This window comes from Dermochelys coriacea, chromosome 25, assembly GCF_009764565.3.
Source record: "Dermochelys coriacea isolate rDerCor1 chromosome 25, rDerCor1.pri.v4, whole genome shotgun sequence".
Taxonomy (NCBI): Eukaryota; Metazoa; Chordata; order Testudines; family Dermochelyidae; genus Dermochelys; species Dermochelys coriacea.
Genome location: NC_050092.1, coordinates 10,961,226 through 11,244,074, shown reverse-complemented (window position 1 = coordinate 11,244,074; position 282,849 = coordinate 10,961,226). Strand labels below are relative to the sequence as shown.

At 50.6% G+C, this 282,849-nt stretch overlaps 7 protein-coding genes and 1 non-coding gene across 20 annotated transcripts in view; 3 read left to right on the top strand and 5 right to left on the bottom strand.

Moving 5' to 3' along the window:
* WDR18 (WD repeat domain 18) overlaps positions 1-9,070 on the bottom strand; it is a 23,420-nt gene extending 14,350 nt beyond the window's left edge. Inside the window, exons 1-3 of the mRNA XM_038384226.2 lie at positions 8,760-9,070; positions 5,444-5,554; positions 1,033-1,166 (exon numbers count right to left, since the gene is read on the bottom strand). Coding sequence (XP_038240154.1) covers positions 1,033-1,166; positions 5,444-5,554; positions 8,760-8,969 — 455 coding nt within the window. The 5' untranslated portion in view covers positions 8,970-9,070. The remainder of the gene's footprint in view (positions 1-1,032; positions 1,167-5,443; positions 5,555-8,759) is intronic.
* A 3,931-nt stretch (positions 9,071-13,001) lies between these two features.
* On the bottom strand, positions 13,002-114,372 carry ARID3A (AT-rich interaction domain 3A). Of its 2 annotated transcripts, none has more exons than XM_038383856.2 (9): positions 113,935-114,372; positions 100,788-101,822; positions 94,275-94,596; positions 36,298-36,370; positions 26,360-26,543; positions 25,495-25,742; positions 24,331-24,642; positions 23,506-23,595; positions 13,002-22,652 (listed from the first exon to the last, which is right to left on the bottom strand). In XM_038383856.2, exons 2-9 carry the CDS (start codon positions 101,216-101,218, stop codon positions 22,465-22,467), a joined length of 1,848 nt encoding a protein of 615 aa, XP_038239784.1. In that variant the 5' UTR covers positions 101,219-101,822; positions 113,935-114,372; the 3' UTR covers positions 13,002-22,464. The 2 variants fall into 2 exon arrangements, with proteins under 2 accessions (XP_038239784.1, XP_043358467.1); XM_043502532.1 differs by lacking the exon at positions 113,935-114,372 and adding an exon at positions 103,337-103,614.
* Positions 114,373-130,214: 15,842 nt separating this feature from the next.
* KISS1R (KISS1 receptor) lies at positions 130,215-143,329 on the bottom strand. The gene is made up of 5 exons (XM_038384213.2): positions 142,523-143,329; positions 133,530-133,654; positions 132,864-132,999; positions 131,870-132,108; positions 130,215-131,206 (listed from the first exon to the last, which is right to left on the bottom strand). Exons 1-5 carry the CDS (start codon positions 142,764-142,766, stop codon positions 130,850-130,852), a joined length of 1,101 nt encoding a protein of 366 aa, XP_038240141.1. The 5' UTR covers positions 142,767-143,329; the 3' UTR covers positions 130,215-130,849.
* A 22,395-nt stretch (positions 143,330-165,724) lies between these two features.
* On the top strand, positions 165,725-196,868 carry R3HDM4 (R3H domain containing 4). Its single transcript, XM_038383950.2, has 8 exons — positions 165,725-165,881; positions 177,384-177,538; positions 178,693-178,811; positions 186,955-187,078; positions 187,790-187,875; positions 190,635-190,720; positions 191,544-191,599; positions 193,415-196,868. The coding sequence occupies exons 1-8, from the start codon at positions 165,823-165,825 to the stop codon at positions 193,516-193,518; spliced, it is 789 nt and encodes a 262-aa protein (XP_038239878.1). The 5' UTR covers positions 165,725-165,822; the 3' UTR covers positions 193,519-196,868.
* Positions 196,869-203,144: 6,276 nt separating this feature from the next.
* Positions 203,145-203,251, bottom strand: LOC119848538. The gene has a single exon (XR_005290278.1). It is a non-coding gene; the product is annotated as a U6 spliceosomal RNA (small nuclear RNA).
* A 293-nt stretch (positions 203,252-203,544) lies between these two features.
* On the top strand, positions 203,545-228,683 carry MED16 (mediator complex subunit 16). Of its 7 annotated transcripts, none has more exons than XR_006277033.1 (16): positions 203,578-203,766; positions 205,252-205,451; positions 205,761-205,868; positions 206,513-206,682; positions 207,459-207,890; positions 208,229-208,334; positions 208,702-208,857; positions 210,192-210,403; positions 211,022-211,228; positions 211,829-212,039; positions 212,725-212,858; positions 213,564-213,756; positions 214,032-214,248; positions 215,201-215,284; positions 218,772-218,960; positions 219,133-219,598. XR_006277033.1 is itself a non-coding variant. In XM_038383939.2 (15 exons), the coding sequence occupies exons 2-15, from the start codon at positions 205,316-205,318 to the stop codon at positions 218,896-218,898; spliced, it is 2,493 nt and encodes an 830-aa protein (XP_038239867.1). In that variant the 5' UTR covers positions 203,545-203,770; positions 205,252-205,315; the 3' UTR covers positions 218,899-219,091. The 7 variants fall into 7 exon arrangements, 3 of the variants coding, with proteins under 3 accessions (XP_038239867.1, XP_043358673.1, XP_038239870.1); XR_006277031.1 differs by lacking the exon at positions 203,578-203,766 and adding an exon at positions 203,988-204,289; XR_006277032.1 differs by lacking the exon at positions 203,578-203,766 and adding an exon at positions 203,988-204,304.
* Positions 228,684-235,358: 6,675 nt separating this feature from the next.
* Positions 235,359-253,145, bottom strand: CFD (complement factor D). The gene is made up of 10 exons (XM_043502888.1): positions 252,982-253,145; positions 250,767-250,923; positions 250,125-250,269; positions 248,997-249,254; positions 246,057-246,210; positions 241,382-241,714; positions 240,528-240,684; positions 239,964-240,099; positions 237,555-237,806; positions 235,359-236,452 (listed from the first exon to the last, which is right to left on the bottom strand). Exons 1-10 carry the CDS (start codon positions 253,037-253,039, stop codon positions 236,303-236,305), a joined length of 1,800 nt encoding a protein of 599 aa, XP_043358823.1. The 5' UTR covers positions 253,040-253,145; the 3' UTR covers positions 235,359-236,302.
* On the top strand, positions 236,409-274,490 carry PLPPR3 (phospholipid phosphatase related 3). 6 transcript variants are annotated; one of them, XM_043502741.1, is made up of 10 exons: positions 236,411-236,546; positions 239,187-239,283; positions 248,717-248,826; positions 267,179-267,298; positions 267,924-268,109; positions 268,679-268,808; positions 269,383-269,578; positions 269,782-269,839; positions 270,428-270,601; positions 270,828-274,490. In XM_043502741.1, exons 4-10 carry the CDS (start codon positions 267,224-267,226, stop codon positions 272,127-272,129), a joined length of 2,121 nt encoding a protein of 706 aa, XP_043358676.1. In that variant the 5' UTR covers positions 236,411-236,546; positions 239,187-239,283; positions 248,717-248,826; positions 267,179-267,223; the 3' UTR covers positions 272,130-274,490. The 6 variants fall into 6 exon arrangements, with proteins under 6 accessions (XP_043358677.1, XP_043358676.1, XP_043358674.1 ...); XM_043502742.1 differs by lacking the exon at positions 239,187-239,283 and having other exon boundaries at positions 236,409-236,546; XM_043502739.1 differs by lacking the exons at positions 236,411-236,546; positions 239,187-239,283; positions 248,717-248,826 and adding an exon at positions 263,987-264,185.
* Positions 274,491-282,849: the final 8,359 nt, after the last annotated feature.

Genomic DNA, 282,849 nt, shown 5'->3' with positions numbered 1-282,849 from the left:
GCCATAAGAATCCTTTGAGATCTCTGATGAAGGCACTAGAGAAGGGCAAACACTTTATGAACATTCACTTATCAGCCCTCTCTTGGGCAGCCCTGGCACATGGCTCCATTTAGCAGACGGGGACAACCATGACACCAGACAGGTGAAGGGACTTGCCCAAGGTTCCTGGCAGGTCAGTGGCAGAGCTGGGAACAGACGTCTACAACCCTGTCACCCTAGCCCCCTGCTGTAGTCGCTAGACCATACTTCCAGAGCTCAGAACCGAACCCAGGAGCCCCCACTCTGCTCCCTGAGATGGAAAGAGCCAAGGAATCCTGGCCCCCACTCTTCTGCTGTAGCTAACCAGACCAGGCTTCCCTCGAAGAATTGGGACTATAACCAGGAGTCCTGTCTCCATATACCCCTGATCTAGCCACTAGACAATGCTCCCCTCAGAACTAGGAATAGAACCTAAGCATCCTGTCGCCCAGTCCTCCCTCACCCTCGTTACTAGACAGCATTCCCCAATCAGAACTAGGAAGAGAACTCCGGAGGTCCGACTCCTAGCCCATGTGACACCAACTCAAACACGCACACGGGGTTACCGCATGTGTCTGGTTACACGCAGAGTGCTCCTTGGGAGGGGCCCCTTGACACAAGCACTTTCCTCATATGCAGGAAATACACCTTGCCAGGAAGGGGCTATCCAACCCGTTTATCTGCGTGAGTGTTTTCCTGCCTGCTGCTCCTTGGTTTCTATACTTCACTTTAAAGGACAGAACATCCCTGGTGGAACAATCGAGTGCAACCCACCAGGGAGAGAGAGCGAACAGCATCTGGCCCGTCTCCTACTTTGCAGCCAGAGGGTGCTGCAGCAGTGATTTGCAATTCCTTTCCCACATCGCGTGGGAGCTCCCCACAGCCACAGCTCCTGCCCTGGGCTAGACGGCACCCCGGAGTGGGAGAACGCTAGGGTGGAAGATGCCCACATTTCCACTGCTCCCCAGCACCGGTGGATGGAGACCCAGCCGCTGCCCCGCAATGTGACGCTACCTGTAAAGGTTCCACACCAGGACCAGGCAGTCCTTGCCCCCCGAGAGGAAGTGACTACTGTCGTCGGTAAAGCAGAGGCACGTGAGGTCTTGGTAGTGTCGGTTCAGGATGGCGAGGAGGTTCCCGCTGGAGACCTGGAAAGCGAAAGAAAATGAACATGTGAAAGCCCCTAGACTTCCCAGCCCTGGGAGCCTGGCTTCCTGCTCTCAGTCCTTACTGGCCTCAGAGCAGCACCTAAGAACCCCAATCAAGACCCCAGTGATCTAGGTGCTGTGCAGCCAAGCAGCAAAGAGGACAGTCCCTGCCCCAAGGAGCACACAGGCAGGATGCAACAGGTAAACGAAAGAGGAACGGCATGTGTACGTACGTAGCTGACCTTGCTTAGTTCATCTGCGGAGTTGAACTGGACCATGGCAGCTTGATGAGCTGGTATTTCACTTCTGGAGGCTGCCCTCCCGCACTCCCCAAACTAACCTGTCATTTTAAAAGAGCCATTCGCCCCCAGGGTTGTGAAGAGACCCTTCAAAACGTGTCTGAGCGTAACCGATGCAGTGATGTCTGCTTGCGTCTGCAGACAGCTTGAAACAAGAGTTTAGAAAGGCGAGAACTGTCCCCTGTTGAACTCAGCTGGATTAGACTCTGGAACCTAATGATGTCAGTTAATATATCAACAGGATTACCTCTTTCGCTGCAGATCAAAATGACAAAGAAACAGAAACTAACATACGATTCCCCCCTGCTCTGCCACCACTATGTTTTCTCCCTTGTTTATTGCCAATAAAGTTGGAGATTCAGGGCCCTGGGATGTTCCCACCAAGAACAGCCAAGCCTCTAAAAATACACAAGTTCATTTTCCTGAGATCTAAATATCAATGCAGCTGAAAGAGGTGTTCTCTGATCAAGATTAGACATTTTTATTGCACATAGGATAGTAGGCGATGGAGCAAGGGTGCATCTCAGAGTTACCATTACTGTCCCTCTGGATTACGCTCCCCAAAGGGTAAGTTGCACCCCAACCCTGGTTCCCTCTCCTTTGAGGGGGCAGTGGACGTCAGGAAGGAATTCCCCCTGCTCAGATTCTCTCTGAACTCATCCAGGCACAGCTAATTACCCACAAGGCTGGAGGAGCTGCAAGCCCAGACAGGGATGCCGGACAAACACCTTTCCAGGGACATAAAGAGGGCAGCTGCTGGGCTGAAATACTCGTTTCACTCCCTCGCTCTCATTAAGTCCAGGTGAAAGGCTGTCAAGGGCAGAGCGCTGGCTGGGGCTCAGCAGAAACAGGACTTCAAAGAAACCGGGCATCAGCAGTTTTGTTCCCCCTCAGGGTGGAATTATTCAGTTTTCGCTGGCTGGCACAAGGGGGAAAGCCAAGCAGAGCTGTGCATCCACGTAGTGAGGAACAGGTTCTGCTTTGGGTGACAGAGGGCTCAAGTCAAGAAGGCTGGGAAGGATCGATTTTTTCCTGGCTCACAATCTTTAATGTACTGACTGTGCAGCAGGGCAGTGCTGCTTTACCCCTGTTATACAGATGGAAACTGAGGCACAGAAAAGAGAAATGACTTGCCCAAGGTCATGCAGGAAGCCTGGAACTGAAGCTGGATCTCCCAAGACCTAGACTAGAGCCCTAACCACTGTGCTAGCCTCTCTCTCTGGGTGGCTTAGACAGCCCAGCATCAGGTGTGAAACACTATTCTCCCTGGGACTGGAGGGTCCACGCCCTGCTCAGTCCTTCAAGGCAGGTGAACCAAGCACCACGCAGCCCATTGCATTCTGGTGTCTCTGACGTGCCCTAACGAACCAAGATCCGTTTGTTTTGCCTGCACATTAGAGAGCACACTTTTCATGGCAGTTTGTCCCCTGGTGTGTCTCTCCTATGCTGCTGTCTGTTGTGCTGGACTTGGCTCCACCTGAGAGGTGGCCGCATTTCAGCCAAGCTCCGTGGACATCAGCATAAAGTTCTTTGGGATGCTCTGGGAGAAAACGTTGTTCAAGGCATTTCCTCACACCCTGTGCTTTTCTTGCTGAAAGGTGACACTATCTGGGGGCCTGGCAGGGAGGGAGCCGCACAGAAGAGACAGATCCAGTTTCCAACTTGCTTTCAGCTTTGTGCATAAAAAGCAGCCAAGCCATGATGAAGTGGAGAATAGATGAACTCGCCGTTAAGGCACGAGACTCCTGGGTTCAATTCCCATCTCTGGTTCTGTGCGGCCTCAGAAAAATCTCCTCCCTGTACCTCAGTTTCTCCATCTGCATGACGAAACAGACACTTTCCTATCTATCAGGGCTGGGGATTGGTTTGTCAGGTGGAGTTAGCTGGTGCAAAGCGTTTTCAGAGCACTGGTTGGAAAGGGCAGTATTTAGTCGATACAGCCAGGTAGAGAGCAGGTCACATCTTTCACAGAGCTCCTGTGCGCCCAGCATTCCCGACTCAGCACTGATTGAATTATTATTTTTAATTGTACCACAAGCACAATTTAAAAGCAAAAATCTGACAAATAAATATACAGCTGCTCAAACAACGAGGCTCAGAAAGATCCCCTGGGATTGAGAGCTTTACAAGGTAGACGCTGTGCAGTTGAACTCTGGGGCTTGGACCAAGTCGTGTCTTTCTTATTTGCCCTAGGAAGCGTTTAGCAGTTTTGGGCCTGGCATAACTATTACTAAAAAATATGCTGCAATCATCAACACTTAAGGACCGAAAGAATTTTGAATTCAAAGATCTCAAAGCTCCTAACACGGGCAGGCCAGCAGCATAATCCTCATTTTGACAATGGGGAAACGGAGGCACAAAGAGACAGGCTATGCCAAGCTCATCCAGCAAGTCCGTGGATAGAGCTGGGAATAAAACCCAGGAGTCCTGACTCTTGACCCAACACTCAGATTGTCGGGATGATGAAAATGATTGTAGATTTCCCTTTAAGCTGTGCCCCACACAAACACCTCCTACCAACCACTTTGGGTAGCCTCAGCTCAGAGCTCAAGGACAGAATGGGCCACAGGAAAATAAGCTCCCCTCTCACCTCTGATCCTGGGATGATCAGAGCCAGTCCACACCTGTCACCAGCCCTAACCTCCCATACAAATATTAAGTGGGGGGAAAAAAAGTGCCCACCAGAGATGAGACCCAGCATCCTCTCATTGAGCTGCCTGTCGGTGCCCCTTTCTCCCCTTACATACAACATCAGGCTGCTGGAGCAGCCCGGGAAACTGGGGAGCGGGGGGGGGGGGAGGAGAAGCATCTGTCCACATGGCTGGCTACGAACCTCCAAAGCGTACCCGACAGCTTCTCACAGCCTTATGCAATAAAGCAAAAGCCCTGCTAGAAAGACAGCCCCTGCCCCCTTGTGGCACTTTCTTGTAACGGCACAAAGATGGTTTCCAAAGCCCACACGAGCGAAGAAGGAATTCCTAAATTATTTGTAACTGGCCTAGAAAGTCCTCAGCTAGTCAGAGCACAGATAACGTGTAATTCCTGATGCCTAATGGGACGGGACTTTTCAGTAACGAGACTGTACGCAAATCTCTGCATTCAGATTGGCTGCTGTCCCTGGAACTCAGTGCCAATCGACAAACATGTGCCTCAGTTTCTCCCCCTCAAGGATTGCTGGGTCCTTGTGCCTCCTTGGAGCTTAACTGGGTTAAAAAAAAAAATTACGTCTCAAAAATATTTAGTGAAACTTTCAAGCTGGCTCCCAGCTTATCAGACAGTTCTGTGCCCATAACACACGACACTCTTGGTTTTTGCACCTGCAGTGACTTGCCAGGGAAAAGGCATGAATGAATCAGAAGGCATAGAATGAAGGCCTAGGGCCTGTTTGAAGACCCTTGGCACCAGATATTTCAGTTCACATTTCCTGAGCTAATGCATACCTTGGCCTTTGGAGGCAGAGCATGGTCTAGTGGTTAGTACAGGAGCTAGGCCTCCTGGCATGTACTGAAGACCCTATCACTGAGTCATGGTATTACCCTGGGCAAGCCCCCAACTCAATGTCTTAGTTCACAAATGGGTGTAATACCCCCCCAGATCCCAGGAGCACTGTGGAGTCTCATTAATGAAGCGTTTTCGATGAAAGGCATTCAATAGCTCAGGCTGTGTTCTTTTTGCCTACAACACAAGCTATCATCTCCATAACCAAAGTACCAACGAGAAGTCCTCTCTTTATTAAGTGCCAATATGCTGAGGTTTGTACTCAACCGACAGACCTTACCCCTAGGGGAAATGAAAGACTGAAACTGCGCAGCCATGCTCATTACAAACAAATATTTTATTTTTCCAATATCCTATTGAACGAGCTTGCTTCACAGCAATGGTGTCAGCTTTTTACTGGGGGTTCTTTACCAATATGTGGTCTCATTTCCAACTCAACAGCCTATGCAGCTGCTTCCACGCAGCCCTAAGATTTCTTACCTCCCACAGATAGATGCTCTCGGCAATGCCTGCAAGGATGTAGAGACCATTAGGGGAAGCCGTCAGGCAGGTCACCAGTCCAGGGCAGATGATCTTCTGCTGGAGTTGATCCTAGGAGTACAAAGAATGCAAGGGGGCATCAGCACTCAGCGTGTGGGCAGAGATTCACTGGGGGTGGGTAGGAATCGGGAAGAGGAATTAGGCCCCAGATTTAATTCCAGTCCAGGCTGTTGGTCTATTCTGATCAAAGAGACGAAACAATGAACAAAACATGAATTCACTGTTGCTTTGTAAATACGTAAAATACGTAGCTAGAACAAGAGAGATCACAGGAAAGCAAGTGATGTCCAATGGTATATGTGCCGTGTGGCCAACTCATGATTTGTGTAGAGATTGGGTCCCAAAAATTAATGCACCAGTCATAAAAGGTGTAGTAGAATGTAAAATATAAGGTGGAGGTGGCAGTCTGCTTTCAAATGTGTACGTAAGCCAATTAATGCTTTTATATTTTAGATATGTGGTATACCCTGCATCTACCCCATGTGTAAATTTAATCAGCTCCAGGTAATTTCATTATATGTCAACAAAAAACAGTAACAAGTTCAAAGTCAAGCTGAGTTCTTAATTTACTTGGTTTTTTGGTTTTTTTTTGTTTTGTTTTTTTTTAAGTCTTGGATAAGGTCTCAGAGGCTACCCCAACATATGCCATAACAGGGAAACCATTGCTGACAATATCTGATTCTCACTGATCCTCTCAATGTTTAACAAGTGTCCTTAATACATGGTTGGTTTCTCTGCTTGTACCATTGGAGTTTGCAGATGAAAGAGAAAGGATAGAGGTGAGAAAGGAGCAGAGGAGGAAGATGGAGCAGCATGATGAAGCAGGAGGAAGATGAAGAACAGAAAGGCACTCTCCACACTGTGGTTAAAATTGTGCTAGCAACAAGATTGCTAGGGATTTTGCTGGTTTGTTTTCAACTACCAAAGGGGCGAGAGATTCAGCTAAAAAGAAAGCTAAACTGATCTTGGTTTCCCTTCTCTTCTACCCCACAAGGTTTCTGCCACTGGAGGTGGAAGGGGTGTTGAAGGGAAATGGATTTGAATAAAATTCTGCTCCATTGATGGGGAATCCTGGAGGCTCAGCAGAAAGCAGCCCAGGGGGGTAAGGAGATCATAGAAAAATTAAAGAACCAAAATAATCTGAGCCCATCGATTGATGAATGGGTCTAATGCTGCCTCCTGGTGGATGCTCTTCTCTAGCTCTGTGGAGTAAGGGAGCTGATGGGTGCGTAATAAACCCTGGTATGGGAACGAGGAAGGGGCTGAGCACGAAGATATTTGGGCTGGTTGATATCGTACTCTACAGCTCAGCTGAATGGGAGTGACAAAGGACAGGAGACTCCAGGTTTGGGGCAGAGGGCTAGGCCTGTGACATTCAGCTGTCTCAACCTACAGCCAGCTGGGGCTTTTCTGTGCGGGCTGGTGAAGTGGGGGGCAGCTAGGTTTGAGCAAGTGGAGCCCACATTTTTGGCTGGAGTGCAAGAGGCAGAGAGTGGAAGTTGGGGAACAGGAGTCCTCAGGCTCAGGAGAAATCTCTGGTACGTTTCACTGCAACTCCCACACACTGGAGAACTCTCCAGCTATGCTGGGGATTATCGGGGTCCCTGGGATGCCCCATGGTGGCAGTTCCCGATACATTTTTCCACAGCTCTCCTGGGGACGTGGAGCAGATCCCAGCTTCGGGGAGCTCAGAGGAACCCCAGGCATCCTTCTCTAAAACTTCTGAGGGGGGCAGGGTGGAGAGACTGCTGTTTTTCACAGGGTGCCTGGCCCTGGCCCCAGGCTGCCTGAAGGCTTTCTGCACATCTCCAGCACACTGTGGGGGAGATGGGGCTGTTGGACTCTTTCCTGGGGTGAGTCCCTGGTATCAGGGGGCCAACCAGAAACAGGGAGAAGGGGTGTCCCGACTGTCTTTCATGACCACTCATCCCAACTCACTGGGTGGGGGGGGTCCCAATGGGGGCTTCCTGACCCAGAAGGTTCTTCAGGATCTTTTGATAAAGACACAGTCCAGAGAAAGTTGGGGAGGAGCAGGAGTTGCCCATGCTCAAGCAGAGCTCTCTGTGGGGCGCTGCCACTTGCTGGATAAGGCATCTGGAAATGGGGTGTGTCTGGGGATGCTCCTGCCCCATGAAGGCTTCCACGGCCCCTTGCTAGGGTTTCTCAGGAGCTTCACGTGCTGGGGGGGGGGGGGGGGCTGAGCTTGGAGGTGGGTTGCAGGGGAGCACCAGACGGGGACTCTGAGGGGGGTCCCTGACTGTGGGGAAGAGCTTGGGGGGGTTGTAGGGAGAGTCTGAGGGGATCGGGTCCCAGGGGGGCGCTGAGGCGGGCACCAGGGGTGGGGTGGGTGAGGCCCAAGACGAAGGGGCTGATCGGGCCTGGGGGGGGTCTGAGGAGGCTCGGGGGGGAGAACCGAGACGAGGGGGCTGATCGGGCCAGGGGGGGTTGAAGAGACTCCGGCGGGGGGGCCCGAGACGAGGGGGCTGATCGGGCGGGGGGGGGTGAGGAGACTCCGGCGGGGGGGCCCGAGACGAGGGGGCTGATCGGGCGGGGGGGGGTTGTGGAGACTCCGGCGGGGGGGCCCGAGACGAGGGGGCTGATCGGGCCGGGGGGGGGTTGAGGAGACTCCGGCGGGGGGGGCCCGAGACGAGGGGGCTGATCGGGCGGGGGGGGGGAGGGACTCCACCGGGGGGGCCCGAGACGAGGGGGCTGATCGGGCCGGGGGGGGGGTTGAGGAGACTCCGGCGGGGGGGCCCGAGACGAGGGGGCTGATCGGGCCGGGGGGGGGGGTTGAGGAGACTCCGGCGGGGGGGCCCGAGACGAGGGGGCTGATCGGGCCGGGGGGGGGGGTTGAGGAGACTCCGGCGGGGGGGCCCGAGACGAGGGGGCTGATCGGGCCGGGGGGGGGGGGTTGAGGAGACTCCGGCGGGGGGGCCCGAGACGAGGGGGCTGATCGGGCCGGGGGGGGGGGGGAGGAGACTCCGGCGGGGGGGGCCCGAGACGAGGGGGCTGATCGGGCCGGGGGGGGGGGGTTGAGGAGACTCCGGCGGGGGGGCCCGAGACGAGGGGGCTGATCGGGCCGGGGGGGGGGTTGAGGAGGCTCCGGCGGGGGGGCCCGAGACGAGGGGGCTGATCGGGCCGGGGGGGGGGTTGAGGAGGCTCCGGCGGGGGGGCCCGAGACGAGGGGGCTGATCGGGCCGGGGGGGGGGGTCTGAGGAGAGGGGGGGCTCCGGCGGGGGGGTGGGGGGGCCGGTACCTTTCTCTGCAGCTCCCACACGTTGATGTAGCCCTTGCCCAGCTGCGCCCCCAGCAGGTGCTCCCCGCCCAGCAGCGCCAGGCCCCGCGCCCCGCTGTTGCCGCCCCGGTAGCCGGGCAGCGCGGAGCCCGAGTGCAGCTCCCACACCGAGCAATTGCTCAGCGGCCCGGCGGCGTCCGTCACCAGCGCCACCTCCATGGGCGCCGCCATCTTCTCCGGTCCGCCCAGACCGACGAGGGCGCCGCCGGCCTAAGAGCGGCCGCCGCTTGGCAACGAGGCGCCGTCCGGCCAAAAGGAAGAGCGGCTCCGGCGCCTCCCTTCGCAGGAGCTGCCTCCGCCCACGTGCGGCTAGAAGCTAAGCAGGATGCAGCCGGTCCCAGCTGTGGATGGGAGACCCAGCGGCCGGGATGGGTTCCCCCCCAGTAGGGGGCGCTCTCTTGAAGTTAGTCTGATTTCAGTGTCACTGCGGAGCACTGCACCCCAGCGCTGCAGGAAGCTGGGGGGTGACTCAGCTGGGAACAGGGCCCAGACCTAGTGGTGCCATTCTTCAGGGAGTGGAGTGGTTGATGGTTGTGGGGTGCTCTGCACTTGCACAATTTGATTTGTTTGGTGGGCGTCCCTGGGCCAAGCTTTTCCTCGACTGTAGCAAGTCAGGGTTGATAAACTTAACTTCCATGGCTGCATAAAAGGTGTGGGTGCATTTCAGGAGAAGGCTGGGCCGGGACCGCACTAAGGTGGATTCCTGCAGATCCCTGGTGTAACTAACTTACTGCTGTTCCAAGGGAGAGCCCGGGACCCCTGAGTTTATCTTGTGAATTCCTACACTAGTTTGCCTGCATCGGGGCTAATGTTCCATCCACCTCCTCCCCAGCCAATCAATCTTCCTCCCCCTTTTTTTCTCTGCAGGCATCAGGATTTATTGACTACAGCCCACCGCCTTGTTTCACAGGTCAAAGGTCGCTCGCTCAGCCAGACCCTGTAGCTAAATCATATGAAGATGCAAGTGACCTTTACCTGGAATGAAGAGTGGCCGGTTGTGGAAATTATGGGACAGGAAAGAGTGTGAACTTCCCCTAATGGCTTCAACACTCACGTGTATCAGGTGTCTCTTGCCGATTAAGACAAAGGCCTCCCCAATGTAATAATATTCCTCTTTTAAATACTTTACAAACTGTGATCTTGCAAGTCCTCTGAAGGTAGCAGGGGTCTCACTGTGGAGGGTTTGATGCCATATATATCCAGCACCTACAGAAACGCAGCCATGCGTGGGGTGCAGGGTAAGAGCAAATGCACAGCACAATGCACAGCGGTAGTGGCAGGAGGTGGAAATTTTGGCCGGGAGCCTAAGGCAAATGGAACCTGCCGAGGGCTCATCAGTGTCACGCACAACTCTGTGACCTTTAGAGCGTGCAAGGCTTTCATCTGAGACTCTAAACGTGAGGCCCTGTCTGCCCTGCATGGACACTGCAGAACCGACGGGGCTTTGTGGAAGGTTTGTCCTGGTGTCTTTGGTTCAAGGTTCCCCTCCCTTTGCTGTCAGAGAGCCTGTTTCATTTGGGGGGGGGAGGGGCTGCATTTCAGTGGTGCTGTGTGGCTATATTGAATGCTAAGGGATCCTTCAGAAAGAGGAGGGCTCCCTAGGAATGGGAGCTATCGAGCGGTAGAGCTGAAAGCTTGGTACAAAGATGGGTTGTATCACCTTCTCCGTTATATGTGAAAAGGGAAGTGCAGGAGGTGAAGTGACTTGCCCAAGGCTACACAGCAAAGGCAGTGGCGTAGGGGGTGGGTTAAATTCTTGCCACAGGAATATGTTGCCTCTGGAGCTTGGTGGATGGTGCCCCTGATTAGCCCATCAGGCGGTGTTACATGGTGAGCTCCAGCCCTCAGCCCCACCCTGTCCCTATAGCTCTGGGGATGGCAGCAAGGGGCTGAGTTCAGCATTTGGACTCCTTGGTGGCTGGAATCCTCCCCTGCTTCTGGACAGCTGCAGTACCTGCCAATAGGACTCTACACTGAGCACAGATGGGCCGGAGTGGCCTCAGGTTGCTCAGATCAAGACTCTCTGCCAGCTGGATCGTCCTGCCCTACAGTCCCCTGTCGGAGCTGACCCCTCTCACACACCCCCTCACCCCTCAGGCCTTTTGAACGAGAATCAGCTCCCTGCTAGCCCACGGTTCCAACCCTTACAGTCAGGATTTCACTCGCTCTTCAATTCTCTAGGGGTTCTGGGCAATTATAGTTTCCCTCTATAGGGAAATTATAGAACCCTCTTGGCTTCCTCCCTATTCGGTTTGAGCGGGCCCGTCCTTAAGGAAATCCTCCCCAACAGCACCAGCTGAGGCCTTGAAGAGAAAAAAGGACAGGCACCAAATTGGAGAGATTAGCAGGGACCCCCAGCTGGATTGGGTCCCTACTGAGATCAGGGCTGGGGCCTGGGAAAGGAAAGGTGAAGATGTGTCATGAAGGGAACTTTCAGGGAAACCTTCTGAGTAGCTTTCCTCTGTGAGGGAGGCAGCCCGATCAGCAATTAGAGCAATAAACGGTGAGCCAGGACTCCTGGGTTCTATTCCCAGCTCTGAAACTGCAGTCCAGGGGCTAGAGAAGGAGACTGGGAGCCAGGACTCCTGGGTTAAATTCCACTGCTGACCTGCTGTGGGGCTCAGGTCACCTCACCTCTGTGGGCCTCAGTCCCTTCCCTACCTGTGTAAAATGAAGCCCTAATCCCATTGTTTGAAAAGCCCTTTGAGATCCCCAGCTAAGTGCAGAGTCTTATCCCACCCTCCCTGAGCGCTCCTCACCCCCATACCCCACTCTGTGCCTGCTATAAATGCCAGGGGCTCAGCCCCAGGGAAGGGATGAAGTTACCATGCCCAAATAAAGGGGAAAGGAGAGCGGCTTGAATGACAGAGCCCAGCAGATAGGCCCAGTTTGGTTCACCCCAACCCAGCCTCCCACTGTGCAAGGTGGGTGGGAATTGCAGGATATTAATGGATGCTCCCACTAAAGCAACCTAAAGCTTTATGGAGCTACGGCCAAGGAGGTGCAGGACTAGCTCTTGCTTCCCTGGCAGTGGACTGGCCTGCAGAGTCCAAAGGGGAATCCCGCCCATGCCAGCCCCAAATCAACCCCCCCAGCTGCAGGGATCCACTCTTCCAGAGGGCTCCTTCCCAGCACAGCTTTGTAGAAGTCAGCCAGGGAGGGTGGGTTGGGGAGGAAGCTGGAGGGATTTGAGCATGAAGGTAGCGGGTTGGTGGGTGCAAAGACCAGCTGGAGGAGTTGGGGGTCCTTTCCAAGCAGAGGGAGGCAGGGGCCAGGGGGAGGGGAGAAGCTGATGTAACTTGCAGCACAAGTCCCATCGGGTGTTAAGCACATACGTGCATTAGTGCTTCCCCGGATCAGGGCCCCAGTGACCACCCAATGGGGAGCCTAGGGAATTGTCCCAGGACAGTTGCCTGCAGATCTCCAGTGCAGTCTGCCGACCCCGTCTCCTTTTCAGCGTTGTCAACCCCAGGCGTTCCAAAATCACGCCAGCCCCGCCTGCAAAACCGTGAGAATAGCAGAAAAAACCACACGGTTGGGCAGGCTTTCTGAGCCTCCCTTCCACACTCTTCTCCACAGCCTGCAGGGCAAGGCCCTGCGGGGGTGTGGGTGTGGGTGTATAATTGGAAGTGTAAATTCTCACAGAGAAGCTGGGGGTTTAAGAGACCCTCCCCGTCCCCAAACATCGCAAGAGTTAATAGACAATGCAACCCGAAAGACCCATCCTATGAACAGCTAGGCAGCCCTCCGGCAGAGCCATACCCAGTTATTTCTGAATCAAGCCCACGGCTTTGCTTTTTGCTCTAGTGTATCTGTTGGAAAGGGATCCATCTGCTAGGCACTGCTGCCCAGCACGGTTTCCTTGTACTCACTGTCTGTAGCCACCTGTTGTCTCTGCCCTTATGCTGAGATTGGAAGTTCTTGGAGGCAGGGACCGGTGCTTTGTTCTGTCTTTGTACTGTATCTAGCGCATTGTACCTGGCATCCTAGTTCATGATGAGAGCTACTAAGTGCCACCATAATATACCTAATAATATACAGGGCCCAGCACAAAGGGGACGGGCTCCTAGTCGCTACCGTAATACACCTAATAACCCAGTGGCAACCCTGCTTCTTTTTACAAGAGGTTTCTCCGAATGCAGAGGGACCCTGTGGATAAAGACCAGGCAACACAAGAAAGAAATCAGATGCTGATTTTAAAAGTCAGATTTTTGTTTTTGTTTTTAATATTTCATCAACTTTACAGGGTTACAATTGTCTTAAATATTCTGAAGTTTAAATACAATCTGTATAATAATGTTATTATAAAATGTAAACTTTCAGTGTTTTTATTTTATTTTATTTTATTTAATAATCACAAAGTTTTAATACCTGAATGTCTGCAAAACTGAAATATTTCACCGCGGGATTCCCAGGACAGGCAGCCTGAGGCCCGCCGTTATCAGAGGTAGAATGTGGTTTTTATTCTTTTTTTTTTGTGTTTTTTTTTTTTTTTACCTGAGTTAAGATATGCATGCTGTATAATTGCATCTGCAGCTGTGTTCATTCCTTTTGCCTTTCAAACCCCAGAGAAACTGATTTTTTTTAATCGATATGCAAAAAGGAAAAAAAGCTGAATGTAATATGCTTCCCCCCCCAAAAAAAATCAAAAAACCCAACCAAAAAATTGGTGGGGGGGGGGGGGGTGAGGAGAGGAATAAAACAGGGACTGTACAAATGCAAAACCTACTAAAAATCTAAATACCCCCCCTCCCCAGCACAAAAGCCAGTGACAAAGAGTTCTCTGGGGGGGCCATCCTGCAGGATGTCTCTTTGAAGGTAGTCAGGCAGGCCCTAAAACAGCACGTTCTAGTCCTAGCGGCTAGCGCTCCATGGCATCCTCCTAGCCAGACCTTCAGAACTGAGCAGGTGGGCTCAGCAGAACTCTGGGCTAATGGGGATTTGAGGGCCAGAGTTAAGGGGATGGGGGTGGGGAATGGCTCTTGGGCTGTCCAGTGTTTGGCATGAGGAGGTGCCCTGTGGCTTGTCTGCACCTCCAGCCCCTGCATCCTCGGATGTGTGGCCTGCTCAGGGGCTGCTGGGTTAGCTGCTGGTAGAAGCCGTAGCAGCCCAGAGAGTTGCATTCCCACCGGCGAGGTAGTGTGGGAGGTGAGCCCTTTCCGCACACTAGCTGTCCCTGGTGTGGAACTTGAGGGTCCCCCTCGGGATCTCCCTCGGGCACACACCCACGCAGCCCCGAGGCAGCAGGCCCACAAAGATGCACGCAGCCCCTTCTGAAGTCAAGTATCTCAGTCGTGCTCAGGTCCAGGTTTCCTTGCAGCACGGTTCAAGCAGCCACACGGGCTCCCGCAGCGAGAGCAGGGCAGACACAAGCTGGAAGCTACGCTAGCAAAGCTGCCTCTCCTACAGAGCCAGCACTGGGGAGAAACCCAGGTCACCCACCCGCCGTGCCGGGCAACTTTAAGGCAAGTTTCTCCTGGATGAAAAATCAGGGCTAAGAAATCACACCTCCCCCCCCCCCCAAAAAAAACCTCAAAACAACTGGAACTTAAAATAAATGACACAGCAAGCAAATCCTGCCCTGCTCCTTCTCCCTCCCTCCCATACCCAGTACAATCAGATCCAGACAGCAGGTCTTTTTCCCCTGAGTTACAATCCTGCTCTTGCTCTGAGAGCCCAGATTGTGTAAAAAACACGTTTTACCCCGAAGGTTGGTTGGTTTTGCTTTATACGCACACTCAAAACACACACGAGATATAGAATTTGATATAGAATTTCTCCCACCCCCAACCCACCCCGCTTCCTAAGGCTCCTTATACAAGTCGAGCAAAGCATTCGTTCTGAGAGACGATACGTTTCCAGGCCAGGCTCAGAGCCAAGTATCAAGGGTCTGACTGGCTAGGGCGTCTAGAGAACAGAGACGCCACCTCACTGGTCCTACACCCAACACAGGCTGAGAACAGCCACAGATCGCTCGGCGACAAAGTCAGATGTACGGTCTGTGCCCATGAGACTTCTCTAGCTACAGCTTTTGGCACTGAGGAGGTGATAGAGGGGAAAACCCTTTGCTTTATCTAGCTACTGAGAGAGGGTTTCGGGATCTTTGATCTCGCCTGAGTTGCATACTGAACGAAGGCTGCGAGCAGGGTTCTGGTACCAGCATGCAGGGTCAATTCCGCGGCAGGAGCGTAAAGAGTGAACTGCCCAGCTAAAACAGGAACTGAACAGAGTCTAGAAATCGGTCCCGTGTGTGTCAGGCTGCCGGGGTGGCCCTTGGTTTCCTCGAGGCTTCAGATGCCAGCAAACATACACAGCCCCTGATTCAGCCAAGCCCATCAAAGGGCTCTGGTGACTTGGGGAAGACCGAGGCGAGAGCCAGGAAGCGCTGGAAGGTTTTCGCAGGAGGGATGAAGCCCCGTGTTACTGTGCCAGCTAGCGGGGAGCAGTCAGCTCCTATCTCTGGGCTAAGCTCTGCTTTTCACTTTAGCTTTGCAGTCCACCTTTCAAAGCTGCCCAGGCTCCATGAAAACGGAGCTCGGGGGGCAGCAGCCCAGGGCGGCTTCCAAAGCAAGGACACAGCAAAAGGAAACAGAAAGTGTTTGGGGCTAGCAGGCAGGGAAGGAAAATGGCAATGAGGCAAAGGACCGTAACTTTGTGTGTGTCTGCACAGGACAAGGGGGGAGGTGGGGAGTACTCAGAAACAGTCTGTTAAAGTGTGTATGTGTGTGTGTGTGTGTGTGTGTGTGTGTGTGTATATATATTATATATTCATTCACAAGTGACACCAGACTCCATCCAAAGCCCGCTGAAGTCAGTGGGGGCTGTGCCATTGACTTCAATGGATTTTGGAGCAGGCCCTTTAAGCTTGATGCTCTCCATCCCACAAGGTGTGTCAGAGGCTCCAGCCTCCCTGGGAGTTGAGGGTCCTCTCTGCTTTACAGGCACCCTGCACTTTCGCCCTCCCCTGCTGTGTCACAAAACTGGGCAGTGTCCCTGGTGCATGCTCAGGATTCTGGCGGCTGGCTGAGGAAGTCAAGCAAGCCCCCCCTCTCTAAAAACACCCCACTGTCTCCAGGGCAGGAGCTTGTATCGCCAGCGGCCTGCGGCTACAGCTGGTTCTCGCTCACCAAATCCCCTTGCTTCCATATTCTCCCTGCTTGAGCAGCAGCACAGAGAGATGGACGCTAGCTTGGATTCTCTGCAGGAGCTGTCCCACAGGGCATTAAAAGAGGAGATCATGCCCACCTGGCTCTTGGTATAGAAGTCACCTGAGGTCTAACTCCTTGCTGTGCTGCCTAAGGAGGATCTGGCAGCAGTGCCATGGGGGGAGACAGGGCCAGGGAGTGAGATGCTAATTGTCACTGAGTGCATCTACAAGCAACTTAGCAGCAGGCTGGGCAAAGGCACATCAATCTGGCTCGCTCCGAGTCAATGGGAGAGTTGGCTTCAATGGGTTTGATCCCGGGTGCTCCAGAAGGAGCTACCGCAGCATCATTAACGTAGATATCGGTGAGAGTTTTTTAAAATACAAAACAGCTGCCTGGTTAAAAAGAAAGATGCAACGGCCAGGCTGGACAGAACAGAAGGGAGCGGCTTGATGGGGATACCCGTCCCCTGGCCTCTAAGGTCAAAGGGGCAGTTGAGCAAAAAGTCTAAACAGGGAGTGCATTTCTAGCCAGATTCTCTGGGAGGCCAAGATGCCTTCAGTCACCTGAGAAGCCCGGGCACCTCCCAGAAAGGTACAACCTCCTCCCAGGATTTCAGTGGCCAGGGAAATACAGGAGTAGCCAAGCCAGGCCCTGATGTTTACTGTGGGGTTACTGGCATGTGTGCGACCAACAGGCAGTGACGATGCAGCATCTATGCCCAGTATTCTCAAAATCAAAACTGCAAAACTGGTCAACAGCTGAGCAATGAGGCTCCCTGGCTGGGCAAGCAGGGGTGTAATGGAGCAGATCCAAGCCTGTTTAGTTGGGAACGGGGAACCACCAGCATTCCCCTCTGGCTGGCTCAGCCGTGTCAGCACTCCACTTAGCGGAACAGGGCTCACAACTCACAAAGATGCTTTCCCATCACCCCGGAGCAGCTGCTTTTCTTTTGCAGCATGCACTGGAGACCAACGTCAGCCTTGGCATAAGCAAATGCCAAGTCCACCGAAATCAACAGAGGCTGCATCTGCTTATACCAGGGCTCAACATGACCCTGTGCATCACAGTATGTACCCTGCAAAGCTGATACATGCACAGCCGTGGTCATATTTCCCCAGGGAAAAGAGAGGAACCCACTCTCAAGTGTAAGGCCGGGAAAGAGGACAAATCTCCACTCCACTTCAGATGGTGCCCTCTCTCTCTGTATGACAAAGTTGATTAACACTTGAACCAGAAAGCTAGGGAGACAGCTTTTAACATATAACAGGATTAAGTCCAGCCTCTTTCTGCATCACGTTTAAGCAGCTTCATGGGTCCTCCCTCCCCAGGTAGACAGGGTATAGTTAAAACAGCATAACCCTGCTAGTGTGGATGCAGTTACACAGGTATAAAGGTGCTCTTGCTGTAGAAGGGAAATAACTTCTACTGGGATAAGTCACCTTTATATGGCTTTACTGTAGCCCACTAGGAACTGTACCAGTAGAACTATAGCGGTAAAAAGTCACACTCCTAACCGCCATAATGATATTGGTACAAACTGACCTGGCCTAGGGAACGTGTTACGGCTTCAACATTCCCAGCCCCACCCCGAGAGGAAGAATCACCGTATATGACAAAACCTAGGTGTCACAACCATCCCGCTGCTTCCATGAGAGGGAGTTCCTGGCTAGATCCCAGCTAGATGAGAGGTGGGTCTGCTGGCACAAATAGCTGGGTTCAATGACCATTGGTCTCAGGCAGCCACCCAGGGGAGCTTTAAGGGACTGTTTAGGAAGGGAAACAATCAGCTTGAGATCTTGTCAATTTCAATGAACTGGAGGCAGCAGGAGGGTTTTGCACCTGTTCTGCAGTCCCTCTGCCAATTTTCCTGCTTTCACCATCACCTTAAGATCCACCCTGAGGAAGGGAAACCGAGTAGCTAGGGGCTTGACCAAAGTCAGTGGACACTGAAGTGGGCTTTGGCTCAGGCCCCGGAGAGGGGGGAAAATAGTGAAACTGACCACACACAAAGTGCTGTAAGATGCCCAAACTAAAAATAACCCAGGGGGATTTTGTCCCGGCTCTAATCTCCTTCAGGGAGAATAAGGTTAGCCGCAGCAATGCCAGGGGAACTTGTTCAGACAGAAATGCAGAGAGCCCATGGTGTCTCTTTGACATTCATGATGGGAGATTAAAAAAAAAAAAAAACAACCAAAAACAATCCCAGTGCACATTCTAAAAATATCATTGCAACAATATGCTTCATGGCAGGGCTCCCACCCTTGTCCTCCGAGCAGCACAGGGAGAACCAAAGGCCTGAAATGTAAAAATCTTGGGGTGTGGGGCCACATTTTCAAATGCTCAACACCCGCCACTGGGGCTAGAAGAGCATGAGAACTCAGCTTCCATTGGGGCACCTCAGATGTTTAATTTTAAAGTTAATCAACTTTAGTTTTCACAAAACGCTCACGACCCAAAGTGCTAGATTCCTTTGCAAATCTGCCACTTATTTCAGTGCTGCAAAAGAGCCTTTCTGAAAATACTAGTCCTTACATCTGCCTTTCACCAGTGACACCGTAGGAGACATCAGGAAGCAGTCCCCCCCTGCGTGCTACAGCCAACCCAGACAGAAAATGGAGTGAGGGCAAGGTGCAGAGAGATGGGAAGCAGGAATCTCACTGACTTTTATCTAGTACACCTGATTTTTCTGGTTATTTTCTTCACCTGTCCAAAAAGAAAAAAAAGAAACCTACGAAGAACCAGTTTGCTGTTTCAGCCCTGAGCAGACGACGAGGTGCGACAAGTATCTAGAGTCTGGCGAAAGAAGCAGGGAGGGTGAAGGGGGGCATGTGTACAATCTGGATTGTACATTGTAGTATTGCCTTTAGATCAGCTTCTCTGTGCTAGCTCCCTGCTCTGCTGGAAACCATCAGACTGGTAGCTGCTGGCAATATGCGGGGTCAGGGAGCTGGAGGCAGTCAGAGCGGCTTGTGACTTGAAAAACAGGCTGGGGAGGTTGGGAGCCGGTTTATCAAATGGAAAAGCACAAAAATCAGCAGGAAAAGACGATGTTTAAAAAATCCAGAGCGCCCCACCCCCATTGTTTGCAGAGAGGCCAAGCTGGGAGGCTTTGGGTCTCCATTCCATTGCTTCACCCTTTGCGCAGATGTTCACACTGGTGCAAAAGCACTTTCACTTCACGCCCACCCTCTGCGCTGGTGTACATGACAGCAGCCGAGAATCAGAATCAGGCCCTTTATGGGCAGTGACTATTATGCAGGTAAGGGTGCTCTGGTGCCTTTATGATCAGTCACAGGACAGGGCAGAGGAAACACATGGCTACAGCAGGACTCACGCTTAAGGCCCGATCCTGAGAAGTGCAGAGCATGCTCAATACGCAGCTGCTTCGGTGGGAGTTAACGGCACTCAGCACCTTGCAGGAGACGTCCCAGCTCGGGCTGTTTTAGGCTCCTCAGCCCCTTGCTGGACAGATGAATTCTGCAGCAAGCCCTAGATTGTCTCTAAAATGGAGTTTCTCCTCCGGAATAACCCCGCCCCCGGCACTCACATCAGGAGCACAGCACACAACACAGAACTCATTAAATTATGCTCCATGGACCTAATTACAGGGAGAGACTTGTACTGTAAGCCCTTGGGAACAGGGTTCCCTGGGAGGGGATGTGTGGGGGGGAACAGAGGAGTCATCGACGTTAATTTCCTCCACCGAGAAATTAAAGAAACACACGTAAAAAATGCAAAACAGACCGAGTATAACAGGCCAGCCTTGTGATGACACCAAGTTGCAGGTAACTGCAGGCGGCTGCAAGCAGGATCCTCTCTCTTCCCCCCTCAATGGTGCAGCACTGGTTGTACCACAGATTCAGTTTAAGCCTGGGATTTTCAAAGAAGCCAGATGGAATTAGGTGCAAGTCAATGGGAGTTGGGAACCTAATTCCCTCACATGTAAGTCCAGATCAGAGGGAATAAAAGAGGCAAAGGGAGAGGGAGGAAAAGACCCAACTGCAGCTGGGCTTGATTGCTGGGGAATCCAGAACCAGGTCCTAGCGACAGGCCAGCTGTGGAGTTTGGATCTGAACCCCCACATTGTTCAGGGCGTTGGATCCAGGCTTTCGGTCCAGGCACCTCCGTGATTTGAATAAACTACAGCCAGGCTTCAGCTTTTCCCATATGCCCTCTGTAGCTTTTGGGAAAGCTGTGAAGGCCAGAGTGCTGCCCTCTCTCCCACTGACTGTGTACATGCAGGTGGTACAGACACCTACGGACACAGGTGTGCACCCACCCACAAGGATGAGCTTCGAGATCAGGAGGAAGCTCCCATCCACAATACCAACAGCGGCTCCCCTCGCCCTCTACAGCACACGGGATCCTTCACCACCCTTGGAATGGCAATGAAACAGGTCCACGTGGCCAACAAACCCAGCTCAGTGATTCCAGCCCCTTGCGCTGCCCTGTCAGGAGTCTGGCAGGTCTTGCCCAGGAGAAAGCGTGGGAGATCAGTGGCTCTGCTTTGCTGGCAAACTCCCTCCCCGTAGACAAGCGGCTGCATGGCTCCTGCCCAGAGTTCAGCAGGCACTTGGGATGTGCTTTCTCCCTGCACTGTGTCTTGGCTCAAAAGCTGTTTCTCAGAGCCCGATTCTGAACAAACCGATTCCCGGCACCACACACTGCAACTCTCTGAGGTCCAACCAGCACCCATGGGCCGCCACGGATCCACTTCCCACTTCTACAAGCCAATGGAAAAGGAAGCGTTGGCTCTCATCCATATAGGGGCGTGCACACGATGCAGCCAGATGGATGATCACGAAGCTAAGGAGGCTGCTCTAATGGAAGTCCCAGTGATTCCTTTGCACGGGGCCTCTGGCTTAGGACTCTCCCTCTATGCTCTGACTATCTGGGAAGGCGGAGGGTGCTCTGGACTGGGGATGGGAAGAAGAATTCGGGTAGTCTTGCGATGCAAAATCTCTCTTTTTTTTGTCTCCAAAGCCTACCAGCCGGAATCGCACCCTTTGCTGCCCCTCAGGTTACGCCCGAAGAATTCCTGCCAGCCAGGGCAAGCGTATCATTGCCTCAGGCTACGGGTGTAAAGCAACGACACATCCACAGGCACTGCCTTCCCCCCGCTGCGCTCAGCCCCATCCACACAGCACTCAACCCTAAACTGTAAAGCGTTTGCTGCAGTCCCCTTAACGCCAGCGGGACGCACTTTGCTGAAGCAGGACCCGAACGAAGAAGGCTGGCTGGACGGACAGCTCCGCCTTATGCCCTTGTCTGCACGCTCTGGCCCTGATCCAAAGCGCTGCTGTTATGCACCTGCTTAACTTGGAGCAGTTGAGTAATCCCTTCGGCTTCACTGAGGCTACGCCTGAAGTCCCAGCAGGTGCGTAAGTGGTTGTACGGATCAGGAGCGGATCAAGCCCCCAGAGGACCAAGGTCCAACAGCTAGTTGTGGAGTGGAGCGGAGAGCCTGAAGAGGTGGCATCGAACCCCTTTACCTCTATTGCTGAAGGAAACGGATCCTAGAAACGCAGACGTCTCCCAGTGAGGCAGCTCTACAAAACCGTCTCCTAATAACTGCAGACCAACTACACACTTCAACCCTAAGAATCTCCAAATGGAGCTTGCTAGACACCCCCCACCCCGCCCCTCCCCCCATTCCACCCTGCATACAAACACCTGAGCTCGTTCGTTGGGGTCACCCTGGCTCTCTCCCGAACCTTGGGTGTCACCAGCGTTCGAAAGAAAGCAGCGCGGATCGAACTCGACCAAGATCAACATCAGACGACCACAAGAAAAAGAGGTTACAGGTTTTCCAAGTCCTGTTTCCCTGAACGAACGCTAATATATATATATATATATCATTTTTGTGAGTTAAGGTTTGATTTTTTTTTTTTTAGAGAATAAAATAGAAGCTATTTACAAAAAAAAAAAAAAAAAGATCCAACTAACCACCTCGTAAAATGCCATATAGCTTGAGTGTAGTTCTTAAAATAATAATAAAAAAAGATTTAAAGGACTAAAATTCCTCCCGCTTTTGCAAATTTTGTTTTTGGTTTAAAAAAAAGAAAAGGAAAGGAAAGGAAAGGTGGGGAGCTTTCATTAAAAACACAAGCCGTGGGCGTGGGTGCGACTGTGTGTCTGCCTGGAGGTATCCAAAATAACACAACTTCACACAACAACATTGGAAAACAAACGGACAGTGCAAAGTGGGGTGTCCGTGAGGTAAAGAGTTCTGGGGCGGGGAATGATGCATCACCTCCAAAGCTACCGGCTAATGACTGGCTCAGAGTCCAGGCTGCTTTCAATGAACCCCCCTGGATTAAAGCTTTTCTCCTTGCAAAACTTTCTCCAGTCCTCTTGGGCGGAGGGGGAAATGGGGCTTCCTCCCCCCACCCCCGGGGAAGCCAGATGCAAGCTTGGGTTTTGGCGTCAGCTGTGATAGAAGCTCCATGTGTGGGTGGGTTTGGGATTTTTTTTTGTCTTTTGGTGAGATGAGGTGCTGCCGTTTGGGGGGGGGGGAGTTAAGGCGAAGAAGAGTTATTAGAGGTAGAGGTTGGAGGGGCGGACAAACCAGCCGGGGCAGCCTGGGAGACACCACTGCTGCCCCCCACACCACTGCTGCTGCTCCGGCTGCTGCTGTTTCCCTTGCTGTAGGCAGAGGAAGGGAGCGAGGACGACGAGGGGCCGGGGGTCTGTGCGAACAGCACACCTGGGGGAGAGACAAGAGAGAGAGGCTCGTGGGGGGGCTGCTCCTAACTCCAGCGGGAACCGAGCTGTGAAGTGGGGAGAATGCTCCTTCCTTTCTCCCCGCCCCTGCTGGGACAGTGGTGCCCTGATACTTAGGAACCGTCAGCCCGGATCAAAGCAGTGATCCACCCGGCCCAGCGTTCACCTCGGTCAACGGCCAGTGGCTTCAGAGAAAGGGGCAAGAAATTCTGCAAGAAGCAGCTAAGGAATAAGTTTCATTGGAGAGGGGTGATCTAGTGCTTAGGGCCCTGGCCTATGAGCCCACAGCTCTATTCCTAGCTAGTTACAGGGCCTCTGTTTCCTCTCGCAACCATGTCTACCTAGACTGTAAGCTCTTCAGAGCAGGGACCAGCTCTCGCTAGGTGTCTAGGCACTACCCTAGTGGTGCTGATTCGTGAAAATAACTTGCAAGCATCTTTGTCCCTAGAGGAAAGAGTTTGGAAGCACATTGTCTAAGGGCAGCGAGACGTGGAGAGGCAAGTCACTATCTCCCAAATGCCAGGACCGAAAGCCTGCAAAGGGAGAGGAGCGTCCGGCACGGATCAATCCAATCCACCTCCGGAAAGGCTGGGAAGGGACTGCAGAATAGGAACCGTGAGACCAGAGCCTGGGCTCTGATCAGACAGCCTGCTCTGGGTTTGTACAACACCCAGCGCGATAGGCCCTTTCGGTGCTACTGGCGTGACACGTTAACACGATCACCAGGGAGATCCAGCAGCCCCGTGTTTTGCTGTGTCAGACTCTTTGGGCCAGCAGGGGAATGGGGAGTGGGTAAGCAAGAGGCAGAGACGGAGACCTGGCCACGTTTCCCTTACCTGTATAGACGATGCCGTTGATCTCCACTGACATGCTGATGCTGTTCGTGCCGTTATTGGCCAGGCTCATGCCGGGGTCCTGACGGTTTTCTGCAGCAGGATAAATCAGATGATAAACAAACTGCTCAGTCAAACAAGACTGTCCTGACCCACCAGGCTCACAGAACCCTGCTGACGCCATCCCCAAATCCCTTCCTCTTGGCTATTAACAGGGATGGTAAAAAAAATCCCGCTCCATTTACAGATGGCGGATTTAGCATCCAGGTCTGCCTTTAAATGTTACTGTGTTCCTATTGGACAGGCAGCAGGGACACACGGAAACCAGCGGGCGGGAAAACGGATGCGCAGAACGAAAAGCGAGCCCTACGGACAAGGCTGGTCTAGGGGTCTGGTATCAGCAGGAGCAGAGGCCTCCAGCCCTGGGGAATCAAAGCTTTGGTTTTGGTTCTCAGATTTGCTAAAAGTGGGCCCAGCACACTGCCAGGAAACGCTTTTGGTACAGGACTGAGAGGAGAGAGGAACCTGGCCAGACGTGACACGAAAGAGGCACTTGTTTTTAAACTCTGGCTAGCAAAAGAGAAGGGGAAAGGCCTGGCTGAGTGGCCCAAGCATGGGACAGGGAGCTGGGTACAGCTCTTGTCGCTCACGCAGTGGAGGCACAGCATTTAAGAATCAGAGGTCCCAGGTTCAATCCCCACAGCCAACGACCTGTGCATGGGAGGTGGCCTTACTCCGGCAGGCTCGGCGCTCCTAGCCTAACCTCAGGGGAAGATCCGCAGCATGACTGCCTCCCTTTTCTCTCCCTCCAGCCCCCGCGCTACCCACCTGGCGAGCGGGTCCCTTGGCTGTTAATGCGGATGCTCATGGGTAGCTGCGCTGTCATGGCCAGGAGGTTCTGCTGGATGGCCCGTTGCATCAGCCTCTGCTGTTCATCTGTCACCAGAGCCATCTTCTTCTCTGGTGGCTCCCCGGACTCCAGCTTCTCTCTCAGCTGCTCCAGGGCCACGGCCTGAGCCGCCACCGCTGCCTGAGCGGCGGCCGCCTGCACGGCCACTGCCTGGGCCGTGACCACCGGATGGCCAGCCAGGGACACAGGGAGTCGGCTGGGCATGGGGAGGGGGATGGGCGAGTCCTCTTCTGCAAGAGGGAGAGGGCACGGGAGTCCCGTGAGCTCGCGAGGGCTGGTCCAGGCCAGACTCTTCGCGTGCATCAGAAAGAAGCTTTACGTGCACCCAGACTTCCCAGCCAGCTCCCTGCTGCAGCACGGGGCGGCTCCTTTGTATGGTACTCTCCTTTCACAAGTGTTCTGCATGGATTCACACGGGCATGGCACTGAGGACTATGGTTAGCCCAGGGGGCTGGGAATCAAGGCACCTAGGTCCCAGCTGCCTTCCTGTACGACCAGGATCAAGTTACTGCCCCACCCTCTGCCTCAGTTTCCCTAGTGGTAGACGAGGGACAATCCTGGACTATTTCATGGTAGGTGAGCAGAGCAATCCTTACGGCTCTGTTAATGGTTATAAATTGCTCTGAGATTCTGACATTAAAGTGGCACCATGTAAAGGAGCCAGTATAGTATCGTGGACTGAGCACAGGTCTGGGAGCCAGGACTCCTGGGTTCTATTCCCAGCTCTTGGAGGAGAGCAGGGTCTAGTAGTTGGGGCGAAAGACTGGCAATCAGGACTCCTGGGTTCTATTCCCAGCTCTTGGAGGAGAACAGGGTCTAGTAGTTAGAGCGCAGGGGTTGGGGGACTGGCAATCAGGACTTATGGGTTCTATCCCTTGCTCTGCCATCATTTGCCCATGAGTGCCACAGGAAGGTTATTAACTCCCCTCTCTGGAGGGCTCTGAAGCCATGGGGTAAAAAGCTCTAGCTAACGGAGCCAGACCCTGAGGCTTTTACTCCCTCTCTCCCCCACGACCCGGCTTCAGCCCGCTGCCCATGGCCCAGCCCGCTCATGCCAACCAGGGGGCCAGCCAAGCCATTACCTTTCTTTATCTTTTGCCCAGGGCCGATGGGGCCGCCATTGGTGGCCGCCACCAGCCCCAAGCCAGGCACTTGCAGCTTGGGGGACGAGAGCAGGCTGGGGGTGCCACTGGGGGAGTAGGTGAAGAGGGAGCCCCCGAAGCCCTGCCGGCGGCCCTCTCGCCGGTTGCTGTCAATGGCGGCTTGCAGCTCGTTGGGGTTGCTGAGCCCCCGCTTCTCGCACTCGTAGGGGTACAGGTACTTCATGTATCTGCCAGAGGAAACGCCCTGCTCAGCCCGCGGCACCAGGCACCCTCCCCTCCCGCCCGCCAGCAGCTAACACGGGTGCCTGTCGGTATCGATCCAGAGGCACCTTTTCCCCAGATCCGTGCCGCCTCCACGCCCCGAGGATCTTGCCTTCAAGAGAAAAGGATTTCTGTAGCCCCAACCCCTCCCCATCTGGGCTCTGGAAACAGGAGGTTCGGAGACACTGATGCTCTGTCCTGCACCAGCCAAACCAGGACTCCTTAAGAGGGGCTTGTCTAGATCAGCCTCTGGGTACAGACATCCCTTTCTCCATCTGGGATGGGGAAGAGAGAGCGGATCTCACAGGAAGCAGAGCAGTCCTGGAAACGGGGAGGGAGCCCAGCATCCCACACGATCAGCCCCACGATGGGCTGTGGCTGAGTGCCACCCCTTAAACAAACAGTAGCTGTTCCCCCCACAGTTACCTCCAGCCCTTGCTGTACTAAGGAACCGTGGCTGGGATCTCCCACTGCTGTGGGAAGCTGGGATCGAACACTAGGCCAGCTAGCTGGAAGGGCAGGGTGGTCTCCCACCTGCCCACGGAAAGCCCCCTCCCACGCCCCCGGATCCCACGACACTTACTGAGTGCGTAGCGTGAAGGCAGCGCTGGTGATGGAGGTGGGCAGGTTGAGCCCTTTGGTGATCTCCCGCCACAGCTTCTTGTTGATCACTTCCACCAGGCCCCCCTTCTCGGTCACCAGCATGTAGAGCATGTAAAGGTCCAGCACTTGCTTGGCCATGATGGGAATTCGGTTGACGGGGGTCCCTGTGGAGTGGGGAAGGTCAGTATGCTGGAGAGAGCTGGGCCAGGGGCAATGAAACGGAGGAGCAAGGTACAACTGGGACTCAGAAACCCTGCATTCCATCCCTAGCTCTCGGACAAGTCACATCCCTGCTTTGTGCCTCAGTTTCCCTCCCCCCCTTTGCCTTTCTAGCTTTTCAGGGCAGGGACTGTCCCTAACAACATGTATGTATAGCAGCTAGAACAATGGGGCCATGATCTCAGCTGGGGCCTCTGGGATCTACTATAATGTGTGATTAACATGAGGAAGGAAATACCTTGTCCTTCAGACGAGATGATCTTTATCCCAGGTGTGCCTGGGACACATTTTTGAAGAAAATCCTTTTCATGGCAGCATGGAAAGGTCCCCTAAATTCCATTGACCATTTCATCTGTGCTTAGCACAGGAACAAAACCAGCTCCCTTTCCAGCACGCCTGGCTGATATTCAATTGTGGGAGGGGGAGGGTTTGCATATTTGCATGATGCTATTTAAACATTTTTTTATTCACAGCCTTGCCCCTATTCTGCTGGGTTGGGGCCAGTCATGCACACATTTGAAGGAGCCTGGCGTATTGGACTGGGCTGATATAAGGACCCCACTGCCTATTTGAACGGCTAATTTTTTTTGGACTTATCTGCCGCCCTGCCCTGATCAGGGACAGCTCTTAGAAAGTGGTAGGGGGCAGGGAGGTACCACAGAAGTAATTAGGCAGCAACTAGGAAAAGGATGTGATGGAGAGAGAAACCCAACCCTCCCCGCACAGGATACTCTGGCCATTTTCCACTGCTCTGTCTTTGCATTCGCGTCAGATGCACGTCACTCTCCCCAGATCCTCACCCTAAGACGTCAGCAGCTCCTCCGCACATCCAGTGCAGGGAGAGGAGCTTAAGGTCACCAGCTCAGTCGTGTCCAGGAGATGGCGCTAGCAACCAAAGCCCAGCAATGGGGCTTTTAAGAGGACGAGGGCATTATTCAGAGAGTGGAAGAGACAGAAACCACCATCCCAGAGCACGAGATACCAAACTGTTGTGCAACAGACAGGAAGGTCCCATCTACTCTGCTGAGCTGGATTTAAAAACCCGCAAGGGATCACAGCTGACACCCCGCTCTCAGTCGGGCTGGAGGTGGCAAATGGGCCAGTGCCTTCAAATCTGCGGTCACACTCCAAGGTGGAGACTTGGGGCTAACCGGGCTTGAGCCCCAAACTTTCCCCGAGAGTCTCATTCTCCTGAACAGGGATACAGAGGGCCCCCCACCTTCCCAGGCCCCAATGCTCTGAGAGGCCAAAAACTGCAGGAGAGTCAGTTTCATTCCTGATAAAGATCCCGGGATCGGGGTCAGTCCGAGGATATTTTAAGGATGTGTCTATTAAAAAACTGGATGCAGACCATTACAGGGAATAGATTACGATATCTCACTGTTCTCTTGTGCTCTCCCCACCCCAGCTTTATCCATTTCTTTCTTCTCTTATAAGTAGATTGTAAATTCTTTAGAGAGGGGCTGGCGCTTGGTGGTGTGTTTGTACAGCGCCTAGCGCAATGCAGCCCTGGTCTAGGACTGCAGCTTCTGGGTACTACAGTAATACTAATAGTAACTTGTCTGGTGAGCCTCACAACACAGAAGGGAGGGCCCTGCCATAGAGCTGACCGTCTAAGAAGGATCTTATATTTGGTCGTTTTTCTTTCAAAAACAATGTTCAATGAAAAACAGCCTTAAAAAAAAAAGGCTCGGGGGAGCCCCCTCCCTCCAGAAATGTGAACAAGATTTTTCACCAAAATTTTCATTCGGTTTGGAATGTTCCAGTTTTTCACAATTTGTTTTTAGCTTTTAAAGCCAAACCCTGTGTCGTTTTGTCAATGCGTCCCCTCCCCCAGGCTTTCTCTTCTCCCACTTGTCACTGGAAAAGCGGGAGGAGAGGAAGAAAAAGAGGGGGGAAGGAAGGGTTCGAAGTTTGCATTTTTTAGTGGAAAACTGAAACGTTTCCATTGAGGGAAAAAAACCAACCTCCGCCCCCCCTCCCCCAAAAAGTAAAAGTTTTCTGTAAACCCCCTCAGCTCCCCAGTTTCCTACGATGCGGAGCAAAGAGCGTCTGATCCAAAGCCAATGGGAACCTTTCCAGTGAATCCAGTGGACTTCAGATCAGGCCTGTGGGGTTTGCCTTCCGAGGGCTGAGAAAAGCCAGGTCGGCTCTAGGTTTACCCCACACCTGCCCTGGGAGATCCAGGCCAGCGGGACCCATACCCTGAGCGGTCACCATGCAGCAGGGGGTGTGTGTGTGTCTGCGTGTGACGAGATGGGCAAGGCAGTCTCAGTCATATATGATATGAGAAATCAGGTAAGTAGTACAGGGGCTTCCCCTAGAGAGGGCAGTCCCCACTGTTCAGCCCACCCCAGCCCAATGCCTCCCTCCAACACCATGGAGGTGCAGCGAGCTCAATCTGGATCAGACTCACATGGTCGCAAGCCAGTTCTTACAGTGGGGTATCTGCAGACCCCACATCAGTGTATCAATGGGCAGCTGGGGCCCTAGGGCTCGATGGGCCTCTGAGACTGACTTCCTCCCTCGCCCCATAGGGCTACACAAAGGGGGGGGGAGGGGCTGAGTGCCAACATTGCATGCAAGACAGTCTCTGCCCATCAAGCTTACAGTCTGCGATGGATGGACCATGTGGTTCCAACATTATGGGTTGAAGCTGCCCCAGCCCCTGTGCAGCCAGAGGTCCCTGCCCTCAGCAAAAGGCATGGTGTGGGGGATGACTCTAGGACCCCATGCAAGGGATTCCCAACCCCTGCATGCCACTGAACCTAGCTCCCTGGTACCTGGCTGTATCCCGGCTCATCACAAGGGAGGGAAGGAGAATGGGAACCTGATCCAAAGCCCGCTGAAGTCAGAGGGGAAAAGCTGCCCGTGACATTACTGGGGTTTGGATCACATCCTTGGGATGTGGCTAATCTGGGCCAACCAGCGACTCCCGATCCCAAGGAGATGGCACTGTTAGCCCGAGGCTGCAGCAGCAGCTGGGTGGAAGCGCAGCTGCTGCTTTATGGTGCACGGGCACCGGGGGAAGGATCCTGCCCCAGCCCAGCCCTCTGTCTCTCCATGCACTAAGTCCAGCTCCTCACAGCTTGGCATGATGGGTAGAATCCAGCCCACCGCAAGCAGGGCTGGGCCTTCGTGCGCCAATAGGCATCCTGGCACCAGACGCTGGTCTTACGTCGTCCAATCGGGCCGGCAGCTGAGCCAGCTGTGCTAGAGACAGAACGTCTGCGGTGGCTGGTCCCAGACTGTGGCACAACAGCCCATCCCAAACCTCCCCACCCTCCACTCCAAGCGCCAGGCGTGTTATCTGTGACCAGTCGTCGTGACCATCGACACAGAGCAACGTGTGTATTAAAAAAAAAACCCAAAAAACGACCAACTTCGCTTTGCACGCGTCCCACCCACTATGGGAGGGGTGTCAGTTGCATGGCTTAATGCACGACTGGAAGGTGCTCGGACATTAGGGTGAGGAGCCTAGTCTAAGAATCGAACTTCAGGTGGTCCCTGGATTGAACTAGCCAATTCTGAAGGGGCACGCTACGAACACAGGGGCAGGCCCCCATCGGAAGCTGGAAAAAAACAATCCACTGAGCAATTGTGAACAGATATTTATCAAAGAAAAAAAACCATCACCACAATGACAACCAAACAACACACACACACACACACACACACACACACACACTCTCTCTCTCTCTCTCGGTTTGTGGATAAATTTCCCCACCCATAGAACAATCATCGGCAATAAGTCACGTGACCACCTTTAATGCTACACTTAGCAAACACCTAGTTCCAGCCAGTATCATTCTGAACCTCCCATCTTAGTGCAGAGCTGGGGCCGAGATTGGAAGGGGGGGATAGGAGGGGGGAACACGGACACAGGATGTTTATACAAAGAGACAGAGAGACCACATATATTCGGGGAGGGGGCTGGGCTATAATACATCCATTCATCAATAGCTGCCTGAAGAATCATTCCAATGATTCAATCAGATAAGCCGGGGTGGGGGGTGTGGGGGTCTTGACCTCTGGTTTACTGTAGAGGGGAAGGGTGCAAAGAGTGGGGGAGGGAGGGAGGTGGCAAAGTCTGAAGTTGGGGGAAAGCCAATGAGGATTTCTCCTCTCCCGCCTCTTCCGTTATTGATTTATTGCCTTTTTAAAACCAGAAAACAAATCCCCACCCTGTGGTGATGCTGCTAATTTATGGCCGCTACCCGGAAGAAAGGAAACAGGCGGGGGGGGGAAGGGCGAAGGGGGGTGTTGTTAAACCACAGCTACTGAAATGGTGCTGATCACTGTTTATCCCTTGTTCAGCTGTAGCCGTTGTCAGCAACAGAGATTATTTATACAGTGGTAGCGCCTTGAGGCCGTGAGAGATCGAGGTCCCATCACTGGACATGCGCAGAGCACGGGGCAGTTCCTGCCCCAAAGAGCTTACAGTCTAGACAGACAAGATCAAGGAAATAGACTCATCCTCCTCATTTTACAGACGGGGAAGGGAGATTAAGTGACTTGCTCAAGGTCACACAGGGAGACTCTGGCAGAGCTGGAAATGAAGTCTGGATCTCCTGAGACCTAGCTCAGTGTTTTAACCTTAGGGGTCAGATTTTCAAAAGAACATGCTTTGTTCGTTTAAAAATCTGGTCACTTATTCTGGCTCCTAACCAGGAGCCGAGGGCTTCTGAGGTGTATTTACCCGGCCAAAACGGACCCTCAGCAGCGAGTCTCAGAGCCTGGGTGAACTGACTTGGGCACGAAGGGCTAAAAATAGCAGTGTAGACGTTCAGGGTGCGGCTGGAGCTCAGACTCTGAACCCTCATGAACAGCAGCCAGCCTGCAACCCAAGTCCCTAGCTCCCGTGGTCCCACCCTCACGCCCACCATAGCCCCGTCCCTACTTGGGCGAGGCAGCAGGTCTCAGCGCGAGGCTGAATGGGATAGTTCACACCTCTTGGTTCAGGCTGTCTGCAGACTCAGGCAGACATCCCTGGGTCAGATACACTCAGGTCCCATTTTCAACTCTTAAGATTGCTAGCAATGTTAAGGCAGGCTGGCCAGTGCTCACATGGCTCAGGGTCAAACTGATCCCCATACGTGGGGCCGGGAAGGAATTTTCCCCAGGTCAAACTGGCAATGACCTTGAGGATTTTCCATCTTCCTCTGCAGGGTGGGGGTATGGCTCACTTGCCGTAATTATCGGGGTACGTCTCACTTAACTGCTTCCCTGCCATTACAGGGCCCTCAGGCACCGTGAACATCCTATCCTCTGCCTGTAGCACCTCACAGTCTAGTCTCCTGGGGGCTGTAATGTTTTGCCCTAATTCCCATTGCTGGGTCTGTAGGCAGGTGCTGGTGGCCAGTGCTACACAAGAGGTCAGACTAGATGATTTGGTGGGTGCCTTGAAGGCTGAGATTTTGGACCTCATCATGTGCTTCTGGGAGCCCAGGCCCTAGCCAAGGGCCTGTAGTCCCTACACTTGAATCCGGCCCTGTCCATTCGCTGCTCACGCCCGCCACAGGGACTGCATCAGAGCAGAAAGAGTTCACCTAAGCAGTCACAGACCGACAAGGAAAAGGGGCTCGGCCTGAAATGTCTGCCTCATCTTCTCACCGCAGTCCTGAGCCCCCCCCGCCCTCGCTCTGATCCCCGGGCGGATAACCCGGAAGAGGCCCCTGCCACTGGAGTTGACGGTCAACACCTGTTTGCTGGGAGCAGTTTACGGTGGCTGTCTGCCATTGATCAGCCCCAGCCATACGTGGCCTGCACGTTGCATGAAGCATAAATTGTTATTTGCTGACCGTGCACAAGCAATGCTGTGTTGAGACTGCTGGCACCTCCACAAGGCTAAACGTATTTCCCGAGAACCTGGGTGCAATTTCTGAGCAGGGCAAGGCCAAGCGTGAGCAGACCCAAGCGGGTCAAACACAAAGGTCTTGCGTTGAGTCTGTATCTTGTCATTCGCAGCTGCAGCCTTGCTAGGCAATTCCAAGAGGCATGAATTTACTTCACAGGCTCAATGCTCGTGCTCAGACCAGCCACCTGCCCTCCAGGATTACCCCTGCCACGTGAACTCAGCCTGCCCACCAGCTGTTCATCACCTCGCATTGTTCTCCACTATATTCTGCCGACACACCTGCACCGTCTGCTTTCGGCATCCTCCTCATGGCGGTTTTGGCAGGCAGCGCGGTTGAGTGGTGAGGGCACGGGGCTGGGAGTCAGGACTGCTGAGTTCTGTTCCTGGCTTGGCTGAGGCCTGTGGGTGACCCTCTGGAAAGTCTCAGCCACTCTGTGCCTCAGTTTCCCCCCTGGCCCCTCTGGAAAATGGCAACAGCGATGCTCTTTCAGGAACTTTGACAGTCACTAATGGAGAGCGTTACATCAAGTATTAATTACTATAGGATGAAATCAGACCCTTCCTCCTAACTGACTCTTGGTCAGACGGACAAGACCCATTTAGAGGCCTCCTACGCTCCCAAAAAACTTTCCCTTGGACCTGGATGCTCAAGGCTGCATCCTCGTTCTCTGTGGGAAATTAGCTTCCGAGAACAGCTTTCCAAGGTTCCTGCGCACAGTAACAATATCCTCCATGAATTCCAGCCGCTTGGCTCCAGAGGGGACCTTTCCTGCCTTGGAAACATGTTGATTTCAGCCCCGCATTCGCTGGGGCTCCTCCCTTCCCTCCCGCAGTCGAGGAGAGCCCACACCTTGCCAACCGCATTGTTTGTGTAAGCGCCAGGGGCTGGGAGAGGACCCAGAGGATGGAATAAGTAAACTTGGGAAAGCGCCTGACCGATTCTTTCCCCCTCCCCGTTTCCTAGAGGCTGCCTGCTTGACAAAAGGCCCCACGCAAGCGGCAGCACCATCTGCTTTCCTTGGGAACCCGAGCCCTCCACCGAGGCAAACAGCCACCCCCTCAGCCACTGTAAACACAGCTGCAGGCTGGTTTTTGCATCTCTGAATCGGCTGGTTGGAAGTCTCCTCCCTGACCCAACTGCTGCTTGTGAGATGGGGACCGGCTTCTCTCACCCAACGTGCCTCTGTCCTGCAACCATCCCTCGGCTTCTCCCACCCAATGTGCCTCTGTCCTGCAATTATTCCTCTCAACGGGGAAGGTTTGAAACCAGCTGGGATCAACATTCCCTCACCCCCCGCACTACCCTAGCGCCTATGAGTCCCAGTCTGCTGTACAAAGGCGGAACAAGAGGACAGCCCCTGACCCCAAAACCTTACAAGCTCTAGTTCTACTTCAGGCCCCCATGAACTGGTCTATTATTTTCCACTCCCACTTGCCCTAGCTTATCCCCGCAAGATATTATCCCAAACCCAGGGGCACATGCGAGTTCCCGGCTATCCTTACACTACACGCTACAGCCAGGCAGCATCTCACAGTGACACCCAGGGTAGAATTCAGATCCTCCTGCTCCAGCAGCACAAGCTGGGCTAAAGGAGACTCTCTGTAACCTGTGAGCAGCTTAGGGCCTAAGACACACACACTAACAGTTCAGATTCCATCCAGTAGAGGCCAGCAGCGCATACTAACATGAGTTACTTCAGTGCAAGTCACCAGCCCCTCAGCACCGAGTCACATGCATCGACGGGGACGTTCTCATGATGCGTCTCGGAGCTGGTGCACACAGGCCTCTCCTTATGTGCCACAAGACATCCTGCTCTGCTTTCCCATCCCACTCAGGATGGGCTGGTGCACTGTCTTTCACGGTGAAGCTTCCCCTTGATCCCCCTCCCCTTCCCCATATGATCCCTGCTGATCCTCTTTCCTGCACCAATAGCAGTTTCATGTTGACAAATGTCTTGGAAGGCCCTCACTACCCCAAACCCAGAAATATTGGCTTGAGGTCCTGAGGAAAACTAGATTTTCTTCCCACAAGGCTGCACCCTAAAGCTCTGCTCTGTGTTCTGGCTTGGATGTGTGGGGAAGTTACGCTAGGGCCAGTTTTGCCCAAGGATTGTTCTGCAGCATAGATGGTGCTCAAGGGGGTTTATGCTCATGTATGGTCACTGCTTGTTTTGGTGTAGGATAGAAGCAACCCCACTGGTTTCTATGGGCCTGATCCTCAGCTGGTATATACTGGTCAGGTCAGCAGAATGAAGCTAATTTATACAGGCTGAGGATCTGATCCTGACAGCTTAAGTGAGTCTTCAGTGATGCAGATGCCTTGCGGTAGCCTCACTGCATGGGCATGTATTTCGCCCCTGTGCAGAGATCTACTCTGCTGAAGCAGGGTTAAATTTGGACCAAATTTAGGGTTTGGCAAAAACTAAAACTGCTGGGGTTGTGGTGCTATGAAGTTTTACGGTCTGCAGAAAGGTTCCCATGATTTTTTTTTTTTTTTAAATCTTTTCCCCCCAAAATGAAAGGCCAGCAGAAGCAGGGTTAACAACCCAACCGTTGCAGGGCTGAGCTCCCGCAAAAGGAGCCAGGAGAAGAAAGCCACTCAAAGCTGATAAGCAAAGTGAAACTGGCGAGTCTATTTCCACTGTCCATGCGAAGAAATGCAGGAAGTGAACAAACCAACCAGCATAAATGGCGAAAATGAGCTAGAATGGCTCAAACTCTATCAGATTTAATCATCCAAGGTGTTTTTGTATCAAAGAAAGGAATTAAAAATATATATATATATATATATATATATATATATATATATATATATATATATATATATTGATACATATATGAATATATATATATATATATTCATTCTTAACTTGACAGCGCTCTTTAAATGTCACAGGTCTAGATATTGCAAAAGTGACGAGCAATTTGGGGTGCCTGACTTGAGACACCTTCAATGGACCTGATTTTCAGAGAGTGGCCAGTTTAGCACTTCTGAAAAAGGAGGCACGAAAAAAATCTCTAGGTCACTTTTGAGAATATCGGCCAGGATTTTTCGTCTGCTCCTCAGCATTTGCCACCAAGTCGCTTTGCTGTGTTGACTCGGTTCATTGTTATTGCTCAGTGTGAATGCACCAGCTCCCTGCTTGCAAGCCAAAGGCAAGTCTGAAAAGCACATCAGTGCTCTGAAGGAGTGGCTGGAAATTGTGGATTCTACCCACGGAGCAAAGCTGCAAGGGAGGAAAAGGGATTCTAGCAGGCACTTATCAATCCTGGTAGCAACTGATGCAGCATCACATCCACTCAAAAATATTGAGACGCACAGAGGGATAGATGGGCAGAAGAGACAATAGAAGCAAATTGCTGCTCAGTGACCAGAAGAAGGATGCTGCATCCGTGCATGGCAGGCAAGGGTCTCTGTTACAACGGGGCAGGAAATAAGGAAACAAACCCCATTTAAGAAGGGAGAGGCGCTTGCCCAGGAGCAGTGATGGCGGACTATCAAACTGCGATGCACAGTCGTAAGTAGGGCTTTGATAAAACGAGACCCAAAGGATGAAAAGTCAAGAAAGCAAAGCCACTGGAACAAGGGGCTGAATCCTGCTCCACTAAAGTCAGTCAGTGGGGACAGAGGTGCCACGCATTTCAATGCAGCAGGATTGATCCCCATGTGCAGAGAGGTTCACGTTAAACATTAGGCCGGTGACAGCTTTCTCCTTGAGGCAAGAATATTAAGCAAGAAAATAAAACTTGGGGCTCATCGAGCTCTGAATCTCACCTGAGATGGCGAGGGACCACACACACGCATTAGTGCAAGCTTGCCAGGACAATACAGCAGGGCTCACCTCGCTTCTGCATAAAGCTGAAGAGGTCATCCAGGAATTCTTTCCTCTTGGGATCGCCATCCAGCTCGTACAACTGTGCACAGAGAAGGAAGAGAAGAGATCACTCGCAAGGCACCCGGGGTGGAAGAACATGACAAACACCCGCACGTCAGAGCATCCCCCGTAGGGAGGGGCCCAGAGAGCCTGGCTCTGCAGTGCCCAGCCCGTCCCATGTTGGAGGAAGTTAAACACACTGGATGGCGCTTGGTCTAGTAGGTAGGAAACACGGCAGATCGTCTATTATGAGACACACTTCAGCACCACTGCTGGGTCAGCTGGTGAGCAGAGGCAGTAGTGAAACGGGGGAGGCTGCACACAGCAGAGTCCTGAAATGCAGCCAGGTCACTGTCTCACCCACCCAGTTTCCTTTAGCTTCTAGGTTTTCCAGCTATGCGACTAGGGTTATAAATGCTGCTCCCTTTCGAGGCACAGCCACACTGAAGCATGTGATACTTGCTGGTTTTAGACCATTCGCATGGCTGTGGTTTGGAGTGGTGATTAGAAGAGGGAAGAGGAGATAACTGCAGGTGAATATAATGCTTCTTTACATGCATCTCCACCACGTGGCCCAGTGGTTAAGCTGTTTGTTATGGCTTGGAAGACTCACAGACTGTAAGGTTAGAAGGGACCACTATGATCACTTGGTCTGACCTCCTGCACATCGCAGGTCACACAGAACCTCACCCACCCACTCCTGAAATAGACCCCTAACCTCTGGCTGAGTGACTGATGTCCTCAAATCATGGTATAAAGACTTGAAGTTTCAGAATCCACCATTTACAGTAGTTTAAACCTGCAAGTGACCCGTGCTGCAGAAGAAGGCGAAACTCCCCTGCCCCACCCAGGATCTCAGCCAATCTGACCTGGGGGAAAATTCCTTCCCGACCTCAAATATAGTGATCAATTAGACCCTGAACATGTGGGCGAGATCCACCAAACTTGCTATGTGACCTCGGTCAAGTCACTTAACCTCTCTGTGCCTCAGATCACAATCTGTAAAATGGGACTAATGGTTCCCATAATGCCCCACTTCACAGGAGAGCTGGGAGAATAAAGCCTTTACAGATTGGGAGGGGTGACAATGCTATCGTAATGGGGACCATAGATAGCTCCCGGGATAACGTCATCAGATTGGTCCATTCTGGCAACGTCAGGTTACCGCTCCAAGAGACTCACAGAAACCTCATACCGGGGGGTAAGGGGGGAAGGGGAGGGGAGGGAAGGGCATGGGCGCGATTTATCCCCAGTTGTGTGTTAGGGGCTGATGATGTACGAGTGGAAGCACAGCCCCTGGCCTAAAGAGCTTGACGTATAAGCCAGGCTGAATGTGAGGTGCACTGATATGCCTTGGGGTCTATTTGGGACAGTAGCACTCATTTGGGCTTCAGTTCTGCCAGGCTCTTCGGCTGGAGTATCATTGAGTTAGGTGCCCAAATGACAAGGGAATCCAATTCAGCAGTCGGGTGCCTGACTACTATAGGGATCTGAAATCCCCAACCGTAAGAACGGGCTTAGCTGCAAGAATGGGAGCAGGATCGGGGTCACAGCACTCAGTCCCATATGTGATCAAGTCCTTCTTTGGAAGGAGGCGAAAGCCATTCTGCTGCCCGGCTTTGTGGGACATCACCGGGTGCAGTAGCCCTGGCAGCCATTAACATTTGCTGCTTGCTGGCAGAGCTGATCTACATTAACAGCTGAAGCACCGTGGCATGACCCCTGCTCTCTGTAATTAACATGCTCTCCTGGCACACACTTTGCATGGCTTAGGTGAAGAGCAGTAACGCTTCCTCTCCAAGAACAGGCAGCAAGCATGTCATGACCTGCAGCTGCGTTGCGGCTTTAGAGAGACTGAAAGACGGTAGGTTAACTGGAAACGGTTCCAGATTGTGCAGTCAGCAAAGCAAGCCCTGGGCAGACACACACCTTTAACCATATGCAGCACTGTTGGTCAGAGGGTATTAGAGAGGGTGAGGGAATCTCTTTTATTGGACCGACTTCTGTGATTTGTGAGCTGACACCTGCAGAAGAGCTCTGTGGAGCTCGAAAGCTTGTGTCTCTCCCCAACAGGCGTTGGTCCTATAAAAGAGATGCCCTCACCCACCTTGTCTCTTTAATCCCTTTAATGGCAAATGCTCCAGATTACTATGTGACAATCCCAATTACCAAGACAGGGGACAGAAATCAACATAACCAAACTGTAAGCTCTTTGGGACAGGGAGCATCTTATGTTAGATGCACGTACAGCTCCCTGCACAATAGAGCCCTCATCCCCGACTGGGGCAGCTGGGCACTACCACAGTACATCTAACAGCAGCAGCAATTAGAACGGCAGCAAGCCTCCAGACATTTGCATGGCAAAGCTCCACTGATGAGGTCCCACGGATAAGGGTGCATTCAGGGACTCAGCCAGGCTAGTTATTATGGATGATCCTTTGTTAAGCTGGGCACTACAATCTCCTTTTCTTCAACAATACACCGCAGCAGACTGTGCTGTAAAGCCATCAAGGGAGTGGGTGCACTGACACAGCATAGAGCTCCATCCCCTTTCAAAGCTGTTTCCTTCAGGGTTTATGGAAGTGTTTCTGAGCAGGTTTCAGAGTAGTAGCCGTGTTAGTCTGTATTTGCAAAAAAGAAAAGGAGTACTTGTGGCATCTTAGAGACTAACAAATTTATTTGAGCATAAGCTTTCGTGAGCTACAGCTCACTTCATCGGATGCATCCGATGAAGTGAGCTGTAGCTCACGAAAACTTATGCTCAAATAAATTTGTTAGTCTCTAAGGTGCCACAAGTACTCCTTTTCTCTTTTGCGTTTCTGAGCAGTTGTTTGCAGGAAGGGAAGCCTGCGAGCCGTCAGAGGGAATGCAGCAAATCTTTGGTGCATGTAAAGCTCATTAGCTGCTGAACACATGGGTGTCGGAGTGATGCCTCTACTATTAATATTCGCCTCCCCCTCTCCCCGCGCAGCAAGAGTGTCAGTCACTTAAACCGGCTGGTGGGACCTTTGCCCCTCTGTCCGTTTCTAACACGACCCCAAAAGTCTGCTACATTAAATTAAACTGAGCCGCCACTTCCGTCTGACCCACTCTGAACCCTTCAGAGACTGAAAACGTCACTGAAAAACCACAGCCCCAGATCTCCCGAGCAAGAATCCAGATCCTTTTCCATTATTCGTAAAGCATTGCTGGCCTTCTGAGTGCAGCGTGCAAGACACAATGACCTGGACCCAGAGAGTCTCAAAGAAATTTAGGGACCTAATTCCCATTGAGGATCTGGGCCCACCCCAAAGAGCTTCAACTACCTAGAAGGGGCAATAAAGAGACCCCTTAGGACACTTGTTCCTATTAGTGCATAATGCAATGCAACTGTTGCCCTGTTGGTCCCAGGATATTAGAGAGACAAGTTGGGTGAGGGAATCTCTTTTATTGGACAGAAATTAGTCCAATAAAGGCCATTATTTCACTTGGTGTTTCTGTTAGTGTATAACTAACAGAAGGGCTCATCACTTTGTTCTGTGTGCATATAGCACCTAGCACCGTGGGGTCCTGGTTCACGACTGGGCTCCCAGGCATTACCCACAATACAAATACCAGTAGGGATTGTAACTTATGCTAACTGAATGCGTCTTGCATCCTCTGCTAGTGGATAGTTGTCTCCTGCCGCTACCAGTTATTGGAGTTACTCCTTTAGTTCAAGCAGGAGACCGGCTCTCTTTTACTGCTGCAGGTTCCAGGTTTGAATCCTGCTGGTAACCTGTAGGTTGAACCCAAGCCTCCCATGGCCCAGGCTAGTCCCCTATTCTATCCTTTCATGTGTCATACAAACGGCCTGGCATTAAAGAATTAACCTCGCCCCAAGGCAGGAGTTCAGCATTAATTTGGACTGTCTTGGCTGGCACAGGTTTTCATCAGCCCCTTCATGATACAGGAATGTTGCTTTGCCTGAAGCATTCCATTATGGTGCCCCACATTTTGTCAAAGACCGTCCCAATGGGATCACCGGGGCTCTTAGTATCCGCAAGCCCCCCCTTTTTATAACTTGGATCCAGTCTGGAGAAGCTACTGATCTTATTTACAAAGCATCTTAAAGCCAACACCTCCCGCAATAGTGAATTTTGCTCTTGATGAGATCCTAGGGACAGAAGCCCTTTCCCCTCCTTTCTGTAAAGGGATCCTTTGATGCAAGACACCCTCTTCCCACCCCCACATTCAAGTCTTATACAATACAAGGCGCTAATGCTATTGTAAGCCGGACAAGATTAATGAAGCAAGGTACAGGGCATTACATGCTGCAAGGAGTCTTAGCAATACACAACTGGGGGATGTTTTTATAAGCTGTGACAGGAAGATCTATGCGAGGCTTCTAATGCAGCCTCTATGTGGTCTTCAATTTATACTTGCACCAGCTTTTCTTCTGGGACCACACCCATCGTTTGACAGCAGAGCACATTCCAGATTTGATTTACGAGAGCAGGCCTTGCCGGCCTGGGGAGGAAAAGAATTGAAGGCCACATTAAATTCTTAACTGCATTTTGGAAGCTGGATCCCGATGCTGGTTTGAGTTTTCACACGGGCGACTTGGATCTGATTAATAATCATTGCCACACGTCCGTCAGAGGAACGGACCGACTAAAGGGCAAGCGCGTGTGAAATACAGCGAAGTCTGCTTCACAAGTTAGAGAGAGAAACCACCACTGCATCAGCCTACTGCCAGTGCATCAGCCACCAGCGTGTCAGGTCTTCCTTTAACAATTGGTCCGCATGTGCGCCAACGGTTATACGGAAACGCTCTACACGGGCAGAGTTTGTCTGGGCAGGAAACAATGGAGTGAACTCCCCAAGGAATCAAGGACCACCCCACCTTCCGGTCCAAGTGCAAGGTGAATTTCTTTGGCCTGCCGGCGCACGGGTGGCCTAGTTAGTGGGTGGAGCGGGACCTTGCCTGGTGATTGTGGGGGTGCTTTGGGGATTGATGACAAGCATAGATCCAGGAATCGCACTGAACTGGAGTCAGAAGCCAAACCTAAGCTGAAGGGTGAGTTGGAATCACAGTTCGGGATGGAACCAAGAGTCAGAGCCAGGAGCCGAGAGGTTGGGGGTGCAGCAGGAACTGGGTTGGGAGCAAGGACTGGAGCAGGAAGCAGAAGCGAGAGCAGCTGCAGGCTCGTTACGCCTTGAGCAGCCTCCCGAAGCAAACCGCTGGCTCCCCAGTCCGGCCAGGAAACGCAACCGTTGGGAGGGCGCTCACTGGGTCCAGGTGAGCTTGCTGAGTTGCCTAGCAACCAGGCTGCGAGCTGGCGGTGCTCCTGACACCGAAACCATAGCCCCCCCCCCCCCCCCAAAAAAAGCCAACCCTACCAAAACAAGATTCTCCACTGCACGCGCTTCTCTCCCAAGGGAGCAGAGGAGAAAACGAGCGACTTGTGACAGATGTGAGTCACGCCGCGTAATGCATGACTGGAAGGTGCTCAGATTCGGCGGCCATGAGCGTAATTTAAGAACCGGCACAGAACAGAAACGAAACCCCCAGAGAATAACAGCAGAACTGTTCCGAAAGTACCACTTGGCTGCTATGGAAAATTTCAACCGAACCTAATTCTCCCACTGTTTTCATTGACGGTTCTGACTTCTCATTGAAATAGAAAAAAAATTGAAATATTTTGGCTTTGAAGTGTTCATTTTTAACGTGTGTGTGTGTGTGTGTGTGGAAAGCAGACACGTTTCATAAAAAAGTTTATTTATAGTTGAAATCCCAGAAGAGTTCCAATGGAAAAAAAACTGTGACCAGCTTAGGTAACAGCTTACTACTGCCGCTAGCTAGGAACAAGTATGCTACACCGTTAATAGCCTTATTCTGTTAATCCCTCTCTCAGTCTCTCTCTCTTTTCACCTCCACCATTCTGTCACTTTAGCTCTTCAGGGTGGGGACTGTGTCTACGCTCCGTGTCAGGTGCCACATGGCCCTTGACACTACAGACACATGTTAAATAATACGGAGAATCTAGAGATGCAATGGACGCAAGACCATTAGTCACATTTAATGGCTCTAAGCTGGTTGCACGGCAGAAGGTCTGGGGCATGGGCTGCACATCTGGCAGGGCATGAGGGCAGCAGATTCGGTCAGGGTAGTGCAGGGGATACGTTCATGGGCATGCAGCTTTGAATACAACCGCAGAAACACGGGACCTAATCTGTCAAGGTCCGGAGCATCCCCAGGGAGGTGCTCCGCTTCCTCATGGAAGGCACTCAGCGCCAGCCAGGGGACATTAACACCTTTCAGGATCAGACCAGGGGCTGGCAGGATCAGGTCCAGAGCTGGCGTGGAAGGGAGGAGCTGGGAAGAGCAGCAGCCCCACCAGGAACCAACACAGGAGATCAGGGTCCAACAAACTTTTGAGGGGAAGGTGAAGAACCCAGAATCCCTGTGTTGTTTCCCCTCCCCCAAGATACATCAACCCCTCCCCTCCCCCCCCAAGATGCAGATTCAGGTGCTGCAGCTCCCCGGCACCCCTGCAGTGCTGACACATATGCCCCGGTCACCCCACAGGCTGGGTGCACAGTGCCGGGCGATGCAGTCCCGAAGCAGCCCGGGCTTTGCTGAATCCCACGCCGTGCCAAGAGCCTCTCACTTTTCTCAATGACCATTTTGAACAACTGCCAGCAGAGCCAAGGCCTCAGGGGCTGCTGCAGGCCTATAAATATCAGCAGGTATCTCAGCAGGGCACGTACCACGGGGCCATGGACTGCGCCTTGGCGGATGAGCACATTAACCGTGTAACCGATATGCCAGGCCCCAAGCTCCAGCTTGGCTGCCTGGGATGATTCCTCTTTGGAGAGGCATCTGGAGCTGCTTAAGAAGCCATGTGGGTTGTCAGGTCAAAGGGTCTTAACCCAGAGTCTGCGAAAGTAGGTCTGCAAAGGAGCTGCCTCTTCCCCTGCCCTGACTGACAAGAGGGGAAGGGCACAGGGTTTTGTGTCTATCTTAGGTATCACTATGTCCCCAGTTATCATCTCAATAATCAAGAGATAGCCAACCTAGTGCTAGTGCACAAGGCACAAGCCTGGGAAACACAAGACCCAGCTTCTATTTTTGACTCAGCCCCTGACCTGCTGTGTGTGCTTGGCCATGTCCCTTCCCCACTCTGTTCCTCAGTTTCCCCTCCCACTCTGTCTGTTTAGACTGGATGAGCTTTGGGGCAAGGACTCTCTCTTACTACATGTGTATCCATCACAATAGGGACTCTAGGATGGTGATTGTGAAATGCTCAGGGAGGCTAGAGAGGCTACAAACACAGAATACCCATTCATAATGCTCCCCACTGTATTTTCCACTGAATGCATCCGATGAAGTGAGCTGTAGCTCACGGAAGCTTATGCTCAAATAAATTTGTTAGTCTCTAAGGTGCCACAAGTCCTCCTTTTCTTTTCACTCATAATGAGGGATTTCAACTACCCCCACATTGACTGGGTACATGTCACCTCAAGATGGGATGCAGATGTTAAATTAAGACAACAGCTTCTTGGAGCAGCTAATCCTGGAACCCGCAAAGGGGAAGGCAATTCTTAATTTAGTCTTATGTGGAGCACAGGAGCTGGTCCATGAGGGGAATACAGCTCAATCACTCAGGAACAGCGACCACAATGGAATTAAATGTAACATCCTTGTAGGGGAGGAAATACCAAAAAAACCCACTACAGTAGCATTTAACTTCCAAAGGGGAACTACACAAAAATGAGGAAACAAGCTAAATGCAAATTAAAAGGAACAGTCACAAGGGTGAAGTGCCTGCAAGCTGCATGGAATCTAGTTAGAAACACCATAATAAAGGCTCAAACGAAATGCCTGCCCCAAATAAACAAAATCAGTAAGAGGACCAAAAAAATGCCACCATGGCTAAATGGCACAGTAAAAAGAGGCAGTTACAGGCAAAAAGGCATCCTTTAAAAATTGAAAGGATGAATCCGACTGCGGAAAACAGAAAGAAGCCTAAACTCTGGCAGGTCAAGTATAATTAGCCAGGCCAAAAAAAGAATTTGAAGAGTAATTAGCAAAAGACACAAAAATTTAACAGCAACATTGTTTTTAAGTAAAAAGAAAAGGAGAACTTGTGGCACCTTAGAGACTAACAAATTTATTAGAGCATAAGCTTTCGTGAGCTACAGCTCACTTCATCGGATGTATTGATGTAGCTCACGAAAGCTTATGCTCTAATAAATTTGTTAGTCTCTAAGGTGCCACAAGTACTCCTTTTCTTTTTGCGAATACAGACTAACACGGCTGCTACTCTGAAACCTGTCATTGTTTTTAAGTAGTATTTCTCGAGGGTGTCAACAGCCACGTGGACAAGCACGATGCAGTGGATATTGTGTACTTGGACTTTCAGAAAGCCTTTGACAAGGACTCACACTCTTAAGCAAATTAGGCTGTCCTGAGATAAAAAGATCCTCTCATGGATCAGTAACGAAACAATAGGAAACGAAGGGTAGGAATAAATGTCCAGTTTTCACAATAGAAAAACGTAAATAGAGGGATCTCCCAAGGATCTGGATTAGGGATATGGAACAGGGACTGTTCTGCTTAGAAAAGGGATGACTGAGGGTGGATATGACATAGCTTCTGTAAAATCATGAAGGGTTTGGAAAAAGAGAATAAGGAAGTGTTATTTACCCTTTCACATAATACAAGAACCAGGGGTCACCCCATGAAAAGACTAGGCAGCAGGTTTACAACAAACATAAGGAAGTACCTCTTCACGCAATGCACAGTCAACCTGTGGAACTCATTGTCAGGGGATGTTGTGAAGGCCAAAAGTAGAATTGGCTTCAAAAAAGAATTTGGTAAGTTCACTGAGGATAGGTCCAGCAGTGGCTATTAGCCAAGATGGCCAGGGATGCTGCCCCATGCTCTGGGTGTCCCTAAACCTCTGACTGCTGGAAGCTGGGACTGGACGACAGGAGGAGGATTGCTCAATAATTGCCCTGTTCTGTTCATTTCCTCTGAAGCACCTGGCATTGGCCACTGTCAGAAGACAGGATACTGGGCTAGATGGACTATTGGTCTGACTCTGTGTGGCCGTTCTTATGACTATAATATAAATAATAAGAGTTCATCTGGCCCCCCCCATGCCTGTGGTACCTGAGCACCTCTCAGACTTTAACCACCTACCTAGGAGGTGGGGCTATTATTGCCATTGCACAGATGGGCAAACCAAGGCACAGGAAGGCTAAGTGACTTGCCCAAGGTCCCCCAGGAAGTCTGTGGCAGAGCAGGGACTTGAAGCCAGGGCGCTGATCCTTTGAACGACAAACTCCCACCTCCCCCAGAATCATTTGCCCCTGGCTGGCAGGGAAGGCTGCTCACTAAGTGGGCTTTATAAGTAAGGGAACAGTGCAGAGGGCAACATCACAGTTTCTAAAGCCTGGCATTTCTCTCTGCGAAGTCAGGCCTCTGGAGCAGGGTGACCTATTGAAGAGATCAGTGGGAGCACACCGATAACCAGGGGTGTTTAAAAAAAAAAAAGCCATAAAACCTGCAGCTCCCTGGGAAGTTCGTTAAAGGCTCAGCCAGCCTCTGTGCAATGGATGCAGGCAAAAGTCAGAAGCTGCCTTTATCACCAACACCAGTTGCAAGCCCAGACTGCTTTCAAGTTGCCACCCCCCCACCCCCACAAGCCACGCTGGCCCAGGGCTGGGGAGGGAAGGGCAGCAAGGAGCTGGGAGGCAGGGGAGGGCAGCAACCCCCAAGAAGCTGCAAAGGAGACTGGGGTCCAGAGATTATATGTCGGGGGGGAACCCAGGATTCCTGTATTAGGGGGATGGATTTGGAGAACAGAGCTTGGGTTTCTCTGGCTGGGGCAAGGAGGCTCCGAATTTGGCATCTGGCATGTGATGGGGACAGTGGATGGGGTGTAGTTATTGGTGGCAGCAGGAATGCAATAGACATGGCTCCGGGGGCCCAGCAGCGGAGGTAACTCCTGACCCAGCTGAGGAATCTTGGGCCCCAGCCAATGAAGAATCCAGGAAACTTGGGGGTATTTCCCAGCAGCCACTGCCGATTCCCAGAGCCCCTGCCCCTTCCCAACACACCGGTCCTATCTAGCACTGAGCGCCCTCCACTCCCCGGGGAAGCGGTTGGGGAGGGGACGGTGCTCAGCAGCCTGGGGATCAAGCCCCGAGTCAGAGAGAGGCAGTGGAGGGGACTGTCCTGTCCCTCAGCTGAATTCAGTTCTTGACTAAGGCACTGCCAAACAGCTGCAGTGGCTCCAGGGGGGCACCAGAAGCCCCTCCTGGGAACAGCAGAACTGTCGATGAGCTGAATTAAGGGGTGGGAGGTATTTCTTTAACAGCCCTCCTCACCCGCGGCCTTCCCCAGCTGTCACACACTAGGGGACCGGATACAGCTATAGAGGCATGAAAAGGGATCATTGTGGGGCCAGGGGATCTCAGGGCTTGCAGGTGGGGGAATAAATTAGGAAAGGGCTTCTATCAATTAGGCAGATTAGGAGAGGCTCAGACTCACAGGCTTGATGCTGTGCCCTCCCAGTCTGTGCATTTCCAGCTGGCACCAGCTTCCTAAACTCAGCACCATCCTGCAGCGCAGTCCTCCCCAGATACACCCTGGTTCGTTCCCTTGCCCATGTACCACACAGACGCAAAGGCTTACAAGCCAGTAACCAAGAGCAAGGATGATCTAGGGGTGGTGGCACCAGCCTGGAATTTGGGAATGCTGGGTTCAAATCCCAGCTCTGCCACAGACTTCCTCCATTACCTTGGGCAAGTCACTTAGTCTCTCTCTGCCTCAGTTCCCCATCTGTACAACGGGAAGAATAGCACTGCCCTGCCTCAGAGAGCTGCTTTATGAGGATAAATACACAAAAGAGGTATAAGTAAGGGAACAGTGCAGAGGGGTGCTCAGATGCTATGTTAGCAATACAGCCACAGTTAAAGTGGTATGACTTTGTGACAATGAAGCAGTTACAAAGGTGCTTTTTCCAATATAGCTCTTCCTACACAGGAAGGGGAATAAGCTATGCTAGTATATAAGGTACTTTTGATGCCAGTTGAAGTGTATCCACACTGGGAGCTTGTTCCAGGATAACTATATTGATTAAAAGACAAAATTAGAAAAATCTATCCCCTACTTGACATAGTTATTCTGGTCCAATCCCACGGTACAGACCAGGCCTCAGAGTTACATCCACTTCACATTGCAGAGCAGTGTACAGGGGCCTGAATGTACATGAGAACCAGGCCTGGAGTTTTTAGGAGGTACGGGATGGTGTGGAGGGGCTTCCTGGTGCTGTTTGAGACCGATAACCCAGCACAATAACTTCCCCCTTCACACCCACTCAGTCACTCCTGCTTCGACTCAAGCCATTATCACAGCAGCCCAGCGGGTCTGATTTCAATGCTTCAGTTCCTAAAGGCTCGTCTTCCCCCCTCTATGCTGACTTTCAAGTTCCCCTCCATTGCCCCGCTACTGGAATTGTTACTAACACCATACTGCTTTCTTGTAAAGAAAGCTCCTTGGGGAATTCACCGTCACCCCCACCCCCTCTGCCCCCGTTGTGAACATGTGGCCACTTCCGCACCACAGCAAGTTAATTCAGTCCCTTCTCTCCCATAAAACATGTCACCGGGGAGTGGAAAATAGACTGGCCAGATGCTAACTGCATAAAGACAGCAGGCTCCAAGCACCAGCAGTGGATCCATTCAGAGCAGCATGGTGGACCTTGGAATCCTGCTTCCAAAGGAGATGGGAACCGGAATTATGGAAGATTACATGCACGTGAAGTGTGATCCTATAAGCCTTTTTCCTTATAACAGGATTCACCGGTCATCAGATTTCATCACCTAACTGGGGAATGGTTCCCCCCCCCCACATAGTTATTTCTATGGCAGTAGCACCCCCGACTGGAGATCAGGGCCCCCTGCTGTGCAAGGTGCTGTACAGACACTTCACAAGAGATGTTCCTCAAAGGAAACAAGACAGATGAAGTGGGGGAGGGGGTGTCAGCGCCAAGGTCAGTGACAGAACCGATACCAGAACCCATGTCTCCTGATGCCCAGTGCCTTGTCCGCTAGACTTCGCTGCCTTCCTTTGTTGCAGCTTTGCTCCTCTCTGTCTCCGAGGCCCATCTGTCTTGTGATTAAAACTATGCTGAATGCTGCAGTCCAATGACATGTGTCCCCAATGCCACCCCACAGGGGCTGCATGCCTGCATCAGACCAGAACCTACCCCCTGCTCCCTATGGCACATGTAGAAAATCTCAGACCTCCATCTAAGAAGAAATTGACTGACCACAGACCCACTCTACCTCCGATTGCAAAATCAAGCATGAAATTGTCATGGGGTTGTGGATAATGTCTGGAAAACCACTAACCAGTTTCCCACCAAGTACCCGTATCGCCTGCATGAACACGTGCTCTCCCTTGCTTCACACAAAGGAGAGGTTTTGAGAATGAGAATTAAGAGGCAGGATCCTTTTAGGCTGAGCCTGCTGTTTAAATACAAATGAACAAGGGAAGGAAAGGTAGCATAATCGGGGGGGGGGGGCTGTAATATGTCACAGTCCTCTTTTGTAAGGAGAAAAATGCATTAAGCAAAAAGTTCCTTGCGTTCTCTTTGGGGGAACAGAAAATGCACACACTTGGGCAATGAGGTCAGGTAAAACAACCCACAGGGGGCTGCTCACACAGATCTGAAGCTAAAATCTGACCAATTCTGATTGTCTTAATCAGAAATAGACACTTGTGCTTCATCACAGCCATGGACTTCAAAAGCCTGGCAAACAATCAGAAAGGTCAGCCAGAAAAAGAATCACTAGCTACTTACCACCTGGAAGGTGCATAATAAAATAGCTAACTGCAGCCAATCAGGAGGTGACCATTTGCATGTGCAGTCTGACTGGCTGAAAACTCACCTTCAGGTATCTTATCTAAAGCCACTAGTACAATATTAGCCAATCAGGCTGTGCAATTTCTCTCTTCTCCATAACAATCAAACAGTTTATGAGGAAATTTTACATCTCTTGGAATGAAGAAGTAAACTCATATTTGCAACAAAGGCCCCTCCCTGTAATCTGGATATGGTACCCCAGTGCTGGTCTCTCGTAAGAGTTAGATATGAAATAATTACAGTTGTCATCCAGTTCACAGAACAATAGTTCTCAGCTACAGACCTCAATTTCAGTCCATATATATGTAAATAGTTACAGTACATACCATCAGCTATCCAAATAGCGTGGCTATCTGGTAAAACCAATGAAAATAAACAGTTTGAATTTCTATAGCATCTTTTTGGACATTACTGAATTAAACTTCACAATCCTTCGAGATAATACCTATCTGCACTTTATGGATGGAAAACGGAGACTCAGAGGGTAAGGCCCAAATATTCAACAGCGGCCTCTAAATTTGTGTCTCAGTTTCGGATGCCCACATTTAGACACCCGGGGCCTGATTTTCACAAGGGCCGAGCACCCACCCCTCCATCTGAAGGCGATGGGAGCTGCAGGTGCTCAGCTCCTCTGAAACATCAAGCCCCAAGGATCTAAGGCTGGGCTCCCAAGAACTGGGAGTCAGTGATAGTCATAGAAAGAACCCAGGCATCCTGACTCCGTGTCCTGGGCATTAGCCACAACACCCTGCTTCCCCTCTATGCTGGGTTAGGCAGCTAGTGCCCATCAGTTTCACATGCCCAACGGCAGAGGGGTCACTCACCGGCCAGTGCACTCCCTCGTGGCCAGGCATGGTGCTGCAGCCTCTTCCGCTCTGGCGCCCCGCTCGACGATCCCTCCGAGCCCACGGTGCTTTGCCCTTTCTCACCGCTCAGCCCTCCAGCCAGGCCGCTTACAATCCCCACCCCTTCCGGGGTAACGGAGAGTCCAATGGAGCAGCAGTTTAGTGACCCTGCCGCCGCCTTCAGCCCCACGCTGGACTCGACAGTCCTTGTCCCTCCTTGCATGGAGGCGGGGCGGGGAGTTTACATCCCTTTTCTTGGGGGTCAGCTGGGGACCCCAGGCTCGTCCTCTACTCTGGGCTCTGGTCCAGGGACCCCGTATTGAGAAGCTAAGGGCTGCTTCCTCAGACTCCGTGCTGGTTCCCTGGGCCACTGGCTACCGTCCTCTGCCTCCAGGTCTCTTTCGCAGAGCGACTCCCTCCAACGTGCTCTCTGGAGGGTCTGGCTCCTTGTGCCTCTTCCTGCCAGTTTGTGGCTGATACAGTGGCTGGGGTCAGATAGCTGGCCTGTCAGATAACACATGATCAAACTGCTCAGAGTGTGGGCATGTGCGTGTCGGGAGGGGCGGGGCGGGCAGATCAATGAATGGTTGCATTGTTTTTCCCTCCACTCAGTGTTGCCATGAGGCAGGTAACACAGGCAGAAAATGCACTGTGTCCAGCCCGGAGGGAAGGGGTGGGATAGCATGGTACCAGTGTGGCACTTGGGATACCTGCTACTAACTCCCTGCGTGACCTTGGGCAACTCCCTTAGTCTCTCTGGGTCACAGGTCTCCATCAGTGCAGAATGGCAAATATTTGTGCGAAAAAAGGAACTGACTTGATGGGTTGTGCAGGCCACACCTTAAGTATGGCTTAGAAAGGGTTAATACAAGGACTACTGATACTGCATTGATGAGCAAAGTAGGAGAACCTACAGAGAGAGAACAGATGCTATAAGCTATAAGCAGGTGGTATAGATGGTTATAAGCAATCTATTGACCTGGGGGATCCTAACAATTGATTAACCATTTGTTAAAACATCTGTTCATGGTTTATTTACCAGTTATAAAATGTACCCATTCTATAAAATGTGACCCTCTCTCACTCCCCCTTATTCATGAACATTCAGATACGTGCTGTGAATTCATGAAAACATCCGCAAATCCAGGAACTTGCGTTATTTCTATTTATTTATTTATTTCTGATTTTAGCAGAGAGGATTATTCAGCCACAGCGATAGAGAAAGAGACAGTCTCCTGTTTGAAACTCTTTCGGACATATCCAGTCCAGGAGCAGAGCTAACACCATGTGGTCTAGTCATCCAATGGCACAGCCGGAGCGAATACCAAATAGCTGAAGCAAAAGGTTTACAAGCAGGTTTATCAGGTGTCCAGTTTTCGACTGGAACACCTAGTCGAATAAGGATCCTGACGTCCATTAAAAATCTGGTTGGCACATTCTGGCAGGCTCCCTACTTGGCTCCACACAGCTTCCTGGAAGCAGCGACAAGTCCCTCGGCTCCTCTGTGGACGCGTGGCCGTGGGGGCTCCGCATGCTGCCCCTATCCCAAGCACTAGCTCCGCAGCTCCCATTGGCAGGGAACCGCGGCCAATGGGAGGTGTGGGGGTGGCGCCTGCAGGCAAAGGCAGTGTGCAGACCCACCTGGTGGTGCCTCCACCTAGGAGCTGAAGGACTTGTCACCGCTTCCGTGGAGCCCCCCAAGGTAAGCACTTTCCCAAAGCCCACACCCCTTACCCACTCCCACACACCAACTCCCTGCCCCAGCCCTGAGCCTCCTCCACACCTGAACTCCCTCCGAGAGTCTGCACCCCACAAACACCCTGCACCCCAGCCCCCTGCCAGGAGCCCCCTCCCACACTCTGAACCCCACATTTCTGGCCCCACCCTGGAGCCCAGAGACCATACCCCCTCCCACTCCCCAACCCCCTGCCTCAGCCCAGAGCCCCCTTCTACATTCCAAACCCCTCAGCTCCACCCCCCAGCACAGAGCCCCCTTCTGCACCCCAAGCCCCTTATTTCTGGCCCCACCCCAGAGCCTGTACCCCTCCCGCACCCCTACGCCCTGCCCCAGCCCATGAAAATGAGTGAGGGTGGGGGAGAATGAGTGACAGAGGGAGGGGGGATGGAGTGAGTGGGGGCGGGGCCTTCGAGAAGGGGCGGGGCAGGGGCACAAAACTATTGTGAAAAGGTAATTGGCTATGAGGCTTTTCCCCTCTAGGCCAACACACTGGAGTCAGCTGTGGCCTGTGTGTGAAGTTAGGTGTCAGTCCAGACCCCAGGGGACAGACACTCTAGGCCAGATTTTCAAAGGTATTTAGGTGCCTAAAGATGCGAATGGGTGCTTTTGTAAACCCCACCAAGCACCTAAGCAGGCTAAGTGCCTAACTCCCCTTGGAATCAATAGGAGTAAGGTGCCTTTTGATGCTTCTCTCCCCTCTCGTTACCGGAATCAAAACAACAAAGTCTTGCAATACATCATTGCTAAAAGCCTAATCCAAACTGCTGACATCAGCGTTTGCACAACGACGGAGCAGATTTTCAAAAAGGCTCTGAGAGCAGTGGAGAATCACCCACCCCAGTCCCGTTGAGAACAGCAGGAGCTGCCAGGAGGTTAAACACCAAATGGAAGCAGGCAGGTCTTTGGAGAAGCTGGCCCTCAATCTGAACCAGTTTGGCTTCCCAAGGACGACGGTATTTCTGAATTGAAGAGGCGGATAGAAAACTCACTGCAGGTGAACAATAATGTTTCTGTCTAAGCTCTATTCAGACCCAGTAGATAATACCAAGGTAGCAGCTATGCAGCCTGCCAGTGCGCATGAACCATTCAACGTGGCTTTGATCTCCTCAACTAGTTGCAAGCTTAAAAGTGGAGGGAAAATGCGCCGACGTGCTCCCGACCTGGTTAGCAAATAAGCCAAGACATGTCACCACGCCAAAGTCCACTGAGCCAGCAGCCCCATTCCCCAATTTAAAAAATAAACAAAACCCAAAATATTCGGGGCCTACATTTTCAAAAGTATGCTCAAATAAATTTGTTAGTCTCTAAGGTGCCACAAGTACTCATTTTCAAAAGTGATTCTGTGGACGCCCAATTGGAAATGCCTTAATTATCCTAAAAATCACGGGTTACTTTTGAAACTGTAGGCTTTCTATGATTCCAGAACATGAGATGGGCTGCTAGATTTATTTCCCCCTCACCCCACCCCCCGCTTTGTATACATAAAAAGGACTATTCTGGGGAAACAGATTAAATTCCATACAAGCAGAATGTTAGGGGTTCACTCCATGAGCTTACACTTCCTACCGTTATCTCAAATATGGCTCTATAGTGGAAGACACCTCTTTTTGGACCCCAGCAGAGCACCACACCAGCACATCTGCTACTATTTTGCCTCCTGGCAAGAGGGACCGGAATAGTGGACTTCTAAGGGAGCTTTCTGAAGGGACGAGCTAAATACAGCTCTGTTCTTGAGTGAAAGGAAAGAGGTGGAGAACTCTCTTTTTTAATTCACTGGGGGTCAAAGTTGCAGCCAATCCATGCGTATAACCTCTACCCCTTAAATGGAAGGGCAATAAGTTTAGGCTTAGAAGTCAAAATCTCCTGCCCAGAAGGTTTAATCCACACAAACCAGGCTAAACACCATAACTCAAACTAGAGACAGAGCTCCAGAAGCATGACGTTCAACACAAACCTGCGGCACCCCATCTGCACGAACCTTTCAGGACAGTCTTGCTGCTTTCTAAGCTGCTCAACTCAGGCCCCATATAAGGAATAAATAGCTGCATTTAAAGCTGTGGGAGGATGGCGTGTAACACTCTCAAACTTGAGTCTATCTTTCAACAGGGTCTTTCAGTCATACACCTGCTGAAGAGTAACAGAAGTCTTTAGGGCAAGCCAGTGCAGCATGGGACATGTGGGAACCGGTTATGTCCAGCCTGGCAGGCTAGATTTTGAAAACTCTGCAGAGTTTGACCGACGTTGATTGGATACTTAGCACTGAGATCAACCCACTGTTCCTCCAGAATAGACGGTGCTCTTGGATGTAAAGCAGGAGAATGGCCGGAGACCTTGACAGATACTCTGATGAGCGAGTGTGTCCTCTGTGTCTGGATACCGGTCTACCTTAAACTGCTAGAAGAACCCCAGTGTCTCCCCGACCTCTTTTGCTCCATCTTTGCATATTCCATGGAATCTGCATTGGTTGCCTCTGGAGGGACCAACTCCTAGAAGGTGCCTGCTTTTAGCAGTGCTTTGTTGGGATGGCCAGAAAGTGTGACAGGCGCAGAGAGACCAGCTTCATGAAATGAGCATTAGCTTCTTTTTTTTTCCAAGAGGAAAGGGGGTGGGAACCCACAGAATCCACTTGATTGAGGGAGAAGACAAAATGGCTTTGTAAACGTCAGGAGTCAGGAGCTGCCTTTTGCGCTATGCTGGGGGTCACAGGGTGAGTGGGACCTTTAAGGAAGTTTTGGGTTCAGCATCATTTGCAACTAAGTTTACTTCTCGGTCCAGTGGTCAGGGACTAAGACCCTGGGACCTTGTCTTCAGTAGGAACGAAGGTGCATTCTTAACTCACATTAGCAAACATAAGATAAAGTCCTAATGGAGACAAGGCAGTTTGTAGCTTTCACAAGAGTTAGCAGGTTGAGGTAAAGGCTATGCAGGAGCCTAGAGCTTTCATGTGAAGATGCACCCTGGGGTGCGGGGGAGGAAGACACACAAACGTTTGGCCGCCCACTTGTTGACAGGTGTTTGCTTTTTTTCCCTACCAAAATGCCTTAAAAAAAAATTCTTTGCATCACATCACCAATGCATCTATCATTACTGAGATGGAGCTGCATATTAAAAGACAGAGAGATGGAAATGCCAAGACGTTAACATGAGTGAATTCCAAAATCCCTCCATGGGATTTCTTTGCATTGAGGATGTCCTTGTTCTGCCTAGAATGCCTTATTTCCCATCTATTTCTCTATATCATTTTTCTGCTAAATTACATGAGAGATGACACAGCGCAGAAAAAATAAGTGTGAAATCCCAATGCATCTCTTTTAGTCCCTTTATGAACAATGAAACTTAAAAGTACTGATCGTAAAAAGCTGAGATTTCAGATGTTCTTTTTTTTTTAAAAAAAAATTGAGGAACTGAAATTCATTTTTGTTTAAGCAATATGTGAAACAGACAAACCAGTCAGCAAGTGTGGAGTTTGAGTACAGCTACTGCTTACGCCACAGGACTGAAATTAACAGGTGCATGGGTGTAGAACTTTGGTTTGTGCCAATTTTCATAAGTTGCTCTCTAGGGCAAACAGCTTTTATACATGTTTATACCATTAAAAAACCAACTACCCATTAGGGAAATTCAATTAAAGATTGCAAGGAACTGTGCAAGTATAATAAAGATTCGATTAGACACTAAGCTACCCAGCAGTACAGCGCTGCCAAGGGTTATACTGACAGGCTGTTGCATTTAGGTTTTATAATTAACAATGCTATTAGGATTTAGAAATATTGTTAATATTTGAATGACCTTGTGGTCTCAGCAGAGATGGGAGCCCCACAGTGCTAGGCACTGTACAGTCCCAGCCTCAAGGAGCTTACAGTCTCAGCAGACAGGACAGACAAAAGAAGGAGAAGAAAGGAAGTGACTTGCCTACGTTCACACAGTTAGTCAGAGCAGAGCTGGGGACTAGAACCCAAGTCTCCTGAGTCTCAGGGCTTATCTACACTACAGACAGGCTGCTGTAGTGCCACAGTATACACACCTGCTACAGCAGGGGTGGGCAAACTACGGCCCGCGGGCCAGATCCGGCACCTCAGGGCTTTGGATCCGGCCCGTGGGATTGCCCCCCATGGTGCCGCAGGCCCCACGCCGCTCTCAGAAGCGGCCGGCACCACGTCCCTGGGGGAGGAGGGGGGCAGAGGGCTCTGTGCGTTGCCCTTGCCTCCAGGCACACACACCCGCCCCGCCCCACAGCTCCCTTTGGCTGGGAACAGGGAACCATGGCCAATGGGAGCTTCGGGGGAAGATACCTGGAGGCATGGCAAGGGCAACACGCGGAGCCCTGTGCACTGCCGTCCCAGGGGCTGGGCAGGGACGTGGTGCCGGCTGCTTCCCGGAGCAGCGTGGCGTGGGGCCAGGGCAGGTAGGGAGCCTGCCCTGACCCTGGTGCACGCCGCTGCCACCCTGGAGCTACTTTAGGTAAGTGGTGCCGGGTCAGAGCCTGCACCCCGAACCCCGCCTGCACCCCACCCCCCAACTCCCTGCCCTAAGCCCCCTGCCTGCACCTTGCACCCCTTCTGCACCCCAACCCCCTGCCCTGAGCCTCCTGTCACACCCCTGTGCACCCAACCCCATGCCCTGAGCTCCTTCCTGCAGTCCGCACACCTCCTCTGCCCCAATCCCTTGCCTTGAGCCCATTCCTGCACCCCACACTTCCTCCTGCACCCCAACCCCCTGCCCCGGCCCTGCATACAATTTCCCCACCCAGAGATGGCCCTCGGCCCAAAAAGTTTGCCCAACCCTGTGCTACACCTACGGAAGGGGTTTGTCCATCACTGTAGTTAGCCCACCCCCTCAAGAGGTGGGAGCCTCAATGATGGAAGAATTCTTCGGCCAACCTACCAGGGTCTATACTGGGGCTTAGGTCAGCTTAACTGCACCTCTCAGGGGTGTGAATTGGTCAAACACCTGAGCACCGTAACTAGGACAACCTGAGTTTTAGGTGTAGGCAAGGCCCGAGTCTGGTGCCAGTTAAGCTCTCACTAAGGGCAGGGGGATGAATGCCATCCCTCACCATCAACTCCTTTCCAACAGTGAATCTCTCTCGTGTCCAGGGCTGCCACGGAGATGTTACGGTCTCATGAACAGGAAGAAGGGGTGAATGTTGGCAAGACGCTCGCCATTAAGATACGGTGCCCGTGTTCTGTGGTTCGTCTGAAGCACCTTCGAGGACTCGCCCCGCGCTCAGTGACGTGCCCCACACCCTGTAGAGATCCGAGGCCATCTAGTCTGCTAGCTCACAGAGAACGCAGCTCGGCCCAAGGCTAAAGCAAGCACTCCTCCCCAGGTGACACACAATTCCCTGAACAGGGCAGGCAGCATGCCCTAGCACCATGATCTTCTAACTCCATGCCTGGCACTGACACTGACCGGCTGCCTGACCAAGAGCAAATCACTTCCTGTCCCAGTGGCCCTTTGCAGCAGGGACTGTGTTTGTATCACACCATGCACAATGGAGGCCTCGAGCGCTTGCTACCATCAGCGTCCTTTTGAAAGCTTTGCTTTCAAACGGCCACCCTGCCTGTTATTAGAGCACGGGGCTTTTCTACAAGCTGCTCCGTTACCCATCTCTTTCGCTGCCTCACCTTGCAAAAGGTGTTTGCCCCTACGCACAGGGCCAGCAAATATTCTCTGTGCATACTGCCTCTGTGACAAAATAACCCCACATCTGGGATAACCCATGCATCTCAGCTTCTCCTTCCATGTCACTGGTGAGGAGGGGAAAACTGCACCGCGAGGCAATCGGTGTCCCGACACGCAGGCTTGCCTATGCAGAAGTCTATCCCTTACAGAAGCCTGGTCTATGCAAACAGGAAACAAATATCATCAAGGGATGTTTGAATATTAGGCCAGCTCATTGCTGCATAATCAGCTGTGGTTTCCTGGAGAAAAACAGTCCAGGGTTGCACATGGCATGTCACAGGAACTGGGTATTCTGAGCCAGACACAGGTGATGACCCCTATCCCAAAGCCACTGGGTTTGAACCTGCCCAGCACAGGTGCTGAGGGCCGCATGGATAAGCTCCGAAGGGTAAAGCAGTAGAGAGCAGGCACGTCTGATCCTGCATGAATGAAATGAGGCTCTTGCTACAAAGCAGGACTGAGGCCTAACAGGGCAGAGGGAAGCCTGCAGCTAAACCACTCTGTGGCATGGGGAGGATAGTGCTTGCTCCCAAAACACGCCTGTTTTCTCTCCGTGCTCCGCCCCCTTCTTCAAGCTATACCCTAGGGCAACCAGTGCACTGGGGCTTGAGAGACCTGCTCAGTGCAGAGCATGCACCTAGTGCTTATGTAACACTGGCAAAACAAGTCACAGCCACTAGAGGATAACAGCCTACTACTGCTACCTGAATCACTCCTGGAGGTTGGTGTAATAGTACTGAAAGTCCCAGGTTCTAACCCTGCTGACAACCCGGTGGGGGTGGAGAGGAATCCTTACACTGAATTTTACTCACTCACACACACAGTTTCTGCTCCTACCTGCCCTGCAGAGCAACAACCTCACGCTCTCTGCAAGAGTCATGGGATCAGGCTTTACTCTAAACAACTCACCCGTCCTCCCCTCCAAAAAAGTCTCCATATACCTCCACCCTTGGCTGATGCTCATTAAAAGCTGCATGTAGTTCTGCAGCTGAGGCTGCATGCATGGAAGAGCATGCAAACAGAGGGGAAATGTTTAAGAAAAGAAAAGAAGGAACTAATCGCAGGAGGTGAGCAGAGCGATACTAGCTCTCTAGGAAAACAGCCTGTCCCCCCGTAGATTTCCAGCCCAGGCATTTAGTGTGCATTCTTATGCCATTAGCTGACAAGTAGATTAATGTTTCCAGTCAGATTACGCTAAAATCCCAGCCGGTTGACTTTAAATGGGCTTGCCAGAATTCTGCAACCGGTCTGAACAATGTCAGGAATGCCGGAGAAAGTGCCCCTCCATGTGGACATACACCAGAGCTCCCACTGCATTCCCGGCTTCCCCACACCCTCCCCAGCCTCCTGGCCAAGACTCGCTGTGGAATTTGTTAGTAGGTTCCGCAAAGGAAAGAATAAAATAAAATGCATATTAAAAAAAAAATTAATGCAGAGGGTTTGGGGTAGAGAGAAAGGATCACAGGGAGCTGCCTCCACCTCTGGTTTTATTTGCAGATGAAGCCTAGTTTCAAATGAAACTGCTCCAACAACAATAAGCAAAAACTGGAATTAAAACCGACCACACAAGGCTGCCTTTTAATAAGGCTCCTGAGGCAGACACCCTGCAACTTCAGGAGCCAAACAAATCTTTTCATCAAACCCTTGGCTGCTGATTCACATGCAGGAGCCAAGTATTTATATAGGGCCTCCCCTTGCAAAGGGACTCTGCAGGGCTTGATCCTGCAAAAGACTTACGCGCAGGCTTGACTTTACAATTGGTGCGTAGTCCCCCAGTTTTGCCAACCACAAGTATTCCAAAATCATCAGTCGGACCCCAAAAGTCACGAGATTTAAAAGCCACAGTTCTAGGGGGCATGTTTTCAAGTCTTTCTCCACAATCACAAGGGCTAGAACTTTTGTTTTTAAGCAAGCAAGCAGAGATTCCCATGTAATCATATGACACCAGGAGCTGTGACTTTAAAACACACACAAAAATCATGCAATAAAAATCATGAGCACAGACAACTTAGAGTCCCACTGAAATCACGACAGTTCAGCTCATGCTTTGATCTTTAGAGGACGGGGGCCTAAAAGGGTCAAAATTCTATAGTAGAAAAATCAGGATCTTTTCAAAAATGGGCGTGGCATCATGTGCTTTAAAAATAGCCAGAGGGGTCAGCTGTTAACATGGATGTTTCTAAAAATTACAAGAGGCTTTTCCACAGGGGATGTGACTCCCTCTTTGTCCTGGGGTGGGGAGAAGAGCTGCTGTTCAAGGCACATGCTCAGAAGTTCGTTAACAAGGAGCGCACACATGGATTGGGTCTCCAATACATGTGCACATACCTCAGGTATATATTAGAGCTAGCTGACATTTTTCAAACTAAAAACACCCCTTGGTCAAAAAACTGCCTTCTCCCTCACCCAATCAACCAACCAAAATAAAACCCAAAGCTTTCCACACAAAAGTTTAAATAAATACTGAATACTATAATACTGAATAAATTACTGATTTGCATTTACCAATCAATTTAAAAACAACCAATCAACCAAAAAAAAAAACAACAACACATTGAACACACAGAAAGGAAGACAACTTCCAAACTTTCTGGGTGAAAACAGCATTTCATTTATCAACCATCTCTAACTTCATTCTCTCGTATGTATGGACTTTACAGGAGCCTAGGTAGGCCAGCAATACGGCCCCTATAGATGCTATAGGTTGGATAAGATAAGCAACCTACGGGAGATGGGGTCACAGTTGCAAAGCTCCACATCTAGTCCTTATTGTATTCTGAAATGGGACAAGGCAACCTCCATGTTGAATCCGACAGGCCTCACTGCAAAAATTAGCCCATTGATCTAACAGCTGTGCAGAAATGTCAAGTTTCTATTGTGCTTCACCCAACTCCAGAGACTGGGACAGAGACTGCACTGGTCAGTAGTTTATCTTCTTACTATCTGCCTTTGTCATTCATCTAGCCCTGTGGATGGGGTGAGCGAAGGAGATTTGCCAAGACTTTTCCCTCCCTGGTCATCAAAAGAGGAAAATTCCTCCCACAATCTGCGACAAGAGACCCGTTAACTTGGCGTTGGTCCATGGAATCCCCTCCCCGTTTCCCCCACCTCAGTCGGCCACGTGTATAAACTCTCCTCTGAAAGCAAGGCGTGCTAAAAAACCCCCAACAGGGTCACATACTAAATCAAGCCAAGCGCCAGTCCTGGTCCCTGTTGGAGTCCCCTTATGGAACTTGCAAGCAAGCCGTGAGATTTGCCTGGGAGAGTTCCAAGACCGCTACAGGGACTCTCACCCGTGTGTAAAGAGGACATGTCTTCTTTTGTTGCTCCATTGTTAGACGGGCATGTAAGACAGAACCCTGCTGGGCGGGTCAGCGGACTCCGGAGCCGGGCCGCTGGGGTGAAGGAGGCTGGCAAGCATCAGGATGAAATGGCCAGGAACAGAATTTTTTAAAAAAAGAAGAGCAGGCAGGCCCAGCCAAGAGGAAGCAGGCTAGAAACGAGACCCCAGGAAGTGGTGTGATGCAATGAGAGAGAAGAGGAAGGCGGCATTCATTGTTGAGAAAATAAAGAGGGAAGAGAAGGCCTGGGAAATAATTAGTGGAAGGCCTCTGGGCTCCCGTGAGCGAGGTGCAGAAGTATCCAGGAGGGAATTGGTTTCCAAAGCATTGGTTTCCAGAGCCTCTCTGCAGGATGAAGATGTAGGGCTTCCCACTCGGGCTGTGCTAACCAGTCCCATCACCGGCCCCGCCTGCTGGGGAGCGCCCCGCTGCAGGTTTCCCATCTGCTGGCACCGCACGCTCCCCTGCGAGGGTTCACTTTGAACTGACTGCACGATGGGCCACCCACCAGTGACTGCCCTGGGAAGAGCACAGACATTGCCAGACCAGCTTACACCCCAGGGCCAGCTAGTCAGTAAGCTCTGACAATGGCCAAAACCAGATACTTTGGAAGAAGGTTCAAGGAACCCTGCAGGAGGCAGAACAAGGATAATCTGCTCTCCACATTAGGTCTCTAGTAGCTAGAGATCGGCCCAAACCCCAGATTTAAATAGCCCTTCTAATGTTGCTATAATCGATTACGATCACGCTGATATTCTTACCCTCTGTAGAGATATCCAATCTCTTTTTGAATCTCATTAAATCCTTGGCCTCAATGACTTCATGTGGCAGTGAGTTCCGCGGTCTAATTATGCAGTGTGAAAAAGTATTTCCTTTGATCAGTTTTGAAATTACCACCTTTCAGTTTCACTGAATGCCCTCTTTGTTCTTGTGTCATGAGACTGTGAGAACAAAAGTCCCTAATCTACTTTTTCCACCCCATTCATTATTTGATATTATTTTATGTCACCTTTTGCTAAAAAAAGATAGGAAAGATTTGAGGTTACAGAACCTGGGACTCAGAGCTCCGGGTTCAATTCCCAGCTGTGCTACAGACTCACTGTGTGATCCTAGGAAAGTCACTTGATCAAACTCTACCTCAGTTTCCACTCTCCTCCATCTATAAAATGGGGATAATAATTCATCCATCTTGGCTATTTAGCATGCAAGCTCTTCAGGGCAGGGAGGTGTCTCACTGTGAGTGGTTTCAGAATAGCAGCCATGTTAGTCTGTATTCGCAAAAAGAAAAGGAGTACTTGTGGCTCCTTAGAGACTAGCAAATTTATTTGAGCATAAGCTTTCGTGAGCTACAGCTCACTTCATCAGATGCATTCAGTGGAAAATACAGTGGGAAGATTTATATAGACAGAGAACATGAAACAATAGGTGTTACCATACACACTGTAATGAGAGTGATCACTTAAGGTGAGCTATTACCAGCAGGAGAGTGGAAGTGAGAGACTGCTGAATTGGAATTCATTTGCAAACTGGATACAATTTACTTAGGCTTGAATAGAGATTGGGAGTGGATGGGTCATTACATAGAGTAAAACTATTTCCCCATGTTTATCCCCCCCCCCACTGTTCCTCAGATGTTCTTGTCAACTGCTGGAAATGGCCCATCTTGATTATCACTACAAAAGGTTCTTCCCCCGCTCCCCTCCCCGCTTGCTGGTAATAGCTCACCTTAAGTGATCACTCTGTTACAATGTGTATGGTAACACCCATTGTTTCATAAAAAGAAAAAGGAGGACTTGTGGCACCTTAGAGACTAACAAATTTATTTGAGCATAAGCTTTCGTGAGCTACAGCTCACTTCCGACGCATCCGATGAAGTGAGCTGTAGCTCACGAAAGCTTATGCTCAAATAAATTTGTTAGTCTCTAAGGTGCCACAAGTCCTCCTTTTCTTTTCTTTTTTAGAAACTCTGCAGTATCAACCTAGGTCTGGGTGACACAGGAGTCAGATGCCAAGTCTACAGCCGCGGGTCCACTCTCACTGTCACGGGAGCAACTTAGACAGTGCTAGGGTGAACAGCGGAAGAAAAACGCGAATGTAGACGAGAACTTCAAGCCCCAGTCACTACAAAACTCAACTCGCCTATTCCTGATTTGTGTGGTGGTAGCGCCCAGCAGCCCCAGGACACCACTGCGCTAGGAGCTGTACAGACACAGAACAGACGGTCCCTGTCCCAAAGAGCTTCCAAGCCAAGGGTGGGATTGGGTTTGATTCCATTGCAGCAAAACAGAACTTTAAATGGGATCGTGAATACTACATCCATGGAGCGCTGTTCCCAGCTGTGGTCTTCTTTCAGAGGAAAGAGAGGAACCAAGTCAGGATGGCAGCATCTTGCACTGGTGCACAGGGTGCAGCTGGGCAGTGAAGACTCACACCCCCCCAATGTTACTCCAGCAGGTAGCTGGAGAGTCACTCTTTTGCAAAGGGGGAAAGTTAAAAATCACTGCAGAGGAGTCAAAAGGCCACCTTGACAACCCAGCCTTATAAGGAAGGGTGTAGGCTCTTAACCATGCGCTGCTCTCTACGGCTTCACCTTCTTCCCCAAGCCCAGGGAGAACATGAAGCGGAGGAGAAGCCAAAGGCTTCTCACCCTTGAGAGAGAGGCAGGAGTTGTCCATCAAGAGCCTGGACCGCCCAACCAGATCCGTCCAAGCCTGTGCCTCGGTCTTTGGAATGTGGCTTAATTCCCCTTGACACAGCATTCCAGAGACAAGTTGCATCCCGACCAACCCCTAAGCGGCAACAGGGCAAGGGTCAGAGTGAAGCAAGAAGCCCATTAAACCACAGGCAACATTTAATCCCAGAGGAAGCCGCTCGGAACTCCTTCCTCGGGTGCAGACGCAAATAAGACTTTGCTCTTCTGCCCAAGGATCCCCGAGTGCTTTGGAAACAGGGGGCTGGAGCATCTCTAGTGAAAAAGGCCGCCTTCTTGTTAGTGATCATGTACATGTACAGCACCTGGCTCCACGGGACCCTGATTTTCGTTGGTGCTGCCATAAAATCATTAATAATCTTCACTTGGGGAAACTGAGTTACAGAGGGACAATTACTTGGATGCGGTTACACAGCAAGACCATGCAAGTGTTGGGGAAAGAACCCAGGAGCCTTGGCTCCTAGCCGTGTGCTGTAACTGCTAACCCTTGCTCCTCGGAGGGGCACAGTCTCTGTCCCATCACATCCACATTCTTGCAGAACCAACTGAGGCCATCACAAGACACACAGATGGGAACGCGCGTCCGGTTTGGAGCCTTGCACTTTCAGAACAAAGCACTTTCAGCCCTTTAGAAAGCCAGCTGCCGTCCAAACCAATCAGCAATCTACAAAGTTGCAAGAGTATTTCTGGAACTGGCTACTGGGAACGTAGAATCTCACTTAGGAGTTAAGGGTAAACAGACAGCAAGAAATAAATGTTTAGGGTCCAGTCTCTGTGCTCAGAGGAGCAGATTTCTGGTGGGTACAGCACTTGCAGGGAGAGCGGAGCAGCTCCCCTTCCAAACCAAGATGCAAGGAACATTGCGGGCAGTGTTCCCAGTTGTCCCGGCGCCACCCCGGGCTGCACGTTCACCTGCATGCACATCTCTCTCCGGAGGGCCGCAGCAGCCATCCAGCCTTCTCTGGGCCACAGGAATGATGCAGAATAGTGTCAGTGGCTAACAATGAGGGTGTCACTGAAGCACAGAAGGCCATTCAATGGGTGAATTAGTTACCGTTTAACCTCCGTGACCCCCGATTGTCCTCTGTTTGTTAGCTGTCCTCCCCTGCACTATAGGAGAGGGGAAGAATTAAAAAAAATGTATGACAGGGGCGGGGCGGGGGACAAAATAGATGTAAGGGACTGATCCTGTGACCTCCTAAGCACCCTCCAGTCCCGCCGGCATTAGCAGGGCAAATTCCGTCAGGGCCCAATCCTGCCAAGGCTCCTTCTGGGGTGAATGGCGTTTGAAGGCGTTCAGCCCCAGACCGCATCAGGCCCCCTAGATGAATTTGGCCCGGTTTTGTCTTTCAGATTGAATCACTGGGAGAAAAAGAAAGCTAGGAAGGTATTTTCCTTCCCTTTTTGATTCCTCCAGCTTTTCTCTTTCCCTCTTCCAGGCCAGGATGAAAGCCAGAGGCATCTGAGAAGGTGACCCCCCTCTCCCTTCCTTGCTTATCATATTGCCCCATTCACAAGAAGTTATTGTCTGTGGCCAAAGTTCTCTAAAGCAGCTGGGTGTGGGGGTTTCCAAAGGAAATGATTACCAGGCACAATTATAAAATGTATATTAAAAAACTGAATTGAAGGAAAGGATGGTTCAGTGGTTAGTGCGCCAACCTAGAACCCAGGAGACCTGCATTCGAATCCCTGCTCCACTCCCTGGGAGATCCCTTCCAGAGTACCAGATTTTCAGGAGGAATTGGTGCTTGCTGCAAACCAGGTCCCTGCGAGGTGTCCCCCTGCCCCATCACTGTTCAAACGCCTGCTGTCTAGGTGTGTTTATAAACTAGCCCCACCCACTCCCATCATCAGTGAACAAAAGGTCCTCAGTTGCAAAGCCACACGCCTGGCTTAACAGAGAGGACCTGGGGCTCAGCAAAGTTGGGCGCTGCTCAGCAGAGGGAGGGGCAGCAAGTTACATGGGTGTGCCAGCTGATTCAGACGACCAAGCTTTGGACCACGTCCTCAGCTGGTGTCAAACCCCTGTTTGCAGCTGTATTGCAAGCTCTGGTGTGGACCTGACAACTACCACGTCTTAAACAGAAAGGGAACACTCACCCTGTCTTAGCCAGCTTCTGGTACCACCATGAGCCTATCACAGCCCCGCTGCGGGGAGGAGGGAAGGTCCGTTACCCTTATTTTACAGGTGAGAAACTGAGGCACCAAGAGGCTAAGCACCTTGCCCAAGGTCACGCTAGGAGTCTGTGCAGAGCAGGGAATCAAACCCAGCTCTGCCACGTTTGTGGCTAGAGCGTGAGCCACTGAGCCAGCCTGCCGCTCCTTTCCCTTGCATCCTGTTTCAAGGGGCCTGGCCAGGAAGACAGAAATCAGCAGGAAAGTCCACAGGTTTTTAGTTGCCTGAAGATCTGGCCCAGAGGATCTGAAACTATGAGAGGACTTTCTAGCTCACCCCCCACCCGCAACCCCACCTGGAATTGCACCTGCAAGAGCAATCAGGGAGCTTGTGCCAGCATTACTATTTATCTAACTTTATTTTAAAATCATGCTTCCTTTAACTGCTGTTTCTAATCTTCAAAAGTCAAGGCCGGAGCCAAAGCCCATCAAAGTCAGTGGGGATTCCCCCTCACTTTAATGGGCTTTGGATATGGCCTCAGTGTAACTAACTTCCTGCACTTCCAAGGAAGAGGCGTGGAGCCGGAGGCAGTCAGGTGCCTGGAGCAAAGCATGCCGGGGGCCCCAGAACAGCAGGGGCCACTAGCCCAGGTGTTGCTGGAGGAGGGCCCGGGATTCTCTCTGCTGCATTGTCATTGAAATGCTACAGGATTTGGGCACCTCTCCCTTGAAAATCCCAGCTGTGAGCTTTTAATTGCTTCTCTTTATCCAACCGGCGGCTTAGGACACAGTCCGTTTCTCCTGCTGCATCCTTTCAAACAGGAAGGTGGGAGGCCGGGGATGGGGGAAGCGGATTTAACATCTGAACACACTCCATGTGGCTTAAGGTCTGTCAGATACTGTCAACACAGTAGTTAGCAGGGAGCGCGAATTTAAACTCAGGGCTGCGGCCTCCAGCAGCTCCAGGGCTACCATTTTGGGCTAGGAGGAAGTGAATGTTGCTGCGATTGCGGTTTGAATGTATATTTCAGACAAACCTGCCAGATGGGAAGTTTTCTGGGGATCAGCCCTACAAGTAATGATTTATTTCTAATTATAGGCTGTGACCTGAAGACTAGGTTTGACAGGCTGAGTGTCTGGGTCACAGCCTCTCACAGACCACCAGGAAAAAGCTGTAGCTCACAAAAGCTTATGCTCAAATAAATTTGTTAGTCTCTAAGGTGCCACAAGTCCTCCTTTTCTTTTTTGCGAATACAGACTAACACGGCTGCTACTCTGAAAGCAGCTCTAAAAGGCAGTGCGATCTGAGCTATGAAACAACAGGGCCTGAGGTTCTAATCCCAGCTCTGCCACTGGATTTACTGTTTGGCCTTGGGCAGGTCACTCCAGCTTTTTGCCTCGTTTTCTCCGTCTGTGAAATAAGGGTTAACACTCACCTCAAAGGAGCAAGGTGAAGATTAGCATCCCCACAGCGCTCTGAACAGATGAGACGCTGTGATGGCGTCCAATAATTTGTTTAAAATAAACCCCAACCCACTGCTAGCTGCAAAGCAATTTGGTTTCCAAGTGTATCAGCAGAATAGTTCTCTCCAGACTCTCGCACTGTGTGCAGATGTGGCCTGGACATGAGCTCCCTCCCCTCCCTTATATAAATATTAATTCAGTAGAGTCATTACTTATTGAGAAAGACTGGCTACCAGAGCTCCACCCCGGTGTCTGATTATGCTGCTTATGCTGTTTGCTCTGACGTCCCGTCTCGACAGGTCCCTGGCATGGGTGTGGCTCATTTTTGCCAATGTTAGCCATGGCTGCGGCTAGTTAGTGACCTAAGCTCTCCCCCCTCAACGACAGCCCTGGGAGGCAAGTATCCCTCACTTACAGGTGGGGAAACTGAGGCACAGAGCGGTTACACTATTTGTCCAGAGGTCACTCAGGGATTCAGCAATAGACTTCAGGAGTCCTGGCTCTGAGTGCCCTACCTCAGCCGCTACACAGGGTACAGAGTCCCATAATTTCCTGGGTTGCTCTTCCCCAATGATGGCTACAGCTTTTGATTGCTGCCTGTAACAATAACATCCAGATCCCCTGTCTAGCACTAGATCTAGCTTTGTTGTGGTTCCACAGGGAATTAAACACCACTGAAAGCTCCTCTAGCCACGGGTGAGCAACCATTTCCTATGGAAATGTAATGGGGGGGAGGGGGGCAGGCCAATGGGGGTTCCTGGAAGCACCTGTTCTGAGCAGCGCACAGAGGTGCAGAAGCCAAGAGGCAGCCTGAGCCTTTGCTGGTGATCACGGTTCCAAATTCCACCATATGTAAATGATCGTCTTTGAAAAGCCATCACTCTAAGCCAAAGTGGATGAGTCACCCTGGGGTTTCCACCAGGGCTCACTCTCAGACTGACACCACCGGGGATTTGTGCACTTGCAAACCTGGCAGGCAAGCCCTGTTCCTGAAATGCAAGGCACCACACCTAGATCAGACCTTAGACACGTCCTTTTGGATGGGCTGCCCGGCACCTTGGATGCACCCCATTTAAAGCACCACTGCCAAGAAATCCTGTTTCATTACACTCTGTCCCTGAGAGCTCCCAGTGCCCTCCCAGCCACGGAGAGTTCAATATCTGGACAGGGTCCAGCAGCCACAGATGGTTTTGACAAGCGTCCAGCTGTGGGCCGTCACTGCTGTGAACAATCACCACAAATCTTTTCCGACACCCGGTGAAACCTAGCCGCTTTCTAGTAGCAGAGAGAGAAGAGGCAGGAGATTTGGGGGTGGGGGGAGCAGATCTGCCAGCTACCGGGTGGCATTTCTCCGGCTCATTCACCAACTCCAGCAGCAGGCGGATTTTTGCCAAGATGCAGGCAGCGGGTTACCAGAATGAAGCGCCAAGCACTGGTTTCAGATCTCCAGATGACACACCCCTGCAGTCATTCTTCCCTGAGCACGCCCCTCCCGCCCCTGCCTTACCCCCCACTTCCATCCTGAAACCAAGGCAGCCTTAACAAGGCACAGCACTTCTATAGCTCTTTACAAACACTGTATCGATCCTCGGAATGCCCTGGGACAAAAGGAATCATCATCCCTGTTTGACAGATGGGGAAACTGAGGCAGAAGGTAACTTCACTTGCCTGTGGTCAGAAAAGGAAACTGAGCCACATAATGACTCAGGAAGTTCTTGTCTCTCATCTGTACACTTCTCTGCATCAGAGAACCGCAGAAGCTACTCCCTGTTCTGATCCAGCCCGCTCCACTGTGCTGGGAGGGAGGATCCTCTCCTAAAACAGCAGCCGCAGTTCAGAGAAGGCCTCGAAAGGACATTGTGCAGGTCCAAGCTCACGCTCTGGGATGTCCTAACCTACACCACAGTAGCAACTAAAAGCCACACCCAAGATCAGAATCCCCGCCATACTAGGTGAGTCCCTGCTTCAGACAGTCTGAATAGACCTGACGAAGGCTGAGAGAAGGGAAAGATTATCAGGTCCACTTTGTAAGACGGGGCAAAGAGATTCAGTGACTTATTTAAAGGGTCACAGACAGAGCCAGGAATTGAACCCTGATCTTCTCAGCCCTAGTCCAGCACCTTACTCACATGGCCACCTCTCTCCTTGATAGGTGCTTTATAAATAATAATCCCTAGCTCTTACACAGCCACTTTCACCAATAGCTTTTAAAGCACTTTACAAAGGAGGTCAGGATCATCGGCCCATTTTACAGATAAGGAAAGGGAGGCACCGAGAGGGAAAGTGGCTTGCCCAAGCACTGATTCTTTGGGGGCCCTAGCACACAGCACTGCCCCTTGATTTCTCTTTAGATCACTGTGTTTACAGGGCTCATGGACAGCTGATGGTTGGCTGCAGGAGGAACGTGGGCGTGGGCAGGCAGCAGGTGTGTTCTCAGGAGCATGTGCATGAGGGGTTACTGCCACAACAACAAAACCACCCCCTTCCCCTATCTGCTTCCCACTCTCCACATGACCCGGCAGCAAGGAAATTGCACCATCTCCGGAGCTGCCCGACAGCCTTCTGCACGGCAAGCGCAGCTCTAGTCAGAAAAGTGATGAGGTAGCAACAGCGCCTCCTTACTCAACAGCTCTGCTTCCCCCAGGGATCCGCTCTCCCCTGCCTACTGACAAAGACGTGGGTTGGCTGTTGGTGTTGATTTTAAAGCAGCCTCTATTCCCATGAGTGCAGCTGTGTGGGATCCACAACCAGCCCAATTCCGTTACAGCCCACGCATCATGCAAAAGATTCAATGCTTCAGGTTTCCCAGGCCACGATTCAGCATGTGATTCAAGCACTGCAGGCAAGGGGATGACACATGCATTTCAAGTTGGGCAAGTGCTTCCTGCATTGGTGCTGGGGGCGGGGAGGGGGCAGAATGTTTGTGATTAGGTGGGGAGGGTTTGGGGGTGGAAAATGGGGCGTGAACCAGAAATAACCCAGGTTGGCTCTCAGATCCCAGGCAGAGTTGTGGGGCAGTTAGGAAACAGTTTACTTGCTAAGGGCTCATCTTTGATATGGAATCATTGAGAGGAAGGGAGATCGCGATAGGGAACCACACGGAGACTCAAGGGATCAGTTCCCAGCTCTGCCACAAACTCCCTAGGTGGCCTTGCAAAAAGGGCGGTAATAATCCTCTCTCTTGTCTCTTTGTAAGATGTTAAAGGCTTCAGGGCAGGGACTGTCTCTCACTGTGTGTCTGTACAATACCTAGCAGATCTCCATTGGGACCTCTAGAGGAAGGTAACTGAGGCACAGAGACTTGGCCATGGCCACACAAGGAATCTGTGACAAAGCCGGGAATTGAACCTGGGTCTCTGTTCTGTGGCGTAACCACCAGGACCCTCCTTTCTCTGTTGACTGTAGCATGTTTCAGCCTTGAAGTTCTCTTTGGAATAAACATAACCGGCCATTATTAACTAAGGAAAACTGAGCAAGGCTAACAACACCAGGCTCCCTGCACCAAAGACTCTGCAAGGATAAACTCCTCGAGTTAAAGGGGAGGCGCTGGCCCTTGCCTTGCAGATCTCTGATGGATTACAGTCCCAGAACCATTCGCTTATTATAGCTAATAGCCTATCACAAGACTGGAGTCCTTGCAAGAAAGGTACTTTAATGAACCAGGCATTAGAAGGAAGGAGGTAGAGAGGCCAGAGGGCTCAAGAAAGGTTTCTCTGAGGGGATCAGTGTTGGAAGGGGCAGCACATGCTGATCAGAGGTGGTAATAAAAGAAAGGGAGGGAGGGGCAACAGCAGCTCTACAGATAAACTCAGGCCCCACAAACTTCAGCATAGGATGGGGAAATGGGGCAGATCAAACTGCTCTACTACGGGCAATTCCAAGGGCTTTAGAATAACAGTTGCCTGCAGTCCTAGGGTGGCTCTTAACACACCCCGTTGATCCGAGGAGGACAGAGGCATGTCCCGCTGCTGGGAGAATTGGGTTCGCATTAGGCTGAGGCATCTGGGACGCCTACAGAAGCGTTGCTGGGTTTGAGGGGTATCAAGGGAACACTAGTAAGAGCTGCCAACACTTGTGATTTTATAGCAAGTCTCGTCCTACTTGGCAGTTTGTTTCCACCTCAGCTCCCAAGAGGCCTGTGACTGTGGGCGAAAGTCAGGTCGTTTACACAAAAAGGCACATTTCTAGCTCTCCTGGTCCCGGAGATGAGCTTGACAAGGTGCCGCCTAGAGGGTCAAATCCCAGAAAGCAAGTTACAAAGAAACTCTCCCCCGATTCTAAAATGTTGGGGTTTAACCCCAATCTCCTGATTCTGGGGTCCTAACCCCTGGTTTTGGAATGCTTGGGGCTGGCCGTATATAACCTGTCTCGTTATAGAGCCTACTTATCCCCCGGCCCTCAAACACCTCACAGGCTGTACTGAATTTACCCTCCCAACCCCCTGGTTGAAACCCCATTTTACAGATGGGAAACTGAGGTCCAGCAACACTTAAGTGACTGCCCAGTATCACACAGGAAGTCTGGGGGTGGAGCAGGGACGTAGACCCATATCTCTCTTGCCTGAGAATCAGACCGATCACTGGACTCCTTGATCTCATTAAAATGTATTCTAACATGCCTAACCCACTGCTGAGTGCTATGGAAGTGCAAGCTAAGCAAGCTCCCCCCCTTCCCCTCCCAGACTTTTTCTGCAACCTTTCGAATTGCCAGTATCGTTTCACTCCTCACCCTCTTATCTGCCTGCAGGGTCTGGCAAGAGACGGCAATCGACAATCGCTCTCCAGCCTGCAGCAGAAAGATCTGGCTCCAAAAAAGGGCCCCCAAAGATGATGCAGTTCGCAGGGGTTTTATCAGCTTGATCCCTGCGTGAAAGCTGCAAGAGCAAAAACGCACATGGCGGAGGTGGGAGGGGGAAGAACACATCCCCACCCCGCCCCGAGCTGCCTGTCATATTTCAGCCAAGCCAGCAAAAGTTCTTGTACTTCGGGAAAGGGAAAGAGAAAAGGGAGACGAAAAAAACCACTATCTGCTCTAGGTTTTTCTTACATCCCCCAGTCGCTTCAGTTCCCAGACTTTAGCTGGGACTTCCCTTTCCTCTCATTCTGCTCAACAGCCAATCTCGTTTATCTGCTCAGCCAGCTAATGGAGTAAAGCGCTAATCAATATTTTAAAGAAAGGAAGCTGACCCATCTACAGTCATTATGAGAGACACACTATCCATTCCCCCCGGGGACCGAGACTGCCTGAAGTACCAACACGCTTGCACCCACTCCCCACCTACACAACCTCTCGGACCCCGATATAATAAATTGCTACATTAGAGGCTTGTCTATTGTAGTGGGTTTGCATTGAAAGAGCTACAGCCGTGAAGACATGCACAGGTGTAAAGAGAGCCCTGCTGCCTCTAACCCTGCGGTGGCACTAAGACCACCTCAGAAATCCCCAGTGAGGGCTGGGGGGAAATTTCCAACTTAGACTGGTGTCGGAAAATCAGTTGAGTCTTTAATGAAAATTAATTTTTTTGCCAAAAGGTGTCTGTATCCGGCAGAGAACTTCGATATTTTCCCAATCAGAATGCCTGAAAAATTTTGGCCCAAAACCCCCAAACAAACAAACAACCCAACAACCGTTAAGGTTTTAAGTTTGGTTTTCAGCCCACACTTTTCTATTTTCTGGCAGAAAACAGAAATCTTCCACAGGAAAAAGAAAATCTCCATTTTGGGACCAGCTCTCTCCGTAAGATGGGCATGCCCTGACTTCACTGCTTTAAGTACTGCCAGAAAACATTACCAGCGCTCTCTGTCCAGGGGAGGCACATTGGCCCCAAGAGCCTGCACTTCCAGCCCTGATTAGACAAAGAAATACTCCTTTCCCCCTCCACCCACGGGCGGGAGAGCTCTGCAGAACATTAGGAAGTAGTTATTGAAGTCTGAGCATGATAGATAAGCCATCAAATAAGAGCCACACAAACAAGAGACGGTAAGACGCAGGGGCCTGGACAAAGAAAGGCTGCATTCTAGAATAACAAGGTGTTATGATCAGTGGCTGGAACAGATGACCTGAGCAGAGAAATGCAATAAGACGTGAAGGAGAGTTCTTTGAAGCTCAAAAGCTTGCATCTTCCGCCAACAGAAGACGATCCAATAGACGTGCTTACTTTACCTAATTTGTCTCTGTCAAAAATAAATAAAATCGTTCCGCAGAAAGTCACCCAGAATTAGGGGAGTCTTGCTGCTTAAATGGGAGACACACAGATAGGAAAACAGGAAGGATTCTAGTGGATTACAGAACTGGGTATCAGGAGATCTGGGATCTGTAAGGTTATGTCTACACTACATTGTAAACCCAGGCTCAGATTTGAGTCCACACTCTCCTACTGTCCACAAACAAATCTGTCCAACTCGGGACAGCAAGCGCTCAGGACCCGGGTCCTAGCATCCACCCAAGGGGATGGGTCTGAACCTGGGTCCCACTGTGATTCAGCTCCACGCCCTGTCATTTTGTAGCATGGACGCAGCTCAAGCCACAGACGCAAGTCAGAAGGTCTGTGTAGTCCAGTATGGATGCATTACTGTGGTTGTGAAGCCTAGGTCCAGCAACTATAAACCCGGCTTTACCATGGATGCTCAAGCATGGGCTTGGAAACACCAAATTCACAAACAGGGATCCCCCAGATCCAGGTTTGCAATTCAGTATGGACATATTTTAAGTGACAGGGAACACGTCTGCTTAGGTTTTTGTGTTTGTTTGTTTGAAGATAGGGACTTCTACGGTTCCTACTGGGAAATTATGCACCTGGTTCCAATCAAAGTTTGGTGCAAGACAAGGGGGAAATGGAATCCCCATCACTTTACACCATGCTCTTAAACTGGACATTTCAAATGGCAGATGAATCGGAGGGTGCGACATTGGGTGAGCTAGAGATAAGTTCTTTAGTTTATGCAGATGACATTGTACAACTGGCAGACCCAACCAATACTCTTCTCTACCTTGGAAAAATTGGTGTAGTCCACTGGGATGGACAATAAATGGCAAGACGGCAAAATGGCAGAAGGACAACAGATAAAGTGCTGACATGCAGTAGCAGAGAAGTTGTGGAACAAGTAAAATTTCATGTACCTAGAAAGCTGGAAAGAAAAGGAGGACTTGTGGCACCTTTCAGACTAACAAATTTATTTAAGCATAAGCTTTCGTGAGCTACAGCTCACATCATCGGATGCATTTTTCCACCAAATGCATCCGATGAAGTGAGCTGTCGCTCACGACAGCTTATGCTCAAATAAATTTGTTAGTCTCTAAGGTGCCACAAGTCCTCCTTTTCTTTTTTGCGAATACAGACTAACACGGCTGCTACTCTGAAACTAGAAAGCTGGATCAGTCCTGATGGTTCCAGCCAGGATGGGGTTAAAAGAAGACGTGTTTAGCTACACAGCAGTTGATGGAATTATGGGATGATTAAATCGTTCTGTTTAGGACCAAAGTGAAAATTTAGCAAACCGGTAATACTCTACAGCAGATGGCTGTTTCATTTCATGCAGCTGCTTCCATCAGGAGGCAGTAGAGATGAGAGTGGAATGGTTTCAAGACAAATGAAGAAGTGAGAAGGAGAGTAGGATGTGAAATCAGGATATGGGATTAGCTGTAATCAAAGAGATTACAATGGTGGGAACACTGTAGAAGACAAACAGAGGAGAGGATACCAAAGAACATTATGCAAATGCAACCAAGATCAGTCCACCTACAGGCCAACCTAGATGGCGGGACAGCGCATGCAGGGACATGACCAGGCTGGGTTTAATGGAGGAATAAGCCACGGACAGGCACGAATGGCAACGCTGTCCTGCTCCCCGTATCGGCAAAGATGCTTTGGGATGAGAAGAACGGTCCCCACTTCCATAATATTTAAGTGCCTCAAAATCTTTAATGTATTTATTCTCTTCAGCACCCAGAGGAGTTGAAAAGTACTCTTAGCACCAGTTCAGATCCTCAAAACTTTGTAGGCACTGGTTACTTTCAATGGGAGTGGGCTCCGTAATATCTTGAGGACCTGGCCCAGAGCACAGAGTAACTCGCCCATGCTCACACAGGAAATCTGGGGAGATGCGTCACAACCCTGGAGACAGACAGACAGGCTTTTGACTTCAAAGACCTTGATTTAAGCCATTCATGACTTTTTTTGCTTCAATCATTCTTTTAAAAATTTCTCCTAAATTTGGGTTCTCTTGATTTGCATTCTGCGTTTTAAGCTTTAAGGGGTTGCTTTTTTATTTACTTATTTATTTGTTTGTTTGTTTAATGCTTTTGCTCAAGGGACAGAATTTTAATTTTCATTAAACAAAAACAAGAATAAAAAGAAACCCGAAGCTGCGATTCTCACACACTCACGAGACTCCAGGAGCTGGGGCTTTAAAAACAAAAACACACCAAATACCTTAAGACTGGCGATAAAAATCTGCCACACTCTGCAGAGCCATACTGTTATGATACTAACAGCCAAAAGACAGTTTTTACTTACATTTAAAAAAAAAAAAGCTCCCCATATCTCTTCCACCGTCATCCCTCTCCCCGCTAGTGATTTTTCCACAGCATAAACCATTAGTGAAGTCTCTCTCCTTGACAAAAGTAACATCCAACCCAAAGCCATATCCTGAGGAGCAATCAAAAGAGAAAACTGGCTCTATTCAAAGGGCGCCTTTGAACGAGAAATCCGCCACTTCCTCCACCTCCCCAGACCCTCATGCATTTCCCCCTTTTCAGCTTTAATTGCTGGCCGAGTCATGTGAACAGCATGAAACTATTTACAGCACCTGCCCCTAAGGGCAACAGACTCCTGGATGTGGGCACAAGGTCTGAAGAACCAGAAAGCTAGTGAGCTGAGGGGGGTGGGAAGTGTCATTTTTGATTGCAGGCTGGGTTTTTGTGTGTGCCTGTGTTTGTTTTAAACAATCCTAAAAACCACTAGCTACCCGTTCACAAAAGGCCATCCCACTGCCACAAGATGAAGGGAAAACAAAGTCCTTTTCCAGATCTACAAGGTCCCTGTGTTTGCCAAGCCCGCACTTTCCCGGACTGTCTATTGCCCCATCATTTCGTGGATTAACTCATCATTTAGAAGAAAATCAAAAGCGGTGTCTCCTAGCGAGGGCATGGCTTGTTTTTCCTAAGAGTTAATAGCAGCCCATGCTAAATGCAGAGTCTAGACTAGTCTATAAGTTGGAGATAGGGGGAAGGGTGGTAGAGAAATTTGTTTCCACCCCTATTCCTACCCCCCAGCATACAGGTCACACAAGAAGTTGCAAAGTTCCCCTCCCTTCTATAACCTTAGGCTGCTTTAAAAAAAAAAAAACCAATATTTTTAGGAGGGGAAAAATTCTGGAGAGGAAAAAGTAAAGTCGAGATTTCACAACAGACTAATGATTTCTGAATGCCTAACTTGGGACATCTTGAAGTGGCCTGATTTTCAAAAAGCACAAGCATCCCACCCTCTGGCAATCAGGCTGCTTTAAGGTGTCCCTAGCTGGGCACTAAACCCTTAGCTGCTCTTTTCAAATCAGGGACGGCCAGGCGGGTATTTCGAATGAACCTGGGGTATGCAAACGTAGCATGAATTCTGCAGGGCACGCCCTAAACAAGAGCAAGGTCAGAGCGAGAGGCCACATTTCCAACATGAGATTTGTAACTCCCTGGCTCCTCGGTGCAGGGTCAGAGAGCCTGGCAACCTACAGTCTCCTTTCTCCCCTTCCAGATTCCTGGAGTCCCACAAGTCTAATATTAATGGTTGAGCACCTTTTGAGAGGGGGATCTCAAAGCACTCCATGAATATTAAGACCTCACACCCCTACACCAGTCGCTATGCTTTAGCCTGGCTGATGTACAGATGGGGAAACTTAATACATAGGGAAGGGTAGCTGTGTGACAACAAAACCGAGCCCCCAATGTTCCAAAGCTCAGAACCATGCTCCAACCACTAGGCTACCTGGTATCTGTATGCACACTCAACAGATCCTTGGACAGGCGAACGTACCCCACAGAATGCACCCAATAGCCCAGGGCACTTCTATTCTATTTCTTAGAGGGCAAGTGAGGGGGTGGGGAATTCCATATGATCGGAGGCTGTGGCATGCACCTCCCATTTTAATGATTAATCAAATCCGAGCTCCGGCCTGCTGAATTCCGGGACAGCGTGAGCAAACCAGAAAGCAGCTGGCTTTCGCATTAGTACACAGGAAACTCCAAAAAGGGCAGCAACAGGAAACTCTGAAGCTGCATGTTGCCAACTCACTTAAGTTCAATACTCCTGATATTAGTAAATTGCGGTAAGAAAATTAATCCAGAACAGAAAGGTCAGAGGTGGGATTCTCCACAATGCACCAGTAGCACAAAGACACCAGATGGAATTTTTTTTACATGTAGAGTACTCAGCAAGTTGTGGGGGCGGGGGTGCTCAAAAGCAGGTGTTGCCTTAGACACTTAAGATGCTGACTAAATACAGAGCGGGCTTATTTAATAAGCAGCTTTTGGGGCCAGCGGCAGACGTGGCATTACACAGCAATTTGCAGTGAATCAGTCCTAACCACCCGCCTCCAGCTAGCAGCCATGGTCAGGTGGTTACAGCAGAGACCCGAGTTCTAGTCCTGATTCTCCCACAGGGACTCCCTGAGTGAGCTTGGGCAAGTCACTTCCCCTCTCCATGCTTCAGTTTCACCCTCTCTAATGCCAGACTGAGAGTTATTTGCCTTTCTCTTTACTGCTTAAGTTTGTGAAGCTTAAATAATTAGGGTTTGCAGAGAGCATCAGGCTCCTCAGATGTAAAGTGCTGGAGAGGGACTAACCCTTAAAAAAAAAAAATATAGCAGTCAGGTGTCAGCTTTTATTTTGCTGCAAGTGTCCTACAGAGACGAGGGCAGTCAGTGTCACGGATGTCACAGATTTTACGGCCCTAAAGGACCCTTTAGAATGGTCTACTGTGACCCCCGCACCGCCAAAGCCATAGAACCTCAACGATTAACTTCTGCATCTGGCCTATAAACCCCTGGTTGGGCTGCGGCGTATCTTTAAAAGAGATATCCAGGAGTGATTTCAACACTTCAACGGCTGGAGAATCCATCCCAGCCCTAGCTCGGTTGCTTTGATGGTTAAATCCCCTGCCCGTTGAAACTGTACACCTTGTTTCTTGGGGTGAATCTGTCTAGCACTGCATCTCCTTGTGACTTTTCCCCCCCGCTAGCTTAAGGAGCCACCTCTGATAAGAGATCTCTCCCCAGCGTCACTTGGCGCAGACTCGGAAGGGGAACGAAACCTGCCCAAAGAGGACAGAACGTTTCACTGTTGGGGCAGGAGGTGAACAAACAAAACCAAAAGGGCTGTGTTCAACCTTTGGACTCCTCCTCCCTGCCGAGTCAGCATTTACAGAGGAAAGGCTCCGCTGATATGATATCAGGATGCCCAAGGGGTTTATTCTTGGGGGGGGAGGGGAGGGTCAGTGCAGGTAGGAAAAACTACTATTCACAGGTAAGCATTTCTGTGGGGCAGGCTTTCAGCCATCCTAAGGGGGTCGGTGTCAATAGACATTTAGGCCCAGATCCTCAAATATACTTTGGAACCTAATTCCCCTTGATTTCAGCAGGAGACGGGCACCTCAATACTTTACTCAGTTCCAAAAACAGGAGTTAAAAGCAGCTTCAGATGGGTGGGTCCAAGGAGCTTGAAAGGAAGTAGATGGCCAAACACCCATTGTCTTTTAAATTCCCCCACACACACCCCCGCTCTGAATTCCCAGGCTAATTGTTGTGGTTCAATAACCATATTTTCCTAAACATTTCTCTCTCACACAGGAGCAGAGGAAACTGACCGTGGCTCGATTCTGCAAAGGGTTTCAGCTCTGAGGATGTGCATTGACTTCCAGTGGGATCGAAGCCCCCATGAGTGTTTGGCTGAACTGAGCAGGGGATGGAAAGAAAAGAGTGAAACTGACAACATGCACTCGAGCTGGCTGGAAGGGTTTGAAATTAAAATAAATAAGACCAGATTAGATAGACAGTGTCTGAAGTCTTCCTATTTCTGCCTCCTGGCTCATTTTTGCCCAGCTCTATGCAGAGTGCTACGAAATGTACAAAGTAAAAATGAAAGACCTCCTTCCTCTAACCCATCTCTTTGGTTAGCGTCACCTTCGGTGTGACATGCAATACCGGGAGGCTAAGCAGGGTTTCAGGCAGCAACACGATTTTTAAATTTCACAATCACTAGGAGAGCTAGTGTTGTCCGGCAGACAGAGCACTGGATTGGGAGTCAGGAGACCTGGGTTCTACTCTGAGCTTTGCCGGTGACTTTGGGCAAGTCACTGCCCTGCTTTGTGACTCAGTTTCCCCTTTTGCCCTGGGGCTATTTTGTCCAGAGGGCCTGCAAGCTCTTGGAGGCAGGGACGCTTCCAGCACAGCAGGGCCCCTAAATCCAGCCAAGACTTTTGTTCACGTCTTTATGCACCAAACTAGACCCACTGACTTCAATAAAGCCAGCCAGGGGAGTAAAGTTACCAACAGGACTGTGTGCAGGATCAGGTCCTTTTTTGGGAGCAGTTGTCCCCTCTCCTGGATGATCCTGCCTGCTCCACATGTAGACTTAGCCAGCTTTTGATCCTTACATTATTTCAGGAGCTATATACTTGTGCAGCAAGAGAGTCAAGGTCATTTCAGGGTTTTCACTACAAACCCTGCCTAATTCTTAGGATTTCGTCACTCAGCTATAAAAATTCACTCAGGTCCAGAACATTGCATGCAAGAACACAGCCAGGCAGCTATTCACTGCCCTTTGAACAGTGTCCGTTAGCTAGGAAGATTTTAAAGAGTGGAGCAGAGTTTAACACACTCTCCAAATTAACCTTAAAAGTGGTTGCAACCAGCTGATCATTAACACAAGATAGCGACTAGGGTAAAACAGAAAATGTTTTACTAGATCTGAGAAGCAGATATGTCCCGTGGTGTAAATCAAAAGCAACTCCATTTGATGTCTTTTGCTTACACCACTTACACGCTGGGGTCACTAGCATTATGATGAGAGAGGAAAATAAGACCCAATGCATGTTATTTTACCCTGGTCTGCACTTGAAAGTCATACCAATACGACTATCTCAGGGAGGAAAGGGGGGTAGTTATACCAGAACAAGCCTTAGCATGCAAACAGTTACAGCGATATGAAGGTGGTTTATATTAATATAGCTTATTCACCTTCCAATCTAGGAACAGCATCTTTACCCCGCTGTAATTGCCTCCACAGTAGGGGCATTGTATGGCTTTAATTACCCGAGTATAGTTAAAGTGGTACAACTTTATAGTGTCAACAAGACCTTAGCTTGTTCCGTTAGCATGTGTGCCAGAGGCAACAGTTAAACACAGAGATTTCCACAAAGGGTTAAAAAAAAAAAAAAAAGAATTAAGCTAACCAAAAAGGTGCTAGGCAGTTGTGATTGTGCAACTAACTGTGATGCCAGCAGGAGTCGAATGAAGGGAGTGTTTGCTTTAATATTTTGACATAGTTCTGGGGGAGGTGAGTGGGTGTTGGCATTTGCAATATACTTAGTAATTAACCAGCGCAGCAAGGGCAACAAGGCAGTTATCGGGGTGCCCTTGAGTCTGTTTGCAGAGCAACACCAACTTCCCGCAGCTCAGCACAAGAACTAGTTTGACAACTTGGTTGAAAGTCACGCTATGAGCTTCCCTCCACCCCCCATTTGAAATCTCTGAACCTGTAAGAAGCTTTGTGTGGACTTATCTTTCCAAGGAGAAAAGAAAAACGCATCTTTGTTTCTTTTGACATGAGAACGCCCACTGCCAAATCAATCATTAAGCTGGGGGAGGGGGGGGAGGCTTTGAGAAGAGAGGTAACATGGTCCAGTGGATAAGGTGTTGGACTGGGGGACTGCAGCGTAGACGTGCCCTGGGAATCAGGGGCACTTGGGGTCTATTCCCAGGTCTACCACTATGTGACTTTGGGGCAAGCCACTTCACTGCTGTGTCCCGCCTCCACTAGGGAAAAAGTAGTGCTTTTACACCCAGATAGCCAACCCCCGGCAAACATCTATGTGCAAGCTGTACTTTTACCTTTATTCACCCACTCAAGGGGAGCTATAGAAAGGTGGAATTCAACAGAGTCAGCTGCATCGAGCTAGAACTGCACCTTGTCTTTGCTACACTAGGATTCCACAAGGCGTTGGCTACTAGTGTTTGAGCATCTCTTAAGCATTAGTGAATTCATCTTCAAAACATACCCTGTAGGACAGGTCGACACTATTATCCCCATTTTACAGATGGGGAAACTGAGGCACTGAGCCAGTAAGTGGTTAGCCCAAGGCCACCCAGAGGGAGGCTGTTGCAGAGCAGGGAATTGAACCTACACCTCCTGCCTCTGTGCCTGGGCGTGGAGAGACAGGCGGGGTCATATTTTCCAAAAGCAACGTCAACACCAAAGTCCCCATTGACTTTCAACGAGACGCAGGGTGTGGCTGACAGAGATGCTATAGCGGGGACAAATACTACCGTGACGGAAGGGGTTTCCCCCTGCCGTGCACCTCTCTGAGAGAGAGTAGCCAGGTCAACGGAAAAAAATCCCTCTGTCAACCACGCGCTGGCTACACTGGGGCTTCGGTTGTCTTAACGACGTGTCTCAGGGGGGTGAAGTTTTTACATCTCTGAGCAACATACCGAGGTCGACCCGAGTTCTAGGTGCAGACTAGGCCACGGGCTCCTACTTTACTTCTGCAAACAGGCCTGGGGCACTTCTGGAAAACGTTACCCGTGCCCTCTAAGCCCTAGTGCGCTGGGAGCCTGGAACAGGCCCATGATCTCACAGGGTCCACCCTCCATAGGGACACCTGCGGGCAGCACCGATGCAACGTGGTTCCACCCACCGGTTCTACCCGAGGAGAAGGCTGTCGCAGGGCTACAATTCCTCCATTTCTAGTGCTACATTTCCTCTTCCACAGATTTCATTGGAGGTCACCGCCACAGCCCCGGCCCCGCGCTGCGCAGAACGGGGAGGAAAGCAGCCCTTCGAATGTTCTGGGAACCCGGCCGGTCTGCTGCAGCTTGTTCTCTATCCACTCCTCCTCCCCCCAGCCCCACCCTTCTTTTTTGTGACTTGCCCCTACACCTTTTCCTGACAAGCCAGGACAATGGCGTCGCGCCTGTCCCTTTGTGCATGCCTCCTTTGTTCTCCTCCCGGAGGAGGCTGTCCCGCATGTCAGCGGCCAGGAGGTCGACCTCGGCTCTGACCTCAGCTGGTTCAGTAGCTCGCTGGCTCTCACAAGCGGAGGAGTTGCCATGGACTGGCTTCCTAACTCAATGATTCTTGCTCACACCCTCAGATCCGGGACCAGGTTCCTGGGGGTGGGGAGCCTTTTCCGCCTCCTTCTCCCCCCACCGACCCATTTAAGGAACCCCGGATCCCCTTTCCCATGGGGCCTTGCAGTACTCCCAAGGTCAATAAAAACCTTGTGTCGGCCTCGGGCAAGGGGTGGTGCGTTCAGTTTTCGCTGCCACCAGAGAATGATCTGAGCCCAGCGGATTATCCCTCTCATCCTGAGCCTTCTGCTAACCAGCCCAGCCACCAAGGCCTGCAGTTCCGGCGAGGAAAGTCACAAGGTCAGGGAATACTTCACTAGCCCGCTAGCAAATCTTGGATCCCTTTGCAAGGCAGAGGGCGTCAGCAGGGCTGGCCTTACCCTGAGGCGAACTGAGGCAGCCGCCTCAGGTGCCAGACTTTGGGGGTGGGCACTGGGACCCAGAATGTAGAAAATGGTGTCTGCTGCTGGTGCATCTGGATTCTCTCTGCTCTCGATGCACAGAGAGGGGGGAGAGCTGTGCTGGAGGGAGGAGGGCACAAGAGACAGAACAGGCAGGCACGAGAAAAGGTGAGAGGGACTCACAGAAAGCAGCAGAAACTGCAGGGAAAGAGAGGTGGAGCAGCCTCTTATGTATCCCTCTAGCACCCCTAGGAGCCTGGACTGATTAACCCCAGCTTCTCAGGGAGCTTCCTGTTTCCTGCTGCTTCCCTGAACCCACTTGAGGAGAACAGGTTTCAGAGTAGCAGCCGTGTTAGTCTGTATTTGCAAAAAGAAAAGGAGTACTTGTGGCACCTTAGAGACTAACAAATTTATTTGAGCATAAGCTTTCATGAGCTACAGCTCACTTCATCGGATGCATTTCTTGGATGCATTCCGATGAAGTGAGCTGTAGCTCACAAAAGCTTATGCTCAAATAAATTTGTTAGTCTCTAAGGTGCCACAAGTACTCCTTTTCTTTTTGAGGAGAACAGGTAGTCAATTGAAGTGGTAGGAGCCTTAAGACGCTGATATCTTCCCTCACTCAGGCTCTGCTACCAGCCTGCTTATTTGTCCCCTTCAACTGAGTGTTGAGAGCCACTATAGCTGGCACAGAACAGCAGCCATGAGTGAAAGAAGAAAACGTCCCTCTGGGGCAGCATTCAGAAAAAGAAAAAAAGGAAGCTTTTCTATCTAAGCAGGAAGGAGCTCTCTTGAGATACACAGACACAAAGTGTTCACGGTGAGCCTTCCGGCCCCAGTGAGGAGCGAGTGATGCGGAGATGCCTGATCTTCCAGTTAGTCAGAGTACAGGTGACCGGGCAGTTACTGCAGCATCCATATCTCCATCTCAAATGGATGTAACCATGCACAGTCCAGAAGAAAAGTGTGGATCAGAGAAGAGTGTGGTGGAGGTGCAAGCAAACAGCTGCTGCTGAGCTTAGTTCCTTAAGGCTAGATGATCCAGGACTGTGGACCCACTTGAGCAGTAGCCTGAGGGACTTCCTTGTACTGCATGGGCCACAGCAAGTGAAAAACGTCATGCATCCGATGAAGTGAGCTGTAGCTCACGAAAGCTTATGCTCAAATAAATTTGTTCGTCTCTAAGGTGCCACAAGTACTCCTTTTCTTTTTTGCGAACACGGCTGCTATTCTGAAACCTGTTATTACTGGCATGAAATCCCCAATGGTGACAAAGTGGAGAGGCCATGGCTTATGTACTCAAAAACCCAAAATGCTGCATACTGTTTTTGTTGCAAACTCTTCCAGTCTAATGTTCCAGTCACATTGGGTTCTACAGAAACAAAGGACTGGAAAAATCTGGCATGCCATAAGAAGGCAGCAAATCACCAGAGAGCATTCCATAGGTGGAAAGAGCTTGAGATGCGACTAAGGTTAAAGGCCACCATAGATGATCAGCATCAAGAGAAGGTTGCATCAGAGTCTCTTTACTGGCAAAGTGTTCTGAAAAGGCTCATTGCCATTGTGAGAATGCTTGCTACCCAAAATGTAGCACTGCGTGGCACTTCAGATCAGCTGTATGTGCCAAACAATGGAAACTTCCTTAAAATTGTGGAGTTGCTGGCTGAGTTTGATGCCGTACTCCAGGAATATCTAAGAAGAGTCACCACCCAAGAAATATACACACACCACTACCTTGGAAAAGCAATTCAAAAATGAGATCATACAGTTACTGGGAATAAAAGTCAAACAGAAGATTGTGGCAGATCTGAAGTAAGTAAGATATTACTCTGTTATTCTGGACTGCATACCTGACATCAGCCATACGGAACAAGTGACTTTAATGGTGCATTTTGTAACAACAACAGAACCTAGTGAAAATGTCCCTGCAACGGTGACTGTCAGAGAGCATTTTCTAGAATTTATTGACATTGATGATACTACAGGAGCTGGTATGACAAATGTGCTTCTTAAAAAGCTAGAAAATACGGGAATTGCGATAGCTGACATGAGAGGTCAGGGCTACAATAATGGTGCCAACATGAGAGGAAAGAACAGAGGAGTGCAGACACAGATCCGAGAATTAAACCCTCGAGCTTTTTCTTGTCCCATGTAGTTCTCATTCATTGAACTTGATGGTCAGTGATGCAGCATCAGCTTCTAGTGAGGCTACTGAATTTTTTTAATGTAATTCAAAGCATTTATGTATTTTTCTCTGCATCATCGATGGCAAATTTTGAAGCAACATCTGGGAACATCCTCTCTGACACTGAAACCACTGAATGCCACACGATGGGAAAGTCAAGTGGAGGCAATAAAGCCTATCAAACACCAAATTAGGAAGATACATGATGCCTTAGTTGCCATTATGGAGGATAATGCTATGACAGGAACTGTTCGTGGAAGAAGAGTGGCAGAGGGAAATGGAATCACCAGAAACATACATAACTTCAAATTTCTGTGTGGCTTAGTGTTGTGGCATGACATACTGTTTGAAATAAATGTTGTAAGCAAGAGACTCCAAAGTGTTGATCTTGATATATCTGGAGCAATGGAACAACTGGACAAAGCAAAGTCGTACCTACAGTCTTACCGGTCGGATGAGGGATTCAAAACGTTCCGAAGAGCGCACAGAAGTTGGCAGAGGAACTTCACACTGAAGCTATTTTCCCACCCATTCAAGACTACAAGAGTCACCGAAGAAGATGACGACATTTTGATTACGAGGCACGGGATAATCCCATAAGAGACCCTAAACAACAATTTGAAGTGGAGTTCTTTAACCAGGTGCTAGATTGTGCAATACAGTCAGCTGAAGAATGTTTCATGCAGCTTAAAGAACACAGCTATATATTTAGGATGTTGTAGGATATTCCAAAACTCCTCACTATACCTGAAGACGACCTACACCAGCAATGCTGGGCACTAGAGACAGTGTTGACACATGATGACATGCAAGATACTGATGCGAGTGATTTAGGTGATGAACTGAAAGCCCTTTCAAGATACATTTCTGAAGGATCAATTCCAAAGGCTGTTCTGGAATACAAGTGCACAAATAAGATGGCCACCCTCTTTCCAAATGCTTTTGTTGCTCTGTGCATACTTCTAACACTTCCAGTAACAGTTGCCAGTGGAGAATGCAGCTTCTCCAAGCTGAAGTTAATAAAAACACATCTACGCTCCACAATGACACAGGAGAGGCTGGTTGGCCTTGCAACCATCTCAACAGAGCATAAGCTGGCCCAGACTGTGGACCTTCAGGAAGCAGTTCAAACTTTGCAACCAAGGAGGCAGGGAAAGCACCACTTTGATTATTCAAACAGATAAAAAATGCCAGTGTTTACTAAGCAGACAAGAAAAGTTACATTTGCTGTTCAGGCATTTGAAAGTTAAGTGTTACTTAAAAATTTTTGAACAAGGCACTTTAAGTTGCTAGCTCTCCTTTATTGGGGTAGGTAGCAGAGCAATACCATGAGAGGATTAGAACAGGAAGAAGGTAGAATTAAGACCTTTCAAAGTTTTGGCCCAAGCAAGGGGGCATCATTTGAGCTCCCCACCTCAGGTGCCCAAATGTTGTGGGCCGGCCCTGGGCATCAGTAGTGAGACCTTACGGGGGTGAAAGGCTACTGAAGTGAGAGGGCTTAGGAAGATCATTCAGACTCATGTTTCACTAGAACTCGGCCACTCCACATATTTAAGCCACATGCAGCACTGTAGCCTCTGAGCAGCTATTTGAAAGTCAGATAAATTATTGGTCTCCCTAAGCACCACCCCCACCACCCTAGTCCTTGGCGTTTGTCAGACGGGGCACGCATCCACAGCATGCTAGGAACAGGCTAGTTTACAGGCAGCTTTGTCTGCCTTGCCCTGCACCTGTAAAACCCCCAAGGTTACAGACAGACTAACCAGCTACAGCATCTTCACAGATGGGAGGGAAGTTTCACTAAGGAAGCCAGGGGCTCGGATCACACTTGTACAGCACCCACACACTGCGACCCAACCTGGCTGAGGCCCCTGGACACTCCTGCAATATCAGATGTTAAATTGTACGAGTTCCCTTCACTAACAAATGCATTCCCTTTCCTATGGGGCTGGCTGGCAAACGCTCAGCTCCCTCTTGGGCACAGAGACTCAAAGGAGGAGTAAGTTATCCCTCTTCTGCAGACAGGGATCTAAGACCCAGAGAGATGAAGTGACTTGCTCAAGGTCTCCCAAGTCACAGGCCAAATGCCTTAGCCCCCAGGCCAGCCTCCACCTGTAGGCCAGCCCTGATGGAGCAGATTTTCAGAAGAGTTCAGCATCCACATGTTCAAAAGTCCTCATCAACCACCCTGCAGAGAGCACCTCTGAAAGTCTGGCCCTTGGAGTGGAGCAGTTTGTACAAATGACGTTGGGGGGGGGGGGGGAGGAGAAGTAACAATGCATGAAACAAGGCTGCAGGTAGACAGAGGGAGAGATTTTTCAAAGGCACAAGAAGGAAGTTGAGTGCTCAACTCCCATGGACAGTCAATGGGAGTTGGGCGCTTAATTATTCTTTGAAAAGAGCCTTTGAAAAAATCTTCCACAGAAATACTTGTCAGACTCTGACCTTACATATGGATCTCCACTGCTGCTCACATTTGGTGCAGTGACTTTTTTTGGGGGAGGAGGGAAGCAAGGTCGCAGGTTTCTCTCCTGGGGGGTACAGCACCCTGTCCTCTCCCCCCCACACACACACTTTAAGGAAGGAGGTTGGGGGAGGCAATTGCTTAGTCAAGGTTAATGTAATGCTAAATGCGATTGTGTGCCCGGGGCTGGCTGGTGTAACAGCAAGCAGAGTTACTCCCACCAGTAACCTGAGAGTAGCTCATTTGCAAATGCAAAGAAATCCCAAACCAGCACCTGTCTCCTGCTGGATTTTCCAAAAGATGAGACAATGCATGGAAGCCAGAATATAAAGACGACAAGCAGACAACCCACGCCCAGGCTTGTCTGTCACCCCTCCCGAGAGCGTTTACGTCCAGCCGTCAGGATGAGAAGCCGTCTACTGGAGTTTTACAAGACTAACTAGAACCCCGGCATTTTTTGCAAATGCGCAAGAACACTGAATAAAATGAAAGACAAAAACATATGAAACAAAATAATTTTGCCCCCCAACTGCAGCGCCTATCCCACGGGGCTGGGCTCCGCTGCCCGTTCCAGGCATTGTGACCTGGCACACAGGGGGCAGCGCCATTTGCATTCAGACCGGCCACACCTCCATCATGACAGGGACAGCCAAGCCAGATCTGAGCAAGTGGCGTTGCAACCTGGCACATGAGGTCGCAGCACTGCCCGCTCACATCTGGTCTGGCCGTCCCTTGGATATCATGCCGGAGGGGCAGCTGGGCCAAACCTAAATGGTGCGGCGACCCTGGGCACCAGGTCCCAATGCCCATAGCTGGGAGCCAGGCCCAGCCTGCAGGACAGCAGCTGCCACTGTGGGGCAGAGTGAACGTGCCCCACACTCACAATACCCCCCAGGGATGGACTCGACCCCCTCAGCCACCAAACCCTCCCACCTCTGCAGGGGGAGAACTACTTCCCCCCCTCCCCACATGGAACAAAACAACAAAATCCCCAGAAAATTAGGAAAAAATAGAAGTGATTTCATGGGGCTCTACCTCTAACTAGACTGTACAAACCATCAGAAAAACCAGGGAAGAGGAAAGTTACATTCCACACCCAAGAGTTGCTTAAAAGGAGAAGCATCTGCAGAATTAGGGCAGAAGTGTCTGCTGCTTTGGGTCGGATTCTGTAATGCTCTACACCTTGCATAGAGCTTTACCCCGAAGTACAGTGGGAGTCACATTTATTATTTGTCCTGAGACAGCAGCTGGCAGCCCCTGCCCAAAGAACTCCCACTCGAAATGGGCAAGGCGAAGGGTAGGGATATTATCTCCACTTCACAGCTAGGGAACAGAGTCCCAGAGAAAAGAAGAGACTTGCTCCAGGCCACCCTGGCAGAGCGAGGAATTGAACCCAGGTTTCTCAAGCTCCAGTCTAGTGTCTTAACCGCACTGTAGTTGCGAGCTTCACGGGTGCCTTCGCATAGCGATCAGAATCCTCATGCTCTGAGCTGGAAGCAGGGGGGGAAGCTTGCAATGGTCAGACACTTCAAAGGGGACTTTATAGGAGGAAATTAGCTACTCTATGGAAGTCAGCTCCCATTTTTATACCCTCAACCTCATTTGGACTCATTTCAAAGGCAGCCTTGCTGCGCTCTGCCCAAGGGATGGAGAAGACGCAGCAGGTCCTGCCGGAGCTCAGGCAAGCCTTGTGCTGCGTATGAACACAGCAGCACCAGACATCTGATGTTACACCATGAACCGTCCTGGGCTTTCAGCAATCACGGCTCGCCCTCCCCACTCGTCTGACCGTGGCCCGTGCAACCCACGCTCCAGTTCTCTCGGTTACTATGTCAGGGGGAAACCCCACCCACATGCATCCCTTGAGAGTCAACAGCATCCAAGCCGGATCCCTACAAAGCAGGAGGAATAGCCTGCGTAACTCAAATGCTCCCCATTCTGGGTTTCCGGGCAGACTGCGCCATGAGATGTTGCCAAATGCCCTCTTAAGCCAATGCTTAAGTGCTATCCAGGACACCAGCCAAGGTGTACTATCCTCTGCCTCCCCCCAACCGCACATAGGAAAACAAGGTGTGGGGGAGGGGGGCAGGGGGCGGAAATCGGACAGGCACTAAGAGAATCAAGTAACTGCACAAGGGAAAAGATAAGAATTTGCTTTTGTCCTTGGCTAGAGTTACTGGCAGCTGGCTGAAATAAGTCTTGAGTGATAAATGTTCCAGATTATTCCTGGTATTTGCACTGCACACAGAAGCATGCAGGGCTCTAGGAGTGTAACGGGGAGGGATGCTCTCACAGCGACCTCAAGTCAGGAGGCTGGGGCTGCGTCCCCAGCTCTGGCAAACTCTGGCAATGACTCAGGGGAAGTCATGGCTGACCCGGTTTTAGGAAATGCTACAGCTCGGGAGTGGCGCCTATGAAAAGCTGATTTCAGACCGTGAGCCGCGATCCTCTTGGGCGAGGGACAGCAACCACTCCAGGAGTTTGAGGCTTTGTTCTCTACGGGGCAGGGACCAGCTTTTTGTTCTGTATCTGTACAGCACCTAGCGCAGTGGGGACCTGGTCCACACCAAGGGCTCCTAATGTGCTGCAGTGTTTAATTAGCCTCTGTGATGCTGGTAGGTCTCCCGGCCATGAAGGAATCTTCAAAAAAGGATTTAAGTTACATTTTTTAAAAGACCCTGTAACTTAAATCTCAAGGGGGAAAAATAAACAAACTCAAGCTGGCGTGGAGAACTGGAGAGCAGGGGCGAAGGAAGTCATAAAGTACTCGCTGTCAATAACTCCTCCGGGGACAGCACCTCCAGTAGCGCAGCAGAAACTGTACCACACATCCTGCTAACAATCATTGTTTACATTCCTTCTGCTCCTTCCCAGCGAGCAGGGCTGCTCCCCATCAGCTGGGGCTGGAGCCCAGTCAAAAACCTGCGCTGGAGGGAGGCCAAGCGGAGCTCCCGGCCAAAGGCTTCGCTGAGAAACCTCTGGCGGAGGTCCAGAGGCCAACACGTTTGCTTTCTGACATGCTCAGCTGCGGGGGAAAAGGGCTTTCCCCAAACCAGGCGGGTCTGTAGCACTCTCCTCCGCTCACAGAGCGGGCACGCCAGGGTCGAAAGCTTCAGAACAGGGATGCCGGGGAGCTCCCGGAATTGTACAGTGCTTTGAAGGACAGAGCTTGCCGTGCCCAGCCCAGACAGGAAAACAGGGCAGCAGCAGAGAGCTTCTGGCTGGGATGGTCAATGAGCTCAAGGGAATTAAGCACTTAAGTCCCTTGAGGGCTCTTGAAAAAAAAATCTTAACCTCTGCTCCCTGGATCTGGTTTTGCCACCGCTGGCCAGACCAGTGCCCTTGCATGGCCGGCAACCCTGTTCTCATGCACAGTGAGGTGGCATCTGCACCAGCTCATGCCCCGTAAGGTCCACCACTGGAGATGTACCCAGGGGAGCAGATTTAATTTGGAATGCTCCCTGGCATTTTAAAGTCTTGGTACTACCTTGGCTTGCTCTAAGCGGGATTACACAACACGGTGCTAAAGCAGCCAGCAGCCTGTCTACCCTGATGTTTCCACACCTGCCACCAATGGTAGAACTGGACATTGCTACAACAGTGGTGGCATTGCCCCCAAATGAGTCGACCCCCAAGGTTCCCGCTTCTCCAAAAGAAAACAAACAAAACGCACCAACACAGCCTGAGGTAAGATTTAAAAAAAAAAAAAAAAAAAGGGGGGGGGGGGGGAGGGTAATTTGTCTTCCATTTGTGAGTCTTTCAGAGTCACATTTTCCAGCTTTCGTCTGCAACCACAAAGGCTAGAAACATACTTTACTGTAAAACGAAAACAGTCTCACTCTAATCACATGACTCCAGGAGCTGCATCTCGGAGAGAAATGCCAAATATCACAAGACTAGGGTTAAAAAAGCCACAAGCGTTGGCAAGCTCCCTCGACCTAAACAGTCACAGATTTTCTGGCCCAGCATAGTGTTAAATTAAGAACCGCAAACTTTCAGCTTGTTAACAAAACAATCAAACCATCAAACAAATACCCCAGGTAACAAGCTGCCACGTTGGTCACTTTCAGCCTAACATTAGCTTCCAAAAGCAGTGAGAGGCATACCAGACTTTGTGATCTTGCTGTCCCAAGAACTCACAGAGAGCAGGGTTTTGGCAGTAACCAGGTGACAAAACAGGAAGATCACAGCTGCTGTATTTAAAAGCTTTTTCCACAGATAAAAAGATTCCATCCCCCCACTCTCTATTTACAGGAAGTACAAAAGAAGCCACATTAAGAAGATACATATCAGCCAGAGGAAGGTGTAAATAAGAGCTCAAGAAGACAACACAAGAAGAATTAATATATTTAAAAAAAAACAAAACCACATGTACGTTAGAGATATGAAAGGATCAGCAGAGTTTTGGAAAGTGAGTGTGTAGACCAATTGTAACCATGCTCATAGTAACACTTCAAGGAGGCAGTGCGGGTTAGCAGAGAGAGCACTAGACAGACTCTGAGAATAGAGGGTTTTTAAATCCCACACTGTCCCTGACCTGTTGTGTGACCCTTAAGACAAGTCACTTCCCTCTCTCTGTGCCTCAGAAGTTTCCCCTCCCCACTCTGACCATCTTTTCTTAATCTGCAGACTCATTGGGGCCAAAAAATGTCTTGCGTGCATGTACAGTGCCTAGCACGGTAGGACCCAGACCTCAGCTGGGGCCTCTAGGTGCTACTGTGACACAAACATAGTGAGAGACCATCTAGGTCAGAAGAAGTGGAAAGAGAGGAAGACTCCATTTAAGCCAGTCTCAAGGAGTTTCTTTCTAGGCTCCAACTATTTAAAATTGATCAGATCCTGGAAAAAAGGGTTAGTTGCACCAAAATGTTAAGCGATGGGAGGATGAAAATGCTATACAGTAGATAAAACTGAACAGACCACACTGTTTCAATCAGCAGCCCTGTTATTTTTCTAAGTCGGAAAGCGGCATTGTACCGTTACGGAAATAGACACACCAGGGCTCCTGATCCTTCTAGCAAACACTTTCTCTGCAAGTATAGCTCTGACTGACCCAGGCGCGCCCACACGCAGCACCCTGGAGCGATCTCAAACGCTGGGCACCCTTCCCAGCTGGAGTGGTTTCTCTTCCCTTGATTGGCCAGGGACCCCAAAATAAAAGGGCACAGCCAATAAAAAAAGTCACCCCAAAAGCAGCACATAAACCTCCTTTTGCTCCCCCCTTTTTCCCCACTCCATCTGGATTCCATCTGCTGCTACTGTCTGCGTAGCATCCCCTCCCCCCAGCCCTAAACTCAGATGGTACTTAAACACATACATCAAAGGAGCCTCTGTGTGTCTGGGGAGCCCTGCTTTAAGCACATTTCCTTCTATTAGCCAAAGGCTTACGGATTCAATACCCAGCTCTGGCCAATCACCAAGAGGGAAGGTGGGGGGAATGAATGAGAGGAGAGAGACTCTTTGCTTCCCCAGAGCGAGGCTTGGCAAACAAGGAGGCAGGGGACCCAGAAGGGAAGGAAAGGCGGGGGCTGGGGGGGGGCAGTTAAAGAGTGAAACCCAGGAGAAAGCTAGTTTATGATCTCCAATCGGGTACATGTGACTTGGATGGGCCTGCCCTTAGAGTCAGGCCCATGTTTAAATCACATACTTACTCAGGGCTGAAATGACCACCATTCAAATAGCCAGTGCCCCTGCCTTCACAGATCTCTGCAGAAGGATGCCAGGAGGTCAGATCTGCCTCAGAAACCAACCATTCTGGGGATGGGGCACACCACACTGGCTAGCTTTTCGAAAAAACTAAGGCCAACGCAAGGGAATCCCAACGGCGAGTTTGGAGTGCCGTGTAGACGCCTACACGGATTCCCTACTGCATCTGCAAACCAAACATTGCAGAGTTGTGCTAGTGCATGAGAACCCAACCAGACCATTCCCCTCGAGACACACACACACACCAGCCAGGCAGACAGATGCATGAAGAGCAGAGTTTAAAAATCAGATTATTAAAGACAGAAAAAAGCTGAAGCATTACTGACACAAGTAAAAACATTTGGTTTGAAGACACAAGCATCCAAATACTCCGTTTAGATGGCATACAGTGCCGTCATTCACACCAGCGCAAAACACCTGCATTAGCACTGGTGTGAATGACTGACCAAGGTATCAGAGTTCCCTGGTCCTATGACTTGGCCACCTTCCTCCAAAGTGATACCAAACTGTTCCCGGTGGCTCAGGGCCAAGATCTTAACTGGAGGTTGACAGCATGTGAACTACAAGGACAAAACAAGGAACCTTTCAAAAGAGCACTTCCCCGCAAAGAGCAGCAAAATTTCCAGACTATAAAATCCATCCAAGTCCCTGAAGCACAAGCTAACAGAGGTTTGGGCTCTCCAGTCTCTATCCTGGAGACTTCATTCACACATAGCGTCAGACCCGCCTGCCACCCTTCAAAATCCCTTCCAAGCTATTCCAGCCATTTGAAACGTGTCCAAGGATGTCTCAGTCTCTTGGCACGGGCAGCTCTCAATACACCAGCATTCCCAGTGTAGCCAGGAATACAACACACCTCTTGACATCTTAAAGGACATCTTAATTCTGGCAGTGAGGAGGCGATTTCCCTGTCCATCAATGGGGAAGAACTCCTTGACCCGGCTCAAGGTCCCCAAGGGATTAAATACTGGAGATGCAGTATTAAAAGTAACCGGCTTATAAACTCAATGCCAGCAAGTCATTTAAAGGGACATATGCCTTTATGGTACCTACTTGCTTGAACTGCTCCTCGTAAGTCCAGTCTCCGTGGTCTGGAGCCTGCTGCTGTAGCTGCAAGTGCCCCTGATGGCTCAATCCAGACGACAGCCGCTCCTGCCCCCCCGGCAGCCTCTGGGGCTCGCCTCGGTACTGCTGGGGGGCCTGCGGCTTGCGAAGAAGCAGAGATCCCGGACCAGATCTCACCGCTTCTGCTGAGCCCAGCCCTTCATCCTCCCCCATTTCTTCATCCTCTTCATAATCTTCCTCCTCCTCCTCCTCCTCTTCCTCCTCCTCCCCCATGTCCTCTTCAAAGTCATCTTCATCCCATTTGCGCTTCCTAGGAGTTATAAAAAAAGGGGGGGGGGCAGGGGAGAGAAGAGAGTGTTCATGATGTAGCATTTGGAGAGAGCTCACTAAAAATCAACACACAAACAGAGACTCCACCTGATTTTATGTACCCCACCTCCACGCCAAGAATTGCCCACCCCACAGTGGAGAAGGCACCAGATTCAATACAATCAAGATTATTAGAAGTACACTCGATGAAACCAAAAAGGGAGCAAATCCAGAACCGGTAAAGGAAATGCTTTTTTCACACTGTTCGATTGCGTAACTCCTTCCCACAAGATATGAGAAAGTTTAGGATGGCATATAAATCCTCCTACCCCAAGACTTCAGCAGGAAACTTGTCCTGGGGCAGGTTATCCCATAACTACCTACTGCAGGGCTCCCCTGGCTGCGGGTAAAGACTGGACTCTTGGTCTGATCCAGACTGGCTCTGTTCTACATAGCTTGTTATACCATGCCCATTACTGCAGCATCTGAGGCCCAGATCCCCAAAGGCATTTTGGCTCCTAATTTCCACTGATTTCAGTGGAAGTTGGGTGCCTAAATCTGAGCATTAAGCCACACGACTACCATAGATCACATGTTGTTTGAGTGCACAGGAACACGGGCATTACCCATTCCCATGTCAGGGCACCACCTTTCCCTTGCGCCATCTGGAGCATTAGCATCTTACATCTGGCCAGCAACATACTGCGGGGTTAAGAGGTCACTGGACGAGGCAGCTCCCCACCCCCTTCCAGCGCTGCATGGTCAATGGTGCCTTTGCACAGGCTAGTAAGAGAAGCTAAGGGTCAATCCCTTGCTCTCCTATAAACACTTCATCAGCAGAGCTCAGAGCACTCTAGAAAGCCGCTCAGTACTGTGCTCCATTTTACAGATGGGAAGAATAGAACCCAGTCCTCCCAAGTCCCAGTCCAGTGCTCTAACCAGTAGGAACCATTGCCTCCCAATTTAACAACTACCCGGTGCCCACTTGTGGCTGCAGAAGACTAGGGGTGTTCTTGGCCATAAACAAGAAAGCCCATCTCCTACTAGCTTATTACCCTGGAGCAACGGTCCGGAAAGTCTGAGACAGGCTATATATTGAGAGGAACATCAGGGCAGAATAAAACCAAGGAGTCTCATTACACAGCCCTTAGCAGCCTAATCTAAATCTCACTGACCCAGCAATCCAGTCCCTGTTCCAAACTCCACAGTGCAATCATGCACAACTGCAAGTCCTCCAGAGCTGCCCCGGCTGCCTTTCGAACCATTCATTCTCGCTATACAAGCTTGTTGGGGCAAGGGCTGTGTCCCACTAGGTGTTCGTGCCCAGATCTCAGTTGGGGCCGCGGTGCGGTTTGCATTGCAAACAATTCGTGCCAAACTCCAGGCGGTTTGCTTTGCAAACAATTAGTAAGAGTTTGCAAGTCAGCAGAAATAAATAATCTGTTCCACACACTAGGCAATAGAAGCACCGAACGTTTTCACATTTTCCAGTTTCCCTGAATAACTGGGGCAGCTCTGTCCGCTCTCCACCCCAGCCCAGTTCACTTTCTCGGTGAGTACATACTGTCCAAAGCACGATGGGTAGCCTTAGCACAAAGCATTCCTACAAACCCTTTTCCTTCTCATAATAAAAAAAAAAAAAAAAAAAAAAAAAAAAAGTCACAATATTTTACATACACACTCGGAAGACAGTCTCCTTAAGCCAGCTTCTGCTCCTGTTTACAGTGGTGTGAATTCACAGTAACTGCATAGATTCCTCTGCTACATCAGATCATCCCATGTCCCCCGAATGTACCCATCCAGACTGAGGCAAAGTCCACTGTCTCTTCCATCATGGCGACCCATCCTCTCTGGAAGGAGCAGCGCACCCTTCAACTGGGAGCTGCGCCCAAGACACCAGGGATTTAGATTTGCTGCCACATCTCCGAGGGACGTTTCTACTGGAGAAATTTTCTAACTGGTTTCAAAAGTGGCTCAGATAAGCCAGTCAGAGCTGTAGCACTGACCCAGTTTGAGGTGATCTAAGGCACCCTGGCTCCCCCCTACAAACAGGTCAGACCATCTGAGAAACAAAAAACAAGCCTCCACTAGGACTCCTGCCAGCTTAGCTGAACCAGTTTTAGAACCGATTCAAAATTTTTCCCCTTAGTGCTGACAGCCCTGGATCCGAGCCCATCTTAGCACTGGCAAGGAAACTCTCCTCTCCTGGAATAAGAAAACCAACCAACCAGTTGGGCTGGTTATCGACAGACCCGAACGTCGGGGTGGAGACACCTCGGGAATGCATGAAATAGACAGAGATGGGGAGGCACAGCGATAGCCCTTCAGTGCAGATGCCAGCGCCAGGAGGGGTTCTCCCGTTGCTGTAGTTAATCCACTTCCCTGAGAGGCAGCAGCTAAATCGACAGAATTCTTCCCTCAGCCTAGCGCTGTCTATGCAGGAACTTCGGTCAGCTTGACTAAGTGGCTCAGGAGTGTGGATTTTTCACACCTCTGAGGGAGGTAGCTGTGGTGACCTAATTTTTTTTAGTGCAGACCCAGCTTTAATGGCTGGCAGGATTAGCACCTCCTGAAGAAGGCCCTAAACTGCATTTAGTCTTGGTTAGGGAAGTTTCCTTCCTGTTCCTTCAAGGGGCAAAGGGGAGAAGCCCTCTCTGTAACCCAGCTTTCTTCCTTGCCAGCATTTCAGCTCCCACTCTCCCCACCCCACTGTAACCGGGTTTCTCATCACATCTGAGTGCCGACCGGGATGGAGACAAGTGAGCGTGTGCCTGCAGGGGAGCGGGTGGGGAACAGGGATCTCAGCTCTCCCGGTGCCAGGTGAGAGTGGGGACTCAGAACAAGAGATGGTACTGGCCCCTGAGAAGCGGGGGAGCAAGAGCCATCACTGGGCCTGCACAGCTGCCTGGAGATCAGAGTGCCATTCTGTGGGACGGAGAATCCTTAAGCTTCCCCCACTCAACCAAAAATGTATATGGGACAGCGGTGAGGACAAAGGGTTTATTAGCTCTAGGTCCTGCTTAATCTCCATTCTCCCAAGCTCAAGTGGGAAGCTTTTGCCTGGCACTAATGTAGCCCTGCACCGTTCTGTTCCTCTGTGCAGAGAAGTGTTTCTTTTGGTGGGCAGCGCTGAAATCTCACTTGGGATTCTCAAGGGGAGTGGCTGGCAAGTTGACGCCACGGGACACACTTTACATTAACGGATTCCATGTAGAGATGGTTTATAGAGGAATAACAGAGTAGATGATGCAGGCCTGTAAGCAGATCGCTTGCAAGTGTCATCGGGGGCTGTAAGTGTGAACACCGCCATTCTGCAGACTGGCTGGGACCTCCAGAGCCAAAAGCACGAGCTGCTATAGCACGTGCTGAAGAGTGAAGATTCCCTAGCTGGCTGGGTAACAGGCTCGTCTGCTGCAGATCGGGCACCGAGAATCTCCAACTCACTCACCAGTGGTTTACATGAGCATATCAGTACCAGGTGTTTATAAGTGGCTGTCAGCTATGGTTATAAGCCACCTATTAGATTGATTAACTGTTTATTAAACAATCATTTATACACTGACCTTTAGTAAGGAGTGTCACTGTTCTGGATCTACCCAGGTGAGTTTCCTGAGAGGTTTGCAAGTCTGCTCTGATCAAAATGGTCCAATTGTTATTTTCTATGCCACATGCCCCCCTGGAAGGCTGGTGCCAGACCCCGGTTGCATCCAAAAAAATGCCATCTGTTGTACATCAGTTATCCCCCATTAAAGAGGGGCTTGCAACAGAGCTGGGCACAGATTGCCAATGAGGCATAAAACTGACACATTCAGCTCTAAAAGCAGGAGCCTCCACCAACTGATCTAGAAGAGTAACAAGTAGCTGGTAGTATTAGTAGGCACTCGTCTTCTTATATGGCCTCACCACTAGAACGGGACACACCCTGAATTGGTAGGTTACAGGTGCCCTATGGCCGATTTCTCATCATGCACAATGGGTATCTGCTGGGCAAAGAACAATTAGATACGGTTGCTCTTCACTCCATCAGAGTGAGTTTTTGGGCACATACAGCCCTGTCACCTTCCCCAAGGAGGTGTGGACGGGTCCCCACTTCTCTGCCTGGAGAGATAGAGATCCGCCCTGCCAAATGTTTGCTCCAGGTGAAAATGCTGCCAGAATGCAACTGTGTATTTTTCTTTCAGATTAGACAGATATTAAAGAGAAATGGGGGGTCCACGCACTGAGTCAGGCCCCTGGAGAGCCCCCAGCACTGCTACTTGGCTCCTGCCACTTGCAAATAGAGTGGAAAAGACAAAAGGGGGAACAAAATCCAGTGCATCCATTTAACTTGAAAGGTAGCTAGTCGTGCTATGGGTGTGAACTTGCCTTAAGCAAACAGGCTCGCACAGACGAAGGTGTGTTACCAGCTCAGCTTTAAAAAAAAAAGGGCAGATCTTCACTTCAGGTTTCCAGTCCCATTCCCCCTCCCCCTCCCCAGGCAATAGTATAATTGTCCCAGATGCGTCATCGTTACCATACTTTATGACACTTGTAACTTCACAGCGACAGCAGAGACCAAACTTTGATCCCTCTCCCCCAAAAAGTCACTGCCCGCCCCCACACAATACTTGAGCTAAACGAGAATCTTCATAAGCTGTTTGCACTATAGGGCATGTGACACATCTGAAAAGTTCCAATTCCATCCTGTGGAGAGCCGTGGTGGACACACTCTTAACCAGTTTATTACAGTCCAGCAATTCCCTCTCTACTTCCAACTCCACAAGTTGGGCAGAACACACATTAAACGTTCTGTTTTCATGGCCCAAGCCAAATGGGGAAAAAAAAACAAAACAAAACAAACCCCACCATTATTTTGAAATATTTAATTTTCAATTTTAAATGATCTAACTTATTAGTGACACAGGGAATTTTGTCCATCAGAAATATGGATTTAATTTGACAGCGACCCTTTAACTGAAGGGGGAAAGGGCCCTATTGCTATCCCAGTGAAAAATGCAGACAGCTGTTGACAGACAGTTCCCGCGGCTGTCCTGTATGGGGTAGCAGTCGACAGGTGGCCTGGCACCGGCCAGAGGCAACAGAACAACCTGTTGCCTGGGTAATTTAAGACTAGACAGGGCTGCTTTAAGGACTCTGCACTGGCTGCCAGAGAAGATGAGGACCAAATTACCCTGCAATTCTTACAATTCTAAATGAAAGTTATACCCGAGTACGGCATTTGTGTCCCAGCATGCTCCGGAAGGACCACAATAGGCATGGTATAGAGATGTAAACAGAAAAAAGTCTCCCACCCCCTTCCCCCAGGCTGAGTCCATGAGATTCTCTCCCCCAAAAAGCAGTTCCAGGGCTGCCCCCGAACAAGGCTCTTCCCACCAGCTGCCAAAGGTCAATCCTCCTGCCTCTTGCACAGAGTTGAAGTGCTATCGGAGACTCAGCAAAAAGCGATGGCATTGCAACATTTGGACTGTATGTGGGCAGGCACTGGAAGAGACTGCTCTCAGCCCCCACAATGACTTCCAACACAACACACACCCAAAGGGGTGTTTGGCAACGCTTCGGCCCGTCGCCATATGGCATCATGCCGCCAAGAATTAGACCAGTGGTGGAGACCAAACCATCCGACACCCGCTTGAGAAAGGTGGCACCCGTATTTATATTGCAGAAGGGAGACATCAGTGCGAATCCCTCAGCGCACCATGTGACTTTAGTGAACGTGAGACTTGTATGCTAAAATTCAGTTAAATATAAGCGTGATGGTTTTCAAACATGCAAAATCAGTTCCAGTTTATGGCACTTTTCTTAAATCAGGATAAGTCTCCGTGCAATCTAAGAACGCTGCTATGTTAATTTGTATAAAACCAAGCTACTTTACCTAATTAGGATGTTATACACACACATACACACACGTGTCAATGTAACATACCGTCCAAGTGTTATAGTATCCCTATTCAGTGGCTGGGCCAGAAGATAAAAGCCCATTACTGTTAAACACTAAGGGACGTACTCGTGTAGCTCAAGTAGAAAAGGCTTGTATTTTCAACAGTGAAGGTCCCAAGTTCAATCCTTGCTCACAACACATGGTGGGGAATAGAACTGCATTAATTTATGCGCTGCTGCATTAATTCAAGTCAGTATGCAATGCCTATGCCACAGGAAGTGTTAATTTATGCAAATTTATACATCCATACTCACAGCTCGTCCTCTTCCTCCGAGCCCATCTCCTGCTGGTACCCGCCATCCTCCTCCTCCTCCTCCTCTCCCTGCTCTTCCTCTTCTTCCTCCTCGGAGGCTTGGCTCTCATCTGACATTCCTGGACTGGGCGAGTGGCTGAGTCCGGCTGCTGCTGCCCGCATAGCGGCCAGGGCGGCCATCTGGGCACGCTGGATGCGGGCGCTCTCAAGCTCCACCCCCTCCTCAGATGGGACGGGGTCCTGGCTGCGGCCCCGGGCCAAGAGCGAGGCCCCAGCAGGGAGGGCAATGTTCTGTCCGGAGGGCAGCGGAGGGGGCAGTGCTGGCGGGGGAGGCGGGGAGCGCTGCCGCTCCTGCTGCCGCGCCTCGAGCTCCTGCTGCAGCCGCGCCCGCTGCTGCCGCTGCAGGTTCTCCATCACCGCCTGCAGCTTCATGGCTCTGCCGGCCGAGGGCAGCTCCCTGGGGGAGTTGGTGGGCAATGCACCTGGGGTGCAATGCCCTGGAGTTGAGGATGCAATGTCCTGGCGGGGAGGGGTATCTGCAGGACAACGCCCTGTGGGGTGCAGTGGCCCCACGGGAGCTGGCCGGCAAGTTCCTAAGAGGGGATAAAGCCCTGGACTGGGAGGTAACTGGTACCCTGGGAGGAGGGAGGTTGCAATGCCCCTGAGGGAGTGCAGTGCAACGCCCTGGGGGAAATGGGCACCAAGGCGGTACACTAGGGGCTGCTTTGCATCGAGGGGCCGACACCCTGATGACACCAGTACGTTTCCCTGGGGACCGGGGATGGGACCCTCGGAGCAGCCAGCTGGTGGCAACCACCCGGGCTGTTAGTCTCTGCAAACAAGACACCTCAGGGCCAATGCCCCTCTGGCTCAGCAGACAGCCAGCGCAGTCCTGTACATTGCACGCCCCTTAGCTCGACGGGCACTCCCCAGGCTGGACTGCAACTTCCTTCCTTCCTCTGGCTCTGCTGCAGGGGTAGGGCTGGGTCCCACTAGTCCTTGGCCAATTCTGTTTCATCCAGGTGTCTGCGCAAACCTGGGGATGGGGGGGGGGGGGAGAGAGAGAGAGAAAAAAAAAGAGAAAGCAGGGTTAAGTGCGGACTGGGTTGGGGTTGTCTTCTTGTGGGTGACTGCAGGGAGGAAAGAGTTAACCAGGAGCCTCATTAATCCAGACTTAATGCAAGAGGGGAGGGAGGCTGGGCCCTGCCTGGCCAGGAGGGAGGAAGAAGAGGGAGGAGTGTAAGGGAAGAAGATGACAGGGGAGGGGGAGAGGAAGAGGTGGGGAATGAAGTTGGGTGTGGGGAGGGATCGTCCTTCAGCTTGTTCTAGAAGCCTGTTGCAGCTGCTTTGCAATCCGAGAGCTCCCGAGAAGGGCGGCCTGGTCATTAGACACCCACCCCCCACCACCTCCAAGCAGCCCTGGTGTCACTGACCCACAGCTAATGGGCTTCCCTCCCCCCACATCCAACACCTACCAGGTGATCCCTCACCCCAGGCTGCTGGGAGGAGAGGGGCTACCGGAAGAGCCATACACAGACCTTCCTCCTCCTAAGCCCTGCCAGAGGACAGGACGAGGAGGTAGAACTGAGACTGCCCTGACCTTGGAGGCAGAGTCAGGGAAACTGGCTAGTGGCAATTGCATGGAGGAAGGCCCCCGCTGTCTGCACTAGGACTACCTCTCCCCATCCTCCCCGACGGCGTACTCATGCGCCCTGATCTGCTCAGTCCGAAGTCGGGTGACCAGATAGCAAGCGTGAAAAGTCAGGACGGGGAGGGGAGGTAATAGGCACCCATATAAGACAAAACCCCGAATATCGGGACTGTCCCTATAAAATCGGGACCTCTGGTCATCCTAGTCTGAGGCTGCAGGGGGGGCGGGGAAATCAAGGACAGTTAGGTCCAGTCTGTACCACACCGCAGCTCAGAGCTGGGGGACAACTGTGTAACTCAGCCTCCCCGTTCAGTGGTTACAGCATGGACGAGCCCATAGAATCCACACCGGGAGCGGGACCGATTCCTTCCTGGGGTGCAGCAAGTCAGGCCCTGGACTGGGACCCAGGTAAGAAAGGTTCTGGCCCCAGCTCAGCCACTAGTTTGCTGCATGGTACTTCTGTGCCTCTGTTTCCCTGTAACATCAAGAGTATCGCACAGCAATATTGACCCACCTTTGCGAAGCGTCTCAGACCCTCACACACTGAATATCAGCCAACCCCCAGCTCGTCTGGGGTTGAAAATGGCTTGTCCATTAAGAAAAAATAAAAAGGTGGGGGGCGGGTTTGAGCCATTTACCTCTCATTAGCAGCTAGGCCACCTGTTTAGACTGGACCAGCAAAATCTAGTTTCTAACAAGGTGAGGGGGCAAGCATGGATGGGGCCCAGACAGGGGGAAGATCTAGGCTAAAACATGTCCCTAGAGCCCTGCAAATCTGCGGCTATCCGCTTTATATCCGCAAACACGGTTTGCGGATCAGAGGCAGATATAAATTTTGTGTCCACGTAGGGCTCTACCCATCCATACCCCCGTCCTGCTGGCGGATGGAATTAGTTTACCTGGCACAGAGTTTACATAGTTCCTTAGACTTGGTTAGAGATCCACTGTCAACAGGTCCTGAAGAAGGGTCCCTCCCGCAGATCCCAATACTCCCACTCATGAGGGTGTCAGTATGCTGTGACATAGGTGTTCCCAGACTTGGGTGGCCCAGGACGCCACGTCGACAAATTGCCAGGCGCACAAGGGCTACATGTAGTTTGCCAGCACATTTTACACACTTAAGGAAAATAAACGCTTGAAAAGTCCGTCTGCCCTTTTCTTGAAGGAGAGAAGTTCCTGTGAAAACAAGAGGCCACTTCCCCTCCAGCTCTCAGGCTTTCCCAGTACTATTAAAAATAAATAAATAAATAAATAAAATCTGTCTGTCTACACTAGACTGTAAGATTTCCCAACACTGGGCTTTTATTACAGTAATATCCAGCCATGATCCAGACCTCCTTGGGCTGGGAGCTGCACAGACACATAGCGAAAGAGTCCCTGCCCCAATGAGCCCAAGCGAAAGAGACAAAGGGTGGGAGGGGAAAGACATGGAATAGGGAAGTGACATGCCCACAGTGCAGATCTGGGAACAGAAGGCACGTCTCCTGACTCCCAGTCCAGTGCCCTATCCACTAGGCCATGCTCCCAGCAGTTCAGCTCCCCTGGCAGCCAGGAAGCAAAGACTGCAGTGCATCTAACCCAGTTCAGGACAGATCTAGATGGACACCAGAGACCTGTTAACTCGGGCACTCCCATTGTCGCTGGCACGGAGGGAAGCTGCAGCGGGAAGCATACCAAAAGCTCCTGAGAGGACTGACAGAGTTGGATTCTGGTCTGGTAAAGTCATTAGCACCCTGCAGGCTGGACTGCCAGATCTAAGATAGAGTACAACAGAAGGCAGCTGCCGCGCTAATTTGTCCCTTGGGCTTCACTGCTTACAGGTCCAATCCACACCCTAAGTGCCACCATTTTGAGGTCGACCCAGCTGCAACACAGTAGTTCCAACGCAGTTAAAAATACACTAGGGGCTTGAGGCCCAGATAGGATCAAGATGCATTTTAAACAGCGTTCTTGGAGTGGGCAAGAGATTGGGGGGGGGGGGGAAACATGGTAAAAAACAAAACCAAACCCCTCATTTTTTATTTTAAGTCTCCACCAATACTGTTCTAGTTCTTACACAAGGAATCTCACTTCCATCCCTTCTCAATTTGTTTCCCTGCAATCATTCGGGGATTGAATTTTCCTGCTGTGAATGAGAACTGGGAGCAATTTAACTCCACTTTAAACTTAGCAGCAATGAACCACAGTGTAGCCACGCCGGGGAACCATCAGGCTGTAACAGAGATTCCTCAAGGTAGTAGAAATCACAGTGTAATTGGACCTTAGGCCTGGTCCAGTTTAACTGAAAATGTGATTATACTGGCTTTAAACCAGCACTGGGGGTGTGTGTGTGTGGGGGGGTGTCACATTTCTAGCCACTGGAGACAGAGAAGCAGCTCTTCCAAGGCGAGTGCATCAGACAACAGAGCTCTGCTGGGAGAAATCTGCAGACAAATCCAGGCATAACCAGGACAGCGACTCATTTCACGAACGACCCATTTCCTGAACGGCTTTGAGCGCTTCAGAGACACTGGGGTCAGTTTATTCTGAACCAGTTGGAGCAGGTGCAGAAATCTAGTCCCTTTTGAAGGGAACGCATTATAGAGAAATCAGTCAGTGGAGCAGGACACACACTTTCCAGAGACAGCTAGACAAGCTGGATCAGACTTGCATGATTTACATAGGAAAAAAAATAGAGAAGGAGGGAAACGTTTCTAGACGATCTCATGTGTGTGGTTAAGCCAGAGTGACAGTTTATGTTTGCAAAATGCAGGCTGTGGACTATACGCTAGGGGCTTGTCAATGCAATTTTTGCACCGCTTTAATTTTAATCTGTTCAGAAGCTGGCGTACAGAAAGCAGTAGAATCCCCTGGCTGTACACAGGCAATTATATATCTGTACAGTAAATATGCAGGAATAAGCTGTACCTTAAAGCACCTTTGTCCAGACATAACTGCATTTGTGCTGTTGGCGTTGAGCATTGTATCAATTTACATATCCGCCGAAGCAGTACAGCTTGAGCGTTTAGCTCTAAACTGGTCTCGGTGTTAATGGCTGGAGGTCTAAGACCCTCTTGAGTCTCAGCATGTTAAATAAAATGGAATTAGGTGGAAAGAGGCGAGAAGAGGGCTATGAATGGGGTTTAGAATATTTGTGCGCAGGTGTGAATTTACCAGCGTTAAGGATTGAATGTCATATCTGAAGGATTACATCCATGTAGATTATTTTTTAAAACTCCTTATTCTGTCATTATTAAAGCGAATAAAGCCCCATTCTTATCTATCGTGACCAGGAGTAAGGAGTTCATTCGTTGCTGAAGACAAGGCAAACTGATTTTTTGGGACCCTGGCAGCTCACAGATGGTAGGGTCCCAGCCCAGTGGTTACAAACAATTCAGAGACATGTCAGGCTGGAAGGGTCCTGGAGAATTTATCAAGTCCAGCCCCCCTGCGCTGAGACTGGACCAAGTAAACCCTAGACTATACCTGACAGGTGTTTGTCCAACCTGTTCTTTAAAAAAAAAACAAACCCTCCAATGATGTAAATTTCACAACCTCCCTTGGAAGCGTGTTCCAGAGCTGAACTATCTTAGAGTCAGAAAGATTTCCTAATATTGAACCTAAGTCTCCCTTGCTACAAATTAAGCCCATTACTTCTGGTCCTACCTTCCGTGGTTAACAACTGATCTCAGATCAGTTCTCCAAGAGGTTATAGCTGGGAAAAACAGAGCCAAGAAAAAGCTGAGCAAGCATCTTAGCGGGGAAGGCATTTTGAGTCCCCGCCCCATGTTGGAGACATTAGTTGTTTAATGATGTTGTAGGCAGCAGAGGGGACAGGAGACAAAAGCAGGTTTATAAAAGGCCGGTAGTTAGCTATGAAAAGACACAATGGCTGGCTTTTCCTCTTCCATGAAGATGTAAACCCACAAGGGAGGTGTGAGGCTGTGTGGCATCCAACACTGCTCTGGTCTATACAAGAAAGTTGCATGGCTTGAACTAAACCCATGTCATTACAGTAGTACAAACCCCAGTGCTGATGCAGCTAAACTGGTATAGAGAGGTTTATACCAGTGTAGCTGCTTCCCATAAGGAAAGGGGAATAAGCTATACCAGTGCAAAAGTGCCTTCTACCACAGTAACTGTGTCCACACTGGGGGTTGCACATATATACATGACAGGAATCCTGTTTAAACATTATTGGTATCCCAGTAGCACCTGGAGGCTTAGACTAGATACTGTATAGACACATAGTAAGAGACAGCACCTGCCCTAAGGAACTTGCAGTGTAAAAAGACAAATAAGGTGGGAGGGAAAACAGGTGAAATGACTTGGACACGGTCACACAACAGGGCTGGGAATGGAATCCAGGGCTCCCGAGTCTTGGTCCAGTGCTCTATCCACTAGCCCATGCTGCTACTAAACACTGAGATTCTCTTACCTCTATGAACCAGGCTTTTCTAGCTTTCCTGCCTGCCATGCCATAAAACAAGGTCCCAGCTGGACTGTGGCTGGGACCTTAATTGTGTCTATGTACCCAGATTTCTTGCACCTTCCTATGAAGGGGAAGGGGGGAGGTTTAGGCTGGATGTTAGGAAAAACTTTTTCACTAGGAGGGTGGTGAAGCACTGGAACGGGTTCCCTAGGGAGGTGGTGGAATCTCCTTCCTTTGAGATTTTCAAGGTCAGGCTTGACAAAGCCCTGGCTGGGATGATTTAGTTGTGGATTGGTCCAGCGTCGAGCAGCGGGTTGGATTAGATGACCTCCTGAGGTCCCTTCCAATCCCGATATTCTATGAAGCACCAGTGCTGTCAGAATATTGGACTAGCCAGACCACTGGTCCGATCCCAGAGGGCAGCTCCTGTGTTCTTAATTATACAGCAGAGATGGGGAAGGGGTTGATCCCATATGGTCTGACAATAGGAAGATTCCCATGCACACGAATCAGAGGAAGCTGGGCAAGACCCCTGCTTTCAAATCCCAGTTCTGGGCAGAGCTCCAAGTACAAGTCCAGCAAGGAGTGATGGGCTCGCCCAGCACTTCTCCACTGACCGCTGCGAATGTGGTTCTGTCTCGCAGCGCACGTGGGCCTGAACAGTCTTAACTTTGTCCCCACATTGCCCTGCTAAAGCCAGACACTGCAGCACCAATGGAACACAACCTGGATATCGTTTTCTCCCTTCTGTGCTGCAAGAGGAGAAAGCATTTCAAAGGCATGAGGTGGGGACTGCTTTATATAACCGGGTCCCTTAACCTCACAGCTGTTGTGGCAGAGAAACAAGCAGAAGTGCTGCTAGCCCACTGGGGGCCCTAACCAGGAATATTTTCGGCCCCCTTTCCCACTCCTTAAAAATACTAATTCATTATTTCCACAAATTTTTTTTTTATTATTATACACACACACACACACACTTACTTGTTAAAAAGTCCACATTAAATAAGATGCATGGCCTTTTGAGGATAATCAGGGCCCCAAAAATTGCTTGGTCTGCTTATGCTTTGTGCCACCACTGGAAACATGTTTCATAGCAGCCCCCTGCAGTACAGGACAGCTGTAAAGGACATCCTCGAACCCTGACTGAAGCAGGTGTAGGAGACAGGATGGCTCAAACACCGGCAGCACTGGCCCGTACTAGGGCTCCCGTCATGGTCTGGAGGACAGGGCAATGGAAGCAGGAGTGAGGAGAGCTGAATTCTTATTCCCATCTCTGCCACTGACCTGCTGGGTCACCTTGGGCAAGTCACTTCTCCTGTTTCTGCTCCTGCATTTTATCTGTCTGGTTTATTTAGATCATAAGCGCTTAGAGCAGGGACCGTCTCTTATCTGTTGTGCAATGCCTAGCCCAATGGGGCCCTCTGATCTCAGCCCAGGCCTCTAGGCACTACTGCAAAATAAATAATACCAGCAGTTACCAACTGGGGGGAGGGAGGGGCAGTGATCGCAACGGCGGGAAAGGCGCAAACAAGGCTGAGAAGTCTCTGCTCATTCCTCCACCCTCTCCATTTACAAGAAAAGGGTGGTGAGCTTCATTCATAGAGAGACAGATCGCAACTGGAACACGAGTCATTACAGTAACCATGAGCTCGTTGGTCACACTTCTTTGGTGGTTGGCTCTCTGTTTTGCTATGAGTTGCCAACTTTGATCAATGCACTGATCAAAAACCAGAGCAACTAGAAGTCTCTTTTGTACAGTTAAATTAATTTAACCCAACACCTTCTGGCAATACAAAGGATATTTTATTAGGTAAGAAGTTGCTCAGTGAGGGACTGAGGGCGGGGGGAATCCATTGCCTTCTAATAAAGCTAAAGCAGAGGTGTACTGTATTCTTTGGGGGTGGGGAGGTATTTTGGGGCACCTACATCAAGTGATCTCTTGTACAGGTTTCTACTATATTCCTGTGCAAAATGAATATCTAAGCACACTTATGAAAGCGGGCAAGAGGGCTTGGGATACCAGTGTGGAAATCTAGTCTTGTGGATTGGACAAACATACCCCGGGGGGGGGGGGGGGGGGGGGAACTGCTTTCCAAAGAGGCTCCCACCTATGCAATGGGTAGATGCGCAGGTCTAGAAACAATTCTCATGTTCAGTTCTTAAACTGGGTGCCCGTTTTGTGCGAAGGAGGGAAACGTTCTGAAGTGACCATGGCAGGGTAAGATCAGGGCCCCGTCTTGACGCACAAAGAGATTTATTGGGGACAACTTCTATTAAGAGCGTGCGCACACCCCCCAGCAGCCAGGGCATGCACCCAACCAGGGCCAGCGCAGCAGGGTTGAAGTAGTTTAGCCACTGTGACCCATGCTAGACACCTGCTGAAAACACAGACACACACACACAGCCAAACTGTTTTCATCCCTGGCTGAGGGGCAGCAAACGAAGGGGGTAGTGCCACGGGCTGCCAGCCGTTTGATCTCCATGGATCATTTCCTTAATGGAGATGGATGTAGTGTCAAAATAAATATTTTCTAAGTAAGGGCTTCCCTCCTGAACCCCCAGCCAGAACAGAGCCATTTAATGGACCTTGAAAGCCACATCAGAATGTAAAGGAGAAGGGGCCTTGAATTAAATAAGATTCAGAGACAAGGGCCTGGTGATATCTGTGGAAGCCAATTAAAACCACACCCTATGCAAGGCAGTGTTGTCTAGTGGATAGGGATTCTAGAGATTAGCCGCTGACCTATTGTGTGACTTTGGGTAAGCCACTTCCCCCTCCCACCCTTTAGACTCTAAGCACATGTCTGTACAGCATCTGACACACCGGGGCCTGGATCTCAGGCACTGCTGTACTCATTTTAAAAATAGTCTCCGAAGTCTGATGTGCTAGAAACAAGCATGTTGGCGCTTCAGCTGCTAACCCCACTGACTTCCCACGAGAGCAGGTGCTCGAAAGGAAAAAAAGAAAGAAAGAAAAAAGGGTATCAGTTGAATTCAGCTAAAAATAAGCCATAGCAGGCAGTTAGGGTTTTGCAAGCTGATGGACAGCTCTGTTGTGTCACGCTGCCTCGCCACATAGCACATGCACAGACACGGTGTAATGACCTGGAGTGGACAACTGGTTTCAGTTTACTTTGAATCCATTTAAGGAACAATCAGAAGATCAACAATGTGGGGGGGGAAGGGAGTGTTTCTCACAAGTACTACTGCCATCATTTAAAAATTAAATCAGGTGAGTAAAAAAAGAAATCAGAAAAGCCAGACGCCCTGCATCAGGCCATGGGGAAAATGGGACAGGAGGGTAGAGAGCTGTCTGGTTTTAAAGAGACGCTGCAGATCCTCCTTTATCAGAGGCAGGCTGCTTTGCATTTTGGTTTTTAAATGCATGTTTTTGCCCACTGTGTCCGTTCCCCTCCCCTTTTGGTCTTCCCACACATTAAAGCAAGAGAAGCCATTTCCTCCCTTCCAGAATTTGTTTGTTGCTATGGCACGGTTGAGCTAGCTGCGGAAGAGAACAGGGAACTCCATCGATAACCCACATCGATCGCGTTGGGGAGTGTTAGAAAGCGGCTTTTGGTCTTGCCTGTACTGATGTGGTGTCCCTAGCCCAAAGTGTCCAAAAGCTTGAGAGTCAGGCCCCACAAAAAATCATGGAATTTACACCATGAGGGCTAGAAACAATTATAAATAAATCAATCAATCCGAGATTCGCACATAGTCTTGGAGCTGAAGTTCTAAGAGAAACAGCAAATACCATAAGACTCACACTTTAAGAACACACACACACACACACACACACCCCCCACCAAACAAGGGAGTGTAGTGTTTGTCCTGTGTCTGTCATCATCATTGGCACCAGTCCAGCATACTACCATCCTGATGGTGTCAGAAATCTACCCACCCATGCACCAGCTATTTGAGGCAGTGGGGAAGTAGCCCTGGGATCCCCCAAAAATACAATTAGAACAATTAAAGAACATTTGTATTCCCGTGGTGCCTCAGAGGCACAGTCATGGACCAGAAACCATGGAAATGCAGAATGAAAGATGGTCCCAGGCCATAGGGCCTACTTAAATTGTAACCTCACGTTCTTGAATGGATATAATTCCCATTTCACAGATACAGAAATTGAGGCCCAGAGAGAAGCGACTTCCCTAGGATCACACAGCAAATAAATGCAGTTTAGTGGCTAGGGCAGGGGTCCAAGAGTCACTGCGATTCACTTTCATTCCAAGTTCTGAAGGATACATGTACCATCAGTTTATTCATGATGCGCACGCGCGCGTGCGCACGCACACACACACACACACACACACACACACACACACACACACAATTACAAAAGGTTGGAAAGTGGCCTTTTGAAGTTTTGCTGCTGTTGAAGATACAAAGGGGGGGGGAAATCTGTCAGAACATATTCTAAACAAGCTGCTTACAACATGATCTTGTAGTTAAAATAATCTGAGTTCAGGGGAAAGTGTACCTACTCAGCTTTTGGTGAAAGAAAAATTGCTATAGGCTGTAAGAACAGCCAAACCACAGACATTACGAATATGAAACAAGGATGCTGGTGTACCTTAAATATAAACTATTTCTACTAGATCACAGCAACTTTTTAAATAGCACCTTTTGTCCCCCAGGGCAAACTAAAATACAGAACGTATCATGACATCCATCAGTGTAGGGCAGCCACCTCTGGAGCAGATGGAAGCAGCTGTTCTAACTGCACCCAGCAACTCTAAGCTACAGTTGAGGACAGGAGAAGAAGGAAAACACCATGGTAATTTGAATGGCTAGAGCCTCCAGGTCAGTAAATTATTTATATTACAGTAACAACCAAGGAACTTAATTGGGAATCAGGGCCCTGTTTTGCTAGGCAGTGCCAAAACAAGCAAACAAATCTTAAAGAGAATGTGCCTGTCAAATTCCATTTAATATTTCCCACCAGCTGCCCTAATTAGAAGTTTGTGGTCTCATTAACAGGACAGACTAATATTAGCCACAAAGTGGCACAGTAACAACTCTGCAATCCTGACACACAATTGCTTTCCAGTGTCAGACCTCTGCCTCTCAAGAAGCAACCTCCAGCAAAGGTTTTGAGTTTGCAGAGGACAAGTCGAGACCCAGGACAGGGCTGAGATGCTGTGGGAGGGCGACCTTAAAGCTGGGAGGCAAAAGATTTTGCAGTTGCGGGGTGCGACGCATGTTGAAAGTGAGCCTTGCTTATTCCATGCTCGGCCCCAGACAGCGCGACTTGTTCTTCAGTTTCGTGAACACCAAATTCCCACATTCCTTTTTGAATTGTGATATTGACCCCATTGTTTTAATAAGGTGGATCTTAGTGAGGCAAACTGACAGGCAATGCAGGCTAACACTGAGACACCAGAGACTGCAGAAACCTGCCTTCTGTTCCCAGATCTGCCACAGACCTCCTGCCTGACCTCAGACAAGTCTCAGCTTCCCCTCCAATACCATCTTGTCCATTTAAATTAAGCTCTTCTGGGAAAGGATGGGTCCCTCCCTCTCTCTATTAATATTTTTATATATTATATATATATATATATATATAAAATAAACACACACCCCTCTCCTAGCACAACAGGTCTCTCGGTACTACTGTACTAACTATCAAACAGTAATAAGTCATTTAGTTTCTAGCAAACACAGGATTTGGGTTTTTTTGGGCAGACACCTGGCCTAGATGGAGATTGAGGGGAAGGGGGAAAAAGTTGTTACATGACAGGTTAAATACACTCTCTTACCACCCCCATTTTCATGCAAGTCAAGCTGTCCCAAGCTTTTATATTTTGGAGGGTAGGGTGGAAATCAAACTTCAGTCACTCGGCTTGAAAAAACACATGCAACAATTGACAACTGGAAATGGTGTGGAGGCAGGACAGACAGACAGACACAAGCAATCAGAGGAGGGGGTTACATTTAAAAAGCCAGAAAGTAACAAAGGTTAAGTTCAGATGTAGCAAGAACCAAGGCAAACAAAAAAAACACCAAGAGTTTTGTAAATCAAAAAGAAAAAAGAAAAAAAAAAATCTAAAGGCAATTCCAAGAGCTTCCTTAGAGAATTTCTAGCAGCAGCATTCATATCCACCCCTCCCTCCCCAAATATGGATTTTATTTGCAAGTCAGCCCTGTAGAATCAATAGACCCTGATCACCAGCCATATAAGCAACGGGGGGGGGGGGGAAATCACACAATCGACATGGTTTTACTGGGTTCTTTCTTTAACCTGCTACGTGAAGAGGGTTCCTCTAAAAATCTTATACACGGGGGTTGGGGGGGAGATGGGGGGGGAAATCAGCCCCAGCAAAACGCAGGATTTGAATGGGGAATCGCCGGTGAGTGCCTGGAACTATCCAGGGCCTTTCGGGGGGGGGGGGGGTGTTGAAATGCTTTGCCATGCACGGAAAGGTCAGTGTCCAACTCTTACTGCTGCTGCGAGGAAAAAAAAATGGAGCCTTTTGCAAAGACAGAGACAAGCCCTTTAAAAATAAAACAGGCGGGGAGTTCGCATTTAACCCTCCCCGGGCGCATGGCCCCTCGGCTTTTCACTACACTACACCAGCTTCTTTGCTTCCCCCACGGGTGGGGTGGGGGAGAAGCCCCTTTCCTCCCCCCCTCCGCCAAAGGGGGTCCGCTCTGCTATTTGCCAAGAGGATTTCCTCCCCGAAGCATAAAAAGGGATCTTTGCCTTCCAGCCCCAACCCCACAAACGGGCTACACTTCTTTGGAAGTTGCACAGAATTGAAAGGGGGCAAAAAAAAAAAAAGGGGGGGGGGGGTTGACGGGTGCTCGTGCTAATAAAGCCTCGACACGGGGGAAGTCGATAAAAGTTGGATCCAGTGCCCAGCTGTGGGAAATCCCCCACCCCTCTTCATGCTGCAACTTTGTTTAGAGGGGACCCCCACTCCGCCCCCCCTTTTTAAAAAAATGTTTCCCCCCCATGCAAAAAAACAAAAGCCCCCCGCAAACCTGCGCCTCCTCCCAGCGACTTAGGTTCAGCCAGCAGGATGGCCGAGGGCTTTGAACCCACTTTAAAGGGGAGAAGGAGAAGAAAGGAGCTTCGCTCACCCAACGCAGCCTCTCTGCTGGGGGGCTCCATGGCAGCGCGAGCGTTCCCGGGCAGCGGGTCCACCTTGCTGTAGAGGAACCTGGCCGATCCTGGTTTCTTTTTCTTTTTTCGGTATCTCTCTTTTAATTGTGTTTGTTTTAATGCACCCCTATCTGGCCTGATTGGTAAATTTCTCATTTCAGGGACTGCAAGCCCTGGCCCCTTCCCCTCCCCCTTCTGCCTAAGGCGTGCTCATGGCTGGATAGACAAATCATTGGGTGACAAATAGCAATCAGATGCAAATTCCTAACCTCTGAATCAGAGACCTGCCATAGGAGTGGGCTGCCCAGCTAGGGACCATCTCCCATTTCCCCAGCGGCTCCCGAAAACGCGCAGAGGGTAGGGGTGCCCAGATTATTCAGTGATGATTGGAGATTAAAAATCCCAGAAGCTTTTTTTGAGCCTCATGGCCATCCCATTACCTGTTTTTTATTTATTATCTTTGCAGGCACGATCCTTGTTCTAAGTGGCTGGTGTAATTTTGGTGTAAATGTTGATCTGTAGATTTTTTTTTAAATTACCTATTTGCAAAATTTAAAATTAAGGGCTCGATCCTGCAACCACACACTCAAGCCCTTTTAAAGCTGATGGGGAGGAGGGGCCGTGTCCATGAATATTAGTTGCTTGCCTAACCGTTTGCAGAATTAGGATTTTAAAGCTCCGAAAGGGGTTCAAACCCACGCAGGTCTGTGCCTCAGTTCCCCCATCTGGAAAACGGGGTGGGAAAGACACAAAGTGCTTTGAGATCTGCAGCTGAGAGTGTGCTTTTGAGTTGTTTTATTATAATTTGAAGTTTCCCATAAAGATTATACCCCCAAAGCATCAGAAATCATCCCCTAGACTCCTGACTCTGCATTTGTTTAGAAAATAAATACCTGTTTCTATTCTCTGCCGATGGGGTTGGAGTTGCTGTCCACGGGCACAAACGTATACATAGACGTGGCTCCTTTAAATTTTAAAAAAAAATAAAAGAAAAGAAAAGAAAAAAAGGCTGAAGCCTAACTGCCTTTAGGTTGGTGGTGTTTCATATTAGGAAGCGTCTCAAAAGAGCCGGAAGGTAGAATTTAAAGGGGCACTCTCCCTTTGACTTCTTTTGCAAACACTCAAAGCACGTGCGTAATGAACTTCTCCTGCGAGTAAAGTTCATTTACTGTAATGGGGGCTACTCAAAATTACCCACCTGTGCTTAAATCTTTGCAGAATCAGCCCCTAACTCTCTTATTTAATTTTGTTTTAATCTTTCTCTAAATAGTATGTGTCCTGGCTTTTTTTTTTTTTTTTTTTTTAATACTTTCCATGAATTTTCAGCTCTCTTGAAGATATTCAGAAGGATGTTTCAGTCAGGGAAAAACTGAATAAATCATAATTTACAGGAGGTCAGACCAGAGGATCATAATGTTTCCCTTGATCTCCTGTACAACGCAGGCCAGATAACTGTTTCGGCTCGAGTCCTGCATCAAGCCTGTAATTTCTGCTTGAGCTGCAGCCTCTCTTTGATTTGGTCTTTAAGCCCACAACAGGAGTAAAGGCTACTCTGGGAAGTCAAATCAGCAGTTGTGACTAGAAGACACGCAGGGAGCAGTGGGGAGGGCATAAAAAGGTGTCATTTTTATAAGAAAATTACAATACACAGCACGTTTCCTTTATGGATCTCAAAGCACTTTACAAAGGTCGGTCTCGCTGTCTTCATTTCACAGGGAGGGAAACTGAGGCACGGAAAGCTTACAGCCAAAAGCTCAAGTGTGCCCACTGATTTGGGGTGTCTAACTTCAGACATAACAGACTATCATGAATCTGACACTGTGGTACCCCCAGTTTTCAGAAGTGCTCAGAACTCATTACTCCTGTTGAATTCAGTGCAAATGGAAGGTGCTCAGCACGAGTCAGAATCAGGCACAAAGAGTCTGCCGCGGGGTCACTCAACATTTCTGCCTTGTGTTCACTAGAAAGAGAAATGTGTTTTTAAACACATCGGCTGACCGCATGGTAAAATCCTACTGTGGACCAGGCAGCTGTAGTTTTAACACTTGTTAGCTAGTCAGTTACCTTGACCCCTAACACATATTAACCAGCCAGCTGTCGGGTTTCCTGAGAGTTGACAACACCGATATAAGCATATTCATTAAAGAGAAACTTTCACAGCAGCACTGTTGCATTTTGTACAGTGCCATGCACATTGCTGGCACTAAACAAATACAAAATCCTATTTATTTCCCAGCTGCAACCTCAATCACTAGAAGATCACGGCATCCTCTGAGTCGGTATTATTGTTTGGATTCCCTTGCGGATGTTATCCTTGCAACTATTTAATTTAATGCAGGAAATTAGTGTATTTCAAACATCTAAGTCAATAGCAGGGGACTTGAATTTTATTTTTATAAACACAAGTTATTTCCTGCTATAAAACTGCAATGCAGCAGTTTAATAGAAGGTCAAGAAGGCTATGAAGATCAACCCAGAAAGGTTCAAATAGATGCTTTTGTTAGGGACACAAGTCTCTGTTAACACAACCCAGTGGTTGCAGTTTTAATTATACAAAAAAAATCAAGAAATTCAAAGTTAGGGTGTACAGCTGCCTTGATTGGCAAACTGACCCATGTGCTTCACTTGACACTTTTGTGTAAGGGCACAGGGCATATACAAGGGCATGTCACAGGGCATATACACATGAGTCAGCACGGTCTTATGGTTAGCGCTATGGAATGGGAGTCAGGACTCCTGCGTTCTTCAGGGCATTGGACTGGGACTCAGGCGACCTGCGTGCAGTCTGGGTTGTGCCAGTGACCTGCTGGGCAGGTCACTTTCCTGCTCTGTGCCTCAGTTTCCCCATCTAGAAAAGTTGACCTGTCGAGCACTTTGAGATCTACAGGTGAAGAGTGCTATATGAGAGTTAGGGATTATTGTCTTATGTTATGGCTTGTGATGTTAACTTTAGTATGTGCATGTCTCAGTTACAGCTGCCATGAGAATGCTAGGTCTTTCTCAGTCATAACAGTGCATTAAGAATAATTTAACCTTGCATTTTGTTTCATTGTTGACAATAAAAACAAATTTACCGGTGCACAGGTAAGGAAAAGTACATTACCTAAACTAGGAAAGAATCCAGCATGTCTTCATAATTAGCACTTAATATGCCCAAAGCTCACTAAAACACCAATCAGTCCTCACAGATACATTGCAACAGTCAAGTATTACCATCCCCCCACCCCCATTTTTACAGATGAGCAAATTAAGGCACACAGAGGGTAAGGCCAAAAGTTCCAGAAGGGGACACTAATTTTAGACATCCAACCTGAGACATGGTGGGCCTGACTTTAAGAGTTGCTGGGCACCCAAAAACTCATCTAAAAATCAGCCCAGGTTGTGTTAAGTTAGGGACTCCAACCTAGGGACCACTTTTGTAAAGTTGGGCCCAAGTGACTCGCCTAAAGCCGCAGACAGAAGTAGAAGCTGAGCTAGGAATCGAATGCAGTGGTTCCTGGCTCCCAGTCCAATGTTCTGACCACACTGCCTCTCCTGCAAGCTTTCGTGCCAGGCCCTGCTGCACAGCTGATGATGCAGGACACACAATGCACAAAACCAGAGGCTGTGGGGGCCCAGCAGAGACTGTGAAAGACCTTCTGGTCCCAGTTGTAGGGGATTTAAGTTGTATAAGGAGGCTAAAGGGGAGAAATGATGGGCTGGGAGATCCTGCGGATGAAGCTCCAGATGCAGCTAATCATCTGCACAGCTGCTGTTCAGGATGACCTGCCCTCCATGCACACTGAAACTGGGAGAGAAAAATGCACCCTGGGCATTTGCACTGAAATGTCTTAGTTCAGAACTTTATTACAAGCTTTCAAAGCTCACCCTGTAGTCCCCTTAGGTTCTTCAAGAGGGCATGGTGAGAAGATGGAACATTTCCTGTGATGCAATGGGTTGCTCAGACCCGATGATCCTAGGAACCGTCACCTGAATCCTAAATGTGAGCCGAGAGGCAGCTAACTGCTCTAAGCTGCTCCAAGTTACCAGCTGCATCAGAAGAAGCGGGGAGGATCTTGTTATGCCTTTGTCTAGATCCAATGGCTGAAAGCTGAAGTTGGTCAGATAATGTTGGTCCCCCAAGTCTGGAATTCTCTCTGCCAGTGGCCAGTATCTAATGCTGTAGAAAGGTACATACGTGCAGTGACCTGGACAATTGTGCAATGCTGGACGTGGGTGGGGAAAATTCCTTCCTGACCCCTGCAGGCAAACTGCTTATGCCCTAAAGCATGACATTTGATGATTACCCTTATCATAGCATGCATCATTACGAGTGAGATTTTGGATCACTACATCACACACCCTTTCCTTCTGGTTACTGCTGTGGCAAGCACCGCAAGTATGGAAGGCACAAAACAAAATCCTGATTTTCAAGTAAGGTTAACTTTGTAAGGCAGAAAAATATCACAATTGTGTCTCATTTCCTTGTACTCTCCTGCCTGTCTGTATACCTCTGTTGTCTCTTGTCTTATAGTTAGATGCAAGCTCCTTGGGGTAGAGCCTAGTGCAACAGGGTCTTGGTCCATAACTAAGGCTCCTAGGCACTAAGGTAATACAAAGAAATAATAATGATGCAGGGAATGTTATGTAGTGGCTAAAGGAGACGAGGAGGAGTCAGGACTCTTGGGTTCAATTCTCAGATATGGGAGGGAGTATGATCTAGTAGTTAAAGTTGGGGGGGGTGTAGAAGAGGACAGGGATTGGGAATCAGGACTTCTAGAGCCAAATTAATTCCTGGTATACCCTCATGATCTGATTTTCTTGTCTTTGCCACATGACATTGGGCAAGTCAACTGATCTCTGTCCCACTTCCTCCAAGGTATTTAGGCTCCTAACTTTCACATCCGGGCCTCAGCATTTCTGGGGATAACACCCTCTACAAGGACCTGCATGCGAAGGTTAAAGCACTATTCTGCAAATTGTGCTGAGCTCCTTAGATGAAAAGTGCCACAGAAATGCAAATGGATATTGTCAAACATTTTACCGTCCACCCCCAGCATCTGGATTGGCAGAGCGGTTCAAAAACGACACCATCGGGCCCAGCTGGGGCAGATCCCTGGTGCAGTTACTGGCTTTGTCTTCACCAGGAAAAAAGGTGTTTCCCTATGTGTCTGCTACCATGACCAAAACCAGGTGCGTCTTTTCAGCGAGATAGCTCTGATCTCATTAGAAACAAGGCTCCAGTTTTCACCTTGATATAGTCGGTCCAAGTCAGCCCCTGGTACGTGATGGATCAACCTTGACTATCTACATCGAGGTAAAAACTACCTGTGCCTTGTCTCCACTAGGATTTTACAGAGAGAGAACTAGCTAGACGTAAAATCCCACCTGTTTTTTTGCAGTGAAGACACAGTATGGACAAGCCAATAGCAGTTTTAACATGCGTTAACAGCTCAAGATAAAAACACTAGGCTAGCGTATAACTGTTAATGCATGTCAATGCTACAACTGCCTTGTCCACACTGGGATTTTACAGCGGTAGTTTCCATGTATCAGCTCCCATGTGGTTTAACCCCCCACCCCATGCCTTTGTTTCTAATGTAGCCGCACCCTATGTCGGACAGAGCAGACCTTTGCAATGTGGAATGTGACACCCTGGAAACATCTTATCTCCGTGCGGTGGGGTGAGCCTCTCCCCAAATGCAGCGTTCCTCATGACCCTAGTTCAGAACTCGCATGAAAAAAAAAAAAAGGAGAACATAAAATCAAACAAAGGCGTGCTGAGCTGGGAGAGAGGACACAGCAATGTGTTTGAAAATCAGGATCTCTCTGGCTGGGTTATCACTCGGCTTGTCTAGCTGAGGAAGCCGGCCGGACCTGTATTTGGTAGGTTGTTATTGAGATAGGGCCAGATCAGCATTTTAAAAGAACCTGTTTCAATATTACATTATTGTCCTTTATTATTTGTATTGCTGGAGTGCCCAGCAGCCCTGGTCATGCACCATCTCCCCATTGTGTTAGGCGCTGTACGGATGCAGAACAAACTGTTTTACTGTAGAGGCCGCAACCAAGATCAGGTACCCACTGTGTTGGGCGCTGAATAGAGAGGTAGTAGGAAGCAGTCCCTGCATGGAGAATGATTTGGATGGGAAAGTGTCTGGAAATTACTTACTCGTGTCAGGAGGGTTTCTTAATAAAAGATTGATACCACAGTGTAGTCTGATGACTAGGATACTGGTATGGTAGTCAGGAGACTTCTAGTCCCAGCATAGGCTTCCCTTCTCCGTGCCTCAGTTTCCCCAATTGGGGTTCATGATACTTATCTTGGTAAAGTGCTGTGGGATCTAGGGATGAATTTTACTCAACATTAGGGTGTTTCCATAGTAACTTATATTTGGAAGCGTCTCCTCTAATTTATCACTTCAGCTACACAACCCTTGTCCCTGCTGGCTGGACAAAACTGTTCGATTCAGAAGCGGGAGAGCCCTGCTTGCTTTCCTCATGGGAGCAGGCACACTGAAGTCAATCAATCTGTTTGTCCAGCCCCCACCCCAAACTTGTTTGGAACTTGAGGTCTTTCCCTCATGCGAAGCACACCGGGCAGTGAGACATCTTGGGTCTGATTCTCCAGGCAGCAAAGTGAGTGCAAACAGCCACTGGGCCGAATGGTGCAGAAGCTAAGCGGAAGTCCACTGCTCCAGCCTGTGTGCTGCTGTCAAGGCAATCTCCATTTTTGAATCCCATTGAGTTAGGCATCTGGAGGCCAAATGGCCACTGCTCTTTAAATCAGCCTCTCTTGGCCACTGGCCTGTGGAGGGGAACTGAATCGCACTAGTCCCAGATGGGCATGCAGATTAAAGGCCCACAGGGAGCCAGTGTAAGGAAAATAATCACCTGCATTTGAAGGAAGTGGAAAGAAAAATGTCTCACTTTGGGGACGCTCCCTAAAGCGGATCAAGGCTTGTAGTAAACAAACCAGAGTGGCTGTAACTGTATCCTGCCTACTAGGCAGGATAGTAGCCCTTAGGGCCTCTGGGGGAGGGTAGAATTACAAGCAAGACTAGTGAGGGGAGTGGCTACTGGAAAGGGCTTCTGGGCAAATAAAGGAGCAGGAGCAGCCAGGGTTGCTTTGGTTATCAGCTCCCATATTCATTATGATATAGGTTGTGCCCAAAGCATATGCCTTGCAGAAGGGGGTTTATAGGGCAAATGGGTCTGTGATTTCACATCAAAACCTACTTCTCCTCCCCACCATGAGATCTGAGCATGGGCAAATAGAAAAGTCTGCTCCTGGGTCCTTCAAATCCCACCGGCTAAGGTCAGAAGCGTGTTCTGAATCTCACAGTGGGGGCATGGCCCCCAAAGGATCCTGGATACAAGAACAGGATTCACCTGGGAGCAGGGGTGGCTGGTCCTTTCCAATAGCCCGCACAGGCCAGCAATGTAGTAAAAGTGTTTCTTTGGATCAGATGCTCCAGAGCACTCAGCGGCTCCCAATTCTGGGTGCTGAGCACATGGGAAAACCCACCGTTCCAAGGCTTCTATGCATCTATGAAGGAGCCTTTCGAAGGTAAAGGCAAGCTGAATTCACGTGGGGACGGACCTGAGCGCACGCACACGCGCGCGCACACACACACACACACACACACACAGGCTGCCCCTTAAAAGGGAGCATCTGCCTGATCTAGGATGAAGCAGTACATGACAAACACCCGGCAGGGCTGGGCTAGGTATACTTAATCCTGTTTCAGGCCCATAGTTTCCTATCGCTAGGGGCCTCTAACCCAGATCTGATCTTCTGTGGCTGCCTGCTCCGGTCTGCAGCCTGAGACTCCCCACATCCTCCTGGTGCACCCCCAGAGAATAGGAGCAGGCACTGTCAATCCTCTGGGAAAAGGGTCTTCAGAACGGGAGTCAGTAGTCCAGGGTTCTGTTCCTAGCCTGACTCACCACGTGACCTGGAGCAACTCACTTCTGCCTCTGTGCCTCAGTTTCTCTTTAAACCAGAGAATAAATAATGCTTCTGCCGGCTTTATCACATGATAGCTGAAAAGTACTAGATGGATTTGACCCTACAGCTCCCATTGACTTTAATGGGGCACGATCGGGGTCTGTGATTGCAAATTAGTGTATTATTTCAGCAATAGCTTGTCCTCCATGCGCCTGGCTTTCATTCTGGTGGGGCCATTTCTCCATCTAGTGGCACGAGAAGCAATGACCACAGAAGCCTGCTGGAGGCAGGTGAATTGTGCATGTATCTCACAGAACTGGGATGCCATTGGTCCTGAAACACCAGGCAGCGGGGAGCTCAGATATCTATGCAAGGTGCAGGTGCAGCATGAGGCTCAGCAAGGAGGCCAAGCATCTTCCAAGAAATACATTTATAATTATCTTTTTTTCTTGCAAAAATTACACTTTGGAAGAGCAGGTGGAGGTAAAGGGAGCTGGCGGTTTGTGGTCTTGCCAAAGCCAAGGTTTCTCCCTCTAAACAGTAACGTTACAGATTTTTAACCTGCTGAGGACAAGCTTTCTAATGGCTAGAGCAGGGGAGGGGGAGTCAGGACTCCTGGGTTTTTTCCCAGCTCTGGGAGTGGAGTGAGGTTACAGCAAAGGACTGAGTTAGAACACCTGGGTTCTGTTCCCGGGGGGAGTAGAGTCTAGTGGTTAGAGCAGAGGACTGGGAATCGGGATTACTACTGGATGCCATGTCCAGACCTAGTAGGGACGATTGTGTGGTGGTTACAGCACAGGGGACTGGGAGTCACTGGCTGGATACAAACGCTTTGATGCCATGCCGTGCCAAAGGCGTAGGCTGAATTAGAAACTCCCTTGTCCCCAGTCATTCTTTCCTCTAAGCGCTCTCCCATCCCAGCACTTGCTGTTCCTCGCTGGAAAGCCAATGTAATGTTTGCCCCATTTTCCATTTTTCTTCACACAAAAGCCAGAGCAGGCACAAACATTTCAGTTCATTCATCCATTCATTCATTCCCCTCCACTGCCTCTTATTCCCTTTCTGCCTGGAACACTCAGAGACCCTCCCTCCAGCCTGAGAGCACCACACACTACTTAAAACTGATTGATGCATTGGCAGGGGACGAAGACAGGGTAGGTGAAGTTTCAAATGGCTTTGCCTTGCAGGTTAGATATTCAGAAGGGGAGACCCCTTGCCCCCTCCGTCCCCAGGTGCTGTCAGAGCTGGGCTCACTTGTTCTATTGTCAAGGGTAGAATTTACAGGCTTCACTATTGCTAGCAAGACTGTCTATTCGGTACCATCCGGTTAGACGCACATAAAAGCCGACACTCGTCGCCAGCTATCGAGGAGACCCCACAATCCCCCCTCTGGGATGATCAGCTACTTCACCCGGCAGGATGTACTCGAACATGCACTAGGTTGGTACATTTCAGCATCAGGGGATCAAAGATGAGGTTTATTTTCCCCTATTTCCCCCCGCAAGGTTACAACCCCTGCCTCCCCCACCCCCAAAATGAACTCTTCCCCCACCAGGGCTGGTGGGCTTCCTGTACCAGCTCCCCTTACTCTGCTCTGCTGCTGTTTCTAACTCTGAGGTTATCAGACCTTTCCCTGCCCCGGGGCTGGCTGGGGAGTTCAGGCTTCATGGCCTACTTAGTTCTTTGTCTACATGAGGCTTCTAGCAAGGGGACTAGTTGAGCGCTGCAATTTCTGGGCACTCAGGTACTGTGGTATAACTGCGTAGGCCTGGATGTTTCAAAAGAGCAGGGGATCTGAGAGGCTCTGGCAGAGCCGGGGGAACAGGAAGCCCAGCTCTTTCCCCAGACTCCTCCCCGCTCTCATTCATAGCAGCTGTGTGACCATCCCCGCTTATTTCACGCATTTTTTGGACAGTCAGACTTGTTTTGGATGCGTTTTATGGCAAACCACCACCACTAGTGGGCTACCAACACCTGCCATAGCCTGCTACAGTCCAGTGCAGCTGGTGCATACAGGACACTGGCTGCAGGAGCTGGACCCCATGGCTCCAAGTCCAAAATCCATTGGGGAGCAGGACCAAAGCTGGAGTCTGCTTGCAAACCTACGGCAACGCCAGCTTTCCAGACACATCATCCCCAGCCAGCGTGCTTCTTACCCTGCTCTTCAGGGGCACGAGCCGAGTTCAGGCTACCTCACCTGTGGGAGCCCTTTGCCTCTCTCAAATTGTTGCCCTGAAGCAGGACAGTTGCAATGGGGGTTTGGCGGGCAGGCCCATTGGTGGGGGTGGTGGCTGGGAGCCCCGGGCCCTTTTAAATTGCCCAGGCGGGCCGCAGGGCCCACTCTGCAGAAGCGGCGGGCGAGGAAAGTCAGTGGCTGCCCCATGCCGCCCCTGCAAGGAAATGACTCCTCTCCACCATAGGCACCAGCACCAGGCAGGTACAGATGGGTGGGGCCCTGGCAGATGGGACCGCTCTGTGCTCCCAAGCTTCAGCTGTTCTGCCCCCTAGGGCTGTGCTGGGAGAAGGGGGGGGAAATTGCTGCTCTGCGCTGGCAATGGGGCCGCTCCCTCCATGCCATGCCCCATTGGCCCTGGCCAGCCCCTTGTGCCGGGTACTGACCTCCCCACACCATGCTCCATTACCCACATGGGGGCCCACCAAAAGTTCATCCGGCCCTGGCTCCCAGGCACGAGCAAGGTGATACTTTCTAGGGGGCCCATTGACTGGTCTGCCCTTGGGCCCGGAATTGCTGTCTGCAGGCCTGTCAGTGGGGTCTCAAGTACGCCAGCTCCCACAGGCCACCAAACAGCTGTAGCTACGGGGCTGTCAATGCCCTGCTGGCTTCTGGTGCCCGGCCCCAGGAGCAAAACCAATCGGCCTGGACTCCACAGGATTCTGAATCTCTCTTCGCAGCCTGTGTCTCGCCAAGGTGCCCTGCTCAATGGGACCATGCACGGGGGCTGCTTGAACTGCTAGGGGTTTAATAAATACAAAGGCCAGCAGGGCTGTTGGGATCTTCGATGCCATCCTCCTGCATAACCCGGGCTAGAGAACCTCGACCAGCACTTCCTGTATCCAGCCCATTCACTTGGGGTCTAACCAGGGTGTATATTTTATCTCCAACCTTGATTGAAAGATTCCCAGTGACAGAGAATTCACCCCATCCCTTGGCCACCTGCTCCAGCGGCTAATCACCCTCACTGTGACAAACCTGTACTTTGCCAGTCTGAATTCAGCTGACTTCATCTTCCAGCTCCTGTGTTTTACACCAGGGGCTTTCCACCTTTCCAGATGACTGTCCCCCTTTCAGGAGTCTCATTTTTCTTGCCTACCCCCAAGTTTCAATTCACTTAAGAGATACTTGCTTATAAAATCAGACACAAAAGCATCACAGCACACTAGTACTGAACAATGGCTGACTATCATTTCTACTATATAATTATAAAAGAAATCCATTGGAATATAAATATTGTACTTACATTTCAGTGTACAGGATACAGAGCAGTATAACCAAGTCATTGTCTGTATGAAATTTTCATAGATTCATAGATACTAAGATCAGAAGGGACCATTCTGATCATCTAGTCCGACCTCCTGCACAACGCAGGCCACAGAATGTCACCCACCCACTCCTATGAAAAACCTCACCCATGTCTGAGCTATTGAAGTCCTTAAATCATGGTTCAAAACTTCAAGGAGCAGAGAAGCCTCCCTCCAGTCAACCATGCCCCATGCTACAGAGGAAGGCAAAAAAAACCTCCAGGGCCTCTCCAATCTGCCCTGGAGGAAAAATTCCTTCCCGACCCCAAATATGGCAATCAGCTAAACCCTGAGCACATGGGCAAGATTCACCAGCCAGATACCCAGGAAAGAATTTTCTATAGTAAATCAGATCCCATCCATCTAATATCCCATCTCAGGGGATTTGGCCTATTTACCGTGAATATTTAAAGATCAATTACTTACCAAAATCCCATTATCCCATCATACCATCTCCTCCATAAACTTATCGAGTAGAATCTTAAAACCAGATAGATCTTTTGCCCCCACGGCTTCCCTTGGAAGGCTATTCCAAAACTTCACTCCTCTGATGGTTAAAAACCTTCGTCTGATTTCAAGTCTAAACTTCCTGGTGGCCAGTTTATACCCATTTGTTCTTGTGTCCACATTGGTGCTCAGCTTAAATAATTCCTCTCCCTCTCCTATATTTATCCCTCTGATATATTTATAGAGAGCAATCATATCTCCCCTCAACCTTCTTTTAGTTAGGCTAAACAAGCCAAGCTCCTTAAGTCTCCTTTCATAAGACAAGTTTTCCATTCCTCGGATCATCCTAGTAGCCCTTCTCTGTACCTGCTCCAGTTTGAATTCATCCTTTTTAAACATGGGAGACCAGAACTGCACACAGTATTCCAGGTGAGGTCTCACCAGTGCCTTGTATAACGGTACTAAAACCTCCTTATCCCTACTGGAAATGCCTCTCCTGATGCATCCCAAAACCGCATTAGCTTTTTTCACAGCCATATCACATTGGCAGCTCATAGTCATCCTATGATCAACCAATACTCCAAGATCCTTCTCCTCTTCCGTTACTTTTAATTGATGCGTCCCCAGCTTATAACTAAAATTCTTGTTATTAATCCCTAAATAACAAGTAATAACTAAAATAATATTTTAGTTTGTCCTGACTTCTCTGGTGCTTTTTATGTAGCCTGTTGTAAAACTAGGCAAATATCTAGATGAGTGGATGTTCACCCAGGGGGGTACGCATACCCCTGGTTGAGAATCACTGTCCTACAACACTGTGTGTGTGCACATGCACGCCCAATGCTCCAGGATTATCCTGGAGTCTCCAGGAATTAAAGATGCATCTTTAACTAAAAAGATGTGAGGAAACCTCCAGGAATTCATCCAATCAAAGACAGCAAAGTGTCAGGAATTGTACAAGATTTAGGGACAACAGAGGGGCAGAGAGGACCCTGAGAAGTACCCAAAGAGGTGCATAAAGCTCTTGACCTGTCTCCCCAGCCTATACTCAAAAGCCTCTTCAGGCCTATGCCTTAGGGCACAATTGATTTATAAGGCAGCTATTCCCCTGACCTGGCTGCAGGGCCCTTTACCTCTCTCTTCCACCAGGTACTAATTTCATTCTTGTAATCTCCATTCCCCCCCGCCCCCAACAAAGCCCTTTATAACAATCACTGGCCCCTTCCCAGCTGGGTCTGATAATCTAACAGCCCCCAGCCCTTAAAGAGGCAGAGCTCCCAATTACAGGGAGCCACGAACAAAGCCCAGTGCCCAGGGAGCCATGTGGGGTTAGGCCTTTCCCGCCTGGGAAAAACCCCACCACGCAGAGGGGCTGCACGCACCTGCCCCTGGCAGGGAGGAGAGATGATGCCACCTGCCACCCTGAGCTGCTGCCGCTGCCACGTCCACAGCCAAGGGGCAGCCGAAGGGATGATGGGACACCACTGAGCAGCGCCCGTTGCTGGGCAACCCAGCACCCACAATTCTTTCTCCTAGGCAACCCAGCACCCACAATACTTTGTTGCCCGCCTGCCCCCAGCAATGCAGGAGGAGTAACTACATGGGTACCAGCCAGAGCCCCAACAAGAAGCCGGTGATGCCCAGCAAGGATGCTGAGCCCATGGACCGGTCTTAGATGGGCGGAGTGTAGGAGAGTCTCGCGCCTTCCCCTCCCACCCCAGTTCGGGCCCCGCCTTGGAGCAGAGAACGTCTGGGTTTCTGCAGCACCCCGACTGTGGCTCCGCCTGAGATGTGCCGTCAAACCAAGCAGGGGGATTTCAGCTCCCCTCCCCTCCAGCAGAGTTTGGTCACAAGCGAGATGAGTTTTCTGCTCTCAGCTGGCACTAATCAATTCCATGAAAATACCGAGGGGTTAATATGTTATAAGCACAGGAGGGGCTGGGCTCCGGGAGTCCTGGAACAGATGGAGACAGACTCTATGTGCGAGGCTAACAAACGACTTGGCTTTATTCTATTTATAAATAAATGGCAATTTTTTCTCCCCACGCTACAAGAGTGGGAACCAGAGCAAAGCCACCACAAGCACAAGCACAAAGCAGTGGGTGGCATTTGTACATAGCTGCCTCTGCAAAGAGCCTTGTTTGTACAGGAACTCAGGGAGCCGCGCCCATCCCGAAACCTCCTGGCCTCTTTGGGAATCTGATTCACCTCTTTTTGTACCGTGAGCAATGCCTTGAGCTGCAGACCCCACTTCTCCTGCAGGGAGCCGGGGTTAACCGCTTGCTTTCCCCGGCCTTCCATGGTCACAGGTGTCATGAGCTGGGATAGGCTCAGATTTCCCCCCATCATGATATAAATTCCTCAGGCCCAGCAATCTTCTCCCCTGCAGATGGAGAGAGCACAACATGCTCTTCAGAGGCCGATGGCAAACAGGAGCTGCTAGCCCCTGTTCAGAGATTTCCCCCTTGGCAGGCTCAGCTAGTCCTAGCCAGGATCAATGGGTCAGTTACGCTCAAGGCAGTCTCCCAGTAGCAGGCTCTCTCAGAGCCTTTTTAAGGACAGGAACAGCCAGGCTGGATCAGTCCAGAGGGGCTGCTGAGTAGCCCATCTCTGAGAGTGGCCAGTACCAGCTGCTTCAGAGAAAGGTGGACGAGCTTCCACAGGAAGAACCTGGCCTAGCAGTTAGGACACTAGACGTGCATCCTGGCAAGCCATGTTTGTGTCTTTGCTCTGCTACTGGCTCCCTGTGTGACCTTAGGCAAGTCACTTAACTTCTCTGTGCTTGAGTTCCCCCTCTGTATAAAGGGGATAACAGTTCCCATAATTCTCTGCATGACCAGAGGATGGGAGGCTAAGAGTGTGAGGTGGCCAGATGCAGTGGTGATGGGAGCCACATAATTACTTAAGTTAGACCTGACCCCAGGAAAAGTTTATTCCCAAACCCTCCATTAAGTGAGTCCTTAATGATGGTCCCCAGTTTTCAATGGCCACGGCTGGGAGGATTTGTAGGGAGATGGTTGGGTTTTCATTGACCCTAGGTGAGTGCCTCTGGAAACCAGCCCAGTCTAGTGTTTATATGACAGAAGCAATTCTCTGGATTTGAGATATGAACCTTTCCCTGCAGCCAGGTCTAACACGATGGGTGAATTACACAACAAGTCCATCAGCAGGACGTACAATAAGGAGCTTGGGCTGAGCTACTGGATGGTCTTGCTGGACCCCACTTAGATGGGAGACTTAAGTAACATCCAAGGTGCTGCTAGTGATCCAGAAAGTGGCGCTCTCCTCCACTGAGTGAGCTTGGTGCTGTTGGAGGGAGGGTGACATCTTTACTCCTAGGGGAATTCTGCGCCACTGCGCATGCACATAATTCATGTCCCCTGCCAATGTCTTCGCTTCCCTGAAGAAAAATGACTTTCTGACAGGGAAGCAAAGGGAAGCTGCAAGAGGAGTCACGCACCACTCCCTAGCTGCATAGGTACATCATTTCAAGCAGCTGGCGGAGAGGTAAATCATTGCAGGGCTGGGGACACCCCTGCCAGTGGCTCCTACCCTGAGCCAGGATCAGCTGCTAATCCTGGCTGGCTGGAGGCAGGAGAGGACAGGACTTCCTCTTCCTCTGCAAGGTGTGGCTGGGGCTGTGTCAGACCCCCCCCCCCGAACCTCCCACCAGCTGCAGGAAGCTCAGCATCCTCCCCCCATCGCTCCTCAGCTGCGGGGAGAGGGGTCACTGTATGGGGACCTGATCCCCCATCTGCCCAACCCCCACGCATCCAGACCTCCCATACCCAGACACTGACGCCAAGCCTAACTCTGTACCCCACTAGCCCTCCATACCTGAACCCAACCCCACTCCATGGAACCTCAACCCCTGCATCTGGAGCACCTTCCACCCAGACCCCTTGCTTCTGGCCCCCCCCACCTGTGCACCCAGACAACTCCCCACTGAGTTCCCTGCACTCAAACCCCCACCCTGATGAGCCCCTGCCCTGCACCCCCCTGATCCCTTACATCCAGATCCCCATGCAACTGACCCCCAACTAGTTGCACGCAGACCCCCACCCACCAAGACCCACTCCCCCAGCACCCAGGCCCCCCTGCGGAGACCCCACACCCAGACCCCTCCACTGAGCCCCACCCACCTTCACCTGGAAGAGTCCCATTGCCCATGCACCTGGAAACCCCCCCCCCCATGAGCCTGTGCATCCAGATCCCCCACATCTAGATTCACCACTGAGCTGCCTGCTCCCAGATTGTCCCACACAGAATTCTCTCACCCCAGACCTGGATCCCCCCACACTGAGCCCCTCCACTCTTGCATTCTGCCTGGTTGAGCCTGCCTGTCCCACACCTGGTGTGCTTGGTGCAGAAGGTGTTTCTGGGGCAAGCCCAGGCCTTGTGCTGTGTCAGGGTCAGGTGCAGCCTCACCACTGAGTCCAGGTCCCGGGGGCGAGGATGGGGGGGCTGCAGGGTGATCTTCCACCTTCGTGCAGCCCGTGGTCTGTGCTCCCCACTGCCATGCTGGAGCCCCTGTATTTAATGACAAATAAAACTTGCAGAATTTTAAAATATTGTGCGCAGAATTGTTAATTTTTTGGCGCTGAATGCCCTCAGAAGCACATCTTTCAAAGGAAAGGCAGAGGTTCTGTTTCTGTGCGGGTTAAAAGTCCCAGGCCATTTTTAGTGGGAATGGTTTAGCCATTTAGCCCTGGTCTCTTCAGGGTAATTACATACTGCCTGCCTGCCTCTCCTTCGGAGTGTCCTCCTTCACTTTCTGTCCTAAACTGCCAGGCAGTGTTGCTCTGGGCTATACAAACAGCTGCTGCCTTCCACTCCAGAGGTGGCTGCATTACAATGGTGAGTGAGATGGTTTGTAAAGCAGTTTGGGATGAAAGGCTCTATGAGCTGCAAGTGCTTATCAGCAAAGAGAGTCATCTGGTCTCATGTTCTGGGCAGGGAGGGGCATGTCCACCCCCCTATGTGCCCGAGGACACGAAGTGCATCTCGGTGTTGATGTTGGTGTTGCCCGCATTGGTGCAGCCCACCTTTTGCTTGAAGATGAAGGGGAAGACCTTCTTGAAGGCTTTCCTGAAGTTGAGGCCCATGAAGGCGTAAACGATCGGGTTGACGGAGGAGTTGGTGTAGGACATGCAGTGGGCCCAGATCTTCACCTTGTAGATGTAGTAGTTGCGCTGGAAGCTGGGGCTGAAGGCCTGGACGAGGATGAGGAATTGCACGGGCCCCCAGCAGATGGTGAAGAGTACCACGATGCTGGCCACCATGCGGGAGATCTTGGCCTGCATCACCTCGGAGCGCTCAGCCAGCTGCTGCACCTTGCAAGCCACAGAGACAGGGTGTGTGTGTTAGCATTCACAGCCAGGCAGCTCTGGTGGGAGTTGAGCCATCATGCCAGTGGGTGGACATGTGCAAAGAGGTATACACACAAGTGGCTGCATGTGTGTATAACACCACACCCCTAGGAGGTGGTTGGCAGTGGGGATTGAACCTGGGACCTCTGGATTGGAGAACATGAACCTCTGCTGCCTGAACTAAAAGAAAGTGCCATGGCAAGCTTAAACCCCCTCTAGTTATGGGCCACCACCGGGGGCAACAGAGCATCACATGGAGTGGGTCACACGTGCAAGTATCGGTGGGTGCCTCTGCGTCCATTCATGTGCAAACAAAACGGTGGGTGTATGTGTGCAAATGGCAGCATGTGTTGTTCACAAGCATGTGGACACAGGTGCATGTATATGCAAGTATCTGTAGACACAGGCCATGCACCCGAGCATCACTGTACATGCACCGTTGGATACAGAGGCCAGGGATGAATCTGGTCCTGTGGTCGAGGAGTCCTGAGCACCATCAACTCCTGCTGGAGCCAGTGGGAGCCGTGGGTGCTCAAAGTCTCTGGAGAGCAGGTCTTATGTAGATCTACGCATGCACACGCCCCCTACGGGTGTGTGTGGGGAGTGCAGGGGGGAGGAGCCAGGTACCTGGTAGTTGTTATCGATGGGCTCCACGGTGGGATGTCCCATCTGGTAGAGCATGGCCATGTAGCAGACACAGATGGTCAGTAAGGGCAGCAGGTAGACGACCAGGAAGTTGTAAAGGATGAAGGCCTTCTCGTGGGAGGCGGAGGGGAAGGACTCACTGCAATAGGTCTGCGGCCCGAACCAGTAGCCCTCCGTCAACCTGTTGTACATCAGCACCGGGGTGGAGACAATAAAGGAACCTGCCGTGGGCAGCAAGGCCAGAGTCAGTGACCCAGTGCCAGGCTGGGTGCTTGCTTTAGTGGTCAGCAGGGGATGCAGGGACTGAACTGAACCAAACCAGAACCAGGATCCCAGCCAGTGGGGGAGCAGGATGGAGGGACAGACTCAATCCAAGGTCACAGCCAGTGGGGGAGCAGGATGGAGGGACAGACCCGAACCAGAACCAGGAAGGATCATGGGTCGCAGGGGGAATGAGTTGGAGGGACAAAGGGAAGGGTCAGAACCAGGTTATGAGGATGATAGGTGCCAACGGTCCATTCCCCAAGGGTGGGGAAGGACTCCACTTGATACAGCCAGCAGCTTCAGCTCATGCCTGTGTTACAGCTGTCCCCTCCCTTCTTACATCCCCCCAAATTCCTATTTCAGCCCCATCCTTGAACCACCCCCCAATCTCCCCAGGTAGGGCTTGGCTTTGCAAACCACACCCAGGGGTGGTTCAGATGCAGGTCCCATTTCATTTGAACCCTGACATTTATTGGGTCAGAGGTTGGGCCGGGGGTTGCATAAATGGTTCTAGGTGGTTTCTTTAAAAAATAAAGGGGTCCTTACCCAGCAGGCTCTGTCCCCTCATCCCCACATGGATCTCTCCATCCCCCCTTCCTCCTCTGAGAGCGCCAGTGACAGCCCCTCCTGGCCAGCTCACCCCAGCTACCCGGCACCACTTCAGGAGGGCCACGTTTCCCCAGTCTCCCCTACCCATGCCGGCTCTACTCACAGATCCAGATGCCCAGGCTGATGGCGACAGCGACGCGCGGGGTGCGCTGGCGTAGAGAGCGCAGTGGGAACACGGTCACGTACCAGCGATCCACGCTCATGGCCGTCAGGGTGACGCAGGTGGCCTGCACGGAGACCTGCCAGAGGAGGTAGGAGTGGAGAGGGGAGCGTATTGGAGTGGAGTTGGCTGGGGAACCACACATCCACACACCCTCCCCACACATTGTTTGCACCAGATCGACTGTAGCAGAGATACAGCAATACACAGCAGCTGAGTATCTGGCTCTCTGTGTCTGAGTATTCTACTCTTGGAAGCCGATGACCTCGGTTTGTGTGGTGTGGTGTGTTGGAAATGGTCAGTGTGTTTATCATAAAGTCGTGTTATGCTGCAACCTTCCAGCAAGAGTATGTTTTTTATCTAACTTTTCTGTTTGTATAGAATGCTCATAGGCCATGTGTGTGTATGGCTCGCACCCATGCAAGGCATGGGTGTGTGCCCTGTTGTGCAACTGCATGAGAAATATACGTGTGAGGTGCCTGCGTGGAAGGAGAGGACAAAGCTCGTCCTGTTGCTGACCAGGCAGTCTCTTTTGAAGACTAAACCCCCCCCCGCAGTCACCCCAGCACTGCCCACAGTAGTGAGCGAAGCCCTAAGCCAACGCCTCACCTGTTGGATGTAATTGACAAACTTGCACATGAACTCCCCGAAGATCCAGCCAGGAAGGGGATACAGCATGGCAGTGAACGGCACACAGCACACCAGGAAGATAATATCTGTGGTGGCAAGGTTGGCTGTCAAAAGAAAGAAAGGGTCATGCTGTGATTAGGGGACAGGCCTTGGACTTAGGAGGCCTTGGTTCAAATCCTGCCTCTGCCACAGGCTCCCTATGCCACTTGGGCAAGTCACTTAGTAGCTCTGTGCCTCAGTTTCCCACCTGTGTGATGGGGAGAACAGCCTCTTAGGGGTGTGGTGGGGCTAAATCCATTAAAGATGGCGAGGTGCTTAGATATGGCAGCGATGGGGTCAATTTAAAAGGCAAACAAGCTGGCCTTTCCTGTTCCAGTTCTCATCACCCCCCTGCCATTCTGGCAACAACGGATCTGAAACAAAGACTTTGCTGCTGGGAAATGGACGTGTCCAGAACAACTGACCCTCTTTCTATTGATGCAGCAGACCTTGATTTATTTCCCCTCCTCTTCACCCCACATAAAGGGCCAGTCTCCACTGCAGCCAATACTGTGTGGTTCCACCTGCAGTGGCATGGTCCGGGGCAGAGAGCACCAGACTTGGAGCCTTTCTATTTCCACCCCTCTGTTAGTGGCTTTCCTGGCTGCACCCACAGATTCACAGGGGCTGTGTCTCCACGGATGGGAATTGCCACTGCTCCAGTGAAGTCAATGAAGCTGGGTCAATTTGCACCAGCCGAAGATCTGCAAGGGACCAGAGAACATCACCTGCATCAAGCTTATAACTCCATTGTCCAGCTCCTGTGCCTGTGGATTAAATCAGCTTTGATTCCCTCTCAGGTTCCACTACACCCAGTAGGCCAAATTCAGAGGAAATGTGTGAGGGGAAATTGGGGTGTCTAAGGGCCCACTGGCTGTAAAAGAGAGGAAGGGTCTCCTGTATGCTAGTATGAATCTGGATTAACTCCATTGGCTTTAGGGGTGTTACTCCAGGTTTACACCAGTGCAAGAGGAAATCTACATACACAATGAAGGGCTGGAAGAAGGTGTAAGTCACACCCCGTCACAATAGTCTCTCAACCGTCTCAGACTTGCCCCTGTGAGTTAACCCCAGGGTGGGGGGGCTGGGAGCCCAGGGTTTGGCGTTGAGCCCCATCCCTGACGGCACAGAGCCTTGACACTGGCTAAGGGGCAGTAATTACTCTAGCGGAGTGGAAGTTTGAGCCTGGAGGATACTGAGTGCTTCCCGGATGCTGCTTGGCTCCTTGCTGGATCAGGGCCATATGCAAAGAGCACCTGGAGTGAGATTTGCGAGGTGTACAGAGGGGGAGTTTCTAGTAACGTCAGCATCAAGCGGCAACAAGGTCTAGTGCTTAGAGCATGGGGCTGGGAGCCAGGAACTCCTAAAATCTAATCTCATCTCTGACACTTGGCTCGCTGTGCAGCCTGAGACAAGTCATCAAACCCCTCTTGTGCCTCAGTTTCCTCATCTATAGAAAGGGGATCACACTTACCTCCCTCCTGGGGCTGGGAAGAGGATCTATGTAACCTTGGTCCTCAGCTGGGGTAAATAGGCATAGCGACATTGCTTTCAATGGGATTATGCTGATTTACACCAGGCACCAGCCCTCTCTCTCTAATGCATTGCACGTCGATAATTTTTTAAAGCAATCAAGGTCAAGAAAGTCAATATCCCCCAGGACCAGGGTTTCCTCTGAGTCAGGGGGCGTTGCGGTATTGGCTCATTTCAGGTTCAGCTGGGATGTCCTGGTTAACCCCTGTGCTCCTGGACTGCAGCAGGGTTCTGGTAAGCACCGATGGATTGACAGCGCTTCCATAAGGGATGTACAAGCTATGTGGGGCCACCCTGAAGGTTTGCTTTGCCCACGCAGCACTGACCAGAGCTGCCTTAGTCAGGTGAAGACGTTCATGCAGCTTCAGCCGGTTCGGTACAGCTGAATGTCACTTACTTCACCGTCCTATCCCAGGTGCCTGCTCTTACTTGCACTGCAAGGGGTGATGACATTTGGAAGGGCCTGATCCAGCGCTGTCTGGCGCTTTGTCTGGTCACTGACCCCATACACCAGTGAGTGGAAACCTGTGAGCTGATCTTGCATCCACTTTGCACAGGTGTAAATGAGAACAGAAAGCACAGGGCAGCTGCAGATCAGGCCCCTATTGATTCTATTGTGTCAGATCAGGCCCCTCAATATTTTAGCTGAGGAAAAAGCTCTCGGAAACCTGAGTTACTGCACACAGAACAGGAGATTCTCACAATGAGCCAGGAGATTAATTGTAAAAGCAGCAGATGCAAGGATGGCAGGAGAGGGACTGGGATAGGCAGACTTTAGACTCTAATTTTCTGTCATTGGGCATCACAAAAAGATCAAAATCTCTCCAAAGAAACTAGATGCAAAGCAACAAATAACCGGCGTGCGGCTACCTGTTGTAACTGATGCCTGTGGCTAGGAGGAGCGGAGATTGCTGGGGTGAAGGGAGAGGTGGGACTCCGGGGCAGAATAGCCGGGTCACAAGTCTGGATGCTATATTACTCGTATGGGCTCTCAGAGATACGGATCTTCCCTAGGGCCGATTCTCAACCTCCAAGCAGCCTCCTTCCTAGTATTCCCACAGTACTTTTCCCTTAGAAAATGGCCTGTAATTTCCCCTGGCTGGGCAGAATTTTGCATTGTTACCAGCAGTCACTTCCAGCTCCTGGGCATAGAGAAACCCCAATATGGGGACACGAGGAAGTGCAGCTAGAAAGCCAGAGAGAACCACAGGGTCTGTCTGTGCCGAGGAGCTTCAGTGCGGAAGCCCCGTTACCTTCATAACAACCGATTCCGGCTCTTCTGCATCACCTTAGATACCACGACACCCGTGTCCAAGAGTCTACGACAGTGATAGCAATACTTAGCATCTTAGGGCCCAGTCCGGCTGGCCAAAACCCTACGGAAGTGTCACCTGAGTCGACTAGCAGGATTAAGCCCAATGTCTTCAAAGCACCATGGAATGAATGAATGAATTAATATCCCTCTGTATTGGGGACGTTTGGTTTGGTTTTGTTTTTAACAACTAGCCATCACAACGTACAAGATCTTCAAGCACAAAAAGGGGAAAGTTCCTGCCTAAAATGTCTCCCCCGGAGACACTAATAATTGGTCTCCATGAACGGACTCCGAAGATTTGGGTTGTCAGGAGTTTTGTTAAACCCTCTGCAGAATCCTTGCGCTGGAGGGGGCTCAAAGGCCCAAGTTCTCCTTTGACTTTCCTTCAAGTTTCGCAGTGCCTTCATCTTCTTGAGGGCACTGATCATGATGCCTCTCACTCCGTGCTTAATTTGTAATGAAAAAGGTGGCGTGCCGGGGCAGCGGGGCTCAAGCAATTTGTTTACTTTCATAACTGATGTGGCAAGCCCAGAGGTGCCGGGGCTACGAACTGCCAGGCCCAGAGGTGCCAGGGCTACGAACTGCTAGGCATACAGAGGTTCTGAGGTTCAGTTCTGGCAAGCCCCGGCACAAATTAAGCCCTGCTCTCACTCCTACGTGTGCTTGAGCAGCTCCTGTTCTGTTTTACCTGCATTCTGCCCTAGATTTCATGTTATAGCGGTCTCGGATGATGACCTAGCCCATGTTCATTTTAAGAACACTTCCACTGCAGATTTGACAGAACGCAAAGAAGGCACCAATATGAGATTTCTAAAAATAGCCACAGCACTAGACCCAAGGTTTAAGAATCTGAAGTGCCTTCCAAAATCTGGTCAGGATGGGGTGTGGCGCATGTTTTCAGAAGTCTTAAAAGAGCAACACTCCAATGTGGAAACTACAGAAACCAAACCATCAAAAAAAAAAGAAAATCAGCCTTCTGCTGGTGGCATTTGACTCAGATGATGAAAATGAACATGCATCAGTCCACTCTGCTTTGGATCATTATCGAGAAGAACTCGTCATCATGTCCTCTGGAATGGTGGTTGAAGCATGAAGGGACATATGAATCTTTAGCGCATCTGGCACGTAATTATCTTGTAATGCCAGCTACAACAATGCCATGCGAATGCCTGTTTTCACTTTCAGGTGACATTGTAAACAAGAAGGAGGCAGCGTTATCTCCTGCAAATTGTAACCAAACTTGTTTGTCTGAGAGATTGGCTGAAGTAGGACTGAGTGCACTTGGAGGCGCTAAAGTTTTACATTGTTTTATTTTTGAATGCAGTTATTTTTTGTACATAATTCTACATTTGTAAGTTCAACTTTCATGATAAAGCGATTGCACTACAGTTCTTGTATTAGATGAATTGAAAAATACTATTTATTTTGTTTTTTACTGTGAAAATTTTTGTACTAAAAATAAATATAAAGTGAACACTGTATAAATAAATGGGATTCAATTATTGTTTAAAAGTGTGATTAATCACGCAATTAATTTTTTTAATCGCTTGCCAGCCCTAATATAAATATTGTACTTACACTTCAGTGTGGTACTTGAACTTGTTTTTCACTTGTGAGCCTTGTTTGAAGCCCGAGCCCCAGCTTGTAACTTAGCTTTGTGGGGTCCCTTTTGGTGTGGGGACCCCAGGCAGTTGCCCTGCTTGCCACCCCCTAATGCCAGCAATGCACTTGCAACCCCCCTAAACCCATCCCACCACTCCCTGATCTAGATGAGTTGAATACCCCCTGGAAGACCTCGGTGTACCTCCAGGGGTACACATACCCCTGGTTGAGAACCACTGAGCTCGACTGACCTTCTGTATAGCCCAGGCCAGAAAACTGCCCCAAAATAAATTTTAGATCAGATCTTTTAGGAAAACATTAAAAATTGTCAGTGGTGGAGAATCCAAAACGACACTAGGCAAATTCTTCCACTGATTAATCACTGGTTTCAGAGTAGCAGCCGTGTTAGTCTGTATTCGCAAAAAGAAAAGGAGTACTTGTGGCACCTTAGAGACTAACAAATTTATTAGAGCATAAGCTTTCGTGAGCTACAGCTCACTTCATCGGATGCATTTGGTGGAAAAAACAAATTTGGTTTTTTCCACCAAATGCATCCGATGAAGTGAGCTGTAGCTCACGAAAGCTTATGCTCTAATAAATTTGTTAGTCTCTAAGGTGCCACAAGTACTCCTTTTCTTTTTGATTAATCACTCTCACCCTTAACATTTTACGCCTTATTTCCAGTCTGAATTTGTCCAGCTTCAACTTCCAGCCACTGGATCATGTTCAACCTTTCTCTGCTAGTTTGAAGAGCCCATTATTAAATATTTGTTCCCCATGTAGGTACTTATGGACTGTGATCAAGTCACCCCTTAACCTTCTCTTTGTTAAGCTACATAAATTGAGCTTCTGGAGTCTATCACTCTAAGGCAGGTTTTCTAACCTTTTAATCATTCTTGAGATTTTTCTCTGAAGCCCCTCTAATTTATCAACTCCCTTCTTGAATTGTGGGCACCAGAACTGGACACAGGATTCCAGCAGCGGTCGCACCAGTGTAAAATACAGAGGTAAAATAGCCTTTCTGATCCTACTCGAGATTCCCCTGTTTATGCCTCCCAGGATCGCATTAGCTCTTTTGACTGCAGTATGGCACTGGGAGCTCTTAATCAGCTGATTATCCACCACAGCCCCCAAATCTTTTACAGAGTCCCTGCCTCCCAGGAGAGAGACCCCCATCCTGGCCTACATTCTTTGTTTTCAGCTGCATATGTTTACACTGAGCAGTATTAAAACGTATATTGTTTGCTTGAGCCCAAGTGATCCATATTGCTCTGAATAAGTGACCTGTCTTCTGCGTTACTTACCACACCTGCAATTTTGGGGGTCAGCTGCAAGCTTTAGCAGCGAGATTTTATGTTTTCCTCCAGGCCCTTGAAAAAGAGGTTAAATAGCGCAAATAATTCTGTAGGTCAATTTTGTTTCAAAGGAAATTAACCCTGAAGGACTGCTCTGGAATACGCTCCCTCTCTTTTGAGGCATCCATCCATCAGCGTGAATCTTCAACTGCTAATGGGTTCACTCTCTTGCCACTGCCTGCGCATTGAATTCTGTGTAAATCTTTTGAGTCTTTCTCTGACAATTTGCTTTCTCTTTTATCTCATGCTTTCTTGGGCTGGGACGCAGGCTCGGCCATTGCTTTTTAACGCTACCAGATGATCTTCAACTCTGGCTGACTCCTAATATATATTGATGTTATATTCTTCATTGTCCATTGCTCCCTCCACTGATAGCAGACCCTCTGCTCCCTCACATCGTGAGATGCACATCCTGTCCATGTCTTGATTGATAGCCATTAGATTATGAATCACCAGGAGATTTCTTGTTTGGAAGTTAATTTTTTCTTCTCCTCTTGATTCTTACTTGAACACTCTGGCAGTGTATCATTCTACTAATGGCTTGGATCAAATTTTTCTAGCTGAATTTTAGCCTTAGAGCAGTTCTTATTTGTCTGCAACGTTCTTTCCTCACTTTTTCTTTGACTTCCTTGTGTTGAAGTTCTGACAGTTCCCTGATTTTAAGGCATTTGCTGGGGTCCTGCTGCAAGGTATCTCAGATAGTACATTTGGTAACTTGTATGCCATTTAATTGGACACTTCCCCCTCTCTTTACAGATGTTAATGCACATTTAGCCAAGCCAACTGTAGCTTCCTATCTTCACCAAACTTTTCTCCACATTTCCTCAGTCTCAGTATCTCCCTTTGTGACCATCCATCTAAGTTCAGATCATCCATGGATCACAAATTGTGAACAGGGTTGTTGCTCTTTGCTGAGACGATAACCACAATGTATCTCATGGCGCGTCTGTGTCAGCGGCAGCAACGCTACCACGATTACTAAAGACGCTGGTGCTGATTGTTGATAGTAGTTCCTATTAGCCCCAGTCAAGGCCCAGGACCCCATGTGTACGGTGCTGTAAGCACACAGAACAAAAGGTGATCCCCGCCCCCTGGCACTTAAACAGCATCATTATTACATATATCAAAACTCCCACCCAGGGGCTTATTTCAAAAGCAAAGCCATTAAAATGGTTAAAACAGCAAGAGGACAGAGGCAAAGCTAAACAGGGCGTGGTTCAGAGTTAAGCATCACCTGACTGCAAGGAAGGAAGGATCATAACAAACTGCCCCCAGGAATGGATGGCAAAGGGAATCAAAGCCTCTCCCCCACATCCCACCCCACCCTGCAGTGTGGTGCTATCCTGGGTGGGTTGTACCAACGCCCCACACCTGAAGGGGTCTTATATTTAGCTTGGCTTGTCCTGCCCATACAGTCCCATTGAACTGAGCATGTGTCATTCTCCCTCCCTGCTCGAGAGATGGAGCCAGGCAGTGGGTCTGTGCGAACCCCAGGGGTGTTCTAGCAACTGCTTCTCTCTGTACTCAGCAGAAGGAAGGGCAAACAGTCCGGGAGTGGGATTGAGTCCTTGGAGAACAGGGAGGGTGTGAGTCTCATCTGGACGGACTCCCCTCTGAGCAATAGGGTCTGGAGCCTTGTCCAGTTAAACTCATGGGTCAAGCCCAAACCCTGCCTTCTGCCTACACACAAATCTATCAGCCTCAGGCCAGGAAGCCAAAGCAAGACAAAGGTTGCTGTTAGCTTTCAGGATGCTGGGGACAGGATAACGGGGGGTGGCCCTGAATGACAAATGCAACTGGGGCACGTGGGCCCATCCTGAACGGCGTGTGTGAGAGGAGTGAGCAACCTCTGGGAGGGTCCAGCCAGGCTCTGTGTGTGTGTCCCCAAACGAGCCAGAGCAGCCAGATCCCCCGGAGGGAGCGAACATGTGAAAATGTAACGCAAGCCCCAGAGACTAACCCTTGGGAAGATGGCCCATGATCAGAGGTCCTAGGCACTATGGTAATACAAATAATAAAAAGAAAAGCAGTACTTGTGGCACCTTGGAGACTAACAAATTTATTAGAGCATAAGCTTTCGTGAGCTACAGGATGAAGTGAGCTGTTGTTAGTCTCTAAGGTGCCACAAGTACTGCTTTTCTTTTTGCGAATACAGACTAACACGGCTGCTACTTTGAAACCTGTCATTATGCAAGGCACTGAATTTAGCTGTATAGAGTGGAAATCTGTCAACTTCATGAAAAAACTCGTACAGATACAGTCAGATATCATCTTCCTCTTCATCTTCGGACATCATACCGAAAGGACTGAAGGTAAAAAATCCATTACAATCTACATACCACACAGACTATGCTGACAGCTTGTGCCACACACTCTCAAGGATGAAGTGAGCTGTAGCTCACGAAAGCTTATGCTCTAATAAATTTGTTAGTCTCTAAGGTGCCACAAGTACTCCTTTTCTTTTTGTGAATACAGACTAACAGGGCTGCTACTCTGAAACAAATAATAAAGTGTACAAGGAATCTGCATCCCTGGGCTATCAAAGCGGGAGTCTCCAAGGGGGTAGGAGCAGTTCCGCTGTCCCTCTGCACTGCCCGATCGCATCAGGCGCGTTTTGAGTTTTGTTCTCTTTGTGCAACGCCAAGCACAGTGGGGTTCTGGCCCTGGACTGGGTGTCACGGTCATACAAATAATAACAGCCTCCCCAAGGAGGTGTGGAGGTGCACAGCGCAGGAAAGGGGGAGAAGTAAAGGGAGGGAAGTGGGTATGAAATGCAGGGGTTCGAGGAACCCATCCTTCCCTCTCACTGTGGGTTCCCATGGCATCAGAGCATGGAGGGCTCAAGAGGCAAAGGACAGCTCCCCCCACACACACCCCCAGCTCGGAATCTTGAGGGACCCAGCTGCAAGATCAGGTGGGGAACAATTGCACACAGAACTATGGGGCTGCGTAAGGCTCGCGCTCTCCCTGCCCAGGACTCTGCCGGGGGTGCCCAGCAGCCAGGACCCAGTCTCCAGCCTTGGGGCTCTCTGACCCCAGACTCAGGTGCTCAGCCACTCCCCTTCCCAGCCCCAGCGCGCCCAGCCCCAGCGCGCCCCGCCCCACCGCGCCCCCGCGCCCAGCCCCACCGATGTAGAAGTTGGTGACCGTCCTCATCTGCTTGTGCTTGGTGATCACGTAGATGACCAGGGAGTTGCCCGCCAGCCCCAGCGCCATCAGCACGGCGAAGAAGAGGGGCACCAGCCAGGCGTCCACCAGGCGCGGGGGGCTCCGCGGCTCCGAGCTGTTGGCGCAGAGCAGCCCCCCGGGGCAGGAGCGGTTGGGGAGCAGGAGCGAGGCGTTGAGCGGGGCGCTGGCAGATGCTCCCCGCATGGTCCCGGGGCGCAGAGCTCAGGGCTCCTGCCTTTCCCTGGAGTGGGAGGGGGCCGCTCGCTAGCAGGACTCCTGGGTTCTCTCCTTAGCCCTGACACCCAATGGAACCGGCAGGTCTCCTGCCAGGGAACCCCAGGGAGCCTCCCCGCTCGCCCCTAGGGTCGGGGGGGGGGGGGGTTCTCCCAGCGCTGCCTTCAGCAACCCGAACTCCCCGAGCCTGGAGAGCTCCCTTCCCGAGGGGCGGCTCTAAGTAGCTCAGGAAGTTTGGGGTCGGCGGGGGGGGGGTTTAGCTCCTGAGCTAATCTGCAGGCTGCTACCCCGCGTCCTCCGTCCGGAGCAGCAACTCCGCGGCGGGGAACCCAGGAGTCCGAGCGCTGCCCTAGGAGGGATCAAGCCCAAAAAGGCAGAGAAAGTCCCTTCAGGAGGACGCCGCGTCCCCTCTGCTCCGCCTCCCTCCGAATCCGCTCTGGTTTCCCGCTCGCCCTCTTCTTGTAGTGGAGACGCCGGGAGCCCTTCCTGGGGGGAACCGCCTCTGGGGAGCGGTGCGTCCGCAGGGAGACGGGCGCGGGGAGGGGAGGGGGTTGCTGCTCCCGATCCGAGGCGGTGGGAAAGTCCCACCCAGTGGGGAGCTGCCCCAGGTCCAGGAGTTGTTCTCTCTGCTTGGGGGTGCCGCGCGGAGATGCCCCCGACCCTGTTAAAGAAATAAACATCAGCTGAGAAGAAATCAAAAGTGTTTTTTTTTTAAATGCACAGTCAGAGGGGGGGGGGTGAGGTGCAGGAGTTCAGAGGCCAAGACTCCTGGGTTCATTCCCTGCCGACTCTCCCCATCACCCGGGGCACAACCCTCAGCTTCTCTGCGCCTTGGCTCCCCCAGGAATAAAGCTAGCGGGGAGCATAAGATTTACCGGCCCTACGGGAGTGGGGTGAACAGTCAGGAATCAGGTGCTTTAAAATGAAAGACGCTGGGGAAATGCCAAGTATTCTTGTGGACTGGTTCTATTCTCTCAGCTCAGGGCATCTCTTGGGGAAACATCGTATTACCAACGCCTTGTACCTTGGATAAAGAGAAGATCCATCCAAGCTTCTCCTGCTACCATAGGATGAGAACCTCACAGCACCCTGTAGGTAAGGCAGGGCTGTTATCCCCATTGCACAGGTGGGAAACTGAGGCCCAGAGAGACTAGGTCGACCTAACTGCATGGTTCAGGGCTGTGGAAAAGGTCATGCCCTGTGCAACTGAGACTATGTTTACAGGACAGACCTTACAATGGCCCAGCTCTTCCTTTCCCCAGTAGAGTCCTCAGAGAAAGGTGTCCCCCTAAGGTATGCACCTAAATACACAATACTGCACCATGAAGGGAGGCTGCACTTATGAACCCAGATGCTGATCACTTTATACCCTGAAGCATGAGGATTGAGAGCCCAGGTCATTTTAATCTTACCTAGTGTAAGATCAGTTGTTGGTCTCAGCCACATAGATAGCTGATCCTTTTTTATTACTCTTGCTTCAGAAATGTCATGTGGGGGGTAGTTCCAAAGGTTAATGATATCTAGCATTTTAAAAAAAAAAAAGAATATTTCAGTTTGAGGGATCCAGGAGTGGCTGTCAACCAGCTAACACTTTAAAAGCCAGCTAATTGGGCAGTAATCATCATGGTTGAAGGGGAAAAGATTCTTCTCATGTAGCAGGGAGATCTAAGGGCTAGCTGTCTGTAGCATTAACAAATAAAAAGCTGTTGCATCTTGCAGGACCCTGGAACAGCTGTCAGCCTGCTAGTGCTTGCTTGTTGGCTGGTGATTGCAGAATGGCCAAATTAGTACGGCTGACGGGGGAAAGAAAACTTTGCACAGAAGCTGATGCAGTGTCAGAAAGCCAGCATCAAACGCATTCACTGTCTGGTGGGAGATGAGCCCCCCAACTGGTATGGATCCACCTCCAGGCGTCCATTGTCAGATACAGAACAGCGCTCAACTTAGGCCATATCTACACTTACCAGCGTACAAGCAGTGCAGCTGTCCCGACAAAAAGTTTTGCTGACATACGTGCTGGTGTAGACATGGCCTTAGGGGATTTTAGTGCTGCTGATGAAGACTTTCCGATGCCAGACATACACAGACACAATGTGCATAGATGGCACATGTTGTAACACTGCTGAAGCCTGGAGTCGGCAGGGCTAGGAGAGAATGTGAGAGGTGGGATGGGGGAAGAGAGGCAAAGCAGCAAAACAGCGGGGAATTAAAGTGAGAAAGGACCCATGTGTGAGCTGAATATGAAAGGTGGAGATGGTAAAAGGTCTATCCCAGAGAGCACTCAGGCCATATTCTCAAAGGGATTTCAGCACCTAACTCCCATTGACTTCAGGACTATGGAAACCTTCTTCTCTTTCACCTGTGCATGCCAGCTAGAATTGGGCAGTGAACAGGGCTGCTTCTAGGCACCCAGGGCCTGGTGCAGGAGGATGCTGGGCACCCACTGAACAATGGTGCCCATTTGGGGCTGGGGGGTGATAACCCCCTCTGCATGGTTTTTGCAATTGCTTAAAATTCTACAGGCCCAAGAGTGAGGGGGGCATGGCTGGAGAACTTTTAAGCTGTGGTCCTGTACTAAACCAGGACAGCCACTGCTACAGCTGTCCAGAGCATCGCTCTAGCTGCGTGATTGCCACAGACAGCGGAGCAACTGGGCCAAATAGCAGCAAGTGGTGTTGTGACCTGGCCCACGGGGTTGCAACACTGCTCAAATCTGGCCCAGCTGTCCCTCTGTCCTGACAGAGGGGCGGCCAGATCCAATGGTGCCATGACCTGGTGCATGGGGAGTCGGTTTCTATGTAGTGGGGTGCAAGTTCAGGTGCTGTCGGTTCAGCTCTTGGGGGCAGCAGCTTGTGCACTGTGTGGGTAAGAGAGAGGTGGGGTCTGTGAGAGGAGGGGGGCTGAACATGGGGACCAGCATTCCCCTCCCCCCACCCCAGAAATATCTGAATTGCTGCCACTGCCACTGAAATCAATAGGCACTCTCAGGAGGTGCTGAGCACCCTGCAGGAGCTGGCCCATGAGCCTCCCCCATCCCGGGGATCAGAAGCAGGGATTGAAATGGGTGTCGTGATTTTGTTCAGGGTGTCCCTGCTTCAGCGCTGGCCCGTAAGGCCTTGGCACACCCTTGGCTTTAGCCTTTGAGCCTGTAGGGGACACAGAGTCTCATTGCCTTGCACGTGGACATTGCGGCCTCTCACCCCTACACCTGGCCTCACTGGAACAGGCACCTCTTGAAGCCAGAAGGACACATGCATTTGCCTGAGGTCTACTAATGTCACCGTGTAGGCCCCTCTCCCATCTCCGAATTGTCATCTGGTGTCTCTGCAGCACCGGCTGACCTGACTGATTCTGTCCTCTCACCTCAGAGCAGATGTAATTGTTTGGTACTCAGACTCTCAGGTCACCCTCTTGCCACTTATCTGATCTTCTTCTTCTCCTCCTCCTTCCCCATCTCCTCCTTCTCCTTCTGCTCTTCCTTCTTCTTCTCAGCCTCACACAGGGCCCTGAGGTTATAATTCTTCTGCAGCCAGGATTTTACAAATATTGCCAAGGTTACAGAGAAAAATAGGCACCAAATTGCTCCTGGATTGAGACAGCTTTGTGCAGCTCTCCAAGGATGATTCTAAAGGCCCAGAGAATCCACTGATCCCCATGCCAGCCCGGGCCCAGATTCTCTCCCACTGCCAAGCTCTACACAACTCAAAAAGTGGGGAGAACCAGGGAACTAGTTACAGTTATCTGATTCTGAGGCCCAGTCTCTGACTGCCTCAGTATGAGTTAGAACAGCCTAGGGGCTGCTCTGACTTATGCCAGTGGTGGATGGTCCCTACGGATACATCTACATAGCAATAAAAGACTTGAAGCAGCTGACTCAGGCTCACAGGGCTCATGCTGCGAGGCTAATACTTGCAGTGTAGATGTTTGGGCTCAGGCTCTGAGATCCCACAAGGGGGGAGGGTCTCAGACCCCAAGCCTGAATGTCTACATTACAATTTTGAGCCCTGCAGCCTAAGCACCATGAGCCGGAATCAGTTGACCCAGGCTCTGAGACTCAGTGCCTCAGATTTTTTATTGCAGTGGAAACGTACCTGAGGGGCCATATATCAGCTGAGGACCGGCATGGCAAAGTGGAATTCTGCCAGCTGGTGGCATCTCCTCATTCCCCTAGCTGATGCAGGAGTTGGCACTGATGGCTGTACACCAGCTGAGAACTTGGAGAGAATGTCTCAGCTAACCAGAGGTACCAAAATCTGGCTCCTTTTACAGCATCAGAAGACTGCTCGCTATCCCAGTCTGCACGAGCCCTGTGTCTGAGTCCTGCAGGCACAGGTAACACACAAGGACCCCCACATGCACCTAGCATCATAAACACCGCCACCTCTGGCGACTGTCACACAAAGTAGTTGGCATTTTCTCCTTGCTGTCGCTTCACTGTGCATCGGAGAGCACACTGTATGTCCTCAGCTTCCGTTGGGTAGTCAATTGCTTCCTACCTTAATAGTCCCTTGCAAACATTAACAAGAGCATTCTTGAAAGATTCGCAAAAAAAAAGGAGTACTTGTGGCATCTTAGAGACTAACAAATTTATTTGAGCATAAGCTTTCGTGAGCTACAGCTCACTTCATTGGATCACTTCCGATGAAGCTCACGAAAGCTTATGCTCCAATAAATTTGTCAGTCTCTAAGATGCCACAAGTACTCCTTTTTTTTTGCGAATACAGACTAACATCGCTGCTACTCTAAATCTTGAAAGGTTGTATGTCATGACATCCCATATAAGCAGGGCTTATATTTCTGAAGAGGTGCTCAGTGGCTCTTGAGTGACCAGACACATTAAAATAATTACATTGCTAATGACTGCTTATTGAATAGTTAGAGCTCCTTATGTTCTACAAGTACATCAACTCCATTAAGGACTACATATTAATTAAGGAGAAGGAAGAGGGAAGCAGATGGGGGGGCGGGGGGGACACTTAACACTGAAATTAGCTGGGAACATCAGGCCATTGGAGGGTCAATAAGTTGGTTATACGCAGGTTTAATTAACACTCCATCCCAATATCTGGTCTTTAGTATTGACAGTGCCACATGAATGAGGCAATATGGCTTTGAGTCAGCCATGCCAGGGCTGTTTAAACCCAGCCGAAGGCCTCTCTGCCCTTTGCTGCGGTGATAATGACTTTCCAAACAGTTGGTTGATTTTTCTGCTGCCCAGGGACTCACTGGAGAAAGGAAGAGAAAAGAGTAGGGGCCTCACCAGCCTTCCTCTGCATGGGTGATGGACAGAGTGCACAGCACAGACTTGCTGGCATTGTTTGCAATGGTACGGGCTGCAACCAGTCCCCTGTCTAGTGTGCAGCTGCATCTGTGGAGTAGCAGTCACCCAAAGTGTCTCCAGTGGCAGAGCTGGGAACCAAACACGGGTTAAAGTCGCTCTGTGGCAACTACCTTTGTTAGCGACACCCCCTCAGCCGACCATCTATCACGGGAAGGAGTTGGCAATTTTCCTTTCTGATTGCAGTTGGTTCACTCAGTGCATTCCAGAGCACTTTGTGGAGCATCGATCCCCCCTGCGTCGTGGTCAGTTTCAGAAAACAGAAGGCTGCCCCTGGGAGGTGGAGTAGCCCAGAGGTTAGGACATTGGTGTGGTGATCAGAGGAGCCTGGCGCTATCCCTAGCTCTGACTTGCTGTGGGCAACTCCCTTCCAATCTGTGCACCTCTGTTTCCTAGTCTATAGGATAGAAACGACACTATTCTTTGTTTTAAAAAATCTACTGGTGAAAGGTGTTTGGTGGGTCTGATTTTCACTATTAAAGTCAATGGAGTTTTGCCATTAACTTCCCAAGGTGCAGGATTGGCTTCATAGGCATAAATATTATTTCCCATATAAGTTGCTGGGTTTGGGAGGAGAGAGAAATCTGGACAGGGGACACTGGGAGATTTTGGTACCCAGAAAATCATGAGAGGCCCTTTGGGACTGGGGGGATGAGTGGACTAAGTGGAAGTTCCCGCTAAAATGATCAGGAGAGAAATAATTAACAGTGTTCTTTTTTAAAACATCATTAAGTTTCAAAGACAACAACGACTGCTCCAGAGTTAACACTCATAGCGCTCTGAACGGAGCAGTTCACATCTCTCACAGCTACTGTTTCAAGCTGCCTGCTGACTCAAGACAACAACCCCGCATTTGGTTCATGTGTAAAAACATGCTCTTCACAACCACAATGGCTAGAAATGCAATTTTAAAAAAATGGCTGTCCATTTCTGTAGCAAGGGATGGAGTCTTGTGCTGATTTCTGGGCTGTAGAATACCCAGGGATCTGGCTAACACATCTAAACTGGCTGAAAATTTTGTCAAAGCGGAGCAAAGCCCCAGTGAATGGCGCAATGTGGCTGTAGAAAATTTTGAATAGGGAGGTGATGTGGCTGTAGCTCAGAGGGCTACAGAGAAGCAGCAGCAGTGAAGCTGCATTGGTGGTGGTGCTCCTGTAGACACAGTGCTTAGCATCCTCCAGCCCTTTTTAACCACCGTGTAGTACAGACCTGCCCTGAGCTGGGTTAGGGAACATCATGTCTAATCCTCCCTTGGCCAGTCAACATTAGCAGCCACCATTATTGCTACTGTCAGTGGAGCTGCACTGGTGGGGTGTGAACTGGTGTTCAGGGGGTTGTGACCATCTTACCCGTCCTATAATGCTAAATGGGAGCAGGCTCCTGGCAAGATCAGAGGTGTGTCCAGGAACAGACAACATGGTCAACCACTCAGCAAATGGCATTCTTTCCCCAAAAAGCCTAGCATGGATGGAGCTGACTCCACGTGGAGCTCTCTCCCACTCTGGTGGTGCCCAAACCACAGACAGACAGATAAGCCTGCTGCAGCCTGGCCTAAGGGAGTTAGGGCTATTTTCAGCTCAGGTAGCAGAGGATCATATATTTAGCTCTAGAAGTTCCAAGCTGAAACCCTGCCAACAACCCACTGAGCGGCCCAGTCCTGAGTGCATTCAAAGCCCTTAGCAGACAGCACTAAAATGTCCACAGGTTTGTGACTAATATGGCAACTGTAGAGAAGTACAACGCTCTGGGTTAAGAGTGAGTGACAGAAAAACTGAGGGAGAAACAACATTTGCTGAATAGCTACAGAGACCTTTGGACATTCTTAAACTCATAAACGTTTCCTCTTCTCTCGTGCCTCTCCCAGCACCCTGTGCACTTGCTTAGAAGAGTTTTTACATCTTTAGAGACTTCATGGTGTTGCTTTTGTCTATATTTACCTGGGGAAGGAAATAGGTACAACAGGGGACATGGTATTGGCACTATGTCAGTAGAAGAGGTTTTAGAACAAATTGATAAACTAAACAGGAATAAGTCACCAGGATCAGATGGGATTCACCCAAGAGTTCTGAAGAAACTTGCATATGAAATTGTAGAACTACTAACTCTGGTAGGTAACCTATTACTTTAATCAGCTGAGGTACCAGGTGACTGGAAAGGTAGCTAAGATAATACCAATTTTTTAAAAAAGGTTCCAAAGGCAATCCCAGCAGTTACAGGCTGGGGAACTGCACAAATTGGTAGACACTATAATAAAGAACAGAACTATCAGACATGTAGATTTGTTGGGGAAGGGTCAACATGACTTTTGTAAAGAGAAATCATGCCTCACAATCTATCAGAATTCTTTGAGGGAATCAACAGGGAAGTGGATAAGGGTGATCGGTCGATATAATGTACTTGGATTTTCAGTAATCTTTTGACAAGGTCCCTCACCAAAGGTTCTTATGGAAATGAAGTAGCCCTGGGATAAGAGGGAAGGTCCTCTCACAGATCAGTAATTGGTTGAGAGATAGGAAACAACAGGTAGGAATAAATACTCAGTTTTCATAATGGAGAGAGGTGAACAGCAGGGTCTCTCAAGGATCTGTACTGGGACCTGCGCTGTTCAGCACGTTCATTAATGATCTGGGAAAGGGGGTAGACAGTAATGTGAAAAAATCTGCAGATGATACAAAATCATTCAAGATCATTAAGTCCAAAGCAGACTGCAAGGCGTTATAGAGGGATCTCACAAACTTGTGCGCAAAGACATGCCCATTGGAGAAAATCATCCCAACTCCACATACACACAGATGGGGTCTAAGTTAGCTGCTATCACCCAAGGAAGAGCTCTTGGAGTCACCTAGGGTGACCAGACAGCAGGGCCGGCTCCAGGCACCAGCGTTCCAAGCAGGTGCGTGAGGCGGCAGGTAGAAAGGGGTGGCAGTGTTTCTGCGGAGGCGGCAATTTGGCAGCAGCCCCTCTGTCCCACCGGCGGCAAATCGGCAGCAGCTTCTCCCTTTTGCCATCCGGAGCGGCAGTTTTTTTCCTGCTTGGGGAGGCAAAAACTGTAGAGCTGGCCCTGCCAGATACCAAGTGTAAAAAACCCAGACAGGGGAAGGGGGGAAAAAGGTGCCTATAGACGAAAAAGCCCCCAAAATCGGGACTGTCCCTATAACATCGGGACATCTGGTCACCCTAGAGTCACCGTGGATAGTTTTTTGAAAACTCCCGCTCAATGCACAGCAGAGTTCACAAAGGCTAACATATTCCAGGGCTAAGAAGTGAAATGTTTTTTGGGGAGACATCAAGCTCTTAGAATCTCAGGGTTGGAAGGGACCTTAAGAGGTCATCTAGTCTAACCTCCTGTTCAAAGCAGGACCAATCCCCAACTAAACCATCCAATTTTTTTTTTCCTTTTTGCCCCAGATCCCTAAATGGCCCCCTCAAGGATTGAACTCACAACCCTGGGTTAAGCAGGCCAATGCTCAAACCACTGAGCAATCCCTCCCTCTTCTTCATTAAGAATTCACCATTTTAATGAACTAATTAATCAGAATTATATGTGGATTGCCCCTTGTGGAGCAAAAAAATCCCAACCCTCCGGTCTGAAGGCTTCCTGTGTGTTTGCCACTTACCTTTACAGGGGACACTCAGTGGAAACTTTGTTTGAATAAACATTTCCTCAGCCGATGCAGGTTAGCAAAGCTCAGCTGAAGTCAATGAAACAAAGTCCATTTACAACAGCTGAGGTTCCCACAAAACCAAGCTCTTCTCCACTTGTGATCATCAGTGGTGTAACTCCCCCCTGTGCAGCGTGCTAGAAACCACTTAGACCCTGTTTGGAGGAGTTTGCCTGTGCCTGTGCCTGTGCCTGTGCCTTGTGATGTTTTGCTGCATGGCAGGGAACGTCATCCTGCGAGTGTTAGAGGGAAGGTGTTTGTGGTGTCGTTGAGGCTTGGCAGCGTTTGATTTTAACCCACAACTGTGAGAACAGGTGGATTTCAGCTGACACGTGGAAATCGACCCAAAAGAATATGAAGCAGTAACAGGTGGGTGTCTGCAGGATCTGGTGTCACTAGCCCTGCAGGGAGCCCTCTGCAGCCCTTGTGGCCTGGGAATGAGGGAACGGGGCTCTGACAGCGCTGCTGGGGGGTGGCACCCGATCCTTGCAGGCACAAGGTGCAGGGGAGGCTGCAGTCATCCTGGTCTGATGGGGCACAGCGCCCTGGCCAGGGCTGCGAGGAGTAGTAGTTCCCAGCTGTGGAGGAGGCCACCCTGCTGCTGAATGGCTCTGTCCTTGGGGCTGGGGACTCCTCCTCCTCCTTGTAGGTCCTGGCTGGGGGGTCTCTGCTTTGCCAGGTCAGGATGACTGCCCCCTCCCCCACATCTTCTGCCGGGGCGGGGCCCTTGGGCCCCTTGGCTGTGCAAGCATCCCCATCGAGCCCCGCAGTCAGCTCAGTCCTAAATCCTTAGCACCAGCACTGCCCCACTCTTAATGTCCTGCAAGTGTAAAAATCAAAATATCTAAACAGAGAAAAAATCCTTTAAAATATTTTTTTTAAATGGAGCAAAATCTGGAAAAAAAAATGAAATTCTGCCACCGTCAGCGTGAAAGGCAACACGTCAATGGAAACCATCCTGGTGAGGGGTTTGTTGTTAGCAAAAGAGTCCCTGGACTGAATGGACAGAGGAGATTTGCTTCCACCTGCTTTGTTTTGCTATGGAGGTTTCTGCCCTAACCCTCTGCTAAACCATGGGTGCAGCTGCCTGATTCCTTCCTCATTGTTCCCACTAATCCCTTGTCAGATTATCCTAATCATTCTTCTAGGACCATCTTGTCTTTATATTTTAAGTAAAATCCATATCCTGCTACGGGATCACCGACTGAAACTGTTGAAAGCAGTCGCGGAGTCGAGGGTAAATGTTACCCACTTCTCATCTGGGGAATACTGAGTTTACCTCCATGCCACTGCCTGGCCTGAAACAGCAGAAAGGTTAGTATGCCCAATTCTTATTCTTCTTCGTCTTTTTACCATGAAACCACTGGTTTAAAGTAAAATCCAATGGAGAGAGATTGCAGCAAGCGCGATTCAGTTTAGATATTAGGGTGTATTTGTGGGTCTCAGTGTTTGCTGGAAGCACTAGCAGCAAGGTGGAAGCAAAGGGAAGTGCACCTTCCAGATCCTATTATATTCTGAGACCTATATAGGGCGTAATTATCCCCCATCTGTCTAAGGCATGATTCTTATGCCTTCCTCTGAAGCAGCTGGTGCTGGTTACTGGCAGAGACCGGATCTAGATGGATCAAGGATCCGATCCTGTCTGGCAATGCCTATGTTTCCTGTAAAGGGCATGTCTGGAGTCGAGTCTTGTCCCTACACATGAGTCAGTCTTGCAAGGGCAAAATCCCAGGCCAGGCCAGGCTCTAACCCTAAAGTCCCTGCTCTGATCTGTAGATCCCTGCAGCCTTCCTTTGTAGTTCTGCATTGTACAAGATGGGTCGCCGTTGTCCTGGGCGGGGAACAGAAACCCTGAAATCATCCATGCATCCCTAACAAAGATCACCAAGGATCATATATTCAAAGTAGAGATGGGTTTGAACCACCCCTCTGCCCCCCCCCCAATTTCCTCCCATCTTTGGTGCGGTGTGTGATGTCCACATCTGGGATCCAGGTCTGCATTTTGGGTGGAATTCACCCCTGCGTAGAGGGCCCGAATGAGGCCTCTGTCCCGGACAAGCCCCAATTTCAAGGCTAAGGGCTGGTCTGCTAGTGCTCTGTAGCGGCTGGTACTTCTCCTTTTGCCTCTAGACCCTGCCATGTTTAAAGCCGTAATAATGAAACAATGTTAAAGAACCATCTCAAAGCACTTTACAAAGATGGTGAAGTAGCCTCAGACCTGCCCTTAAGTGGAGAAACTTGGGCACAGAGAAGGAAAGTGACTTGGCTGAGGTCAGCAAGTTGATGGTTGAGCCAGGAACGGAGAAGAGAGACGTGACCTTTGCTATGAAAGACGGACCTTTACAGCTCCCGCTGTGGCCCAAACAATCAATACAGACCCATTTCCACATGAAAGGTGGTGAATTTATATTTTGCCCTCTCAAGAAAAGCATTTTAAAGTGTCAGACTCCTGCGGAGACTTTCTTCTTTACATAAGGTGGTGCTAATGACAGGTCTGATCTTTGCCCTCGCAGCACACACAGTGGGTTAAAATGCTCCGTAAATAGGAGATTTTGCCTAATGTTTGTCTTCATATTCTGGGCGGATGTACCACTGGGGTCTGTAATCTGGTTCCTTTTCATTCTTCTTGTCCCATTTTCTTTCTAAGATGACAGTAGCTCAGCATGGACAGAGAACACCAGGGACCTGATCCATCCATGCCCTGCACTGTGGGCCCAATTCTTCATTGTCTGCACCTTTAGCAGTGATTTATACCAGTGCAAAGTGGGAGCATTCTGCTCTGGATTCTGCACAACCTGCAGGACAACAATCAACCAGTCCCCAGGCATACATCTAAAATACCCCCTCCTTAACAGCTATGTTGAGGTAGGGGGAGGAAAACGTGTGGGCAGAACTCCCCACGATCACAATAGTGGGGTACACACATTCAATACCCTTCGGACCTGACCCACAATTCCAGTTGAAGTAATATCCCAGAGCAATGACATGGGGCTAGGAACATGTGAACCAGTTTTTGCAGCAATGGCCTGTTTGTCAATTTCGCACTCCTCACCCCCACTGAGAAGCCGGAGTGCCCTTTGAAAGGTGACAGGCTGTGTCAGCTCCTTATCAGGGTCTGCAAGGCACTTGCAAGGGGGGGTCCACAAAGGATCAATGAGTCATTTAAATACCAGGTCGAGAGCTCTCCACTGAGAACTCAGAACATTTGTCTCTCTGCTGGGATATTTTACAGCAATTAAAGCATGGAGGCCTCATCAAGCCGAACCCCAATGACTCCACAGAGCCCTGAACCACTTAAGCAAAAACTCCCTCGTCCAAAGCTCCAGTGGCTGGAATGAGCGAGATCCAGACTGGAAGCAGTGCAAGGAACAAGGGTTTTTCAGCATCCCAACCAACCTGGCAGCAGTGAGACCGAGGATACAGTTAGCAAGTGCCACAAATTCCTTTAGAGCCCAGAGTGGCTCCCACTGAGTCAGACCAGGGCCAGACCCAAAGCTCCCAGGAATCAGTGCAAAAACTCCACTTGGCTTCAGTCAGCTTTGGATTTGGCTCTCAAAGAGTCACAGTATGGAATAAGAAAAGGAGTACTTGTGGCACCTTAGAGACTAACAAATTTATTAGAGCATAAGCTTTCGTGAGCTACAGCTCACTTCATCGGATGCATTTGATGCATCCGATGAAGTGAGCTGTAGCTCACGAAAGCTTATGCTCTAATAAATTTGTTAGTCTCTAAGGTGCCACAAGTACTCCTTTTCTTTTTGCGAATACAGACTAACACGGCTGCTACTCTGAAACAGTATGGAATGGAGACAAACCCCACACGGACCTGGAAGGGTTCATGAGCTGCTATCAGCCCCCTCTCCGCACCCACCCGTAGAGGCAAGAAATGAGAGAGCCCACTCCTCAGGGGATGAGAGCAGATCAACGGTGAGAGAAGCTGGTTTGGAGCCCGGAAGTGGGGAGGGAAGGCAGGCCCTGATGGGGAACTATTAGAAGGGACCTGGGAACCTGCCAAAGGTTCTTAAGCCAGGCCCTGACAATGGCATCTCCCACCAGCAGCAGCAGGAAAGCGACTGAGATCTGAGCCCAGAGGGTGCAGGGGTGCATGACCCCAAAGAAGCTACACTTAGAACTAGGCCCCGTGGGGACAAAACTTTTATTTTTCACTTGCTTGGGCTGTGACCTTGGACTCTGCCCCCCCCCCCCGGAAGGGGATTGAACTTGGCCAGGCTGGAAGGCTGAACCACATAAACCACCAGAGGAGGCTGGAAATGCTGGTTGGAGAAACTGAGGCAGAGAGCCTGCAGCACTGTGCCTCACTGTCGGGAGGTTCCGCGGAGTGGCAACGATCTCAAAGGAACAAAGGGAATAAGCCTTTGCTCGCATACGTCCCTGCAGTCCAAACTGCACCACAGACAGCTTGAGGCTGGAAGCGATTATTCCCCTCTATTCGGCACTAATGAGGCCACACCTGGAGTATTGCGTCCAGTTTTGGGGCCCCCACTACAGGAAGGATGTGGACAAAATTGGAGAGAGTCCAGCGGAGGGCAACAAAAATGATTAGGGGGCTGGGGCACATGACTTATGAGGAGAGGCTGAGGGAACTGGGCTTGTTTAGTCTGCAGAAGAGAAGAGTGAGTGGGGATTTGATAGCAGCCTTCAACTACCTGAAGGGGGGGTCCAAAGAGGGTGGATCTCGGCTGTTCTCAGTGGTGGCAGATGACAGAACAAGGAGCCATGGTCTCAAGTTGCCAGTGGGAGAGGTCTAGGTTGGATATTAGGAAACACTATTTCACAAGGAGGGTGGTGAAGCAGTGGAAGGGGTTCCCTAGGGAGGTGGTGGAATCTCCATCCTTACAGGTTTTTAAGGCTTGGTTTGACAAAGCCTTGGCTGGGATGATTTAGTTGGTGTTGGTCCTGCTTTGAGCAGGGGGTTGGACTAGATGACCTCCTGAGGTCTCTTCCAACCCTAATCTTCTATGATTCTATGGTTGTTGCATGGCCAGATTCAGAGGTGAGCACGAAATGGGGGGAAATGACATGTGTTCCTGTCCCAACAGTGTAGAGGTCCCAGCTCAGCCTACATCCACTCAAGACTTACCTAAATCCCCTTCCACTTTCCAGTATGTAACCTTCACTCTCTCCCTCCCTTTAACATCCCTTCTGAATTTGTCCTATGGCGTGAGTCTAGTGTGACAAATGCAGTGGAGAGCAGGGCAGAGGTGTGCAGCTAGACAGCAATGAGCAGATGTATGTAAGACAAAGTAGATTAAAGTTGCCCTCTCCTTGCTTTTATGTCCCCCACCTCACCGTGCAAGTGACACCAAAGGCTTTACATGGGGGTACGGGGGTGTGAGTAGATCTAAGGGGGGTTTGAGACCCAGAGTCAGGAAAACAGACCTCTGCAGGACAGCACTTTAAGCCCGTGCTTCAGTGGTTTCCTGAATCAGGGCCTGAAAGCCTAAGGGAGGGTGAGTGCAGACCAAGAGTGCTTCCTTGTACTCCACGTCTGTCTATATCCATTGGTTCTCACTTGTCTTACACTTAGATTGTAAAGATGGGCTGGGTGCTGCATTTGGCCCAAACCAGAGAGGAGGCCACCCTCCATGCCCGTCCCTCAGGGGGTTGCTGAGAGACTGCGGGAGGCCCCCTTCACCTTCTGAATCCCTGCTCTGCCCGAGGGGGCTTGGCTTCCGTTTGCGCGATTCTGACACAGCCGGTGACATTTTCCCTGCCGCGGACCAGAAGGATTAACTGCGTCTGGCTCGCTATCAAAATAAATAACATGAAGCAACAAAGGAAATCCAAGACGTCTTGGGGGGATTGGCAGGCATGAAGCTGAATAACGGAGGAGGGGTGGAGAAAATGTCGCTTACAGGCTCTTTGCCTCAGCATGCTTTCTCTAGAGATGGAAACACAACCGTCACTACAGAAAATGCACAACAAAAGGTTCATACAATGAGCTGCATCTATCTAGCTGAGGTGCTTCTATGGCTCACTTGCTGCACGGGATGTGCTATTGTCCGCTTTTTTTTCCAACAAAGGAGGAACAGAGGCACAGAGAGACTTAGGGCTTGTCTATACTAACAGTTAGTACGCGGCAAGCTGAGGTGTAACACTACCTCATGCTAACTGCTGGGCATTAATTGTCCATGTGGACCATGCTGCTGTGCTCAAAGCTTTCCCCACTGCTCTTGGATCTACCCCGTTTCAAAGCACACCACAGCATCTTTAGTGCCCAGGAATGGGGTTCACACAGGCAGCTAGCCTAGTTTTACACCCTGCTCGTCATGCATTAACTGTTTGGACAAGCCTTTAGTGACTTGACCAAGATCACTGATGGAGTCTGTAGCAGAGTTTGGGACGGAGCCTACCTAGTTTGAGTTCTAGTCCAGTGCCTTTGCCACCAGACCATCCTTCCAAGGTGGGGTCCGAATTTTAATCTAGGATGTTTCTGTAGAAGAGAAACATCCCAGCCTAAACTCAAGGGAGTCGTGCAATAGCAAGTGCTGAAAGTTTAGCAGTGATGGGAGTCTCAGTTTCTACCTCTAACTCACTTCCTTGCCAGGGTGAGTCTCTCTCATGGAATAAAACCCCACACCTCTGATTGGAATGCGTGGAAACTGGGATATTTCCCAAACCTGAGGACAACGTCAAGACTTGATTAAATGTGCAGTTAGGGCTTAATTCCGCCTGTGGTCTTTGTTCCTCTGACTTGGCAGCAAAGGGCAAGAGATGAAAACTTATTGTGGCACTTAAAAAAAACAAAACAGCAAACGTTGAGCGTGCTTGAGAGACTGCAGGAGAAAAACTTTTCATTACTTGGCTATATAGAAGGGAGCTAGAGTCAAGATCCATAGACAGACACCCCATTCCTTTCCCTCGGCCATCAAGGATTTCCTCTGGCATCTGGGATATTCTCATTTTACAACCCTTACATCTGATGGACCTCATTCTCTGTTACATTAAGGCTTCTCTATGCCATGGAAAGGGGCCTGAGAGTGGGGGAACATGGCTGCCCGAGAATCCCCCATGCGTAAGGGCCAGTGCCGATCTGGCAAAAGGGCTCTATGTCCCGCTCCCAGGATAGGAGTGGATTGGGGGGATGGCCAGAATGCACGGCCTTACCGGGCCATAGCAAGTCAGTTGTGAGTTAGTAATTTACACCAGGGGTTGAGCAGGCTCTGGCATGGTCCTAGAATATGAGGGGGGCAAAGGTAGTTTAAAGCCCCTTTTCTCCCTTCATGCACAGAGTCCCATCCATGGGCGGTGGGTGACCGTGCTGTTGGGGGAGCTAGCTCCCAGCCCCGCCACCTCTGTCCCGCTCCTCCCCTTCTGACCCCCTCACCCGCCAGAGCCCAGAGCACCCCCTCCCCACGTTGTCACCAGCCCCCCTGAGTGCCCCCAGCCCTGGAACGCTGGGTATATGGACAGGTGGCGTGGGGTAACCCAGCCCCCGTGCTCCGGGCCTTGTGTGCACCAGCCCCAGCCTGCTTGCCCCAGCCTCTTGGCCACAGAGGAGCGGGAAGGGAACTGAAAGCAGGCAGGAGGGGGCCTCGGGGTGGAGCGTGGGCAGGGCCACAAAAGGCTGTTTGGGGAGGCACAGCCTTCCCCTGCCTATGCTACCTATCGCCCACGGTCCCATCCCTTAGCATTGCAGTGAAACCACAACTTTTATTTTCCTAATTTCCTTTGTAACAGGTTGCTCCTGCCTTTGCCAGATATAAAAGGGAACGGAGCCGACTGTTTAAATTGCTAGTAAAAAGGCCTGTTCTTTCCTCTGAAGACAATTTTCTCTGCAGGCTGTTCTGCTTCTCTCTCTCTTTCCCAGCTCAAAGGAAGAACAGAACTATGCAGCTTTCCTCCAAGGGGAAGGTAATTAGTTGTTATAAAGTTGCCTTAAAGTAGCTGCATGGCTTTGAAAGACTTTTGCTGTGGACCACTGGGCACTACACACACAAGCCAGCTACAGCCGAAGTCTTTATAAAGTCCAGGAGTGATGCTGTAGCAAGAAAGGCAGTTTCCTTTATAAATCCCTATTTTCAGGGGGTGAGCATTTCCTGATCTCCTCTAAAACATTGTCCACACACTTCACAGGGCCACAAACTCGCCTTCCTGCTGAAGTTAATCATTATTCATTTCCTTCTTAATAAGGCTACATAACTTTCACCTTAAACCATCACCCTAGGCTTGGCCCCTCCTAGAGTTCCTCCCTCTGCACTGTTCAGCCCACACCCTAGATCTTCTCTCCCCAGACTTTCACTCCCACCCCTCTCACATCCAGGTGGGGTAGTGAGCCACCTGCTTCAGTGAGGCAGCTAAACCCACTTAACCCTTTCCCAGCAGTTTTAACACCTACCACCAGGCAGATGCTGCTGGACTATTGCATAGAGGCTTGGAAACATACCCTGGCCAACTTCCTATCCCTTCGCCATGACTCTGAAACTTACCGCAAGCAGGAGATGGATGATTTGAACTGGAATCAGGAAACAGCATCCTACTGTTTGGTTCCTGCTGGCTGCACAATAGCTTGGCCTCCAGCATTTTGCCGGGAGCGGAGGATGAGAGGTGGGTTCCTCGGAGCCGACAGGTGGACAGCCAGCACTAACATTCTGCTGTTCCTCTGGAGGTGTTGTTTAATGGGCAGCCCCCCAAGGACTGGAGAGTTGTGGGATTCTGTCCTTCCCATCAGCTGGTGAAGGAGGGGATGCCCAGACTTGGCTGAGGTTGTTGATGATCTTTATTTTGCCTGACACCTTTCAGAACCTGCTTGGTTATAAGCTGTTAAACCTTCAGCAGAGATTGGAGGGAGAGGAGATATTCGCTGAGATAACAAGACAACAGGCTGCAGAGCCTGAACCTCTGAAATTAAAATAGTGTTTTTTTTAATATACCACTTCAGCACAGAGGCTCCTTTCCTCCTGTAATTACAGCAGCAAAATCCTCAGAAAACAAGCCACGCCGCTAACTCTGAAACGAGCGAAAAACAAGAAAACCAGGGGCCAGATCCATAGCTGGGATTACTCCTGTTGCGATTCAGGGCAACTGCACCTGTATTTCCCCTCAGTGGTCCAGCCAGGTCACTCACTCTCAGGCTTCCTGCTCCCCTGGCTGTCACCTCTCTTGGGTAGGGTAACCAGGTATCCAGTTTTTGACCAGAACACCCGGTCAAAAAGAGATCCTGGGGGTGGCTTCCAAGAGACTGATACTGGAGGACCTACATTAGCATCCATCTCCTCCTACAGGCATTACGGACAATTCCACAATAGCACATACACAATTTTCACTTTTAACACAATGGCCCCAGAGGTCTGACAGCTAATTCCGTCAGGTTAACATTAATTCACTAGAGTTTATCTTAACTTCATAAGGTTTGTCCAGGATATTGTCAGTGTGTCACAACTCCACTGACATCAGTGGGGTTGTGCTGAGGATCTGGTCCAGCATTCCTCTTATGTTTCCTTTGTGTCCCTACAGGCATGTAAACTATGCTGCTGGCCTTTCAGCAGCAGGTACTCTGATAAGGGATTCAGACTGATGTTAGTATACAACAAGGGGATGAGATGCCACACTGAGGTCCTCACTGGGGTTGTTTATTTAATTTTTTTTTTTAGTTTTTACTTGTGAAGGAGTCTCTTTTAATGCCTAGAGCTGCAGATCACAACAAAATAAAACAGAGCTGGCTGGATGGATGGATAACAACTGAAATCATTCTATGATATAAATGCCAGAACGCTGAAATCTCACAAAAAACTCCATCATAATTATGCAAAATTTAAGGGGTCAGTGGCACACTGGCATGGTGATGTAATTAGCAGATCAACTCAGGTAATATGTAATTCAGACAGAGAATGGACAATTAGTTAGATGAATCTGCAAACACCCAAGGACCGTTCATATGGGTGCAATCACATCTGTTGACAAAAATACGATTTGTGAAGCTAAAAGAGCAAGTGAAGAAAACACTAACTGTGATACAAAAGAGCCCTTAGAACTACTCACTGGGCAGACTGAAGAGTACAATCATCACAAATACAATCACCAGATGATACCCCAGCTGTGTCGCTCCAGATAAAGAAGATTTAAATCCAGAATGGAAGGACTATGGCATGTCCTAATGCTGTTATGAAGCAGAAACATTGGTAATGGCATCTCCAAACTTACTTTGTTTATGGGGGGGATGTATTGTACACATGATACATATATCTGGCACGCTGTTAATTTGTTAAAGATCACAGGAGACATTGGCCCAGATCCTCAACGGTATTTAGGCTCCTAACTTCCATAGATCGGGGCCTTTATGCAAGACGAGGGTTTCCAATATAGGTAACTGGTGAAATTTCCTCCTCTTGCCGTTTCAACTGGCTGCAGGTTGCTGCTTCATGTCCTAAAAGGCTGAAGCGTGCTGGCTTGTACTGCTCAGCAGCTGCCACATCCCGTGCTCACACATGCCAGGAGGCTAACCCCTCCAACAGCACAGATACATGGAGGTAGGTACCCAGCCACAGACACACGGTGGTACCTAGGTAGTTCAATAGGAACGATCACTTTTCTGCCTGGTATGAGAGGGAAGGGTATGAAATACAGATGCAACTATTCACAGCAGAACTCAAGAGATAGCGGAAGGCTCAGTAAACTGTGTCCACGGGAGCTTTGTGAAAGCAGAGAAGGGGAGGATGGGAGAGGACTGCTGTGTATAGAACGCTTCCCATTTAGGAAACAATTAGCTCTGTCCGACTCCTGCTGATCCTTGCTACCCTATAACTGGGATACAGGGATGGGCAGAGAAGGGAAAGGAATCCCTTCCTGTCTACTAGAAGTGGGCTCCAGCTGTGGATTTTGGCTCAGGATTCAAATCCAAACTTTCCCAGAGTTTGGATCCAGGGCTCTGGATTGATCCATTATAGAGCTACGCCCAGACCATGAAATTCAGGTCTGGAGCTGAACTTGCCTCAAGTTCAAGATTAAGATCCAGGGTTTGGGTTCATCTCTACAATCTAGCTTGTTTGCAAGACATGACAGAACCAGTCTGGAAAATATAAGAGCCACCCCCGATCCCCTTGAATCCCTGGCCACACACAGACAGAGTGACCACCTTGGAATCTTATTATAGCGCTAACTACAGCAGTCTAATTATATCAAGATAGTTTCGTTGGTAAATTTTCCTTTGTAGACAAGGCCTCAGAGAAACTACTAGATGCTCAGATGCAGTGGTGCTGGCAACTAGATTGACAGATTCCCAGCCCAATTTTGGAAACCCAGGGAATTTGCAGCAGTATTCAAAATTGTGATGTTTCTCTGAACTTCTTGTGACTCTACCATACCTTTAATTCACCCGTGTGATTGAGAGGGGACATTTCTAGGGAGAAAGTACAGCCCTGGGAACGGAAAGAGGGGGAACCGAGAGCAAATACAGGAGGTTAACGGTATGTCAATGTCAAAGCAAACTCCGTGCAGCTGCAAGCACAAATATCATTTTCAGCCACTGCAGGGCAAAAGGCCTGTAGGCCCATCTTGCTGAAAAAATAATGAAACCAAGGTGAAGCTGAGGAAAGCGGCATAACACACAACAGCCCCGCTTGGCACAGCTGTGCTGCACACGGTTTTCATCACAAACTCTGCTCCAGATGGCCTGGGCAGTGAGCTAGCTTAACTGTGCTGGCACAGAACTCTCGTCTGGATTGAATAATAGCACACGTCCCATCCTAGCACTTTCCATTCAAGGATGTCAAAGCCCAACCCATCCAAACCAGCCTCTCAGGCACAAAACAGGATAAAGGGATGTGTCCTTAAAGTCTACAAATTCAGATTCTGTCAGACCCCTGGGGGAACAAGTTCCAGGGCAGAGGCTGTCCCCTCGCATAGGCCATATCCACACTATAGATTTTGTCCAACGTAGCTGGCAGACTGCCTGAGCTGGGCTGGCGCAAGCCTCTAGTGTAGAGGCAGTTGTACTGGCAAAGCAGTGCTTTTAATGGAATAGCATGTATTACTCAGGCTGCATGTAGATTAAGGTAAGCTGGCAAAAGGATAGCTTTGCCAGTATAGCTGTGTCCACACCAGGAGCACTTTGCTGGTCTAATACACAGGGAAAGCACTCTCAGTGTAGACACGTGGCCCAGAACGCCCAGCGCCCCTTCCAGAATTCAGAACTGGCAACTGTTAGCAAGAGTTTGCCAGCTGATCTCAACTGTGGAGATGGAGCATAAAGAGGGAGAGGTAGGCTCTGAGGTCCCAAACTGTCTAAGCCAGGACTCAGGCCATAGAGGGCTTTATACACTGAAACCCACAAACAAACTGAAGGCGAGAGGCCTCTCCAGCGTAACATGGTCCAGCTGGCGTTTCCAAATGATCTTACAGGGGAACAGTCTGAGGGTCCAAATGGCATAGTCAGGGAGGGAAGGGCACAGTCTCCATGGCGTGTTGGCTGCTGACTGGGGGTTCCAAGAGCAGCTTTGGAGCCGCAGGGCACAAAGGACACTAATGATTTGACTCCCCTCAACAAAGGACCCTCAGTTTCTGGAGCAGGTGTCACTTCTTTCATGATTTCCGCACGTTCCGCCAACCCACTGTCACCATTGTCTTGGCTAGGGTGACCATCTGTCCCGGTTTGGCCTGGACAATCCCTTCTTTAAGCTGTCCTGGGCAAGTTGGCAAGAGCAAGCGGGACAAAATGGCCACTTTGGTCCAAAACCCTGGGATGTGGGAATATGTGCCGGGGAGGGTGGTGAGTGGCAATGCCAGTCCTGCGCAGGGTGGGAGGCAGGGCTCAGGCAGGGGGCAGGCAGGGCTCTGGCGAGCAGCAACACCAGCCCCAGCCTGGCGCATGGGGCAGGCAGGGCTTGGGTGAGCAGTGACGCCAGCCCCATGCAAGGAGGGGGACCCGAGCGAGCAGTTTGGCCAACCCCACGCGGTGTCCTGTTTTCCCTTTGGGAAATACGATGGCCCTAATCTTGGCCAGACCTTGGGGAAGCCCAGGTAGGTAAAACCATTAGGGTCCGAGAGAGGTAGAACTGAGCCTGTGGATGGCACTGCCACCCAACCTGTCCCACCGTCTCCCCCAGGGCCTCACCTGTCTGACTGTGTGGGTGCACAGGTGTGTGCCTGTAAGAACTGTGCTAGGCCACAAGCCTTTGCTGTGCTCCGGGCCCCCTTGCAGCCTTTGCCCCAAACTTTGCTGCCCTGAAACTATGCTCCCCACCCCCATGCTCTGCTGAGCTCCCTGCTTCCGCCCCATTCCCTGCCCCAACCCACGCCCCCCCCCAGACTTCCTGCCCTGGGTCTGCTGCCCTTCCGCCCCATCCTGCCCACACGCCACGCTGCACCCCTCTTCCATGCTGCACTCAACCCCCAGGCCATCCTGCCCCCCGTCGTCTGCTGCCCACCCTAGACCCTGCTGCCCCTCTGTCTCTACTGCCCCACGCCCTGCCCCCCCCAGGCCCTGCTGCCCCTCTGTCTCTACTGCCCCACGCCCTGCCCCCCCAGGCCCTGCTGCCCCTCTGTCTCTACTGCCCCACGCCCTGCCCCCCCAGGCCCTGCTGCCCCACGACCTGCCCCCCCCTCTGTCTCTACTGCCCCACGCCCTGCCCCCCCGGCCCTGCTGCCCCTCTGTCTCTACTGCCCCACGCCCTGCCCCCCCCAGGCCCTGCTGCCCCTCTGTCTCTACTGCCCCACGCCCTGCCCCCCCAGGCCCTGCTGCCCCACGACCTGCCCCCCCTCTGTCTCTACTGCCCCACGCCCTGCCCCCCCCAGGCCCTGCTGCCCCTCTGTCTCTACTGCCCCACGCCCTGCCCCCCCGGCCCTGCTGCCCCTCTGTCTCTATTGCCCCATGACCTGCTGCCCCGCCGCCCCCTGTCTCGGTTGCCCCGCCCCACCCTGCCTCTCTCCCCGCCCCGGGCCCGCAGGGGTTAACCCCCGGGCCCGCCCCGCTGCTGACGCGGCTTCCGGCGGGGGGGCCCAGGGCTGGCACCGCGGCCCCTTTCTCCGGAGCGGAGCCACCCGGCCGCCTCCCTCGGCCGGCCCCGCCATGGTGGTGCTGACGGGCCGGGAGGCCGGAGGCGGGCGGCCCCCGGAGGAGCCCTACCTGTGAGTGGGGCGGCGGTCCCCGGGGGCCCCCCCGCCCGTCTCTGGGGGGGCCCCCGCCGGGGGGGGCAGCCCGGGGCTTCCCCCGCCCACGCAGAGGGGATTCCCCCTTCCCCAGGGGTCCATATACGGGAGGACTCTTCCCCTTCTCGGGAGCAGCCAGAGGGGGGGTTCTCTGCCCCCCGGGGAGATCCCGACCCCCCTTCCCTGGGAGGGGGGGCCGCCGAGGGGGGTCCCCTCTCCACACAAGGGAGATCTCCTTTTCCTGGGGGTGCCCCTGTCTACACAGGGGAGATCACCCCTCCTTTCAGGGTGGGGGTTCTGGGGGTTGTTTCCCTCCCTCATAGGAGAGATTCCCCCCTCTCGTCCCCCCAGCCTCAGGGAGGGAGGGGCTCAGTCCGCCCACATGGTCAGATTCCCCCTCTCTGAGGGGGGGGCATCACTCTCCCTAGTGGTGATAAATTAGTACCCTTCACCTTTCTTTGGTACCGTATTACCCCCCACCCCTTATAAGCCCCAAGGGGGGCAGACAAAGAAGAGGAACTGCCCCCACCCCTAGTCGGGTGAACCTGAATGGCTCCAGTCTTCTGGTCTCGAGGCCGTGCGCCCCCCAACACTGAGCCCAGGCCACACGTTCCTGAGCCTCTGGCGGCTGTCAGTCACCTTGCTTAATGCACAGTTGACAGGTGCTCAGCTCTACGGGGAAGAGGTTTCAGAGTAGCAGCCACCTTAGTCTGTGTTCGCAAAAAGAACAGGAGGACTCGTGGCACCTTAGAGACTAACACATTTATTTGAGCATAAGCTTTCATGAGCTACAGCTGCTTCTGAATGCATCCGATGAAGTGAGCTGAGCTCACGAAAGCTTAGGCTCAAATAAATGTGTTAGTCTCTAAGATGCCACAAGTACAGGGAAGAGGGCGACCTAAGACCCTATAGAGACTGGAACAGGCTACGGTTTCCTCTGCCTCCTTTCCCCCTACAATGAGACCTTGGTCCCATACGGGTCTAGGGCCTCTGCTTCACCTGGCACAGGTGCTAAGGCCACTCTCTCCCCCCCGCCCTTCTGTCTTGGTGACACACAGAAAGTCATTGCTCTGTTTCCTCCTCCTTTCTGATCATCCGCCCAGGGAATGCAAATACCTTTCACCTTGTTCTGGGTAGGGCTCTTTGAAGCTCCAAAGGGCCTGTGATCCAGGTATCTGCCTCTGTGGCGCAAGACGGCCCTGTAAGTATTGGACGTATAGAATAATAATACTATTAGAAGTATTATATAAACTTCTTGTTTAAATGCAGAAGTTGCTGCAGTTTAATTTGAAGCAGAGAAGCTTTTTTTTTTTTTTTTTTTTGTTCAGTTCCTAGTTGATTTTAAGCTAAACTGAAACAAGCTGCCTGGCTTAAACTGGGATAAGTGTTCACACAGCCTTTTGTACCGGTTTAAGTACATTGGTTTCAAGTAACACCTGGAAGAAAACCAGAGCAACCATCTCATATAGACAACCCTGAGGCCTCCTGCCTGTGGGGTTCCCCAGCCCAGTGCTTCCCTGCTTTGCACCGAATGTAGCAGTCCTAGGTGGGTATTCTGTCCCCAACCAGGATAGTTGCATAACATATTCATATGGAAACAGTGTAAATGACACCACAGTCTGTCTAGTTTAGGGCTTGTCTGCACTCTGGGGGTTATAGGACCATAGCTATGGGCTAGCGGCGTCTGCGCTAGGGGGTGAGGTTTGCACAGCTGTGGCTACGTATGTCTGTGGTCCAGGGTTTAGATGTGTATTTCTGTGGCCCCCATTCCCATAGTATCGAAGACTTAATGTATTTACTTGGGCAACACCCCTGTGTGGTAGCGAAGGATTCTCATTTCCATTTTAGAGGGGAAACTGAAGCACATAGCAACCAAGGGACTTGCCTGAGGTGTGTCAGAGCCGGGAATTGACCCCAGGGCTCCTGAGTTCCAGAGTTTAGTGCTCTAATCACTAAACAATCCTTCCTCTCCACAGTCTAAGGCAAAGGAGAATCAGACCTCTGGCTGTCCACCAGAGCTGGTGTTAGATCCTGAGGTCTCAACCTGGGAGTTGGAAATGAACCTTTGATGTTGTAACTACCTTGCTATTTGTCGGGGCTAGATTGCAGGGAAGGTCTCAGAAAGCTCCTGTTGTAGAGGGGGATCGCAAATATGGAAAAGGCTGAAACCAGCTGAGTTGGATGAACCTCAGGAAATGGTAACATGTTTTGTACCATAAGACCTTTTGTTTTCTATTCTTAGTTAACCGCAGGCTGGAAGCATTGGGTGTATAAGGGACACAGAGTTATTACTTGGATAATTAACTAATTATTGTTTGCATTCTGCATTTATAGCACCTTTCATCCAAGGTCACCAAATACTTTATGGAGTTAAGTTAGCATCATTGTCCATCTCTTACATGTGAGCGAAGCTGGACATAGAGAGGGGGCATGAGTTGGCCCTGGGGTCACACGGAGTCCCTGTCTCTCTGCATTTAGAGTGCAGAGCTACTGACTCCCCGTGCTCCTTGTTCTGCCTGTTGGGTGTCTGGGGCTCAGACCTGCCTACGTGGGCATGTTGGGGAAACTGAGTCTGCCACTGTTATCTGCTGAAATGATCAATTTCATGTTGGAGGCTCCTGTTAGAAATGACCCCAGGACCAACCTGTCCCTTTGGCCCTGGCTATGGGGATCAGCTACAGTTAGCGGGTGCTAGCTAAAATGGGTAAAACCCTGGTTGCCAGCAGGGCTCTAGAGATTCTATCTGTCTGGAAGCCATGCTGTACTCGGGAATTATAGTCTGTATAGGATGGCATTCTAGAAGGAGGATGCTCTCCATACTGGATAGGGAAGCCCTGCTCCCATGGCTATTGTCCTAGCATGAACAGCGATCTTCCTTGGGACTGATGCATGAGGCTCAATTCTGCAAAGCCAGTTTCTAATGTGAGGGGTGTTCGGGACCATTCCCAGCGTATCCTGTTCATAAAGTAGTAAAGGCCAGAAACTGTTTGTTTACAGCTCTCCTGTAATGAAATCAGCTGATTCCTTTGATTTCTTCTAAACCTGGGGCAGGGAGGGCCATTAAGGAACTGTTTTTGAGCAGTGATGCAGAAATCTGTGTCATTGTGAGGTTTATGGCTTGCTTTAGCACTGGCTCAAAAACTATTTCAAATGGCTGGAAGTTTGGACTGTCTGTTGCTAGATGCTGGACTCTAGAGCAGTGACTTCAAGGTTGCACAATGTGCTGAGTGCTCTGCTCCCCACCCCCATTTTTAATCCAAACCCAGGCGGGGTCGGGGGGCGAAAGGGTGGGAGATGAGAAGGTGTTTGCTCTTAGAGTAAAAAAGCAGCGAAGGGTGAGATTTTACATGCTCTAGCAGCAATGCTGTCCATGCTGTGATGCTGAAGAACGGCGGCAGAGTGTGTCTCTGGGGGAAGCTGCTGGCACCGAGGCGATCTGTGTGGAGAAGGGCTCTTCAGGGCGGAGAAGAGTGATAACAAAAACTAGCCCCCTTTCTAGCTGCGTAAGTGGAGAAAAGGATCAGAAGGTGCTGGCCAAGCAAGTGGTGGGGTTGGGATGACTAGAAAAAAGCAGCTTGGCGTCACGCTGCTGCCAGAAAAATGTTGCCATCTTTCTAAGAGATTGTGACCAGGCCTTGGCATGATGCTGACTCTGCTCTCTGCCTGTCAGAGTATCTGGGCAACCTGCTATTACTGACACGGGTTGAAAATGAAGGGCCTGTTACTGAGGGGCTTGCGTGGCTGTGAGTCTCCAAGGCTGACAATGAATCTGTTACCATTTAAAAGCTGGCAGGGAGGGGGAAGATCGGAGATTCCCACGTAGTATTAAACCAGTTGTCTGTCGCTCTGACAGGACCTTCGAAAGGCATGCCAGTTACCTGGTGTGGATTTCTTCCTGCTTGAACTGTTCGGTAGCTACTACTAACACCTAGTTCAGGTATTCTGCTTTCCAGTCATCCCTTTCAAAGTAGGTCATTATCACCATTTGACAGGTAGGGGAAAACTGAGGCACGGGTGAAATGACTTGCCTAAGGTCAGCTGGCAAACCAGTGGCAGACCTGTGACTTGAACCCATGCCTCCTTAGTCCTAGTCCAGTGCCCTGTCTAGGCGATGCTGTCTTCATAGTAGCTATGAGCTTAAGAACAGCTGGAGCTAGCAAGCTGTACTGTGCATTATCAGGCAGGAATAGCATCCTTCCAGTGGGATAAAGCATTCACCCCTAGTTCTACTGCTTCTTGAAATCTGCCACTAAAGTCATGTGGGAAAGACTTGGATGAGGGCTGAATTGGCAGACTAGAATGAATGCTTTCAGGTACATTAAACCCTTCCAAGTGCCAGTCCGGAAGCAGAGATCAGAAGAAAGTGTTGATTCCTGACAGACAAGGTGAACTGCAAAACTATAACTTCCAGCAGAACAACCTCGGGGTAGATTTTCCACACTAATATTCTTCTAAGGAACAGGGTTAATCAGTGACAGTGCAAAAGTGCTCCCCTTGCATAGATGTCGGCTCAGAGTAGGATGAAAAGCCTGCCGGCTTTCCTATAAGCATGATGCTTTTTGCCAGGATACCAGGCAGAACGGCAAGAGCTAACCTGGTAGCACAAGGCAAATTAAACTTGGCACCAAAGTCTTGGAACATGCCTTCTATGGTGAAACTTGCCTGTTTATTTCTAAACTTTTTTCCAGCCAAGGTCAGAAGGAAAAGTCCTCTTTATTTTTTTCTTTGCCCTGCTATGGTGAGCTGTGACTGCCTTAAGGTGTCATTAAAATTGGGTATTTCAGAATGTGCATTGTCTTGAATTTTTCCTCTTCTGCAAAATCCTCTTTAAGTCAAACAAATCTCAGATAATGCAACAGGCCCCTGGGCTACCGGGGCAAGTTTTGGTATTCTGGTACTAACTCTAGGCCTACAGGTTTTGAGACACTTGAATGAAACCTGTTAGCTCCATGCATGTCAACTTTATGATGAGCCAGTTCAGCTATATGTGTGGGATGATTTTTTTTTTTAAACCATGCTTATATCAGAGACATCTGTGCAGGTTCTACTTCTCTTCTATAGCTACAGCACTGCACAAGGTTCTCCATCTCCTTCTGTTTGTTGTCAAGCCAATTTCCTGCTTTTGTTTTGCAAGATCATGTCAGAGCCTCTGTCCCTGCCCCAGTTGGAAGGGGTGAGAGGTTTTACAATAGAGATTCTCTCTCTGGTGTGGCCCCACTTAAGAAAAAATCAGGACATGTAGGCCAATTAAAAACCTTGCCTTCCACCCATTCTTGTGTGCCGTTTGCAATTGGTAACCTGCCAGCACAACCCTCCCATCTTCCAGATGGTGAGGGGAGCTGTGCCAATGCCTCTGTTTTTGTAATGCACATTTCATGAGGGGGGATGTGTAATGGGGCCCCAGATTGGCAGTATTCAGTGGAGCCAGGCAATATTCCTGTAGCTACAGCTGTGGGGTGTTTTCCTCTTTCTGAACAAGTACATGTGGAGGGTTAAACCATCCACCTATGTTATTGACCTCAAGCTGCCACTAAGCATGATTCTTAGAGCTAAAGTATCAGACCTCCACAATAGAGGCAACTTCTGTGGAAGGTTCCCAATGTTCCCCTTGCCTGGTCTTCCCCAGTGAATTATATGCCAGTCACTGGGAGGTGTGACTGATCAAACCCACCTGTTTGTGGAATTCTTAGCCAGTATTAGTTATAGTAGCATGGTGCAGCCAGACACATAGTGAGAGACTGCCCATGTCCCAAGGAGTTTACAATCTAAACAGGAAAGATGAAGGATTCTAATCCCCCTTTTACTGATGGGGAAATTGAGGCACAGAGAGACTAAATGTCTTGCCCAAAACCACCCAGGAAATCGGTGGCAGAGCCCAGCTTTGAGCCTAGATCTCCTGAATCCCAATCCGATGCCTTAAATGTGAGGCCACTCTTACTTATGCACTATGGAATTAGCATGATCCAGATAGCAGTTGCTTAGATTGAAGGACCCCGAAGTCTTTTCCTTCTGTGTAATCAGACTTCAGGAGTCAGACAAGACACTCTCAGGACGCTCCTTGCATTACAATTTCATGTTCTTTTTAAAGAATACCTCGGATTATTAGAAACTTAATTTGTTTTTGGTGTTTTTTTGGTTGTCATTTATGCTGTTTACTCTTTACACAAAACTTAGCCTGCAGTGACGGTCACTGGGAGTCTCTGGCGTGGTCTCAGACACTAGCACAATGCTGCTTGTGTTTGGATTCTCAGGCTGGCTGGAGCAGGTTTAAATCTTAAATAAAGTTGAGTCATGAATTGTAAATTGCTCTTTACAACCTGTGCACAGTTGGGCTGTGACTTACTCATCAAATTGCCATCTCAAAGTACAGTAAGACTTCAGAGTTACGAACAGCTCGGGAAAGGAGGTTGTTCGTAACTTTGAACAAAACGTTCTGGTTCTTTTAAAAGGTTACAACTCAACACTGACTTAATACAGCTTTGAAACTTTACTAGGCAGAAGAAAAATGCTGCTTTTGACCAGCGGTTCTCAACTGCAGGTGCATGGCCCCCTGGGGGTCAGCGAGCCCTTTCAGGGGGGCTGTGGGGCCCCACTCCTGAAACCCTGAGCCCCAGCACCCCCCCCGTGGGGCTGAAACCGGGAGCGGCGCAGGGCTGGAACCCTGAGCTCCCCTTCTCCCTCTCCCCCAAAGCAGCGTGGGGCTGAAACCCTGAGCCCATGGGCAGAATTGAGGGGACACAAGGGTGTTGCCCCCACAAACTGCAGTGCCTTATCTACAGTGGGGCAGTCCTGGGGGCAGCTCCACCCCCCCCAGCCGCCGCCTCCTCCTCTCCTTCAGCCCCCTCCTTCAGGCCAGATCCTAGGAGGGAAGCCCAGAGCCAGGCAGTGAGGGGCAGCTGCTTCTCTGGCTGGTGGTCCCATGGGGTGGGGAGCCCTGGCATTCCCCCGTCTGCTGCTTGTGCCTGGGGTTGTGGCTGCCTCTCAGCTCCCAGCCCCCTTTGACTGCTCATGCAGCCGATCAGAGGTACCCAGGTGGGGACCTGGCTCCGGGGCTGGCAGAGCCCTCGGGGAGCAGCCACCAGCATATAGCCCCAGACAGGTGGATGCCACCTGCTGAGGTGAGTCGGGGTGGGGGTGGCGCTTCCTTCCTGGGACCTGCGGTGCGGAGCTGGCCCGAGCCCTGCTGGCCTTTGCCCCCCCAAAATAGAAGTCAAACTATACATATGCCCAATGGCCACACCCTTGGCCTGGAGCCCCGAATTTCTCCCCTCTCCGCCCCCCCCAGCCCCGCTGAGCCCTGGAGTTTTTATAGCATGTTGGGGGGGGCCTCAGAACAAAAAGGGTTGAGAACCTCTGCTTTTAACCATCTTAATTTAAATGGAACAAGCACAGAATCAGTTTCCTTAACTTGTCAAGTCTTTTTTTTTTTAAACTTTCCCTTCATTTTTTTAGTAGTTTATGTTTAAAATAGTACAGTGCTGTATTTTGCTTTGCTGCCTGATTGTGTACTTCCGGTTCCAAACGAGATGTGTGGTTGACCGGTCAGTTCGTAACGCTGGGTGTTTGTAACTCTGAGGTTCTACTGTACCTGGGATGTTATAAATAATACAAACAAAATGAAACCATTAGCCAGAGGCCCCAGCATACAGCTTAAACTGGGAAGACAAAAGAGTCCCAGAAAGGGATCGACAAGGAGAGATCTCAGTGGATCAAAGCTGGGTTAGCTGGAGTTCAGAAACACCCAAACAAGGGCCATGTGAGAGACCGTCACTGCCCCAGAGAGTTTAGGGTAGAATCCTGGATCCACTGACGTCCATAGCAAAAAACTCCTGTTGACTTCAGTGGGTGCGGCATTTTCAGTCTTAATAGGCAAGACAGACGAAGGGTGGGAGGGGGGACCAGGGTGGTGGCTTGCCCAAGGTCAAATAGTGAGTCAGTGGCAGAGCCAGGAATAGAATAATTGTTTTTATGCATTGCTTTACATCAGTAGATCTCAAAGCGCCTTACACAGGAAGACCACCATTTTACAGGTGAGGAAACTGAGGCACATATCTGACGTGACTCCTGCAGCAGGCCAAAGGCAGAGCCCAGGTGTAAAACCCAGGTCTCCTGACCCCCAGTCCAGTGCTCTATCCACTAGTTTAGAGAATAGGCCTCAAAGGCAGCTTCAGTGGGATTCTCCTGGCTCTACTGCAGGAAGGGAGTCTTAGAACCAAGGGGGTTCCTGCCCTTGGCCTGATTCAGATGAGGATGATTAAAAAGACGACCGCTGGCTACCTTGGAGGGATGTGGGAGAGAGATGGTCTCCGATCTGCAGTACTCCAGGCCTAGGATATAGATTTAAAATGAGCATAAACTTTGGCCCCAAGCACCATAATGTTGTGACTCACTTGGCTGATGCTGCGTGGGTGCTCTTGTGATCATCCCCAGGTGGAAGGAAGGCCCCCGTTGGTCTGAAGAGCAGGACCTCAATGACACAAAGCTGGGTGTAGTAACTGGAGGAAGCAGCATTTAGGGGGCGGGAGTACCGGCAGTCCTCTACTCCCATAAGCTTGCAAACTAGCCTCTGTTTAAAGAGACAACTGAAATGTAATTAGTTTCAAACAATTAAAAAAAAAAATGTTCAGCTCCCCGGTCCTTCTGCCAATTTTTTTTTTTTTTTTTTTTTTACAATGTGCAGTTTTCTAAATTTTTTTAAAAATGTTTGTCTCCTATTACTGTGTGGAAACCCTCACAAACAAAAGGGGAAACAAACAGTGAAACTGATTGTTTTTTCCACTGAATGCATCCGATGAAGTGAGCTGTAGCTCACGAAAGCTTACGCTCAAATAAATGTGTTAGTCTCTAAGGTGCCACAAGTACTCCTTTTCTTTTTGTGAATACAGACTAACACGGCTGCTACTCTGAAACCTGTCATTGCTCACAGTGTGCTGCCAAACGCACAAAGATATTGAGGGGGTGGGGCGAATAGGGAAATGTCTTAAATTATGTTGATCTTAGGTGTTAATTGTAACAGTTGCAGGTTTTAAAAAAATAATCAGATGGAAAGTTTTGTGCTCTTAAAGAAAAACAGTCAGCTTAGATCTTCAGTGAACTCCTCTTAAATTCGTGCTTGGGTTTAATATTTACCAGGAGGTTCAGCTAGACCAGGGGTAGTCAGTAGATGGACTGTGGGCCAAATCTGGACTGCCAGATGCTTTAGAACTGACCCTGAAATCTTTTTATTTACTTGTTATGATTATTATTTTGTTCTCTCTGGGGTCTGGACCTTGACCAAGAAATCTGGACCTTGACAAAAAATAACTATCTCAGAGCTAGACTGTGTCTGTGTATCTGTGCATAATATAAAAGCCCTGGCCTTGAAAATGGATTTATATGATCAATAAAAGCAAAGCAGCCTGTGATGTGTGAATACATCAAGACTGGGTCTTTTTCTTTAGCTGTTTTGGTGCTTAATTGCAATAAAGCTGGGTATTGGCAAACAGCCCAGATAGATGTAGATGGAAAATTTTGCTCTGCCTCACAGAGGGCAGTAGCAAGTGAGTATCTCATTCATTTATCAGTTGTATTCACTCTGAAGGTCAAGTAGTTCTGTTTCCCTGCTCGGCCTTTTACACGCTAATTTCAGGTTGCTCTACAGGCAAACTATTCAGCTTGTAGCTTTATCTCTAAATGGATTTCCTGTACTTTCCAGATGTGCACTCTTTCTCTTGTGACTTTTCTCTAGGGGTTAGGGTAATGTTACCACCAATAGAACCTCAGAGTTACGAACACCAGCGTTACAAATTGACCAGTCAACCACACACCTCATTTGGAACTGGAAGTACGCAATCAGGCAGCAGCAGAGATGCACAAAAAGAGCAAATACAGTACAGTGTTAAATGTAAACTACTAAAATAAGGGAAAGTTAATTTTTTTTTGGCAAGGTAAGGAAACTGTGTTTTTTCATTTAAATTAAGATGGTTAAAAGCAGCATTTTTCTTCTGCAGGGTAAAGTTTCAAAGCCGTATTAAGTCAATGTTTGGTTGTAACCTTTTGAAAGAACAACCATAATGTTTTGTTCAGAGTTATGAACGTTTCAGAGTTACTAACCACCTCCACTCCCATTTTAGATCGGGGGAGAAAATGTGGGATCTTGGGTTCTGTTCCTAGCTCTGCTTTGTGAAATTGGATAAATCACATACAACTTGTGTGTTTAGACAAGGGCTACCGTTTTAACTACAGTGATACAGTTCAAGCTGCACAGCCTTGGTGTGAACACAGTTATACCAATATAAAGGTGCCTTATACCAGCATAGCTTATTCCCCTTCCCTGACAGGAACAACATATACTGGTATAAGGCACCTTGATATAGCAACACTAGGGCTTTTGTCCAGGTATAACTATTTTGGTGAAAAATGACACCCCAACCAAAATAGTTATGCCAGTGCAAAACTTCCAGAGCTGGCCTAAAGTGCTCTGTGGCTGGTTTTTTTAAATCTCTCAAATTGAGACCGTAGTACTTACCTTTTCTAAAGTGCTTTGAGATCCTTGCCTAAGAGCAGAGGGTCAGCGGCTATGGTTGATGCCCTCTGGAATGTTGCTAAAAGAAGAAGTGTAAGTCAGGGTTTGATGTAGTGACCCTTTACTGGAGGGAGCTGTCTCAGTTCATCCACGCTCATGCATCGCACCAAGGAACATTGAGAAATCATCAAGCCCAAGTCTCCTGTCACGCTTGCATAAGAAATCCCAGTTGAATTCCTCTAGATTTGCACTGGTGTAGCAGAACAAAACACGTCCCTCTGGGGATTGTTCCACTGGCTGGTTGTGGAGGCTTGCCTGCCCGGGTCTAGCCCCCATATGAACACATTCTCTAACCCGGCATCTGAGTGTGCTCATTGCTCTGTTCTAATAAGAGTCTATGGGTGTCTGAGAATCTGGGCCGCCAGATGGAATTTGTCTTCATTCTGCCGAGAACCAGACTGTCTATTTACTTGCATGTTGGCAGTGTTAATTAAGCATCAAATCTTGTTGTTACTACATGGCCACTGAAGCAATCTAATCAAGTTGGGTTTTGAAGCCTGAAGAACGGAGGTGGTTGTTTTGGGAGTCTTTTGACTGTGACGTCAAACTTGTCATTGACTGGCACAAAGCCTGATGAGAATAGGTGTTATCCGGGCTTTCCTCAGCTGGGCTTCTCCTCTGTTTAGCTCTGCTGATGCATCTCAGTCCTGACCTCTACTCCAGCCCTGGGTTCCCCATTCAGAGCTCTCGTGTTGGCCCTCAGTCCTGACCTGCAGGCCCACTGCTATTCCAGCCGTGGGCTCCTCAGACACAGCTGATCCAATCCTCAAGGCTGCCCTGCAATCCCCTCTTCTTACTATTGCTGTCCTAGGTCCCCAGAACCTTTCAGCTGCGCCAGCCTGTGGTGGCCTCAGGATCTGAACAGAGCCTTTAGCAGGTGGCACTTCTCACGGTGTGTTCTCTCTGTGTCTCTGTAGGAGGATTGAAGACTGCCTGCCTCCTCTGGGGAGCTCCCCATCCAAGAGGTTCTCCCCCTCCAAACGGAAGCAGTACTACATTAACCAGGCCATCCGCAACTCTGACCTCATCCCAAAGGCCAAGGGACGCAAGAGTCTTCAGAGGCTGGAGAACAGTAAGGATCAAGCCCTTTTGTGCTTCTTGCAGCCTCTTCCCCCTAAGCACTAAGCAGTCTCTTACCCCTGGGGTAGTCCGGTTTCTTTCCTTGGAAGCTGCTTGCAGCATGAGGGATGGCTCATGGTGAGTGAGGCTGGTGGAATCCGGCCCTGCCTGCACTTAGTCATCGCCTGGCTGTATGCCAGGTACATAACTGAAATAGCTTGAAGCTAGTCACTGCAGAGGTGTCTGCATGGAGCCCTCTGGACAAATAGGCCAAGGCTTTCAAAGGTGACAAGTGCCTTTTGGGATGGTGGGGTTGGATATTCAACTTGAGAACTTTTAAAGAGACCTGACTTCCAGAAGTGCTGAGCATCCACCCTGTGAAACCAAGGTCCATTTAAGGTGTGTCAGATTGCATGGTCACCTGTGCAAACCTTGGCCAATGTGCTGCTGCTGATTTAAAATGTCCCCTAATATATTTCCTTCTGATCTCCGCCCCTCTGTCTTCAGACTCTGCCCCTCCTGATGTATTTTCCTATAGATTTTGCCCCTCTGTTTAATGGCTTCCAAGGCGCTATCTTGACTAGTCAGCTAGCGATGGGTTTGCATGATGCGGTGGTATGAAGCTGATCCAGTTCTGCCCAGCTGTGGAGTGAGTGATCTTACCTGATGTGAGGTCTGGTGAGGAGTAATGGGATGAAATTGAAGAAGACTCGGGCTGAATCTCAGGAGAGAAGAAGTTCAGAGTGGTCTGAGCTGTTCGAGGGAGGAACAGTCTCCCAGAGGACATGGTGGAGGCTCCAAACCTGGTTGGGACAGCTCCAGGAAATGTACTGTAGGGAACAATCCCATATTGGGATTTGATGACTTTGAGTCTCTGTCATGTTGAATACTTGATCCCTGATTTGGGAGGATGGGAAGGGGCTAGAAACAATTCCTCCTTATGTTTCCAGTGCAGGGCATGGCTCCTGGGTAGCTTTCCTTCCCCATTCCCCTTCTTTGTCCTGCCCAGCCCTAGCCCTGGTGCAGGTGTGTCTCTTGCTTTGTCAGCATTAGATCCCCAGGTTGGGACTCAAGCTGGAGTTACTCCCAATAATCAGAAACCCTCTTGCTGAGAGCTGCTCTGCCTGGAGCTCCCGCTCCTTGTTTCTAAAGGGCTCTGTTTCCTAGCTCGGTACCTGATGACGCTGCTGGAGCGGGATGAATGTGGGAATGACGATGGGGAACTCACTCACTCTGCTGCCCCAAGCATCTTCACAGAGGCCTGCAACAACGAGACCTACATGGAGGTAGGTGTCGGGGGTGATCGTACCCACTTCAGGCTCACGCTGGGAAACCTGGGCATAAAGTGTCCAGTAACAGTAACGCTGGGTCCTTAGATCCTTGCTGTTCCTGCCAAGGCACTGTAGGAACATTGGCTAACACCCAGCCTCCTGGTGCTGTAAGGAGGTGACCTGGCCAGGACTGCGCAGTGAGTCTGTGTCGGAGCCAGGAATAACACTTAGGAGCTCCTGGTTCCCTGCCTTGAGCTCAGCCCACTAGTCCATGCTGCCAGGGGGTCTGGCTGGTCGGAAAGTGATGAAGACTAGGGCCTCAAGGTTCTTTTAACCTCCCTGAAGCACCTCCATCCTGCCCTTCCCAGGGCACCTCATGGGCTCCTGAGTGGGGCGGGAGCCTTCGCTTCATATGCAATTAACAAGCACGTCTGAGAGCCAAGTGCTGGCATCCAAATTAAGCACAATTCCTCGTACACCCTCCTTTGCCTTGGGCTCTGCGACTTCTCCAGGCAAAGCTGGCACGTGTGGAAAGATCAGCGCTCCCTTGGCTTTCAGGGGTCTTCCGTTTACTTGGGCTTCCTGTGGCTGGAAGCAAGGTTCCATATCCTCCCTCAAAAGCAGTGGAAATCCGTACCAGGAGACCTTTGGGCCAGACAATTGCAAACTCCCCTGCCTGGGGGAAGAGCTGTGATGTGCCTTCTCAGGCTTCCCTTGGGCAGGGGCCTTGGAGATGATCTTTAAAGTCCAAGCTCCTGGCTGTCCTATGACGGGTCTATCCTGGGGTGATCACTGGAGTGTTTATAGATTGGGATGGGAGGCCATGTCTTCATGCACACTGGAGTCCCTTTTCTGTCCAGAAACAGCCTCCAGCTGATGTGACGGCAGGAGGGAGTGGGTTGAGACTGCAACAACTTTCTTCATTACAGCTAAGAAGCCAATTCCCTGGTCTATTTTTGGGGTCAAAGGGTGGGAGGAAAGTTCCCTGGGGTGATATAGACAGTGTGGCATGTTGCCAAGCTCCTCTTCCATGGGCTTGTTGCAGCTGCAGGAACGGCCTGTGCCAGGAAACCCTCAAGAGCCTGCACAATGAGCTGAACGGAGGGGGCTCGCCCCAGCAGAACTGTTAGCTAGCGAATGCAATGGCTTCCTCCGTTAAGGCAGTGAAATTGAGAGAGCTGTGAAGAAACTCAGTGTTTTAATGCTCGCTATTGACTCGCCCAGCCAATGATGGTTTCTGTCTGCCTTCCTGTCCCCTGGGGCTGTATGACAAGCAGATACATCATCTGAGAAGCTCACTTAATAGAGGGCAGCTTTTGTTGGTCTCTCTCATCCTGGGGAAGCTCGAATCATTTCTCTGTGAGGAGATTAAATGGGTAATTAACTGGGGAAGGACTTCGGTGGCCAGGGCTTGGAGTAGGATGTCGTAATGAGCTGTTATGCCCACCACATGCTTCACTGACTTAACCACCCGGGATGCCCATTCATACCAGGTGCCTTGGGAGGGAGCATGTCCTCCAAGGAACATTCTTCAGCGTCTCTGGCCCTGGCATCTGGGGAATGTCTCAAGTGTGTGAGGCAGCCAATATGCGATTGACGGCTGGAAACAAAAACAGCTGGTAGAACGTTGCTATCCACGCCCTGCCTGGTGAATGGTCCCACCAGGTAAAGCCTTGGTGTGCCCAGCAAGTTGCCAGAGTTCATAGTGGAACTTGCTGTGTTTTAGTGGCACTGCATCCCAACATGCAACGCTCCATCTAGGTCTGCAGAGACCATCTCTCCTCCACGGTGAAAACCATCTTCCGGCTGTGAAGGCTGCTCCCTTGTCGGCCTTTTTCTGGTCTGTAGTCGGACCAAGCTTTAAAAATCATGTGGCAGGCTAATGTCCTGATTTGGAGGCTGCCTGTGGATGGAGCAGAGATACTGAGGCTTTGTCTGTGTATAGGAGCAAAAACTCCAGCGCCAAACTAGTTCCTGCTCAGGGTCTGGCTCAAAGGAGCTGTCAGTTTCAGGAAGTTCTCTCTCAAAGCAAGCACTTTCTGCTAAACAGGTGCTTGCTAAATCAAGGCTTGCCTTGTCTGGCCCTTCTTCATGTCACTCTTGACACTTGCAGCATCAAACAACTTGCTTTGTGCCTGATGTTTAACCCCGTGTGACCTGCAGTGCTCTGATACTTCCATCAAAACAGATCTCTTGCCAAACCTTCATCCTGCAGTTGGCTGGACAAGATGTAGCAATTTGCTTTGTAACAAGAAGTTTGGAAATGTTTTCTTCTCTCTCCTATCTTAGATGTTTAAGCTTTTAACATTGCATGTGAACAGAGGCAGCTACCAGGGGAGTGTCGGAAGGTGTAGCTGCGGACTCTGTGGTTGGAGGTAGCGGGACTTGGTGAGTGGTGTTTGGTCTATCTGAAATCTGAGTGGTGATGAGGGGCAGGGCAGAGCTGAGCTAAGCAGGGAGACTTGGCATAAAGTCACTTGAGAGCCATGAATGGAGGCACCTAACAGGACAGTTTCAGAGGGAGTTGAGAGAGGGAATGTGAAAGGCCCTCTCCCCAGGTGCAGCTCTACATGCTATTTTTAGATGGCCAGTTCGAAACATGTGGTGGTGACCTGCTACAGATGTCATGTTTTCTTTCCTGCCTGAAGCCAGAAGGGACTTCCTGGGCAAGTTGGTGGCTGTGCTGGAGGAGAAAATTCTTAGATTGGAGGGGCAAGTAGAGACGCTACTGAAAATCAGAATCTGAGGAGTTCCTAGACAGCCAGGCTCAGGAAACATCAGTACTCTAGGTTCAAGGAAGAAAGGAGCTGGCCACCAAGCAGTCAGAGACCTAGCAATATGTAACCACCAGAGGCAAGAGGTCACAGTGGCATTCTACACAGCTGGGGATAGATGAGGATGGGCAAGCTTGGACCACCAGAGCAGAGGACCAAGAGGAATTCCATGCTGCGAGAAGTTGCCAATCAATGTCAGGTCCTTAACGTGGAAACTGAAGAAAATCTCTCAAGATCCAGCCGGCCCCAAGGAATGGAGAGATGTACGGGACGCACGTGTGGACGGCAGCTTGGACCAACCTATCAGAAAAATCAAGCTTGTCCACAAAGTTCTCCAAAAGTCTGAGGAAGACAGACTATCTTTGCTGGGGATTCAATGCTCAGAGGAATCAAAAGGGAGAATTTTGCAAGAGAGCAGAAACCGGAACGCTGTGCTGCCTTCCTGGAGCCAAGCCCTGAGGTGTCACTCTAAGGCTGGATCGGATTTGGAACTCTGTGGAAAAGGAACCATTGGTGCTGGTTCATAGAGGCACTCACGATACTGTGTTGAGAGATCTCACCAATAGCAGATGTCTTCAGGGAACTTGGAAGCGTGCTGAAGAAGAGGAATGTCCAAGTGATCTTCTCAAAATTCCCAGAAACAAAGGAAAAGGCAAGGCAGAAGATGCTGGAAGTGAACTGCTGGCTAGGTAAGTGGTGTATGGTTTTGTTTAACATTGGACCACCTTCTATTGGGAGAGGGGGCTGTATAGTTTGCATGGCCTCTATCTTGGTAGAAGAGGAACTGATTTTCTCAGGCACAGGCTGGCTTGAGTGGTCAGGAGGGCATTAAACTACTAACAAACAGGGAGGGTAAAAAGGAGAGGAGATACAAGCATCATTTAGTACAGAATCAGGATGTTGAGGACAAAAATTAATCAAGGGACCAAAGGACATGAAGAGAAGAAATTATTTAATTGCATGTACACCAATGCTAGGAGCCTGGGTAACAAACAAGAGGAATTGAAGTTGCTTATTCAGGAGCATACATTTGATCTAGTTGGCATGACTGAAACCTTGTGGGATGAATCCCAGGAGTAGAATGTTAAAATCAACGGTTCTAACCTATTTAGGAAGGACCAAGATGGCAAAATGGGGAGGGTGCACTCTCAAAAATGGCATTACCTGTTTTTGAGTTGCTGATAACGTGGAAGAAAACAATGTTGAATGCTTATGGATCAGTGTCTAACATATAAAGCACCAGATGCAGTATTAGTTGGTCTTTGGTACAGATCACCAAATCACACGAGGGAGCAGGATGACCATCTCCTTACGCAGCTCCCTATAACGTGTGTGTCGGGGAAAACTACGTGATCATGGGGGATTCAGTTTGAGTGACTCAAGCTGGATATCTCATGCTGTCAGTACTAAACAATCTATGACATTTCTAAATATTATTGATAACCATTTCCTAACTCATAAAGTGTTGCATCCAGCTGGGGGGAATTCTACATTAGACCCCATCTTGACAGATAAAGAAGAACTGATCACAGAATTAAAAATTAATGGTAGCTTAAGTACAAGTGATCACGACTTGATCACATTTAAAATGCTCAAATGGAATAAAGTCCAGACCATCAGTATATATATTTGGTGCTTTAAAAGATGCAGTTTCACAATGCGGAAGACAATTATGAGCCCAGTCATCTCTGAGGAAGAATTTAATAAAAAAAAAAAAAGTGAGTGATAATTGGAAATTGCTTAGAAAAACTTTACTAGATGCCCCAAAAGCCACAATCAAAGAAGAAGGCTATATTGGCTAAAAACCCAGCATGGTTTAAAGGGGAGGTGAAGGCAACTATAAAAAATAAAATAAAATAACAAATGGAAGGGTTGATAGCAAAAAAATATAAATCAGAAGCTAGGAATGGTAGAAAAATTGATAAGGGAAGCAAAGGGACAAAAAGAGAAATATATGGCCAGCAGATTTGAGGACAATAAGAAGGAGTTGTTTAAGTATATTAGGAATAAAAAGAATTCTAACAATGATATTGGTTCATTACTAGATGGAACTGGTAGAATTGTCAATAATACAGAAAAGGCAGAAGTGTTCAATAAATATTTCTGTCCTGTATTGGGGGGGGGGCAGGGAAAGATGTCCTATCATATGATAACACTCTTTCCATTCCACTACATTCCACAGTATCTCAAGAGGATGTTAAATAACAGCTACTAAAGTTAGGTATCTTAAAATCAGAAGGTCCAGATAACTTGCATTCAAGAGTTTTAAAAGAGCTGGCTTAATTAAGTCTCTGGACTTAATATTGATTTTTTTCCAATAAATCTTGGAACACTGGGCAAGTTCCAGAAGACCAGAATATTTAAAAAGGGTAAATGGGATGACCTAGGTAATGATAGGCCTGTAAGTAGGATATCGATCCAGGGCAAGATAACGCAGCAACTAATACAGGACTTGCTTTATTAAAGAATTAAAGGAGGGTAGTATAACTAATGCCATTCAACATGGATTTATGGAAGATAGATCCTCTCAAATTAACTTTTTTTTTTTTGAGATTACAAGTTTGGATAATAAAGGTAATAGTGTTGATGTAATACACTTAGACTTCTGTAAGGCATTTGACTTAGTACTGCACTACATTTTGATTAAAAAAAGAAAACTAGAAAGATATCAAATTTAACACAGCACATATGAAGTGGATTAAAAGCTGGCTAACTGATAGATCTTAAAATGTAACTGTAAACTTTGAATCATTATTGAACTGGTACGTTTCTAGTAGGATTCTGCAGGGATCTGTTCTTGGTCCTATGTGGTTTAACATTTTGATTAATGACCTGGAAGAAATTGTAAAATCATCTCTGAACATTTGCAGGTGACACACAAATTGGGGGAGTGGTAAGTAATGAAGAGGACAGCTCACTGATACAGAGCAGTCTGAATAGCTTAGCAAGCTGGACACAAGCAAACAATATGCATTTTTAATATGGCTAGATGCAAAGGTATACATCTGGGAACAAAGAACGCAGGCCATACTTCCTGGACAGGGGACTCTCTCCTGGGAAGTAGGGACTCTGAGAGAGATTGTGGGGGGAATGTGAATAATCAGCTGAACGTGAGCTCCTCGTGCAACTCTATATCCAAAAGGGCGAATACCATCCTGGGATGCATAAAGGGGGGAGCAAAGATGTTATTTTACCTCTGTATTTGGCACTGGTGCGACCTCTGCTGGAATGCTGTGTCCAGCTGTGGTGTCCCTAATTTTAGAAGAGCGTTGACAATCTGGGGAGGGTTCAGAGAAGAGCCATGAGATGGATTAAAGGATTAGGAAAACGCTGTATAGTGACACACTCCAGGAGCTCGATCCATTTAGCTGAACAAAGAGAAGGTTCACAGTGACTTGATCCTCAGTTTAGAAGTACCTACATGAGGATGTAACGGGGCACGACTCACCCCTGCGGCACTTCCTGCTGGCTGTCTGGGAATTAGCTCTTTTTACCAGCTCAGGAGGACCCTCTGCCGGTGTCTTGCCATCTCTGGCCCCTGTGTCCCTCCCAGACCCTGATGCCCTTTTACCTGGGCTGCCCCTCGAGGCAATACCCCACAGATCTGGGTCTCCCCTCCCCAGGGAACCCCCCACCCTCTATCCCCACCTTATCTCAGCCTATGGACTACTGCCAGTCACAATCTAGCCCCCTTTCGCTGGGGCCAACTGCAGTCTGTAAAAGCCAGTCATCATAGGCAAGGGGGGTTTGGACCTGCTGCCTCCGCCTACCTTTGGGCTGCCCTGTTGCAACCCCAGTACCCTCTTTTAGGCCATCTGCCAGGCCTGCAGCCTGGGGCTTTTCCAGTCTGGAGCCTCTCAGCTCCTCTGGCCTTCCCCAGCCCTGCTTCACCTCAGGTACCCTGGTACACTCCCCAGCAGCCAGGCCCGTCTCCCTCCACAACTAGAGGAGACTCTGTGTGCTCCTGGCCCACTGCTCTCTGATAAGGGCCAACTGTGGCCTGACTGAGATGTGGCCCCCAGCTGAGGCTGCTTCTCCCAATCAGCCCCGCTTTTCCTTCCCTGCCACAGCCCTCTCTCCGGGGCTGTTTTAAGCCTTTTAAGGCAGGAGCGGGTGACCACCCTGCTACAGGGGAACAAATATTTAATAATGGGTTCTTCAAGCTAGCAGAGAAAAGTGTAACACGATCCACTGGCTGGAAGTTGAAGCTAGATACATTCAGACTGGAAATGAGGTGTAAATTTTTAACGGTGAGAGTAATTAATTGTTGGAACAGTTTACCCAGGGTTGTGGTGGATTTTCTACCACTGACAATTTTTAAATTAAGATGATATGTTTTTCTAAAAGCTCTGCTCTAGGAGTTATTTTGGGGGAGTTCTCTGGCCTGTTTTATAAAGTAGGTCAGACTAGATGATAACAATTGTCCCTTCTGGCTTTGGAATCTGACCAATAGAATACAGCATCACCTTGCTCGGTGTGTGTTTTTTAATGCAGAGAAAGCTGATCTCTCCCCAGCTTATCTAAGATCCAGGCGCAGGACTGGTGCTGTGAGTGCAGGACTGAAACCAGTAATAAACCCAGTATGCCTGTAGCCTTTTATGATCAAAGTGTGGCATGGGTTAGAAAGACTAATTAGCCTTTAGCTCTGAGATCAGTTGGATTTCATAAATGGCACCATCATTTCAGCACTCATCACAATCATTTAAAAAAACCATTAATAGGTTGGGTCTAAAAAAACAGCAAACCTGCATTTCCTGCCCCCCAAAACAATCTGGTGATCAGTGAACCGCTTGACCCAGGCAGATGCATCTTGCAGAGAGTCCTGGAATATTCCAGGGGCCAGAGGAGCAAAATCCAAAGCCCATTCTGAGAATATCCTGCCACAAGTTCCAGCGCTTTCAGTCCCAGGAGCTGACAGCAAAACCTCCTGGAGGGGGATCAGTGCCACACCAGGGCCATGCAGAACTTCTTGGATCAGAACTAACACCTTGAGATGCTCCCAGAATGAATAAGTAGCAAGTTCAGAGCCTTGGTGTTACGAGCTCCAAACTCTGATCCAGTATCTCTGGGTGCGAACTCGGGCATTGTTACTAGGGCAGGGCTAGGCAGGCAAAGCTCTTCTTGTAAAGTAGTCTGTTCATCTCTGTTCCTTGCAGGCTGTGGATTTTCTAGGCTGCCCGAGGACTTCACTGAACAGATTTGCCCCATCTGACAAGCTCCAAGGACTGGGGGGGTTGGCTGGAGGCACAGTAATTTATCCAAGTTTCAGGTGGTGCCTGGAGACCATGGCGTTGCATGTACCTGAAGTGGACGAGTTCTGGTGACTGAAGTGGAGTCCACTGCACACGTCTACACTGAAATTGTGGTGTGACTTCCCTTCGCAGATCTGGAATGACTTCATGAACCGGTCTGGTGAGGAACAGGAGCGGGTCCTGCTCTACCTAGAGGAAGAGGCCAAGAAGAAACGCAAGAGGAAGATCCCTGTTAAAGCAGAGGACACATGGAAAGGTACCGAGAGGGGAAGGAAAGGCTGGACAGGGGTGACTTTGAATCTTGAAGTGGGCATTATGTTCCCAGGCATCACCTTGCTGCCCCAGTGCACCCTGCTCACATTTCCTCCTACGTCACTCCATGCCGGAGAAGCGCGACAACCTGACCTCTCTGCTAAAAGAATCAGCAGGGACCTAGTTAATATTGAGCCTTAGTTTATCAGGGGTGTCTGCCCAGACCCCATAGAGGTGAGAGGGGGCAGGTCATGCCACCCAGAGCTATGGGGGTAAGTTCATCCCTGTGCTGGTACTGAGGCTGGCTCAGGACAGAGGGGAAGCAACTTGTGTCTCCCTGATTCCGGGGGTACGGGGCTTGCAGCTGCAGGGGATCACTGGGGTGACTGGCACAGCGGGGCCTCTTCCTGTTCCAGATCCCTCTTGGCCAAGCTGCCCTCAGCATGCCCCTCCACTGGAGGTGCCCTGGTGGGGAAGGTTGCTGCCACTTGTGCCCTTCGCATGCTAAGAAGAGAAGATGCCTGGCTGACGTCCCCACTGGGGCAGAGTCATGGTGACTTGTGCACCTTGTTTGAGGAGTGCGATGACCTTCACTCTGCCTTTGCTTGGTTTCTCCAACGTTCATTCAAGTCCCTGGCTTGCGGCTGCAGCTGCCTCATCCCTGAACAACACTGGGAATGCCGATTCTTTAAATCTGTTTCTTTGTTTCCTCCAGAGCATCCTGCTTACACGCCGAAAGAATGTTTCCAGCGCATCAGCCGCCGGCTTCGCACCACACTGAGACGAGGCAGGATCCCCATGGTGAGACCCTGTCACGTCATTGGTCTGGTGACTGTCCAGGTGCTGGAAGCTCCCATCTAGAACTAGAAGTTTCCTATAGGGTCGGTGACCCACATGCCCCTTCCGACCAGTGGGCGGAGCCAATGCTGGTTCTGACTTTTCCTGATGCGGCTGCAGCTTGCTATACGAGGGTATCTCTACGCTGCCGCTGGCGGTGTGATTTGCAGCTCGTGTTCATGTACGTGCACTAGTTTCAATCTGGCCAGCTCGCTAAAAAGAGCAGCGAGGATGCGGTGGTGCCAGCCGCACAAGTGAGCAAGTACCCAGAGAGTGAGGTGGGCTTGTGCAGCCCAAGCCGCCCTGGCCTTGCTGCTGTTTTTAGCGAGCTCGTTAGCTTAAGGCCAGCGCGGGTACGTCACAAGCTGCAGATTGTTGATGCTGAAGATGCTGCAGTTGACACAGGAAGCTTGGGCTGAAGTTTGCACCCAGTACAGTTCATGGTAATCGGGTGTCGAAATCGCAAGTGCGCAGGGCGTGACCAGAGAAGTCTAGTCGGCTCAAGAACAGAGTGGCTCAGAGATTTTGGGAGTGGGGTAGGGGGGAAATGGAGCCTGTAATCTCTAGGTTGTGGGGTTTCAATGTGATCCAGGTCAGTAAGGACTGAATTCTTGTCATCTACTGGCTGTTCAGTCCTTGGGGGCAGGGGCTCGAGGGTTGAGTGTCTCTAGGTCTCCAGCTAGCTCCTGGTGTGTCCACATCTCACAAATCACAGCTGCCCTTCCTTTATTAATAAACTTCGGTGGGGGAAAGCCAAGGAACCAGTGGGGCACTGAGACAGCGCCAGCCTCCTCCATAGAGGCGGCCTCTCCATGGTGGGTTGAGGGGCGCTGGCAGGCCGCTGCAGGGAAGCTTGCTTTGCCCCAGCCTGTGCTGTTCCTATTCCAGAGATGGAGGATTTATCCCTCCAGGGCATCTGATGCCTTAGCCCTGGTTCGTGCCAGAGGATGAAGTTGTCTCTACAAGAGTTCAATGATCAAACATATGAAGAGAGAAGGGAGCAAGGTCTGTAGGAAGGAGGTGGGAAAGGGAATGACATGAAGGATCCACAAGGGTATCTAGACATCACAGGCTGGGTGCACGCTCACATCATGCACCACATTCTCACTGACGGGAGGAAGACATTACGCTTGATCTGTTATGACCAGGCATGTCGGTAGGCATACACTGAGAATTATCCCTCGTTACTGAAGGGCCCTTGGTCTCCGCTTCCTTTGATTTTGATTTTCAGTGCTATAATTTTCTTGGTCTGTTTTTTTGCTGCCTCTGTTCAGCACCTGCTTTTAAAAGCAGCTCCAGCTTGTGCCTGGCGTGGCTGCTCCAATTTGCTCTCCAATTGCACCAATCTTTGTCGCTAATTTCTTAGGTCACGGTGCTCCAAAGAGCTGTGCTGTAGCTCCTCACTTATTACACTCGGGGGCAGGCGGGAGACAGGAAGCCAGAATAACCTCCTGGAAGCCTTTTAGCTGCTGCTCAGTTGTTTACGAGAATGTAAATATTTTCTGGGAGAGACTGTTTAGGGGAAACACGCCAGCACTGAGGTTTCTCTTCACAAGCTCTGGAACTGGGAGCTGCTGCTCTTGGATTCTTGCTTGTCTCATGCTGCAGAGACTGAGGTTCCCCTGTCCCATCCCCATCAAACACCCATCTGAATGATTTGTATTGCAGCAGAGCCTAGATGCCGCACTGGAGATCAGGAGCTCATTATGCTGGGCACTGGGCAAATACAGAGATTAAAGAGACTGGGGCTGCAGAGAGAAGAGACCTATCCAAGATCCTGCATGGATCAGTGGCAGAACTGAGAACAGAACCCAGGAGTCCTGATCCAATGCCCTGATTGGAATGATTTTCCCTCTCCATTGGTAACAGCTAAAGGCTGTTATCCTACATCTTGGTCAGTCGCTCTCAGTGGGTCTGGAAAGGCTTGCAGGAAGGCACCGTGACATGGCATGGCTTCTCCCCAGCTTTCCAGCCTCTGCCGCCATGCCCAGCATCCTTGTGATCGGGTTTATTGTCCAAACATAAGCAAGTGAAACAGTCCCTCAGCCCAGCCTTTGTCCCAGGGTTTCACAGCCTCCCCTCCCAGGGGTCTCTGGTGATCCTGCTTCATGCAGCTTCGCGCTCCCAGCCAGCTCTGTTACTCTTCTGGAACAGCAGCTCCAGGGCCATCTTCCTGGGCAGCTGGCCCCTTGTCCCATCACACCCCCTCTGACAGGCCATTATCACCCCTGCCTCCCCACTTGAATTCGCTCAGTTGGGCCCTTCTGCCCTGATACAGGGGAGCTGGGCCTGATCTGCTGGGACTCGCTGATCTGCCACCCGCTGAGGAGTCGGATCTGAAATGCTACATTGTATTTATTTTTTTCCCAAACCTGGCTCTGATTACAAAAGCAGAGAAGTTCCTGGGGCCCGGTCCCTGTGACCAGCTGTGTGCATCAACTCCCTGCCTGCACAGGTGAGGTGGCAGAAGGTGACTTCATGTAGGGAACACAAACCACGTAGGCACAGAAGCTTGCTGCCCAGGGGTATGGAAGACGCAATATCCTGGCAACCATCCACTTCGGAGGGAGATGTCTGGGATCTTGTGGCATTCTGTTTGCGGGTTGGCCTGTCAGCTGGCTCAGCTTTCTGGATGCATGCAGCTCCTTGCCTGCAGCTGGTTTCAAGCTTCCAAATAGCTTCGCAGCCATATTGTCACCTCCACTTGATTCTCATTTTTGCAGGGGACCCTGGAGTGTCTGGAGGAGGAGTTACTGGCCTTTTTCTCCGTCACCCCTCACTCCGTCTACACAGCAATGATGGACAATAGGTAATCCTTTTTCCTTGCTGCTGGGATGGCAGGACACCTTTGCTCCTGTCCCAGAGAAAGTGGGGGGAGGGAGGGTTTTGCATGGTGACTCCTGTTTGAGCTGGTTCCTGCTTAGTAATGAGCTCACTGGGTGTGTGTGACGGTCAATCTGTCAAGGTGCCAGGTACACAGAATCTTTGGGGCTGATCTTGCAGACTGCAGGCACAAACCAGACAGAGCTGCCCCACAAAGGTGGGAGTTCTTTGGAGTTGTCTGTTGCAATGGACTTGTGGGGATCGGAGGCCTCTGCCTGCATCCCCTCAAACCCAATCTTTTGCCTTCCGTCCACCAAATGCGGGTATGTCCTCACTGCAATAAAACGCCCGTGGCTGGCGCATGGCAGCTGACTCGCGTTCGGGAGGGGTCAGGCTGCTGGGCTATAAAATTGCAGTGTAGATGTCCAGGCTTGGGCTGGAGCTTGGGACCCTTCCCCCTCAGGGGTCCCAGAGCACGGGTTCTAGCCCAAGCCTGGCTGTCTCCACTGATTGTATAGCCCCGTGAGCCTGAGTCAGCTGATACAGGCCAGCCCCGGGTGTTTGACTGCAGTGTAGACATACCTCAAGAGTCGGATCTGATCTGAGATTGCTGGCTGGAGAGGGAATCAACCAACCTGTCCTCTTCAGAGAGAGATGGCCGGATTAGCTCCAATCTCAGGTTATCTAGACCAATAGCTCGTTTGCCGCGGGGGCCTAACGTGCTGTGAAGCTTCTGATCCCTGAGCTCTGATGGTGGAGTTTAAAGAACTGCTTGTGACCAAAGCCTGGTTGGTTTGTTTTTGTTCCAGCTTTGAGCGGCTGCTGCTCCATGCCCTCTGCCAGTACATGGACCTCGTCTCTGCCAGTAAGAGCCTTGTTTTGGTTCTCTTCTCTCCATTGCTATCAAGCCTCTCCCGCTAAGCCCTCTTCCTCCCCACCCTCCCGACACCCCTGCCCACCTTCCACTGCAGCTCCCAGATAACTCTCACCACACGCTGCCAGCGCTTCCCCGGGGCTCTGGGAGCTGGGGAGTCAGGTGTGTTACCCCAGGAGATTGTTTGTAGGCCACATGGGGCTGGGAGGAGGGAATTCCAGCATTGTAATCCCAGCTGTGCCAGTGAGTCGTTGTGCAGCCCAGGGTATCTTTCAGTGCCTAATTCCTGCCCAATTCCTGCCCCGCTAGGGTGCTGTGGGGTTTGACTAGCTACTGTTGGTACAGCAGTTGGAAATGCAAGTTGCTGTCTCAAATGCTAAGCACCATTCTGTATGGCCAGTCCCCTTAGGGCCAGATCCTGGGAATCCAAATGCCTGGATGCAGCCCTTAATTACACAGCTCAATGAACTTCTTGCAACCCACTCGACTTTGTCCTGGGCTTTGCTTCCCTCCCTGCTGTGTGTCATTATTCCATGCACCCTCTGGCAAGGCCCGGGGGTGGGGAAAGGAAGGAATCTGTTCCCAAGCTGCGGTACTGCTTACAGCTAGCAGGGTGTGCATTAGGGGAGATGGAGTTGGAGTGTGTTGGGTGGCATGTCTGGGCTGGGAACTCCATTCACTCTGGCATGTTGGCAAGTCAGTGGGAGTTCCTGCTGCTTATACTGGGGCTGAGTTTGGCCCAGAGATTCGACATCCCACTGCAAGGCTGAGCCCTTGGGAGACGTCCTGATGGTTCTAGAATTGAGCTCGCTATTGGCTGCTGCTCTGGGTGAGCCGTTCACTGGGGAGTGAGCATGCTTCCATCCTTCCACTTGTTCATCGGGAGGTTTGGCTCAGCGGGTTCAAAACAACCAGCTGTTCACTTGGCCCAGTCAGTCTCTTGTTGCATCAGCCTTTGTCTGCGGCTCCCTTCCAGGCAGCGAGCTGGCCTGGCCACTAGAAGCCAGCAGGAGTGTGTCTGTCTGGAAGGTGTTATGGGCTGGAAGGGCATGCTGCATGCGGTCTGTGTGCAAAGGGTGCTCACGGGGCGAGGCTAACTTTGTGTTGGAAATGAGCACATACAAATCCTACTGGGAATACAGCACCTCGCAGCTGGGAGGCACAGTGGTTTAGCAACTCAGATGTGGGCCAGGCCTGGTCTCGAATCCTGCCGGAGACTTTGACCTTGGCCAAATCATATTGTCATGCTGTGCCTCAGTTTCCCCATCTGTAAAACATGGCTGATTCTACTTCTCTCTCTCTGGGCAGTGCTGTGAGAGGTCATTGTGGGGTCTGCAAGGAGGTGTGCTCCTGCCCTGTTCTTAACCCAGTGCACGCAAACATTCCAGATCTGGCCCAAACTTACCTCCTCTTTGGGGCTTGCATTTATCAACTTGGCTACCCAGCCCCCTCAGGCAACTTTGAAAACGTCAACCTTAAGTAACAAAACAAACCTCAACCCAAGAGTTCTCCTGAGTGTGGCTGTGGCTGGCAGTTTTCTCCAGTGGCCAGACCACTGTCGATGTCTCTGGTGCCTTCTGCGTTAGGTGCTCATATAGCTTATCCCCCCTGGATCAGAACTAATGAGACCTACTTGGTCTGATCGCTGGGGTGAGTGAGTAGAAGAGCACTTTACCTTTCTGTTTGGTCCCAGAATATGACCCCAACTGCAGGCCCAAATCCTGTGGTCTTTGCTCTGACTGTGTGAGAGATGGAGGCATGATCTGGCTCTGAAAAAAGAACTGATTCCTTCCTCTCTCTGTCCAGGTTCTGACTTTGAAGGGAAACGCCAAATGAAAGTGAGCAACAAACACAGAGTCTTCCTGCCCCCAGAGTTACTACTGTCCGCCTACTTGGAGCAGATGAGCTGATAGGCCTGGAAGACATCCCACTCGGTGCTCTGAAGGTTTCTATGATGCCCAGATCTGCTATCCGTCCACTCAGTCCTCAGCGTACAAATGGGGTGTGTCCCTACCCTCTCCGACGATTCTCTGCACTTGTGCAATGGCCTAACTGGCGGGTGGGATTGTGTGGAGTGGGTTAGATTGCCATCCCGTGTGCCCTGCTTCAAGACAGGAAGTCTTCCCTTGCCCATCGCTGAAGCTCTGCAGGCATCTCCTGCAGCTGCCACTGTCTCTTCCCTGTGTGGCATAAGCTTTGCAACACGGGGGTGTGACTTCCAGCTTCCTCCCCACCCCTGGGGTGCTCTGGGTTCCACCCAAGGCTTCTCCATACCCTCCCGGTACCCAGTGGAGGGCACCGTCTCTGCTCCTCACAGGCAGGGGAGGCCTGGCAGGGGCCTGCAAGCACCCCCCAGGCAGCCCACTCTGTCTGGAATGGAACCACCTGTTGGACAGCCCAAAACATCAACCTTTGTCATGCTCAAGTGTCCAACCCTTTCTCAAGACGTCGTCAGGACTGAGGACTCTGCCTCTCTTGGAGCCTTTGCCCTGGATGGGCAGAGTCCTGTGGGTGAGGGTGGTAGGAGCTGACTCCAGGGGTCTCCCCTGCTGCCTGTAGGCTAGTGGGAGGTAAGGAAGGCATCATCCCTGCAGGCTTCCCTCCGAGGGCCCATCGACACTGTCAAATGCATATCGGCTGTTGTTGTGGCACTGTTCCCTCTTGTAGCGTAGATGGGAACTTTATTGTGTCTCTTCTGCCCCCCAAGCCATGTTCCGGATTCAGAATCCAGCCAGGTTCAGGGCGATGGTGAAAGTCCTGTTCTCATAAAATGGAATTGAGATTTTATCCATGCTGGTGGAACAAGATCGCTCTTGAATGGTGGAGATGGGCCCTTCATCTCAGCCCCTTCAGGCCACATCCTGCTCTCATTTCTCTGACTCACTGGCCTCTTAGCTTGGCAGGAAGACTCCAGGACCTGCTGCAGCTGCCAGATATCACCACGCTTACGGCGTGAGACCAGTCTGCCTAGCCCTGCCTTGGGCGTGGTGCTATCTCCCAGCAGTAGCTGCACTCCCTGGAAGCGCAAGTGTCTATACGCCAGCTCATTTAAACACAGTCTGTCCCTGGGTGACTCTGGCTTCCCCCGGGGGTGAATTTGGAGCAGTATTTTTGTGACAAAACAGTTCCCTTTCAGTCTTAGCATTTCAGCTGCTCTGACCTTGCCGTTGAGCATCTGAATTGGTCTCATTCCCCAGCTCAGCAAACACTTCAACAGCTGCCTAAAGCTTCAGCAGCGGCTGAAGTGCTTTGCCGAATCAGGACCTGAATGTCCGGCAGCTGCCTGGAGCATATAACTTGTAAATTGCATTTCACAAACCAGGGAGGCAGGGGAAGAGCCTGGGGTCAATTACCACAGACTGCAACAGCTTTGCAGTGTCAGGGGTGGGCACTGCTTTGGCTGGTGCCTAACCCTACTTCGCCTCGCTACCCGCCACAGAGCGCTTTAAAACATTGCAGGGTCAGCCCTGGATACAATCCAGTGGCATATAGGGGGCGTAGATCCCACTGAATGCATGCATTAGCACTTACCTAGCCTTGGCAAAGGCGTGAAATATCTGTGTGAAAAGCTCAAAGACGTGTCCCCAAGCAGGACTAAGCGCCCCCCTCCCCTGCTGGCTGCTTAGTTTTGGACTAGGGAGAGCGATCTGTTAGTTCTGACAGAAGCTCAGTGGAGAAGCTGTCCAGGGAGCCAGCCCTGAGTGGGAGTAACTAGCCCATTGTTTAGTGCCTCCTTGTAGATTGGCATTGAGCAAACAGCCCTCTGAAGCGATATCGCTATTGTTTAAGCTTTGGTACAGTTATCAGTGAGACAGTAACACAAAGGTCTGGCTTTCTCTGCAGTGTGAGGCCTTTTCTAAATATAATAGTATCATTTATACAGATGTGTGTGGGTGATTGTGGAATCCAAGCCAGGGCCTCGGCAGTCCTGCTGCTCGCAAGTGTGGCTGGGTGGTCAGAGCTGAACATCACAGCTTGGGCCACCTGGGTCTGCCAGGGATATCTGGGGCAGGGGGAGTTTTATATCATGGCGCAATTTAAATGGCTCTGTTTCCAGCTCTCTAGTGCTGTAACGAGCCCGTTCGGATGTGTGTGGTTTTTAATATGTATACTATGTGTTGGGGTGTTTCATTTGGTGCATATCAAGAGCTGCTCTCACCTGTACATAGCAGCTGGTTTAAAGGGATGGGCCAAGTTTGATTCTCTACCATCCTGCACTGCCTGTGTCACTGATCAGTCCTGCGGGGAAAAGCTCCTGTGTTGGGATTCTCTGCAGCTGTGAGTAGTAAAGAATCCCGACTGAGGCGCACTTCTTGTACTCTCTGCACAGGTTCGGGGCTGGAGTCTCCTCTCCGCTATGGTGCAGCTCCCTTGGTTTCACTGGAGTTACTCCTGACTTATATGGGTTAGTGACCAGAATTAGGCCCCCCCCGGAGGGCAGGATCAGGCCCCTTTCCCCTCTTCTCGCTGAGCCCCAGTGTAGCTCGTGAGTGAGGCTTTACACTGAGTGGGTGGAGAATCGGGCTCCGTTGACATCTCTTCCCTTGTAAACAAGCTGGAGGTAAAAAAAACTTTTTTCAGCAAAACAACCTCTCACGCAACAGTGGAGGACCCTTGATTTGCTTTGGACAGCAAGCTCTCCAGGGCGTGGGTGGGGGTCTGCTCTAGCTGGACAATGCAGCATAGCAGACCGCAGCCCTTGACCTCCCGTGGGTGCGCTTTTGTGCGTGTCAAACCCACGCACCATTCTGGGAGCTGCTCTGGGCTGAAAAGGCAGACTCCTGCCAGAATCCCTGCTCTGCTCTGCCCTGGAGCCTGGCATCCCCTCCTGCCAGCTCTGCACACTGCCTCTCCAGCCCATGCTCCTGAGAGCCCTGGTCAGGTGAGATGGCGCAAACCAAAGTGATCTTGGCACGGACAGTGCCTCTGTGCAGCCCAGCACCTGCTCAGGACCGTCCTGCGGATTGTAACGTGGATATGGATGTTTTTTCTTTTAAATTATATCACTTGTATCTGCCAGCCCCAGCTCTTGCCTCTGTGGAAAGGACCGTCACCTGTTCTCACGGCAGCCTTCACTTGCTGTGCCTGAGCAAATCCACGCGTGGGCTGGTGACTGTGTGGCATTGGTAATGCTTTAGTCTGCTGTAAACCAGAGGCCAAAACCGGGGCGTCTGCTGAAAGGGGAAAAAAAAGGTTCCTTGTGAGCGGACTCAGCTGGGGAAGGTGTGTGCACAAGGACAATAAATCATGGTGCTCTGGAGTCATCTGTCTGCTCGTGTGTCGTGTCATAGCGATCGCCCTCTGTCCAAGCCAGGGCTTGAGGGTGGTATTGTTAGCAAGAGGTGTAGGACACTGAGGGTTCATCTACACAAGCACTTTTGTCGGTGAAGGGTGTGGAAAAAGCACATGGTGTGGACAGCGCTATATCAGCAGGAGACCCTCATTGGGGCATGATTTGGTTAGGCCGGTGGGAGACTTTCTCCCATCAGCCTATATCGGCTACACAGGAAGCCTTACAGCGGTATGGCTGTGCCACTGTGTGGTCCATAGTGAAGACATGGCCTAATGGAATATCCCGTCGTGCTCAGATGTGAGGCAATTAACTTGTGAATCATCCTAACTGGAAGAAACTCCAGGGTTTCTGATGTAGCACTGTCCAATCTTCCATTTGAAGAGAAACAGTGCCAGCTGCAACCACCCGCTGAGTTTAAATCCACTGAGCACCCTGGGTGTTGTGAAACTGGCAGTGATTGAAAATATAATTTACACTTATCTACTATGTATTATGGAGCTTTGTTCTCCATAATAGCTGATTTTTTTAAACTCTCAAACACAGTCAGCCTGTGCCATTTTTAAAGTGCTTCCTTTTTCTTTTTTTTCTTTCTTTTTCTTTCTCTTAGCAGTAAGAGGCCTCGTCTGTTCCATAAATTCTACCGGTTGAATGATATAGATGTGAAACTATATTATAGTTAAGCCAGTGGAAGCCTTCTGGGGACCCACTTCTACACCAGTGTTAAACTGATTCATCTCTCAGGTTTCAGAGTAGCAGCTGTGTTAGTCTGTATTCGCAAAAGACTCTCTTTTTTTTTTTTTTTGATTCATCTCTGTAACTTGTGCCTGTTGAGTTTTGTCTGAATTACGCCAGTTGTAAATAGATTTCTTGCTCATATTAAACACTGGTTGTGCCAGGTGCTGTACGGATGGTGAATGGCTGCCCCCCGTCCCAGTGACCTTGCAGCTTAGATGACGACCTTACAGGTGCATGAGACAAACCAAGCAGGCCTAGGTGAAGGAGCTGGGGTAGCAAAGATAATGGGATGTGTAGGATTCTGAGCCAGTCGAAAACAACCTTGCGCCTGCCCTGGCTAGAATGGTAGTGCAGGGAGTTGGATGCATTTTGGTAGAGATGTAGTTGCGCCACATAAGGTGGCACTGATTTTAGTTAAACGGGTGCAACCTCTCTGTGGCCAAGGCCTAAGGGGCAGGTTTGCGTACGTTGTTTGTATAGGGCTGGCACCTAACCACCACAGTTCCAGACCAGCGCCCCCTTGTGCTAGGCACCTAAATTGCTCACAAACTAAATATAAGACAACAGGTGGATACAGCCGGGAATATAAGGAAACATTGGGATCGCACTGGGCCGTGCTCAGAGCACATTGGCAGCTCTTGTTGAAGCTGATTTACAGTCATGTCAGTGGGATCAGCATTAGGGCTGAGTCTTGGCCACAGGTGATGGTTAGCACTTCCGTGGTGCTGCTTGATCTTCTGTGCCGCCAGCAGAACCCATGAGTCCGAGTGCTATCAATCTAGCAGTTTGCATTGCTGCCTGTTTCTCCCAGTAAGCATCCTCCTACAATCTGTGTGCGTGCACATGTCTGTCTTTCTGTCCAACGAGGGTCGTGTCCGGCTGGCTGTAGTACAGTCTCTCTCTTCCTCTAGACCATTACTTCCAGCTTCCACACACAGCTATATTTCCAGACCAGCGGGGGTTGCATTTTTCCCTTCTCTGGGGGGTGGAGGGGAAAGACTGTGCTAATGTCTAGTCCCAAGACCTATAGATTGGACCCCTTGAAGCTTTATCTGCTGTGGCGGGAACGGGTTCTCCAATGCCCCCGGGGGAGCTGCAATTGCAGGCTAAGAGTAAGATGCTGCCTTGTGAATGGGTTCGCTCCCCGAGCGTCTACACTGCAATTAAACGGCCCTGCAGACCGAGCCCTGTGTGCCTGAGTCAGCTGCCAGCCAGAGGTGTTTAACTGCAGCGTAGACATGTATGTAGTGGCCTTCTTGGGGCTGGTCGGAGAACCAGCCCCACCCTCTACTCTGGGTTCTGGCCCAGGGCCCTGGCTTGAAGAGCTAGGTCTGCTCATCTACCTGTGCTGTAGTTTTCCCTGGGCCACTTCCTACCCATCCTCTAAGTTCCTCTGAGGGTCCCTTGTCTCCCCCTGCTTAATCAGGGTCCCTCCCCAGCCTTGCTGCGTGGAGACCTTTTCCTCACTCTCCGGCCCTGTCCCCAGCTGGGTTTTATCAGCACTTAAGCCTGGCTCATTCCCATTGCTGCAGCATGGGGTGTTGCCTGATTCCCCACAGCTGGGATTTGTGCTGCAATCAGGTTGGTTTGGCCCCAGGGGCTCCACCCCACAGGCCTGTTGTTCTGGGGCTGATGAACTGCAGTTGTTCCTCATTATCGGGCCAGGATTTATCTCCCCCCCCCACACTTCCCCCCCCCCCAAACTTTGTAGGGCCACATTGTGTAGTAGCTCAGCTCTCCATCCAGCTGTCCAATTGGCACCAGGCATGGGTCTGTGGAAGGTGACTGTATGGACCAGTGGGACTGTATCTCACTGTGGGGGGAATGCAACACCTCCTGCCCATGTGGGCCAGTAGCTCCACTAGCTGGAAGCAGCAGAAGGCTATTATCCTCCTGTGGATCCGCAGCTGGAGCGTGACACAGGGATTGCAGGGACTTGGTTCGGTGCGGTAAGTAGCAATGAGCCTCATTTCGTGGCTGTGGGTCTGACTGATACAACTGCCCTCATGGGAGAGCCACTAATAAAAGTCCCCTTCTCGGGCCTCTGGGGATTCTTTCTGAGCTGGGTGCACGTTGCTCTCCGCTTCTAGGGGCAGAGCAGGCTTGGGGCTCAGTCTCCCCCCCCCCGTGTGGGCTGGGCTCAGATGTTTGGGTCCTTGATATTGGGCCCTGAGCATAGGGGGAAATGTGGGCTGGTGTAGGGCAGAGGGGACAGTGAATATGGATGGGGTTTCTTCTTTACCTCACACTTATTCCTCTGCTTTTGGGAAGCTCAGGGCTAGAACAGCAAGAGGCTGCAGGTCAGGCCTGAGATGCATCAAAAGAACAGGGAGTGGGGAGCCTGGGCTGGGATAGCAAATGGGTACAGGTTGAGATTGAGGGGCCTTAGCAGAGCTGTGTGTGTGTGGGGAGCCCAAGAGTGACAAAGCAGGGAGGAGGCTGCAGCTTAGATGAAAGGCCATCGTCGTATCTACGCTAGGGAAGCCTGCAGCCCGTCTACCTTCAGCGGCCTTAATTCCAACCGGTGCTCTCAGCCCCTGGATCCAGGAGCTCTGTCTTCATGCAAATAGTATTCTAGCAAAATAAAGCATCTTTGGCCGAGGACGAGCGCCACTCAGCACCCAGACGAGAAATGCTCCGGCAGTAGAACGCGCGTCTCTGCATCACATTTGCCTGTTCCAAGAGCATGGGCATGAACCCCCCCGTCACCTCCAACCCCCTGCGTGGCCATATTAATGGAGACGGGGCTGGCGGACTCCCCTGTTCTTGGCAGCAGGAGACTGGGGGGAAGAGGAGAAAGTGTATGGAATCAGAAGCCTGATACAACCTGTGAGTAAGGATCCAAAATCTGAACAGCTTGGTCCAGATCCTCTGCTCTTCTTTCAATCGTTCGTCTCTTGGGGGGGGGGGGTGTTATTGTGATGTGCCATGTCTTCCTCCTCCTGCTGTCTCTCTTTCAGTCCCTCCTTCCACGGGGTCAGTCTCTTGTGGCTCTCTCTGCCTACTCTCTTTAGTTCTCCAGCCCCCTCTCTCATCCTTCCATCACTCATGCACCTGCTCCCTTGGATCACTGATAATCGCCTACTTGACCCTCCATCTCGCCACACATCTGCCCCTTGGGGCCACATGCACACTCCCCAAAACCCTCGCATGCGCCCCTGGTGACTGACTTTATCATTTATCCTGTAGCCACTGAGCATTCAGATTCTAGGGAGCCAGGGGAGATGCCTGGTCGGTCCCCTTCCCCCCCCCCCCACACCCCAGCCTAAGCTGAAAGTGGGACCAGGGTCCCGGGGCTGGGCTTTGTGCTTTATCCCTCCTGCTTCTGGACAGATGGTGCTACCTCAGCCTCTTGCAAACTGCAATTGAACATGGAAACTCAGGGCGGCTGGGCCCTAATGAGCAGCTTTATTCACAGGCACACAGGCATTAAAGGCACCAGTCTGAGGAAGCCCTGTGGAGCACTCGCTCTCGCTCTCGCTCTTGCCACTTACTGGCTCTGCAGGCAGCCCTAGCTAATTGCCACCCATGGCGGAGAAGCGTTCCCCCTGCCAGGCTTCATGGAAGGCAGGAGCCAGGGAGCGAAGCAAGCTTGCAAGGAGGGAGCTGTAGGGGGACCATAGTGACTGAGGGGCCTCTGGCCAGCCCAACTGGCTGGTTCATTCCAGCAGAGCCGAGGCTGAGTGTGGAACAGTCGTCGCTCTGAAGCCCCTGCGGGTTCTGACTGCAGCCCTCAGGCCCAAGGACTGAGCCCACAGGGCTTCCCAGCACCACCTGCTCTCTCTCTGGTTTTCTCATCTTGCACTTTTTCATTTGGGGAGAGGGGAGGGTTTGCAAGTGCATTAGATTGGCCTCCATCTGCCTTTGCTGGACAGGGTGGAGGAGCAGGGGTGATCAGGTGGAGGGGACAAGGGACACAATGCTTTGTTCCACTTGCCAAGTGCAGCATTCACACATATGAAACCAGCTGGCTGCACACCCCTGGGGGACCAACCTAGCGCCTCAGGTGTGTCCACAGAGCGCCAGGCCAGAGGAGTGACTTTAAGCCCCCCAGTGGAGAGAGAACTGTCCCAGAGGCCCTGCTTAGTCACACTGCATCATGCAAAGTGGGAGACGGGGAGCGTCTGTTTGTGCAGCCCCTCGCACCCTGGGGCCCTGGTCCATGACAGCCTGCCGGGTACTACCGCAAGAGAGCTTACAATAATTAAAGAGGATGCCCAGCTGTCAAAAAGCTGAATGCGTCCCCAGGTCTCAGGCTGTTTCTTGTTCCCGGGACCGGGCAGCATGGAAAGTGAATGGGAACAGGTCAAGGAGCTGGGTAAGTCGGGGGGTCACTAGGGACGGTAACTCTCTGCCCCTACCATGCCTCCCTAGCTCATGGGAGCCAGGAGGACATGAAACTGCCAGTGCCCATGCGAATGGGGTTTGGCACAGATTTCCTCCCCAGTAACAGCACCAAACATAGTTGTGCTTGGGTATTTTCTGGTTTGAATGAAGCAGCTGGCAGCGTGTTCTGCAGGTCCCTGAAGTTTCATGTTGAAACCACAAATCCCACCCTGGCACCTGATGGTGGATGGGTGTTTGCTCAAACCTCAGAGTCCCTGATTCACTCCAAAACTCACTCCCCAGCTTGCTTGAACCTCAGCACTCATTTGTGCTGACCTCAAGCCCACACGTGGCTGGCTCCAGACTTGGTCTGGCTGTGGCTTAAAACTTGATCTGGGTTCATTGAACTTCAGGCAAACCTGGTCCAAGTTACAGGGTGTAACAAAATCCCAAACCAGGCAGGAACTCATGCCAATAAGATTATGGCACGTCACTTTCCCTAAAGAGAGGGAGCCTGGGGAATTCTGCAAATTTACTTGAGATAGTGAAGTTTTGTTGGATATTGAGATATTGGGGTTTATTTGGGTCTACACAAGTAGCAAGTTGCTGGGGTTTATTTGCATCGATGCAAATACCAAGATACTGAATGCATCCGATGAAGTGAGCTGTAGCTCACGAAAGCTTATGCTCTAATAAATTTGTTAGTTTCTAAGGTGCCCCAAGTCCTCCTGTTCTTTCTGCGAATACAGATTAACCCAGCTGTTACTCTGAAACCGGTCAAGATACTAGAGTTATTTGTATTAAAAAAAAAGGAGTACTTGTGGCACCTGCTACTCTGAAACCTGTCAGTTATTTGTATGTAACCAAATACAAAAAACAGCGGGGTGGATCTGGGTCTGTGTATGGGGGGAATGAAGAGTGAGATTGTGGGGTAAGTTTGGGTTATGGGGGAACCTCAATATGCGAGAGTTGCTTTTGGTACCTCTGAATAATGAGATTTTTGGGGAGTGGGGGTCTTGGACTTTCCCAAAGGCAGAGGTTTTGGGGAGGGGGGGGATATTTGGGCGGCCCCACCCCCAAATACTGAGGTCATTTGTAAAACCCGGCTGCAGAGGGAGTTAACAGAGATGCTCCTAGGAGAAGTTTCCTTTCACTCTTTCCAAGAGGGGCAGGGCAGGCAAGAAAAATATGGAACGCTTCACGAATTTGCGTGTCATCCTTGCGCAGGGGCCATGCTAATCTTCTCTGTATCGTTCCAATTTTAGTATATGTGCTGCCGAAGCGAGCACAAATTTTCCGTCGACCAGGTCGGTATTTATATCTCTACAAATATAATTTATTCTCAGTGAGGGTGATCGTACTGTGGTGTCAACTATATGTACCTAATTAATATTCTTGATTTGATTAATACCTATCGTTGTTTTATTTCAAAATAAACTTTTGTTTTCGTTTATGTCCACTTAAATGTGGCCCTCGTCTCAGCTTCTCAGGCGCGTGGCATTATGGGTAGGGATGTATGCAAATTATCCCGAGCAGCGCCCGCGGCTGAAGAAGGCCCCCGCCCTGGGGCTGCCCTTTGCGATGCCTGAGCGAATTGTCCACTAACCGCTCCGAGACCGCCTCCCGCTCTGACCGAGACGGGCCACCGGGGCGAGTCGCCTTCTCCCTTCCTTCGGGCTCCGGAGCCGAGCCCTGGCCCTTGCCTGCTCCCTGAGAGCGGAGGTTTGTTCCGGCCCGTTCAGAGGCAGCCCAGGAAGGGGGCCTTTCTCGGCAGACAGGAGGCGGCGCGGAGGGAGGGGGGGAGGCAGGTGAGTCTCTCAGGCGGGGGAGGGCGAGGGCAGTTACCGTCTCTCTCTAGGGTGGGGGTGGGGTAATTGCCCCCCCTTCCTGTGTGGGGGGGAGGGGTATTTATTGTCCCTGCCTGTGGGGGGGGGGTCCCCCCATCTTGGAGGAGGTGGGTGGACACTTCCCCATCTCCATGACTGACTGGTTGTGCCAGGGGTGTGTGTGTGTGTGTGTGTGTGTGTGTGTGTAGGGGAGGGGATCTCCCAACCCCTGTATCTTGGTGGCATTGGGGGTGGCCTGGGTGGAAGACCCTGGCTTACCCCACTGTGAGGAGTGAAGGGATCCCAGCGTGGTGCTGTTGATAGCAGGGGTTCCTGGGTGGAGGCGAAACACTGGCAGCCCCAGGGTAGCCCCTGACAGTGACACCTCCGGGGGACCCCTCTGGTACTTGGGTGACCGTCACAGCGCCAAGGTCGCTGATCGCGTACAGAAAAAAATACTGTTTTCTGACAGCATCTAAGACTCACCAGCGTTGATCCAAGGCTAGTAACAAGAGGGTAATGTTTCCACTCGCGGGGGCAGCACTTGTATACAGAAGGCATATGCGGCTGATGGGGCAGTATTTCCAGGTTAAGAACAGGGACTGTTATACAGAAACTCAGAGGGAGTTAATTATATCATCTAGTGTGCTTACTGGACCTACATGTCAAGAAAGCTTGAGTCATTTAGGAAGAGACCATCCAGCGCACCCTGTTGGCTCTTGTTTTATCTTTTAAACTCACTGTACTTTTCCTTTTAACAGAAGAATTGTTATGTCAGTGGGCTATGGCGATAAGTTGCCCACAAGCAAAATGAGTAATATGGCATTTGCATTGGAGAGTTGGTATTCTTTTACCTGGGAAGGAGTTGTATGATCACATTCTCGCCACCTTAGCAGAAAACTTAACCTTTAAAACAGGTGACTGTGGTTGTAAAGATTATGAGCTCCATGGGCTTGTCTTTGCTCTCAGGTTCCCAAGTATGGGGTACCCTCTACTAAGAGAAACTCTAATTAATGGTGTTGAGGATCTGTAATGGTATTCGGGATTACCATGTCTGTCTTACCGTTAGGGACAAAGGAATAAGCTGTAAAGGTTGGAGGATCTTAGGTGGGAGATCTCAATAGGAGTGAGGACATGAGAGAAAAGAAAAAGTGGTGAGGAAAGGAATTCATGCAAATGGGAGCAGAGGGGTCCAGCTCTGTCACAGGAGTTAAAAATATTCTTTTAAAGGTATAAGGTTTAAAACTAGCTATGATGGGAATTCTCCACTCTGGCTGCTCTGACTGATAATGTAAGTCAGTGCATCTTTATTTTCAGTGGGGATTGCACAAAGCAACGCATTTCCTTTGGAAAGTGAAAATGGCTGCTGTTTTAAAAAGGGGATCTTTGACAATGTACTTAGGGTCCTTTGCGTGTGTGACTGTACAATAGATTCTTATCCTGTTTATTCTTCTCTTTCCTAGGCACAGCAATCTATGAATAGGCTTGCAACAGGCAAGTGGTGCCTTGGAGGTCTTCCAGGGCATAATGGATTTGGCATATGTCTGTGAATGGGAGAAAAGGCCTAAAAGCAACCACTGTCCTTCCATCCCACTGGTGTGTGCTTGGTCCTGCAGGAACCTGATTGCTTTCACAACAGACCTCAGAAATGAGGAGGAAAAAGGTACAGTTTGTCCCATTCCTGTGGTTTTGTGATTTTTATCTGCTCCCCGTCTCAACACCTATTCATGACCCCCAGCCGGAAAAACCCCTGCTCCAGACTAATCTTGCTGTGGAAAAACACTCTAAATAGATCTTCACTTCTTCAGAGCAGAGACTTTATTTTTTGGTCTTGTAAAGCAACATATGTTTTTGGTCCTATAAAAATAATTGAAGCTCACTTATGTCCTACAATTAAAAAATTGAATGTTTAAAAAATAAATTAAATTCCACTGCAAATTTTTGAAAGGACTTGGTATCTCTCCCTGTCTAGATCTTACCCACATGATCCATATCCTGGATACTGAGCATCCATGGGATGTTTATTCCATTAACTCTGGGCACATTGAAATTATCACCTGTTTGGAATGGGATCAGTCAGGTAAGCTTTGCTCTTATAGTTGGTTGGGTGTTTTTTTGGCTTCATAAAATTGTTCACAGTGTGATGGGGCATAGAGTGGGAGTTTATGGAGGTCTTTCTCTTCTAGATTCCTGCTATCAGAAATCTTTGTATAGTGCCAATCCTATAATATCTGCACTGTTCAGTTCAGTCAGATCTGCATTGTGAGCTCCATAGTGGATTTCATAGAGGACTGTGCTTCCCATCCTTCTTGGGTTAGCTATTAGCAATAGATTGGATTTCAAGAGGTGACTCCTGGCACCTAACTACCCCAAGAGACCAATCTGTAAGAGCTGCAAGGTGCTGAAGGAGGCACTTTTAAAATCCAGCAACAGGTGAGAGCCCTGAATCTGCTGAATTATTGAGGAATTAACCCAACCCAGGTAAGATTTCACAGTATCAGCAGTACACAGTGGGAACCGGTGCTCAAGATTAAATTGCTGCTTGAATTATGAATTTTCGGCTTATGTTGGTGTGAGTGTAATGTTACCAAACCCTTTTGTCTTGCATGGGGAGGGCCTTCCCTTCCCATGCATTGCTTTGAAGATTCCAGTGGCTGGGTTCCTGGTAATCTCTGTGAGACGTATTCTGACGTTTCTATTCTTCTTTTAATTGTATTGCATTAGGTTCCAGGCTCCTGTCAGCAGATGCAGATGGACACATCAAGTGCTGGAGCATGACAGATCACTTGGCCAACAGCTGGGAGAACACTGTGGGCAGCATGGTGGAGGGAGATCCAATCGTGGCTCTTTCCTGGTTGCACAATGGGGTGAAGCTAGCCCTGCATGTGGAAAAGGTTTGTTCTAGCACTTGCACAGGGAACTTGCAAGGAAGGAACCAGAGAGGAAGGATTGTTCAGTGGTTAGGGCAGTAGTCTAAGACTAGGGAGATGTGGGTTCAAATCCCTGCTCCATCGCAGACTTCCTGTATGACCTTGAGCAAGTCATTTAGCCTCTCTGCCTTCTGTACAACGGGGAGAATAGCACTGGCCTATCTCAAAGGGTGTTGTGAGGATAAATACCTTCAGAATTGTAAGATGTGCTTTGAAATGGGGACCATATTTATACCATATAGCCTGCTTGATCTGGAATATCTCCCTGATTCCAGAGAAGATCCAGGGGCTTTGGCAAACTTTCCGTTCCCCAGGACGTCTCATAATACACAACCCTCACGGTACGCTGATGAGATAAATATTTGTCCCATTTTACAGCTGAAATGCCTTGTGGCTCTTTGCAGCACATGTATTAAAACTCTGTGTGATTTAATTATTAACCAATCAGGATGCTTTTACTATGTTGTTAAATAATTTAATTGATAAAATAATCTATTTGCTCAGCCATTTTGCTGTGACAATAATGATAGATAGATAGATATAGTAAATAAAACAATGAATTAACATTACTGTGGCTCTTTTGGGTAATGTTGATCGCTGATTTTGCTCCTGTACTACCTAGGTCTGAGTATCACTGCTCTAGGCCATGTTGAAGTGATATTAAAAGGAGACTCGGGTAATGGCAAAGTCATTCAACCCTAGGATCTAACCTCTCTGTGTATGTTAATCTCCATTCACAGTCCGGAGCATCGAACTTTGGCGAGAAGTTTTCCCGGGTCAAGTTCTCTCCCTCCCTGACTCTGTTTGGTGGGAAGCCCATGGAAGGCTGGATCGCTGTGACCATTAGTGGCCTGGTGACAGTCTCTCTCCTCAAGCCCAACGGGCAAGTGCTAACATCCACGGAGAGCCTGTGCCGTCTGCGCTGCCGTGTCGCCCTGGCGGACATTGCCTTCACGGGTGGGGGAAACATCGTGGTAGCCACCTCGGATGGCAGCAGCACCTCTCCCGTCCAGTTTTACAAGGTCTGCGTCAGCGTAGTGAATGAGAAATGCAAAATTGACACGGAGATTCTGCCCTCCCTTTTCATGCGGTGCACCACAGACCCAGCCCGCAAGGACAAGTATCCAGCAATTACTCACTTGAAATTCCTCGCCAGGGACATGTCAGAGCAGGTGAGCGCCCTCCTCCTATGTTACACTAGTATTCCAAGAGTTAAATGCTTAGGAAAGGGAAGGACCCACTGGATCTATAAACTCCTCCCTATAGCTTTGCTCTTGCACTAACCAGTAGCCCATCTGCTGTTCCAATCTAAGACTCCCCACGAGCTCTACTAATGCACACATTTTCTGTTTTTCACTTTTTCACCCTGTACTGTGCATTTTCCTATTCTGAATTTCATGCAGACAATTACAATAGCAAATCTTCCCCCTTCCTTTTGGTCTAGAAGGTAGGCACAAAAGACATGGCTTTGTAGTTGTGCCTGGTTTGAAAATTCCTTTCTGCTTTGAAGGTTCTGCTCTGTGCCTCCAACCAGAACAGCAGCATCGTGGAGTGCTGGTCTCTCCGGAAAGAAGGCTTGCCAGTCAATAACATCTTCCAGCAGATCTCTCCCGTGGGTGAGTTTCAGCAGCTGATGCTCCTCAAAAACAGGAGCATAGCCAAAGAAATATCGAAACCTAGTGTAAACTCTTGACTCAGTTATGACTTGAAATCCCATCCTTATTCTTCTGTGTGTTTGGTAATCACCACTAGAAAAGCACTCCATCATGATGGATTTAGAAAAAAAACAACCCCACAACTTTTTTGTAAAACTAATGAGTCTACAAAAATGCATCAGCCTGAGTGAATAAACTTATAATCAATGTTTAATTCCAAGCACATTTTTGCGGTGGGGGAGAATTCAAGACTGGGATGTCTGTGGCACTTTCTCTGACTTTTTTATGTGAAATTCTGTTGTTTATTTTGTTCGTTTTTTCTGTCAAGTTGGAGACAAGCAGCCGATGATACTGAAATGGCGGATTCTCTCTGCCACCAATGATTTGGATCGCGTTTCAGCTGTGGCTTTGCCGAAACTGCCAATCTCCCTAACCAATACTGATCTGAAAGTAGCCAATGACACCAAATTCTTCCCTGGACTGGGTGAGGAGGTTTCTTTCCTGAACATTTAGCTGCAGATGGAAGTTTTACTGCCTCTGTTCATCTCACCGATGAACAGAGAGAGCCCCAGCTACTTTGGAGTGTGTTTGTGTGTTTCTTGATAGAAGATGCCCTGCAGGAATGAAGAAGTTCTTTAAAACTGGACTAAGTCTGTTCCCAGTGGGGATGGGTACATGCCCCTAGCGATGAGGAAGAGCTTACACAGGAGGAACTGTTGTAGCTGTCATATGTGCTGGGGTGCCTGAGGCCTTCTGTCACTGTATCCCAACTTGAAAGGACTTTCTGCATTTCTGCTAGTGAGCACCGAAGAAACCTAGAAAGGTCAGGGCTCCTGTTCTTGGCTGTCCAGGCAGTGCTATTAACGAGGCTGGCGTTGAGGAGGGATACTGGATAGCGGCTAGAGTGGAGGACGAGAGTAAGGATTTCTGGGTTCCTTTGGTTCTGCTACTGTCTTGCTGGGTGAACTTGGGCAGATCACTTAGGGTGTTCAGATACCACAGTGATAGGTGATTACAAGGACCTGATTAGAATAATGTTTGCTTTTCCAAGGTGCTGAGCACCGATAACTCCCCCATGGAGACGATAGGAGCAGCAGGTGCTCTGCAAATCAGACCTTTAACCCCCTCCCTGCCTCAGTTTACCCCGCATGTCATGTGTGTGCCAGACTCTTGGGGTACATCTACACTGCAGCTGGGTGTGTAATTTCTAGTTCGGGTAGACGTATGTGCACTAACTTTGATTGAGGTAGTTTGTTAAAAACAGCAGTGCAAGTGGGAGGGGCTAGCTATCCCAAGCACGATCCCATCTGAGACCCTACGTATGTACTCGGGTAGTTAGCCTGCCCTGCTGCCGCAGCTTCACTGTTTGTGTGTGTGTGTGTGTGTGTGTGTGTGTGTGTGTGTCCATCCGCGCTGGAAATCACACCTCTGCTCCACTGTAGATGTACTCTTAGACTGTAGGGTTTGGGAGGCAGGACCCATCTTTGCTTTTTGCCTGGTATGGGGCTGAGCGCATCAGTGTTTAACACACAACAGAATGGGCGTACTTGTACCTACCTCCCAGTGAGATTGAGTCTTAATGTTTGCAAGGTGCTTCGGGATCCTCCAGTAGCAGACCCTATAGAAGAGACAAGTAGTCTCATTACTGTAAAAATGCAGGGCAGGATGGGGAAGAAAGGCTTGTGGTAGGCTGGAGACCATTGGGCTGTCTTCAGAGCTGCTGTCTGGCTTTGTGACAACTGTCTGTGTCTCATTGGGGTGGGATGGGTTACACTCGTAGGAGTCACTTGCTAAACCCCAGATATTTCTTGCCCTCAGGTCTTGCTTTGGCCTTCCATGATGGTAGCGTCCACATAGTTCATCGCCTGTCCTTGCAGACCATGGCAGTGTTCTATGGTTCTTCCTCTCAGCGCCCAGTGGATGAGCAGGCGATCAAAAGGCAGCGGGCCGCTGGTCCTTTGGTTCATTTCAAAGCCATGCAGCTCTCCTGGACTTCACTGGCCCTGGTTGGGATTGATAACCATGGCAAGGTACTTTGCCTTGTTATGCTAGATGTGGGAAAAGACCTATTTGCTCTTCTAGGCCAGGACAAACTCTGTTCAGTTTGCCAGGACTCTGTTCTGCTTGCTCTTAAATGGCTCAAGCATGGGTCTTCCAAGAGTTCCCAGGGGACATTATTACAAGTCCATTTGATCTTGCCAGTAGGGAGTTTCTTCCAAGATAGTGCCTCAGTTTAACAGAACTGTATCTCCAGCTCAGTAGTAACTAAAAATTGCTATTGTCAGATACAAAGTCCGTTAACTTGTGTCGAATGAGTTTAATAGATCTCAGTCCAATTTGCACACCTCTCTCCAGAACTGGCCTCTTATTGCTAGTTTTATCAGAGACGTTAAGGTCTGAGACTGCCATGGAGACTGAACTGCCCATACTCTGGGAGATTGTCTGCACAGATCATAGCAGAGGTTCATATTGCAGGGTGTAGTGTAGACAAAACTTAGTGGAACATTGCTGACACTGTTCTCTGTTGGAGGTTTTGTAGATCAATGATAACTTTGTCTGATCTTTTGCAACTCTGATTCCATGTGTTGTTAGTCCCTTAGAGTGGATGGATCCTCTTGATGTCTGTTCCTTTTCCTTTCTTTCTTCAGCTGAGCATGCTCCGAATCTCTCCCTCCATGGGCCATGTGCTGGACATGAACATGTCTCTCCGCCACCTGCTGTTCCTGCTGGAATACTGCATGGTGACAGGGTACGACTGGTGGGATATCCTGCTCCATGTTCAGCCCAATATGGTGCAGAACCTGGTGGAGAAGCTGCATGAGGAGTATATGCGCCAGAATGCAGCCCTGCAGCAGGTGAGGAAACAGCAGAGGAACGCTTGGCACAGTGCAGAGTGTGGACTGGTAGGAGGGGAGTCAGAATAGGAATAAATAGGAGGATGTTAATTTCCAGGCTTCACTGGTTTCCAGTGAACTTCCAAGGGTTACTTTGACTACTAGGCTACACTGCCTCTCTACATCTGGTACTTGTGTATTGTTGGGGGCTTGGAGTGATTGGGAAGGGCATATGACTTCAGCCAGGGTGATTACTATGTAGAGAATTCTTATGCATGAACTTAGCATACTGTCTAGTGTCCAGTGGGTTGCCCCAGTGATAGAGCATTGCTGGTTTAGGCTTAGCATTTTAAGCGTATGGTTGGTACCACTGTCTTGGCTACTCTGACTTCAGAGTATTATATTTCAGCAGCTCCTGCCCAGTAACAGCTCTCGGGGAAACTCTTGGTAGGCTGGTAAAGCCTGTTGTTGATGTAAATGGGTACTGTGGCCAGTTGTAGCACATACGGAGAACAGCATTCCATCCTCAGGGTGATGGACGCTGGGGAGTAGCGGTTTTAAGTAGGTTCATTCTAAATCTGATTTTGTTTCTGTGCCCATCCTTGTGTGTCCATCAAACAGGTTCTCTCCACACGCATCGTTGCCATGAAGGCCTCTCTCTGCAAGCTTTCCTCCAACACTGTTGCACGCGTGTGTGACTATCACGCCAAGCTATTTCTGATTGCCATCAGCTGCACCTTGAAATCGCTGCTCCGCCCGCACTTCCTGAACACTCCAGACAAGAGCCCCGGTGACCGGCTCACCGAGATCTGCTCCAAGATTACGGACATAGGTAGCTGTTTGCATCCCTTGATGCAGCACGGCTATTTGCATGGCTGATCAGCTACCTCCCTTTCTGAATCGGTCTTTTATTGGGGGGTACTTAGATTAGGGTGGACACTCCATGGGGGGAGTGAGTTCCACACCTTCATGGCTACCAGTCCCAGCAAAAGTTTACTCGCTTGTGAACCTGAGGTGTGTTGGTGGAACCCCAAAAGATGATGGTGTCAGAGACCAGATGCCCACCAATGAAACAGGATAATGTGGACAACTCCATGTAGGCTGTTACAGGCACTGGGCATGAAGGATCCTCAGGCTTGTGTATCTGTTCATACTGCGATAGCACATAGAGGCTCCAATCAGAGTCAGGCTTGCAGGGCAGAGACTTGCGTCTGAAGAGCTTATGGTCTATTAGACAAGACGGACAAAGGGTGGAAGGAGAAACAGAGGCATAGTGGGGGAAGGGGCACACAGCAGGGCAGTTGGTGGAGCTGGGACCAGCACCTAGGTCTCCTGTAGCCTCACCCATTGGGCTACACTGCCTTCTTTAGGCTGCACTGTTGGGATAGGTGTAAAGTTGCATGCATTTGTAGTCGGTAGCTGGGTTTAAAAGCGAGGAGAGCAGACTATTCACAATGCTGAAAACTCCCAGAGCCTCTTTTCTCCCTGTGCTAGGAGCTGTCTTGCTTCCTTTTCAGACATTGACAAAGTGATGATTAACCTGAAGACTGAGGAGTTTGTCCTGGAGATGACTACCCTGCAGTCCCTGCAGCAGCTCATCCAGTGGGTGGGAGACTTTGTGCTCTATCTGCTTGCCAGCCTCCCTAATCAGGTGAGAACTTGTCCTCCACCTTTGGCAGTGTGGTGTGTGGAGGGTAATGTAAGCCTTCTTTCATTCAATGGCTATGTGCTGTTGGGTTAATCAGTGTGCCCAGCGTGTGCTGTTGTCCTAGAAATGGATTGCGCTGAAGCCAGTGTTAATGTCAAGTACGTCTTTTTCAGTGTAACTTTTCATCTTGCAGTGTGCTAAAGGAACTTGAGTGTGCAGATCTACGCAGAGGAAATAATAACCCTTCTCTAGGGCCTTTCATCTAAGTCGCTGAGTGCTTTCCAAATGTTAATTAAGGCTGTCAATAGCATTATTTTCTTCTTACTGAGGGAAAATTATTTACTCAGGATCACTCAGCAAATTAGTGGCAGAGCTAGGAATAGAAACCACAAGTCCTGGTTTTGATCGCTCATGCCAGCATAAATCCAGAGTAACTCTGAATGGAGAAGCCACCTGTGTAAGTGAAATCAGAGATGGACTCCAGAACTCCTGATCTTCTGCTCCGTGGGCACCTACAGCGAGCACAAACGCACATGGTGCTAAACTAACCTCTTGCCGTGCTGCAAAATTTAGCAGATGATGACAATAATGGGGGCCATATAAGTACCTTAGCTAGATCACCTGTATGGGAAATGGATCCGGTGGGGATGTCTGTGAGCCCAGATCATAAAAGTTTCTCTTCTCTGCCCTTCCTCCTTTTCCCTGCAGGGATCCCCTGTGCGGCCAGGGCACAGCTTCCTGCGAGACGGGGCATCGCTGGGGATGCTTAGAGAGCTCATGGTGGTGATCCGGATCTGGGGCCTGTTGAAGCCAAGCTGCCTCCCTGTTTACACGGCAACCTCAGATACCCAGGACAGCATGTCCCTACTCTTCAGGCTGTTGACTAAACTCTGGCTGAGCTGTAAGGATTAATAACTTCACGGAATTAGAGAGACTCACCCTCTGTTGTTTGCAGTGGATGTTGCATATTGTACACAGGAAAAATACTTAGGGATAATGAGGCTCTGGATAGGTTTGTAGCAATTAGAAGGAGGAGAGGCTACAAGATTAATTGTTTGTTTCCTGAGCTGCCATACAGAGTCGGGGAGGGGGAAACATGCAGGCAACAGCATTTATTGTCCTTTAAGCAAGTAGCATGCTAGAGAAAGTTCTCTCTGTGCTTCGTCTCCCATGCAGGTCGTGACGAAACTCACCCGAGCGAGCCAGATGATACCCTGATTGATGAGTGTTGCCTTCTCCCCAGCCAGTTGCTTATTCCCAATGTAGACTGGTTACCCATCAATAACGGCATTATCAGTAAGCTGCAGAACAAGCAGCTCATCAGACTGCAGTTCGGGAAGGCCCCTGGACTCATTGGTCACACTGTTTCATCGCAGTTTGATGTCTTTGTCAGGTATGGAAATCTGAAAGAAGCAAGTAGTGTGGTTAGAGCAGAGAGAGGACTGGGAATCAGGACTCCCGGATCCTGTTCTCAGCTCTGGGAAGGAGTGTAGTCTAGGGATTATGGTAAAATCAACCAGAAGTCAAAATTGCTGTTCCTTTCTTAGGGAGGGGAGTGTTGTCTATTGGTTAGTGTAGGGGACTGATTAGGACTCCTGACTCTGCCACAAATTCACTCTGTGACCACAGATGAGTTGCTTGCTCTCTCTGCACCTTGATTTTTCAGTTTCTAAAATGAGTATAGTGTTTTATTGGCACATAGGCTCTAAGGAATCTGAAGTGGGAATTCAGAGAATAAAATGTGATGGGAATTAAAAATGCAACACCACCTTACATTGTATCTTTCATCTTGTTAAATCTCACTGTGCTTTGCAGATTGCATGGTCAGGAATCAAGTCAGCCCTCACTAAAATGCAGCCACTTCTGGGGTGGAGCATAGTAGCCATTCTCTGTCAAATTCCATATGTTAGGTTTTAGCAGGGAACTTGGAGGAAAAGATACAGTATTTAGTTGAAACTGTGGGAGAATTTAAGTAAGCAGAATGTAATTTCTTAAGATGGAGTTTGGCTAGGATATGAGGGTTAAATGCTTCCTGTGTATATAATAGAAATTCATTCGTAGTAAGAAGGCAGCGGTTTGCGAGACTGCGGAATAGTTCATCATAATGGGTAGAAGGGGAACTTTAATCCCTTGAGTGCAGCCCCTTACACTTGGAGAAGGGTTATCACAGAGCCCCATTGGGACATTCCCTCTGGCAGGTGTGTAGTGTCTCAGTTGTCCATAGTTTCATCTTGACCTTGGTTGTCTGGATCTCAGGCATTATGTGTAATGAGCCTGCAATCATGGAAACAGCTTTTACAATTTTTCAGCAGTGTGATTTTCCTCGCATTTTTTTTCCTATGCAGGGCATCTGGGCAGCCAAAAATTGACCACTTGAGACGGCTTCACTTAGGGGCATATCCAACAGAGGAATGCAAGTCATGTACCCGGTAAGCTCTGCATGTGTAACTCCTTTAATTCACAGCTCTTTTTATTCAGGGCTTGACAGCTTAAAAGCTGTGTTAGCCTATACACTAATAGATCTGTATTGTTAGCAATTCCGTGGTGTTTTTTTCCACGTTAACTACTGTGCACATGACAAAATGTTGCCTTTAGTACATGGCTCTTTCTCAGCTTATGTTCATGCCCCCTGATATTGGAAGGAAATTAAGACAATCATGGTTCTGCTGTTCTCTGACCCTTTCCCCCGGGATCACTAAGATCCCTAAAGTGCTGATCTAGTCTGAAAACTGTGTAAAATGGCACATTTTTACTCAATACAATGCTCCCCAGGGTTATTAAAAGTTTTCCTGTTCTTTGTGTGTTTTACTGCTCGTTATGCCCTGAAAAGCTAGCCTAGCTGTGGGAGAATGAGCTGGAGTCTGTCCCACTTTGCACATTGTCAGCAGAATTGTTAACTATATTCCAACTGCAAGGCCAAGTTTTGTGCTCAGTTACATCTGGAGATAACATCGCTTTAGGTGCAGGATATAAAGACAGCATTGTTGCACAGGCATAACTGAGGGCCTGCAGGTTATAACTGGTGACTATTCATGATTAGGAAAGATCCCCGGGCTGTGTTTGCATGCTTGGAAGCTAGAGATACTATTCTGTGTACCAGGTTTGAAGTGGATGAAAGGGGATGAATACAGAACCGTACAATGCCATTTTTAGAATCACTTTTCAGAATGGGTCTGCATTTGAAGTCCTTCTGAGCTGCACCTTGTGACAGTTTCCCCCCAGGGTGCCACTTGGAACTGGGGTACCACTGAGCCTGCCTGACCCATCAGCCTGGGTTCTCTTAACACTACTTCTGTGCAGCCTGCCAAGCCTTCCCTCAGGCTTCAGACTGCACTTTACCAGCACACATACAGATAGGGACACACCCAGTGGCAGCTTTACAGGGATGCTGAGATCAGCTCTGTGTGGGAAGGCTCAGCTAAGGAACCGCCCAGTACTCAAGTGCACACCACCCTCTAGAGGATACACCCAAAATTATACCATCTTGTGCTGCACAGAAATCTGTACAGCATAAGATCATGAAATTCACCCTCTCCCTCAGTGTGGAGAGGAATATACACTGCTTTCTGCCCCACATTATGATTTCCACACACTGGTTTAGACAAAACAAAAATTTAATGTGTTAGTCTCTAAGGTGTCCCAAGGACTCCTTGTTTTTGCTGATACAGACTAATATCTTCTCCCCCCTTCCCCCCCGAAACCAAAAAAGTTTAACTACAAAAGATAATTTTAAGGGATAGCAAACTGATTAAAGCAGATTAACTAGCAAATAAAACAAACATGCAATCTAAGCTTAATATACTAAAGAAATTGTATGTATGTAGTTAATTCTCACCCTAAATGTTGTTTTAGGCAGTTTGCAGAGATTCTTGAAGGCAAGCTGCACTTACTTACAGCTTAAAACTTCAGTTATTCCTTTCACAGGCTAGACGACCTTCTAGCCTGCGTTTAGCCCTTCTCCCCTAGTTCAAGTCTTTTGGCTGCGTAGGTGTTTCCAGCAGTCCTTTTTCTTCGGTGAAGAACAAACCACGATGATGTCCCTCCCCTCCCTTAAATAGTTCTAGCATATAGTGTAAACCTTTTGTCTCCCAGTTTGATTCCCACACCCGGTCAGTGGAAAAACACTAATGTTATCATGGAGTCCAGTACCAGGTGACTATAGGGCCACTGCAGCCATGACTCGGAGGCTGTTTGCAGAGACCCCAGGAAGGCTTCCTGGTGGGAGATCAGCATCTTCTAAGACATATTGTTCTCCCTAATGGCCTTTCCCAGCCAGTCATTGAGGGCTTGTCTACACTACCAAGTTTTGTCGACAAAACCTATGTCGACACCCAAAAGTCGACAAAACAAAAATCACCGAAGGGTGTTCACACTCGCTCCCTCTGTCGACAGATCATGTCCACGTTGGGGGCACCATCATCGACGGTGAGCCATGCACTGTGGGTACGTATCCCACAGTGCAGTGTTGTGGGAAGGAAGAGCTGATCGCTGCGCATCTTGGGATTCTCTCGGAGTTCTCCCCCAGCCCCCTCAGCTGCAGAGAGCAGCATCCTGAGTAGCTCTGTGAGCTCTCCATGTGGAGGAATGGCAAAGCAGCCCAGCAGCCTGTCGCCCTGCCCCTGCAGCAGCCGTCTGCCTGCGGCTGCATGCCTAGTGCCGGGCAGACCAGGAGCATGCCAATGGTTTGCTCTTTCTTTGTTCCCCAGGCAGCGCAGCGCACAGATACTTCCTGGAGCTTTGAAAGAGGAGGGGCACCCGCCTGCAGGGCAGTGGAAATCAAATCACTGGGCAGAGCAATGAGGGCAGGCATTGTGGGATACTGGCGGAAGCCAGTTCTGTGGACAAAACAATCAGCAGTGTCTACGCTGGCTCTTTCCCCTCAATAAAGGGAGGGGGAAAGACAAAGTCTCTCATGGGATGAAGTTTTTTGTCACCAAAGCTGGGTGTTTTTTGTGATAAAAGTCCCATTGTAGTGTGTATGCTCTTGCTGTTTTGTCACCAAAAGGCAGTTTTTGGCTACAAAATTTGATAGTCTGTAAGGTGCCACAAGTCCTCCTTTTTCTTTTTTACTATCAAATTTATTTGAGCATAAGCTTTCGTGAGCTACAGCTCACGGAAGCTTATGCTCAAATAAATTTGTTAGTCTCTAAGGTGCCACAAGTACTCCTTTTCTTTTTTGCGAATCCAGACTAACACGGCTGCTACTCTAAAACTTGATAGTGTAGACAAGGCCCTAGACTGATTGCATTTTGCCTAGTGCATGTTCCTCAGGTGTAAACATGTTTGTAATAGATGCATAGGCAATATTCCTAGCTTCAGATACGAAAATGATCCATGCATACAAATAGGAGAATCATATTCAATAAATCATAACCGTCCCAATAATATGTCACGTGACTTATCTTGTCTAAAATACATCATAATTATGCCATAATCATATCATATATAACAATATTGCTATGAAGAATATGGAGTGTAGTGTGTCACACCTTTCTCTCACTTCTCTCCCAATAATGAGCTTGGATTATGTAATGCTAGTGCAGTGAACGAGCAGCCATCTGATCAGATGATTAAATTGGTCTTAAATGTTGGCTTTAATAGAAAGTCACCATAGCAGAACTCTGAAACATACCAGATTGTTTTCACAAGGCTGGTGTGTTTGCTGCTTTACATATAAATAGCAGCCGGGGCCATTATCTTGAAGACAGCTTTGTGTTCCTCTGATAGCCCCTCTTCATTGGCAATCATTTCCAACACCTGTTCCATTTTGCTTTGATTCTCCCAAACATCACCTGGAAAGGACAAAAAGCTAATTCCCTCCCATGATTTCTCCATCCCAACCTGATCCATAAAGTCCCTCAGTAGTGCCAACTTGCATTTCAGATGACCCGTTTTCTGTGTTCGTGTCTCTCTCAGATGTGGCTGCGTAACCATGCTGAAATCACCCAACAAAACCACAGCAGTGAAACAGTGGGAGCAGCGCTGGATCAAAAACTGCCTCTGTGGGGGACTTTGGAGGAGAATGCCACTCAGCTATTCATGAAATCTCTTTGCAGGGGGAAAAGGGAATAATGTGCACTAGGTGGGGGAACAGCTTAGAGCAACCTTCCCATTTTAAGAAAAGGAGGACTTGTGGCACCTTAGAGACTAACAAATTTATTTGAGCATAAGCTTTCGTGAGCTACAGCTTGCTTCATCGGATGCTCAAATGAATTTTAGTCTCTAAGGTGCCACAATTACTCCTTTTCTTTTTGCAAATACGGCTGCTACTCTGAAACTTCCCATTTTAGAAACCTCTGGGAATTCGGACCAGAGTCAGCCCTCGAAACCTTAAGAAGAGTACACAATGCCCTTTCTTATCTGGCCATCACAAAGGAACCACTCAATGCTGCCCAAGAGTAGTTAGATACTCATCCTTCTTTGTTTTCCCCATATTGATTTTGTTTTCTTTGAGCTCTAAACTGAAAGGAAAAGATAATTCTATCTTTATTTTATTTTACCCTTTATAAATCACTTTGATCCTCTAGTGAAAGGCTTTTTATCAGTGTAAAGTATTAATATTTTAATGATTTGAGAGCATTTCTTCCTGTTTCAGAGGAACAGAGAAAGTGACAGAAGGACATTACTGCCCTGGGATGATATAAGCAGTAGGGCTGTCCTTGAACTAGCAGCTGTATTGTAAATAGCGATTCTCTTAATTTTGTACAAAAAGTTGTGGTAAAATCTCTTTAAATCTTCAGAAAGCTCTTTCCTTTTTTATTAGGTGACTAGATTGCCATGTATAAGAACCTTCAAAGGGAGAAGATACCAGATACTTCAGGGCTCTTTAATCTAGCAGAGAAAGGCCTAAGGAAAACCCAATGGCTGGCTGTTAAAAGCCAGGCAAATTCAATTAAGAAGTAAGGTATGCATTGTTAACAGCGAGGGTGACTAACCATTGAAGCAAACTCTCAAGGAGCCTCCATCTGTTAATGGCTTCACATCAAGACTGGATGCTATTTTGGAACATGCTTTAGTCAAATACAAGTTACTGGGCTCAATACAGGAGGTTAGTGGGCGAAATCCTTAGCCTGCATATGTTCTAGAGGAGGTCTGACTAGATCTAATCATAGGAGATTAGGATTGGAAGAGACCTCAGGAGGTCATCCAGTCCAACCCCCTGCTCAACGCAGGAACAACACCAACTAAATCATCTCAGCCAGGGCGTTGTCAAGTCAGGCCTTAAAAACCTCTAAGGATGGAGATTCCACCATCTCCCTAGGGAACCCATTCCAGTGCTTCACCACCCTCCTAGTCAAATAGTGTTTCCTAATATCCAACCTAGACATCCCCCACTGCAACTTGAGACCATGGTTCCTTGTTCTGTCATCTGCCACCACTGAGAACAGCTGAGCTCCCTCCTCTTTGGACCCCCTCTTTAGGTAGTTGAAGGCTGCTATCAAATCCCCCCTCACTCTTCTCTTCTGCAGACTAAACAAGCCCAGTTCCCTCAGCCTCTCCTCATAAGTCATGTGCCCCAGCCCCTAATCATTTTCGTTGCCCTCCGCTGGACTCTCTCCAATTTGTCCACATCCTTCCTGGAGTGGGGGGCCTAAAACTGGATGCAATACTCCAAATGTGGCTTCACCAGTGCCGAATAGAGGGGAATAATCACTTCCCTCGATCTGCTGGCAATGCTCCTACTAATGAAGCCCAATATGCCATTAGCCTTCTTGGCAACAAGGGCACACTGCTGACTCGTATCCAGCTTCTTATCCACAGTAATCCCCAGGTCCTTTTCTGCAGAACTGCTGCTTAGCCAGTCAGTCCCCAGCCTGTAGCAGTGCATGCGATTCTTCTGTCCTAAGTGCGGGCCTCTGCACTTGTCCTTGCTGAACCTCATCAGATTTCTTTTGGCCCAATCCACCAATTTGTCTAGGTCATTCTGGACCCTCTTCCTATCCTCCAGCATATCTACCTCTCTCCCCAGCTTAGTGTCATCCGCGAACTTGCTGAGGGTGCAATCCATCTCATCATCCAGATCATTAATAAAGATGTTGAACAAAACCGGCCCCAGCACTGACCCCTGGGGCACTCTGCTTGATACTAGCTGCCAATTAGACATCGAGCTGTTGATCGCTACCCGTTGAGACCGACAATCTATCCAGTTTTCTATCCACCTTATAGTCCATTCATCTAATCCATATTTTTTTAACTTGCTGGCAAGAATACTCTGGGAGACCATATTAAAAGCTTTGCTAAAGTCAAGATATATCCCGTCCACTGCTTCCCCCATATCCACAGAGCCAGTTATCTATCACAGAAGGCAATCAAGTTGGTCAGTCATGACTTGCCCTTGGTGAATCCATGTTGACTGTCCCTGATCACCTTCCTCTCCTCCAGGTGCTTCAAAATGGTTTCCTTGAGGACCTGCTCCATGATTTTTCCAGGGACTGAGGTGAGGCTGATGGGTTTGTAGTTCCCCGGCTTCTCCTTCCCTTTTTTTAAAGATGGGACTTTAAATTGTCCGGGACCTCCCCCACTCGCCACGAGTTTTCAAAGATAATGGCTCTGCAATCACATCAGCCAACTTCCTCACCACCCTCGAATGCATTAGATCTGGACCCATGGATCTCTTCTGGTTTTAAAATCTATTAATTATTTGTATTACAGCAGCTACAAACAGCCCCAATAGTCTAGAAATAGGGACTGTGCAAACCCTTAGTAGAGTGGTCCCCAAACTTTTGAAGATCATACCCCCACCCTTACCCCTGTCCGTGCCCCCCCGCCCCGGATCCAGGTCTGGGGGGATGACAATGCAAATGGGGTAAAGGAGGTGAGGCTGGGGCCACAGCTGCGAGTGGGTCAGGCCAGGAGAGGGGCTGCGGACGGGGCAGAGGCTGGGGATGGGAGCAGAGCAGCAACTGGGCCCGTGGCCAGGTGCGGCTCTGCTCCCAGCCCCACCCCCAGGCGAGAATGGAGCCGTGGCCAGTAGCTGAAGCTGGGGACACGGCTGGGGATGGGACCAGAGCAAAGCTGTGGGAGGGGCTGGGTGGCACACCCTCCCCACTCCCCATAGGGGCTGGCCCAGGCCCCGCTGCACCCCTACTAGACGTTTATGCACACCCCCCTAAGAGGTACACCCCCACAGTTTGGGGACCTTTGCCTTAGTAGAAAGACAGGCCCTGCCTTAAAGAGCTTAAAGTCTAGGTGACCACAAACCATGCCATGTGGATGAAACAAACAAACATTAATTTCATTTACTCTCTCAGCAGCAGCTATGTGGAACTACATTGCTGTGATGTTTTTAAAACTATTGCTGTGGGAACAATTTAGACAACAGCATAATAATCTGATGTTAGTGCTGCAGAAACAAATATCTAATGCACATGCTGTTCTCCTTGTGAATGAATGGGAGAGCCATGTTAATTTCAGCTCCATTAGGCAAAAGGGGTTAAATCACTAGCAAAATTAGAAAATAACCTGGCAGATGCTTGAAAACAATATTTATTAGACATTGAAAAGGAAAACTGATTATATTTGATCTCCCATCCCATCCTCCTCCTTTGTACATTAGCTGTTCCAACCACACTTGTACTTCAAAAGTGTTTGAAGTACACGTACAGTGTTATCTTAATGTGAGGAGCAGGGGCAGGCTCGAGAAACAAGCGCGAATATCGTACTTCATTGTGTTCCCCTACCGTTTCCTTGTGGACACTCAATCTCCAGCAAGTGCAAATTAATTACATCCGTTTTGTGGCATCAATTACACACAATTGCCCTTGGGTTTTCATCATTTAGATGCCTGGCTCATAAGAGTTCATTCATGTGTTCTCTTGGCTATGGGGGGGCTTGTTTATAGTTTTAATTTTAGGGATGGGGTTAGTAGAAGTCTGAAAAGAGCTTTTAACCACAAAGAGGTCCGAGGGGTTTTTTGGCTACTGTTGTAGAAAATGTGCTTCTACTTTCAGCTCCAAACGTAGTTGGTGGCCCTGTTCATGCAACTGGCTGAGCTCCCATTGCTCACTCCGAAGGGTCTGCTTAGGTGTGTCCCTTTGCAGGATCCTGGGGGGCTTTGTGACTGAGGGACTATGAAATCAGGATTTGTGTTCGAATCGAATGAATTGGTTAGCTTTCAAGTTAGAACATATGTAAGATCTCATACAAATTGTAGAGCAGCAGGCCTGTCCGGATATAGGGCCTGGTTCTCAGTCACCCTCCGGTGCTTTTACGCCACTTTGACAGCGTAAAGGGGACTTCAAGGGAGTGAAAATGGCCTGGTGAGAATCTGCTGCTGAGCAGCCATTAGGGAGCAAGACTGATATATGGGTGTGATGAGTGTATGGTCAAAGAGCACTGGGCTATTCTCTGCTTCTGGGGGGCCATGGGAAGCAGAATGTAGGTCTGATCGGCTTGACTCAGGTCTTGAGTCTCCATAGAAGCCAGCATCTTCCTCTCTGAAATGCTAAGATCTTCTCAAACAAACCTGCCCTGCCAGCTCCTGTTGATTTAAGAACGAGATTGGAGAGCAGAGGGCAACAGTCAGTTGCCCAGCTCCCAAGTCTCAAGAAAAGCTTGTGTGGTGTCCATTTGAATCCACCCACCAATGGTTGGAGAGAGAGCCTGGCTCCTCCCTGCTGCAGAGAGTCTGATGGAGACCAACAGCCAAACTTCGTGGATAGAGATTGGGGTGGATCCAGCCCCCTTGTTTGTAACGATTGCTGAAGATGATGATCATGCAGGAGGAAAACCGTGTTGAAGGCCTGAATTTCAGAACTGCTGAGCACCCACAGCTCGGGCAGTGGCAGTTGCTCAGTACCTTTAAAAATTGGGTCCCTGTGCCTTTAAATTGCTGGTTACTGGTCTCATTCCATGTCCAGGTGTACAAATGGCAACAACTACCATCACAGCTGGCCCTGCTTGTTTGAACCATCTATAGTAGGGGCCTTGGCATTCCCAGTAGAGAGATCAAGGCATCAGTGGGTCATGAGGCCTGATCTGGCCTCTGCACTCTAAAGAGGGTTTCTCCACAGCAAAGGGTGAGGCAGCAGACTGGTTGGGATAGTTTGTACTGCCATGCCGCTGCTCTATGGAGATCTGCAAGGCTTGGCAGTAGTGCTGGAACATTTTTTACAGTGGGGGTGCTGAAAGCCAGTGGTCCTCAAACTTTTTACTTCACACTCCCCCTTACCTCTGTCTGTACCCCCTCTCCCCAGAGCTGAGGCCAGGATCGAGCCATGGCTCCAGGAGGGCAGGGGGAAGCGGACAGGGCTAAGGGGGCTGAGGCTGGGACCACAGCTGGGGCCGGGAGCAGAGCCCTGGGCGTGGGGCCGGCAGCACCAGAACCCTGGGCGTGGGCCAGCACCCTGCACAAAACCTGGGAGTGCTGCATCACCCCTCGCATCCCTAGTTCCCGTGCCTAGGAAACTCGGGTCCCCAGGCCTCTCCATCAGGTACAAAAAGAAATCTTTAATGTGATTACAGCATGCGCTGCTCCATCAACCAAACTGTTGCAGCAGCCATGTCAGGGCACGGAGCTGAGCGTGCCCATCCGGCCCAGTTACAGAGAGAAGGGATGAAAGTTGGTTTTGAACAGAAATAAAAATGAGGCAGCGGCTCACTTAACAAGGAAAATGGGGGCTGGGGTGGTAGATCCCACTAACCGGCTGACTTCTAGAGCAGGGCTGTGGCTCATCAATACTGAAAATGAGGGATCCTAACACTGTGATCAGTCCCTGAGTGTGTCTCAGCTGTGACATGTTGCCCTTGCTGAGTGTGACTCTTTCAGAGGCACTGGAAGTATCCTGGGTGAATCACTCCCACCTGCTCGCAGCAAAAGGGAGACACCTGTTTGTACCCACCAGGGAAAACTCTTCCCTTGGAAACAAGCACCAGTCAAAAAATCTTTATAATCTTTTATTAAAGGTACAGTACTGAAAAAGAAGAGAAAAGAGTTAGAATGTTGGAAATATACAGTATTAAGTAAGGCTTTTATTTTAACACTATTGCTTATTCCCTTTCCCTGTAGCTGTGGAGAGGTTTTTATAAGGAACCCTCCCCTTGTGACAGTCTTTAAGGTAGTATTAATTATCCTTTTGTTAGGAAGAAGAGAAAAAGTTAGTTGGGAATGGCTGGAGCTGCTGCTGTTTAAAGTCCTATCCTGCTTCCTTTAAGAGACACACACACAATAGAGAAAAGAGAAAAAAATGCGACTTCTGAGTAATGCTGATACTTAGTTGTAATCTTGCTGCTGGAAGGATTTGAGTGTAGCAGCATCTGTTACCCCGAGAGCTGGCAAACTCGTACCGGTGCTGGGCTGCGTAGGGCCTTGCTTTTAGCTGCCTCCCTGATCAGTCCTGCAAAAGAGACAAAACTTGGGCAACTGATCCAGACTCTGATTAAACAGAAGGGAAAAGGAGAAGCGAAAAAGAAGAAATAAGATGGGAGAAAGGGGGGGTGTTGGCAGGAGCCCACATTTCACATTAGAGGTGCTGATCAGGATTTAGCCAAAGTCAGAAACAGTGGTGAGGTCGTTGGTTCCCTCTCTCTGGCCCAGTCCGGTAAGGACATCTCTCTGGATGGTGAAGGCCCAACAGCACCATGGTGGATCCTGGGGTCCCAGGAGATGGCGGGGAGGGGGGAAGAGGCAGGCTTGATAAGAGCTCCCTCCTTTCAGTCCATCTGGTGTCATGATTTTTACTAAAGTCTCTTTTTTTAAAGCACCCCCATAAAGGGTCATTCTTTTGTCTACCAATTAGCCCATGTAATTACTGGGGTTACCCTGTACCCCAGGCCCCTAGGGTGCCACAGCTCAGAAGCAAGCGCTGTAAGCGCTTCAGTCGCTAGACCTTGTAGGCGCTAGCCCTGGTGGGTCCCAATAACCAGACATCCAGCTAAGGGGAAGGTTTTTACTAGGCTTGGTGGGAAAGATCACAAGCACCCTAAGTACAGAGGTTAAACCAGTTACTGTGAAAAGTTTGTGTCTGTCACAGCCCTCCCCTGGGCAAAAAAGGATAGCAGGAGTAATAGCATAGTTACTTTCATGTCTTCATCTTGGCAGCACCGCGGCTGGCTAGTCTCACTTCTCTTTGAAGCAATCAGAGTCTTTCCACCAACTCAGCCTCCTACAAGCTCACAATGAGGAACCAGCAGCCAGGGTTTAATCCATTGGTATTGCGGTGATATAATCAAATGTCTGATGGAGGATGATCCCCTGCACATTTCTGTCAGGCTATAATTACCCGCTTATTGTGGCTCTTATGCATATCTGAGTTAATCTGATCAGGGTTTTATGTTCTCACCCTCCCAAAGTTGTTCAGCATCTCTAAATTGTCTTGTAAGGAGCCAGATGATGTTTCTCGGTTTGCATTCCTTGCCGGAGATGCAGATAGGATGTTCCTGGGATCAAAGCCGTTTCTAGCACAAACCATCAATGGCAGGAAGATGATAATACCTTGCTCTAATATGGCGATTGTCATCCATAGCTCTCAAAGGGATATGGCCAAAGTCACCTAGTGTCAGAACTAGAAATACAACCGGGGTTCTCCTGGCTCGTGCCCTGACCACTAGACCATGCTCTCTCTCTCTCCTACTCTGGGGCAAGAGAAGAACATCCACAGATATCACTTTGATTCGGCCCATGGTGGTCAAGAGTGTCCACATGGGGTAGGAATTCCATTCCTTTTCTGTTCCATTCTGTCCCACCCCTCTACCACCCTCTCCAATCTTACTCCTCCACATCTATAATTTGTATTGTAGCAGTGTCCAGAGGGCCCAGCCGAGGATGCCTCCCTTTACACAGGTTCTGTCCATACACATAGGAAGAAGTAGGGGCAGTGGGGTGGGATTCAAGAGATGTGCGTCCAGTTTCCAGCGGTGTCACAGACATCCTGCATGATCCTGGGCAAGTAATTTCATCACTATGCACCTCAGTTTCTCCTCTGTAAAATGGGGATAATCTTTTTCTCTGGCCTCTCTAGTTCGGTTGTCAGCTCTTTGGGGCAGGGACCATCTCTCACCGTGTGTCTGTGCAGTGCTTGGTACGACAGGCCCTGATCTCAGTTGAGGCTTCTAGGTGCCACTGTGATAACCAACAGAGCAATTCTTATGTCAGAGCAATGATCCATCTGGGCCAGTAGACATCACTGACAGTTGGCTAGCTGCTTCAGGGGAAGGCACAAAAAAACAGGTAATAGGCAGCTATGGGCGCCCTTCAAGTGGAGACAAAGTGGTTGAATGTGTGGGGTGTTGGCCAGAGAATCAGGTGACGTGTCCTTATGTTGGGCAGGTCTCTGTGCCTCTGTTTCCGCACCTAGCCCTTCTCTGTTTGGATTGTAAGCTCATGTGGACAGGAACTGTCTATATGTACAGTACCTAGCACAATGGGTATGAGCACTGCCTGTGCTCCTGTAAGACCAATGATAAATTACCGCACCTTGCCTTTTGTGTGTTAAGCATTTGTCCCCTTTAGATGAAAGATATCATGAGCAATTTGAAATGGAGGGGGGAAAATTAGCTGTGTTTTAGTATCTTTGAGTTAATCAGAAGTTGTCTTTCTATCCAGGAATCTGCCTCTCCAAATGGTTATTAATAGACTCGAGGTGGGAGCGCTGTGATACCAAGATTATCCCACTTCCTTCCCACATCCAGTTAAGCTGCGAGACTATACTGGTTATTTCCCTTATCAGCAATTTGCAGATTCTGCTGAAAAAAAGAACGACAACAACAAAAGTCTCAGCTCTCGATCTTATCTCTGAGCTGCCTTTCAAGGCGCCAAGATGCAAAATTCTCACTGCTGCACCATCACCTGCCCTTCGTACAAATGTCGGAGGAGAAATTATGACAGATAATTAGCCCCACAAAGGGGATGTTTCAACACGCTCTGCTGGTGAGGGTGCTGCCGTTCAGGTTGGCCTTGTGGTGAATGTTCTGGGTTCAATTTCTGGCTCTGCCTCTGGTTTATGTATGACTATTGTCAAGTCACTTAATCTTGCTGTGCTTCGGTTCCCTGTCTGTGAAATGAGGATAGCAACACATCTTTTGAGATTGCAAGCTCTGTGGGGCAGGGACTGTCTCTCCCTGTGTGTCTGTGCAGCACCTTGGACAATGTAATGCTGATCTGGGCTGAGGCCTCTGGGTGTTCCTGTCATACACGTTAATAAGAATTCCTTGCAGCTGCTCCTAGCTGAAGGTGACCTTTCTGGGTAATACACTTTACTCACTTCTGATTAGCCACCAGCAAGAGCTCTATTGCATATATGCAGCCTTTTCCTCTGATCCTTAAATTACTCGTCCTCTGGTCTGAGCCCAGTGGAGAGCAGAGATGTGAGGTCTTTGTCCGTGCCATCGAAAAAAGAGCTGGATCTTGGCCTTAAATGTGAACTATGCATCCCAGTGCATGGCAGGTAAACCTGACCTGTTTTGCTAGCATCCAAAGGCATGGGGCATGGATGATTTAACATGCCTCTGAATTATGTACCTGGTCCTTCCAGGCAGAAGATCTGTGCTGGGTGAGGCATGCTGACTCCAAACTTCTGTACCGAGCTCTGTAACTTTGTATCAGATAAATAGATGGTGATGATCAATCTAAGTATCTTGAAGCGTTTCCTAAGCAGATCTTTCATTGATTGAGGTGGTTTCTTGTAAAATAGCTGCTGACAGCAAAAAAAGCTCTTGCAGCTCTTGAGCTGACATAGACATTTCTTTCATTAAGGTGGAAGATAAATTATAACCATTGTCTACAGCCAAGCTCTGCGATACAACTGCATTTGCTCCGACCCCTCAGACAGAGACAAACACTTACAAGAGCTCTATCAAGCAATCTTACAACTACAATATCCACCTGCTGAAGTGAAGAAACAGATTGACAGAGCCAGAAGAGTACCCAGAAGTCACCTACTACAGGACAGGCCCAACAAAGAAAATAACAGAACACAATTAGTCATCACCTTCAGCCCCCAACTAAAACCTCTCCAATGCATCATCAAGGATCTACAATCTATCCTGAAGGACGACCCATCACTCTCACAGATCTTGGGAGACAGGCCAGTCCTTGCTTCTGAGAGCCCCCCAACCTGAAGCAAATACTCACCAGCAACCACACACCACACAACAAAAACACTAACCCAGAAACCTATCCTTGCAACAAAGCCCGTTGCTAAATGTGTCTACATATCTATTCAGAGGACACCATCATAGGGCCTAATCACATCAGCCACACTATCAGAGGCTTGTTTCAGAGTAGCAGCCGTGTTAGTCTGTATTCGCAAAAAGAAAAGGAGTACTTGTGGCACCTTAGAGACTAACAAATTTATTAGAGCATAAGCTTTCGTGAGCATCCGATGAAGTGAGCTGTAGCTCACGAAAGCTTATGCTCTAATAAATTTGTTAGTCTCTAAGGTGCCACAAGTACTGCTTTTCTTTTTGTAAGGAGAGGGATCACTTAAGATGAGCCATCACCAGCAGCAGGGGCGGGAAGGAGGAAGACCTTTCATGGTGACAGGCAAGGTAGGCTATTTCCAGCAGTTAACAAGAACATCTGAGGATCAGTGGGGTGGGGGGGAGAAATAACATGGGGAAATAGTTTTACTTTGTGTAATGACTCATCCATTCCCAGTCTCTATTCAAGCCTAAGTTAATTGTATCCAGTTTGCAAATTAATTCCAATTCAGCAGTCTCTCATTGGAGTCTGTTTTTGAAGTTTTTTTGTTGAAGGATAGCCACCCTCAGGTCTGTAATCGAGTGACCAGAGAGATTGAAGTGTTCTCCAGCTGGTTTTTGAATGTTATAATTCTTGACGTCTGATTTGTGTCCATTTATTCTTTTACGTAGAGACTGTCCAGTTTGACCAATGTACATGGCAGAGGGGCATTGCTGGCACATGATGGCATACATCACATTGGTAGATGTGCAGGTGAACGAGCCTCTGATAGTGTGACTGATGTGATTAAGCCTTATGATGGTGTCCCCTGAATAGATATGCGGACAGAGTTGGCAACGGGCTTTGTTGCAAGGATAGGTTCCTGGGTTAGTAGTTCTGTTGTGTGGTGTGTGGTTGCTGGTGAGTATTTGCTTCAGATTGGAGGGCTGTCTGTAAGCAAGGACTGGCCTGTCTCCCAAGATCTGTGAGAGTGATGGGTCGTCCTTCAGGATGGGTTGTAGATCCTTGATGATGCGTTGGAGAGGTTTTAGTTGGGGGCTGAAGGTGATGGCTAGTGGTGTTCTGTTATTTTCTTTGTTGGGCCTGTCCTGTAGTAGGTGACTTCTGGGAACTCTTCTGGCTCTGTCAATCTGTTTCTTCACTTCAGCATGTGGGTATTGTAGTTGTAGGAATGCATGATAGAGATCTTGTAGGTAGTCTCTGTCTGAGGGGTTGGAGCAAATGCGGTTATATCGTAGAGCTTGGCTGTAGACAATGGATCGTGTGGTATGATCTGGATGAAAGCTAGAGGCGTGTAGGTAGGAATAGCGGTCAGTAGGTTTCCGATATAGGGTGGTGTTTATGTGACCATCGCTTATTAGCACCGTAGTGTCCAGGAAGTGGATCTCTTGTGTGGACTGGTCCAGGCTGAGGTTGATGGTGGGATGGAAATTGTTGAAATCCTGGTGGAATTCCTCAAGGGCTTCTTTTCCATGGGTCCAGATGATGAAGATGTCATCAATGTAGCGCAAGTAGAGTAGGGGCATTAGAAGACAAGAGCTGAGGAAGCGTTGTTCTAAGTCAGCCATAAAAATGTTGGCATACTGTGGGGCCATGCGGGTACCCCTCGCAGTGCCACTGATTTGAAGGTATACATTATCCCCAAATGTGAAATAGTTATGGGTGAGGACAAAGTCACAAAGTTCAGCTACCAGGTTAGCCATGACATTATCGGGGATACTGTTCCTGACGGCTCGTAGTCCATCTTTGTGTGGAATGTTGTTGTAGAGGGCTTCTACATCCATAGTGGCTAGGATGGTGTTTTTAGGAAGATCACCAATGGACTGTAGTTTCCTCAGGAAGTCAGTGGTGTCTCGAAGATAGCTGGGAGTGCTGGTAACATAGGGCCGAAGGAGGGAGTCTACATAGCCAGACAATCCTGCTGTCAGGGTGCCAATACCTGAGATGATGGGGCGTCCAGGATTTCCAGGTTTATGGATCTTGGGTAGCAGATAGAATACCCCAGGTCGGGGTTCTAGGGGTGTGTCTGTGCGGATTTGTTCTTGTGCTTTTTCAGGGAGTTTCTTGAGCAAATGCTGTAGTTTCTTTTGGTAACTCTCAGTGGGATCAGAGGGTAATGGCTTGTAGAAAGTGGTGTTGGAGAGCTGCCTAGTAGCCTCTTGTTCATACTCCGACCTATTCATGATGACGACAGCACCTCCTTTGTCAGCCTTTTTGATTATGATGTCAGAGTTGTTTCTGAGGCTGTGGATGGCATTGTGTTCTGCACGGCTGAGGTTATGGGGCAAGCGATGCTGCTTTTCCACAATTTCAGCTCGTGCACGTCGGCGGCAGCACTCTATGTAGAAGTCCAGTCTGCTGTTTCGACCTTCAGGAGAAGTCCACCCAGAATCCTTCTTTTTGTAGTGTTGGTAGGAAGGTCTCTGTGGGTTAATATGTTGGTCAGAGGTGTGTTGGAAATATTCCTTGAGTCAGAGATGTCAAAAATAGGATTCTAGGTCACCACAGAACTGTATCATGTTCGTGGGGGTGGAGGGGCAAAAGGAGAGGCCCCGAAATAGGACAGATTTTTCTGCTGGGTTAAGAGTATAGTTGGATAGATTAACAATATTGCTGGGTGGGTTACGGGAACCACTGTTGTGGCCCCTTGTGGCATGTAGTAGTTTAGATAGTTTAGTGTCCTTTTTCTTTTGTAGAGAAGCAAAGTGTGTGTGGTAAATGGCTTGTCTAGTTTTTGTAAAGTCCAGCCACGAGGAAGTTTGTGTGGAAGGTTGGTTCTTTATGAGAGTATCCAGTTTTGAGAGCTCATTCTTAATCTTTCCCTGTTTGCTGTAGAGGATGTTGATCAGGTGGTTCCGCAATTTCTTTGAGAGTGTGTGGCACAAGCTGTCAGCATAGTCTGTGTGGTATGTAGATTGTAATGGATTTTTTACCTTCAGTCCTTTTGGTATGATGTCCATCTGTTTGCATTTGGAGAAGAAGATGATATCTGACTGTATCTGTACGAGTTTTTTCATGAAGTTGACAGATTTACACTCTATACAGCTAAATTCAGTGCCTTGCATAATGACAGGTTTCAGAGTAGCAGCTGTGTTAGTCTGTATTCGCAAAAAGAAAAGGAGGACTTGTGGCACCTTAGAGACTAACAAATTTATTTGAGCATAGGCTTTCGTGATAAGCTTTCGTGAGCTACAGCTCACTTCATCGGATGCATTTGGTAGATGTGCAGGTGAATAATCTCCCCTCTGTATTTTCCACCAATGTGATATATGCCATCATATGCCAGCAATGCCCCTCTGCCATGTACATTGGCCAAACTGGACAGTCTCTACGTAAAAGAATAAATGGACACAAATCAGACATCAAGAATTATAACATTCAAAAACCAGTCGGAGAACACGTCAATCTCTTTGGTCACTTGAGTACAGATCTAAAAGTGTCAATTCTTCAATAAAAAAACTTCAAAAACAGACTCCAATGAGAGACTGCTGAATTGGAATTAATTTGCAAACTGGATACAATTAATTTAGGCTTGAATAAAGACTGGGAGTGGATATGTCATTACACAAAGTAAAACTATTTCCCCTTGTTTATTTCCCCCCTACTGTTCCTCACACGTTCTTGTCAACTGTTGGATATGGCCCACCTTGATTATCAGTACAAAAGGTCCTCCCTCCACCCCTGCTTTCTCCTGCTGGTAATAGCTCACTTTACCTGATCACTCTTGTTACAGTCTGTATGGTAACACCCATTGTTTCATGTTCTCTGTGTATATAAAATCTCCCCACTTTATTTTCCACTGCATGCATCCGATGAAGTGAGCTGTAGCTCACGAAAGCTTATGCTCAAATAAATTTGTTAGTCTCTAAGGTGCCACAAGTTCTCCTTTTCTTTTTGCGGATACAGACTAACACAGCTGCTACTCTGAAACCCCCTAACAAGATTCAGTGATGTGTGTGGACCAGGGACACCTGAAACTGACCTACCCACGTATGACCTGAGCTGGTACGCAGCCCTGCGGGTCTTGTGCATGTGTGCTGGCAGATGGGAAGAGGTTACATGATGGATCCTAAAATGGTACTTTGTTGCTTTGAGCTCCCATCCCATCACTCCGAATACTCTGCCCACGTAGATTACTTAGTTCAGAGTAATGATGATCCCCCTCTACAGCTGTAATAGCCTGAGTTGAATTTGCCCCAGACATTGGATTCACTCCCTTCTCTTCATGAATCCATGGGATCTTTAAGGAACACAAGTGGAATCAGGGGCTCAGTTTTGCACCTCCATCAGCCCAGCGCTCTCTACAGCTCTGGGGCAGATATAAGAACACCAGTCTTTGCCACCACTTATCCCTTGAGGACTTGCAGTCAAATATAAACTTGACTCAATTCTGCTTAGCTCTGAGGCAGGGTTGACGGGGGGGGGGGGAGCAGGGGGGGAGGAAGAGGGGGTAATTGTACCAGGGCCCTAAGCATCTGTAACTGGGGTGAAATGGAAGGGGATCCCAGTGAACATGATACATTAAGGCAGTGGTTCCCAAACTGGGGTTTGCAAAATGTTACAGGGGGTTCTTGGGGGGAAAAATTCCCTAATGGTGGACAGAGCTGTCCCTAGTGACCCCGGGCAGCATGGGGCCAGCAGCCCAGAGCCCCTGGATTTCCAAGAGCTAAGCAGATCAAAGCAAGCCTATCTATCCCACTGAGGAGATTTAAACTTCAAGACTCCTTATAAGAAATGGAAAGGGAGGTGGATATTTTTTGCTGTTTTTAAAATTAAATAGGCAGCTAGTATTGTTTTTAAAATTATTATGAAGAACAAGTTTAAGCTTTGTTGTAACGTGCGTTGTTTGCCTGGACTGCTCAAGACCTGAATGTTTGTGTAGGAAGAACTCTCTGAGTTGGCTTCTTAAATACCTTCATGCTGTTTCACATCTGATACTCCTTGATGAAACATAGGAGCCTTGTCTTCTAACAGGCTTATTCAAGTGACACAAGCTACAAAAGTGAGATCTTGGAAGAGTGTTGCTGTTTTCATAATGTAATAAAAATACGGTCGTGATAAATAATTAATAATAAATCATGTGTAATAAGCATGTCATAAAAACAAATTTTATATTTCCAAGATCACTGCTTTTATAATTTATCCTCTGGTAAAGGAGAAAATCCCTGGAAATATTCATTTTTAGGAGGGGGTTCAAGAGACTTGACATTTTAGTGAAAGGGGTTCACAGGTTGTTAAAGTTTAGGAACCACTGCATTAGGGCCTGCTCAGAGGAGATCACAGTCTAAAACAAGGTGCCAGAGTAGCAGCCGTGTTAGTCTGTATTCGCAAAAAGAAAAGGAGGACTTGTGGCACCTTAGAGACTAACAAATTTATTTGAGCATAAGCTTTCGTGAGCTACAGCTCCCTTCATCGGATGCATTTGGTGGAAAATACAGTGGGCAGATGTATATACACACGCAGAGAACATGAAACAATGGGTGTTACCATACACACTGTAAGGAGAGTGATCACTTAAGATGACTATTACCAGCAGGAAGGAGGGGGGGCACAAATAAATTTGTTAGTCTCAAGGTGCCATAAGTCCTCCTTTTCTTTTTAAGACAAGATGGCTTCCGATCTGTGGTTGCCCAATGGCAGCTATCCCCACCCCAATCGTTAAAGCTTTGGCATTCGCTTCTTCTTGTCTCCCAGAACGGAGGCTGAGACTTTGCCAACTGCTCCGCCTTCAGCCAAGAACCTCTTTCTACTCTGCTGCGCTCCAGCGCAGAACTGCCTGCTGCTCACCCCAAGCTTGACTAGAGATGGCCGCGCTGGAGAGCCTATGTTATGTGCACCCACGTACCTATACATGACAGACACATGATGGCTGATGTGGGATGACGTTCCTCTTTCATGACCAAAGAGGGACTTCAAAAGCCAAAGCCAGTGAGGGCTAGAAAGAGGTTTTTTTCCCTCTCCCCTAGCTTTTCTCTTGATCTCAGTGCATGGGAGCTCATAAAAAAAACTACAGAACTACTTCTCCTGGGTTCTTATCTCAGTCTCACGAATTCACTACCCTCAGAATATCATGGCACAGAACTTGCACCGATAGGCACAGGTACAGGCCCCTCTCAGCTGAGCTAAAGGAGAATCCCCAACATATGCATACACTATAGGACATATGACACACAGCTTAGGTGCTCTGATCCCAAGCAGTATGTACAATGCCCTGGGTTCAGTTAGCACACACATCCACTGGAAGGGGGTAGAAAGGAGGCATTCCCAATCTGCAGATGGAATATTTGCAAATAAATCCTCTCTGGGAAAAGAGAAAGGAAGGTAGGAGAGGGACAAATTTCTGTTGAGCAGGTTTCGCACAAACACCAGGTATGAAGCAGATTTATTAGGATCAGACAGAAAGCATTTTTCACAGTGAAAAACAAAAGGCTTCATTGTATCAAAATAGCAGCAGGATATTGTTATTTATTATGTGCATTTCAGGTAGGGCCTGGCAGCTTCCAAAAATAGAATCAGGGCTTCTTGGTGCCAGCTGTTGTACAAACACAGAGATGGTCCCTGCCCCAAAGAATTTACAAGTTATATAGGACAAGAAATAGCAGGTGGGTGGAACAAACTATGGACAAAGGAAATGAAATCCTGAGTTTGCATGGGCCAAATAAAGGTGAGAAGTATCAGGAGCCCTTCCTAGCCATTGTAACAGGGGTCAGGCAATGGCCAGTTTCGGTAGCATCAGTGGGCAGGCTGAGATTGGGAAGGTGGGGTATGGACACCCAATCATCCTCTGGTGTTGTCACTGGGGACCAAACACCTGACCCCTAGTGCTAAAGGCTGTGTGTCTACTGCTTGAGCTAAAGGAGTAACCCTGCTAGCTGTAATAAGCTCTTATCCCCAGTGGTGCAGCCACTAACTCGCACTGATCACTGTCACCACTGAATTAAACAGAGAACAAATGATTACTCTCCCAGACTGGATTATCTAGATGTAAAAACCTCTCTTCCCCATTAAATCCTTTCACTGCCTTTAGGACAGGCCTGGGTCCCCAGCAGCATTATCCTGTGCACCATCAGAGCCCACCAGACCCAGCTGGGGTGAGCCCCTGCTGTCCTGTTCAGCAATAAAGTGGTTAAAGCAAGCACATACTCAGCTTGTGTTTTTCTTAATAGAGTCAAGTGCGGGTGGGGTTCTTAGCAGCCCTTGGGGAGCAGGGTGAGGGAGCCATTCCTGGTGGGGGTGCTGGGGCAGGATTCACAGAAGGGAGATGTTGCTGGCCAGGAAGGATGGGGGTTAAGCAGCTCCCCTGGATCCTCTAACAGGCCGACTTGATGACTTTGTTGATCCACGGCAGGTAACTGGAGATCTTGGTATAAACCGTTGGGGTCTTGCCACATTCCTTGCTGCCGAAGGAGACCACGCCTTCAGCCACGCCGTTGCAAACCAGCGGCCCGCCCGAGTCTCCCTGCAGATGTGACACACGAGAGCCAGGCCGCATGTTAACAGCACAGGAACCACGGAAGCCTGATCTCTCTCCTGTCTCAGGGCAACCACCTAAGGTACTTCTATGGCCCCATTGTCACAGTATCTGAGCACCTCACTATCTCTATGACTCAACCCTCTCTGCTCCTCTGTGAAGTAGGGCAGTGCTATTGTCCCCAGGTTACAGAGGAGGAATTGAAGCCCCGAGAGAGCAAGGCCCAGATCTTCAAAGGCAGTTAGGCACCTAAATCCTCTGGGAGTCAGGTGTCTAAATCCCTTTGATTTGCACCTAAGTGACTTAACCATGGGCACACAGGAAGCCTGCAAAGGAAAAGTCCCAAGTTCCAAGCTAGCACCCTAACCTCTAGGTCCCCCACTTCTCACTGTATCACCCCTTGAACTCAGTGGGCCTACCTGCATCTCGCGCAGTCACTTTCCCCAGGGTAAAGAGAGGGTGAAAGGCTAGAATCAGAGTAGCAGAGTTTTATGCTCGCTGAAGGAAGCCTGCAGTCCAGTGAGCCTGACAGCTGAATCTGGATTTTAATGACGAATGTGGGAATTACCACACTGGATCAGACCAGAGCTCTATGAATCTATCCTCCTACAGTGCCAGCTGTTTATAGGTTTAAGAAGCTGTGAAAAGCCCAGGAGTAGGCTGTTATGAGATAATGGGCCCCCAGGGAGGCTTTTTTCCTGACCTCTTATAGTAGGCGGTAGTACCATGCCCTGAAACATGTGAATTTATATCCCTTCACCCCTGCCCCCAAATCCCTATTATCATAACTCTGGATATTCCTATTATCCACAGAAATGTCCAGTTCCTTTATGAAACCTGCTATGCTCTTGAGGCTATCCTCTGGCAATGAGTTCCACAGGCAGATCACCTACTGTCTGCCTGTAGCCCAGCCTGGTCTAAAACACTCAGGAAATGGACTGCTGATTGCATTACAGTAAGGGGCCAATCAGTTACCTGGGAAGAAATTCCTCAGGGTTTCTGGGGTAACTGTGGCTCTGGTAACTGTGTCTCTGGAGCCTGTCTGCTACTCATCAGGCCTCTCCTCAGTGAGCAAGAGAAAAGAAGATACCTGGCAGGTGTTGTGCTCCTTGTTCCCAGCACAGATCATATTCCTGGTGATTTTCCGTTTGTAGACTGATGTGCAAGAGTCCCTAGGAACCAAGGTGACGTTCACCTCCCGCAGATTCGTGCTGCGCTTCCCGCCATCCCTGGTGGGTCCCCAGCCCGCAGTGCTGCAGGCAGCCGTGCTGGGGATCTCCCTGTCCTGCTGTGGGAGTTTCACTGGTTGGACTTTTTTATTGTAGGGAACAGGGTTGTTCAGCTGCGGACAGTGGGAGAAAGGCATGAGGAGGAAGAAATTAACAGAGCACACTTCCTCACTCAGTTGCTTAGCATAGGACCTAATGCCCTTTTTGTTTGCCAGTCAACGCTCAAGAGGTAGAAGGGCTTAGGGTGACCAGATATCCCGATTTTATAGGGACAGTCCCGACTTTTGGGTCTTTTTTTTATATCGGCTCCTATTTACCCCCCACCCCCGTCCCGATTTTTCACATTTGCTGTCTGGTCACCCTAGAAGGGCTCTGGGAAGCATCTTAGCCTGTCTGCTAAAGGGCCTGTGATGGCCTAACGTTTTGGGTTTGGTGGAGAGACCATAGACTCAGATTTCAGTGCAGTTTGGGCCTTTGGCTGGAAATACACATTTCAGCCACCTCTGCTTTAAATACACAGTGGCTGCCTTTGGTGGAGCCTGGTGCCCTCTAGAGGTAACGTCAGACGTTTTTATCTGTCAGAAAGTAGAGCCAAGATTTTTAAAACCTTGGGAGTCCAAATCCCTCTATTTCAGAGAATAAATAAGAGAACTGGACACCCAGCAGCACTCAGGGACTTCAGTGCCTTTGAGAATCAGGCCAGGTGCCTAAACATGGATTTAATTTCAGCCTCTATTTTCTCTCCCACCTTTTGTGTGTTTAGACTGTGTGGGCTTCCAGCAGGGTCTGTCTCTTAATCTCTGTCTGCTCAGAGCTAGCACAGCGGCTCTCAGTTCAGATCCCAAGGCACTGATGTAACACAATCTAAAACTTGTTGGAATTAATTTGCAAACTGGATACAATTAATTTAGGCTTGAATAGAGACTGGGAATGGATGAGTCATTACACAAAGTAAAACTATTTCCCCATGGTATTTCTCCCTCCCACCCCACCCCCCACTGTTCCTCTGATATTCTTGTTAACTGCTGGAATTAGCCTACCTTGCTTGTCACCATGAAAGGTTTTCCTCCTTCCCCCCCCTGCTGCTGGTGATGGCTTATCTTTAGTGATCGCTCTCCTTACAGTGTGTATGATAAACCCATTGTTTCATGTTCTCTGTGTGTGTGTGTGTATATAAATCTCTCCTCTGCTTTTTCCACCAAATGCATCCGATGAAGTGAGCTGTAGCTCACGAAAGCTTATGCTCTAATAAATTTGTTAGTCTCTAAGGTGCCACGGGTACTCCTTTTCTTTTTGCGAATACAGACTAACACGGCTGCTACTCTGAAACCAATCTAAAACATAATCTCCCATTTTTTAAAACCTCGATCCCTCCTGGCAGTAAGAACCATGAAACCAAAAGCTTTTGTAGCCTGGATTGTCAGCGAATCTGTTTTTTTTATGATGTATTTTTGTGTTTCTTAGCTTGAAATTATATCCCCTGCCTTTCGTAGGTAGCCCATCAAATGCAGGTTGTAAAGCAGAGTTGCAAAGCGATATCTGACAAAGAGCATGCTGTCAGTGACACCAGAGCATCCTGAGACTGAAAAGGTACATGCAAGAGGGACATACACAGCAGGGCAGATGTTGAGCCCCCTTGTCCTCATTCCCAGCGTCAGAAATAGCATGTCTGCAAAGAACCAATTAAATGATTTGCACGAGCCCCTTTGAACCAGGGTGACATTCACCTCCCACAGACTTGGGAGGGCAGTCAAATGACCTAGAGACCATGGTCCTGGTTCGCCGTTGGCTTGCAACTCATGCAGTCATTTACACCAGTGCAAAGAGCTACGATTCGGTAGCACTTTGCGTGGGTGCTGATGCCTGCAGCAGGTGCAGGGCAGTGGAGAATCAAGCCCTGGAGATGTTAAGTAGCCAGGCAAATTGTCCCATTGGGCAATTCCAGGGGAGCAAATTATCCCATTGGGCAATTCCAGTATCTCGGGTCATCATTTTTGCTACATGCTCTTCTGTCCATGGAGTGTAAAGTTGTCAGCCCTGGAATATTAGCCATTGCCAAAGAACTAGGATATCCCAGCAGCAGGAGAAGCCTGGCTTCAAATAAACCTCAATTACTATAGCACAGGCTTTGCTTTCTTTCTCTCTCTCTCAAGTTGGTGATGTGGATTTGGAGCGATCCCTACACTCCCCAGCTTTCAGCCCTTGTGTTTAACTGTGATGATGACCCCAAGCTCCCTGGAATTGGGTGAGAACTGGGAGGAGGCACTTACTTGGACCAGCATGATGTCATTTTTCCAGGTGATCGGGTTGTAATGAGGGTGCGGATGAAACTTTGCGATGTCCCATAAGTGGTTGGACGAGTCGCTCAGCAGCTCAACCCCCAGCAGAATCAGGACTCGAAAGTTTCTGTGAAAAGCAACATTCCTATGAACAAAGAGCCATCAGCGGCAACCCAGAATCCTGTGCACTGTCCTTGAGCCAGGCAGCGTGGTTCCGTGGCTAAAGCAGAGGGGCTCCGAATCAGGAGACTAGGGTTCTCAGCCTATCTGCTACTGGCCGGCTGGGTGAGCCTTTCAGTAAGTCACTTCTCCTCCCTGTGCCTTAGTTTCCTCATTTGAGAAGCTATGACTGAATAGTGCAGTGTAAGAGCATGGGGAGAGAGATGCCTACTAGACAGCTAAGAATCCTGGATGTGCAGTGTGTGGAGGAAGAGGGGACACACTGGGGCTAGTTCTTTCTTTATGTGCAGCCCATGGTGCAGGGTGGGTTTGCGCCTACAGCGCCCAAGGAGCCTATTTCCCAGGAGCCTTCAGCTGAACGATCAAGGCACCCACCTGGAGCTCCTGCAATGGGCTGCGGTCATCACCCACTCTGGCTGGATCAGGAACCCATCACACAGGATTTCCTTATAATCGCTTTCCAGGATGGCCATGTAGGGCCTGGAGTGATTCACCACTTTGCGTCCCCCGAGGATCAGAGCATCCTGCTTACCTGCCGAAGGGGAGAAAACAGAGTTTATCTGCTGTCGCCAGGCAGAGCGGAGAGAAAGCGGACGTCAGGATTCGCACTGTCCACTGATCTGAACGTCTCTGCACTGCTTCGGGACAGCGGCTGGGCCAGCCGAGTGGCGAGAAGGTCAAGTTCAACCCTAGCAAAGTGGTGCAACCCAGGGCAAAATTTGACCTGTATGTAAAATTGTGAGAGCGGCCGCCATTCCGGCCAGCTGTGTGGACCTGGCTAAGGAGAGTCCAGCTTTCACCAGGGTCTAGAAACCAAAGCCGTAGAGATGGGTGGGGTGAGTGATGGAAACAGACCTGCGCCCAACAGCTGGGGAGTCGAATGCAGGGAAACCTGGAGGGAGCAGAAGATTGTGCCCCCAATGTTGCATGGAGCGTACACATCTCTACCCCTGCGCGTGGCCCCTTTGATCTCTAAGGGCAGAAGACATGATGTTGAAAACAGCTCCCCCGCGTACACCCACTGCCTCTCAGCCGTAGCCCATGTTAAAAGAGGGGCTGAATCAGGCTTTCAGCGCCTGATTTGGATCTGACTGCGGCAGTAGTCAAAGCCCTGTGCAGTGCCAGGTGAGGGAGTGAGCTGGGGGAGGAGGTTGCGTTGACACAGCTCCATGGCTAGTGCAGATTCTGCCGGAGAAACAAGAGCTGGCCGAGGTGTGCGATTCACTTACCTGCATGGCTGGAACCCACCAGCAGCAGCCCCAATAGGACAATACAGTATCCCTCCATCTCCTGTGTCCTCGAAGCGGGACTGGGCTGAAATAACAACGCGGCTGGGCTCTTATGCCTTTGAAGGGGGCAGCAAATTGCTTGGATCAGCATGAAGGTGCTTTCTCTGCAAAAACGGAAACCACAGAGCCACAGAGAGTAGAACCGTGCACAGAGGAGGTGCGAGAGAAGGTGGGATGAGGCCAAGTCTAACAGCAGAGTTCGTGCTCCATCATGCTCATCGCCTGTCCCAGCTGCAAGGACTTGGGAAAACAGAGCCCCTACGGTGCATTCCCCTCAGGAATGAGTTTGTAGGGTCTCAGCTCACTTCCTTATGTGCAAGTAAAACCAAGGCAGATGCCAGGGCCTGATCATCTTCCTGCAGGTTTGAGCAGGAAGGGGAGCAGAGATGGAGAGCAGCACGTCTGTTGTGTAGTGTACCGGAATTGGGTGGTCTCCCTTTAAGTAATTTGTGAGCCCTCGAGTGGTGCTCACTGGATTCTAGGTTTTAGAATCCAGCCAGAGCAATAGTATGTGTGTGCATGTAATAAGGCCCTACATGTTGTGTGTTGTTAGTAACATGGTTATTTGGCTACTGGGCCAGTTGTTTCTTTGTGCTATTACTGTTGTGTAAAGGGCAAAGTACACAACTGCCTGTGTTGAGGGGGTGTCATGCAACATCCAATAAGCAGCCTTGATCCCTGGTGAGCGGGAGGCCCCCAAGCACCCGGCTTCTGTTGACTCCAGAACCCTGATGGCTGCTCACCTGCGGTGCGCTCTACACCTCTGCTGGGACTGAGCGGGCTGCATCGGGAATGCACAGCAGTCGGGCTTTGCCCTGGAGGTGGCTGGGAGGGGCAGCTGATGAGATGGAGGTTTGTTTATGTACCTGTCCAGCGCCATCAAACCCCCTGGATGCCCCCCACATCTCACGGTGTGTAACTCAGACATGGATCTGCCTTGGTTTGGGGAAGCAAAGTTTGGGAGATGTTTGCAGTTTCTTTAAGTCCATCCAGCATCCATCTTAGTTCCTCTCCTTGCCATCTCCAGAGGCATCAAGGCCCCCAGGGAGAACCCACAACTGGGCACGACCGTTTTCCAATGAACCTGGCAGAGCCTGCAGTTGGGTTTTTATTTTGCTCTGTTGAACTTTGCCGTCAATTTGAAAGTTTCTCCCTCCCTGGCAGATACTACAAACCAGCATGGCTCAACTGGGATTCCCACCCTGCTCCCACACAAAACCACCACAGACCCCCAGTTCACCTGGTTCTCTTTTCTTTGAATGGCTCCTGGCACTAGAACTGGCACTTTGAGGCTGTGAAACTTATGGCCACAAGATACTGATGAGGTCAAGAGCTATGGAGATATAAACCCCCCTGCTTCAAGAGGTAAACCAACCTCTAACCCAGGGGTCGGCAACCTTTCAGAAGTGGGGTGCCGAGTCTTCATTTATTCACTTTAATTTAAGGTTTTGCGTGCCAGTGATATATTTTAACGTTTTTTAGAAGGTCTCTCTCTATAAGTCTATATATTATATAACTAAACTATTGTCAGATGTAAAGTAAACAAGGTTTTCAAAATGTTTAAGAAGCGTCATTTAAAATTAAATTAAAATGCTGATCTTACGCTGCCAGCCCGCTGCCGGCCTGGGGTTCCATTCATCTAGGCCGGCAGGGGGCTGAGCGGGGCCTGCGGCTGGGACCCCGGCTGGCAAGGGCCGGCAGCCAGAACCCCAGACTGGCAGCAGACTGAGCGGGGCCGGTGGCCTGGACCCCAGACCAGCAGTGGGTTGAGCCACTCAGCCTGCTGCCACTGAGCCCGCAGCCGGTCTGGGGTTCTATCCGCTGGCTCCTGCCAGCCAGGGTCCCGGCTGCTGGTCCCACTCAGCCTGTTGCCGGTCTGGGATCCCAGCCCTGCCCACATAGAGTGGGTACCTACCTTCTCCCCGATTCTGGCCATTCTCTTCCTCTCTCTCTGCACTGAGCTGAGGGTGGGAGTGCACTGAGTACAGGGCTGGGGGTGAAGGAGCAGGCTGGGGGTTGGGGTGCAGGGTCTGGCCAGGAGCTAGAATGAGGGAGGGGGCTCGGGGTTGGGGCAGGAGGTTTGGGTGTGGAGTGCTTACCTAGGCAGCTCCCATTTGGTGCAAGGGGTGCAGGTGGGAATGTGTGGGGAGGTGCAGGAACTCCCGTTTGGTGCTCAGGGTGGGGGTGGGAATGTGGGGGGGGTGCAAGAGTCAGGGCATGGGGTATGGGGGATGCAGGAGTCAGGGCAGGGGGCTGTGGGTGTGTGAGGAGGGTGCAGGAGTCAGGGCAGGGGGCTGGGGGCATGTGAGGGGGTGCAGGACTCAGGGCATGGGGTGTGCGGGGGCTGGGTATGTGTGGGGGGTGCTGGAGTCAAGGCTGGGTGTGGTGGGGGGGTGCAGGCGTCAGGCAGAGGGTTGGGTGTGGGGTGTGTGTGTAAGGGTCAGGGCAGAAGACTGGGGGTGGAGGCTGGGGTCATGGGGGTGCTCCCAGACCCCTGCCCAGAGCAGCTCAAGGTAGGGGTCTGGAGAGGATATGCCCTGATTCCACCCCCCTTCCCCAGCTCTTCTCTGCCTCCTCCCCAGAGCAGGGAGTGCACTGTGGCTCTGCTTCTCCCCTCCCTGGCTGATCGCTGATCTGCGGCAGGAAGGGAGGAGAGGAGGGGCAGGACCCCAGCAGGCTGGGGGAAGAGGCGGGGGAGGGGCAGGGGGAGAGGAGGAGGGACAGGACCCCAGCAGGCTGGGAGAAGAGGCAGGGGAGGGGGAGAGGAGGAGGGGCAGGACTCCAGCAGGCTGGGGGAAGAGGCAGGGGAGGGGGGACCTTGCCTGCCCTGCAGCAGCAGCCGGCAGGACCAAGCTTCTTCACCCTGCCCCACGGCGGGGGGGCGGAGAAGAGCGGGCCGGGGCGGGCAGGATTTTTAATGGCTCGCTGCTGCCTGCCGGGGTCCTGGCCTGGGTTCGGCAGCGGGCTGAACAGGGCCGGCGGCTGGGACCCGGCAGGCAGCAGTGTGCCATTAAAAATTGGCTCGCGTGCCGTCTTTGGCACGCGTGCCATAGGTTGCCGACCCCTGCTCTATACGATGGCAATTAGAAAAGATGACTCCATAACTTCCTACTGTGTAGATCTTAAAACTTCCTCTGAAGCAACCAGTGCTGGCCACTGGTCAGAAATAGGATGATGGACTCAGTTCTGATCCAGTCTGGTGATTCCCATCTGTCTATCAATAAGCGGGGAAACTTGCAGCCTTCCCTTCAGACAAGGAGACTTCCCCTGAGCATTGAAGCCAAATTCATCCCTGGTGTAGCTGCTGCCTGGAAGTCAATGAAGCTACACTAGGGATCTGCCTCCCAGTGGATGGGTTGGGGCAGGTGAGCATGGCTGAGAGCTGCAGGGAGTGCCGTGAGGATGGGGAAGGGTCTCTCCTCTAGCCAGAAGGCAAGGCCCGCAGCCAGGGACAGCAGCAGAAAGCTTTGGAGGAGCCCCTGCCTTGGAAGGGAATTAGGCCTGCAGGAGGGATGGCTCCTGAAGGAAGTAGCCTGGGCAGGCTGGCGGGGAAAGGAATTGGGACTCATGCTTGCTCAGGGGTCCAGTGAGGGGGGGAGGAAGCGGTACCCTCCTCCACCCATCTCCTCTTGCCCTGTGCAAATGAACCCGTGAGGCCAGGACTGGACTGGACAGGGAACGGCAGCTTGGTGAGGGAGGCATGTTGCATGGCCCCAAGCGATCAGCATGAGGTTGCTGGACTTCTGCCTTGTTTGGTTGGCCTTTTGTTTAGCCCCCACTTTCCAACAGTGTGTAGGGAGATTTGCGGGGGGTGAGGGAAGGGACTCTGGTTTGCCCCCAGGGGCTAAATCACAGAGCAGCATGAAAATCTCACATCCAAAAGCAGGAGAGTGAAGTGCCATCAGAACAGGAGATGGTGAGTTAACCACATGGGGAAAACTGAGGAAGGGCCAGGTCTGATGTGGGATGAGGAAAGATCCTGTTACTCTCTCCTCTCCCCCATGAATCCCCTCAGTTCAGCCCCCAGTGTGTCACATCTGTGCAACCCTGACGACTCTGGTGACCCGCAGTTATAAGCGGTTCCCTTTTATTGCAATATTTGTGCTCACTATTAACAGCCACAGTGGTTCAGGTTTGCTTTGGAGGTGGCTTGCGCTGAGGAGGACAGAGTTGACAAGATGCCACCTGAAATCCAGCCTTGAGCCCCATCCTGTAGGGTGACCAACCTCTTCCCCTTCCCATCTCCTTGCAAACCGCCCCTTTGGCAGGCCAGACAGGAGAGCTGGGCCAGGTGGTTTCCAGGAGCAGCTGTTGTGTTGGTAGAAGGAGTCAGTCTTCCAGCTGGCTCACGGTGTCTCCTCCCCTCTCCAGGATGCTGCTTGCAGGGGAGTGCTGCACTGAGCTTATCTGATTGCGAGGAGAGCTGAAAGCAGGTGGGGGAGGCAGCCTTACAAGCTCCCGATGTCTGGTTACATTGACGTTTGCAGTGTCTGAGTGCTCTCTGCCATGCTAGCAGCTAGCCCTGCCCTGGGGAAATAGCGTGGAGTCTGCTGTGTGCCCCTGCGGGGGCCAGGCAGCCGGTCCCTTCCAATCCAGGGCCGACCCATCCGCCTTCAGTTAGTTGAAGCGATGACTCTCTCGATCCAGTCGACGTAGGGGGGGATCCGGGTGTAGATTCCAGGCTTCTTGTAGTTCCCACAGACCCGAGAGCCGGCAGCCACCACCCCTTCGGCGATCCCATTGCAAACGAGTGGCCCGCCGGAATCCCCCTGGAGAATCAAGTCACAGGATCAGCCTCAGGGTGGAGGTCAGTTTGCCACATGCCCCAGGGGGCTCTGGGCCGGCTCAGCAGCCAATGGCTAGTGCTGGGAGCCAGGTTGTCTGCCAGCCTTCCTATCCCATCAGCCCCATGCTGGGCATGGCTGCCCATCACTGCCCTTCCCAGAAGGGTGTCTGTTACATACACCTCTCCCCCCTTGCCCAAGATGGGGGGTGGGAAAAGCTTACCCTGTGTCTCCCCATTATTTGTATTGCAGCAGCGCCCAGAGGCTCCGGCTGAGATCAAGGCCCTATCATGCCAGGTGTTGCACAGACCCGTAGCATGACAGACCCTGTCCCAAGGAACCTACAGGCTAAATAGACAAGGGCCAGGAGGGGAAATGGAGGCACACAAGAGCAGAGTGGTCGGCCCAGGCACACACGGCAGAGGCAGGAATAGATCCCGAAAGGAGATGGGACATTTATAAGGATGTCAGGAATATTCCAATTTAATAGGTCATCATTAATTATGCTAAATCTCAGGCTTCAGGGCTTGAGCTAATCCCTACCTATTAGGTCAGGATGAGACGGAACGTGGGGAGGGGGAACAGATTGTCCCACATCGGCCAACGGTGGAGTTCTTGCACGTTCCCCCGCAGCAACACGTTCTGGGCTGACCCCTGGTATCCACTGGGCTAGATGGACCTGGCAAGTCCTTTGTACCTAACTAGCTTTTTCGGTTCCCAATTCCATTCTCTATCTGCTAGGCAGCGTGGTCTCTTGAGCCATAACATAGTGCTTGGATCTAACCAGGGTTAGTACCTCCCCACCCTTTCACCTCGCTGAATGGTTCAATTCATTTTGAACAGAAAACAAGTTACATGGGGTTAAAAAATAAACAAACTCCCAGCTGCAAGGTAGCAAGAGATGTATAACTTGCATGGCAGCTGCCTGCTGGGTAGCTTCCTGGAAGATAAGCTAGAAGTTTTATTAAACACCTCTGCATGTTTGCTCACATGCTGATAATTATCTTGTATTCAGCTTTGCAAAGAGTTCATGGGTGGGGAGGACAGCTAAGTCAAAATGCTACAACTTGTGCTGCCAGTTCCACCTGTGGCAAGTGGGTGTCAAATGCTCTGGAGTGAGGGTGGGCGCATTCGACGCCCCTCTTGCATAGATGTAATTGGCGAGATGGGACAGAACCCGATTCTAAGGGTTTGGCTACATGTGAAAATGAATCCAGGGTGTGAGTTTAAAGCAGACTAACTTCATGGGATTTATTCTTATTTTGGAATGAGAGTGCCTCGTGCAGAATCACCTTAATCCACTGGTGCATTAGTTTAGTCCACTAGATTAAACTAATTCAGAATAAAGGCACGGCTACACTTGCAGGTGTAGAGCACTTTGAGTTAAACCAGTCTTCAGAGAGCGCAGTGGGGAAAGCGCTGCCATCTGTCCACACTGACCGCTGCAAGCACACTGGCGTGGCCATATTTGCGGCACTTGCAGCAGCATTGGGAGTGGTGCATTATGGGCAGCTATCCCAGCATGCAAGGGACTGCAATGTGCTTTTCAAATGGGGAGGGGGGTGGAGTGTGACAGGGAGTGTGTTGTGTGTATGTGGGGAGAGAGAGTGGGTTTTTGGGGGGGCTGAGATCATGTCAGCATGCTGTCTTGTAAGTTCAGACAGCAGCTACAGACCCCCCCTCCCACCTCTCTTTCTCACACACACACACACACACACACACACAGCATTCCACACTAATGGTTGCTTTGTCTCGGAGCAGATAATCAGCCGGCTGTCAGAAACGGAGCTTTCAAAGGGCATTCCTGCAGAGATTCAAAAACAATGACAAGAGTGGCCACTTGTCTTAAGGGGATTATGGGATGTTTCCATTGTCTGATCAGAGCGCAGTAATGTAACACCTCATTCACACTGGCTCCGCGGCACCCCAGCAGGGGCACAGCAAACGTTATTCCACTTGCCGAGGTGGAGTCAGAGCGCTCTACATGCCTTGCCAGTGTGGACGGGTAGTGAGCTAGTAAGTCTGGGGCTCCTTTATTGTGCTGTAACTCACAAGTGTAGCCAAGCCCTAAGAGTGTCCACACATGGACTTATCAGAAATAGTTTACTCTGTAATAGCTCCTCGTGTGGACAAGCCCTAAAAGCAGGAGGAAAGGATCCAGGCTTTTAGTTATTCCCTTTATTTGTGTATCCAGGTGAGGCAGTTTGGTGAAGTGGATTTGGATATAACAGCCAGGAGATCTAGGGAGCAATCCTGGTCCCATTTACTTCAGTGGTGATCTGGCCATTGATTTGCAGTGTGACCAGTGGTAAGCATCTGTGCCTCAGGTTCCTCATCTGTAAAATGGGGCTAATAAGAGTGACCCACCTCCGGGGAGCACTTTGAGATCTATGGGATTGTACATCTGCTCCATACAAACTAGGACTTTGCTTCCTCTCTTTCCAACAGCAAGGGGGTGACATTCAGGGCCTGATTCTGCTCTCTTACACAGGTGCAAATCAGGCCTGACTCCAGCATAAGAGGAGAATGAGACCCCAGAGAGACAGCAAAGGACCCAGGACTCCAGAAGTTACGTGCATCTGTATTTACCCCAGGGGACAGGTAAGCTACCAGAATAATCACACACACACACACACACACACACACACACACTCCTGCACAGATACCCACGCATACACCTGTTTGCACTGATACATCCAAGCACATAGACACAGCTCTGACCCCCCCCACCCCTCCCGGCAAGAGAGCTGAGCCGAGGGAGAGATAGATACCGGGCAGGTGTCCTTCTTCTTGGAGTCAGTGCACATCATCTTCTCCGTGATGGTGTTGTCGTGGTGGATCCTTAGGTTGCATTTCTCCCGGCTGATCACCGGACGCTCCACCTGCCGCAATTTGTCAGGCAGCTTCCCGCTGTGGCTCATTTCACCCCAGCCGGCCACCTCGCACTTGGTGTCAGCCGGGACATCCCTGTCTTGTCTCTGGAAGGGCAGGATCTTCACATGCTCGTTGAGGAGCGCTTTCTCCTCTAGCTGATTTGGGAGGCAAAGAGGCAAGGGTCAGTCGGGGTGAGAGAGACAGACTGTATATGTAACACTGCCCCTGGCTGGGCTCTCTGTGGGGATAAAACCTAGGACCTCTGGATCTTCCAGCAGGAGTCTCTCTACAGCTTGAGTTAAAAGGACCAGGAAGGGACTCACGCCTGTACTGGGCGTGGCCACTAGAGGGGGACAGAGCTGCGCTGCATTAGCACAGGTTACGGGGCGATCACCTGGGAAATACCTCAACTAGGGGTGACGGGACACAGGCACCGATTTTCATTTTTCCAGGTGGGTGCTCCACCCCCGCTCTGCCCCGAGGCCACACCCCCACTCCATCCCCACCTGAGGCCCCGCCCTTGCTCCACCTCTTCCTGCCCCCGCTCTGCCCCCTCCCCCCAGCACCTTGGCAGGTGGCTAATGGGTGCTGAGCACCCACTATTTCCCCCCGCCGTGGGGGCTCCAGTCCCAGAGCACCCACGGAGTCGATGCCAATGTGACTGGAGTCCCTGCTGCAGCCGTGTGATCGCAGCTGCTTTGTGGGGAGGGTTCTCCCTCCACTGGTGGGGAGAATGGGCCCTATCCGTGCCGGTGCCTTGGGCTTCATCCTCCTTTCCCTTGCCATGGGGTGAATCGGGGTGACCCCAGCCAGTGCTCCATGGGGTATCAAGCCTGTTGGATCTCAGCCCAGTCAAGCAAGACTCAGCTGTGAAATCAACAGGAGTTCGGTGCCTTTGAGGAGCTGGGCCTGGCCTGAAGCCCACAGGAGTCAGTAGGAGTTTGTTTCCCCCCCACTGACTCCAGTGGGGTCTGGGAGGCGCCGTGCCTACAGCGGGGGATGGCGCCAGTGTGGGTCATGCACACCTGGAGGAGAAGGAGGTCATCATCGTAGGTGTCCCTGCTGCTGCCGGGGTGGCCGATCTCCGCACGCACCCCATAAAGGCGCTTGTGCGGTTCTGGCTGCGAGAGAGAGTGGGCTCCCAGGAGGACCTGGAACGGCTTGCCGTACCTGCAGTCAAGATGGATACAGTAGCAGGAGGCGCTCTGCTCACCCACAGCACTGAGCTGCAAGACCTTTCCGCTCCCTCCCGGCTGTACAGTTCACCCCAATGGACAGCGATCGCCAGTAGTCAACCTCTGCCTTTCCCCAGCCATGGGGAGTCAGCCCAGAATATCCTGTTTGTGGGCCCAGCCCCACCTAGGAAGGAACATGTGCTCCTTGGGTGACAGGGGAATCCAGCCTCGGTGCGGTTGGGCCCTGGGCTTTCCCTTCATAGTGATCCTCAAACGACCCTAACCTGGGGCTGGAGACATTGAAATCAACGACAAACCTCCACTGACTGCAATGGGAGCAAGATCTGGGCCGTGCTCATCACTCCAGAGACTCCTGTATCCCCTCAAATAACTACTGGGGTCTGTGGTAGAACCAGCTGGCCCCAGCCTCCATGCCCCGCTCTTCTCCTGCCCCGCGCTCCCACCCAGTCAGATGCGAAGGCCGGTACTCACTTGTCTTCCAGGCAGTGAGCCGCACTCAGCACCCACTGCTCGGCGATCAGGAACCCGCCACACACATGCTTCCCATCCACCTGCAGGGAAGCCATGTAGGGTTTCAGGTGGGGAGGAGCTTCGTAGCCCCCAAGAATACGGCCCCTGGGGCGACCCACTGATGGGAGGAGAAATAGGACATTAGCCACTGAACCTGCTCAGCGCAGCCTTCCTTTCCTGTGGAGAGTCTCCCCTGAGTGTTAACGGGAGCTGGGTGAGCACATCCAGAGCAGGGCATCTAGCTAAGGGACGTATCGGGCCCCTCGTCCCCAAGGGGGTCTTGAGCACCTTCTCTTCCGATGGACGAGAAACAAGAATTCTGTTTCGTGGACGGTTTGTGTTCTCCAGTGAGACCTTTAGAGGCCCACCCTAGAGCAGTTAGCTGGTTGGGGCACTCCCCTGGGGTGGGAGAGAGATGGGTTTGAGACCCTCCTCTGCCTGATTCAGTTCCAAGGGTGCGTTTGCCTTCAAACACAAGGAGGGGGAACTGCAGGGCAGGCAGGCTGGACCTTCAGCAAGTGCTCGGATGTAACGCATCTGTATAGTCACATGTGAGTCTTGCTTGCAACGGGCTGAAGTTGGTCCATGATGTGTCAGCCGGTTTCTATCACCTGCCCCCTGGCTTCAGAGTGCCTGTGCAAATAATTTTGCCTGGCCTCACGGTGCAGCCAATTGGATTGTGTCTGCAGAACTCAGCTGGCTGGTTGGACAATCGTAGATTTTTTTTTCTCCTGGACCTTAGAAAATCTCTCTTCCCTTCAGCAACTTGAAGAGGAAGAAGAAACTAAAAAGAGAGCCCCACGTACAAAACGTGAGAGGCTTCCAGGTGTTTCGGATGAAGATTTTTCCAAATGTTCTGCAGCAGTGGATCAACTGCATGCTTGGGAGAATAGCAGGAGGCCTTAGTCAGTATTCACCAATGACCAGTACCTGCAATTGCAGGGAATCCGCCATGGGAAAGATCCGCACCTGATTCTAGTACATGATCCCAACTCAGCGACCTAGAAGAAGCTGAATAGTCCCCCCCAGTCCGCCACATCTCAGTCCCTGGTATGGAGGAAACCTCGGCTGTAGATCCATCCAGCAACAGTCACCATGGTATCCTAATCCAAGGGGAGGCCATGTTGACTAACGGCTAGCGCAATGGGCTGGGACTCAGGAGACACGAGTTCTGCCACTGATCTGCTGGGTGACTATGGATAAGTCACTTCCCTTCTCTGTGCCTCAGTTTCCCCCTATGTAAAATGGTGGTTGTGACACTTCCAAGCGCTTTCCAAAGGAAGTCCACAGATGAAAAGCATTTTGGATTATTGTTATTAGCATCATCCTACTTATACCCCAAGATGCTTTTTGGTTTCCAGGAAATCAGGTTCTATTGCAGCAAAAAAATCAGGGCAAGCGAGTTGATTTCACACCCAAACTTTTCTGTTATCTCTCCCCAGATGGGCAGGTTATTTAACCCTCCTTCCCCCACCCACTCACAGTTTTGCGCCAGCAGAAATATGTTTTGTTCTAGGCCTCCCTCAGTTTACCTGCATTGTCTCAAACTGCCTCCCCTCTCCACCCTCTGCTCAGTGCAGGACTCCCTGGCTGAGTATCTCTGGCCTGTGCTATGCAGGAGGTCAGATGATTTCTTTTGGCCTGAAAAAACTAGCTGCAGCTGGGGGCCTCTGCGAGTTGTGTCCTGAGAAGCCGCCCTAGCTTATGGGTTTAGGCGTTTGGGAGATAATGCAGCTTTATCAGTCTGTCTATAGGTTTGAGACAGGGTTCTAGTCCAGCTTTTGACCCGGATTCGCTGTGTGAGCTAGGCCAAAGCATTCCACCTCTCTATGCCTCAGTTTCCCTGTCATGATGGGGGTCGTGAAGCAGAATTGTATATAGATAAGATTAGATAGAGGGTTAGTAAAGTGCTTTGAGATCCTCAGCTGGAAAGGGCTAGAGAAAGCAGTGAAATGTACTAGGTTCCCCTAAGTCTGCTGCTGAAGCTATAAAGTTAAAGCCCCTTTATGTGGCAAGGAAGCACAGATATCCAACTACTTCACTTATTGTGTCAGTTCTTAGCTAGGCATGCCCTGCGGTATCCACCTCACATGCAGTCCCACGTCTCTGCTATGCATGGATGAGTCAGGAAAGAGAACAGGGAGTATGGGAAGGATCAGAGAACAGATGCACTCACCACACACCGAGATGCCCAGCAAAACAACCAGAGCTAGGAAGGACGAAAGGTGACCCATGCTGACTACAAAGACACAGGCCGATCTGTCTCTAATTCAGGGGATGAGTCTTGTCCCAATAGAGGCAGCTCTGCTGGGAGTGAGAGCAAAGACCTCCCTTTTATAACAGAGCTTTGGGGGTGGGGGATGAAGGGGAAAAAAGGAGATTTCCAGGAAAGAGAGAGCTGGGAGGAAATTTGCAACAGCTGTTGAGCGCTCAGCCTGGAATGGCCTTTTGGTTGTAGCAGTGCCAAGGGCTAGGGAGAATCTCATGATTTCTCAACACAAACAGCCCAGGGAGGACGCAGCCCATCCCAGCTGCTGAACCTGGCCTCCCTGGAAGGGGATTTCTGCATTGTTTGTTTGCTCTGCAAACACAAAAGGGCAGGCATAGTTCATTCCCCAAGTGCTCATGTTTGAAGAACAAACAATGCAAAAATCCCCTTCCCTGCCTGCCCTGTTTCTGTAAAACTGAATGGGCCATTGAGTGAACTTCCTCCTTAGCAAAGCTCCCTCCAGGATAAGCCAAGTCATTGGAGGAACTGCTGCAACCTGATTCCTCTCTCTGCCACCTGTGCTGGGCAGGAAGCCAGGACTTTGGTCTCCAGGGCTGCAAGCCAGCACTTGTTTTGCCCCTGTTAAATTCAGTGGTGGGGTTATTGCACCCCTCTGATAGCCCTAGACATGGGGCAAGGCCGGGAGACTGAACTTTGGCCAAGGGAAGGGGGTTTAGGGGAGGCATTGTCTGAGATCTCAGGGAGAAGCCGCCCTGTGGCTAGTAGGGTTAGTGGCCAAGTGACACTGGTGAATAATCTGGAATGTAACTGGCCAGAAAGAAAGGTAAAGATCTAATGTGAGTGAAAGGGAGAAAGTGTGTGTGTGTTCAGAATGTTTGTAACAATACAAAAAGAAAAGGAGTACTTGTGGCACCTTAGAGACTAACAAATATAGACATTGACATCGTATTTTGGAGAATGTCATGATTTAGGGCCAGATCCCCAAAGGGATTTAGGAGCCTAAAATGAAGCTAGGTGACCAGGCCTGCATCCTCACAGGTGCTTGGTCCCCTAGCACCCACTGATTTCAATGGAAATTAGGCACCTAAATACCTTTGACAATCTGGGCTCTAGTAACTTCCAATTGGAGTTAGGCACCTGCCCCACTGTAAACCCCACTAGGCACCTATCTGCATCTTTAGGCACTTAAATACCTTGGTAAATCTGGCCTTTACGTGTCCCTCATGGTTGCCTCCGTCAATATTCCCCAGGGCCGAGTCCGTACGTGAGTGGGACCCAAACTCTCACGACTTGGGGGTACTCAGCTCTAAAATTAAAATCTGAAGATAAAACTGCCCTTGGAGCAATAGATTTAGAAGCAAACGGAGCAATTTAAAGGGTCCCGGCCCAGGGGCAGTGGGTGCTGTCAACAGAGAGGCATCAGCGGTTGCTGTAATGGAGCCTCAGTTTCCTAGGGAGCTGGACTGCAGCACCCGAAAGGACCTTGGACCAGATGATTTTTATCACAAGGCAAGTGACCCTTGCAGTATTGGCGTGTCTCACTGTAGAAGGATGGCCAGCAGAGAGGAATCTGATGTGTCTGGCAGAGATAACAAAGAATGAAATATCCTGCGAGGGAAATGCAGAGGCGCTAAGCCAGAGAGTGGAAGACCGAGCCCCTGCCTGCTGGAGTGATCAGCGGAATGAGTCAGTGTTTGCCACGCAGACTGCAGAGGGGTGTGGCACAGCCTCCCATGTCAGCTCATCCAAGTTCGGGGTCCAGCACTCCTTGCTCAAGAGGCCTCCGCTGGTGCAAACTGCAGCCCCTCTGCAGCTGCATGGGTCCGAGAGTTCAGATGAAGTGGAACCACAAGGACCAAGTCAGCCAAGAAGAGCTTAGAGCTGGTCAGTCCACCCCAGTGGGTAGGGGGCTCGTCTGGGACTGGAAAGACACAGGGGCAAGTCCCATCTCTGTCCTCAGACTTCCTAGGTGACCTTGGGCAAGTCACTTAGTCTTTCTGTGCCACAGTTCCCCAAATATAAACCATGGGAGGCTAGCCCTGCTCTACCACACAAAGATGTTGTGAGGGCCGGAGAAATACTCCAGAGCAGGGGGTCTCAACCTTTTTCTTTCTGAGCCCCCCCGCTATAAAAACTCCACGGCCCCCCTGTGCCACAGTAACTGGTTTTCTGCATATAAAAGCCAGGGCTGGCGTTAGGGGGTAGCAAGCAGGGCAATTGCCTCGTGCCCCATGCCAAACCTCCCCCACATGAAGCTACACTGCTCAGACTTTGGCTTCAGCCCTGGGTGGTGGGGCTCAGGGCCCTGGGTTTCAGCCCCATGCAGTGGGCTTCAGCTTTCTACCCTGGGCCCCAGGGAGTCTAAAGCTGGCCCTGCTTGGCGCCCCCCCCCGAAACCTGCTCGCGGCCCCCCAAGAGGCCCTGCCGCACCCCTGGTTGAGAACCACTGCTCTAGAGAGAGGGGAAAGGGAGGGAGCCTAGTCTGTTCCATAGGGTTTTATACCATGCCCATGACCCCGTAGTATCGGAGCGCCTTCCAGTGGTGCATTAAGCAATGTGACAAACGCCTGTCACCTGGTGTGTCTTCTCTCCTCCTCTCTCCAGGCCGGTTGCTGTGCGGTGCCCAGGACTGTGATGATTTGGGGGGGGCTATGTTTATCAAGGAGTCAGGGATCCATGGTACATGGCAAGCCCATGAGATCCACTTGAAGCATGGAAGAGAGTGTGCGGAGGAGCAGAGAGCGTGGTAAAGAAATGAGGCTGGGTTAGGGGAATCTTATTCTCCGGCCATTCTCATCTGTACCACTAGGTGGGGCTAACGCCTCGGTTCTCATGCCAGGCTTGATTCATAGAATCTCAGGGTTGGAAGGGCCCTCAGGAGGTATCTAGTCCAACCCCCTGCTCAAAGCAGGACCAATCCCCAATTTTTGCCCCACATCCCTAAATGGCCCCCTCAAGGCTTGAACTCACAACCCTGGGTTTAGCAGGCCAATGCTCAAACCACTGAGCTATCCTTCCCCCCACAACTAGGTTTGACTAATGCTTCAGAAGGGGCGCAGAGTCACTCCCCAAAGGGAGGACACATTCCGTGCAGCCCTGCTGTGTTTTCATCCCCTTTATCCTGGGGGGAGGGACGGCTGGCGACTTGGCCACAGTTCTGAAATTCCGGGGGTTGTGCCAGAATCCTGTCAAAGAGACCAACAGCCCCACGTTTTAGACTTTGCCCGGATGAGCTTGGAGAGAGAGAGAGAGAAACCACCAGCCCGGTGGTTTCAGTGACAAGAAAATTAATTCAAACACAGTCCAGTTGAAACAATTGTTTGTAAATGAACAGGAAGAGCTTGCAACCCAAATATTGGAGCTGGGTCGGCTTCCGTCTCAGCCTGGCCTCACCTGAGTGCAGACCAGTGAAACCTGCTTCACACTTGGATGTAAGACACTCTCGTTACTATATTACATTTCTAGAGCACCTTTCATGTAAGGATTTCAAAGTACTCTGCAGAGGAGGATGAGTGTTATTATTACCTTTTTTATAGGGAGGGACACTGAGGTAGGGAGAGGTGAATGAAGTACCTTGCCCAACATCACACAGCAAGTGAAAGGCAGAGACAGGAAGAGAAGAGAACTCAGGCGTCTTGACTTGCAGTCCAGCCAGCACCTTATCTTCCTGTCCGTCTGCCTTCTATGAAGAGTTTGGCAGATGCTTGTAAACTGTCCACCTTCTTGGTATCTAGATATAGTACCAGACGTGGTTCTGATCTCGGATCAATTTTAGACAACCTCCCTCTAGCCTTTTTAAATAAGACATCAGAGCCTTTATAGTGAGGTCAGGAGCTCCTGAACAGCCAATTTAAGCCAAGGACAGACGTTGTTCCTCTTATGAGACTATTTAAAGCCCTGGAGACAAACGAGTGGCCAAACCTGAGCCTGCTGCTCTCACTAGTACTTCACTTGATGAGAGCCCTTTGTAGATTTCATGGGGGTAATTCAGTGCACATTTTTGACATAGGGATTCATTAGGAAATGTATCACATTTCCTCTCCTTCCACAGCCGCCACCCGCGTTGACCTTCTCGTTCAAATAAAGTGCACGTGGGAAGGTGAGGCGGACGTACAGTAAGTTTCACTCCCAGAGACTGAGGATGAAACAGAGCTATGGGACTTTAATAAAAGCCTCCCACCAGCTCTGATGTGGATCTGTGTGAGAGAGAGATTCCCAGAACTGGGCTGTTCAAAGAGGAAGGATGGAGTTGTTCTATTGTTCCCCAAGGGTGAATATAAAGGGAACCTGGCCCTTTGCTCATTGATGGTTGTGTAATACAGCAGGAAATCTGCTGAAGTCAGTTTCAGTGCGAGTTTAGGATCACACCTGCTCTGTGCACTGATGTTCCTATAAAGGTTATGAGCCAGATCCTGGTAGTATAAAGTAGCTGTGAAGCTGTGGGATCTGGCCTCCTGAGGATTTCCCAGGAGACAGGGGGCATGGCTGGGGCAATCCCTATGCAGCCAGAACAGCCCCTTGAGGTTATGAGTGTAAATTGGAGCAGCTCTGAACTTGCTTTAATATATGCTGGCAGTTAGACAGGCCCCAAATCAGGGAGCTCAAAGCTGGCTTAAAGCCGCCTTTACCCATCCACCTTTGAGTTGTGTACAGCTCAGCCTGGCCAAAAGACTGGGGGTGGGAGAGAGACTGTGGCTCGGATTAGCTTTGAGGATCTAGGCCTGTCTGTTTGCTATCCCTTGATAAAGCTGAGGGTGGAGTGCTGGGTTTGTTCCTTACATAAGCGGAGGTGACAGCAGTGTTCTTTAGAAACCCTCCCTATATACAGAAAGCCTCTCTGGTTTGCCTGGTTTACTTGGGTGAGTATTGTGCTAATTTCCCTAGGGTGGAGGCTGTGATGCCAATGCTGGATCAAGGGAAAGAGCTTAATAATAATAGTAATTAATCCTAGCTTTTCTCATCTGTAGATCTCAAAGCATTTTACAAAGAAGGCCAGTATCATTATCCCCATTTTATGGATGGGGAAACTGAGGCACAGAGCATGGCAGTCATTTGCCTAAGGCCAGCGAGTGGCAGAGCCAGGAACAGAACCAGGTCTCTTGAGTCCCAGTCCAGCCTGTTTGTTTAACTTGGCTCCCAAGTGACTAAGTCTGAAACATTTGATGAGAAGCGTGATCTTTCCTACCGAACTAGCTCACACATTGTCTAGCAGCAAATGTAGTTCTGTGTCTGTACAGCACTTAGCACAATGGGGCCATGGTCCACGACTGGGGCTCACAGGTGCTTTGGGAAGCCAAAGAATAACAATAATATATCCCAAGGCAAAAGAGTCAGGACTCCTCTCCCCTCTTGCTCACTCCCCATGTAACAAGCTAAATTCTAGTTTTACAACACATGAAATCCAGACGGTGCCAGGTCAGGCTCTAACCCACTGCAAGCCTGTAGCTTGGCCCAGCCCACCAATGTTCCGATTACAAAGCACGTCACATCCCGCTCTTTGTCAGTTACAGAAACAACAGACTCAGCTTTGGCAAAGGTTCTTATTGCATCACTCAAGTCAGCTGCTCACGCTTAAAAGTTGCTCAACAATCAGAGACGGGGCAAAGGGATAGAAGGGGGGTGCTCCGCATGGGGAGCTACTGAGACATGGTGAGGAGCAGGGAGCTGTCTTCAGGCGGAAAAGGGATTGGGGGTGGAGGTCAGCAGCTTGCGGGTCCCTTGCCAGCCGCTAGGGATAGCTGTTCCAGGATCTGGCCTGACCCACCCCGGTTCCTACCTGCTGCCCAGCCTAATCCTGGGTGTCGCAGCGGTCAATCCCGCCCCTCTACGACCCACTTTCATCTCCCCCAGTGTGTGCGCCCAGTTTACAGGACACATTGGTTCCCAGCAAGGGCAGTGGAACAAGGCACAGAGGCAGAACCATAGATCAACTCCTACAGTATTTCCATGGCCAGGCACTTAGCTTCCCCTCCCCCCCCCGATTTCCATTGCCCCTATTAACAGTTATTCTGTCTGGAGAAGCTCTCCTAGTGGCATCTTCACTAAACACGACAGCTGTCCAAGGGTGCCTGGAGACATAGGATGCTTCTCTAGTCTGGCTTGATCTGGTGTCTCCCCCCCCCCACCTCATGCCTGGGTCTCAGATACTGGCTGCATGTATTTCCCCCTCTAGATTCAGTTCTTGGACTCCACAGGAACTGTTAGAAATCCTCAGATGCCGTAAATAACTCCCCTGTGGTACAGAGATTCCTGTCTCTGAGCTAGGGTTAATTCTGCTGCTCACTAAAGTACTGAGTTGTCAGTCCTCAACTCATGCTGAACAAAATCTGAGAAGAACTGTTAGCTGCTAGCATTGGCTTTCTCCCTGAATATTCTTTGATATTTATAGTCTGGTTGCTAGATTTCCACCCGTTGTTGTCAGGTTCACACTTTTATCTCCTCCTCCCTTCTTGCACTGTGCACAGCTCAGACACACCTGAGACTGTGTGTGTGTACATGACAGAGAAGTGTGACTCAAAATACCAGCATGTGGGCCAAATTCAGCCTGAGAATAACTCTAGTGACGTTCTGGAGTTACACCCAGGATTGTTATGCCCCTGTGTGCATACAGAAGCATTCAGGTTGCGTGCAAGCCATGTGGGCGTTTGTGCAGAGCATACGAGTGTGTGTGCTTAGTGCATGATGCATTTATGTGCAGGAAGGACATGGTTACAGGATGGGGAGGCAAAGAAAGTGTACCCCTAGAGTGCAGGCAGTGGGGGGCCTTCATGGGCAGCTTAAGGGAACACCCAGAGCTCATGTCTGTGAGGATCGAGTGCTGTTCTCCACAGGAGGGACTGCCACTGCACATGACGGGGCCTGGATCTCCTTTCATTCCCAGCAGTGTAAAGCAGGAGTGAGTCCCTTTAACCTGATAGAGTTTGGCCAGAAAAAAGGAGAATCAGGCCCAGGACTGGGGACACCAGGACTGAAAAACTGGGAGCCGAAATTCTCTTCTCTCCCTTAGTCACTCAGGGCCTGGAATATCCAGGGGACCTGCAGCTGCATCCCCAGCCATGAGGCTATCGGGGGAGATGTCTGCAGCAGTGGAGAGGAGAACCAGTACAGGTGGAGAAATGGTTGGGGTCACCTCTTACTTCCCACGGAGCTCACCCTAGTGGAGTGGGACTGGAGCATCCTCCAAGGTTCCTGGTTCCTTTTGTGGTGCTCTTAGCACAATTGATTCCCTCCCACCCCCAATCCCCAAGTACCCATCAGGGGTGATGGGGCAAAGGGGTCGTCACCGTGTTTCTGGGGCGGTACTTTTGGGATTCTCACTGTTTTGCCCCATCATAGGGGACGAACCATATCTCCCAGGGAATCACCATCCAGAAGGCAAGGCATCTCCTGCCAGCTGCACCCTTGCTTGGGAGAGCGGGGGCAAGGCAGCAAGGAGAAGTGCTGATCGGGCTATGGGCTTCAGGCACAGGCAAGCCCACATCTGTTCTGCTGCAATTGTCAGCAGGAGCAATGGAGCAGAGCGGCCTCCAGCGAGGGCAGGAGACCATCAGCAGAGCAGAGTGGCCGGCCTAACAGACTCCTTTCTCCTCCCATAGTATCAAACTGAGTGTGTGTGTGTCGGGGGGGGAGGGGGGATGCAGTGTGTCTGTCACTGATCCAGTCAGATCCTACAGAGTGGATAGGCCAAAAGCAGCCGGAAACACAGCAAGCCGGCCCAGCTGAACTTCATCTTCCATGATGCACTGCAGTCATGGACTCCCATCATGCACTGCTTCCAAGAGAGGAGACCATGGTGCATCATGGGAGATGAAGTCTGGATGAGGAGCCTAGCCTATAGAGAAGACTGGGAGCATGCGGCACCTGAACTACAACTCCCATAAGGCACTGCAGGGGCATTGCAGAAACAAAATACTTAAGAGGTTTTTTATTTTTTGCCAAAACCACCAAATTTGTCATGGAAAAACACCCCAATTTCCAACCAGCTCTATAGGGAATCTTCCACCACCATGCAATGGCAGGAGAGGGCACTGGTTGTCTAGGGTCGTGGGGACTTTTCTCCATTCTTTCTAAGCAGCATTGTGGGAGCAGCAGTGACTAGCACAGAAAGCACATTAGCGTAGGAAGGTGTTGAAGAACAGGGCAATGCACCCTTCACTCCATGCCGGGGCACCGGCAGATGGGACACATTCAGATTTTGGAGCAAGGTGTCCTCGCAGCAAGTACTGACATGCTGGTGTGTAAAGAGACAATTTAAAACAAAAATCTATAATATAGAACTCCAGGTCAGTGAGCTTTTCTCATCCACTTGCAGCTCAAACGGTGACATACCCAAACCATAGCCACCTCCGTCTCCATCTGTTCCTGGCAGTATGTGGGGAGCTGATCCAAGGACATCTTATAAAGAAGGAGTTGATGTGCGGCTGGAGGGTTGAAAAGGCTCAGAGACATTCCACAGAGCTAGAGGCAGGGAATCTACCACCTCAAGCCTGATCCCTTTTGAATCCAGAATCCCTTTTGCCAGAAGCTGGGAATGGACGACAGGAGCTGGATCACTGGATGATTCCCTGTTCTGTTCATTCCCTCTGGGGCACCTGGCATTGGCCATTATCAGAAGACAGGACACTGGGCTAGGTGGACTCTTGGTCTGACCCAGTATGGCCATTCTTATGAATCCTGCCCCTGGGATGGAGACAAAGCTAGAAGGTGGGCTGTACGTTTCTGGTTCTGCAATGGCTTGTGAGAATGGCTGATTTCTGTCAAAAATGCTAATGAGGTTTCAGTTAATTGGGTTCTAACAGGAATCTAATGGGATTTCAGTTTTAAAAAAAAAAATGGAGCCGGAAATGGAATGAAGACGGCTGATGAGGTCTTGGTGCCACTGAATCTAACCCTGAGGTGGCTCGGGTTGGAGTCTAGGTTCTGAAACCCACCCCTGGGCCTAAACTGAGCTGCATTCAAACAGCATCCATCCACGGGCTGGCAGAGCGGTGTAAAGTGAATCTTAGGCTGACTTGGCAGGATCCTTTTGTTCAGACCCTTTTCCCGGGTTCCAGCTGAGACATGTTTTGTCTGGATAAGTACCTACGGGCCTGTCAGTGCTTCCCCAGTACAACTGCTGGCAGATAAGGAAGGGAATCCAGGAGGCTAGGAGCTGCCTGAGCACAGTGAGAGTAATTGCTCCAGGGGGAGCAGGGGAGATTTGCAGCTTGGTTACATGACAGGCAAAGAGCCTGCAGCGATGGAAGGAGGGAGGAGGGGAGATTAGGAACTAAACCCATCAGATCAGCGAAGAAAGCAAGAGGGGTGCAGTGTTCAAATCACACACAGTTTCTGGTGGTGAAAGGCCAGGGCCCGGGAGAGGCAGCTGCTAGCAAGGGAAAACCAGCCTTCCTCGGAGACCAGTGCCGGATTGTTCCCTGTGATAACCGCATGGAGGGGCAGCTAAAGTGTGCCAGTTGGCTCCAGGTAGAGGTGTGGCAGGTCAACCCTAGGACCAGAGTGGGTTATCCTTGGTGCAGCCTTACCACCTGGGGCTGCCCTTGAGGCACGGTCTCAGAGCTGAAATCTCCCCATTCCATGCTGGGATGGGAACTTTATGAACCTCAGAGTTATGGGGTTTCCACTTCTTGGTCCCCAGTACTTAGAGAGGGGATTGGGATTCATGATACCTTGGTTCTGTTCCCAACTTGGGAGGAGCCTTTGATCTACTGGTTGGGCTAGGAAGCTGGGCAACAGGACTTGTGGATTCTATTCTATCACTGACTCACTGTGTGGCCTTGTGTGTGGATCACTTTATTGCTCTGTGCCTCAGTTTCCCCATCTATAAAATAGGGATGATAATACCAACTCACCACACAGGTAGCTTGCAAGGCCAAAAAAGCCAATATTTATAAAGCTCTTTGAGATCCTTGGAAGAAAACAGTCTTCACTCTTAGGTTGGTTGTAACAAATCAGAGACAGTTTATTCTCAAGCAATTGAAAGAGGGGAACTACACACCCGGGCAGGGAATCTCCCTCACTCCAGGTAGGGCTCCATAGATAAACAATTGAGGCAAGCCTTTATACCTTTTTGCTACAGGCAATAATGATCACAGCTGCAGTTTGTTTATACATATTCCTACCTGCTATCTTATTTTTCTCAACAAATTCTGCAACAGTCTACATTCCAATTTTATCAAAGCAAGGTCAAAAAACAGCATCTCAGATAATTTTCCCAACTGCCTAGCACAAGCCCCGCTTCTACAAATATCATGCTATTAACAATAAGGTTAGCCTGTCTTCTGCAGGGCTCTTGCCTAGTACAAAATGACTACTACACTTTCACAAGGAGGAGCCTTTGATCTACTGGTTGGGCTAGGAAGCTGGGCAACAGGACTCCTGGATTCTATTTCATCACTGACTCACTGTGTGTGACCTTGTGTGTGGATCACTTCATGCTCTGTGCCTCAGTTTCCCCATCTATAAAATAGGGATGATAATACCAACCCACCACACGGGTGGCTTGCAAGGCCAAAAAAGCCAATATTTATAAAGCTCTTTGAGATCCCTGGATGAAAGATGCTCTAGAAGGGCAAAGTGTTAATAAAAAAGAGGGAGAAATCCTGCCTTCAGTCTCGGGAAGGCACAGCTGGGTTCGGCACCAGCCCACCAATCTCTGTGGGCAGGCGATGATCCTTAGTAGAGTTCCCATAACCGAGTTCTTCGCAGCTCAAGGGAGGCTCCGAATATGGGGCCTGAGATTTTAGAGAGAACAGGGTCAGAACCAGGCCTTCAACCCCAGCACCCCTGAACTTCGTGACGTTCTGGATCTGGATCCAGATCCTAACTCCGGTCCCTTCCTAGATGCCCGTCCCGCAGGCTGCGGAGGCCCCGCTGAGCTGCAGTAAGGAAGAGGGGCTGGGATGGAGGCGTGCCTGCCCCACAGTCTCTCTGCCAGGCTGAACAGGTCCTAGGGAAGCTGCAGTTTCGCCCCGCCCAGCAAGGGGAGCATCCCCAGACACCAGCTCAGGCAGCCTCCGTGTTGCTAGGTAACAGGGCCAGAGGGTTTTGCGATGCCAGTCACGTTGCTGAAGTTCCCACCCCCCCCTCAGGGCCGCGGCGCTTCCTGCAAAGGGGTCTCCTCGTTCAGCGCTCTCCTCCGGGATGGTCAGGCAGGTACCAGGGCCGGCCACCAAGAGGGAGTCCCAGTTTGGGGCCTGCCGGGTCAGAGCCCGGAGTGGTGTGAGGAGGGGCTCAGACCCAGACCTGGCATCTTCCTTGCTGGGTGCTGCTGATCTGTGGGGAGGGTCCCCGGGGGGAGGGGGCCAGCGGTGGGTGGATTGGGGCAAGAACAGGCTTTGGCTCACCATTGCGCCGCTCCCACCAGGTGCCCTGCTTGTGCCCCTGCTACCTTCAGAGGTCCTGCATCGTGAGCGGCTTCCTGAGCAACCCTGCAGTCATCTGCACCAGGAGGTGCTTTGAAGGTGGCACCATAGCAGCCAGTGCCAAGGATTCCGGGGCCCCTGTCTGGGAACTAACGGTACCCAGTAAACATGGCGCTGCTGGGCCTTGTTGGAGGGGACAGCAGGGGGGCTGAAATGCCGCAGATAGAGAAGCTGGGCGTGGGATGGGCTGATAGATGAGTGGACCTGGAGCCAGCTGAGAATGGACAAGCTCACTCCAGGGGCAGACTCCTCGGTGGGGGTTCTGAGCTGGGATTTGACATGGAAACGGCAATCTGGCTGGTGTCTGTGGTCACGAAGAGACCGTGCTGGCCCGCGGTTCTTGTTTCCACGTGAGAGCTGGGGACGGTGGCCTCTGAAACCTTCGGCTCCAGCCCAGGTGGGGACAGTGACTGTATAGGCATGGTACAGCCTGCCTTTAAATAGCTTGTGAACCCTCAAGTGGTGCCCACCATCTTCTATATCCGAGTGTGCATGCCACGAGGCCAGGCATGCTTGTGTCCAGTGAATGCGGCGACCTGGGCAAAGCTCTGCCCGTCTGGTTTCTCCATACTATCCTTGTTGTGTAAAGACACAACCCTGGCCCAGGGCTGATCCCAGCTGAGGGCCATCCAGGGGTTCTTATGTGGAGTGAGTTTGGCGGTGGGTCTCCACACGTGCCCAGCCGGCCCTGGGCCCTGACACCCTCTGCAGGCAGAGGGACAAAGATCCAGTGGCCCAGGAGTGGGTCCTGGCAGCTGGGGAACTAGTGCCGCGAAGCCAGCTCTGCTGGTTGCTTCCTGGGGCCAGCTGTGGGTGTGACTGTCCCTCTGTCTCCGCAGGGCTGGGATTTCCAACCGGGGGTGGGGGGCAGGCAGGGGAGGCCGATGCGTGCCAGGCAGCCCGCAAAGCCTGCTGCAAGCCCCCCGCATGGCTTCCCCCCACCACCCCCGGCCAGGAGCGGGCTGCGCCCGAGTCCCCCTATCTCCAGCTGCCAGAGGCGGGGGGGGGGAGAGAAAGGGGGGGCACGATCGGCCCCGCCCGGCAAGCAGGTGCTGGGAGGGGGCTGAGCCGCCCCTGCGCCTCCTCTCCCCTTAAGGGGGGGCAGGTACCAGCCCCCCCCCAAAAAAAAGCTGTATCCGAGGGGGCGCTGATTACAACCCCCCCTCCCCAGCTCCTATTCCTGGGCGCCCCCCCCCGTCCCTTTGTTTCGCTGCCCCGGGCTCGCCATGGAAACCGGGAGGGGACCGAGCCGCGCGCACACGCTCCCCCCGCCCCAATTCAGCCCGGGCCTCCCCCCGCAGCCCCAGGCTTTGTGCGCGCTCGCAGCCGCAGCAGGGTCGGCAGCCGCCTGCCCGGGCGCCCGAGCGGCTCCAGCGGCCCCGGGGGATCGCGGCGGCCGCCGCCGGAGGGACGCGCTGGGGCCGAAGCAGCCCCGAGCCCCGCGGCTCCCCTTTGTCCGGGCGGGGGCCGGCGAGGTGAGGGGCCGGGGCCGGGGCCGGGGTCGGGGGCGGGGCGGGCACCTGCGAGCACCGGGCTCTTCCCCGGCCCAGCGGCCGGACAAAGGGCTGGAGCCCGGCGGGGGGGGAGTCCGAGTGGCACAGCCCCCCCCCCATTCCCAGGCCAGCGGGTCCCACGGCTCAGATCCCTGGGCGCCCGGGTGGGGCTGGGCTGGCCTGACCCTCCCCAACCCCCCCCCAGAGCCGGGGGGGCGCCCCCCTGCCCAGCCCCACGGGTGGGCTCCGGCGGTCCCAGCACCGGGTCCGCTTCCCTCGGGCAGGACTTGGGGAAAGTTTCCGGGGGCGTGGATCGCTGGGGGGGGGCAGCTTGGCAGGGTCAACCCCCCCCCCCACACACACACGCCGCTGGCTCCGATGCGAAGGGGCAGCCCGATTCTCTGAGCCTGTCAGCCGCATGGGGGGGGGAAATGCCCCCCCGCACGCCCCACGGAGCCTGGCCCCTGTCGCGATCCCCCGCCGCGGCAGCTGGGCGTTTTGTGGCTTGGCATCCGAGGCTGGGACTGGCACGACGGGGGGGCCGCTAGGGGGCGCCCCTCCCGCGTATAGCCCGCGGGCTGCAATACAAGCGGGGACCCTTCCACGGGCTGCAGCTAGGAGCCTCAGCCCTGCCCCGGCGGGGCTCTGGCAGGGTTGGGAAGCAAAGGGAGGGGACTCAAACCCCACCTGTAACCACCCCCCTTCGCCCCACCTGCTGGCATTTTGAATACAACAGCCTGGCCAAGCTGCAACCTGCTACAGCGTCAGTGTCTTGCAGGGATCCGGAGAATGGGCGAAGCGGGACACCCTGCAAACAGGTGCCACACGTTCTCTTCGGGCCGGGATGATGGATTCAAGGCGCCCCTTGGTTTGCCCTTCTCTCTAGTAATCGCCTCTCCCTGCCCGCGTGCCGCCCTGCTTTTTACCCCTCCCACCGCCATCCTCCTTTTCCAGCCTCCCCAGAGCAATGCAGGTGAGGTGGCTGGATCCTGCCATACAGCCAGCATTCATGCACCATTCCCTACAGTGCCTCCTGCTGGGAGAGGCTGGGACTGGAGTTCCTGGGATTCCCGCCCCCCGCTGCAGTCAGCGCTCCTGCCCTCCTCGCTTCAGTGCTGGGTTTGTCCTTGAGTAACTATGATCTTCCCCCACGGACAGCACTCCTGCCCCACCCACTTCCCCCTGAGTGCCACTAAACTAACGCTTGCCGTGTGTCTCATTGCCTAGGCTGACCCAGGCGAGCCCCCGTCGCTTGCCCCCTGAGCTGACACCATGATCTCCCCAAAAGAGAAGTCCAAGGCCCCCAAGGATAGCATGACGCTCCTTCCATGCTTCTATTTTGTGGAGGTGAGTAGAGGCTTTTCAAGGGGGCCCAGAGCACAGCAGGAAGGGGGTGGGTGCTGCCTTTCGAGCCCCATCCCTGCAGCGAGGCAGAAGCCAAGCGTGGGGGGGGGAGTGTGAGATGCTCTCTCAGAAGCCAGCTGAGCCCTGCAGGGGCTGAGGACGGGGGAATGAATGGGAGATGATTTTATTTCTGGGGCTGATTCTCAGCTACTCCTTTCCTGTGCATTGGGCCCGGATGGAGGAGTGTTAAGGTGGCTTTAATCTGCCTTTGTCCTTCCTTTACTTTGAGGCTGTGGATGGGTCTGCTCAACCCGTGGTGTGGATGGGCAGAGACGCTAGGCCTCGGGGGAGGAATTAACGAGGCAGCAGCCGCTAGAGACTGGAGCCTGGTTGTGACAGGTGCTGTACAGACACATAGGAAAGAGACTGTCCGGTGGTTAGAGCAGGTGTGACTGGGAGTCAGGACTCCTGGGTTCTATTCCCACTAGAGGAGGGAGTGTGGTTGTGGGAGTGTCTGGGAGCCTTGAGGCCCATGAAGGCAGGTCTGTAGGGTTGCAGGGGATGAAACTGAGCCCACTGGACCATGCTCCTGACCCACCTCTTTGCTTCCTTCCTGCCCTTCGCCCAGCTCCCGATCGTGGCTTCGTCCATCGTGACGCTGTATTTCCTGGAGTTGACCGACCTCTTCAAGCCAGCCAAGGTGGGGTTCCAGTGCTACGACCGGGCCCTGTCCATGCCGTACGTGGAGACCAATGAGGAGATGATCCCTCTGCTGATGCTTCTCAGCCTGGCCTTTGCTGCTCCTGCTGCCTCAGTACGTAGCTGGGGCCAAGCCCGGGGGGGCTTCTCTTTCCGCCTGGGCCAGGAGGGCTGAGACAAGGGGGCGAGGGAAGGGAAATCCCTGGAGGGACCTTCTGGAGCGGGGGGTGGGCAGATTCCGTCTGGCCTTGAATTCACCTCCCTTCTTCAGAGACCGCAGGGGCCGTACAGCTCCAGGCACAGGCTACGGCAGCCCAAACTTGCGCCCCTTCTTCATAGGCCCCTCCACCCCAATGCCCCCAGCCCCAGCACCTGGGGCTCTTGCAGAAACAATGCAAAGCTGGGCCAGGTTTCGGGGCCCCTGCGCACCAGCCACCTGGTACGATAGGGCAGTGGTAGAGTGTGCGGGAAGGGGATGTGTGTTGTGTTGGGAATGGAGTAGCTGGGAGCTCCCTTCACTGCCAGCGCTCCTGCCCCACTCCTTACAGTGTCCCCTGCTGGGAGAGGGTAGGACCTGCCCCTGTGCCAAAACCTCTACATTTATACCCCTCACTCTGACTTGCCAACACACCCTCCTGCCTACAAGCCTGTGTGGCCCACGCTGGGTTCTGCTCTTCTCCCCAGATCATGGTCGGGGAAGGCATCATCTACTGCCTGCAGTCCAAGCTGAAGGGGCGCAGCGGGTCGGAGGGGAGCATCAACGCCGGCGGTTGCAACTTCAACTCCTTCCTGCGCAGGACTGTAAGGTTTGTGGGTAGGTTTTGCCGCAGTCCTGGCGCCTTTCAGTTCTTTGTATCTGTGTGGGGGATCCTCCTTCTGAAGCTGCCTGGGGCTTGGATGAAGATGGGGTGGCCATGGAGGAGCCTGCGTGGGAAGCATGTGCAGCTTGGAGCACGACATACAGCAGCATGGAGATCAGTGCGGGCTCCAAAGCCCACGTTCTTCGTCCTCCTCTGCGTTAGTGTCCCTCTGGCTGCCCCTGCCGCGTGGATGCCCTTGGCCTCTCTCCCTGTCATGGGCCCGCTCCACTGCCCTCGTGCTGTAGGCTCTGTGGCCATCACCCCAGAGGTGGCTGCGTTTCACTGGGGTTTGAGTCTGCGCCGCGCTTGGGGAGGGAAAGTGCTGTGGAAATGGAAAATGTTTATTGCCCTGTGGTGCTTCCACACCTGACCTTGGCCCAGACCTCGGAGGGGTGAGGCAGGTGGGAGGGGGATTGGGGAGATGGACAGAGGGTCTGGGGGGAGAGGCAAGTGGGAGGGGGCAGAGGAACGTCGGTGACTTCCCGGTGGCTGAGGCTCTAATCCGTGACCCGCTCATGGTTTCCCCAGGGGTCCATGTGTTCGGACTCTGTGCCACCGCCCTGGTGACTGACGTGATCCAGCTGGCCACCGGCTACCACGCCCCCTTTTTCCTGACGGTCTGCAAGCCCAACTACACGCTGCTGGGGATCTCCTGTGACTCCAACCCTTACATCACCCAGGACATCTGCTCGGGCCAGGACCAGAATGCGATTCTCTCTGCCAGGTACGTCCCGTGCAATCCAGAGCCAAAGGACCCCTGCCCTCGATGGCCCCAAAGGAAGGGAGTACAAGGCTGTCTCTTCTCACCCACACCCCGCCGGGCCCCGCTGCATGTACCATGCTGGGATCTGGCCGCCCACCGTGATGCAGTCAGGTCCCTGCCAGCATTAGCCCGGGCTGCTCGACATCTTTGCTTCCCTTTTGCAGGAAGACTTTCCCGTCCCAGCATGCCACGCTCTCAGCTTTTGCCGCTGTCTACGTGTCGGTGAGTTCACCCGCCTCTCTCCTTATCTCCCTGACTTGCAACCATAGGCTGATGCAAGCAAGTATGTGAAGCCCACAGACACGCGCCTGCCTCCATGCTTACAGTTCGGTCCCTCACCATGCCCCTGTAGAGCGCCTTCCCCAGGCAAGCCCCTCACTTCACAACCCCCCCAACACACATGTGCTGCTCCACACACATGGAAACACCTTTTGGTGCACCCCCTCACATGCATGGATACATGCACACAGTGCCCTGCCTTATGCAAATGCAAACACACCTACGGTGCCCCCCGACACAATCAAATGCCCCCTCAACACTCACCCATGTGTGCAAACACACAGAATGCTTTGCTCTCTCACACACACACACACGCAAAACAGCATACAGCTAACATAACTCTCACCCGCCTGAGACTAGCCGAGGTGCCCCTGTGAACCAGAAAGGCCGGGGCAGTCCATGCAGGGAGGAGGGGTCACCCACCAACACAGGAGGTCGCATCCTTGGCTGCCCAGCCAGCCCCATGCATTTGCTGGGCCAGCGCTCAACCCGTGGCTCTGACAAGCCCCCGCTCTCCCCTCCTCTGGCCAGATGTATTTCAACTCCATCATCTCGGACAGCACCAAGCTCCTGAAGCCCATCCTGGTCTTCGCCTTTGCCATCGCTGCCGGCGTCTGCGGCTTGACCCAGATCACCCAGTACCGCAGCCACCCTATCGACGTGTATGTGGGCTTCCTCATCGGCTCGGGGATCGCCGCCTACCTGGTGAGTTCATGCCCCCGGGGGGCGGGAGCCAGGCTCCGGGCGCTGAGCTTAGAGCCCCTGCTGAGAGGAAGGGCCTTTGCGTCTCCCTCCAGGGGTTGGTGTCAGTCACTGGCATTAGAAGCGATGGAAGCGCCCTAAAAGTGGGGAGCCCGCGGGCACCCGAACTGTGATTGGATGGCTGCTGTGAGGTCTGACCCCTGACCCCTGGGCTTTCTCGCCCCCTCAGGCATACCATGCAGTGGGCAACTTCCAAGCGCTGACCGAGAGAGCCCTGGCCAACCCCCCCACCAAGGACGCCTTGCGTGCCCTGACCCAGCGCGGCCACGACTCGGTGTACCATCAGAATAAGTCGGTCAGCACTGACGAGCTCAACCCCCAGACCCGGCTGGACGGGGTGAACCGCCAGGTCCAGCGGGAGAAGAACTCCCTGGGCAGCCTGAAACGGGCCAGCGTGGATGTGGACCTGCTGGCCCCCCGCAGCCCCATGGGCAAGGAGAACATGGTCACCTTCAGCAACACCCTGCCGCGGGTCAACACCCCCTCCATGGATGACCCCGCCCGGCGCCACATGACCATCCACGTGCCCGTGGACGCCTGCCGCTCCAAGCAGCTCATCACCGAGTGGAAGCAGAAATCCCTGGAGGGCCGGAGCATGACGCTAGCCGAGGAGGCCAGCGGGCACGCGAGGGCTGGCTCAGACTCGGTGGGTGTGGATGAAGAAGAGCATGTCCCCTCCTCACTCTACCCGACAGTGCAGGCCCGCACGGCCGAGCGGGCTGCCATGGGGCCACGGGTTCTCATCCAGCCTCGGCCGGGGGCGTCCCAGCTGGTTCACATCCCCGAGGAGAGCCAAGGCACCGCCAACATCTCACCCACCAGCAGCTCGGCTGTGCGGGCCAAGTGGATGATGATGGCGGAGAAAGGGGCGGGCCAGCGGGTAGCCAACCCGCCTCGGCTCATGCAGGTCATCGCCATGTCCAAGCAGCAGGGCCTGGTGTCGGTCACCCCCAAGCACTCGGAGACCTCCTCGTCCTCCACCAGCTCCGACTCCTCCCAGTACCGCTCGCCGTCAGAGCGGGACAGCTCCAGCATCGTCACCATCGACGCCCACGCCCCACACCACCCCGTGGTGCACCTCTCCTCCGGCAACGGGCCCTGGGAGTGGAAGGTGGCCCAGAAAAGCTCGGATGGGCAGGACGCCTACGAGCTGAACGAGATGGGCAAGGATTACCGGGGCTTCCGGCCCACCAGGAGCGCTGGCGTCTCCCCGGGCTCCTCCGTCAGCGACATCGAGCAAGATGAGCCGCGCTACGGCAGTGTGGCCACCATCAACGTGGCGACGGGAGGGGGTGGGGCAGCGGAGCGGGGCGAGGGCATGCCGGAGAATGTGCTAGGCCCCACCAGCCGAGAGTCCACCCTGCGGAGGAAGCCCACCAGCCTCACAGTCAGTGAGAAGGACGGGCACACAGACAACGAGGCAGAAAACTACTACAAGAAAATCCAAGGCAACCGGAGATTTAAGGAGTAATTCCCTCCCCAGTTTCCACCCCACCTGCCCCAACCCAGGGCAGCTGTCCAGAGTGCAGTACCTGCCTCCGTGGGTGTCTCCACTGCTGAACTACACAATCTGTGCACTCCGTTTGCTGCTGCTTTGGGACAAGGCCAGGACTGGGGTGGTGCCAGCATCCCGTCTTTGGGATGCCTCCGGGGATTTATATACAGCAGCCTCAAAGCGGAGCAGCACATGGAGAAGATGTTGCGAGCACCGGGTGGGAGGGGTGGACTAGAAGATGCAGGGACTGCAGAATTCTTCTCCAGGGCGTTAAAACAAGCCCCCTATGGGACTCCAAATGTCCAGCCAGGAGAAGAATTTTCCGTGTTTGTTTATTTGTTAACCAGGTGCTGACGGGTCCTGGGAGGGTTTTACTTTATTCGGATGTTGCGATGGTGGGGTGGGAGAGAATGAATGACCTTGAAAGTCAGGACACCAGGAGTCCTGGGCTACCAATTGAGGCAACAGTCTCCAGCCTTGCATGTGGATTTGTTTGCCTCGCTCATTGGGAGCTGGTAGCCAACAGATCCAGTCGCCAGTGGCTACCTGGACGGCGTCCTGTGTCACATCCTCCTCCGTCTATTTTATTTGCAGGGGGGCATGTCCGGCCACCGACTGAACTTCTGGCCGCTGTCAGACTCTGTAAATAGCTCCCTGGCTGCGAACGTGGTGAGGAAGGGGTATTAGCCAGGGCTCAGAGGCTTTTCACTGGCTGCCCGGAGATTTTTCAGGGGCCTTTTGTTCAGGTGTCAGTGCCAGCCAGTCCACTCCTTGCCCTCTATGCTGAGCCGCACAGAGATGCCGAGGGACAATTGACCCTCACCCCTTGTACTCCCTATGGGCGGTCAGAGGAGGCTGACGGACCAAGCTTTCCAGGGGGGCACTTGGCTTAGCCGCCCATCAGCCAAGGACACCTGGATAAATAACCCTCCGTGCTTTGCTGCGGCTACCAGGCGGCTCAATCCTGCTGCCACTTTACCGCCCCCTCCTGGCACAAGCGTGGTACAGGGCATAGGCGTCCCAGGTGGGATCCTGGTTTTGGAAGAGCAGCCCTGTTCAATTAACAGACGGCACCCAGGCTTGGGATGGGGGCAACCTGATTGCGCTGATTGAATTGTCTCTCTCATCTCGCCGTCCCTGGGGCGAGACAGCGACCAGAGCTGCCAACGCCGGGGGGGGAGGGGGAAGCTTGCACACCAGCCTTGTGATTTGAGCTGGTGGGATTTTTATTTATTTATTTTTTAAATAGCGCGGGAAAGTTTGATGGCGTCTTCGTGATGCTTTTGTCGTCGTCATTTGCCCCCCCCCCACGAAAAACGGCCGCTGTTTCCCCTGGTTCCCCACCGAACCCAATCCACAGCTAAGCTGGCCGCCCCTTAGTTGCCGTGTGGGCCTGATACCAAGCCTAGTGACATCTTCCAGCCATTGGCTTCAGTGGGCTTTGCAGCAGGGCCCCTGTGTGGAATGGGATGGCGGAGGGACAGGAAATGGATGTCGTGTCCCCCCCGGCTCTAGCCAGCAGCTGTGTGAGACCCCGTGGCCTTGGCTTAGCCTCCAGGCATCTGTCTCTGTAGCCACAACGGCTAACTGGTCAGAAGCGGTGGGAGAGCTGTGAGCTGGAAGGCCGGTGGGTGAACGGGAGGCATGCGTACAGGGGTGGAGGGTGGGTGTTTGCATAAGGGGATAAATACGCTCTAGAGAGATGGGGGGGTCCTAGCTGGGATCTGTGCCACTGGGGAGGAGGGTGCGGGGAGCTAACGCTGGGGGGTCGGGGGAGGGGAATTACACTGGGGCATAACAGGCCTAGATCCCTTACATTGCCAAATGCTACCGGTGCTATCAGCCAAGCTCATCAAAACAGGGCACGTGTAGGTCCCTTCAGCCCAGGCACTCCTTCGTCCCTCGCCAATCGCTTGCAGGGGGTGCAATTAGAAGGGTTCCTCTGATCCTGCAGCCCTCTTCCATTTCTCATGGGCAGCCACATTTCTGGCTCGCGGGGGAACTTCTAGGGAGAGCGGTGAGGAGGGACCCCTGCCTGGTCCCCCAGCAGTGGGTGAGACAGGACGTGTCCCTCCCCACTTTGAGGGAGCTTCGTGGCTGCTGGAGCTTGGGGCGGGGAGTTACTGGCATCCTGGTAGGAAACTGATCCAGAGATGTAGCCTGTGCTGTTCCATATCCCGTTCTGCAAGGGTGTGAGCACCGGGGCTCCAGGAGGGCTAGATCAGGTTGGAGGGGGAGGGAACAACCCGACACTAAACCAATCCCCAAACTGTAAATGCATCTGTCAGGCGATGTCTGAACCTGCTGTGTTTGTAAGGAAATAAATGAATGAACTTGTTTCTCTCTCCACATCAGCCTGCCTGGGGCGGGAGGGCAGAGTCTGTTGTCTGGCAGATCAGTGACTGGAAACCTTGTTAAAATTCCCTTGCCCCAGTGTGGGAATTTCCTGCCTGTGATGGAGTCGTCTCCTGCCCCCCATCGCTCTGCCTGCTGCTCCTTGCCCTTGTGCAAAATCGTGACTTGCCCCTGGTTCGCATGAAAATGCTTCTCAACAGAGACATTTTTGCACCGGGAATCAGAACCGACTGTGCCCTACGACCTGTGTTTTCATAAGAGAGGCAACCCCTGCATGAGTCCCCCCATCTCACCTGGCCTCACCTCACCATCTAGGCCGCCACGCTGGGCTGGGCTGGCTACATACTCAATGGGCATCATTCTGGGCACTGCTGTGGCATTATTATGCCAGCTCCCATGGCGCAAAGCAACTAGAAAGCTGGGCAAACTGGCCCGCAGGAAATTCCACTGGCACGGAGAGAATCTGTGAGTGGCACAAGGAGGAAAAGAACCCAGGAGCCCTGAGTCCCCAGCCCTACTTTCAGCACGAGCCACTCCCCCCGCAGAGCTGCAAATAGGCCCCAAGTGTCTTGATGCCCCCTCCCCTTTTCTTTAACCCCATTAGCCCCCTCCCGCACTTTCTTTCTACAGCTGGGAGGAGCCCTGGAGCCCTGATTCCCATGCCCCCCCCAGTCCTTGAGAAAGCATCCACTGCCCCTATCTGGCAGGAACGCCCCTTTCTGACTGGGGCTGCCCCATGAGCATTACTGGTTTGCCAGCAGCTCGGGGGTAGGCTGGGGGCTGGGTGCCTATGCAGGATTCCCAGCGCGTGGGCTGCCAGGCCTACAGTTCTCCCAGCGCCATCAGGCTCTTCAGTCCAACCTGCCATTGCTTTGAATCCTGTTAAAAATCAATTCTGGCCAATGCTCGAGCCAGCTGCTGGACACAGCGTCGGGTAGGACCCCCCTGGCCCCCAATAGCCTGATCACACTGATGTCTCTAGCAGCCTCCCCTAGGCAAGCCCTGGGCCCCCATCCCCCTGTCTTCTCCCCGGTTCCATTTCGTCCCAACCAAAGCTGGTGGCATCCGCCCTGCGGTTCATTGCACGTTGCGCTAGGTGATCGCTCACCCTGCTGCTGCGGGTCGGGGCGGCTGGAGCCTGAGTTACGCTCCCTCAGAGCCACCCAGCCTTTCGTAGCTGCTGCTAAATGCTCCCCTTTCCCAGCGTGGGCATCTTCGCTCAACAGCCCCACGAAGAACTAATTCCACCTCCGCAGAAGGGGAGATGGGCTCCGTTAGCAGGCAGGTGGCCTGCAGCTGCGGCTGGGCCAGACTTCAGTGCCTCCCTCTCCCACCGCACATGTCTTCACTCGCTCTTCCTTTAGGAGGCCTGCCCTGTTCCCTCCCACCCCCCCCTGTAATTATCAGTTGCTCTTTTAGCTTTTTTGGTCCGAATTTTAACTCCTAGCACGTCTGTCACCAACCCCCTCCCCTGGTGTCGCACATGTAATTTACACGTCAGCGCTGTTATGGTTCCTCTTAGCAGCTTTCAGCAGAGGCGTGTGCAAGTGCTTGTCAAAGCCGGAGCAGTCTTAGCATCTGGAGAAACTGAGGCACAGAGACATGATGTGACTTCCCCAAAGGCCAAATAAAGACTAGAAACCACGGTGGCTTGACTGCCGGGTCTGTTCTCCCTCCCCGACCAGTAGGCACCACTCCCCTCCCAGAGCTGGGCATAGAACCCAGGAATCCTGGTTTTGTCACCTGCTCTAACCACTAGCCCCCAACCCTCTCAGAGTCAGGGGTAGACCCCGATGCCCCTTCCAGCTCTAACCCACTAGAAACCTGCATGTCTCCTGAGCCTCAGGGATCTAAGAACCCAGGAGTCCTGCCTGCCAGGCTCCTGCGTTAACCCCTAGAGAGAGAGAGAGAGAGACCAATGCCTGACTCATTGACACTACGAATTGATGAAGTGGGCTGCCTTGTGTGAGCTGATGCTTTGCTCCTGGGCCTTCTAGGGTCCCCCCACACACACACACACAGCAGGGGAGGGGGCAGGAGAGTAGGTCTTATGAACCAGCTAAACCACCCTAAACCCAGAGCCAGCTGCTCAGATGTTTATGGGCCAGAGCTGCGTGGGTGGAGCTGTGGTGTGGATGGGGGTGAGTGCATGTGTCTTTGCAAGGCCAGGCAGGTGCTGCATGCCCCCAGCAGGGCCTGACGCACATGCAGGGTTGAAGTAAACGTGGGGGGGGTGGGGGAGAATGGTGCAGGGATTTATGGGGCGGGGGGGGGGGAGGAAGCCCTCACATCCCACCCCCAGCACTTACAAGAGCAAGCGGCTCAATGTGTATGTTTAATGTAAACAGCTGTGGCGGGGATTTACTGAGCCCAGAGCTGGGGCCGAGGGCGGGTGCCAACAGCAGTCACCTTCCTGACCTTGCTGCGTGGCCTGGCCTGGCTCTCCTGCCCACTCAGGCGCCCGGACGGAGGCGTGCGGCTTTGCCGGGGTGCAGCCGGCAATGTGCAGAACCGTGTAGCGACATTCCCGCGCGCTGGAAAAGCCCCGAGCAGCCTCACCCGCCCACGTGCCTGGCTCGCTGGCTGGGAGCTGCAGGGCGGGGGGGGGGCATGGAATTCCTGGGTGCAGAGAGCAAGGGCGCCAATGGGCGGGGGGGAGCCCCCCCACCCTGAGTTTCATACAGGAGGTGCAAGCGCCCAGGAGGCGCTGTTAACTAGAGCCCAGCATTAGTGTGACATGTACGTTCTGCAGAGGAGCGGTGCCCCTGGGGCGGGGGGGGGGATCAGTATTTTGTTTACGAACAGAGGCAGGATGATGACGCTAAGTGATGGCTGGTGATTAGATTCAGGATCTGGACGTTTAGAGGAATCCCTCTGTGGATGCGGGGGAACAGGACGAGGGGTTGTTTTAGAGTGAACACGGGGGCGGGCCTCAGAAAATATACAGACAGGCACTGAGCCTATGTTGCCCCTCGGTGAGGTCGAGCAGCGGTTTTATCCCCATTGTACAGATGGGGCACTGAGGCACACACAGACTAAAGGCCAGATTTTCAAAGGTATTTAGGCACCTCATGAGATTTTTTTTTCAAATGTACTTAGAAGGTTCGGTGCTTTGTAAACCCCATTAGATGCCGCACTGCAGCTTTGGGTGCCTAAAAACCTTTGAAAATATGTCCTTAAAGCACTGGCCTGGGGTCAACGAGGAAATCCATGAGGGGAGGAGAACCCAGGTCTTGCTCCCAACCCAGCAGACTTGCCTCTCTCTGCATGCTGCTAAAAAAAAAAGGGGGATTCTGATAGATGGGAGCAAAAACAAGGCAGCCAGTTCTCTGAGACGCCAGCAAACGGTCCCAGGATGAAGGCCATGGCTGACAGCATGAAAAGCAGCACAGAGATCAGGAAGGCTGGAGAATGAGAGTCAGATGTGAAGAGCTGACTTAACTCCCAAGGGGTGGCAGGTTCTGCCCCAGGCTGGGTTGTAGAGCAATGGCTGCTGGGCAATTTTACATTTTAACTGAAAACTGTTTTGTTCAGTCATTTGCTGTTCTGAGTTTGAGAAAAGGAAGGAAGGCGAAAGTGCTGTATGAGTATCCAATGTGTGTACGCCTGACATTCTTAAGGTTTCAGCTGCATTCAGGCCAATTCCAGAACAAAGAACAGAAACTACATCCACAGGGTCCATAAAGTCGACAATTATTATCATGATTTGCATTATTCACTGGGCACCATCTGTGTGCTCAGCACTGTTTAGAATATGCCAGAAAAGCCAGTCCCTGAGCCAAGGCATATAAACTGTGTAAGTCTGGAGAAGACGGCTCATATATTTAAGTATGAAGTGTATAGTTATTGACCACACATGTTATCACATGGTCACTGTGATTTTTATAGCTATCAGTGGAGGCACTGATGGCAATAGAAAGTTTAGTTGATTAAGGACTAGAAGATTTGACCCTTCAACTTTCTTTCTCAAGGAAGAGCTGCCCAGAGCTCCTGTGCCTGTTTATTTTCCTTTCCTGCCTCTGAGATACTTCAGTCATCTCTGTTTTTTTCTCAATTTTAAAATATAGAATTTTCTTGGTGTTTGATTTAAATATTCTCCTGTGAGAACTGCAACTCAGTCGCTGGAGTGTTGTGTTTAAGAACCTTCTGGAAAGTAACTAGCCTTTCAACAGAAGTAAAAGCCGTGTTGCCAACTCTCATCATTTTGTCATGAGTCTCATGATTATTGTTTCTATAAAGCCCCAGCTCCTGGAGTCAGGTGGATCTGTGATGATTTCAGCCTTCATTCTTAAAGAAAAATTACGTTTCTAGTCCTCGTGGCTGTGGAGAAAGCTTCAAAATGGGACCCCAGTGCATCTTAAAGGCTCAAAAAGCAGAAGGTAAATAAAAAGATCCCCAAATCCATCATTTTTACATAATCTTATGATTTTAAAGCTAATCTCATGATTTTTGGTGAGCCTGATTCATGATTTTTTGAACATTTGGGACTGGCAATACTGGGACAGTGACTTGAAAGTATCAGTTTCACTCCTGTTGAAGGTCAGTTTCTAGACTGTTATTTGTAGTGAGGTAACACCCCTCAAGCCCCAGGCAGGTGCCATATAAACTCACGGGGCCTTGCCCTGGTAGGATGTTTCCAAAGTTAAATGATCTATTCCAAGCTTGATGACCCGCAAAAAAGTGATAGAAAGTCATCTAGCTTTTTCTACAATTGTTTCAATTGTTGTATTCAAGAGTTAGTCACAAAGAATATACATTACAATTTTAAACCTAACCAGTGTTCCCTAATTGACTTGACACAAGATGTGAGAATATGTTAGTATTAGAATTGAGTGGGTCTAATAGGTATTAAATCCTCTATTTTTATATAGGAATTAGATACAGAGCTCCTGTTAGCCAATTTCTAACAGGTGGCCAGATATGGAGCTGTTGGACAGACAGACTTGCAAGGAGATAGGCAAAGATAATGTAGTTGCTCCCATAGTATGTGAGCGAAAAGCAATCCTGACGGGGCTATGCAGCCTCTCAAGCCCTTAGCCCAGACCTTGGCTCTCAGGAGGCGGAGGGGGCATTGCACCGGCATACCCCCGCATGCCATGTAGGGGCCCAGCTACCAGCTGCTGAGAGCACATGTGCTACACGTGAACCAAGCCCTTCCCCAGGGGTGCTGCTCAAACAGGGCCACCTTACCCATGGACTGGGCTCATTTGCAACAGCCACCTTTGCACTCCTGTCCTATAAGGAGTTGCCAGATAACCCCACCCAAGCAGAACGCGTGCTCTGGGCTGGAAGGGGAGGCGCTGGCGGTGGGGGAGTTCTCAGGGGCTGGGGGGGGGAGCTGGGTCTATTCTTATTAGCTATAGTTTTTTGGTTGCTAGAGGGGAGATTTTACTCATTTGCTCCATCTGGCACATTGTTTATTTTTAACCCAGCTGAAGGAGCCCTGCACCTGGCACATCGTGGGGGTGGGGAGGGGAGCGTGGCGCTCAATGCATTAGCAGCAGCAGATTGAGGCTTTATCCTTAGCAGTTTTTATTCAGATTCCCAAAGCACTTTAGGAACACAGGCGCTGCCAGACTGGAGTCTGTCTAGCCCTGTCTACTGTCTCCAACTGTGGCCGGTGCCGGCGATCTCAGCGGACGAGTGGGTCAGTGTCATCGTTTCCGTTTTACAGATGGGGAAACTGAGGCACAGAGCAGGAACAACACAGTCAGAGGCAGAACCCAGGAGTCCTGCCTCCCAGTTCCCACTTCTAGCCCCCGACCACACTGCCTCCCTCTGCACCAAGATGGCGCCAGGGTTGCAGGTCCTATGTTTTAGGTCCTGCTGTTTGGGGTGTGTCGGGTATTTGCAAAGGGGCACAGGGGCTGCTCGTCCAGCTTGAGAGGAATGGGGCCAGTAGTGCCTGGTTGCTACTGGACAGGGGTGGTGGGGTAGGAATGGCCATGAACCTCTGAGGGGTAGCGGCTGCTGGCAGTGCAAGATCTCTCATTGCTGTAGCCCCTCCCATGCTGTGCGAAGGGCCCCAGCTATGAAATGGGGCTGGCCCAAGCCCTGCGATGCCACGTGCTCAGCGCAGAGCGAGCCCGAAGCCCCGGGCAGAGCTGGTTAGGTTGCAGGGGGACAGAGCAGACAGGAGAGTGGCTGCCTCATACTGCTCGCAAAGTGTAATCCCTCCTTTACTGCCCTGTAATTCACAGCGGGCTGGAGGGAGTGTGGAGGACACACACACACACCCCCATCCACCCAACCACCACTCCAGGGTCTCACATGTTACAGTGCCTGGAAAAGGCAGGACTAGGCTGAAATGCCGATAAAAGGGGGATTTACCAGCAGGGCTCCTGGGCACAGCCTGACCCTGTGGTTCTCCGGGGTTCTCTAGCTCTCAGCCGGGCTTCCTTGTGTCATCACGTGGGACCTTCTTATACCGGGGCCTGGATCCAGCAGTCGTGGAGGGACCAGCTTGCGGCACCGTGGGGATTTTGGCTTGTTTCTTGCCATGTTGCCATGACAACAGCAGGGAGCTGTGGGCTGGAGCTTAGCTCCTGGAGTATTGTATTTCGGGGGGGGGGGGGCTGGTGAAATGGCAGACTTCGCGCCCTCCCTCCGGGCAGACATTGATCGCTCGCATGGCAGGACGTTTTGCTGCACTCAGCATCTATTGCCCAATCTCCACCACCCCATGCAATGTCTCCGCAGGGAGTGGCGGCACTGAGTCCCATCTGGGCGAGCAGCAAGAGCCTACCGTCAGGAGTACCACCCAAATCCCCTTAGTGCAGGCATAGCCCTCCCCAGCAGTTGGCGATGGCACAAAAGCCCTCCAATTCCTTTGCCACCATTGCTCTCAGAGTGGGCTCAGGTGTTTTTACCACTGGGTTGTGCAGGGCTGCCCGGGGTTAGGCAACAGAGTGGTAAAAAATGCTCGTGATCCCATTACTGCCACCAGTTCATAGATTCATAGATACTAAGGTCAGAAGGGACCATTATGATCATCTAGTCTGACCTCCTGCACAACGCAGGCCACGGAATCTCACCCCCCCACTCCTGCGAAAAACCTTTCACCTATGTCTGAGATATCAGTGCAATTGGTGGCGGGGAGATCACCCCAATGCTGCCTTAAAGGGGCTAGCCATTCTGTCTCTCTTCACTACTTGGGTGCTGCCTAAATGACCATGGGCATGAGGCAAAAGGTGCCCCACGTTGTTCCTCTAATGGGGTATATTGCCACTGGAACATGAGCACGTGAAGGAACCTTCCAGCATTCTGGCCAGAGAGAAGACTGCCCCACAGCGTCTATGTCGTGGCCATTCCCGAAGGCCTGATCCAAAGCCCATGACCACCTTTTTCATTTGGATCAGGCAGCCCAAACCTTCGACTCAGGATCGATTCACACAGATGCTCTCCTAGTCCTGGGAAATTCAAGGGAATCGCTATTGACAGCACCACATTTCCTGCTGATAGTGAGTCAGCCACCCTTCCGTGCCCGATGCCTGACTGGAGAGAGGAAGGACAAACCCAGGATCCTCTCCTCACTGCTGGGGGTGACAGGATCATGTTTCCAAGAACAAGATCAGCAGCAAATAGTAGCAAAAAGATCTCCCGGCATTAGTGTATGGTGGATGAATCTGATGCCATGCCCTCCCTGTCTCCAGCGGGGACACCGGCTGCTGCGATCCTGCCATAGGCCAGCTGCTCAGCAGGGGGAAGAGCAGAGTGCAGAGCCTGGGCCCTGAGGGGAAAGATGACTGAGGAGCATTGACAGACAGACTCCCAAAGCGGAGAGGTGACTTGGCTGCAATCACCCTCACTCTGGACCAGTTTGAGAGCGTTCTGTTTGTTCATGCCAGCATGGTCTCCTTGGTTTGATACCAGAGCATGCACCTACACAGCCAACAGCTGGACCTAGGACAGTTAGGAGCTGAAAATCCTTTGTGGATCTGGGACTAAGAAGTCCTATAGGGGGAAACAACAAGAGATTCAAACCTCTGCAGACTAGCCACTAGAGGCGGACAGAGAGCACATGTATGGTGTTGTCCTTTCGATATTGCCGATGGTTTTACGTCTTGTGAGTACGGCTGTGGCTAAAAAGGCTGACGCGTGCGAGCCTGTCCTTTCTGCCTGACGCGCGTCGCTCGCTAGCTCCGGAGGAAGGGATTACAGCCTGCCTCCGCTGAGCCTGCTGCGGTTTACAACTCAGTCGCTGTGCCTCAAGATCCAGATGGGGATTGATCTCGCAATGGGTAACCCCGCTTCTGGCTGCTCCTTTCCAGTTATTCTTGCCCGCTTTCACTTGGCCATCTCTAGCCAAATGGCGTTCCAGCGTCATCCATCCTCAGTACAT

Bases quoted from the DNA above. Each gene is read 5' to 3' on its own strand.
- PLPPR3 (XM_043502742.1), top strand. From the start codon at position 267,224: ATGATCTCCCCAAAAGAGAAGTCCAAGGCCCCCAAGGATAGCATGACG. The intron at 268,110-268,678 runs GTACGTAGCTGG...TCTTCTCCCCAG, and splicing joins TTGCTGCTCCTGCTGCCTCA to ATCATGGTCGGGGAAGGCAT. The intron at 270,602-270,827 runs GTGAGTTCATGC...TCGCCCCCTCAG, and splicing joins CGGGGATCGCCGCCTACCTG to GCATACCATGCAGTGGGCAA.
- CFD (XM_043502888.1), bottom strand. From the start codon at position 253,039: ATGGGTCACCTTTCGTCCTTCCTAGCTCTGGTTGTTTTGCTGGGCATC. The intron at 246,211-248,996 runs GTATCTATCTCT...TTGATTCTCCAG, and splicing joins AGAAGAAGGACACCTGCCCG to GGGGATTCCGGCGGGCCACT. The intron at 240,685-241,381 runs GTAAGTGAATCG...CCCCTTCGGCAG, and splicing joins GGTGGGTTCCAGCCATGCAG to GTAAGCAGGATGCTCTGATC.
- KISS1R (XM_038384213.2), bottom strand. From the start codon at position 142,766: ATGCGGGGAGCATCTGCCAGCGCCCCGCTCAACGCCTCGCTCCTGCTC. The intron at 133,655-142,522 runs GTGGGGCTGGGC...TTCTTTTGACAG, and splicing joins GGTCACCAACTTCTACATCG to CCAACCTTGCCACCACAGAT. The intron at 131,207-131,869 runs GTACCTGGCTCC...GTGGCTTGCAAG, and splicing joins CCATCGATAACAACTACCAG to GTGCAGCAGCTGGCTGAGCG.
- R3HDM4 (XM_038383950.2), top strand. From the start codon at position 165,823: ATGGTGGTGCTGACGGGCCGGGAGGCCGGAGGCGGGCGGCCCCCGGAG. The intron at 187,079-187,789 runs GTACCGAGAGGG...TGTTTCCTCCAG, and splicing joins AGCAGAGGACACATGGAAAG to AGCATCCTGCTTACACGCCG. The intron at 190,721-191,543 runs GTAATCCTTTTT...TTTTTGTTCCAG, and splicing joins ACAGCAATGATGGACAATAG to CTTTGAGCGGCTGCTGCTCC.
- MED16 (XM_038383939.2), top strand. From the start codon at position 205,316: ATGGATTTGGCATATGTCTGTGAATGGGAGAAAAGGCCTAAAAGCAAC. The intron at 212,859-213,563 runs GTGAGAACTTGT...TTTTCCCTGCAG, and splicing joins TTGCCAGCCTCCCTAATCAG to GGATCCCCTGTGCGGCCAGG. The intron at 213,757-214,031 runs GTAAGGATTAAT...TCTCCCATGCAG, and splicing joins GACTAAACTCTGGCTGAGCT to GTCGTGACGAAACTCACCCG.
- ARID3A (XM_038383856.2), bottom strand. From the start codon at position 101,218: ATGAAGCTGCAGGCGGTGATGGAGAACCTGCAGCGGCAGCAGCGGGCG. The intron at 26,544-36,297 runs GTGAGCCCTGCT...CCCACTCCACAG, and splicing joins CAGCTTTATGCAGAAGCGAG to GGACCCCCGTCAACCGAATT. The intron at 23,596-24,330 runs GTGGGTAGCGCG...ATCCTGCTGCAG, and splicing joins CCAAGGGACCCGCTCGCCAG to AAAACCGTCAGGACCCCGGC.